This window comes from Drosophila innubila (genome assembly GCF_004354385.1).
Source record: "Drosophila innubila isolate TH190305 chromosome 3R unlocalized genomic scaffold, UK_Dinn_1.0 2_E_3R, whole genome shotgun sequence".
Classification (NCBI taxonomy): Eukaryota; Metazoa; Arthropoda; class Insecta; order Diptera; family Drosophilidae; genus Drosophila; species Drosophila innubila.
The window spans coordinates 22,881,043-23,144,797 of record NW_022995380.1 but is presented as its reverse complement, the minus strand read 5'-3'; the positions used below and the strand labels follow the sequence as shown (position 1 = coordinate 23,144,797).

Here is a 263,755-nt window from a genome sequence, read left to right as displayed (position 1 = left end):
TTAGCATCGAAATCAATATCTGGTAGAATCTAGAGAAAAATATTTTTTTTGAAGAATTTAATAAAATTTAAATGCAGAATGAATTAAAATGCCAAATAATGATTAAAATGACATTCCGCTTAAAAATCGGTTCAGTTTTAATTAAGTTATGACAGTTTGAAGTTGGTCAGACTTCGGACCTAGTCACTTTATAAGTCAAAATTTGTATCCAATTCTTCATGATTTTTTGGAAAAAAACTAAGGGTCTCAGAATCAAGTTAAAAGTGTTGTTTTATACTAATTACGATATAAGGAGTTGATTAAAATTGAAAAGCCATCAAAATCGAGTCTTGGTCGCAAATAATTAAATTTTTTAAATGAACAAAAATTGAATACAGAATTCATTTAGAGGCCAAATCATGATCAAAATGACATTCTGTTTGAAAATCTATTCAGTTTTGATCACGTTTTTTTGTCAAGTTTTCCATTAATTTCCATTCTTTAATGTCAATTTATCTAATCAATCACCTTAAGTAGACATTCAATAAATGGGCTATAGATTTTATGTTATACAAAGTTATGAAGTTGAAACTTAGTCAGCTAGTTAGCTGAATTTAAAGGTCAGTAAAATTAAAATATATTATTTAAAATTATTTTCAATATCTTAGTAATCGTAGGGCATATAAAAGTCGGGGCATTGCTTATGCAGTTTTCTTATATTTTTATTTTGTTTTATATTACTTAACTTTTATTCTGATTTTATTTTGATGTGGCTTGTACTTGGCTTTTATACGTACATGCACAGACATCCGCATCTGCATGTGTGTGCGTCCTTATTCTTTTTTTTTTCGTGTTCTTTTTGGAGGCAGTGGTGCTTCTGGTGGTGCTAGCTTCTAGTGCTGCTGGCTGTAGTGCTACCTGGCTTAGCATTTTGCGATGCATAATTAATCCGTGTGGCCGGGATGCGAACGCCTCCAGTTTTGACTGCCATCAGAAATCTCCAACCCTAACTGTTGTATCAACTCCAAACCCAACGCCAACCACAGTCGCAGTGTGGCAGTGGATCTGACGGTGCCACCTTGGCACTTCAATAAAATTTTCTTTATTTTATTTTTAGTGGAGCTTTTGAAAAATGTTTTCATGTATCTGATGTAACTTTTGGACTTTGCCAGAGGGTCGAGAAAACGCAGAGGGGAAGAAGGAGGAGCTGCAAAAATGTGACGTGCACGCTTGAGTGCCACCCAACGGTGCCACACCCCAGTGTGTGTGTGTATGTGTGTGTGTTTGTGTGTTTGGGTATTGTTTGTCAAACAACTTGACGCAGCGTGTTGCAAGTCGGCTCCCCACAGACCTGCAGGCATTTAAATGGGGGTAATGACTTATGGCTACCTGTTGGAAAGGTGGGTTGTTGGGGCAAAGTATGAGTTGACTGTACACTCAAGAGTTTTTGGCCAGAACATCTTCGAGACCAAAACAGCTGCAGCTCATTATGAAACCCTTTTTTGGCTTAAAGACTGCGTCTGAGCTGCCTGATAAGCGATGCATGGGCGGTCGCCTTGGCCATTGTTGCGTGGCCTTTTTAATTGGCCAGCAAATGCCGGCAAAATCCACATTTAATTATGTGCAAAAACCGCTTTACATTTTTAATTTCGCAGCAAAACAAAAACCAGTTGCTGAGCAAAAAAAAAAAAACTAAATAAAAACAAAGGAAAAAAAACTGACTGCTTAATTTTCGAGAGTGTTTGCTTAGATTATTTCATTAAATTGAGCTGGCGACAAAAGGCGGCGGGGAGGGCGGCAACGCGGGGTCTTGGCCTGCCCTTTTGTGCAGAACAATGCCAAAAAGCGAGACAAACAAAAGTGTTGAGCTAACTTGAACAACGATGGCCAGCAAGAAGACGAGAGAGATTGGCAGAAGGAGTACGACTCCTGCCATAAAGGCGGCGTCTTCTTTGGCTTGGCTGTCGTAGTGGGAACGTGCACTTAATTAAAGATAAGAATTAACTGCTGATTAGTAGTTCTTCTTTACACTTGACACTCTGTAGTTGGCCAAAGAGCGCAAACAGTCGAAGCACGTAGTCCAGAGTTGGCAGCAACACGAATTGGACTCTGACTCGGACTCGGAGTTGGACTCTGTATCTTTTTCTTTCTCTTTCTCTGACTCTGTTAACGAGTTTTTATTTTTGTTTCAATGTTGGCCCCGAAAAGTTTTGCTCTCTTAATGTAGTCCAAATGATTTATGCATGTCGCACACACACACACACACACCAGAGACACACACGGACAACATGCGAGCAATATTTACAGGCGCAGCCTAAAAGCATGCTGCAATTTTTAAGCAACGATAATTGATGTGGCCAATGAATGCGTCGCGTCTAGGCCTTGGCTTTTTCTATAATTTAATGTGTCTACGTGTTAATCATAGCATTTAATGTACAACCCCAATGAACTGCCACGTTTACAGTCAGACACACAGATACGAATCGAAGACGTTCTGCAAAATGGCGAGAGAACCATAAATATCCAAATGTTTTGGCTGTGGCACGTTCATCTTTTTCCTCGTGGGGAAGGGAGAAGTGCGGGCAAAAGTTGCTGGCACTCAGCTTAAATGCCTCATTTTCCAGTCATTAAATATTGCTGGGCGCTGACCAATTTCGAGGGCGCCATAAAAGCTTATAAAAATTGTGTGTACGACTATATTGAGGAGAAAACTACAATATGTAGTCAAAGATTCGCAGCTTATTATTGAGTCTAAGGCCGCGTTGAAATATGTTGACAATGGCGCCAGCAACAAAAGGCAGCCACAAGTCGACGCACCACCCAATCACCCAATCAGGCACACTCCTTCCTCCTTTGAAATTGCGTGCTTTACTTCAGACATTTTCTTTGGTTTTCTGCGACCGTTTTTTTTTTTCTGTTGTTGTTGTCAACCCCTCGCGGCATTTGACTTTTTGATTTGCTTTAAGACGACTTCGTTTTTTTCTATTTTTTTTGGTTATTTTTGAAAACATCAGCAAAAGTTGTGTATTTTGGTTATCGTTTTATTGTATATCCTGTAAAAAGTGACATTATAGTACTGAGGAATGTGTGTAAAAAAGATCGTAAATAATGATTATTTTTAGAAAAATGTGGGCATTGTAATGAGCCTCTTAAAAAAATCTTTTCCTTACTATATGTTAAAGAATTATGATTTTTAAGAATTTTCATTAATGACTATGATTATTATATTTGAACGAATAAAATAATAATTACATGTAATCATTTGTTTTTTTAGGTTTTTTTTATCAATATAAAAATAAATTAGTTTGATGCTTATGGGATTTTTCCCCAATATTGGTGCATATCCTTGATATCTCTTATGTGTCTTAAATTAACAAATATATATTTTTTTTCATTATAAAAAAAAATACACTTCATAATTCCCTCCCAAATCTCTTACGATATAACATGTTTGGCGTAGTATTTATTTTTTATTAATTTGTTTCTAATCTATTTATTTATATTCTCTATGCCAGAATAAAAGACAGAGTATCTTCAAGTCGAGCAACAAACAGTGCGAAATTTGAACTTGTTTTTTTTGTTGTTGTTGTACATTTCCTGCAGGTCGCGGGGAGACAACAAATCAAAGCCGTAACAAAGGCAAGTTGCAACGCAGAAATTTGACAATTTATTATGTGCTCTTCGACTTGCTGCGGAAATGTTAAATATTTGTTATTGCAGTCTAATGTTTTCCTGTTTGCACTAAGACAAAAAATATATGTATTTTGTGTATGTATGTACATATATAGAAGTATGTTCCTGTTTGTTGTTGGGCAATGAAAACTATTAGCTGATGCCATAAATCTCAGCAAGAGGGAAACGGTTCTCACTCTCATTCAGTCGCCTCGCCTCGCTCACTCTATGGCAACCACACAAGAGTTGGCAGACTGAGACGGCTGGCACATTGTCGTTGCATGCAACCACAATATCGCCCGCACGCACGCCCAGACATGTCACAATTATGACAATTTCTGATGCATAAACGTTGCATAGCGATTTTAATGCAATAAAGCCAGTGAATGCAGCAACAGCGTCATTAACACTGACAGCAGGGGGGCGTCGACCAATGGGCGTGGCAAGCTTTTGTCGTGCACTAATTGTCCCAGCACTCTCTTTCTCTCTTTCACTCTCACACTCTTGTGCTTTGGCCAAAATGTGCAGTGTTGGCCATGCTCCAATTCAGGTGTATGTCAGTTGGTCGACACCGAGAACACCGCAAAACACTTTACAGGCAATTGTCAGTTTGTAAGTGTTGGGAGTGCTGCTTGGTGGCAAGCTGACAATGACAGGCAGTGGGGCAAGCACTGTTGCTTTAATGCCGTTAATAGCTGCAGCTGCCTAAACTCTGTCAGTTGCCTAAGCAACTCTGTCACTTGCGGTTGAACTTGAAGGCAGTCGAAAATAAAGCGAGAGTGAGTGAGAGAGTCGAAGCTTAGAGGTTGCAAACGCGAAAATCAATTAGCAATAAAATTGCAAAATCAAAACCTTTGGGAATATGCAACATCAGCAGCAGCAGCAGCTACAGGAACAGCAACAGCACATGCAACATCCGCTACTGTCAGCCATTTCCGGAAATAATTATGAGTAAGCAAATTGACAGCACGAAATTTATGCGGTGGCTCTGTGACACAAACAAAGGCAAACGACAGGCACTTGCCACTTGCCACTTGCCACCTGACAGTGGCAACTACTTACCTGCTGCCTCGCAATTTGTTGCACTTACTCATACTCAGCTTTACTTTACTTTTGCAGCGAAACGCAGCGAACGCATTATCCGTGGCATCAACAACATTCGCATCACTTTCCACCGAATCCCTACGTGCAACATGGACGTCCACTGTTGGCCGCTGCCAGCAACCACAACGGTGCTTATGCCAGCGCAGCCAGCGGCCACTCTGGCTATGGGTAAGAATAAGGGATGTCGGAAAACATCGACATATATTCTTAAAACACGATGTCTCGTTGTTACTCGATGTTTTTTACTTATACTGCCGATGTTTAGCAACAGCATCGGTAATTTTAGATAAAGAATAAAGTATAGTCGGTACTTTTTGGATGTTACGATAATGGGACTCAACCAAACGAACCAACTGAAAGATCTACAATGAGGAGTTTGGTTTATTATCATATGAGATTTTGGTATTTAGCAGAAAGTGCGAATAAAAGTTATGAATTAAAAAAAATTTATAACTTGAAAATATGTATGAAAAAATTAAATTATAAATATTATTTTTTGATTTTTATTGCAAAAATTAAAAGTAATTATTTATTTCAATTTGTATTGTAAAAATTAAAAATAATTTTGAATTTAAATTTTTATTATAAAAATTAAATATAAAAATTATTTGTCAATTTCTATTATAAATATTGAAGAATAGAAGTCCAGTAACAATATCAATTCCCCTAACATCCTTAATATACGTCCTTTAAGGCCTTTATGAAAAGTATTGAGTCACATATTATAAATATTTTTAGATTTTGGAAATACGCCACTTGGTTCAAGGGATATTTACATTCAATTTTTATTCAATTTTTATCTTTCAATTTTTATTATAGAAATTGACAAACAATTTTATTTTTGATTTTTATAATAAAAATTGAAATTAATAATTATTTTAAATTTAAAATTTAAATTAATAATTATTTATAATTTTTAAATTTCATTTTATATTTTTAAAATTAATATTGATATTAATAGTTATTTTTCAACTTTCTTATAAAAATCCGCAAATAATTGATATTTAATAATTTTTTTCAAAAAATGTATAATTGTTCGCTCCCTGGGATTTAGGCACAGTAATTCGTCTTCCTATTATTTCAAGTTTTCAAACCATTCTTAAAATGGTTTTTGGTTTTTGGTTTCATAATATTGCTAATTGTTGATACACTAGAGAGTTTGTGTACCTTTTTACATATTTAGATTCGTTTTTAAAAAGGAATATTTGGTGGGATTTTATAGTCGACAAATTATTAGTTTTTAACAATGGATACAAATTTAAAAAGCTACGAAAAATGGAGTAAGGGGAATATTTTTAATTGTTGCTATCAAAAAATCTTCCGATTATGCAGTTTTTACCGAATTTATTTTTCAACATTGTGCAAACAACGATTTGTTTTAAAAATACATATATTCCTAATGCATTATCCAACACTGATGTACATTTAGAAAACATCGATGTATTGCACGCAAAATTCCATCACTAGTAAGAATCGCATTTTGCAACCTTTCACTCTCTGCTTCGCTTTTGGCGACCGCACACTAATGCAACTTTAAATGAACAGCATAGAGCCATCGTTGGAGTATGAGGTGCCACCATCGGGCAGCTATTCGCCGTATCATCCAAGTGGCAGTAGCAACGATCCCGCATATCCACCACCGCATCCACCAGCTCATCATGCACCAAAATCAGCGCCAACAACGTCGGCCTCGAAGAAGAAAAGGAGCTCCAGCTCGGTAATGTCTGCATTGACGCTGCTCTCGTTCTTCTTTTTCGTGAACATGCTGCAGAGTTGCATCAAGGAGCACATCACTGACATGAACCCCACCGTAATGGTGCTCACATCGAGCGGTAGTCGCAATCGTTTCAATAAATTAGCTGAAATGAACTCACGCGAACAAACCTCATCGCCGGCATCCACCACAGCATCAGAGTCAGCGGCAGCGGCAGCGGAAGTGGTGGCATCTTGGCCCGTTGCAAGTTCCGCCATCGTGCCCGTCATTGTTACGCCTGCTGTGACGCTGCATACGCCGTATAGCAGTGGCCTGATGACTAATAAGCCAGCCTTGCATTCTCATTCGTATCAGCAATCACCGCCACAACAACAACATCATCATCATCAACTTGATGATGATTATAATTACGGACATCGCACTCCATACTCCGGTTCACCCTCATCGACTGCTCCTGATTTCTATCCTAATCGCACACACATTGACCAATCGTCGCGGCCCGACTCTGACTATTATCAGCATTCGTATTATCACGAAAGGGACCGCCAACAGCAGCCCTACATGGACACTGGCTATCCCTGGTCCTACGGCCCCAATGCCAACTCACAGTCGCATTCTCAGCCGCATTCGCATTCGCAATCGCATTCCCATTCACATGCAGTTGGCAGCAAACGTTACTCATCTTCAGCTTCGTTGGGCGCTCAGTCGGGCGTAAGCTCTTACTCGGATAATGCGCGGTATGGGCAAGACGATGATGATCAACGCTACAGCCACGTACATGATGATGATAACGCTGCCGCTGGTCAACGTCGACGCGTTGATTTCTACACGCGCAATAATAATTGAATACGAGCAAAAGCAGCACACAAATGTATGCTAAACTTTTTTTTTTTTTTTTTTGCATTTCTCCTTGCAAGCTAAACTGACTGCACTTAACCCATTATGAACTATTATAGCAACTATTACTTTGTATTTAAGACGTATTGCAATTACTTTGTAACATGTTTATACATATTTTATTTTCAAGTTAGCACTCGACTGATAAACCTTCGTGCTGCTTCGACATGCATATTTGCAATTGGATCTTAAATCTTATTAGTATAAAACAAAACAATTAGTAATTTAAAGTTAAAATATTAACGAAATGAAAAGTGTTTTATTTATTTTAAATATACAAATATTAAATAAAATTACTATTATAGCAATAATAAAAGTTTAAGTTTTTGCAAAAGTTGTTAGTTTTTGTTAAGGGTTAAAATAGCTGTGCGCACATGTAAATATATTTGTATTATTTCTGTTGTTCTTGTTGTTATTATAATTAAAAGTAAACAAAGTAGACAGCAGCTGAAGAAGAATATAGCGAGAAAAGAACCAGTTGAAGTCCAAATGAAAATAAATGCTAATTTGTTGCACAACAAATTAAATGTGTCGGGTTGCGTTGAACTGGGAGCTAAGACTTTATTTTATTGCCTGCCACAACTAAGTTGCAGCTCTGTGCGTTGTGTTGCAGCCACTGGCAATGCCACATCCACAGACAGAGACACAGACACACAAAGAGAGAGAGAGAGAGAGAGAGACAGTTACCTTTTAGCTCTACGCTACTTGCCACATTTCCCACGGATTTTCTAATGCAAAGCTGCGGTCGAGCTTATTTATGTATTTATGGCTTCTCAGCGGGGGAATGACAATATAATTATTTCTAATGAGATCTGAAGGTATGTGAAATGAATGTAAAGCCGCAATTTGCGCTTTAATTAACACATTTCGCGCAGCCACTTAAAGATGCAACAACACGCAATTTATGCGGCACAAACAATGCGATCAATTTCAATAACTTTGATTAAACGTCATTTACAGTTGGCACGGGCTGCTGTTGCAGTTGCAGCTGAGATTTGGAGCCGAGTGCGAGAGTTGTTGCTGCTGCTGTCAGTGAGTTGCCGCTGCTGCTGCTTCATTTGCAATTAAATGCATGATAAAAAGCCAACAGATGAATGCTGCAACGGCAGCTATAGTTGTGTTGCTGCAGCTGCTGTTGCTGTTGCATTTCGGCATCGACTCCATTCGCGTTGCCACTCAAAAGCGTAATTTAAAATTCTCTTGGCTGCCATTTGGACCGTGGACCTGTTGTCCCCCTCTTCCTCTCTTCCTCCGGTTGCATGCCACCTTTCTTCTGGCTGGCGTCAGTGATATGCCTGTTGGAAAAGTTGGTGGTGCCGACACGCGCCTGTCCAACTCCTGGTCTGATTCGCAGTCTGAATCTTTGCCATTGCGGTTGCACACGGTGCGTATGAGTTATGCAACGACTGCGTGGCAGCCGAGCACAGCAATGAAGTTAATATAAATTTTACTTTAAAGCACCGCCCATCTACAAAAAAAAAAAAAAGGTACGTGTGAGGCTTATGCGTTCATTGCGATGCGATGTGCTCCCATATATTTGAATAAATTTATGACTTTAAGTGCAAACTGGCAGCTAATGCGTGATTTTTGGAGTTTTTACAAGGCAAACTCGCCGTCGGCAATGCTGCAGCACATCACGTGACTTGTGGCTGCCACACACACAAACACACTCAGAGCGATTGAAATTAAGAGGAGTATTCTGGGGAAAATAAGGTATTGCTGCTGAATACGAATTTTTGCCAACTGATGGGAAATTTTAAAAATTGCAGCCGCTTATAAAGGTTAGCTGAATAATAATGTTATGATTATTAGCTTGTAATACATACTTTATTAGTTTAATTTAGAGCTGTAATCATCATGGTATTGCCATAATTTTTCAATAAATTAGATTTTTATTGAAAGTAGTATTAAATTGGAAAGTCACATTTTCGCGAGAGTTAATTTTATGTGGCAATAACTATCATAAAATTATCAACGTCAGTAAAAAAATTATGCGCATATTGTTAACGGCAGCAAATTAATCAATAAATTAATGCAACTTTTTTATGCAATATAAAATTTACATTTTATCAAAAGTTCCTTGCCGTAACACAAATGGAAGCTGAATATTGTAATTTGTAAAAAATTAAATAGATTTTTGCACAGGCTTTTTACGTGCCTTTTATTTCCTCTATTAAATTATTATTGTTGTTCTTATTTATACAATTTTTAATTTAAGAATCATTAACTTCTTCTTAATAGCATATTCAACTAACCATTTCGACAATCCCCTTTGCTGATTAACTGAGTTAAGTGGCAAGCGAAGAATAAAACTTTTCATTGCATACTTGTGGGCTGATCGCATTAACTGAACATTTAATATGGTCAGCCTACAAGTATGCAATGAAAATGGTCCATAACGTGTATTATGCGTATTAAACAGGCCATAAATTCAGTTGAAACACGCATAAATTCATTGTGAATGTTGATTTTTGTTTACATACATACAAGAATTTTTTTTGCGCTCTTACTTCATTAAAAAATAATTAAAAATTGTAATCGACGTGGCAAATTTTGTGCCTGCCTTTGCGCAATTAATTATGGCGACATAAAGCACAAAATTAAACGGTAATAATTTGCTCGTGTCAACTATAAGTGTACAGTAGATAAATTAAAAGCAAACAAGTAAATAAATTGTTCGAAACAAAAATTTTTAAGTCATGTAGAACACTAAAAATAATTCATTAATTCATTTTTATTATAAATTTTGTTACATTGAATTTGGAAACATTGCAGAATGGTAAGTTCCATAAAAAGTCTAATAAGTATGTTGAGGTTAAATATAAAAATTTTATTTTGAATCGTTTTACAGAAGTTTTCTAGTTTTAGAAACAGATCTGATACTAGGTTGAAAAATATTAATTATTAATAATATTAGATTTAAATTTTTTTTTATATGGTAATACAAGCATTTAGTATATAATTTAATAGTATACATTGCAGTTTTCAATTCTACTTGCCATTCAACTTAGAAATGTTTGCTGAAGGAAGTCATAATACTCTTTGCTGTTCTAAGAAACTGTATAAAAGGCTTAGAGCTAAATGAAATAAAAAGCAATAAAATAACAACTTAACACCTTTTGGCGCAAATAAACAGCAAGAGAGACAAAGAGAGAGCGAGCGAGTGTTAGAGAGAGAGAAAAAGAGAGAGTGGAAGCAAGTGTGAGACTATAAAGGGAACTATGCTCGTAGATACAAATGCGCAGGCAATGCAAAAGCAAACCTAAAGCGTAGTCTAAGCCGATTATAACAGGAATGTAACGAAAGTAAGTGTTGGCAAGGCGGCAAGAGTTGGCCAGGCCAGGACAGCCTGGCTGTTTGGCTGCCAGGAAGTGCGTGGCAGGCAAAAACAGAAGAGAAGAAAAGAAAAGGAAAGGGAAGAGAGTGCTGAAGCAGGCAATGAATTATCGCACTAACAGCGTCGAGTAGTCGAGACAAACGTGTTGTAAAAAATGTAGTACTATTAATTTTCTTGCATATCTTATTGTATCTTCATAAACAGACACGTACACACACACACACCCTCTCGCATATACACACATACACATACAACCCTCTGAAACTGTTTTGGCATTGGCTTAGTGCTAAGAGATTTCTAATTCAGTTGAGCAGAAATAAATTACTTACCGTAATTGTTAGCCATATAAAACTGTTGCAAAGCCGTTCAACGTAATTCGAGACATTTGTTTGTGTTGCACTTGTTGTTGTTGTCCTTGTCGCTTTCGATTTTGCTTTGTTTTTGTCGCTTTTTGCACTTCTTATAGCTTTTGAGCATTTTCGGTTTGCCAGCTGTCACTTGGTGCAAAAGGACTTAACCCTTTTGCTACATTTTCAGTTGATTTTGTTTTATTTTAAAATTGAATTTTTTTTGTATACCAATTTAATTGTTTGCTTGCAATTTATTGTCGTTAAATTTTATTTTTTATGCCGCCATAAATAACTGCACAAAGATTGTCTAAACATTATCTACTTCTATTACAATAGATAACTATTTTGTAATACAAAAAAATACTAATGAAAAGTTGTTGATTGCTACAATTAAAATCAACTTTAAAGGGTAATAACAGTAAAAGTTAGCAAACACTTCAGCTTGACATAATCTGAATTCACAACTTTGGCAGACGTCAAAGTTCGATCGACTGTCGATGTGTTAAAGCAATTATAATAATTAACAAATTAATAAGACCGTAAAATGCTGAAGTGAATTCAGTTATTCATTTTGATTTGGTTCAATATGTTAAGCTTAACTTCGTCTTATCGTGGCTACATTCTAATCTAGCTGTTACTATTGTTGCCTGATACATTCTACACTCATTCAATCGCGTTGGAGTCTGGATATTCTCAAATCAAATATCTAAACAATGTCATTCAAAATGTGATTAATGAAAAACCCGCTCACACTTTGTTGCTGTTAAATCGTCGTCAAAACACCAATTGCATCTTGAAGGAGTTACATCCCCATCATCTTATACCCACCCTACGCATTGATGAATCCACCATAATCAATGTTAAGGATCTCTTCAATAGCGAGGCAATTTCCCTAGTTTGCATGTCCGACTTCGTGGATTCCATGCTACTGACAGCTTTGGCAAAGGATCTGCATCGGATGAGGGAAACACGTATTATTATCTGGTTGGCAGAGATTCAATCAAATCCAAAAGCCTACTTGGATATTATTACTGAACTAGCAAGTAACTATAACTTTCTCAGTTTAATCGTACTTCACTCCATATCACCTGATGTCAATGGATCGATTGTTGCATATCGACTTGAACCATTTCCCGCTCCAAAGGTAGTACGTATCATGGATCTGAATAATGGGACAATCTTCCTTAATTTTTGGAAAAACTTTCGGAACAAAACAGCTGTTGCAATACCAAGTCTGTATCCTCCAGAAAGTTATCTGAGCAGAAACAGAAAGTCGGGAAAGTATATTTTAAGTGGATTCATGGATAGACTTATAAAAGAGTTTGCGAGGAAGCACAACATTCATCTTCGGATACACCCACCAAGGGATTCTATGGAAGGTATTCATGATAATGAAATCGTGAATATGGCCTTAAATGGAGAAATTGATCTACCGATGCATAGTCGCACTTGTTCATCAGATGCAGAATGCACATCTACTGTTGCATTTTCTAGTGTATTCATTGTAGTTCCATGTGGGGAAGAATGGGGAATAGGAGATGTCTACAAAGGACTTAGAACTTTTTTCTTAATTATTTTAGGTGTTTATATTGTGTTTGCTGTAGCTGAGACTCTTTTTATGGCAGCAACCTGTCGAATCTTTGGTCAAAAGTTAAATTTCAACGCTTTGACGCTCTTTGTTAATCTGAGTGCATTTCGGGGAGTTTTGGGACTATACATAGACTTAAGTAGAAATAGAAGAAGGCTTTCTCTAAATCATATTATAATGTTAATGAGCATCTTCAGTTTGATTATTAACTGTTTCTTTAATGCCAACTTAAGTACTCTATTAACAAAACGTCCCCGAAGTAATCAAATTTCTAATTTTGAAGAGCTTCGAATGAGTGGATTACCAGTTGTATTTGATACTATGCTTCGTGGTCTTATAACACGCAACATCTTAAGAGACCGCGTTAGAATACCTAAGCACCAAGCTGTATTTGTATCAAACAAAGAACGTATGCAAATGATACTCGCAAGAAATTCGAGCCATGCACATTTAATGTTTTCTAAAATGTGGTATGTTTTGGACAAATATCAAAAGAAATGCAACGACAAATTTCTATGTAGGTCTTCTGAGTTAATCATATTTAGGGACTATCCACTTCACGGACTCTTAAAGCCCAACTCTATTTATATTAAGGCCATAGATGACTTTATTTATTGGACTCATGCCAATGGTCTCAGCAAGCACTGGACTCTGGAAGCCATTGAGAAATTGGCGTTATATAAGAATCAAAGTACATCTTTTCCGCATCCAACTCCTTTGTCCTTCAACGATATACAATGGATTTGGAAATTAATTGGACTATGCTATGCCGCAACTATTGTGGTTTTTTTCGGGGAAATATCAATAGATTACTGGCAAAGAAGACGAGTGCCGAGATATATCTTTATAGTTTAAATATACCCAAATCTATCTAACTTTAGCTCAATTTTTGTGTGTAGACAAATCGGAAGGCATATTTGGATTTTCTAATAAAAATAACACCACAAATTATAAAAATAAACCATATTAAGAATAGCTTTTTCTATATTAAGGATACTGAAAGTATCGGATTACTACCTAACCTTTCGTCGGAATAAACTATGTTAATTCAATGTATTTTTCGTTCAACCTTTACTAATATGTTTAATAAATACCTGTTTCAAAGAATAAATTAATTCCTATTATTTAAATTAAATTGTTTTACTTTTTTGCTTTTAATTCACTTGTCTTTAATTTGACGCCAATAAATAAGTTAAATTAATTTTTTTGTAGATGTCGTCATTAATGATTTCTTGTAGAGCTTAAAAAAAAAGTAGTCGAAGTATTTTTTGATTGACACTATCTGAAGGTACACGTTTTAAAGCTGTCACATAACATCACTCGTGTTTAGATCGATTGAGATGTAAAAGCAATTAAAATAATTGACACATTCAATTAGATTTTGAAAAGCTAATGCGAATTCAGTTACTTATCCATTCTTGCCTCACAATGTTAGCCTTGTCTACGTCCAATCGTGGCTTCATTTTGCTGCAGCTATTACTACAGCTGCCTGGTGAAATATTTACTTATCCAACTTCGTTGGAGCCAGCTTCTTTTCAGATCATCTATCTCAACAATATTTTTCAAAAGGTGATAGAAGAAAAACCTACTGAAACGTTGTTGCTATTAAATCGTCGACAGAACATCAATTGCATATTGAAGGAGTTACATTCCCATGATCCTATACCCACCCTACGCCTTGATGAATCCACCATAATCAATGTTAAGAATCTCTTTAACAGCGAGGCAGTTGCTCTGGTTTGCATATCTGAAATCGCAGATTCCATGTTACTGACAGCCTTGGCCAATGATCTGCATCGAATGAGGGAAACACGTATTATAATCTGGCTGGAGAATGTTCGATCTACTCTGGAGAAGTTTCTGGAAGTTATAACTGATCAAGCTAGTAAATATAACTTTCTCAACCTAATTGTGCTTCACTTAATCTCAGCTGATATGAATGGATCTATTGTTGCATATCGTCTTCAACCATTTTCCAGTCCAAGTCTTATACACATCACAGATTTCACTAACGGTCCAATTTATCCCAGTTACTGGAGAAACTTTCGGAATAAGACGGCTGTTGTTATATCAAATCTAAATAGTCCTGCAAGTATTCTCAGCAGAGACAAAAAGTCGGGAAAAAATATTTTAAGTGGATTCTTGGATAAACTTATAATAGAGTTCGCAAGGAAGCACAACATTCATCTTCGAATGCACCGACTTCTGGACACAATGGGAAGTCTTAATGATGATGAAATCATCAATATGACTTTAAATGAAGAGATTGATCTATCGATGCATGGTCGCACTTGGACACGCAACCTGGAATGTGCCGCCGCTGTAGGGATCTCAGATTTATTCATTGTTGTCCCATGTGGCGAAGAAATACCCATACGTAATGTCTACCGAGGGCTTAAGAGCTGTCTTCTAATAGTGCTGTGCGTATACTTGATGTTCTCTGTGGTTGAGACTCTGCTTGTGGCAGCAACTTGTCGGATTTTTGGCAGAAGATACAGGTTCAGCTATGCGAACGTCTTTATAAACTTAAATGCATATAGTGGGATATTGGGAATACCAGTTAAAGTTAACAGGAATAAACGAAGTACTTCCCTGCATCAGATCGTAATGTTAATGAGTATCTTCAGTCTGATTATTATCTCTTACTTCAATGCTAATATGAGTACTTTATTGACCATACGCCCTCTTAAGAATCACATTACAAACTTTAAGGAATTACGGGAGTCAGGAATACCAGTCTTATTTGGTACTATATATCGCAAAATCATAGAAGAAGAAATTAAAACAAGAAAACTTCAATTAGATAAACATCAAGTGGTTTTTGTACAGAACAAAGAACGCAACCTAATGTTATTTAAACACAATTCCAGCATTGCTTTTCAAGTGTTTTCACACATGTGGGACTCTTTTAACAGAAATCAAATATTTTATAAAAGAAAAACATTATGTAAGCCTCATGAGCTAAATATTTTACAATCGTCTTCTTATCATTTAATTTTAAAATTTAATTCTGTCTATATACAGGCTCTTAATGAATTTATTTATTGGTCACATGCGTTTGGATATATAAAACACTGGACTGAAGAATCTATACAAACAATGTTTGCTTTATCAAAGAGTGAAAAAATAATTTTAAAACCGACTTCTTTGATCTACGAAGATTTAGACTGGGTTTGGAAATTAATTGGACTATGTTATGCCATTTCTATTTTTATTTTCATTGGAGAAATAAGTATTGATTATTGGCAACAAAGACGAAAACCGAAATTCGACTTTGTAATTTAAAGAAAAGTGTAATTATTGTAAGTAATAGTCAGAAAATATCATAGTAAAAATAAATATTTTTATTAAATGTTTAACACATATAATTAAATTGAAAGGTTTTACAAATTTTGTAATATATATTCACCACACTATTTTTTCACAATATTGAATGATATTATTATTTCTTTAAAATCTAAGTTGGAATTGAATTTTAAATAGATAAGTATAATGCAATTTTACTAAATTTTGTAGTTCATTTTTCTCATGAAAGACATTAAATTTAGCTTCCATTTGGTTGTATATTCATGGCTTCATTTATCACATGCATATGGATTTAAATATGTCAGCGTTGCATGCCTCTCTCTAGCTGGCACTCCAACAACAACAACAACAACAAAAACAGCTGCTGCTCCTGTTTCTGATGTTTTTCTTAAAAGCCATAATTCATAGACAAGTGTTGACCATTGCCAACGCTTTGGTCACATAAATGTCACACTGCATGTGGCACGAATGTGTTGCAGCTTGCAATTGTGTTGTGAAAACCAAAATAAAACTTCAACAACTTTTGCGCGCCTTTAACTATACAACAATCTTACCGAAAAATGTACCAAAAAAAATATCTATTAATGCTCATAGATTCTATGAGTCTTAAGCTGGCTACAAATTCAATGTGTGCACACAATTCAGTGGCAAATGGGATTTTGGGCTAACAGCAACAACAGCACCACTAACAACAACAAAAAGAAACTGCAGAAAATCGACTAAACTTTATGTGCATGTTAGGAAAAGTGCAGGGAAAACAGCAGCAGGCGGGGCAGCTGAAAGAGGCAGCAGCCTCTGCCAACACACGGAAGTGAAAACGTTTCACACTCCAATTGCTCTATTTCCATCCCCTATTTTACACACTGCACCGCCTTGTACCACATCTCTTACTGCTGGTGCCTTGGCAACAATTTTCTGGCCAAAAGTTTACGTTGGGACAGCGCCACATAAAATAGTTTTAAATAAGAAAAGGCGAAGCCAAATAAACAATTCTATTTTTCTTGCTGGCCAAGCGCCCATTGTCAGGAGCAAGGGGTGTGGCAAGGACAGTGTGTGGTATGTATGTATGTGTGCAATAAATGTAAAGCTGGTTTTTGGGCACATGAAAATGAAAATTTTGTAGCATACTTTGCGGCAACAGACGCCATGCATTGGCATACTAACACACACTGTCCATGTGTGTGTGTGTAAGTATGTCCATGCAACGCGGTTTCCGTTTAGTTGGCCGTCTGAACAATTTACAACAAGCGAGAAAGAGAAAGAGAGAAATTTATCATTTTTAAAGGCATTTAAGCCCATTTAAAGCATTTATTACAAATACCATGACCATGTCGCGGCAACTGACATTGTAAATCACACTCATACATACACACACACACACATGCAAACAGTTGATTTAAATTTAAATACGCGTGTTATAATTAAATTGACTTTTCTGCCTGCGTATTTTTTTTCCGTTCTTCATGTTAAACCAAACGCCAAAAATTATGCAACACATTCGCAATGCGTGAACAGCTGTTGACACATCCCGCCAGCGGCTATTTCATGGCCAGACTGCTGACAAGAGATACGTGTGACAGAAAGAGACAGCGAGAGAGAAAGAGAGAGAGGGGAGCACTCGTATTGGCATTGAGATATGCAATTTGCACGCCACAACGCACAGAAACAGAATCAGAATCAGAGCTGGAAAACCAGTTGATGACTGCATTTTAATATAACGTCAAACATTGTTTGCCCAAAATGCCATATTCAATTTCATATTCAATAATGAATACATTCATACATAGCACTAGAGTACCCATAGCGTGTGTACGAGTACTCACATTTATTTTAGTCATTTTCAAATGCTTTGGGCGCAGCCACAAAATGGTTTATTATAACGCTGCCGCCATTGCTGTTGCTGAGTTTTTGCGGTTGCCACGCCCCCCAAAAACCGCCTGCTGACCCACCAGCCCCTCAACTCGTACTTCAGCTGAAATTGGAGCGCCTCCGATGGGCTGCCATTTGCATTGGTCCATAGTTTGGTTTGGTTCTAGGCATAAATTCTATTATAAATAACATTTAGCACACGCGAGTTTTTGCAACTGTCAGCAAATGGAAATTGGAAAAAATAAAAAATAAAAATAACAAAATTGAGGCAAAAATACAAATTGCGGTTTCTAGATTGAAAATAGTCCATGTGTGAGAGTGTGTGCATTTGACGCATAATCAGATTTCATTATTCAATTTTCTTTTGGAACGCGTGGCGGCATGGCGGAGTAGGCCAAGGAAATGCTGGAAAAATTATTGTATATTGTATGCTAATGACATCAGGCTACTGAGTATTTCTGAATTAATCGCAGTAAATAATAAAACAAAACAAAATTGTTTAAGCTTAATAAAAAAAGGGATTAACAATAATACGTTTTTTTTTGAGCATTCAAAAAGAAAATTATAAATTTCAACATTTGCTATAAAAAATCGGGAACATAAAAAAAAAGAAGAAAAGCAGTAGTAGAAGACAAATTCAAAATGAAAACACTTCAGATAATAAAAGACAATAGTTTTCTATACAATTATAGTAGATTCCTATATCTAACGATTGCTATTAATGATGACCTTTAACTTCAATCAAAAGCGGAATAAGATATGAGTAATTACTTGGCTGACTTTAAGTTTTGCCCATTTCCAACTGACATGAAGACATTTCACACTCAATCAGCATAATGAAAAGGACGAGAGTATGTTCAATTAACTTGACTTTCTCGACAATAACAAGCGTTAATTAACGGTTAATAAACTGTTTGAGCGCTGCATAACGAACATTACGCATCCGACACGTGTGACGGCCTCTGTGAACATTGCAAATTAATCAAATTAGCGTCGTAAAGACATGACGTGCGGCCTGTAATTGACATTGAACATCTCACGCAAAACATAAACATTTGTAAAGCGGTTAGTTAACATAATAATTGTCTCTAAGATGCGTAATTTTATCCATTTATTTAACTTAACTAAAAAGAATTTCTGACAAGTTGTTCTTAAGTTGCGAAAAAAAGTCCTTGTTCTAAAGCTCACATATAAATACATATTTAGTTGTAGTGTTTTGTATTCTAATGCGACACTTAATAATATTACATTTCTCTGTTATAACACACTTCAATAATCTTAAGAATGTTCTGTAAATATAAAAGCAATTTAATCATGTATAACCTCTCACAACTTGATTAAAATTATCGAATTCAATACTTAAGTTTTGTTCTGCTTGTCAATTTCTTCAAGACAGGTGTCAAACTGAGTTCGACAAATAATTGAGGACATTAAAAGCAATTAAAATAATTATCAATTTGCTAGGACTGTATAATTCTAAAGGGAATTTAGTTACTCATTTATACTTGGCTCAAAATGATGGCTAATCGAGGCTACATTCTGATCCAGCTATTACTATTGTTGCCTAATACATTCTTCACTCATTCAATCTCCTTGGAGTCGGGCTATTCTCAAATCAACTATCTCAACGATGTTATTCAAAATGCGATAAAGGAAAGACCCGCCGACACCTTGTTGCTCCTAAAACGTCGACAGGATAAAAACTGCCTCATGAAGGATTTTAATCCTCATCATCTTATACCCACTCTACGCCTTGATGAATTCACTATAATCAATGTTAAGGATCTCTTCAATAGCGAGGCAATTTCTCTGGTTTTTATGTCCGAGCTCGCAGATTACATATTACTGACATCTCTAGCCAAGGATCTTCATCGGATGAGGGAATCACGAGTTATTATCTGGCTGCAGAGTACTCAATCGAATCTAAGAGCCTACCTGGATATTATTACTGAACAAGCAAGTAACTTTAACTTTCTCAGCCTAATTGTGCTACATTCAACCTCGTCGGATGTGAATGAACTAATTGTTGCCTATCGACTTCAACCATTTCCTCGTCCAAATCTAAAGCGTATTTCGAATTTATTTGATGGAAAACTCTTTGTCAAGACCTGGCTCAACTTTAACGGGAAAACAGCCGTGATATTGCCTGATTTGATACCACCTCATAGCCTTTTGGCAAAGGATATTCACACGGGAAAACAGAAGTTGTATGGTTGCTATGACAGACTTATAGAAGAGTTTGCCAAGAAATATAATATCAGCTTGCGATTGAATCGGCCAATTAGCGAGGTGGGAAAATTGGGCAGGACTGAAGTCCATCGAATGACGATAAATGGTGAACTTGATCTGCCGATTCAAGCTTTTGTACATGCAGTAAAATGGAAAACACAAAATGTTGAATATGTTTCGGCTATCGATGTTGGCGGCATTTTCATTGTGGTTCCCTGTGCCAGGGAAATGAGCATAGGGGATGTCTATAAGGGTCTAAGAACCTACTCGTCATACGTTTTGGGAGCCTACTTTTTGTTTGCCGTACTAGAGACTCTAATTGTAGCGGCAACCTATAGGATTATTCGACGTAGATATCGGTTTAGTTATGCGAAGCTTTTTATAAACTTATACGCATTTTGCGGGGTATTGGGACTGCCGTTCCCATTGGCCAGATATAGAACAAGTTTATCGCTTCAGCAGATGGTGATGGTCATGAGCATATTTAGTTTGATTTTCAGCTGTTTTTTTAATGCCAATTTGAGCACTCTTCTTATCAAGCAACCTCATTATAAACAGATTGAAAGCTATGAGGAGCTTCGGAAAAGTGGACTAACAGTTATATTCGATGAACGATCTTATAATTACATAATCAATGAAATCGATAAAAAGTTCTTCAACAAAGTCATACCCAACATACAAATAATGCCAACCAAGCAACGACAGAGATTGTTACTATCCTTAAACACCAGCTATGCTCATCATATCTTTACAGGTATGTGGGAAACTGTGGATCAATTTCAGAAACTCGAGAAACGAAGAGTTCTTTGCAAGTCCCAAGGGTTAATGGTAACCAACGGTCACCCTGTGAGTGGTATTCTTAGGCATAACTCCGTCTATAAGGTTGCTTTGGAGGAGTATATGCATTGGACCCAGAGCATGGGCTTTTACAAACATTGGGTGCTCGTGGCTTATCAGAAACTAATGACACATATTCCGAAACAAGGCCCAACAGAAAGTCAAGATTATGCTTCGTTATCTGGAAATGATTTGAATTGGTTATGGAAATTAATTGGATTTTCTTACTTGTTTGCCGGACTGGTGTTTGTTGTAGAAATTTGTATAGTTCGCTGGAAGAAAAAAAGAGTTGACAGAGTTATCATTCTATAACATTAATTTATGCACGTTTTAATTATATATTTTATTCGGCAGCATAAATAATCACCAAAACATTCCATATAATCACAAACAGAACAACTGGAATCAAATTAATAAATATAAGCAAAAATATGTGTAACTGTTGACACAATTTAGTTTAATAATCAAGTGATAATTAAATATTAGATATTTCATTTGGTACTCTGTTCGCCTATTTGAATTTTTAAAAATAAACTATAAAGTTTATCCCAACTTTTAAATATTAAGAATATTGTACAACACGTAGTTTAAATCCGTTTAATTAATGCTTTCTAGTTAATATATTTGTAAAGATTTTATTTGTACAAAGATCATGAACAGGTTAAAAAATGTATCTCTAACTTATTTTATTTAAACACAACAACAGAATTTTCCTGTAAATTTTTTATGTAAAATATGTGTACTAATTTTTGTAATCCATATTAATTAAATTTAATTCTAAAAGGTTTAATTTTCTTTTTTAAAATATCATGTTAAATTAAATAAAAATATCACTTAAAGTTCAAATTTTACCAGACTTTAAATTTGCATTACTTTTTTAAATCTAAACCGACTTTCATGCGAAATATCATTTTTATCATTATTTGGTCAGAAGAGACAGAATAGACTGTATAAAAAATTGGGATACAAAAAAAACTCAGGCAAATGAATTTATGATTTTTGTAAAAATATTATTAACTTAAAATTATTTTTACATTAATAAGCCTTGATCTTTTGTCTATCGATAGGCGATTGTTGCAGCAACGAATTTCACTACAACGACAAATTTTCTCGCGGCGACGGTGTCGATGAGACAGATGAGGCAGCCGGGTTTTCAGTCGTGAAAAGTTTGTTGCGCCGCTTGGAAGCTGTGCGCCGAGTGCTTTTTCTGTGTAGGAAAAATGATTTTGGCGTGAACATTTGTTGCGCATACGCCGCATGTGCCGACATAACAAGTGTTAGCAAGTGACAAGCGACAAAAGTGCTATTAAAAATGACAAATTTAAATTAATAATATAATATAAATTATAAATAATATACACAAAAGATATATAGTGAATAATATTGTGCTACTTTTGTGTTGTAAAGTTGAAATGAAATGAAATGAAAAAGTAGTATATAAATGTGTGTAGACACTTTTTGTTAACTAAACAAAAGCTCTTCAAGTTGTGCTCTGTGTGTAGGTTGAAAATTACATTAAATGCTATACAATTAATTTTGCATTGGATGCGGCATACGCTCAATTAATTTACTCAACACCTAAACGCAATTTAAATCCTTATGTCGCAATAATTTAGTTGCCTGTCACATGCTCTAATAGTCTGAAATGTTTTCCCCTTAATTTTCTAAATTTATGCCAGCCCTTTGTCCCGCTGTCCCTTACAAATCGGTTTTATATGCATTCATAATTCAGACAACAAATTTTTTATCACCTTCCACGGTTTATTTGGCCAACGAAGAGATATTGTAAAGCTAAACTGTTTATAAAATCACAAAATGCTAAGCACAAAAAGCTTAACAAGAGTCGAAAGCAAAACATTAACCCACACACGCGCTGACATGGAGAAAAAAGAACAGAAAACGGAAAAATATTTAGAAAAAAGAATAGTCTGCATGGTTTTGGCTGGGTCTGGCATCAGTCAATGTCAGTTGGCCCAGTGCCAAATCGGCGGAGGCGTAGACAAAAAAAAAAACAATCAGAAAGGGAAAGTGAGCTGCAGCTGAGAGTGGAAACTTTGATGCGCTACCAGGAAAAGTTGCCCAACTCGTTTGTCCACAATCTATTTTCCCCGAATAATTTTCAATTGTTTTTCCACACGTCAAGCATCAAGTGGCAGTTTAGAAGTGCTCTTGAACCACATAAATATTCCCATACTGATGGGCATATCGAAAACATATGTTAAACAGCACGACAAAGCATGCGAAATATTTTAGCTATTATATTTTAATTATTATTCACATTCTTTGAACAAAAAAACCGAGTTTTTTATGTGAAATGCCTGTGGATCAGATGGCATTGGCCCAAGTGCAGAATTTATTGCTACATTTATTATTTGCTTTATTTTGTTGCTGTTTTTTTGTTCCATACATAAAACTTTTCAAGTTTATTCAGAAATTTTTCTGAAATTGGGCAATAATTGGCATAATATACAATGTAAATAAAATTAATTCAATAACAGAAACTGATGGCATCCGTCGAGGTTGTAAACTTGAACGACTTTTTAATTAGGTCGGTATTTGGGCGGTTGTGCTTATGTTGGATAATCTCCACAAGATATTATTTTAAATTTATTTAAAAAGTAATTTTGCACATTCGCTTATTATATTTTATTTTTTGAGTCTGAAAATTCATTCATAAATTAAATTTAAATTTCTGTTCATTACATATAACGCCTTTGCTTTCTTGGTGCATCATTTCCGCTCTTATACCCTGTAATAATTGAAATATGGCTAAAGGTGCAATACTATTTTGTGCATTAATATGCAGGCAGAAATATAGATACTATTTAAGCTTTAAATATATAATAAGTTATATAAACTTTAAATTCTATAACGATCGGATTATAATTAAATAAGTTAAAGTATTAGAAAAATGATACAAAAGTTAAATAACACAAAAGTTTTACATTCAAAGGTCATTGTCGCATATTATTCTAAGGGGTATCTCATAGTCGCAGACTTTCTTCCTCTCTATAACAGATTTGTTTATTTTCAGCTTTGCTTAGCTTCAAATTTATTGCCAAAAACTGCAATCCCTGCTCTTTTGCTCCCATTTGATCCGAGTCGATTGACGTATTCCAAATTGTACGCAAATTTCAAGACGAAATTTTATTTCTGTCTTTTATCTATTTTGAAAATAAATGAAAATTTCTTTGGAAGAATATTGCGCAGCAGAAGTTCGTGAATATCTTGAAAATCGCAGGCACACAACACTTTGCCGTGCCTCATCAATTAGTGGAACAATCAAATGCAACGGACACAAACTGTGGAATGGGGTCTGTTTTTCTCAACTTGTAAAACGCGCTGTGTTTTCGCATCATTTATGGTGACGTCAATGTAGGATCATCCACCTTCCCCCTTTTGGCCCTATAACATTGGTACATAGATACATCTTTGAGGTATCTAATTTTAGAGATCTCTCTTTCCTCGTTGAAGAACGTGGAAATTGCCATTTTTATTGCTGTCTATAATTGGTCTGTTTATGTGCAGAGACCCGCGAGCATTGCCTGAACTTGAAACTATTCCATTGGTTAGCTGACGCTAGACATTGACTCGGAGTTACCTTCCATACATGCCTCCTTACACTTAATCGTACTTTTACTACAGATTATGATGATGTTCTTCACGGGGCTCTGATTAGTTTATTTTTGTCACGTTGCTGCAATTTGAACTTTGGCGAAGTCATGAAGTGCTCGCTGACTCAGTGCAAATGGATTACACTGAGAGAAAAAAATTGGTATTAAGTGTAAATCGAAAATTTTATCAAAAGTGCATTATGATTAGAAGAATATGTTCTTAAAATTTAAAAGTAGCACAGTAAAAACTTGAGAAAATTATGTAACAATTTAAAGAGTTATTCCAAAAAATAATTAAGGTTGATGAGTACGCAATGTGATGGTGAGAAAATAATTAGTCTACCGCTATTTATTTAAATTTAAGGAATATACAGTAGACAGATTTATTCTTAGAGAGGTTATTGGAAAGATCGACTTCCTGCAAGTCTTAAATTTATAAGAGTAGTCAGCTTTCTGTCATTGATGTTTAATATCTTTATTTTATTGCTGCCTTAGTAATTAACATTATTTAATAATTCAACTGCAATTTCACCTACATTTTCAGCCAGTTATTCACTCTTGAGTTATGCAGATACAGACACGTACAGATTGGACTGTTAATCGACATTGTATTTTTGTTGCTGATGACACATAATGATAGAATACAATAACTAACAATTAGCTTGCTACACATCAATAAATATTCATAAGCCCACACACACACACACACACATACACATACACGAATTTAACATAGTGAAATGCAAACTGTTGAGTGGCTTTATCATAAACAATGTGTTCATATCGTTATAACGTATCCGTAGAATACAAACGCAATTAAAATTAATTATGCCATGTGTCTTTTTGTCAAGTGTATTTGAGGGTCTGTAGATACATCCACACATACATGCATCTGCATAAGTATGTAACATATTTGTCCAGCGTTTGTCATCGCATGGAGCAATCGCAGTTCTAAGTAGTTCCAGTTCAGACGTCAGACAGTTCGTATCTCTCGTCGACTACTGCGGTAAGTTCAATAACATTGATCAAAGCTAATGTAATGTTAATTATAATGTTAATTAGTAACAGAATGTGTCATAAATGCATATGTAAATATAACTATATACATATTTGTATTTATATCAACAGGTTGAATGCGAAAATACATGAAAACGATTTGTTTATAAACGAAACAACGAACAATTGATTGAAAGAAAGAGAGAAAGAAAGAAAGGCGTGGAAACAGCAAGAAACGATGGACATGCAATTAGATACAAATTAAAATAAAATATATTTAAATATGTACACACACTTGTAAGTGTTTGTGTGTGTGTGTGAAGAGCGAACAAATTGACAAAAATGTTTAATTTGCTGCGACGCACGCGTCTGAGAAAGGCGCATAAAAACAAAATCTACGATGTCAGTGACGATGAAGAGGCAGCAACAACAGCAACAACTACAACACCAGCCATTGGCAGGAGCACCACTGAGAGTGAGAACAGTAATGGCGCTGAGTGCCGTTACGTATTCAGCACATCAGAGAGCAGCAGTGCGGCAGAGAGCCAAAGAGAGAAAGTGAAAATGGAGAGTGTAGGGCCGCGCCGAGCTGTGATCGAAGAGTTGGAGGACTTTTGCAGCGACGAAGAGGCAAACGACGAAGAGTCGCAATGTGTAAAATTAGCAAAAACAGCTGCTGCTACTGCTGCTGCTGCTAATGGCAATTCAGCGATCTCTTGGCGCTCCGACAATTTGTTGTACTCGTCGTATATAAATAACATGGGCAAAGGCAATGCGGCGACAACGGCGAGGACAACGACTGTTGTTGATGAACATCATGATAGAAATGCTGCTGATGTTGCTGCTACTCTTGCTGCTGCTGGGCATGCCACGGGCAGTCAAAACGAGGCAAACAACGAAGGCGGTCAGCTAATTGGCAGCAGCTATAATATTGGCCAAACGGATTGCCACAATAATCGTATCGGGCCAATAATCGATGGCAATGCACCACAACAATTACAAATTGCTGGCACGGTAATTGATGCAACGGCAAACACAAACGCAAACGCAAAGACAGAGACGACAACGAAAAGGGAGACACAGACGCAGACGCAGACGAATAAGGAGACTGTGAGGGATACGCAAACGGTCAAATATCGGCAATCGAAACAATCGAACGAACAGAAACGATTATCGCGGCTATCGCTGGGCAATTTGACAGCTGGTTTGCAACGAGGCAACAATAATAATAATAACAATAATAATAATAATAATACAAATACAAATAATATTAATAGGGACTGTGACAGTGCAGCCGAAGAGTGTGTGAACAAGAAACGCAAAACGTTGCAAAGAAGTCGCGAGTTTCTCACTGATATTTTCATGGCGCGTGGACGTAATCATCAGCGGCAGCAGAGGAATCAGCAACAGCAACAGCCGCCACAACAACAACAACAGCAGCAACAACAACAGCAGTCTGTGGTCAAGTCCAAAACAGCTAACGACGACGTAATCGCTATTGGCCAGGCGCTAACAACGCGACCAACAGCATTGGCAACAGCACACCTTGAAACGAACTCCGACCCCGCGACCGTGTCCACAAATAGTTATCAAATGACTATGTCTAATAATAGCACACAGAATCGACACAGCGCAGCGCTGTCGACGCACAGCGACAATAAAGAGCAAGAGCGTCGAGCAGAAGAGCGAGAGCGAGAGCGTGAGCGAGAGCGAAGTAACAGTAATTCAGCTGGACAGGAGCAGCAGCTGGCAAAAGAGAGCCAAAAGCAGCGAGATGGGAACAGAGATGCGAGTGCTGAATTTATTCAAGCGGCAAACGTCGAGCTGTACACTGTCGCGGAAGATCAGCAAGGCGATGCAATTCTGCAACGCAGCCGTAGCAGCAGCCGAAGCAGCAACAACAGCAACAACAACAACACTAGTGATATAATCATAAACAGCATGGGCCAAACCAGCGCCAAACCCAACGAATCACAGCAGCAATCATCGGCAAACAGCTCACGAGCCAGCACGCCGCGTGAGTTTCGTGAGTCGTTCGTGAGCGAGCCACAAAATGTGCCTGTGGCGCCACCGCGTCAACAGAAACAGCAGCAACATCATGAGTTGCCCAAAATTACCGTCGTGGACTGCAGCTTCGAGCAGAGTCCAAGTCAAAGTCCACAGGCAAATGTGGCTGGCGAGGAAGTCTTCTATGATTTCGATGGCGTCAACATTGAGGAACTGAATGAGGCACATGTGGAAACTCTAGAGGATGAGGTCTTTGACATACCTACAACCATCTATCAGCAGGCAAATAATGGCATAACCCGACCCTGGACACGTTTGACCAATGTCAAGCTGGAGAATGTTCAAGAGGAGGCTGAAGAGGATGCAGAGCCGGAGCCCGAGGATGATGAGCTGGACGAGGCGCTGGACATGGAATGCGATGAGGTGGAACGTGCCACGCCCAATGGTTCAAGGCAATCGGCGAGCAGCGAACGCAGCGCATTGAAAAGTGATTCCAATTTAAGCAGCAGCTACGCGGACTCGGGCATCGGCATCAGCAGCGGCAGCGGTCATGACATGCCACATGGCAGCGAGCGACAGCAATTGCCACAGACGGTAGTGCCACCAGTGCAGCGCATGTTGCCGCTGCGCATGCCGTTCGTACGGGATGCCAACTCAACGTCAACCGATTGCGACTGCGAGGAGATGTTGCTGCAGTGCGACGAACTCGATGATGAGCAGCATTTCAACGAGCGTTTGGTCTGCATCGAGAGCATTAGCCTGCCCGACGTTGTCGTTGAGTCAACGACCGCAACAACAGCATCAACAACAGCAGCAACAGCAACAGCAACAGCAACAACAAGTGCAACAACAACTGCCACAAATGGCTCTGATGGCCATCTCAATATCAATATTACCAATGGCGCCGGTGGCAATAGCCTCGGCAATGTGCATTTCATACCCATTCACATTGAGGGGGGCGTGGCTGGTTCAGCCTCTGCCTCTGCCTCGGCACGCAGTCGCAGCAACAGTCCCATGCAGCGCAGTCTCGACGACAGTTGCATTGGCCGCAACACCATTGAGATTGTCGAGGATGGCTGTGTGCTCAATAATTCGATGCAGGATGGCAACCGTGAGGCGCAAGAGCTCAAGTAACGTATACGCCATGTATTACCAGCTATTACTAATGCCAAACTGGATGATCTAATGTGTGAATCAACCCAACTCAACTCAATTCAATTCAATTCAACTCAACACCGCTTCAGCCTTTGTTTACAAATAATTGTTGTGTGTGCAACGCGGCGTATGCGTAATATAATTGTACTACCTACTAACAACTTTGAATTGCCAGCTGCAATGGACGTTTACGTTTCCTTTGTGCCATCAACTTTGTGACACGTTTATTAATCAGTTTCTGTTATGCCAGCAAAATTTCCATTTTCCATACCATTTGCGTCGTTTTTCGCTGTATCTTGTCAGCCATTCATCTTGATCTGCGTTGTTTCTTGTCTGTGATTTTTCACGACATTTTTCCAGTCAAGAAAACACACACACACACAAATATATATATGTATATATTTCTATAGCTGTTGTTTAGCTTATAAAGCAGATGCCAAGTATATATAGTGTAGATATCTTTTGCTGTTTTCCCGGCATATATCTGCCAATCATTTATGTTTTAAGAGCATCAGTCTGATATCAAAGGCAGAAATTCACAACAATTGTATATAACTTCTTATTTTCCATATATATATATATATTCTTTTGTTACTTCCGGTGGCGCACTTATATATTTTTCTTTTATTACGTATACGCAATTTGAATATATATAGGAATATAATTTCTTCAATTCAAACAGGAAATTGACAATTCATTAATATCCAGATGTATTAAGAAATTCAATCTAGTTCTATTGTAGTTTTATTTTATATTTATATTTTAATTTAATATGTCTCTACGTGTACTCTATGAATGTCAAAAAATATTTTCTCCAAAATTTTTTTCATATATGCGTATTTTCAGCCAAAGATAAAAGCAGAAAATTGGCATTCATCTTTGTGTTTGGATTTTTACTATATTTTATATAAATTTCCAGAATTTATAGTGATTTGCATATTGCTTATATTACGCATACGTAAGCTAAGCTTTAAATGAATGCTAAACAAAGCAAATATATACTTAATTGTTTTATGTATAATTAATTATAAATATATTCTTCATCCAATTATATTCCTGTTTGGCATTTACTGCCCTCTCTAATGTATATATTCTTCATATTACGTATACGTAGCTTATAAACTATTTTGTATTTGATACTGCCCCATTGTTTGGCCTTCAAAATGATGAGGGATTGTGACAGCCGGTTCGACAAGTGTCTCGCCAATTTTGCCAACAAAATACTTGGCAGCCCTCTAATTATTCACATACGTATAAATATAAATTGTTTAATATTTTTAACAAATAAGCCCATTGAATGGCATTTAATAACATTTATCAGGAGGTTTTCCAATGTATTTGGTCTATCGTAAATCATCTTAAAATAAATTCCCTTCGTCATTTGTTGGCAAGATGTTTGCAATTCCCACGCCCAAGTTTTTCACCTCCATTCGCCTTCACCTTCCTCTTCATTCATTACTTTTTCGATAATTTTTGTTTTCATATTTGCAAGCGGCGTCTGCGTCAAATGTGCATAGAACACGAGCCGCCTGCTCTAGTTTTTCCGGCTTATTTTAGTTTATTTTCTTGTCTTTTGCACCGGACGCGCAGTGCAAAGATGATGAAAATTGTGAAAAATTTCAAATGCGCGTAATTAGAACGAAATTTAGGAGCTGCACTTGATTTAGCAGCTGGCCCATGGAGATGGCTAGCTAAAATAAACACTGCTCCTCACATCAATTACACAATTAACATTGATCGCAAGTAATGTTTATGCTAAACACAACGGCACCAAGGGGCGTATGCGTAATATCTTATAAACTACTACGCTGTTAAGTAATTTCATGAACAACTTGGGCATAAAAAGAATAGACGTAAAGGGGGAGGGGAACGAGAGGCAGCATCAAGAAACATTCTTCGGCAAAGTTCAGGCACAACCAAACTTATGCCAAAAATAATTGAAATAACTTGCAAGATACATTTTGTGTATTGTATGTTGTGTCATGTTCGAGCACGCTCTCAAACGCAACGCTAAATCGCGTGTCACAATTTTGATAAATCTGCCGCTCATTGTCTCTATAACGCGAGCGTATCCCTAACACTTTTGCCAAATTGCATATACGAAACGAACACTATAAAAATAGATTTGCGCATTTTCACAAAATATACACAAAGGATAGATAGACAGATGGACGGATAGATAGATAGATACAATTAAAACGTATTTTATTTTGCGTTTAAAGCAAATGCGAAAACCAAACAAAACACAAAGCCAATCACAACAAATATTATATAAAAATTGCCAATGTGTTTGTGTGTCCGTGCATTGCCTACGTCGAAGCAATTAATGGGTAACAGTGAGGAAGACATTCTCCAATGTTTTTTGCACCTCATTTCCATTTTACGAATGAATTTTTCGTATACAACTGCGTCAGATATTTATATGTACATGTATTTATTTTGCTTATATTTATGTTATTTAATTATTATAATTTCTATTTTTTATACATTTATTTAATGTCTCTGTAAAATATCTAACATAAGACCTCAATGCGTGTGCAGCTCACGTCTGTGAGTCATTTTATTTTCATGCGGTTTCTCTAGACATTTGTTGACTAACTATACATATTATAGCTATATTTTTATCTATCTGTTAAGCTCTTAAGACCAACAAAAATATTAACGAAATTTCCTTTTCTATTTTCTTTTAGAAAAGCGCTTAAGCTTCAAAAGGCACGTTTCACCACACAGCTTGAAGATGCGCACAGAAATGTTCAGAGTTTGGAGGTAAAAGTAAGCGATATGCAAGTTAAGATACAAAATCTGGAACAGGAACTGTCGCTCAAACAATGGAATGTAGATAGTAAGTATTAGAGTATTTATTTATTTTATAAATAAAGAAAATTTTACTTTTCAAATTATTTAATATAAATAAAATGAAATTTAAATTTATTTAAATATAAATTACTAAATTTGAAAATATCTAGTGTAAAGTTATCAGCATACATTTACACAAGAAATAAATTTATCTAGTCAAATAATTAATTCTTTATCAACAGAGTAAAGTAAACAAAGAAGAAGATAAAAAATTGTTTTAAAATTAAAATTATAAAGAATTAAAAATTATAAATATAAAACTTAGACATAAAATTAAGAATCTATTCTATTTATCAAAAAAAAAAAATCAGAAAACTAAAATATATTTACACAAAAAATTAGAAACTCATATAAAATGTCATGCCTTAACTTTCAGGACTCCAAGGAGAACTGAGTGCGGCTCAAAAGGATGATGAATATGTGCGTAAAAAGCTGAAACTGCTTGAGGATGAAAAGATACATCTGCGACACAAGTACAGTGATGATGAGGATGAATTCCGACGCAAATATGGTAGATTTTAGAACTTCAATCAAGAATTACTAAATTCTAGACACTCGATCTTATTGTAGATGCATTGCAATCGCAGTACAACGAACTTACCGAAAAGTACAAAGAGACGCAGAGTCTGGCAAACAATTTGCAAACTCAGCTGGCGAGTGCGAAGGTCGAGGTTGAAGATTGGCGTAATGAGGTGAATAAAATACGTGCCGAGTTGGAGGAACAAATACGCATACTCAAGAATACATTGGAGTATTCCGAGGCGGAGCGTAAAATCTGTGAGGATAAATGGCAAAAAGAATTCGAAATGCTCAGAACCCACAACAGAGGTGAGTAGCGAAAGAGAAAGAGAGAGTAGGAGAAAGAAATGTGATTTTTGATTGATTGATTGATTGATTGATTGATTGATAGAACGCGAGGAGACTTTGATGTCAGATTGTGAGTGGCAGATGCGGCAAATGCAGCGACAGTGCAAGGATAAAATGGACAAATCCAATTACGAACGCAAACAGGCATCGGCCAAGGCCGAGGAGCTGGAACTGGAGCTGCAATCACGTCACAAGGAGGCCGAACATCTGCGCGTTTGCCAGGCTCAGGTGAAGTCCTTAAGCGGCGTTGTCAGTGAACAGGAACGTTCGATACAAACACTCATGGAACGCATTGAGAATCTGAAGGAGGAATTGGAAACGGCCAATGAGAATCTCGAAACACAGATCGAAGCTGTGCGTAAGATCAAATATCAGTGTGATAAGTAAGTTAATCAATCAATCAAAAGTGTTTAATATCAATCAAACTTGTTTATCTTTGGCTAGTGCCATTTATGACAAGGAACGCCAAATGATTTATCGCATCGATGAGGTGCGCAACGAAGCTGCCGCCTTTTGGGAAAATAAACTTTAGTAAGTAGTCCTTAAATTAAGCTGATAAGCGCGCAGTTAATTTAAAAATCAATAGATTGCTTCATTTAATACAGAACTTACCTTTATATTCTATTTACAAAATTGTCTTAATATCTTTAATTTTTGAATTGATCAAATTAAAACATTGCTCCCTTATATTAAAGAAGTTTGTGACTCAAGTGAATCAATCTGGGCATCCTTTAACCATTCACCTTTTAATTTAATGCTAATCATTTTTTTTTTTAATTTAACTAATTTAAACGTATTATCTAATTATTACCATCAGTCAATTAATCTATTAACAATCGATTTAAAATTAAACTTTATAAAAACTTTAAGATTTCTTTCCATTTAAATTAAAAGTTTTTTGAGTCAATAAGTCACTTAATAAGTTTGTATTAAATACAGAAATAATCCTTTACTTACTGCTAACTTTAATGTGCACTTGGTAATAATAAATTCGAAATACTTCAATACCATTCACGATCGATTTTTATAGAGGAAATTGAAATGTGTTAATATAAATTTACTTATAAATTCCAATATTATAAATATCTTTTTATATTATGAATATTTCTGATCTTTTTTAAACCATAGCACAGAGATGACAAGACTGACAAATGAATTGGAATCCGTTTATGTGGATGAACGACGCGATGCCTTGGACAAGCTTCAAGCTGAGCACATTGAAGAATTACGCGCCTTGACCAATCGCTACACATCCAACGAGGAGGAACTGCGTGCAGAGGTTGCTTCGAAATACTTAACCAATATGAAGAAAACTCCTTTGATAACTGAATTTACTTGCAGATCGATGAGCTGCATGAGAATCTGGAACAAAAGAAACAAGACTTTCTGACGCTGAGGGAACGCTCCGATAATGCTTTGCTTCAAACCCGCATGCATCTGGATCGTGCAGATCGTGAGTATCAGAATGCCATGTGCCGGGAGGAGGATCGTCGCGTGGAGCTGGAGGAGAAGCTCAAAAAGGAGTTTGAAGCGGAGAAGGAAGAAATGGAGGAGAAATTCCGTGAACGTCTGGGCCAAGTCAAGGAAGAATTCGCCAAGGAGCTGCAACTTTCCACACAGGACATGGTAGACTCCCATCGCAAAGAGCTGGGTAAGGATTTAGTCGAAGTATTCCACGAATTATTTTGATTGATTCATGATTTACAGAGACCCAAAAAGCCAAACTTCAAGCCGAAAAGGATGAAGCGCTACATGCACTTGTGGAGCGACATCGCGCCAAAATGACCGCTGCCGAGGAACGAATGAAGTGAGTATTAATCCTTGTTGAAAAATATCAGATGCCTGCTAGCCTGCCTATCGAAATCCTTTTTATTAGTGTTAACTGTTGTAGAACTATTTAAAATTTTTCAATTCCATTTGAGTGCATCTTTCTCATTTCACTTCATTTGCTTGCCTCGATTCACTTACCAAACGTGTCTTTTGTTTTCTTTCTATAACGACGATCAGCTGCATTGGTTTAGATTATTCAACATCGGCGACCGCCTTGTGTGTGCTTGCGAAGGGGGCGTGTCCGTATATGCCAACACTCTATGTGCTATATCTGACCATGTCGCCATTGATTGCCTTAGCATGTTTAGTGTTTAATATTATCGCTGTGCTCTATATCAAATATCGTCACCTCTTGTCCAACTGATCAGTTCTAAGCTCCCTTTCAAAGATTGCCATTGTTTTTTACATTTTAATCAATCAATATTTTAATAAATACAAAAGTTTCTTTCAACTATAATCACTTTTTTAAGACTATCTGCTGTTTATCCGCATTTACAAATGTTATTTTATTTTGTTGTTTTTTATTTTAATTAATCAATCATTTGATGAAATCTTTTTAAAGTTATTTAATGCTTAAACTTATTTTAAAAATAATTTTTGGTCAATCAGTAAAAATCTATAAGTCCATCAACCACATAATCATTTTATTTTTGGTTTTATTCGAATGTTAATTAGTTAGGATCTGAAAAATGCCATTTTGTAAATTTTTTCAATCAACAAATTAGTTTATCAAACTGTCAATCATCTAATCAATCATTCTTAAAATATATTTCTGAATATTTCAAACAATTTATCAACATCTTAATCCATAGACAATAATGAAATAAATCAGATTTAAATTAAATCTAGAGCTATTGAATGAGAATTATTTTAATCAATCAACCAGTCAATCATCCAACATGAAAACTAACCAGTTTCCAATGGCATTTAATGATGGCAATTAATTGTAATCAATCACTCATTAAATAAGTTAATCCTGCATTTTGCTCCCAACAAAGCTCGAGTATACAAAAATATATATCTTTTACTTTCTCTTTTTCGCTATATACCTACCACCTACCGCTCTCTATGCTTGTGTACACCTCTCAAAACAACCCAAAACAACAACAATCCTAACACCCAAAACAATACCAACAACAACAACAACCGGACTCCACACAGCGATGTAGAGCTTCGGCACCAGCGCAATCTGAAGGACTTAAAGGCGGCATACGATGCCGAGAAGGCGGCGTTGGATAATCGCGATATCAGCAATGCGAATGAGATCGAGCAGCTGCATCGCAAATGTCGCTGCCTGACGAATCTGTAAGTTGACTTTCCAGACGAGGATTAAGATAATCATAAAAATGTGCATTACTCTATATAACTTGTTGCTTAGCCATGTCGTGATTGTTGTCTTCAATCCAGTGCGATTGATCTTGAGCTTCATCTAAATAAGACATTCTTCACTTTCAGATTCGAGGAGATGCGCATGCGTTATGAGAGACGTGATCCTCGACCAGAGGATCTGAGAGAAATCACCGAGCTGCGTACACGTTGCGATAGCCAGGAGCGAGATTTATTTGTGCTCACCGATCGATTAAGGGAAATGCAAATTCAAATGTCGGAGCTACAGCAGAATGGCGGAGAGGGAGCGTTGAGAAAGAAGCCGCCATCAAAAACGATACCCATCAGATGTGATGTCATCTACGAGGAAAACGAGGAGCGGCAATCCCCCGATGTGGAGCAGCAGGAGGATAGGGAAGAGGGAGAAGGCTCCTCGGAGGGTGACACCGAAGAGGAGCAGCTGGAACTGGAACCCAGCGATACCGAATCAAATCACACGATTGAAGTCAATCAAAAGTGCATCACAAACGATCGCATCAACGAGGACGATGCTCACATGATCTCAGCTGTATGATCATCTCAATCTTTGGAAATCCTTGGAAATACTCGCGAAATTCTACACACCAAAGGTGCTTTAACTTCTTTTCAATGTGTTTACGACTAACAAATACCCTATCTATCGATGGTTACCCGGTAATTGCACCATTAAGAGTTATCAACAAGCACTCACATTAAATGAAAATAAATCAAAAAATTTATATAAAAATTGTAAAATACAAAATACAATCTAATTGGTTTATGAAACCTCAACAAATACGAAATAAATGTAAATATTTTTAACAATTTTTCTACCAACTTATTAAATATAATTTCAAATAATTTTTAAGCTTTTTCAGCTTTTTCAGATCAATATTTTAATAAATTGTACTGATTGATTGTACTGAAATTGCTTAGCAAGCAGATCTTATTTTTAAAAATAGGTAATGTCCTTTTTAAAATAAAAATAACATATAATTTTCAAGTAATCAACAAGATTGTTTATTTTACGACTCTTTCAGGGTTTTAATGCAATTTCTACTACATTTTTGACTAAGAAATACAATTAGATTTCTTTTATTATATTTTATTTATTTATATTTTATTTAATTATTTATTTTGAAGTTTATGTTTTATATATGCAGATAAAAATTTTAAGTTCTATGATTATATTTTTTCATACTGTAATATTAACTCTTGCCACACGCTTTAATTGCCAATATCCCACGCAAAACTCCCCTACAAAAACAATAAGGGATACGGCATAACATAATCCAAGTAATTTCCAAATCCACTGTAAGTCATCAAACTTCAAAGGAGTTGGATGTTGTAATGATAACCTATGATTTTTAAATTTCACCATTTTCTGAATGGCATCACGAGTCCAGTGTATGTTGAACCCCAGGTCATAAGTCCAATGAGCGAAATAATTCAAGGCCTGAATGTAAATGGAGTTATGTTTTAAGAGGCTGTGTACCGGATAGCTACCATATACGTTTAGCTCGGAAGAACAACAAAGAAACTTGCTTTTATAATGCGTCTGATAAATTTCCATGACATTCCACAATGTGTCATAAACTACATACGCGTTACTGGGACTTTGGGAAAGCATCATCTGGGTGCGTTTCTGGTATTGCATGAAGACTGCCTGGTCCCTATGTATGCTTAAGTGTTTATTTCTGATATTATATTCGACAGTATCACGATATGACTCTTCGAATATAATTTTTATGCCCGAATCCCGCAATTCTGTAAAGCTCTTAATGGACTGATTCACAGGACGTTTTGTCAGTAGGGTACTAAGATTGGCATTGAAAAAACAGTTAACAATCAGACTGAAAATACTCATTATCATTATGATCTGATGTAGCGAGGTACTTCTTCTATTCCTGTTCACAACGATGGGTAGTCCAAATGCCGCTCTGAATGAATTTAGATTTATAAAGAGGTTTAAATAACTGAATCTATACCTTCTTTTGAATATCCGACATGTTGCTGCCATAAGGAGTGTCTCGACTACAGAAAAAACTAAATATACTCCGAGAACAATAAGAAAATTATTTCTTAGGCCTCTATAGACCTCACCAATGGCGATAATATTACCACATGGAACTACAATGAATATTTTTGCGATCTCAACAGCTGCAGTACATTCCAATCCAGTACTCCAAGTTCGAGCAAGCATCGTTAGATCAGCTTCACCATTTACAATCATCTTCATTATATATGTACGATTATCAGTTCTTAAAGATTGCGGTATTTGTAAGTTGATGTTGTGCTTTTTCGCAAATTCGATTATAAAGCTATCCATGTACCCACTTAGAATCAACTTTCCAGATTTTTTGTCTCGGCTCAAAAAGCTGGCAGGAGCATAATAACTTGGTATTGCAACAGCCGTCTTATACCGAAAGTTTCTCCAAAAATCGGGAAAGATTTGACTGTTATGCAGATCAATGATGGGTATTATACTTGGCTTGGGAAATGGATAAAGTCTATAAGCAACAATCGAGTCTCTCACATCAGATAAGGTTGAATGCAGCACGATTAGACTGAGAAAGCTATAGTTACTTGCATATTCAGTAATAATATCCAGGTAAGATCTTGGATTCGCTTGAATATTATGCAACCAGATTATAATACGTGTTGACCTCATCCGATGCAGATCCTTGGCCAGGGATGACAGCAACAAGAAATCTGCGAATTCAGATATGCAAACTAGAGAAATTGCCTCGCTATTGAAGAGATCCTTAACATTGATTATGGTGGATTCATCAAGGCGAAGAGTGGGTATTGGATGATGGGAATTGAAGTCCTTCAAGATACAGCTGTGGTCCAGTCGACGCTTTAATACCAACAAAGTGTCAGCTGGTCTTTCCTTGAACACATCTTTAAGAAAATCCATCAAAAAATTCATTTGTGAAGCTTCAGGTTCCAACGGAACGCTCAGTAAGAGTCCAGGTAATAAAAGTAAACACTGAAGCAAAATGTAGCTACAATTAGTCGCAGTTGAAGCCAACATTATGAGCCAAGTACAAATAAATAACTGAATTCGATTTACAACTTTACAGTCTTATTAATATGTTTATATTTCTCATTAATTTAAATGGACACGACGTCATTTGCTGTCTTAAGAAATTAACATTATCTGTCTGTCTATATGTCAGTTCAGTGATTAGTTAATAGAGTATATGTTAACAATGTTGACGTTCCTTTAAGCAAATTAAAAATAATTTGTACTTATCAACTTTAATTTGTTATTTTAAGTAAAATGTATCGAAAAACTACAAATTAAAGGTAATGTACAATAAGAAGTGTATTTTTTTCCACTAAATGTAACAAATGTAACAAAAACATTTATTATTAAGCTATTTTTGTGGTGCATTTATGAAATTTATAAACTAAATATCGAATATGTAATACAATTAGAATCATGTTAAAAATTAGTTTCTTCAAAGAATATGTAGTTTAGAGACAAATATGAGAATAGAGTAGATATCAACGAACGATATTTGTCGTTTAACTTTTTTTCTTGTATTTTTTTTATAATATTTATTAATTTTTCTATACTTAAACTATAAAATTAACTCTTGCAACATGCTTTCTTTGCCAATAACCCATACAAAGCTCCCCAATTAAAACTATGACTGATACGGCATAGCATAATCCAAGTAATTTCCAAATCCAATGTAAATCATACAAGTTAATTGGAGTTGGATGTTTCAATGATTGACTGTCATTATTAAATTCCACCATTTTTTTGATAGCATCAAGAGCCCAGTGATTATTGAGTCCTAAGTCATGAGTCCAATGTACGAAATAATTCAAGGCCTGAATGTAAACGGAGTTTTGTTTTAAAAGGCTAGCTTTCGGATAGTTATCATATACATTTAGCCCAGGGGAACTACATAAGGCCTTGCTTTTGTAATGCCTCTGATACATTTTCAAGACATTCCACATTTTGGTATAAATTTGATAAGCATTGCTGGAATTCTGGGAGAACATCATCTGGACGCGTTCGGTGCTTGACAAGAAGACAGCCTGGTGTTTATGTATTCTTGTGTAATTATTTTTCATATCATATTCAACAGTATCACGAAATGACTCGTCGAATATAACTTTTAAGCCCGACTTCTGCAACTCCTCAAAGTTAGTAATAATATGTTCGTCAGGACGTTTTGTAAGGAGAGTACTAAGATTAGCATTGAAAAAACAGTTATCAATAAGACTGAAGACACTCATTATCATTATGATCTGATGTAGGGAAGTACTTCTTCTATTCCTGTTCATAACGATAGGTAACCCTAATGCCCCACAGAATGCATTTAAATTTACAAAGAGGTTCGAATGACTAAATCTATAACTTCTTCCAAATATCCGACAAGTTGCTGCCACAACAAAAGTTTCGACCACAGAAAAGACTAAATATACTACGAATACAATGAGGAGATTATTTCTCAGACTCTTATAAACCTCATCTATGCCGATTACTTTCCCACATGGAGCTACAATAAATATTTTTGCTATTTCAATAGATGCAGTACATTCCAAGTCGTTTCTACACATTTGAGGAAGCATTGTTAGATCAACTTCGTCATTTTTAATCATCTTAATGATATCTATACCATTATTAGTTTTCAAGGACTGTTGTATTCGTAAGTTGATGTTGTATTTCTTCGCGAATTCTATTATTAAGGTATCCATGTATCCACTCTGCATCATCTTTCCGGATTTTCTGTCTCTGCTCAAAAAGCTGGCAGGAGCAAAATAACTTGGTATTGCAACAGCCGTCTTATTCCGAAAGTTTTTCCAAAAATCGGGAAAGATTTGACTGTTATGAGGATCTGTAAGGCGTATTATTCTTGGCTTGGGAAATGGATATAGTCTATAGGCAACAATCGATTTTTTCACATCAGATAAGGTTGAATGCAGCACGATTAGACTGAGAAAGTTATAGTTACTTGCATATTCAGTAATAATATCCAGGTAGGATTTTGGATTCGATTGAATATTATTTAACCAAATTATAATACGTGTTTCCCTCATTCGATGCAGATCCTTGGCCAGGGATGACAGTAAGATGGAATCTGCGATCTCGGATATGCAAACTATTGTAATTGCCTCGCTATTGAAGAGATCCTTAACATTGATTATGGTGGATTCATCAAGGCGTAGGGTGGGTATTGGATGATGGGGATTAAAGTCCTTCAAGATACAATTGTGGTCCAGTCGACGCTCTAATACCAACAAAGTGTCAGCTGGTCTCTCCTTGATTACATCTCCAAAAAAATCCTTTAAGTACTTCATATGTGAAGCTTCAAGTTCCAAGGAAGTAGGAAAGCTCAGTAAGAGTCCAGGTAAAAATAGTAAAAGCTGGAGCAAAATATAGCCACAATTAGTCGTAGTTAAAGCCAACATTGCGAGCCAAGTAAAAATGAGTAACTGTATTCGCTTTAGCATTTTATGGTCTAATTAATTTTTTTAATTTGCTCATTAATTTAACTGATGGACATGGCGTCATTTGCTGTCTAAAGTTATGAACATTATCAGTCTGTCAAATGACAAATCATTGATCAGCTAATAGCTCGCAGGTTGAAATAAGAAAAACTCTTTTAATTTAATATTAATTGATTATTTTAAATAAAATTATTTTTAAAGTATAAATGTACTAATTGAAAAACTAAAAATGTATGCTGCAATATAATTCACTTAATTGTGCCCACAATAATTTTCTCAGCAAAAAGATATATGATTATACTCGATACTTTAAATATAAGTAAAAGGGTTTATTGTTTTCCATGATATGCATGTAACAGGGCGAACGAGGCATCTCCGACCCTTTAAAGTATATATATTCTTAGTCAGCATCAACAGCCGAGTCGATAGTTTTAAAAATATACCTTTTTTTAATAACGTAATCTATTTTTGTCATCTATCATTCAATTGTACATAATCGCAATCAGGACTGTTTAAGTTTTAAAAGCAATACAAGCTCCAAAAAGTAAGTAACGGGTATTCCAATAGTCGTGGTCTCAACTGTAGTCTTTCCGATTATTGATTTTATTTAAAATGTTAATAAAATAAACATTTTCGAGTTAACAATATGATTTTTTATTGAGCGATTTGTATGGTGCTTAAAAGCAATTTCTATTAAATATTCGAATATGAAATACAATTAAGTTACTTGCTTATTTAAAGTGTTAAGTTATTTGCTTCGAAAAATTTGCATCTTAGATACATTCATCGGTTAGTAGAGTCTAAAGTCGTTCCTCGCTATATATCTTTGAAAGTCCTAAATAAATTTGCTATATTTATACTACAAAAACATCTCGAGCCACAAGATTTCTTTGCCGATAACTCATACAATACTCCCCTATTAAACCAATGAAAGATACTGCATAACATAATCCAAGTAATTTCCAAATCCATTGTAAGTCATCAAACTTTAAAGGAGTTGGATGTTGCAATGATAGACTATGATTATTAAATTCCACCATTTTCTGAATGGCATCATGAGTCCAGTGTATGTTGAACCCCAGGTCACAAGTCCAATGAGCGAAATAGTTTAAGGCCTGAATGTAAATGGAGTTATGTTTTAAGAGGCTGTTAACCGGATAGCTACCATATACGTTCAGCCCGGAAGAACTACAAAGAAACTTGCTTTTATAGTGCGTCTGATAAATTTCCATGGCATTCCACAATGTGTTATAAACTACATACGCGTTACTGGGATTTTGGGAGAGCATCATCTGGGTGCGTTTCTGGTATTGCATGAAGACTGCCTGGTCCTTATGGATGTTTAAGTGTTTATTTCTGATATCATATTCAATAATATCACGATATGACTCTTCGAATATAACTTTTAAGCCCGAATCCCGCAACTCTTTAAAGCTCTTAATGGACTGATTCACAGGACGTTTTGTCAGTAGGGTACTAAGATTAGCATTGAAAAAACAGTTAACAATCAGACTGAAAATACTCATTATCATTATGATCTGATGTAGAGAAGCACTTCTTCTATTCCTGTATACATCGATGGGTAGTCCCAATGCCCCTCTGAATGCATTTAGATTTATAAAGAGATTCGAGTAACTAAATCTATATCTTCTTCCAAAGATTCTACAAGTTGCTGCTACGAAAAGAGTCTCAGCTACAGAAAAGACTAAGTATACTATTAGTACAATGAGGAGATTATTTCTCAGACCCTTGTAAACGTCCCCAATGCCAATGACTTTTCCACATGGAGTTACAATAAATACTTTTGCTATATCAATAGATGCAGTACATTCCAAGTCGTTTCTACACATTCGAGGAATCATTGTTAGATCAACTTCGCCATTCATAATCATCTGCATGGTATCCAAACCATTAATTGTTTTCAAGGATTGTTGTATTCGTAAGTTGATGTTGTATTTCTTCGCGAACTCTATTATTAAGGTATCCATGTATCCACTCTGCATCATCTTTCCGGATTTTCTGTCTCTGCTCAAAAAGCTGGCAGGAGCAAAATAACTTGGTATTGCAACAGCCGTCTTACTCCGAAAGTTTCTCCAAAAATCGGGAAAGATTTGACTGTTATGAAGATCTGTAAGGCGTATTATTCTTGGCTTGGGAAATGGATATAGTCTATAGGCAACAATCGATTTTTTCACATCAGATAAGGTTGATTGCAGCACGATTAGACTGAGAAAGCTATAGTTACTTGCATATTCAGTAATAATATCCAGGTAAGATCTTGGAATTGCTTGAATATTATGCAACCAGATTATAATACGTGTAGACCTCATCCGATGCAGATCCTTGGCCAGGGATGACAGTAAGATGGAATCTGCGATCTCGGATATGCAAACTAGTGTAATTGCCTCGCTATTGAAGAGATCCTTAACATTGATTATGGTGGATTCATCAAGGCGAAGAGTGGGTATTAGATGATGGGGGTTGAAGTCCTTCAAGATACAATTGTGGTCCTGTCGACGCTCTAATACCAACAAAGTGTCAGCTGGTCTTTCCTTGATCACATCTCCAAAAAAATCCTTTAAGTACTTTATATGTGAAGCTTCAGGTTCCAAGGAATTGGGAAAACGTAGCCAAACACCAGCTAAAAATATTAAAAGCTTAAGCAAAATATAGCCACAATTAGTCGTAGTTAAAGCCAACATTGCGAGCCAAGTAAAAATGAGTAACTGAATTCGCTCTAGCATTTTACAGTCTTATTGATTTGTTAATAATTCTCAATAACTTTACTGATGGCATCATTGATATTTGTTGTCTTCAGAAATTAACATTATCTGCTTGGCAACTATCGAATCATTGATAAGAAAATAGTTTTTGGGTTGACAATGTTCAATGTTTTGTAAGCTTATAAAATATATGATATTTTTAATTATCCGCTTTAATTTTACTATGTTAATTAAATTATTTTGAAATCCTTAATTTATGTTTGTAAAATGAATAATAAAATGCTTTCATTTGCATTAATGCTTAATTGCACACATATGATAATTATCGAAGCTTAGCAACAATTTACTTAAGCTATGTAGTATGTAATATGTATTCTAATTTTAGTATATACATTAGTTAAATGTTTATTTTGAATAAATAAAAACAAATATGGGAATTTGTCAAAAATTGTTAAGCCAATGGTTCTCAATGTTCATAATTTTTTACTTAACCATAAAAAATTAAATTAAATTGGAAAAAATATATCTTTTTGTAAAATGTAAATATGTATATTGTATTTTGTTAGAACAATTACTTAACTAACTCCATGTAGATTTAATGCTGTTTACAGAGAATTAGCTAGTCGAGCATAGCCAGTGCCTTTTGATACTTTGGGTTTTCTCTTAATTTCAATTCAGTTTGATTCATGTATTGAAGCCGCATGCCTATTCGGTATTTGTACTCCCTCAATTTCGCTCTCTTTGCTTAACGAAAGGTGCTCTTCGTTTCGTTTCCTATGTTTTCGCCGCCTATGTTCCTTGCCCATGTTTCGTTTCCTTGCAGCGTTTCGTTTCGTTTTCTGATTTAGTCTTGTATCGTTTCATTTCGTCGTTTCGTTGCTGTTGCCGAGCAACTCTTGAAGTGAACGGACGTGTTTTTCTCCGCTGCGGCAAATACTGCGAGCCCAACGAGAACTTCCAAAAAAAAAATAACAAAACTCGGTAATTCGGAAGAATAATACAAAAGAAAAGAAGCGCAAGAACATTATGTACATAAATAATAATAAATTCAATACTTTTACTATGTAATTTGTTGTTCAAGTGAATAAGTTTGTGAAGCGTTACTCTTTTATGTTGCAACTTTTGGTTAAGTTTTCAGCTACGGTTTTATGCTCAATTTTATTGCGCGCAATTGAACATAAATATGTACATAAATATAGTATGTAAAAATAAGTAATTTAACGGTGCGCGCGTGTGCGGTAAACAACAAATATCATAATAATAATAATAGTAATAAAAAGAGGAGAAGACAATCAAAGAATTATAATAGAAGTATGACAAGCTTGAGAGCTTCACGTGCAGCATAAGAAATCGTGATAAAAGCACAGACAGCAGCATCAGTATTTTGTTGTTCTTATTCTTCTTCTTGTTGTATGCACGCTCAATCGCCGTTAACATCGTGTGTGTTCCAACAACAACAACAGCAGAAGCAGCAGCAACAAAAACAAACGAGCAATTTTCGTGCGTCGACGCGACGCCGCTGCTGCCGGCTGCTGCAATTATGTGTAGCAGCAGCGACGCGACGTTGTTTTAAATAAAAGGTAGACAGGCAGAAGCTGCCACTGCCACAGCCACAGTCACTGCCAACAGTCTCTTGCCTCTTGCCTGCAATTAATGTACACAGCTTTTTTTTTTGCATACATAAATAACAGCAACAACAACAACAACAAGAGCGGCAACGAATACGAATTTGTGTGTGTTTGCCGGCAGACGCAGTCGAGGCCGCCGCCCCAAAAGGTCGTTGGCGCTAAGGTCACAGTCACAGTCACAGTGACAGTGACAGTCGAGTGTACGAATTGATATTTGTGATGCCAGTGTGAAAACAATAACAAACAAATCGCGAGTGCTTGAACGTTATTCAACAATAAGCAACAACAGCAGCAGCAGCAGCGCAGCAACTGCAGACGCTGCCAACGTCAACGCAACTTCAAAATCAAATGTAAGTGCCGTTACTTTAATTTTCGCTCTCTTTATGTTTTTCATGCGTTGTTATTGTAAAAGATTTGCCGTCACCTTCGACTCCGCTGCCTACGCTGTGTTCTAATGCACTCTCACTCTACTCTCTGTCGCACACACACAACACGCCGCTCTCTCCATTACTCAGCAGCGCGCTCTCTCTTCAGCATCCAGTGAGCGTCGCATTTAAGGATATTTCTAATCCGTTTTATTGATTGCAGGCAGCACAGCTGGAGTGCTCTTAAATGGGTGTGTGTGTGTGTGAGTGTGAGTGTAGTTGTTATTGCTGGAAATCTGTGTTGCTTTTTTTTATGCCATGTTTTTACTTCTTCTTCTTTGGCCACTACTCATTTGGGGTTGTTGTTGCTACATATATAAAATGTGTGCCTGCTGCTTGATTGTTGTGTTTTCTTTGCTGTTGCTGACTTTGCTTTTCCTACTTTTGTCATTCCCAGTTTTTATCAGCTGCTCTGTTTTCGTGACTGAATTTATTTAACCGGCTAAACAACTGTTAAAGCTCGTTTCTGTTGTCATTTCTTTTTTCTTTTATATCAATATCAAAATCATGAGTTATGTGAGAAGATTCCTTCATATCTCTCAGTCGGTTTTTTGGGTAGCTCTCTGACGTGAAATAACTTCATCAAAAAATTAAGAGAAATATGCCAAGCAGCTGCCCCCGTTGGGCATAACTCAATAATCACATCAAATGTCTCACTAACCGCAACGGCAACGGCAACAGCAGCAACATCACTTGCAACACCTTCTCCAGTTGGCAGCCAGAGGTGTGTCCGCCCGTGAACGTGGACGTTGGACGGTGGATGCGGCTCCAACTCGACTCCAGCTAATGCTGCACAGCTGCGCGCCATTTAAGTCGCTGACAAGTGTTTTGCCGGCATGTCCGGAATGCGTCCGCGCCACACTAGCAACATCAGCGGCAACAGCAGCAGCAGCGGCAGCAACAGCCACAAAAAGTGGCAGTCAACATTGCTACCAATTATGCGATAAGCAGTTGTTGCCTTTCGGCCAACTCAATGCTCTCGCACTTTAAACTTGGCTAAAGCAGCAAACGAGCAACTTTAAAGCCTCCACAAATAATACTCGTAAGTCAGCGAGCATAAAATTGTGAGTGCAATGAATAAAATAGTAGTACACTCAAATACTCATTCTCAGCAAGTGTAGCCTGCATTTCAAAGCTTTAAGCGAGAGTGCATCAGTTTCTTTGCACACTCCATCTGTAAATACCCTACAATTAAAAATATCAACAAAAAATCTCTTTAAATTTAAAGTAACTTAATTAAATTGTTAAAATTATCTTTTAAATATCATACAAGCTCGTTTCAGTAGTATAATGCTTGCAAAATAAAGATTCTTTTTTTTCTTCAAATATTTAATTTTTAAAATCACTCGATTTTTGAAAGACTTTTGCTTTCTTGTCAATTAAATAGTTTCTGAAATAAGTTTATAGTTCATATTCCCTGCAGAAAAAATATTAATGTTGCTAACCTTTCCCCAACTAGTTTATTTATCATGTTGAATGTACCAATAGTTAATAATTTTGTACAGATGTAAAGGAGATTTATCACGTTAGATTTATGTGATGAATACAATATCAAATATTACAAAAAACACTAAAATTTCGTTCGTTTTCAGAACAAATTGTCATTAATGTTCCTAGTAAGTAATTTGCGGAACACAACTGATAAAAACCGAAAATACCATAATAGTGCCATAATCCATCTAAATATAATAAAATTGCTTTTGCAGATTGTATAAAAACTGCTTTAAGGTGTCTTTTAAATTCTGCAAGTCTTAAAGTCAACTACATGTAGTAAATTATTAACTTAATATAGAAATATCGCGAATTTAATGTTAAATGTAGCCAAATAATAAGTGTCATGTGATAGTAATTAGGCCATATTTGTGGTTAGGGTATGCGTATGGCAATAATAATGAAAATGCGACTGGAAAAACTAACAAAAGGCCGCGTGCGCGCGACCATCAAACGAAACGAAAAGCGTGCAGGCGCGGCAGCAACAACAACAACAACAACAACAACAACAATAAGGACAACAACTACAACAGCAGCTGAAGTAACAAGAGCAAAGGGAATGACCTTATACATTGCAAAACTGCAAGGCAAACAAAGAGCCGCTAATGGTGCACAGAGGGGGGAGGTAGGGCAGGAAGGGGAGAGGAAAGATTGGTCGAGGTTGCACTGATGCTGTTGCCGTTGACGCAGAGAGATCAACGCTGCCCCAAACCGGTCGACCGGTCGACTGGTCGACTGTGCCTCAGCCTGAGCCTCAGTGGCAGGCTGAGTCCCGCTTGGGCTACTGCGGGGCAATTGGGCCAAAAGCAGTAAAAATCAGTCAAGAGTCGCCTCCGCGTTGCGGGCCAACATTGCGAACATTAAAAGCGACAAACAAACAAACAAACAGACAAACAAACGTTGCCGAGGCCTACTACCAAGACCAGGACCACGACCAGGACCCTTGCAACTCGAAACTGGGAGGGGCAATCTGTTGGGTGGAGTGGAGAGTGGGGAGTGGGTAGGCTGAGGTACTGGGACTGTGACTGGGCCTGGCCCAAGCGTAGCAACTGAAATCGATTTTCTTGCAAACTTGGCCAGAATCATCCCAAAGCCGCAGGGCTTGAAACGCGCGCATTTTCGGCGTTCTTTTTTTTTTTTGTTATTTAGCCAGGCTCGCATTCGCCTCCAACAAAGCTGCAGTTGTTGTTGTTGTTGCAACGTGGAGTAATGGATAGGGGCGCGCGCGCCTTGTGCCTCGTGATGATGCCACAGTCGCCGCTGCAAAATTGCAAGTCAAACTGTCGTCGGCTTGGCGTTGTTTAGTTGTTTTATACTCCGTTGCGCTGCCCATTGGTAATTGCAATTGCAATTTGGCCAAAAGCCGCAGTCAGCCCGTCATGCCATCATGCCGTCATTCCGTCATTCCGTCAACTCGTCATGCCGTCAGTTTAGCTTAGATGAGTTTTGTTGATGGGGATTTCTCGTAAATCCGCAAATTGCATTTCGTGTTTGGATTGAATTATTTAATTTGTGTTATAAATAAATTTATTAATGCCATAATTCCCATTCCGATTCCTTCTCTCTCGCTCTCGCCCTCTCTCACTCGCACACTTTCCATCGCTTTTTATGACTAATTGAAAAGCCTAAACGGCCAAACTAAATTCTTACAAAAAATAAAACAACATTATTTGAGGCAGCAAAACAAACCTGTAACTGATTGCAGCGTGAGGCAGCTTGATGTGGCAAGTAAGAGAGTCGTGAAGGGGTGTGTGGGGGGAAGCTATCCTAGACACGCAAATGAAAAATTTGCATGAACGACGAGGAGATCGTCGAGCAATTACTGCTGCTACTGCGGGGCATATCAATTGAGCTCTTGTTGCAAGTTCTTGTTCTTGTTGTTGTTGTTGTTGCAAGTTGTTTTTGTTGCCTTTTGCATTGCCACCTGCTTGTCTGGGAAATCTGTGGGCCTTGTGAGCTGCGTGTGTGTTCCGCCTGACTAAAATGACGTGACTGTCAACTGACGTGGCATGCCCCTCTTGGAGTGAGTGAGGCAGCTAGAGAGAAAGAGAGGACGACTTTTGGGACAAGAGGCTGTTGCAGTTTGTTTTCTTCTCTCCCATTTTCAAGCACTTAGACTGCAATGACACCCAACCAGCTGAGTTTGAGGATGTTGATGAGACTGATTCCTTTTGAGTTTTGCCTTTGCCTTCCTTCGTTTTTTTTTTTGTTTTTTCTGTGCCTCATCAGCAAAGGCAACAAATCCACAGCGGCATCAATGACAGACAGTCCAACAAGAGCAACGACAACATTTTGTGGCAAGCGGGGCATGCATCCACCAGGCGCACATCATCAGCCATTCAAAGTTGGAGCTGCGTTTCTTTTTTTTCGCAATGATTTCCTCCACGTTGTGTCCTTGTTGTTGTTGTTGACTTTGCTTTAATTATTGTTCCGTTTCGTCTGCCAGTTATTGCACTCTTCATTTTTTATTGATGTTGTTGTTTCTGATTGTTGTTTATTTCCATTTTTATTTTGTTTTCCAATTCGTTTTTTTTAGGGGGGAAATCAAAATAATCGTACAAATCCCTAAAATCATTATCTGTAAATATCAGAAGGCATTGAAATATATCACAACACAAATAAGATGATGTAGAATATTTATTAAATTATCAGTATTAAAATAAAATTTATTCTTTACTTTAAAAATGTAAAAGTAACTTTATGCATTTTATTTGAATTTAAAATTAACTTTTTATTCAAATAACTGCTCAATATTTTATATGTCTCGGTGTGTTATATCATATATCCCATAAGAACTGTAGGGAAAAAATTTTTAACTAGATTTTATTCAAGCAGGACATTTTTTTTTTTTAAATTAATAAAAAAGTTAAGTTTTCTATTTTAAACATTTTTCTATATTAATCTAACGCTTAACTTTAATGTACTACATATTTAATATAATTAATACAGAGTATTCGAATATTTTTTATTAGTAACCCGTTAAGGTATTAAATCATCGATTTCAATCCCTTATGTAATTACTTTCTATCTTGTTTTTTGCTTCTAAATTGTTTGTCTTTTTTTATCTGCTTTTGCAATTGCCGAGCCTATTCCTTAACTCTCATGCTCACTCACTCACTCTCTCTCTGTCTCAGTCTCTCCCCAGTTTCGAATTTCACTTTCTTTTGTGCCGAATGCAAAGTTCGAAGCCCCCAAAAACACTCCACCGGTTACTTTAACGGCCTCTGCAAAAAAAAAAAAAAAAAAAAAAAAGAGTGGAAATAAAAAGCAACAAAACAGGCAAAATAAAAATTCTAACAAATAAAAAATATGAAAAACAAAGTCGGAAAATGTGTGCTTGTATATGTAAATGCGTGTGTATATGTGTGCAACATGCAGCATGCAGCATGCAGCGCAGACAGGCATGTTGTGGGTTCTGGGGTCGCATTGCAACGTTCTAGATATTTCATTTTTTGTTTTGTTTTTGTGTTCAACTACAATTCTGTTTTTTAACTTTTATTTGTATTTCGTTGCCGTTGCCGTTGCCGTTGTTGTTGTTTGTGTTAGCCATTTTGGTGGGACTTAAATTGCATTTTATTTCTGCAACGTTGCAAAACATTTATTTACTTTCATGGTTTGTTGAGTATTTGCCAAACCACAAGGCGGCAACTGGCAACAGAGCTGGATCCGTTGCATTGCGTCGCGTCGTGTCGCTTTGGATGGATGATGTTGTTTAGGACGTGGCAAGATGGAGTTTGAGATGCAGACGAAGACTGTTGACTGCTTTTGAACTTGTGTGCTGTATCCTTAAAGAGAGACAGAGAGAGTGAGACAGACAGAAATACTGACAGACAGGCGAGAGCTGGGAAAGGAAGGCAGACATTTCAGTGACTGCTTTCAACGCTAAGTAGCTGAGCTGTTGGGGATTAAATTAGAGCTTTATCTTTCCGCGTTGCAGTTGCAACAGCCTAACGAGACTGCTGCAATTATGCGCTAATTAAATGCTACATAATTTTTCGAATGCCGAAGACAGCTAAAAAATGCATAACATATGTTACACAGTTGCCAGTCAAAAAAAAGAAAAAAAAAAAGCAGAAAAAATAAAAACGATAAAGAAACAGAAACAGAATCAAAAGCAGAGCTGCTGTGGCAGTGGCAAGCAACTGCCTACGGCGCGGGCACAAGAAACAATTTTCAGAGACGGGCAGCAGCCATAACCATAACATGTTTTGTTATTAATTATAGTTTACGCAATCCATGGGACAGGCCGAAGACAACAACAACAACAACAACATGAATATGAATAACACAGTCAACTCTGTCAGTTGCTCAGACAGTCAGTCAGTCAGGCAGGCAGGAAGCAGTGCTGTTTGTTGACCATGTGCCACTGCCAACTCCTTGCCACCGAAAGATGAGAGAAAGAGAGACAGAGAGACAGAGAGAAAAAAAGAGTTCACTTAATTTGACGCACAAATGTCAGTCACAAGATGTTCGGACCAAAAGACGCGTCAGTTGTTGGTTCGTTGTTGCTTTTAGTTTTAAAATAACTCAATAACTAATCCATTCGGATGGTAAAGAACAGGACAACGCTCCTGCCACAAAAGGGTTGTTGTTGCCGCTTGTTTGCTCGGGGCCAAAAGGGTCCAAAAACATCAACATGTGGCAACAACGCGACGCGACGCAACATTGTGCTGCCACTGCCACTGCCTTGACAATAAAAATTATCATAATTATATTTAAATTAATATGCAAGGCAACCCAAACTCAGACTGACTTGACTTGACTTGACTCATCGACCGACCAGCCAGCAATTTTCCCAGCTCGACAAATTACAGGAAATGCCAAACACCACTAACAACAACAACAACAACTGTAACACTAACAAACGCAATATTTTCGGCGGGTTTCTTCAGTTCATCGACTGCAATATTAATTTGAAAATAAAACTTCATTTCACACTTTGTGATCACGCCTTTGAAAAAAACCTATAAATTATCTAGGCTTACTTTACCTGAAAGGGGATAACCTTTTAACATAGTTGCAATCTTATAAACTAACATATTTGAATATTACAATTTTCAATAATTAGATAACACTTTAATATCCATTTGTATGATATTATTTAGAAAAATTAATCTTTTTTCATAAATTTTCATTGAAATTTGAATATATGCATATTTATTAAAAAAGAACCCGGCTTTGATTTAAACACAGCACCAAAAGCTTTCTTAGTCCTCACTCTGTATAAAGAAACTTTATTTAACTCATAAAGCCAAGAAATTGCCGTAATAAACGTGTACTTAAACTACATTAGTTATTGCAAAAAGTTTTTATTTGCTAAGAAGTTTGTTGTGTTTCTGATGCGTGCACTTGACATTTAATCGTCATTTTGACGAGCTCTGCGTTGACTTATGAATATTTTAATTAACTTTCATTGTTGTTATTGCTTCTCTTGAGATTTTCGAGATTATCGTAGTGAATGCCAGTGCTTATTTGTTAAACCAGTACGAGTGTATTCGTAATTTATAAGAGGCATTTGTAATTTATGCAAACTATTCACGGAGTTTTTGTCGCTCGCATTTATTTATTTATAATTTATATTGCAATTAAAAACTAATATTGTCGTCGTATGCCGATTGTTATACATATAATTGTAATTTATGCGCATTTTAAATTGCAGCATTCAAATTACACAAAATCACTTGGCTTTTGTTTTTGGTTAGGCTCGTTTTTTTTTTTTGGGCACATAAATTAAATAATTAAGTTAGTTTTACATTCGGTATTCGTATTTTGGCATAGCCCAATGCATTTGGAATGCGACAATTTAGAATCGCTTTTTATTATTATTTAATTTAAGCTTTTACATAATTTAATTTATGCAAAACTGTTGTTTTTCATTTTATTTATTTGTCGGCATTTCTCATATGGTTTTATCTATTCGCTGTCAGCTCATCAGTCCCTATGATAAATGGCCTTTAAAATGCTCGGTTTGAAAGACAACAAAAATGATTTAGTTCATTCCCTTGCTCTTTTGTTATTTCTTGTTTTTGTTGTTGCTTTCTTTGGCATTATTAATGTTGTGCACATTTGTTATGTATTTTTCGGAAGATTTGAATATGCTCTAAATGCTATCCGAGGCTTAGAGTTGACTTTGACTTCCAGACAAATTAATTTGCCCTAATCTAATTTAGTTATTGTGCTCATCTGATTAGCCTGAAGTTGAGTCTGGTATCGGACATCTGTCGTCGTTTTAAAAACCCGTTCGAAAATCGAGCAATGTTAAAAGAAAAAACCAAACCAAATTTGAGTTTTATTCGATGAACTTTTCTACCGAATTAATGAAAATTAATGGGAACTTGTCGCTTAGGCTTAAATTGAAACTTGAGGGCAAAAGTAACTATTAGATCATCAGATCATAAAGGTAAGCGTATTTGCTAAGATTAATCAGACTTAGTTGCCATAATTTTAGTCAAATACGCTTTTTGAATCATCATATTGAAGTTAGGCTTAACATATTTATATATAAAAAAATGTATTTTGAGAAATAATCTCAATGTCATTTTCTGTTTATTTTGTTTAGCTTAATCAATTAAACAACAATAATTCAACAATCAATGCAATTTTTAACCAGCATTTGTTAAATATTTATGTGTTCATTTTAAAACCATTCTGTAGTCTAATCTCTTTATTTGGCAAAGCACTTAAATCTACAAAAACAACTAATAAATATAATGATGTTTGGCTTTGTTTACAATTATTTCAAATGCCATTTTGTATTGTTTCGTTTTTATTTGTTGTTGTGAAATTGTAAATTATTTAATGATGCTTTTAATGCGCTCAGTTTTGTTGTTGTTGTTTTCATTTGGTATTTAGCATTATTATTACGAAAGCAACAATAATAAACAATAATAATTACAAAAGTGATTTGCATAGCTTTAGGCTGTTTTAGTTTTAGTTTTTTATTTGGAATATGCCTACATAATGAGTTTAATTGTTAATTGTTATGGGGTACTTAATTGAATGCATTAATAATACAAATACAAAGTGATTTATTTATGCAGTCCTAGTGCGGTGAGGGGAGGCGGGTGAAGTGGGTAGCATATGTAGATTAAAGCCATGTTATGTGGCTGACATTTAGGCAACCGTTCCAAGTCAAATTAAAAGCAAATAAAAGCCAGAGACAAGCAGAGTACATAAATGGTTGGACAGCGATTTAGATAGCAATAAAATGCAGCTCGCTCACCTCTTTGAACTGCACATGCTCCATTACCAATTCAGAAATCTTGGCTCGAACAGCAGCAGCAACAAAGACAACAACTGCAACAACAACAGCAACTGTGGAACATGCAGCAACAACCACGTCGACAACATTAGAGAAGTCACGAACTTGCAACAGCAACACAGCAATAGCAACAGCAACTACAACACAGCAGCTAAATTGTAAACATAAACAAAACATTTATGACTATTTACAGTTGAGCGGAGGTGCACACAACAAACACACATACACATACATATACATGTATATCTATATTCAGTTAAGCAGCAAGAACTCTGAGCACATACGTGAGTTGCTGCTGCTGTCGAAGTTCAATGAGTTTTTGGTGTGAAAGGGTCAATTGTGTAAATAATAACGAAAGAACTGTGAACAGCAAATAACAACAATAATAAATACAACAAAGACAACAACAATCGTAACTTGTCTATCAGTTTTCAGTGTGTGTGTCTGTGTGTGTGTGCGAGGGAAAAGCCCATAAAAATATCTCACGCATATATAGAAGAAGCATTTGCGATAAGCAATGCAACTAAATAAACAGATACAGATACTGCAACAGCTACAGTTTGAGATACAGTGTAGATACATGCAACTACAGTGCAACACAATTCGGTGGATTGCTGCTGGTTTGGTGGGTTCCAAATGCACCAGACAGACAGACAGACAGACAGACGGACAGACAGACAGTTAGTCGATTGGTCTGTCGATGCGACGGGTTTTTTTTTTATGATGCAATTAAATATGGTGTTTAATGCATTTGTAAATAATAATAACAATAAATAAAAAGCATTTACTGCTGGCAATCATGATAATGAAGTTGAAGTTTGACTGCACGAGTTTGTTGTTGCTTTATTTGCCTACAGGAAATAAAAAGTGTCATAAAAACTGTCATGGCTGCAGCAATGTACCCTCCTCCCCCCCTCCCTGTAACAACCCCCTGCTGTCCACAGTACCCCCTCAATAAATGCGTATGAATTATAGCGCATATATAAGTATAACTGTATCTATACATATATGCAGATCCAACAGAGAGCAGCGAGTTCAACTGCCAGCTGGTTAATTTTCGGGCAATTTCAATTTTTTATAGCCTCTGTCGATATTCATTTCTATTTTTGATAATTGAGCATTTTATGGCATATTCATTGGCAAAAGCTAACTGTAGTTTAATGTTCTGAGTGTTTTTATTTTTTAAGTGGTTGCTAATTGATTAAAACTGATGTTTCTGGGTTACTTAGCCGCCCAATTATTGCAGTAAATATTGATATCGATTTTATATATTTAGTACAAGGAAGAATGCAAGACTGGGTACTAAGTGAAGTACTTTCGAGAGAATTCCATATGCAGATTTTTGTTTGAATAATATTATTATATTAAAAACAAATCTACTGTTTTATCCAGATGTGCTTCTTAGTTTAGTTTAATTCAATTTATAATTTTGGCTGCATTTTATCAGAAAATTTCTTCAAATTTTAATTTCATAATCTTTTGAATTTATAATTTTGCATAAATTTATAGATTAAGGATTATCTGCATACAACTCTTAAAATCTACTTAGTTGAACAATTTATCAGACTTATTTGGAATTATAAAAAAGCTGCAGCAAGTGCATTCAATTTTCAGATTGAACTGTCTTTTAATGCTGCTGCTCAGCGTCTGATTGCATTAGCTTGCATATCCTAGTAGTTCCCCCTATTTTTTTCTTTCTTTTTCTTTTTTGCATATGTAATGTGTGTGTGTATGAGTGTGTGTTGCAGGCAAGCTGATTGCATAATGCCAATGCAAATAGAGCAACAACAAGAACAACGATGAGAAGCAAGCCGACAGCTGAAGGAGAGATGCAAATGTCGAGAGAGTGCAGAGACCGGTCGAGCAATTGATTTGCCCAGACGGGTTCACATGGGGTTTCTTTTGACAAATGCCGAAGCCGAGGCTAAATCTGAAGCCGGAAAAACTGCAGACCCTTTTATTCAGCATAAAGAGCGAGGGAAATGGGTTAAGTGCGCTGTCAATGAGGCCATTTTAAACGCAGCAGGCGAACCCAAGGCTTAATGTCACATAATACTCAATCAAATTAACGTTCAAGTTGATGCAAGTAATTAAATCGAAAACAAACAATTGACTTCTCAAACACACACACACACACACAAGCATAGCAAAGAGAAGGTACATAATAGCAACAATTTTCATATTAATTTTCATAATTTTCCAATGTTGACAACAGAGTAAATATGAACACACGTAAGCAAACAACAAAATAGAAGGGTGTAGAAATTGTTGACAGTGTCGCAGCAGGAAAAGAAGGCAAAACAATAAAGTGAAAAATAAAAACAAAAGGCAAAGCCGAAAGGCAAAGGCAAAAGGCAATGAAAAGGATACATTACGAGGCAGGACAATGGGGGGTAGGTAGGAAATTCAACACTGGATACAAGAGACACTGGACACTAGACACTTGTTGGTCAAACGACAACCTGCTGAGTGTCTATGTGCGGCAATTTGCCTAATAACCCAGACCCCAAGCACAGGCTAGACAACCAAGGCTGTGGGCGTGGCAAGTGGCAAGTGGTGTGGGTGTGCTTACCGCCTTGCGGTTAGTTTGAACTGTTGACTTTGCGGTAAGCACTTTAAATTGATTAAGTTGAACTTGTCTAGCGTTGATGTCGCTGCAGTTTGCCGCGCTTTTGCGGTTTGTGCCACCCCCGCCCCCCTCCTTCCTGTCAACAAGAGTGAAAAGATACTTAATGCCAAAAGCTATGGCTGCAGCTGCTTCTGCTTCTGCTGTTTTCTGATTAATTCATGGCTTTAGTTTTGTCGAGTGTGCACTCAAATGACGTGTAAAATGCCAGCGACGACTCGTGAGACATTTAAGCACTTGAATGCCAAAAAAAAAAAAAAAACAGTAAAAAAGAAACTTGAAGCAATTTTGCGACGTTTAAAAGGCCGCTGCAACTTTACAACTACACTAAACAACAACAACAACTTGAGACGACAACAACTAGCGACTGTCATTCGCGCGGACGCCTTGGCAAAAACTTTCCCAAGTCAAGCGTTGAAATTAAACTTGAGCTGGAAATGCTTCAAGAAAGTTACAAGTCACACGACAAAAGGCGAACGCCCGAAGGTCTTGAGGGTGGCGGGGGTGTGGCATTGTACCGTTGTCGTCAACAGGCCAAAAATTAATTTCAATATCAAGAAACAAGCAAAAGAAAATCCTCAGCTCTCAGATACTCTCTCTCTCTTATTCCTTATAGTACATGCAATTTCTGCGAGTTTTCTTAAATGACAAAGCAACAGGAATATGAAAAGAAAGAAAATGTATAAGGAAATTTCAAGTAAAGCTTCTTGTAAAATACTTTTTGCCAAGTTGAATCTCAATTTAAGTTTTGCATCATTCTTGTGGTGCACAATTTTATTTACACTTGCCATGCCGCATTCTGACATAAGTTTGAGTCAAAAATTGATATAGGGACAGCACAAGCTCAACCCTAACTCGATATCGGGTGTGGGGAGGTATGTATGTCAGGACAAACCACAAGCGGAGCTCTCCTCCAGTGCAATCATGCTACAAATGCCACACAAAGCAGGCTTAAATTGAAGTTTGGCAGCAGGAGCAACAGCAGATATCCAGAAATGGTCCAGGAATTGTCCATGGAGGCAGACCGACCGCAGATCAGACTGTTCTGGCATGTGGTCCGAAATCATATCAAAGTGTCAATGTGCGTGCAAAAGGAGCAGCCTCCCATTTTGACGAGACAGCACAGCAGTCAGTGTATAATGCCCAGGAAAACTATCAACTGCCAGATTGGTTGTGTTTTTGTGGTCATCTCCGGGGCTCTCTTTGTGTTGCATTCCAGTGTTGCACTTTGCATTTGGGGGGGCGAGATCCCAAAAAGGGTTGCATTAAAATGCCATCTGTGTGTTTTGTGAGACAATGTCAGTGTATGGATATCTTGTTGACAAGCAGAGATGCTGTTAATCTAAGCCAGAACATTTACAGTGAGCACTCGATAAGCTGCACAAGTTGTAAAAAAGCTGACTAAGTATTGGTTATAATACAAATATGAGAAATTATTTTTAATTATATGTAATTAATTTTGTAAACGTTAAACACAATTATATAAAATTGGAAAAATTTAGTTAGTTTTGATAGTATAAAGAAGCTACTAAATGTAATGAAAAAATAATTCATATATATGATTTTGATTAAAAAAAATCAAACAGTACTTAAAGTAAAAAGCAAATAATAAATTTAATAAATAATAATTAAATACAAACATTGATCCAAAATAAAGAAAAATAAATTTTGCTCTAGATAATCATCAATTATTTTTGCTTAGTTAAAATGTTATCAAATGACTTATCCTATCTTAACTGTTTTGCAATCAAAATGCCTTTTAAGCTATATATAAATTAAAAAGAAAAGACAGTCTGTTTTACTTCTTCAGCCTTATCGTCTTAATTGTTATATACTTACTTTATCATTTCCCAAAATCTGTCATAATTTTGCAAATATTCGCCTTCATGTTCTTCTTCAGATTTTGATCAAATACTGCACTAACTTGCCCTCTTTAGACCCTTATCAAATTCATACTGGGTAACACGGCCTATATGTGGCACAGACTGGATGCCTTTTGTTGTGTCTTTTAGTAGGCACTGTGTGTACTCTTGTCCTGATTCCCGCGCTCAGCTGAAATTGCAATTTGTGCACTTTACGCTGCCAGTTGAAAATTGTGTGTGTGCACACACACACACACACACAAACAACACACACGCTGACATTCTTACATTGCTGCAGTCTGAGCCTCAGTGAAATTGTATCTTTTGCCAGTTTTGTGGTGCAGAGGCTGAAGTGCGAGTATCTGCTAGTCACCGTTGCCATCGAGGTTGAGGCTGAGGCTGCAGTTGTTGTCGTTGTCGTAGTCTTTGCGTCGCCTGCCACATTTGAGAGAGTGTGTGTGTGTGTGTGGCACATAGTTGCTTCTCACTTGAAAAAGTTGCTCATTTTTACACACTTTATTTTTGGTGCAACGACTGGCAGTTGCTATAGTTGTTGTTGTTTTTGTTGTTGTTGTTGCTCTTACAACTTGGAACATTGTTTCAGCACTTAAGCGACATCATGCGCACAACTAGCGAACGAATGGAAAGATTGAAGGAGGATCGAGTCACTTTCATGCCCCCCCACAGCGCCAATGTTCAAATGTTTAACATTGTGGGCACACACTCACACACACACACATACATATGTACGAAGATATGCACACATATACATATGTGTATAGATGGCAGCAAAAGCAATTCCAAAGTAGTGGGAAGCTCTGTAGATGAGCGTTCCCGACTGTGAGAGACCCTGTACTTAATCAAAGCAAATAAACATTAAAAATATAATTTTAATAGCAAAGACTTTTATACAGAAATGCAATTCACACTTTTCTACCGACTTATTCTGTTGCTGTTGCTAAACTATCTGTTGCTAAACTATCCGATTGCAATTTAGTTTCAAGCTAATATCGCTGAGATCTAACTTTAATTTTTATTTTTACAGTTTATAATTTTATTTTTAATTGTATTTGTATTTTTAATCTTGAACTTAATTTTTATACTTGGTAATTTTTTCTTTGCCGACTGCTTTTAGTCGTGCATAAATAAATGAATAAATGAATACTTAAAAACTTAAAATTATCCATTAATTTGTTTTGCAATAGTTGTTCTTTATACTCATTTAGTACTCCTTTCTAGTTGATAAGTACAGGGTCTAAAAAGCAAAGTAAACTGAATCAAACCAAACCAAACCCAAGTGCAATCCCACTGCATGTCGTCCCCACGTTTTCACATTGTGTGTGTATGTGTGTGCCTTTTGTTTGAAGTTTGTCTTCGAATGGAAAACTTTTGTGAAAATTAATTACGAATTCGTGAGGTCAATCGTTTTTCGGTGATAATCGAGTGGGTGCCAAGCGTTGCATAGTGCAGGTTCCTCTCGAGTGATGTGGTAGAGAGAGAGAGAGAGAGAGAGAAGGAAGAGTGAAGGGGGCCAGAGGGAGGTCAGTTTGTTGGTTGGTCGAGCAATCAGGTTGTTTAAATGCGCTTGCAACGGAGAGGCGGTGGCAGTGGCAGTGGCAGAGGGGTTTATGCCACGTCTGTGGCACCATGCTGTGTGCGGTCTGTGCCTGCAACTGTGCAACTCTCTCAGCATCCCCATGGTTTTTATGGCCGTCGTCGTCGTCGTCGTCGCCGTCGCCATCATCATTGCTTTTTGTTTATAATTTGGTAATTTGCAGTTTTGTCGTTGCCAACGTCGACGTCGTGCCAAAGATTTTATAATTTTTACTTACATTTTCGGTAGCTGCCTCTGCAGCATTTTGCAGCATTTTGCATAATTTTCCATTTAGCTGTTGTTGCTGCGTGCCTCACTGCAAGTCGTGAGGCGTAATTAAAGAGTTTATTTCATGATTTGCGGCTTCCATTCTCATAGCTCCTGATGCTGTTGCTGTTGCTGATGGGTGGCCAACTTGATTTTCCAGCTGAGCGTCTTCGCATCCCCGAAAGATGCCCTTAAGCTACTTGGCTCTTTGACGTCGTAGTCGCCGTCTCCATCGTCGCACTCGCAGTTGTCAGCCACACAACATCCTCTATTTTCCTATGCCACACCTCCTGGCTTCCCTTCTTATTGCCTGTTATCCTTTGCTTTGCCATTTGTCGCCCTGAAGCACAATTTTGTCTTGGGTGTCTGTCGCCTGTTTGCTTTGCTTTATTGAAAAGACATCCTCGACAGCACTAATTTTAACTAAATAACTCTGATGACTGACTAAAGCTACAGCCCAGTTAAAGAGGAAGAAAGCGAGAGCAAAAGACTGGGCTTAACCTTTGTTTAACCTTTTTTAACCTTATCCCCGCCCCCCATACACACAAAAACATCAATTTCATATTTTGCATGCCAAAGGCCTTCCAAAGTTCCTGCCCAGCTAATCACACAAAATCCAGAAAGCAAACCATTTTTGTGGCCAACACCACACACACACACACACACACACACACACACACACACACAAATACGTATTTGTTTAGGCGCCAGCCAAAATGCGAATATGTAAAATAAGGCAGAAGAAAAAATAAAACTAATATTATAAAATAAAAAATGAATAGAACTACAAATATTTCAAATGATTGATCCTTTAAAGGGCTTGTTTGTATATATTTAATATATTCCACGCACATATGGCGTCAAAAATTCAACATGCATGCGAGGATTTCCCGTTACCTCCAGCCACTATTCTCCTATTCTCCCTTGACCCTCTCCGTTGCGCTGCTCTCTTCTCCTTCCACAAAAGTGGCTTTAATTAAATGAAATCTCATGGTTTTTGTGACGCTCAGACTCTCGGAATATTGTGGAGTCCGTGCGTTGACTCCTTGTTACACGTTTTACAGTTACACGCACAACTATGCGAGGTCCTCATCGGTGGTGGGGGTTGGGATGTGAGTGTGTGTGTGTGTGTGTGTGTGTGTAGGAGGGGGGGTAGAAGGAGTTTTGGGTTATTGCCAGAGGTCTAACACATTCAAAAATTGAAAAACCAAAATTTAAGCTGGACAGCTTTTTGAATTTATGACCAAATGGCATACACACACACACACACATACACACACACACAGATACACACAGACACATAAATAGTCTGGTTTACGCATGGGAATTGCTTGCTGTGAGGGTATGAGCGGCTATAACAGGGTGCGTAACCGAATTGGAATTATGTGGGCATTACAGACACGAACACACACTATCACACACACACACATTACATTCATGGTAATGTCATGTGAATATACCATATATTATTATAGCAACATCTCGGGGAAAAACTTTGATGAATTGCTCAGTTTTTGCATGACTGAACTAATACTGAATGGCAAAGCGTAAATGAATGCAGTGAATACAATGAATAATGAACTTTAAGAGTTCCCCCAAAATAATCAGAATGTCTTTCCTGAATTCCAGATGAAATATTAACTAAATTAACTAAATTAACAAATTTAATCAACTGTTAAGAATACACAATTAGTCTAAAATTAAATGATCAAAATTAACTAATTAATCATGTAAAATTTAAAACAAACATATTTTTAATATAACTTTATTATAATATTAGAAATCTATTTGTATTTCAAATATAAATATCTTAAACCCTAACTTCAACATATGACATAGGTTTATTAAAATTATAGATAATCAATTTATTCACCTAGAAATTGATTAAAATGGGAATAAGATTCTTTAAAGTATTCAATTCTGCATTTTTTTAAGTTCCACTGCAAATTTGGAATTATTTCAGTTGAATATGTTTGCTGCTTTATCCAAAACTGTATTCAATTTGCTGGAAAACCAACTGCCAAATATGGATTAAGTACAGCTAATTCAGTTACTCATTCATTTGTGAATGGTTACAAATATCTTGAGTACTCAATCTCTGTTCAATTTTGTTCAATTTTTATTATGTTCTGAACGCTTTGCAAGCTAATATGTAGGTATTTCCGCTGGGCAAATCCTTGGGCACGCAGGTATTTTGCATTTTAGGACACAGGACACGCTCTCAAAAGAGTTGTCCGTTTGAAGGATTCTTTTGCTCTTTGTGTACGCACGCATAATGTGACACGTTTCGGGGTTGTTTTCTAATCCCAAAACGTAGCAAAAGATACACACAATTCCGACTAGGTAGTCCACTTTTTCTCTGTGTTCGTGTGTGTGTGTGTGTGTGTGAAATGAAGCAGCAAAAATTGTTTGTGCTACCTGTGTGAGTGAGTGTGTTTGGAGTACCAGCTGTAAGTCCAGGAGGCCACACAATTATTCATATATGCAGTAAGGCTGCAATGCTTGGAGCACAAGATCGAATGAATATGTGTGTTTGTGTGTGTGTTTGGTGGCAGTGGCAACATCAGCATCATTTCACTTTGCATTATGTAAAACATTTTCACAGGCGACAAACATTTGCATGATTAACCATAATTGAAAATGTGAAAGCGGCAAATGCTAAAGGCAAACTGACAGGCCGACATTGAATGTAGATGCCAATGAGTGTTAGGAAGCCAACTTCCAATCAGTGGGTCTCCATTCAATTCAATTTATCTACGCAAGCCAGGCAGCCTTCCCCCGCTCCCTCTCCCCCTCTCTCCAGATATATATAGATATTTTCCTCCTAGCTAACATTGCCCCAACTTTAAGTTGGATTTACTTTTCGTCAACTTTTATAGAGTATCTTCTGGTAGAGTTGTCAGCCGCGCCCTGATTTGGATTTGCTCTTTAACCTCGCACGTCGTGGGGTTAGTAAAGGGTCGAGAGGGGGAAAGGGGAGGACAGGAAAATTCTCAGTCAATAGGCTTAACTTTACAGCATTGTTAACTGTAATTTGAGGCACTCATTCATAATTGAATATAGCAAGTGCGGCCAGGAAGCTGCCACAACACCAGCTCATTAATGTTGCAAAGAGAAAAAGAGAAAGAGAAGGAGAAGGAGAAGGAGAGGGGAAGGGGGAGAGAAAGAACTCAACTCAACTCTAGACCGGGTAATCATTCAACTAAAAAACTCTTACTCTTCTCCGGCTCGGCCTTTTTGGCCTTTGTTGTTGCCTAATGTGCGGCTTCCTAATTTTACGGTTTTTGCTTTAATTAGTTGATCGCACGTGATATGAACCTGGCATTCGACCTACTGCTTTTGCTGCCTCTGCCAGCCAAGTACTTAAAGTCTTGACTATTGTTGTTGCTGCTGTTGTTGTTGTTGCTGTTGCTGCTGTTGTTGTTAAGATCTCGACTTGGTGCTGCTGCCGTTGGCCTGTTATATTAGCACTTGTCTAGCTTTAAATTGCTTGTGAAGATTATCTATGGCAAAACTCACACTCAATTTGCGCGTCTATTTTAGCATATATAATATAATCTGTGCAAAATCTTAAGTAGCTTACAATGAGGAATATGTTCAACTAGCCTGCCTGGTTTGTTTCATCCCATTCGATGGTATTCGTATCTTGGCCTGGCCTTGCTTCGGACCATGATTGAGGTGGACGGCGAATGACCAGGCCAATGCTTGTAAGCCAAAAGATACATAAATTGCAGGCGTGCACAGACAAGGATACATAGATACAGATACAGATACAGATACAGAGATACACATACAGAGATACACGAATACTTATATAGATATACTGTTAGCAAGCGCATTTGACAAAATGGCCGTCGGCTTTTGGGGGCCACAAACAAAAGCTGCACAGCTGTTGGCTACAAATCTGCAAGCGTTCGACTAAAATAACAATAATACCCAACACACACACACACAGCCAACCAGTGTTGCCACATTGTCTATTTTAATTCTTTGTAAGACGTTTTCTCTATTTCGGTATGGTTATTATTATTTAGTTATGCTTTTTTTGAAAATTATAAGCTCAACTACTTAGTGATTTTATTTGATAATTGTTAATAATAGTTGCATATTTTGCATTAAAGTTATGAATTTTTGTAAAATAAATTTTATAAAATAATTACAAAATAATAAAAAGGTTACATTACAAAAATCAAAGATTGGCAGAAAAGCGATTATCTGATTGAGATCAAGTCACAGCAAGTAATATTATATAGTTATTTTTTTTGTAATTGAAAATCTAGAGTCTGTATTTTAGTCTAACAAACTTGACAAGTTTTTAGCTATTTTAAGTCATAAAAATTAGCTATTTTAGCCCTTAAAATGAGCTGGCAACACTGCAAGCAACACACACCCACACAAACACACACAGTTGTTACTTCCGCTTCATGTCGTTGTCACTCTGTCTGTTCGTTGTTGCGGCTGCTGCTGCTGCTGTTTGTTTGTAATTTGATGCGCGCTTTTAGTTAATTGTGGCAGCAGGACATGAGCATTGCCCATGCACAATAACTAAGCCCATATGTTGTACACACACACAGATGTAACTACAAATAGTCGCTAGTTGGAGTACAGGACATGACCGCTTAAGTGACATTTGCCGCAGTTGTTGTCCTGTCTCCTAGCTCCTGTCTCCTGTCCTCTGCTTTCCCATAGACCACATATGCGACTCATATTTCTCGGTATTCGATAACTCTGTTTAAGTTGCGCATCTGTGTGTGGGTGTGTGCGTGTGTGTATGTCCTTTTGGCCACTCGAGTTTCACATATATTGCACAAATATATGTAAGTATTTAAGTTAATTAATTTTGTGGTCAATTCCCTCACTTAACCACCCTCCCTATCTCTCTTTACATCTGATATGACTTTGATTGGGCTTATGATTGACAAGTGATATGCAATTTTCAACTGTATTGTGATTAAATCCCAGCAGTGAGCATATTCCCATATATATATAAGTGCATATATATTTACTGAAATGAATTTCATACTTACAACTTAAATATTTGATCAATATATATTAATTTCATTGTTTGCTTAAGAGACTTGGCAAATTGGTTTTGGGTAGCAAAGTTGAAAGTTTAATGTGTAACGATTTAACTTTAATATGTAACACCTTTAATGCACTGTATGGACCACTTGTTAAGTGTTTATGTTATATACTTCTTAGTTGTAGTAGAAATAATATTTTTTTTTAGCAAATTTAGCAAAATTTGAATGCAGAATAAATTCAGAGGCCAAACCATGATCAAAATGACATTCTGCTTGAAAATCGGTAAAGTTTTGCCAAAGTTATGACAGTTCGAAGTTGCTCAAGCCTCTAACCTAGCAAATTTACAAGTAAACATTTTTCTTAATTTTGACATGATTTTTTACAAAAAAATGAAAAGTCTCAGAATCAAATTTAAAGTGTTGTTTTATACTAATTACGGTATAAGAAGTTTATTAAAAGTAAAAACTTGAGATTTAAAATTTTGAATTTTCGACATTTCAAAGGGGGGACCCTTAGCATCGATACCGCATCCTTGTCAAAAATAATTACATTTTCTAAATGAACAAAATTTAAATGCACATTGAAATAAGAGGCAAAATCATGATCAAAATGATATTCCGCTTAAAAATCGGTAAAGTTTTGCCAAAGTTATGAGAGTTCGAAGTTTTAAACAAGCTTCGAGGGAAAGTATGGATAAAATGGACAGTGATGTATAAAAATTGATTATTTTTCATTTTTAAACTGAATCAAAATAGAGTTGAGTTGTCATGAAGTCTGATTTAATAAGTTTATGGAGAAATTTGCATTTCCATTATAATATTATACTTTACGGATAGATTTTTCTTAACCTCCTCTCTCTTAATCTCTCAATCGATATCATCAAATGATAGCATTTGTTGAGTAACCCTTTTTTCGCTTACTGATTTCAAAATGAGGCCAACAAGTAAAGCTCCCTTCAAGCTCTCATTATTTATGAAAACACTTTAAAAGTTACAAAATTTCAGGCTTAAAATGTTGTAATTATGCAAGGCATATGCGCGTATTTTCAACAGCTTTTCAATAAGCTAGTAGCAACAACACGAACTTGCAACAACAACAACAACAACAACATCACCCCAAATGGGCTGACCCGGAATACGTTGATTTCAATTGGGGTTAAAACTTATTGAAGCGCAAAATATTCAACAAACTGCAACAACAACAACAACAAGAACTAAGGTCGGGTTCAGTTTGTTCATCAGTCAATGCGTAAAAAGGAAAATTAATTGAGCACCACTACATGCAAAAAAAAGAACACACACACACACGCACACATTGTATATGTGTATATAGAAGTACTTGTGTTACGAGTGCGATTGTAAATGCTTGTATCTGATGCGTGGCATGTTGCATGTCAATCCTCACAGTTGCCACAAAATGCCATGCAAATTTATGGAGTACTGCAACTTATTGTTGTTGTTGTTGCAGTTGCTGTTGCTGTTAACATTCATTTAACTGCCTCCACATGCAGCGCATTTCAAGCCAAGCAACCCAACTTGACCAATGCTGCACCATTAGTCATCTTTGGCTAAACGTTGCTTTCAGTTTTGCATTACAGCCTTCATCTTTTTTGTCGAGTTTTTTATTGGTTCGTCTGTGGGATGCGGGTATCGGAATGAGGCTAAAGGGAATGGGTCCACACTGATTAGCGTTTTGCATGCGAAATGCATAAATCAAGCCAGAGCTTCGACCCACAGCAGTTGCAGCATCCGCTGAAGTTGCACCAAATTGCCGGCCCTCTTGTCCGAACTGTTGACATTTTTATTGCCCGAGAAAATAGAATTTTTTTTTTGTTCACATTTTATTATTATTTATATGTGTCTCTTTGCCAATTCCTTGCGTCGTAAATTTGGATTTTTATCGCAACTAAATGGCGGTTGATTTTGCGTTCAGTTAAATAAAATAAATTGTCAATAAATAAACGCTCTCTAAGTGGGCGTTCCGACTGCGACATTAAAGCCATTCAAAGGCTCACAACTATTAAAAGTTGATGGAATGCGAATAAAGACAGGACTCTCAAGTAGATGAGTCCCATGTTGACAGACTAAAGAAAAAATCCGACTGCTCTGAGGAACCGAAACAGTTAAATCCTTTTAAAGAAACATAAAAATAATATAAATTATTTAACAAAGAAAACTAAAATTTAAGTAAGACTTTTTTAAAAGCCTGATCTGAAAATATACAAATATATTTATCTAGATTTATATAATAAAATTAAATTGTTTGATAAGCGGAAAAACTTATGCTTATTTCAGCACTGATTTTCAATTTAATTGTGTTGCGTCGGAAACAAAAGCCAAGGCTACAAAAACAATAAGGAAAAGACTTTTACTAATTGGGGGCAATGCAAAATAAAATGAACAAAAAAGAAATGAAAATTCCTGAAAACAAAAGAAAAAAAAACAGTTAAGAAAAAAACTGAAATTATGAGCACGAAAAGAAAATAATAATTTTATTTTACAGCAGCCCAGTCTCTGTTCGAGTCCAAGTCCGTGTCGCATCCAGAGTAGAGGCCAGTTTAGGCGTTCAGCTTGGTTTGGCTGCTTTTTCTTAATAGCCGTCAAGATTCTTGGAAAAAATATAAAGCATGCGGCGGGGCAAAAAGCAAAAAAAGTAGTCCGAAAAATATAAGAACCCTTTTTCGCCTGGCTTAGTCGCAGCCTGGCAAACTCTCTCTCTCTCTCTCTCACTCGCGCTCGCGCTCTTTCTCTGTTGTTCTGGTTATGGCTGCAAAAGCGCGCAAGCGTTGAGCTGTGAAAAGGCGCAACAACAATAACAATAAGAAAAACAACAACGACAAGGAGCTGCAGTCAAGTGAAGTGGCGTGTGGCGTTGGCGGCAACAGCAGCAGCAGCAGCAGCGTCATCATCAGGTTGCGGCAAAAATGCGTTCTACTTAATGTTGCATGCATTTATAGCAAATATTTCCCATGCTCAAGCTCAAGCTCAAGCCCACGCCCGCCCCTTGGCCCTGCCCACAATTGCTAATGATGCAGTTGCGCCTGCCAGTCCCTAGTCGAGTTGCCAAGCTGCAAGATGTCTGTATGTATTTCTGTACACATCTACAGCAGCTTCCTTTGGCGCTCTTGCTTGTCATTAAGCTGCGCCACATTTACAGTTCTTGCCCGATGGCTTGAAGTTGCCACAGCTCCGCTCAAGTCGAGTCGCCTCGACTTGGTTACAGCTTTTCGATTTAACTGCTGATAGCTTTTGAAGTTAGAGTAAAGTTACGTTAGTACACTTGGCGCACACTTATCTATCATTATCATCAGTAACGTACACACATAGATATACATTAGGCGTGCGTGTGTATCTCTGTGTGTGTGTGTGTTTGTGTGATGGCAACTTTTCTATTACACTGCAAACTGCACTTATCGTCATCGTCATCTGCAGCCGAAGAGAGTCAGTAGTACGTCCACTCTAATCACTATATGCATCAGCTTGATGGCATTAGTTGGGATGTTGCCCCTGCTGCTGCTGTTGCATGCTGCTTGCTGCCTGCTGCCTGCTGCTTGCAACCTCTGCTTGCCACTTGAGTTGTTGCTATCTCAGCTGATGACGACGACTTGGCCCTGGCAGCTGTTGAATCTCTTGAGCTGCCCAGTTGCTGCTATTTTCCCTAACTCCCTCTCACTCTTCTTCTCGCTCTCCCTGCCTCTCTGTTCTTTCTCTTATTTTTTTTTTTCTTAAACTTTTTCTTGCTGCCATCCTTAATTTTTGTTTAATGCCAGTTTGTGTTGCCAAACGGCCAGAGGCCTGTTTTTGTATAATTTTTTGTTATGAATTTGCTGGAAAATTGCAATTTTATGTGCAGTTTGTTTGCTGCTGCCGTCGACGTTATTAAAATAATTTAATTGCTTATTAAATCATATTTCTTAACCATCCTCTTTCCATCTTTATTTTCTCTCTCTTTTTAGGTAAGTTTCTTGGCTAAATTGCTGATCTGGGCCGCATCTAATTACTTTGTTGACTTGGGAAACTGCAGCACAAGTTTATTAAGATCTCCGCATTTGCTGTCAAATTAAACGAAATTTACAATATACCGTTAAATTGCCAGGTACGTTAGAAAATTGCAGCAGGTAGTCCATAAATTTATAACTCTCAGTTCCCCATCTCTCCTTCTCTGTGAAGTTTACATTACACCCTGCAGCATCCGATTTTGACACAATTTCACAGTTGAGCGGGCGGCATGAAAAAAATAATACTACTAGTAGTAGTAGTAGTAGAAGAGGAAGAAAAATGTAGTTATACATAGCTATGTATTATGCATTTAAAAGTTCTCGCTATTCGCATTTTTGGTTTTTCGTAAACAAACTATGTTATTGAGAGTATCCCTTGCAGGCTCAGGCTCATGCCTCAATGCACTTTACACTGTAAAAATAGAGAAATGCTAGCTATTTGTTTATGTTGTTGTTGCTAAACTCCTGCTCTTGCAACCTTGCAACTTGCAAATGCAACTGGTTTTTTATGCATGCTGCACTCTCGAAATCGAAAAAAGGCTTAAAGCAAATGTAAACGTGCAAAAAAAAAATAAATTCATTGAATCAACTTTGTTTTGTAGAGGTTCCTAGGGCGGAGGTGGTGCCAAATATACCGAAAAATACGCAAAACTCCATAAACTAAGCCTAGTCGAAGTTCGTATGCACTGAAGAAGCGTGCAATTTACACTCGAATTTATTGATCAACTTGACAGGCATTGGAAGCTTTTGAAGCTTCTGAAAAACACATTTTTTTTTTAAGTTGTTTAAAAATATAAAAAGGACTTTTCTATAAGTAAAGAGGATTTTTTTCGTTAAACAATATTTGAAATATTAGAAAAAACTTGAAAAATTAGCGAAATAAAAAAAAAATTAATTAAATTTATGTATTTTAAAATATATAAACATGAAATATTTTCATACTAATATTTTATACAAATATATGAATATAAGGATACAAAAGCTACGTTTTTACATACATACACATTCAGTACTTAAAATAGTGCTTAAATATTTGAAAAAATTCAGCATATAAATGAAGCAAACAAGAATTATTAATTTATATTTACGTGAATTGGCGAAGCAAAAGAATAACAGAAAACTGTTGCAAAAAATAATATCGGTATTGACATTTAATGTTAGTCTATAAATTAACGACCTTGTCTAGAAATAGTTTGTGCAGTTTTGACTATAATTCGTTGGGTTATTTTGTCGAGTAGCCATATGATTAAGGCGAGCACAAATAAAATGCAAGCAGCATCTCAAAATTACTTACTAAATCATTATGCCTCGTTTTGATGCAAATACAACTGAAAAAAGAAAACGTGAATTAGAAATTGTTGTGAAAATATGCAGATAAAGCAGAGGAATAGGCATAGTCATAGGCATAGTCATAGTTAAAGCTATAGTTTTGGGTTTAGCCAGAGCGGCAGCTGGAACGACCATGACAGTTGTTGGTCTGTCTGTCTGTCTGTCCGTCTGTCTGTCTGTCTGTTTGTCTGTTGTTCTGTCGGTCTGTTGGCCCGTTGGCTCTTCCGTGGCACAATCTGCTGGTGGGCTGGCAACTGGTTCGCGGTCTGTCCGTTTTGGTGGCATTGTCTTGGCCAGCCGAGTTGCAAGTTGCACTTGGCGCTGCTTTTGGTTATGCCGCCTTTTGACCATTGCCATGTTGCGCTGGCAGCTTGCCTCGTTGCCTGCGTGTTCAGCTGTGTTCGGTTGTGTTCTGTTCTTGTTGCAACGATATATTAAAAAACATTTTAACAAGTTGTGTGCATTGTTGCGCTGCTTGTTGTACAATAGTTGTACATGCTTTTTGCACATGTCCATTTGACCTGATTCCCTACTGTGTTGCAAGGCTACAAACACAATATATATTGTTTAGTTTTTCTCCCCATATTTTTGTTGCGCTGTTGAGAGCGAAAATGCTGCAAATTAATAGCTCACAGCTTGCAAACTCAATCTAATATTCCGACCTAAACAAACACTGTGAAAGTGTCAACAGTTCTGTCTGAATATGTTTAAGGCTAAGCATTTGTGTAAATATTTTTGATAAACTGATTTCAAGACACGTTCTATTTGGGGGGTGCTGCTAATTTGCAGCAACAGCAACAATATGCATGTAAATAAACAACAACTGCAAATGTTGACAACAAACAAAAATTCTTTTCTTTTCTGTTGTTGTTTTTTTCTTTGCAACCACCAAAAGTGAAATTTGTTGACCTTCCCTCTCTGTGACTCTTGGACTAACCCTAACAATAAATATGCATTGCAACTGATTTTATATACGTTCTATTTGTCTGTCTATTTGTCCGTCTGTCTGTCTGTCTGTCTGTCTGTCTGTCTGTCTCTTTTTTTTTTCTTTCCAGCTGTAGGCATGTCCAGCCATCAATACTTGTCGCCGTCTCTAATGCACAAATCCTTTGCACCCCGCACGTTTAGCGTCGACTTCATTTATTTTCTGTTTAACAGCATTTAGGGATTTTCATGCATTGTATTATTGCTCGATTCCAGTTTTGCACACCCCGAAATTATACACACAGAACCGTGATAACGGGGGGAAAGGGAAAGGGGGATGATTAACAATTTATTGTGCGTCTGTCGGTGTTAATGCCCTTTCCCATTTAGGCATTTAGATATGTATAAATGCGTTTGTCATGCCTAGCAAAAAAAGATTGAGACATGCTTATTGGCTTTATTATAATCGTGTCAGGTTTGGGCAATAACTATTAATATTTTGTGAATTATTTTAATATATAAATTGACAAAAGTGAATAATTAATTATGTATAGCAGAATAAATTACACTGACAATTGAGCATTAAAATAATCTGTTAAAGTTTATTCTCTTACTAACAAAACTCTTTTCTAAGAGTATTTGCTATTCGACATCTTAAATAATTTTCACTTCTATTTCTTTCCCTGTTGTCCTCGGTGGACGTGCTATTGTTTCAGTCAACGACAACTAATCCCTTTCAAGTGTACAAAGTCCTTTTTCAAGCCGCAATAATATCGTGAGCAGGCCTTTAATGATTTGTCTATGGATTAATTTGGCAGCGCGAAACTTTTTCGATACCTTCATTTATTTGAGCAAATAGACCACAAAAAAATAACTTTTACGACAGTACTAAAATATTTTCTAATTTCAACTAAACACAAAATATAAAGAAACCTAAAGAAAAAGGAAAGTAAAATGAAAAAATGTTTTGGTTTAAGTCGGCCGAACAAATCAGAACTAAAAAAGTCAATTTATAGCACGAGTCCACAAGCAGGAGAAGTAAAGCCGAAGGGCCAATGCGGCATCAAGTTGCCAATAAATCCGTAACGAATCCTTTGTCGAAGCGGCAACAGCAACAGCAAAGGCAACAACAACAATAATATGGGGGGCAGGCAGCACGAAAGGATCTACGCTTCAATGCATTTCTGATGGACGTATCCGAGCGTAGCATATTGATGGCAACTTTTGCGCATTTTACGGATATTGCACAATTCCTTTGGCCCACGAGGGCAGAAAGCATTGACTTTTAATGCGACGCGGTACATGAAAGAGACAGGGAGAGTGAGAGTGAGAGCGAGAGCGAGAGCAAAGGAGATGATGGGAAAGTAATATAAAATCAGGAAAAATGATTAATTATCCTGCATTTGGTTAGCAAGGGCGTGAGGTGTTTCTTCTCCTTTTTTTTCGGGCATGTCCTTGATTGTTGCACAGGCAAAACACTTTTAATTGGCTTTTGAGCCATCGAAAAATCGTTGGGCTAATAAAGATTAATTGTTTTTTAAAAGCAAAAATGCAATCAAAAGTAAAATGAAAATAAAAACCAAAGTGAAAGAGGAAACAAACTGTAGACAGTCAGGATATGGGCATGCCAGTTTATCTATGTCAACGCACCACAGCAGGCACTCAATTGGAAGATTAAATGCACCACCCCTGTGTGTGGATACTTTCTGCTCCCACTGTCCAGACACTTCTCAACGAGCAGACGACGACGACAACGACGACGACACTTTAATTTTATGTTTTTACCATTGCCATACACAATGTGTTATTGTGCCTGGATACAACAATATGGTGTCCTTGGCTGCAACAACCCACATGCTGACTACAGTGGTGCTATGGTGGCTATGGTGGATACACTGGCTACCGGTTGCCCTCCTCATTGCGATTCAAATGGAGCCGCTCATCCATTTTTGCGTATGAATTGCAAAACGCCGCACATATTTCACGTTATTGTTTGCCTGCCTGAAACTGGAACTGGCCAAGTCGATGCGGTGGTAAAGGTGGTGGCGAAGTGGGAGCAGCTAGCAGGTAACGCAGCCTTTACCCGTTGGCTGTGGCAACTGTCTCTGCCTCCGATTCTGCCAGTCCAAGTCGTGCCACACATTTGATATATGTTTTGGTGTCGAGCATGAGTTAACTGTGTCACAGGCATCGTAAATTTCGCAATGTTGCGAGGGAGAGAGCGAGAGAGAGAGGGGGAAGGAGACAGGAACAGAGGGAGAGAGAGAGAGAGAAGCTCTGCAACAGTCGCTGGAGTTTGAGTGAGTGCATTGAAATTGCTAGAAATAATCGTTAAATGATGAAGTCTTCTTTTGCACAGCACACACACACACACACACACATGCACACACTCACACACACACACACACACTCACACACACACACACACTCTGGCATACCCTTGTAGTTATATGAACTCCAAAATAATGACTTATGTATATTTTGGGGCATATTTTTGGGTGGCTGCGTTAAATCAAAAATTAAAAGAGAGTGAAGGGAAGAGCTGCAGACAGAGTAAGTAATGTGTGTGCAAGAGAAAGAGAGAGGGAGAGAGGGAGAGAGGGGGAGAGGGGGAGAGTGAGAGATGTGTCTTCATTAGCATTGGCCACGTGTTGATTAATGTCTGCCTACGTGCAAGAGAATTTTAACAAATTTTCTGAAATGGGTTTTCCAACACACTGAGAAAGATAAGTACATAGATTATTGAGATAGATAGAAAGGCAGATGAAGGCAGGCAATAAGAAAAAAAGACAGAGAGAGAGAGAGGGAGAGGGAGTGAGTGAGGCATATTTAGGGCTAATTAGCTGCAGAGCAATTGCACTTTGAAGTGGCCTGCCAACTGTGCGACTGTCAAACCAGCGGACATATCAACTGTGTGTGTGTGTGTGTGTGTGTTTGAGTTTGAGTAGCTGCCTGTCATGAAAAATGATACATAAAACTCGCTGCAGGCGCAGTGACAAAGCCAGCAACAGACATCGACAGAGAGAGAGGTATAGTGAGAGAAAGAGAGAGAGAGCGAGAGAGAGAGAGAAACATAGGTAAGAACTGAGGCAGCTGCCTTGTCAGCCTTTTGCCTTTGGGCCCTTTTGTTTTATGCCGCCGTTGGCCTTTGTTGTGTCGTTTGTCTGCCAGCTGAGCCGTAAGGGGAAATATATACACACATTCACACACACACACACATATATATATATACATATAGAGTATAATTTCGTTTAATATTGTGCATTTTATTTTTGTGTAATTGTTGTCGTCGTCCTTATCCATGTTTTGTGTCCGTCTTTTGGTTCCTTTCAATTTTTCATTTCAACTGAAATTTGAAATGATTGTGGCCGCGTGGGGAGGATCAGCTTACAAGAGACACAGACGGACAGACAGACAGACAGACAGTCGGAGCTGGACAGTCAACGATCCTGCCGGAATTTGCTCTCTCTCTCTCTCGTTCGCTCTATTCTCTGTCTCTTTGACGCTGTGATCATTGCTGTTGCTGTCATATTGTTGTACCGTCGAGCGCCACATTTTGACATGACATTCTCAAGTTTTATCTGATCGTGCGTCGTTTGCAGTCAGTTGGAAAATTTGTATGCGTCGTGTGGAAGATGATGGTCTGTAATTTTCATTAATGGCCTTTGCTTGAGTTCGTCTTCTCTTCATTTTTATGGCTCACAACCAGAGAAATGCTAGACGACAAGAACGCTCATGGCGACACGCTAATCAGAATGATGAAATTTCAATTCTTTTTCATACATTTTTTTTTTTATTGAGTTTTGCCTAATGTGTGTATTATTATTATGTGAAATTTGAGCTACTTTGGGCATTGTGTTGATGGGTTTTTTTTTTAAATAATGGGAATGACATTGATGGCATATGGTGCTCAAGTCTTAAAGTTGTGACAGGTATTGGCAAAGATTCAGACAGTTCATTAAGGGCAGATATCGAATGATCTCAAATGCACTCGGAGAAAAAGCGTGTAGTAAATGTAAATTTGATATTGAAATATTACATTTAAAGAAAAAAATAATTGTATTAATTTACTTATTTAACTTAAATTTAAAGATTAAAGAATAGTATCATCATATATTTTTATCTGACTGTATATTTGCATGCTTCGATCTAGTGTGAAGACTTTATGTAGATCAGTATAATAACGCAGCTTGATGCCAGTTATATGTAACTATAACTGGGCAAAAATAGCCAAGAGCTTAGACAAGGTCTATGCGATAGAGTGTGTAGGTTCGATTTTGCCCCCTGCTGTAGCTTTTTACCCAGCTGCCAACCTCCTGTGGCGCGTCGGCGACCGCAACGCACTTCAAAGTCATTAATCAAGGCCCACTTAAAGTTAAACGCTTACGAATTGTATCGCCTCGCACGATTTCAACGATTTCGATTTCTTCTTTTATTTATTTATTTAGTTTTTTGTCTTCATTCGTTTTTTCTTTCAATTTTTTTTTATTAATACAATGCCATTTGACTTTACCGTTCCCATAAATTTTCTATACGCATGCGCCTGTGACACAATGCGCACAAAACTTGCGATGAAATCTCAATAAGCCAAATGGCTGTGATCCCCATTCCAACATTGCTTTAGCTTCAGCTCCATTTCCAGTTCTTCAGATACATATAAGTGTGTAGAGAGAGAGGGAAGGAAAAACGGGATGTAAATTTTGTCGCTTCTCTGGAATTGATTTATATCTGTGGCAGTGTCGGCAACTCAATGTACTTCACTCTACTTTATTATTCATTGGAAACACAAGTCAATGACGACGATGACGACGATGACGACGATGATGATGATGATGACAATGATGATGGCGTTGTGCACAGAAATTAAACAGAAAATCAGGCAAAAAAGCGCTCATAAAACTGTGAGAGGCAAATTCAAAGCTTTGAATTTCAATTAATTGGGACTAACCGATTGCACTGGTATGGGGGAAGACTGAGAGAGAGGGAGAGAGAGAGAGGGTTGGGATAGGGAAAAGAAAAAGGAAGAAACAGTCGAGAGTTAACATTAAATGTGGGCATTTTCATTTTATGGGTTAATTGGCATTGTTCGACAATCACAGTCCCTATGCCAAAAAGATGCTGTAAAAATGGTTTATTTGCCTCTCGTGATTTATGTGCCGCGGCAAATTGAAAGGGCCACATGCAACACAGCAACAGAACCCTCAACTTAAATGAAAGCCATGTCAGGCTCAATATGACACATTGACAAAATGCTAAAAAGCTAAATGCTAAATTGATCAATGAAAATTGTCGCTGTTTCATATAAATACCCTTCGTTTAAAAGACAACACGGGCTTGTTGATGTCTGTAGCAACTTAGCAAAAATCCACAGCGAAGATTTTTATGGTATACTCAAGTTTTATGGCACTTGTGTTAAGTTTATATGAGAGATTGAATTGAAGAAGATAGAATTAAATGTAAAATGGAAATGCATAAATGAGAAAAAAATACAGCGATGGATACTATATAGATTTGCCTTTTTTTTTTATTAATTAAACCAATTTTTTAATGCATTTCATATATAAATTAATTATTTTTAAATTTATAGATTGTAATATCAAACAGAATTACTTTAAAATGAGATTCCAAATATGCTTGCCTCAAACTAGAACATTTCACCTTTATACTTGCATATATGCCACATTTCTCTATAATTTTACAATTACAGGGTATTTATGTTCCAGTTAACTCGGTCACTTTTTAAAGCAACTTGACGCGCTTAATTGAATGGCAAATTAATATTTATGGGCAAATTGTTTGCCCAAGTTAAATTAATGAACGAGCAATATGAATCTTTTGGACTTGATTGACACTTTTATACCCTGCAAGTGATATAATAACTTGACTGGCGGAATATGTCAACTCTAGTCTCTTTAAATAAATATATACTTTATAAGAAACTCGACTCAATTTAGATACAAGTTAAGTCGATCTATCAGTCGGTTTATTTTTTTGTTTCTAACGAGAGTACAGGGTAGTTTTACGTTTTATCATAAATGTCATTCATAAAATGTAATATTTTTAGCTTTAATGAAACATATAAGAGAAGTGAGAATGCACAGCGGGTAGAATTATAACAATGCCACAAGTTAATGGACCACAAATATTTTTTAAATCGCTGCCATCGATGTTAATGGCTTGACACCGACAACGACAACGACGACAACGGCATAAAAAAATAATGCAATTATTTTATCACAGGCATTTGGTATTTTTAATATACACATATGCAGATATATATGTTGAGGTATTGCACATTTTTAAATTCGCATGCGGGACATCGCAGCATTATCATCAATGGCGTAATAATAATAGTTGGAATCGCAATAATAACAATAAAATGATGGAAATTGTGAATATTGTGAAAATGTTCTGGTCTGGTCTGGTCAAGTAAATTGCCCATCCGTCTGCATAAAAATTATAGCTGCATTTAAGTAATTGTTGCAACTGATGACAACGTCGCAACGACGCGACGCGACCGTCTCCAATGGCAGTGCCAAGTGCCTGTCAGTTGCATTGACAATGAAGCGTTAAAATACGCAACAAATTGCATGCAACCAGCTGCCATGGCAGAGACAACAACCAGAGGCAGGCAGATTGGCAACGCAAACAGGGTTTGGGGGCAAACAGAGTTGATCAACTACAGGCAGCGGCGACAAATTGGAGTAGTAGCTGCCACCGCGTTGCAAGAGGCAAACAGCAGCAGCAGCAGCGAAGCAGGCGAGTCATAAAACATGCAGCCCCTGCCCAATAAAATTTTATTAAACGCCATAAAAATATTTATGAAATTGGCGCAAAGCATCGTGTTTATTTGCCCTGTTGTGCATTTTAAAATAACGCGAAAATTATGCGAAATATCTCGACTGATAATGCGACCAATAACACTCGACAACACAGCAAATAAACCTGATGCTTCAGATAGGCAAATGAACAAATAATTTTATATGCTGAATATAACTGTTGATTTTGTTCCAACTTTAAATGGTTTTAAATAATATGTTGAAAAAAAGAAGTAAATATTTAGTATTGCTGCTACTTGAGAGTATTTAAATTGGGTCTATCATAAGTAACTTGTGAAAAAAGAAATCTTTTTGAAATAATCACAAAATAAATTTAAAAAAATGTAAAAAAAGAAAAAAATTTAGATTTGCATGAATAATTAACAAGCAAAACTATAGATAAAAATTTTCAATATCATATCTTATTTTTTTTTTATACCATTCATAAAGTAATATTTGGTAAATGTGTTTGCCGCATAATTAGACTTATATTTATGTAGAAATGCTATCTAAATTCGACTGTAACTCAAAAGAATTTCATATACAAAATGTCAAATAAAGTATTTATGTTTTTGATTAATTTAGGAATGTTAAACTTCGACTATTTCGACTGGGGTACATAGTTACAGACAGATGTACAGCTGCAATTTCAAAGGCATTCCATTACGTCGAATCGTGTTGTCTCTTGCTTTTTGTAATAGTTCATTTTGCAGCCTTGCCACGAAATGTTTGATGCACTCGCCTTTGATTAGCACTAACTCAGCGCGGGCGCAATTCAATTTTCGATTGAAAAAGCGAAGAGAAAGTGAGAGAGGGAGAGGTAGATGAGGCATGCCCCTCCACACACACACACATAGACACGCAGAGAGTTTGATAAGCTATCCAACAATTTGGGTATGCCCATTTTGGCTGTGATTGGATTGTAACCGCGGCACGCTTCGTTGCATGCCACCATAAAGGTAAAGTTACCCCACACGTTTGCCATATTCCAATGTCGCTGGATGCAGCACTTTGACAGTTGAACGCATTTTCAATGCTTACTTATTTCATTGAGCACACAGGAAAAGCCTGGGAAGGGGAGGGAAGTGTAAGGTGGGGTGAGGTGGTGGTAGCGAAAATTGCGTGAGTGTTGCACGTGTTTCGTGCGTTGTCAACAGCAGCAACTGTGGCGAATTCAATGCCTTGCACACAGCATGTGGCAAGGTTGTATGAGCATTGAGAAGCAAGTTAACAGAGCCAAAGGCGACAGCAGCGGCAGCAACAGTGGCAGCCAAATCATTTGGCACTTGCAACTGCCAACAGTTCAATACTCACACGCAATTTGAATTGACTAATCCAAAAAGCATTTCTGACATTTGCTCTCGCCTGTTACTAATGACTTGCCACTTTGCGCAGCACTGTGTGTGTGTGTGTGTGTGTGTGTGTGTGTGTGTGTGTGAAGGGAAGTGGCAACAACGAAGGAAGAAAACTGTGGCAACCTGCGCTTATTTTCAGCTTTGCTGTCAGGCATTTGTCATATTTCTGTCAAATAAGCGCTTTTAATATTGATAGCTGCCTCAATGCCACGCTGCCACATTGGGACTGCCGCCTGGCGACTGTCAACAGGATGTTGGCTTCAGCGCGTTCCCAGATCGAGAATCAAGAATCGAGAGTCGAGAGCTTTACAACGCGCTCTGTGCAATCAGGCGTTTTATGTGAGCGGCTTAATGTGAATTTATTGCATTTCACTCGCAACTGGCAACTCGCAACTGGCAACATGGGGCTGGGGCACAGTCCGTAATGAACCTCAAATAAGAAATTTGGGGAAGCCAACAATCAATAAACCAAAAACACAAAAGAATCCAATAAGTCAAGGCATATGCCACAGTCTTGAAATCAGTTGAAAAATCAATGCCCACATTTGCCTGATGAAGACAATAATAATAATAATGATGATGATGCTGATGCTGATAATAACCATGAGAATGATGTGTAGTTGTAGGCTGGCCAAATAAATATTATGAGGGCATATCGCACATTTTTCATTGTTTAAACAATGGCGATAATATCGATGGTTACATTCTGTGTCCAATCCGCATTTGTTGCTCTTGCCTGCGATGTTGATGATGATGATTTATAAGCGACTGTTAAGTAAACTGTGGCCCCGTTTGTTTGCATAACAAATTGTAGAAAAGAGAAAAATAAAAATAAATTATCGGGCATTAAACATTAAGCAGAAAACACGCTTAAAGCCAAAAAACAAAAAGAAGGAGAAAAAAAAACCAACGAAGCCACCTGCGCTCTTTAGGCCACCCGCTGCTCTCCCTCTCTCTCTATCTCACTGTTGCTGTCTCTCAAAAACAAATGATATAAATTTATAAATTTTTAAAACTTGACTTGTGCACAGACCCCCAGGCATTGCCAATATTCATATAAGCATAAGCATAAGCATATGTGTGTGAGTTTCAGTGTGTGTGTTAACTGGAAATGCAAAATGGCAAAAGGTCGTTGTCAGCTTGCTTTTGCCGCGCAGCGTGAAACTTTATTTTTTTTTTTTTTTTGGCTCCATCTCTGAGAAGGCGTTCAAAATTGCAACACTTTTAAATTTAAAGTTTGAGTTATGCACACCCAAAAACTGTCGTACCTCGTTCATACACTTGGCCATAGTTAACAACAACAATAACCACAACTTGGTTAGAAACGTGACTGTAATTGGTTCCAATTCAAGCAATAAATTAATTAATTTCTTTAGATTTTTGTTACAAATTGACCTTTTATGCATGTAAATAAAAAAATATTGTTAATACTGCATTAAAAAAATGAAGTTAGTTATGCTGAGATATATCAATGTTATTTAATGAGAAAATCATCATCAAAATGTATACATTATTTATTTTAATCATATCCATGTTGATAAAGCGTTTAAGAACTGCAGTTTGGTACAATTTTTTTTTTAGCACTGTTCTGATCGTAGGCATTTTTCATTGAAATTAAAAAAAACATTTAATTAGCAACTTTAAATCTCTACAAAAAAATGTGATAAATTAACATTTTTATTAAAAGAAAAAAACATATTATTGAATTTTTATCTTAAATGATTGGTATTCTATTTGTGGTAAATGCTTTTATTAACAGTTTCAATAATTACTTTAAAATTCCGATTAAACTGTGATTAAGTATTAAAATGATATTATATTTATTGCATAATTATATCAGAAATGTTGCCAGAATTTTTTTGCTTAAGCAAAACACATTATTAAATTGAATAAAATTGAATTTAATTATAAATGTTTCACACTCTTTGAATATGATCTTAATGTTTGCAGCTAACTTGCTGCCAGCCAATTATAGACAGTAAATATATACAAATGTAACTTTAATTAGAGTCAAACGAGGTGAACGGATAAATGCTTCAATAAACAGACAGACAGACAGATAGATACTTTATATTTACATGTGCTGTCAAATAGTTTGGAGCACGTATACGCCCCTAAATTGGAAGAGTGTCTTGTCATTTAAAATGGTTTGTAATTAATTTATTGAATAAGCATTCAATTCAATCCAAGTTGCTTTCAATTTCAAGTCGATTGCTCACACAATCAGTTCAGTTGAGGTTGTAAAATTTTAATGTTGCCATTCATTATCTGAACTCGAAAATCTAATTACCAAAAGTGACTGCACAGCGGCAAGTTGTCCATTTGCCCGTCCCACATTCTAAGGAACGATATGTGTGACCTGTTTGCCTTGCAGCTGACAGCATTTCAGCCAGCTTTTGAGGTGGCCAAGACCAAGCAACGTTCAGCCAACAGAGGATACAACAAAAAAAAAAAAAAAAAAAAGACTTGGCCTTTATTATCTTGATGAGCGCCCAAACTATTTTACGAGCTCGACAACAAGTTAATTAGCCGTTGGTATTAATGCGGCCCAAGTCGGACCCCAAACAGTTGGCTGAAACAAAAATTTCATGTTGTCAAATGTATTTCACTTTTATTTAGCTGCCTCACCGACTTCGTCTCAGCCTACTTCCTATCATTAATGAAGACGCCTTTGTTCTCCCTCTCTTTTTGGCTTATCTGTCTGTGCTCTTCTCATCTGCTTTTGCTGTTTAATTTGATTTGCTTATTTAATTTTTATTGCTGCCCCAGTTGGTCGCTTCCTTTAAAAAAAAAAAAAAAAAAAATACGACGCTTTGTGTGTTTGTTCAGCTAATGACAATAATTAAATGCTCAAGTGCGTTGTTTCGACTCGGAGTTATGCATATTAATTAGCTGCGAGTAGCGTGTGAAAATGTTGCCGTTGCTGCTGTTGTTGTTGCGCACCTGCTGAGTCAAGAAAAAAATTAAATAATAATAGCAAAAAATAAAATATATATATATATAAAAATAAAGAAATAATGTCGAAGCAATTGGCAATGCTGTGCAGACAATTTTAATTAAATGGCAATTGCGCATACGCCGCGTGTACGCCGCAGATGGCAGATAAAGCGATACGAAAGGAAGGTGGCAGCTGACAGCTGTTTGGCGACGCCACAGCTCGGCGTGTTGCAACAATCATTACAACAACAGCAACAACAACAACAATATCAACAACATAATGAATTTACCTTGCCAGTTTTATTGAGGCTCAATTCGATTTGGTGTCGCGTCTGTCCAACTCTCGCAATTGTTTTGCGTTTAGGCCAAAAGTCAACACGATCGACAACAACAGCAACAACAACAGCCGGAACTCTTGGGTTTTTGTTGCATTTAATCTTTTCCAATTGCTGAGCGTTTAAAATAAATGAACGCGCCATAAACAAATTAAACTTGCCACAGAAACAAAAAAATAAATTTGTTTAAAAGCTGAACATAATGCGTGCTGACGACGCCCACGAAAAACGAATTGAAAACGAATTCATTGTGAATGAAGGCAACAACTGCAACGACAACAACAACAACAACAATCGTAACAACAACAGCAACAAGTCAACAATTTATTGTTGTTGCCTGTTTGCGGTCGATGTCGATGTCGATGATATTGCATTAAATTGTTGCCCCTGCTGTGCTCTCTTGCGTTGGCGTTAGGAATTTTTTGGGAAGATAACAACAACAACAACAACTACAACAACAACTACAACTGACAAACTTTAACCCAAAAACTGCATAGGTAATAGGTCGGAAGTGAAAGGGTTTCGATTCTATTGCTAGAGCAGTTGGTGCTTCGTGTTGCCGCTGACAGCGCCACAATTTGTGGCATTTAGTTTTTACAAGAGGCGCGCCTCAAAATATTATTTATTTTAATAGATTTGAAGCTCATTTCAAAACGTGCCGCCTGCTGGGCATTATAATGTGAATATGAAGAATGCGTGATATGAAAAGTTGGATTTTTATTGTGGTTTCATTGGAAATTGAATGCAGCTTATTGACAGCAACAAGTAATCTCTTAACTTAAGTACGTATTGTATTTAATTGTGTGTGTGAATCTTACATTATTATTTATTATATATTTTCAAATTATATAAGATAACCAATTGAATTGCACAAATGCATTTTTGACATACATTCATTGATTTTCAAGCTTAAACATTCTTTAAATAGTTTAATTATTGAAAATAAATAGTTACTGTCGACAGTCGACAGCAAAATTATTCACCATACATTTTTAAATCAATTTAGTTTCTAAATTTTAGCAATGTTTGTGTTTTTTTGTATGCTTAAAATGTGTTAAAATGAATGTAGTATTTCAAAAAGTGTGCTTTGGCTATATTGAAGTTGATTAAACTCTGTTTTATTTTCATTATAATTACATATAAAAAATCCACTTCACATTAAGAAGTTTTTACCACACTTGGCTGCTTGTTTATATGGCTAAAACTCTTGAAATTTGGCCGACAGTTTTATTGGTGAATAATTGCGTATGATTAAATCATTTGTATGGCCTGTCGACCTATCCATGATTGATCTACTCGATGCCAATGAAAATGAAAATGAAAATGAAATAAAGCAGCTGCCAATCAAGAACAGAAAAAGAAAAAAATAAAAACAATAAAAAAAAAGCAGAAAGAGGACAGCTTAGTCACACGGCAGACAGACAACAGACAGAGAGGCAGACACATACGTCTAAGTAATTTATATGATGGCTTGCTGCTGATGTCGTGGAAGGAGGAGGCGTGTCAGAGGAGGGGAGGTGTGGCAAGTCGACGTGGATTATGGCAATGATTTTTGTAATTCCCACAGCCACTGTTGCTGTTGTTGTTGTTGGTGGTGCTGCTGCCAACCGCTAAAATAATCCATTAAAGATAAACTAAAAGCAAACACTAAACTCTTGTGCTAAAGCAAAGGCAAAGAAACCGCAACGCACCCACAACGCAGATAATCAATCATTTATCAATAAGCGACGGCACACGCCCCAAAAACTGCACTCCATATGATTGTTGTTGTTGTTGTCGCTACTGTTGCTGCTGCTGTTGTTGTTGTTGCTGCTGTTGATTGGTTGCTCTAAGCTTTTAGTTTGCGTTTAACGCCTCATAGATTCTCTAAAACGCAAGAGGAGGGAGTAAAAGAGGGCGCGGCCCACATGGGAGACGTCAGTGTGTCTATGATAAAGTGATATATGTACATATATATATATATATATATGTGTGTGTGTGGCACGCATTATACGCTGTGGTTTGCCTCAGTTGTTGCCTGAATGACTGATAAGACTCTCTGAGAATGTCAGAATTATTGACTCAGAGCGTGTGTGTGTGTGTGCGAGTGTGTGTGTTTGTATACATACACACACTCAACTGCGTGTATGTGTATGCTCGCAGTGCAATTGGCAATCGCATCAGCTGCCATTGGTTTAATTAATTTTCCAGAATTCAGATTTCGATTTGAATCTCAACAACTATTGATTTGTCAGGAAACGAGGGGGGCAAAATGCTGTGGGAAAACTCTTGACGCTGCTTGCAACATGCGGGCCGTTGCTTAAATAGAATTTATGCAACTTATTCAGAAAATTTTTTTGAACTATATAAAGGCTGAAAATCTCCAAAGTTAAGGATAAGGTGCAGCAATAAAAATAATTTAATTTTGAAAATCGTTTTCCAATTTTCAGTAAAGCTGAAATAATTATTATGCAATATTAATATTATTTTTCTACTGGTTAAAATATTAAAAAGTACAAAAGTTGTATGTTTTTCTTCAAACCGAGCTTTAATGAAACTTTTTAAGAAAATCAATATAATATAATAATATTTTTTTAACTTCAAAATATTAAAAAAATATTTAAACTGTTTTTTACAGACGCAACAAACTAAAAATGGCAAGAACTAAAAACACAGCTGCAATTGTTGAGCAACAAGAAAAGCGCGACGAGGTTTGCGAAAATGCAAAAGAAAAGGCCAAATAAATGTTAATGCGAGAGACATTGAATTTTTACGACAACATTTAAAACAATACGCAGCTTAAAGTGTAAAGGAAATTGCAACAAAAGTAAACAGCTTGTGGAAACGTGTTTGGCACGTGACGTGACGCGACGCCATTTTGTAACGGTAATTGACGGCACACACGTGGACCATCTAACCCCATTCTCCTACACACTTGACTTGGCCAACTAAACTCACATTCAGTTAGTAAAATGGCCGTTAGCAATATTGTTTGTGAATGGCTTCGCGCTCTTGGCCTGGCTCAATATGCGGAAAGTTTTCTCGACAATGGCTATGATGACCTGGAGATCTGTAAACAGGTCGGTGATCCAGATTTGGATGCCATAGGCGTTGATAATCCCTCGCATCGTCACAAGCTGCTGAAGAGTATACGCTCGTTGCGTGAAAAAGGCGCTGCCTCAGTGTATTTTATGCTCAACGATCCGAATTCGTTGTCCGGCAGCATGGAGATCCTTTGCGAGACGCCGCCCAGCAATGAGTTGGAACTTGTCCTCGCCGAACAGCTGGAGACGGACGGAGTGCGTCTGACAGCGCATCCATATTCAACACCGGTAAGTAAAACGCATCTAAATTCATGACATACCAATAATGAGACTGAGGGCTGCTTAAGCAGTTGTTGATTAGTTGCCAGCTCTCTGGCCACCCGTTGTGGCTGTCAACTCCATCAGGTCCATCAACTCCATTGATTATACATGGCTGTCCGCCCATTCTCACACTCCTCTCTAGTTGCAGACTTTCTCTTTTTTCATTAAATGTATCTCACATCTCTCCTTTTTTTTCTATTTTCCATTTAGGAACTCTATTTCCTGGACAAGTTTAGCCAGCTTTTTATTACAGAATTCAATTGCAAACAAAATTGCAAAAACTTCAAATTGCTTTAAATTGCAGCCCTCTGTTTCCTCTCTCTCTATCTCTTTCTCATCCTCATCTACTCAACAGTGTTGCCAAAATTGGGCAGTCAAAATCAACAAGATTCCAACAAAAAGTTGCTAAACATTTTCAAAAATTTTAACTTGCTTGATCCAAAATCGGATCAACTTCAAACTGTCATAACTTGATCAAAACTGAACCGATTTTCAAGCGGAATGTCATTTTAATCATCATTTGGCCCAAAATTGATTCTGCGTTTAAATTTTTATTATCTAGAAAATTTGATTTTTTTTCGATACTAAGCCATCTATCATCCAATTTTCCATGCATACCCCTTGGCATTTTTTTCGAAAACTTTGATCTCTCATAACTTCATCAAAAATTAACAGATTTGTAAATGGAATGTCATTTTGATCATGGTTTGGCCTCTATATTCATTCTCTATTCAAATTTTTATCATCTAGAAAATTTGATATTTTTTCGATTCTAAGCCATCTATCATCCAATTTTCCATACATACCCCTTGACATTTTTTCGAAAACTTTGATCTCTCATAACTTTTTAAAAACTTGACCGATTTTCAAGCGGAATAGCATTTTGATCATGGTTTGGCCTCTTTATTCATTCTGTATTCAAATTTTTATCATCTAGAAAATTTGATATTTTTTCGATTCTAAGCCATCTATCATCCAATTTTCCATACATACCCCTTGGCATTTTTTTCGAAAACTTTGATCTCTCATAACTTCATCAAAAATTAACAGATTTTTAAATGGAATGTCATTTTGATCATGGTTTGGCCTCTATATTCATTCTCTATTCAAATTTTTATCATCTAGAAAATTTGATATTTTTTCGATTCTAAGCCATCTATCATCCAATTTTCCATACATACCCCTTGACATTTTTTCGAAAACTTTGATCTCTCATAACTTTATAAAAACTTGATTGATTTTCAAGCGGAATAGCATTTTGATCATGGTTTGGCCTCTATATTCATTCTGTATTCAAATTTTTATCATCTAGAAAATTTGATATTTTTTCGATTCTAAGCCATCTATCATCCGATTTTCTGTATTCAAATTTTTATCATCTAGAAAATTTGATATTTTTTCGATTCTAAGCCATCTATCATCCGATTTTCCATACATACCCCTTGACATATTTTTCGAAAACTTTGATCTCTCATAACTTTATAAAAACTTGACCGATTTTCAAGCGGAATAGCATTTTGATCATGATTTGGCCCCCAAATTCATTCTGTATTCAAATTTTTATCATCTAGAAAATTTGATATTTTTTCGATTCTAAGCCATCTATCATCCGATTTTCCATACATACCCCTTGACATATTTTTCGAAAACTTTGATCTCTCATAACTTTATAAAAATTTGACCGATTTTCAAGCGGAATATCATTTTGATCATGGTTTGGCCTCTATATTCATTCTGTATTCAAATTTTTATCATCTAGAAAATTTGATATTTTTTCGATTCTAAGCCATCTATCATCCAATTTTCCATACATACCCCTTGACATTTTTTACGAAAACTTTGATCTCTCATAACTTTATAAAAACTTGACCGATTTTCAAGCGGAATAGCATTTTGATCATGGTTTGGCCTCAATATTCATTCTGTATTCAAATTTTTATCATCCAGAAAATTTGATATTTTTTCGACTCTAAGCCATCTATCATCCAATTTTCCATACATACCAATTGACATTTTTTTCGAAAAGTTTGATCTCTCATAACTTTATAAAAACTTGACCGATTTTCAAGCGGAATAGCATTTTGATCATGATTTGGCCCCCAAATTCATTCTGCGTTTAAATTTTTATCATCTAGAAAATTTGATATTTTTTCGATACTAAGCCATCTATCATCCAATTTACCATACGTTCAAAACATTTTTTTTTTGCACTAGGTCCTGCTATAACGAGTGGCAACACTGCTGCTCAGTTGAACTTTAGTTAAATTCAGTTTAGTTTGTAGACACCCACAACAAAAGCTGAACTCAAAGCCAAAAGCAAAGCCCGAAAAACTATTCAATGTCAGTTTACATACTTAAATTAAAATTCCCCGACAAGCAAAGGGTGAGACAGACACAAGTAGATTTTGAGAAAGAGAGAGAGATAGAGAGGGAGGGAGAGAGAGAGAGAGAGAGAGTGAGTGCATGGCACCGTTTTCAAATGTCAACCTGGTCTACACTTGACAGTAAAATGGAGTACATTTAAACGGCAGCCCCGGTGGTTGTTGCCTGTCGGTGGTTCAGTGGTTCGGTGGTTCGGTGGTTCGGTGGTTCATTGTCCATTGGCCGTTGCCAATGTTGGCCCGCAAATGGCTTTTGTGTATGCAGCTTTTGGCTTTGAAGCCGTCTCGAGTGTCATGATGTTGCTCCATTGTTCTCAGGTCCGTCCGTACAACTGAGGACGCTTTTTGGGGGCTCTGTTTCAGGTAGGCGACATATCATGTGCCATTATATGTACCAAAGGCACCGACGCATCGTCTCGCCTCGCCTCGCGTTTATTTTTGGTGAAACAATTGTAGAGCCAATGTTCTTGGAACAGTTTTTGGTCAGCATTTAAAAAATGCCTTCAGCCTTGCTTCCTTCTGACTTAACTCTTTGCCTTGCTGGATTTGACTTGGTGTAATTAAAGTAAGTTGCCGAAAAATGACCACAACCTGAATGATTCAGCTGGGATCCAAAACTTAAGCCCAGCTTGATTTATTATACCAAAGCATTTCACAGCTGAAATTATAAACTCAAACTGTTCAAGGAACTTGTGCGTCAATCTCTGAAAAATGTGATTTATATATACAAACACATATTTACACAGTTAGTCAAGTAAATATTTTGACATAAAAAGACAAATTTGAAAAAAAAAAAATAATTTTCTTGGTTGTAAATAAATAATTCAAAGGTGTTTTATTATTTTTAAAAGTCATTTAAATTTTTTGAATATTTTGCTGTGTCAAAATATTTACTTGACATACTGTATATAAATATTTAGGGTGCACATTCTGACCCAATATCGTTTGCAGCTTCGTTGGCGGCTTTGCTTGCCACACAAATCACGTCATTGAGTTGTTTTCATCAAAAGGGCAAGCATCTAGCTATGCCTCTCTTTCTCTCCCTCTCCCAGTCTCCCTCTTGCGCTGCTGATTAGTCTTTACCGCTGTTGCAAGTTGCCAAGTTTCCCAAAGTTAGCAAGTTGCCAGCCAAGTCTGCTCTTCTCATTCATTCATTTGCTCTTGTCCGTCGTTCGTTTTGTGTATTTTTATCCGAAAACTATCTGGCTGCCTGACGACTTCTTGCAGTTTTGTATCTGCGTATCGCTTGGCATACAATTTTTATTTATTACTCATTCAGCTGCAAAATTGTTCCTTAATTGCCCATATCAGCTGAGAAATGAAATTTATTACCTGGCGTGTGTATATCGCCAGTGCCAGTGCCAGTGCCAGTTCCAACAACAGACAACCGACAGCAGACAGCAGACAACGTACTAAACTTTTGCTGCCGCATCATTATCAGCCTCGTCGTCAGCGGCAGCATCCACAGTCCAAGTCAGAGGCATCGCCTCCATCTCCATCTCCCTCTCCTTCTCCTTTTCCATCTCCTCTTTCAGCAGCATCGACATCATTAGTTTTGTGCGCCGCGCCGACAACGTTTTGTATATTTACTTAATATTGCAATGGTCTGCACTCTGTTTGTGTGTGTGTATGTGTGTGTCCAGTCTGTATGTCCATTTATCTCTGTATATGCGTGTGTATGTGTGTGTGTGGACAGCAACCTTCTGTGATTTCTGATTTCTTATGCCAATTTACTCTCGACCATTGCTGCCTGCTCCACATCTTCTCAGTCTCAGTCACAGTCACAGAACTCAGACCTATCATCATCATCATCCTCTGCCCGCTCATCATCATCATTATCATCAACATCATCATTATTATCATCAGCAGCGGCATCGCTCGCTTTTTGCCATAGATCAAAAGACAGTTTTGCTTTAGTTTTATTTTTCTCTGTTCTGTTCTTTTCTGTGCCGTTTTGTGTTGTATAATTTTATTTTATGTGCTTGTAGCCTTGACCAGGTCAAGTTGTTTTTGGGGTCGAACTGCCTAGACACTGCCCTTACCTCAGTTCAACTCAACTCAACACAACTCAACTGAACTAAACTCAACTGAACTGGACTCGTCTGCGTTTGCGTTTGAGTTTGAGCTGGCTGACTTTAAGTTATTTCAGTTCTTGGCTTTATTGATTTGTCCTCTTTGATCTTCTGCCTGAGCTGTGGCATGATTTCATTTTTATGAACTTGACTTTTGTGCATTTTCATTTTGATTTCGCCTTTGCCTTCCTTGTGCTTTAACTTCATCTTTCGCATCTTTGTCTTGTTCGCTTTTGGCCATTTTCTGCGTATCGTGGCAAGTAATTGCCGCAATTCAATTTGTTCATTTTGCCTACGTGCAATGTGGCTTTATTATTCATGCCCATAAATAAGCCAATAACCTTTCTGCCTCACTGCCAAGCTTAAGCATAAAAAATGTTCAAGATTGAATGTTGCATGAAACCAATTGAATTAACGTTTTTAATTAATTTTTAAAAATTAAATTAGCTAAGGATTTAAATAAGAGATTCAAACATTTTTTTTTTTTAAATAGGTACATAAATTTAAATTATATCAATTACAATTATATAGCGATTTATAGATAAATATAATGATGATATAATTTGTCAATCAAATTCAGAATATTAATCAAATTACAAGATTTGTTGCAACATATTCAACTTTTTTGATTTGTGAAATATTAATGAACGAAACTTTTGGAAAACTCTGCAATGAACTTGTACACCATTTGTTAATTAAATATACAATAACTTTATATACAGAGTGTAATATAATTAGCCAGCATTTCGTAGCTGGATTTGGCCATTCTCATTGCATAAATTAAAACATAAGCATTATACACGCCCTCATGAACGACATGAAAGCCAATTTTACCAGCTGCCCCTAGGAAAATTTGCATAGCCTAAGACCAGGGGCAGGACAAGGGCCAGGACAAGGGCCAGGACGAAGACCAGAATGAGCACTAGGGCCATGAAACTTAATCAAGCATTTAACACCAAAAATGTAAAACTGCGAAACCATTCATTGCTCATAAAAAATTAAACTCTAATTGTACACAAAGAGCAGCAGAATTCGTTCAAAATGAAAATGGAATAGGAAAAACGGGGCACATTCACTTTCCGCGTTTCCACATTTCCACGTTCATGTCCCTGACCATGTGCCTTTGTGGCAGAGTCAACGGGGCGGCTACAGGTTTTTGTTTTTCTTTGCGAGTGAGCAAGCGGAGTGATGGGGAATGGGGGAAGGGAAACCTAAACTAAACGCTGAACTTTGGCAAAAGCATCGACATCAACCCTCTTGAAGCACAAGGGCTGCGTGCTTTTTAATTAATTTAATTGCAATTTAATTACGCTTGCTATTTAATTAAACACATTGGCAACGAAAGGAGGCGTTCGTGCAAATTGCATGCAAAGTTTTTCCGGCCAACACTCGAAACAAAAATCAACAGAGAGGGAAGATGGAAGGGAAAGAGAAATGGGAGATATGTAGGGGAGACAAAATCGAGTACTTGTAGTTTCGGCAATTGTGGCTTAATTAGACATGCAGTTAAATTGATTTGCCGTTAGCTCGCTGCCAGCATGGCCAACATGGCCAACAAGGCCAACAATTCACACAGCGGCTAGAGAGCGAGGATTTATAGCTATTCCCTGTGCCGTTGATAATTGACGATTAATTTAATAGAATGTCCAAGTTTGGTGTCGCAACTGACTTCTCGCTTGTGCCCCTCTCTCCAGTCTCCACTCTCTCCTCTCTGTCGTCAGTGTCTGTCGCTGTGTCGTCGGCATGCTCAATTGTGCGAAGTTATTTCGCATGCCGCAAAAGTGGCACCAAAATGCTGTCGTCTTCGCAAGTCTCTAAAGTCGAAAGTCGAATGGTCTCTCAGCTCCTGTCGCCTGTCGACTGCCGACTGCGACTTCGACTGTCGACTAGTTGGGATTCTAAACAACTTGCCACATGCTTGCAAGTTTCCGCTGTCGCTGTCGCTGTTGTGGATGCCACAAGAAAAGCCCTACTTGGAGTTTATCTCATATTTCACATGCCGCCGCAATTACTGCCGCCACGGCGGCTACTTACTGACCAGCTGCACCACTGCACCACCACACCACCACACCACACTACACTACACTTCACTGCACCACACTTTCTGGCTATGTCAACTGCCTACACAAGTAGCCTGCTCGCTGCCTCGAAATGTTTCATAAATACTCTGCACTCCGCGGCGGCAACATTTTGCTTATAAATCAAAAAATGGCCACAACGTCCACTTGCAGATCCGTTGACAGCCGCTTATAAATCTTGTCGCGCACTTTTCCACTGGAGGAACTGAGAACAGTGCACAGAGAATGGACAACTGGAGAAGCAGGAGAACTGTTGACCAGGAAAAAGACTCCTTCTTCTGTTGACTTTCGGTTAACTTGTGCGTTTTCTGTAACCAATTACAACTAGTGGCAAAGGCGACTGTCGAGTCAAACCGACTGTTGAAGTACCTGTAGTTATTCTGAAAAAAGAAGAAAGTTATGATAATAATAAAAATTAAAAAAAAATTCCATACCTTTTTATTTCATGACAAACTTTAGATATAACTTTTATGCACAGTAAAAAATGCTAATGGAATACATCAACTTTTTTTGATTAAAAATATATCCAATTTGCTTAACGCTTTATCCTACAGGGTATTGAAATAGTAAGAGAAAAAAACTGGAACTCCATTTCGAAATTGAACTCTTGTCTTCAGTTGTTGTTGCTGCTGCTTCCCTCTTTCAATTTGTTGCTCAGCATTTATTTATGTTGCAACATTCTCATTGGCAGCGGCAGCGGCATCAACAGCGGCTAAACAAATCGCGCTCAACTTGACATAACTCGCTGTCAATGTGTCGTCTGCATGTCTCATAGTTGTTGTTGTTGTCTTCTTCTTTGTTGCTGTTGCTGTTGTTGTAGCAATTACACATCTCACAATTGTGCCACGCTAATGATGGGAGTCCCCACAACGTCCGAAACAAGCGCTGACAACTCTCTGGCTTTGGATTTTGTGACATTTTGCCAATTGTACAATTGCGTGGATTGGCAGTGAAAGGCGGTCCTAGGCTACCGTTGATTCAGCCTATTACTTGCCTGCCTCTCTCTCTCTCGCTCGCTCTTTGTGGCAACTTCATACATTTCCATTTGCAACGTTCCCCCATTTTCCGCTTTTGCCTTGGGGTGATTGTGCTGTCCAGGCGCATTGATATGCCCCGTCGCTGCTAAATGTCAATTAATGTCATCAACTATTTTTGCAACGTTTTCGCTTTTAATTGGCATCCCATCTCTGCCGCTACTGCTTCCTCTTTCTGCTCCTATCCGCCCACTTTTTGATGCCGCAGAGTTTATTATTGTGGGCGGTGTGCAGAACATGCTCTTGACTCTGCCACAGAAGCTGGCTCCGTTGGATTCCCACAGTTAAATGGATTCTTGGACTTTGCTTCGCTTCTTTATTTATTTGTATTTTTTTTTTTAGATCAACGGCCAGTGAAAGTTGTTTGCATTGGCTCCTCATGGCAAATGTTGCTGACACATTTAACCAACCATTGAAGCCTTTACAAATGCGCCCTGGCCCGTGCCAGTTTATCCAGCTATCCAGCTAATTAGAGCAGAGAGCAACATCATCATCATTAACAACGTCATCATCATCAGCAGAGCGTCCAAGGGAACGAACTGCATAGATCAAACATTGCACAAGTGCATCATCAGCATTGAACGAAGGGTTGGTGAGGGGGAGCAGGGAAAATGTGGAACTTGCAATGGAATTAGGATGCAGCTTGTTTGCTGTAATTAACATGCAGCTGCAGCGGCGATTAGAAAGGAGTTTGCCAAGAGAAAAACGGTCACAAAGTCGTCTAGAATAATACTCCTTACGAGATATAAAAATTGAAGTGAAAAACCTTTTATTTATACTTTAAATAGTTGCATTAAAACTGATAGAAAAAAACCGATTAATCGATAATATTTATAGGAGTTAAAAAAGTCTGCATTTTTATAAAATAGATAGATTGTAGATGTCTTCAAAATATTATGAAGTAGATAATATTTAAACTAATTACGAAATCTCAAAGAAACAACAAACAAAGTGCTTTAAAAAATATGTAACGTCAATAAGTTACTTAAAGTTTTCTTGAATTAGTTAATTTAAAAATAAAATTGACCAGATATCAATGACAGTGATTATGTTAAATCCGTTTTTAAGCTATTTATTGTATATATCTAGCTCTGTTTTAAATACAAAATGATTATAATATCAAAAGCTAAATATAGGAAATAAATGCTCACATTAAGATATCCATTTATACAGCTTTCAGTGATCACTTTCTCTGTCACAGAGTTGGAGTGAGACAGGCAGCTTATTGTGAGAGTGAGAGTAGACAAACTTGATTCAACTGCCGTGCAAATAGACACCGAAAATGGTGCAAACGAGGCCTGAGGCTGTCAAAAAGTGCAGGCTGCCTGCAATTGCAACAATTTTGTTTTCATTTCTTTTTGGATGTTTCTTTTTTTGGGTCGCATTCTGTGATTCGTCCAGGTCATGTTGTCATATTTTGCATGCGCTGCACGACAACCGCAACGATGCGACAGATATGGAGATGGAAATGAAAATGGGTGATAGACAGAGACAGAGAGAGAAAGAGAGAAGAGAGGGCGAGTCAAAGTCGACGATGTTGTTGGCTTACACTAAAGGACATAAGCATAAATCTCACTTACCTACAACTTGATTTACTCACTGCATGCTACAGTCTGTCTCATGGCCTGGACTGGGGCAACAAGCATGCCACATAGCTCATGCCTCAAACCACATACCTCATGCCTCATAACGAATGTGCGCCTGTCAGCATTTCAACTTTGCGCCATTTATGTTGGTCAACCGCTTTCAGTTTGAGTTCCACTTCGAGTTGGAGCTGGAGTTGGAGTTGTGGGGAGCTGTGGAGTCCTCAGTTGTTGGACTCTGGTGTGGGTGCTCCTCTTGATTTTTGCATGTGCAGACACATTGCCCTGTCGTCTATCTGTCTGTCTGTCTGTCTGTCTGTCTGTCTGCTGATCCGTAGGTCTTCTGGGGTCTCGGGGTCTCCAACCGTAGGCGTAGTAGCATCGTCTCATTTTTATACCCGGTACCCAATGAGAGTTTTAGATATATGGCAATCTATGTAACAGGAAGAAAGAGGCATCTTGATTGCAAAAAAAAATAGTGGGAAATTTTAGCATTTTATAAACATTAAATTAAATACAAAAATATGACTAATAGGCTATTTCCACGACCACTCACATTTGGCTCATTTGGTCACATTTGGATGTGGCTCATTTTTGGCTTTCCACGACCAAATGTTCAACTGTTAAGACACTTAAAGCAAAGCCGCTGTTCGGCTTCTGCGCACAAATTATAAAAACCAGACAATAACAACATTTTATTATTTATTATGATATTATAATTGACGCAAATTTGATGCCTACCGTTTTTATTGATGAAAACAGCTGGTTAAGATGATAATTGCTTTTCTTTTAAGAGTTTATCGATAAGCATCGCGTGTTCGATAAAAAAAATACTAAAATTCACAGGGTCGAAAAATCGGCTCATTCATTATGAATGAGCCAAAATGATCATCCGGATTTTGTACTGAAATAAAGTCCACATTCGGGCCAGATGATGAAAATGGCGTCGAATGAGCCAAATGTGCTGTCGTGGAAATAGGCTATAAGTTTCAGTACATTCGTAAAAAGCTAAGCATTAGTTTTTATAAAAATCAAGAAATTTATAACAACTATTATTTTGAATTTGTTTTTAAATGTTACAAAAATCCATAATCCATAACTCATAATTTATAAAAGTATACTAACATATAAATTTGTAAATTAAAAATGTTGTAAAAAGTGAGCTTGTTTATTTTATGTATGCTTAAAATATACGAGTACTAGGTAACTGAAAGTCGAGCACACTCGACTGTAACGTTATTACTGTCTTTTTTCGGGTAGGTGTACCCATCGCATTTGTGTTTATTTCCTGTTTGATGGTGGTCCTACTCGCTTCTTATGATTCATTTGGCAATTTAAGGCGTATGACATTTGATATAAATGTTGAGCGCTTAGCTGAAGTGTAGAGTGAAGTTGGAGATGGAGATGGAGATGGGAATGAGGATGAGGATGAAAATGATGCTCGAAGTGATTGAGTTGACCGTGTCATGCCAACTGAATTTGCATAATGTGTTTGTCCCGTTTAATGATGGTCTGCGGTCTAGAGTCTAGACTAACAGATGAGCCGGCTTTTGTGTGGCCAAAAGCAAATCTGGCAGTACCTTTCAGGCGACACGACTTGGTCATAAAACCAGCTGCAAGAATCGTTTAACAATATGCAACTGTAGCTGAGCTAATCATGTAAAGTTAGCTTGTTGTTGTTGTTGTTGCTGTTGCAACAGCAACCAAACCTTGCCACTAAATACCTGTGGCCATTAGAAGCACACAAATCATCAGACTCAGCAACAGCAACAGCAGCTGAACAGTTTATCACTTTGGCCAAGAGAGTAAAAACCAATTTGGAGCACTTTTTGCCACCTACACACTCTAACACACACACACACACAGTCTGAGGACAACTGCAAAATTTAGTTGTTAAAGTCAAACAATTTCAGCAATATTTCTGTGCATAAATTGCTGTTGCAGTGGCAGTTGCAAGTTGACTTGCTGTTGCTGTTGCAGTTGCTGTTTCTCTTTTGCAGTTGGCTTTGCCACTCCACATTGACATTGTGTGGCTGTGGCAACAGCAACAACAATAAATACTTTGCATCCCCCATTACGAACTTGAAGTTGCCACGTTTTGGGTCATAAATTTCGCTACAGCGACATTTCGGCATTTTTTCCAGCAGCTTGAATAATGCGGCGGCAAGTAAATACAGCTACAGCTACAGATACATATATATCTATATCTATATACATTTGTATGTTTGTCATGCCGCCCTGCTGTGCTTAATTACTTGCAGATAATATCCGCCTTTTGCACAGGACACGCCCCAAATTTCATGTTTCAACTGTGCTAATCCACAAGTGATGATGATGCATCATTATGTGAGGCATGAGGCATGCGGCAAAGTCAGAATCCGAGTCAAAATCAGAGACTGTTTCAATCTAATTACTTGCAAATAAGCCTCAATGTTTTTAGCCACACCCCCCAGCAGCAGCAGCTGAGCCTTGGTATTACATTTTCATTAGCCGGAGTGGTGTCTTCAGTTGCATAGAGGACAGAGATTGCAGCAAGTTGCAAGTTGCAAGCTGCAAGTTGTCTGCTTAATTAATTTCCGAGTGCCACGTGTGAGTGTCCAATATCCGTATGCAATCAAAATTGCAACCACAATGTGCTTAAGCGCCAGTCGATGGATGGATGCATGAATGAATGGAATGAGCAACACTTCCTTATCTCTCTAACCCTCTCGCTGTCTCCCTCTTTCTCTCTCTCTCTCTCTCTGTCTCTGTCTGTGACTCTGACTATGGTCAGCGCTTTGAAGCGCGCCCATCAACGGGTTTTCGTAAAGCATATCAGTTTTCATAATTGGCACTGGCAGCACTCACATCCTTCTTCTTCTCCGTGTCGTTGTTTTTGTTGTTGTTGTCGTTGTTTGTTGTTGTTGTTGTTGTTGCTGGGCAAACACTTCATGTTCATGCTACCCACTCGAGTGGACATTTGAGTCTTGGTCTTTATATTTAAGCCATTGCCATTGCCATGCATGTATATATAAAGTATCTGTATCTGTATCTGTAGCTGTATCCATATCCATGTATCTGTATCTCACTGTTGCTCACACTCTCTCTCTCTCTCTTTCTCTCTGTCGCTTTGTGTATGTTTGTTGTATCTCCGACTGATATTCACATGTAGCAGCATCATCACCTCATTTAGATATGCGATATGCAAAGCTTTGCAGCTTCTTCTTCCCAGACTCTGTGTATCTGCTGGCACTGCCACTGCCACTTCCACTGCCACTGCCACATGCCTCGGCATCTTTCGTTGCCTGAACTTGACCCTGGGGCTAAGGCAGGCGTTGAACATGCGCCTTAAATGCCACAACTTCAGACTTTGCTCTATGGCAGACACTCGAAAAGCGTTGTCCGGCCAACGCATTGCACTCAATGAAATGAATTGGTTGACATTAGTTGTTGTTACTCCTCAGTTGTTGTTGTTGTTGTTGTTTATGCATTGCCGTTCTAGGCTTTTGCAACTGAAATTGTAGATGGCAAAGTTGCCGTTCAAGGTGTGAGGATTGCAGGCAACAGCTGCAGCTGAGCTGCCCTTAATGGGGGTATATATGTCGGATTGTTATGGAAATAAGATAGAAATGTATCTCATACGAACACTGAGCAATTGAGTGGAAATAATGTAAAGCGACGCAATGAAATTAATGAATAAAATACACAACATAATATAAAATTAAAATAAAACATTAATTTATAATATTAATAGAATTTGAAGAGAAATATAAATTTTAAAATTAAATTTAAAAAAAAATAATACTTATTTGAAGGAGGTAAAATAGCACATGGTTCTAGTAATATAGAAAAAACTAAACGAATTCATTTATAAAATGTGATCATGATCAACTAAATATAGAAACAATTTTCTAGATTATTTGGAACTGAGTAGAAAACTATCAATTTGAGTTGACAACTACTAAAATATTTTTATTGAAGAATTTCAATTTTTTTTAACAGTCCTAAAGAATTTCCATTAACAAGCTGCGTTGCAACTGTTTGACCCTGTCAAGAAATTGTGTGATCTGCAGCTCAAAACAATTTATATAAATTTTCAGCAGTGGGTCGACACATCTCTCTGTCTTTCTCTCTATCTCTCTTTCTTTGCATATCTATCTCTTTCTCAGCAAACATTCCCAGCACTCAACGCTAACTAATTTCGTATGCTCGGGTCACTTCATATTAAGGGGGGGATAAAATGCATATGGCAACTTCACACCAAAGAGAATAAAAATCCCCACACACTCTTCAGGCTCTGCCACACCCCCTGTCCCAGCCCTCGTTTCCCCTTGTGTCTCCCCAACTGAGCACAAGTGCGCGATGCTGCTGAACCCAATTCCATATGCATATATAGTGGAAGCTATGTATGTATTTATGTCGTTTGGGGGATTCGCATCCGCAGTGTAGCACCGCACCACACCCGGCACCACACACTGCACCACAGAGTCGCTCGGCACTTGTCTTAAATGACATAATTTACGGCATAGCGCAGCGCCCGTTACCGCCCACCCAACTGACGTCGCTAAAAATTATAAATAATAATTCCACTTGTACAAAATTACCAACATGCCCCACGCACACACACACACACACACATGGACATGGACAGACGGCAGACAGACAGAGTGGCAGACACGAATATAACCATTCGTATTCATTGCCCCCCTTTTTTTTTTCTTGACTGTTTGTTGCCTCTGCCAGCCTATTTCTCTTCCGTCTGACTGTCTGGTCTGCCTCTGCTCCGACTCAGTCTCTGTCTTTGTCTCTGTGTCTGTCTCTGTCTCTTATTGCCAAATAAATTCATGCAGCAACGAAAATGAAATGTGTAAAATATGTTGCATGCCTCTTTGTGTGTGTATGTTGTAGACTGCCTCAAAACTACAAGCCTGAGACACAGTTGCAAACTGTTTCGCTCTGGCCAGTATTTCTCTGGCATTTTTTATATGGTTTTCACTTTTTATACCCGTTACTTTTAGATTAAAAGGGTATATTGCATACGTGAAGAAAGAGGTGTAATAGATCCTGTATAGTATATACTGAGAGAGTCTAAAAGAGCTAGAGTAACCAAATTTGAAACACAATCTTATTAGAACACCATCAAATAATTTTTGTAACTCAGCGACCAAAAGAGCTAGAGTAACCAAATTTGAAACACAATCTTATTACAACACCACCAAATAAATTTTGTAACTCAGCGATGAAATAAGAGCTAGATACTCAAAATTCTGTGGACAAAACATACAGTTTTAAAGATAGGGAACTCTTTTTAATAATTAAAAGTCCCTTTTAATATTGTAACTATAACTATTGACCTTAATTGCTTCCAGTTTGCTTAAATGAAAATCTAGTTATGACTGTTTTAATTGCTTAAGTTGGTATTTAAATTAAGTTAAGATTCATGGATTTTATATGTAAATATGTAACTTGTGTAACGGGTATCTTCTAGTCAGTGTTTGGCTTTCTTACTTGTTTTTTTGCATTGCTTGTTGCATGAATTTGTAGTTGTAGTTGCCCCATGTTGCTTGCTGCCCAGCTGCAGCAGCAGCAACGACCCCAGTTCGGCCTTAATTAACTGCTTATGAATCTGCATATGCAGTCGTCGTTGTCGTCGTTGTTGTTGTTGTTGTTGTTGTTGTTGTTGTTGAGGGTGTGCCTCAACTCCCTACTCGTGTCTTGTGTAGGTGCTGCTTGTTGCGGTGGCGTGGCACAAATAAAAAAAAGAATATACAGGATGCTCATTTAAATATTTAATGAAGTGCTGTGTTGCAGTTGCTGTTGCCAACAACAAAAAAAAATAAATAAATAAGAAATTGGCTAATCATGCCACAAGCATCCACTCGCTTTGTGCCACATGTAACAGTTTTTGGGGCTGCACTTTTCATTTTCAGATTTTTTTTTGGGCCATGTCTCTTTGACCCATTTTCGCTTTGCCTACTAGCTGATTAAATGGCATGTGGATTGTGTGTGTGTGTGTGGTGTGTGGATTGTGGATTGTGGACTGTGGACTGCAGCTTTAGCCTGCCGAGCACGTCTTTAATTAGAAAATAATTGCAAAAACCAAAACATATACGCACAACACAGACAGAGAGATGTTGAGTGAGAGAGAGAGAGAGAGGGGTAGCAAAAGAGCGAGAAGGACAACGGCGCCACAGTCTCGGTTGTGGCAGCCTCAATTGATGGACATGCTGCTGACTGGCCGGCAACGCAGCTTGTTGCAAGCCTTGACACATGCCAAAACAGGCGATGGCCAAGCTGCTAGTATGAGCCAGCTTTTTTTCCAAGTTGTTGTCATTGTTGTTGCTGCTGTTGTTGTTGCTGTTGTTGTTGTTGGGACAAAAGCCAAGGCTCGTCGCATTACATGGCAACATTTGCAACACCTTTCAGTCAACACAGAGAGCTCTCAGTCATTCAGTCAGACAGTGAGTCCATCGTTTGTGGTTATTGGGTAAACCTGCCTGCCCCCGACCCCGACCCTGCCGCTACCCCTGCCGCTGTCACTGCCACCTTGGTGCCTTCATTGTCTGTGGCAAGCGTCTGTGTTGCGACCGCCTACGCAGCTTGCTGATTTTTGCGAAAATTTATATTACTTGGGAGACAAGTTTTGTGCCCCATGTTGTTATCATGTGACATATGTGCATCAACGCCCCATGTTTGTTTTGGCCATGGCGCTGTCAACAGCATGCCACAGGCACTACAATGTGGCATGCCACGTTTTGTATTATTTTTTTCTTCTTCTTCTCCCTGTCTCTCTCTCTCTCTCTCTCTCTTGGGGAGATTTATGCTGACAAGACGTCGTTTGATTGGCAAATGGCAATGCGTAGACAACAACACTGCGTATGCGTAATTTGACAAGTCTTTAAGTGGAAACTCAATTTAAAATGGCAGCAAAGTGGCAACTTCCGCGTGCAACTAATTGGCTGAGCATTGCAAAAGGTGCTCGCAATTAACCCCACAACACAAAACAGAGACTGAGACTAAGAATGAGACTGAGACAGATACAGAGAGACTAACTTAGTTGACGTTGCATGGCTTTTGTCCACTTGCAGCAGCCCCCTTACCCCACCTCGGTTGCATTCTCATGCTCTCATGCTCATCCTGGCGTCGGGTAGTTGAACTCCAACTCGAACTCGCATGCTGACTTTTATCCAGGCTTTTGTGTGCCTTCCTCTTTTTTTTTTTTTTTGGCAATAAACTAATGAGCGACAAAATGCAAAAACCAGACACACACAGAGAATAAGAGAGAGAGAGGAGTGCAAACAGACATTCACACTTGCCACATGCAACTGCAACTGAATCGACTCGGCTTAATTAGAAGCTTAAGTTAGTTAGACGCCCCAGACAAGTTGCCTCGCACAGTGGCACTATGCAGTTTGCACTATTAACCCTTTATTGCGCCTGCTTCAGCTTACATTACTTCACTTTTCACCATCTCTCGCTCTCTCTCTCTCTCTCTCTCTCTTTCTTTTTTTTTTTTTTTTTGCGGGTGTCCTCCAGTCCTGGCATGGTCGTATCCATTTAGCAATTTAGCCACACACCCACTCATTCCTGCCTCAAAATGCCTCTGCCTCTGCCTCTGCCTTTGCCTTTGCCATGAGGCCATGCGATACGTCCATCAGTCGTTTGCTCGTTTGCCTGCGCGCTCATTTAATTAACAGTCGCGCGCCACGCCACGTCAGCCCAGAGACAGAGACTGCGACTGAGAATCAGAGACAGAGCCAGAGACAGGAACATAGGCCCAGGTCCAGAGTCAAGAAGAAGCTGAAAGAGATCTGCAGCTTCATACTGATGTGGCAGGCTCAATGGAGGGGGTAGAGACAAGAAGGCGTGTTGCATCTTTGGGCGGGCGCGACAACAATTTTTTTTCTTCCTTTTTTAAATGCCCTTACAGGGAGTACGACAGTTTTGTGAGAAGTTTTGTGAGTTATAGAAAAGAAATTTCATGGAAACACCACAGTCCACATCGATAATGATTGTCGGTTTTTCCTATTATCTGACTATACTGACTATGTCTCTGAAAAGTAGCCTTTTTGATATACTAATCGTACATATTTAAATACTGAATATGTTTTAGCTTAAATCCGAAGAAGATATTATCAAAATGTTAGAGCAGATTTATTATTAACTGTTTTAACTCAAGCAAAAAAATTTTATTTTATTTGACTAACATATAATATATTAATTAAGCAATATAAACAAAATAAAGACTGAAGTGTAGTGGGTCAAATTAGCTGCAAGCGTCGATATGTCAGAGAAAAGATAATTCAATAATAAAAGATTCATTTAAATCTAAATGTATTTAAAAATGCTAACATAGAAAAAATTAATCAACATTTAATTTTATCAGAAGAATGTCTTAGTAAACAAATGAATAAATGTAAAAGCGATACCTATAATTTATATAACTTATTTTATTCGACTCAGCAATTGTTTTTGCTTAGTATCACTTTCTATATGCTACAAAGAATATACAAACTTCGACTTAACTTTAAGATCAATTCGTTTCAGTTTTTTTAAAATTTATTTTGCATTCGCTTTTGCTTTGTTTCGCTGGGCTCATCTCCGGCAAACTTGCATGTTTTTAATTATGAATTATCGTTGTGCTCTTTGGCTTTAACTGACTGACAGACCGACCGACTGACTGACTGACTGACTGGTTGACTGACAGACTGACTCCATAGCTTGTTGCATTTAAATGACATAATTATGGCGCATAAAGAAACTCCCACACTGAAGCAACGAAACAACATCAACAGCAGCAACACCGGCGGCAACAGCGGCTCAAAGGCAGCTTCAGTTCAGCTCCACTTCCCTTTTTTTTTTTTGTTTTCTTTCTTTTTTTTTTTTTTGGTGAGGCACATGCAACGTTATAACAATGGCAAAACGTATTTGCAGCTTCTCTTGCTAAAAGCAAATTATAAAAATTTTCGAACTTGTGCAGACAACTTGAAATTGCAGTGCAGCAAATAAATTGTATTTTCTATTTATATTGTATAACAATTTTTTGTTTGCACGTCAGACACTTGAGTGCCCCCACAAAAAAAAAATAGAAAAAAGAATCAAAATGACGAATATAAATAAATTTGGACTATTGAGAGCGTATTTGAGCGTTAAGGCGCATATTACGTGTGCAAATATCAACATTTTATTTCAATTTTTGGCCAATTTTTTATTTATTTTTCGGCCACTTGACAGCGGCCACTTGTGAAAACCATTTTCATTATGAGTGGCAGCCACAAAAAAATCTCACAAAAAAAAAATGTATATAAAAAATAATAATAATAATAAAAGAAAAAGTAAAATTGCAAGTGAAGGCGCAAATTTCATATCGATTTACACAGTCAATGGCCTAAACAAACAAAATGATGAGCGTCAATGAAGCGAGCGGCAAAATGTTTGATTCTCTCGTGGGCTGAGGGGAGGTAGGAGTACATTTTTGTGGCATGTTGCAAGGGAGCACAGGGTGTGCGAATTGGCAGCTGTATGCGGTTGATCAGTAAGTACAGAAGTACATGCGTAGAAGCAAAAGACAGAGTGAGAATCAAATTAAAGCCAAACTTAAAATATAACAATAATATGCTTCCAATCTCAACAGATTATAAAGAGCACAATTGAATTGAATTCGTTTTATTTCAATAAAAATAAACATTTTAAATGGAATGCACTTGGTTGCATTTAGTTGGTAAATACTGTACATCAATTTAAATAGATAGATTTTGAGTGCAATAAAGCAATCGGGAAACGAGACAAAAAGTCAGCTTTGTATAGCATTTTGGTGAAATTTTAGTGCAATTTTAGTTGAACTATCTGACTTAATTGAAAATGCTTTCACTTTGCCAGAGAAATTGAAAATTCACAAATGAAGAGCTAGCTGCTAAATAAAGCTGTCAAAATAGCAAATCGAAATGTGAATATGTGAATTAGCAATGCGAAAATGTATGAGAACACCGTATGTGATCGACTGACAGATACTCTGTAGCTATTTCAAGAACGGGTTCAGACACTAATCGATGTATTTATGTTTAAGGGAATTTATAAAAAAAGAACAAGATTAATCAGTAGTATCCAAAGCAGAGATGATCTCATATGTTTAGATATGTATGATGAATTTCAGGGTTATGCACAAAGTATCTGCTAGTCGCTTATTATCGACTACACCTTTAATTTATTTTCAGTCATTTATTTATTTATTATCAATGTCTTATCCCAACGGGGAATTTTTATGGATTAGAATGAGTTTTAAAGTTGGATAAAAATTGCACTTAATTGCTTCAAAAGGCATATATGGAAAAACGCTAATTAACTATTGATTGCATTTTTTTTCATACAATCAATTTGTTAGTTGTGGTCGGTTTTTTTTTATTTTGTTGTAACGGAACGATTATATATATTGAAACTAGTTTTGTAATTAAGCATGCATGACCACAAATTTGCATTAAAATTGCTTGCATTATTAGCAGCACATTCCAAAAAAATATCCCGACATATAATATACACTAACCAAAAATGCCGTAAGCTGTTTAATGAAAATGTGAAAATCGCTTATAGGCTTAACGCTTGTTTTTCTACAGGTTTTTCTGCTTTTTGGATTGCTTCATAATTTAAGCATTAAATTAATAATTGAAATGGCAAATTAATGCGGTGTTGAGCTGGAAAAATAATTGACGCATCTAAACGAAAATAACTCAGCTGCTGCTTTTGAATTGATTATGTTAATATATACTTGCTTCCCCTTCCTTCATTCCTTCATGCTACCAATTAATAATTAATTTTATTGATTTTGTTGCGTTAATTACTTGTGTTACGGATTTAGCTCAAAGATAAATGGTTTTAGCCGTGGTGAACAACATTTATGTGGAACTTATGACACTCGAGCAGCTGTTGAAAGACATGAGAAAGGAAATTCATGGCTTGCAGGGTATTTTCTAGTCTTTGGCAGCAAACCATCCATCAATTGACGTTGACAAAAGGCATACAACTAAATTCCCTTTCTCTCTCTCTCTCTATCTCTAAATTCCTTCCATTTCTCCCGCAGCTTTTCTAATGAGCTTTAACGATGTCAGTCGAAAAGTAGGCAACACTTTGTATGAATTTTAATTTGCCTGCTCACGCACACACACACACATATACACAGTAGACCGTTAACTTGTCTACAACGCAACACCTACACAACGTGATTTATGAGCCGCAACAACAAACACACACACACACACACTCGCACTTTCACACATGGCCTGTCAAATCTGCAGTGAAATAAAGTTTCTCATTCCCGCTGACTTTTTATATAGTCAGCAATAAACTAACATTTAATGTGCACCAGCAGCTACTGCTGCCACATTGCCACTGCCACGCCCACTTATCTGGGCGTCTCATTGTCGTAATGCATAAAAACGCACTAAAATGTTCCCACGCAATTAATTCAGCGTTTGCTCTGTACTTTTTGTTTACTTAATTGGTAAACATTTTGTTACATTTTTATGGGTGCCAAGGTGAAGCACTTCACAGAAATCGTTACACACACTCGCACACACACACACACATACACATACACACTCTCTTAGAAATAGCCCAATTTAATATTCCATTTTTATTGTTTTGCTGCTGCTGCTTTTGCCTTTTGTTAATTAAAACACAAACACGTGCAAAGCGAATAAAAAATTAAACACAATATTCGCTTACTCCGCCGAAAGCGCGTCACTTGACACGGTGGCAATGAAATCAGCAGCAACATTTACACGACACCATTTGATATTCTATTTTTTTGAGATACCCTATTATTTTTGTGTATGTGTTTATAATTGAAAGAAACTGGAGACTTTTATAGAATTGTTCATTTAAAATCAAACTATAGGGTATTTCCTATTCGGACACAACTAACTGCAGGGTATCTTGTATTCAAGCTAGTTGTAACTTAAAAATATTTAAATTCTTTTAATTCAACTTGAGAAGTATTAAAAATGGAACTTGGAATGCAACAGGGTATCTCCGAGTCTACCTTACTGGTTATCAGACTTTTTACTTGTTGTCGCACATAAATGCAATGTGAGTTTAATCCTTTTAACGCCGCGTTTTCATTACATTACTGTAAATTTGGTTACCAAAATTGTAAAGGCCGCTGCAATTTGGCTTTTACTTTTGTTTGGCGAACCGTACAAGGGATGGCTAAATGGAAAGGGTCTGGATATGGCTATGGTAAAAATGCAAAAAATGTGAAATAGGAAAATGGGAAATGGGGAATGGGGCACATAGCTGGTGTTTACATCTATGTGGACTTTATGTTGGTTTGTTTGCCTTGCTTCAACATAGCTGAAATTGTGCTCCATTCTTTTTTTCCGAGTCTGCCTTTATTTTTACAATTTTACTTCCACTTCACCCCTTCTCTGCTGTGTTTACTGTGTTTGTTTTGTTGCACGACGTTATGTAGAAAACAATTTCATATACTGTTCCCTTTTTTGTATACCGTGTGCTCGTAAAGTGAACGTAAGGGGTATATTAAATTTACAAATTCACGGGAAATGATCCAAATATGTCTGCATTTAATCTTAATATTTTGAGAATTGGATTTCAGAACTATTTGAGAAGTTTCGCAAGAATCTATCACGTAGTATCTCTCAGTCGAGCATTTCTACTAGTAGTTGCCGTTTGCTTGTTGTTGGTAATGGCGCAAAATTTTGTGGCTGGCTAAAAATGCGTGTGTATGAGCATAAGTGCTGTGAAATATATTAGCACTGGGGTTATTCAGAAAATGAAATGAATAAAATCAAAATTTCAAACAAAAATAAGAGTTAAATTAAAAAAAAAATATATAAAAAGCTAGCCTTGTTTTCAATTTACATAAAAAATCTGAAAAGCACACATTGTCAAAAAAAAAGTTCTTAAGTATCTGAAAAGTTCATATAAAATATTATTAAACAAGTAAAATTAAATAAAGAAAATGAAATTATGTAATCTGCTGCTCGGAAACACCCCAATGTAGAATTTAAGAGTCAAAAAAAAGGGGGTTAATATGCATTTACACATGTCCTTTCGCCTGTCGCCGTCGTGACTGTTTGTGTAAGTTGGCCGCATTCAATGCCAAAAATATGTACAAATTTGGTATCTCACCAATCCCCAAAATGAAAGAATATTTCGTAATGCCACAAAAAAATAAACAACTACAGCAACAACAAAATAGCTGACATAAAAATCAACTTATAAAAGATGCAAAGAAAGAGCGAGTTACAAAGAGCAACTGACAAAAAAAACAAATCAAGTATACGCAACGTCAGACAAATGTGGCAGTGGCAAAGGGAGCTTGCCATGCTATTTGTTGCATGATAGCGGCTAATATTTGTGAAATTCCATAAACGCAACACGGTAGCACGTGTTTGCTGCTGTTGTTGTTGTTGTTGAAACAAATTGCGTTTATATGAAAGCCGCTGTGAGGCAAAGTCTTTAAAGTGCGCTGATATTAAAAATTAAAGTTAAATGAGTTTGTTGCCGTGGCAGTTGTTGCAGTCATGGTGGTCGCCGCATGTCACGTCGACTGCGGTTTATGCTTCTGCTGCTGCTGTGGCAAATTCACCTTGAACGCAGTCAGTCAAGCTCGGCAGCCAGCTGATGCTGTGGCCAAAAAAACCGCAGTCAGAAATAAAAAAAAAAAAATAAAATAAAGGGAACAGAAACGAAATGAAAATAACAACGAAAAGCGAAAAATCTTGATGCAATTATTCATACATACACGCACAGTCCAAATGCTAAGGTGCAGCAACAGCTGCAGACACAGAGGGGCAACTGAACAGAGAGAGAGAGTGATATAGAGAGAAAGAGAGGTAAGGGAATTGACTGACAGTTTTGCCTGCGTTTCGACTTTACTTTAAATGCGAAATTCATTTGTCATGCTTATAATTGTCTCACTCGGCCAAATTGCAGTTCGCTTTTTGGGGGCAAAACGAAGATTGGGGCCGGCAATTTTAATGAAATCGTTGTCAGACAGACTGAGGGACAGACATACAGAGAGTCGGGCTGCCAGCACGTATTTTCCTGGTACCTTTAGCATCTCAAACTGTGTGGGGCCGCAACGAATTGCTGTCAGTAATTATGCTTAATTTTTGCCTGTTGGTTTTCTTCATTTTTATTTATTTGCTGAACTGCAGATCTCTCTTCTTTGCTCGCTCTACAATCTTTCTTATTCTTTAAGCCATTTAGAGACTGCCGTTTTGGGGCTTTGTATTAAGTTGTTTGGCAGCTGCTGCTGTTGCTGTGTCTGCAGTTTAAAATTGAATAATGAACGCCCATTTGGTTTTATGACATTTCGATAATGATGATTGTTTTGCCTTTGTTGTGGCATTATCTGTATAAGGCAAACAAATTGTTGTTGTTGTTATTTGCCGGGTAATTCAATGCGCTTGAGAGAAATCGTATAAATCTTGCACTTAAATTCCCAGTTGCCAGTTGAAGTTGAAGTTGAAGTCGCAGCCGCAAACGCAGATCAAAAGTGAACTAAAGTAAAACAAACTGAAATCGATCATGATTGAAATCGAGCAGAGGCAACACACACAGACAGACAGAGACAGAGTGTGAGTGCCCCATTGCGGCAATGCCGAGTGTTTTGTGAAACATCAACATTTTGACAGGCACACAAATCCTCTTGAAATGAGATTTATAAAACACTGAGCAGACGCAGCACAAAAAAAAAAACACAAAAATATCTGGGAAAAAAAAGGAAAAAGGAGAGAGAAAAAAAAGCGCAAAGTCATTGTCAGCGTTGCGCTTGGCTGCGAAATCAGAAAAGCAAACAAAACAAAAGGTTCCACAGAAATGTGGCATAGCTCTCTCGATGTTGCCGCAACTTTAATGTGTAACATGTAGCCAAGTTGCCTTAGTTGCTGTTGTTGTTGCTGTTCCTGCCTCATGTTGTCGTCGTCGTCGTTGCTCGTATTCATTTTCATTTTGAAGACATTGTAGTGTCATTTCAGCAACGACTTGTCCAGCCGACCGCAGCATGAAAAGCAAATAAAAAGCTACATGAGACGAGAAGATGCATCGGCGGCCAAAAGCCGAACCGAACCGAACCGAACCGAACCAAACCGAAACCGAAACACAGCGAACTGATCCCAATCCGTGTAACAATTCAGCTCGCTGCAGCTTTTAATTAAGCCAAAGAGCAACTGGTTGCCATCAGAATGGACTTTAGTTCCTTGCCTCGAGTTGAAGCAAAATAAAAAACAAACAAAAAAAAAGAAAAAAAGAAAAGAAAATAATTTATCTGCGCGTAAGCCGCATGTGTATCTGTATCAATATCTGTATCTCTTGGCCGTATCTCTGCTGTATCTGTATCTGTATCTGTAACTGCAATATGTATCTGCTCGCCTTGTGTTTGCTTTAAAGTCTCTCACGACTCGCTGCTGCTGCTGCTGCTGCTGCAGCAGCAACTGTGGCTGCCCCGCTGAGCGTCAACACCCCAGCCACAGCCACAGTCACCGCCACAGTCACAGCCAAAGTCACCGTTCGGTTATGGGACCCCACTCAGCACAGTCCTTGCCTCCTGCCTTCTGCCTCCCTCCTGGCTGCTGCCCCGTGCCTCTGCAACAGCATCACGTTCATGCGTGTCCACATTTTTTTGTGCCTTGCCTGCGTTTTGTTCGTTTTTATGGCAATAATTGCAACTTGATGACTTAATTGCGGATGCAACTTGTTTTCCAACCTACCGAACGAGCGGCATGGAACGGCATGGCCTGGAAATTGAATTTTTCCACCTGGCGTCGCGCTTTTAAGCAGGATATGCTTTCATTATTATAGATACGATAGCTATACGCGATGTGGCAGGCGGTAAGGCGGCTGGGCGGCTGGGCGGCAAGGTGGCATGCAGCATGCGGCAGACAGACGATGTAATTTTCCCCATTGCATAAGCAAATAAAATTTCATTAATTTATGATTGCCAGCGGCTGCCAAGACACAGAACTACAGCGCAAAACCACACACACAACCACCAAACAGCCTCAGCACCCACCTTCCTTAACTCCCCTCCAACTCCCCCCTTGCTCTCCGTCTCCTTCTACGGCGACCAGTTGCCACAGGTCCATTAGTTGAGTTCAGTTTGGAGTTTCAAGTTATTTTTATAAACGCAGCAACGTGACATTTATGCGAGTGTTCATGTAAATGATTATTACGTGCCGACTAGCCCCCACCCCTCTTTCCGCTCTCCCCCCCTAACCCTAGGGTGTTGTTTGCAAAGTAGATTTCATGATTTATGGCCAGATTGCAGTGCAGTGTTGTGTTGTGTTGTATAGTGTTGTGTTGTGTTGTGTCTGGCCTGTCAGTCTTACAGTCTGGCATTGCCAAAGTAATTTTATGTTTAATTAAAAAGAATTCTGCGTCAGTTGCTTTGATGGGCATTTTGTGCTATTCATGCCGTTTCTTCTTCTTCTCCCTGTTGTTGTTGTTGTGGTTATTTATATTTAATAATAGTTAACATGATTTCTCAAGTTGAGGCTCATGTTTGTGTGCACGACTTTGATGTTCACTGCGTGGGCAATATTCAAATCAGTTTGACATGAGTTGCAGTTTCAAAAAAAAAAGATTGAATTGCCTCTTGTGGGTAACGATAGACATGCGATACTAACTGGATAAAGATAGAGAGAGATAGAAAGAGATAGGGAAAGCAAGAGTTGTTAAAACTTATCGGATACTCAATAGGCGCGAAGTTGATCATCGCTCTGACACATCAAATTATCATAATCCATGGCTAAGCAGGAAATTGCGATTATATTTTACATAAAATTTACATAATTTTGGGATTAGAAAACTCTGAAAAGATTGCCCCACATACTTGATTACATATAATCATAGATATGTTGTGTTTTTAGTTTAACATGACTTTTAATTGAGTTTCATTTCATTTGCTAACAAAACTCTTTTGATTTTCTCTGCTCTTTGGCACATTCCATTTAAGTGCAATAAAATAAATAATGATATACCATTTAATTAACATTTTTCTTCTTTCTCAATCTTATTCTCGTTTCAGGTAAGTTGCCAGCAACAAACAAGTTCATATCCGCAATAAAAATCGAAACGTTTTGTCTCTGACGTGGGTTAAACATTTAAACGTATAAGCGTATGTATGTATCAGAAATAAGTGGCATTAACTGTTCAAATGTTCAACTGCAACTGCAACAGCAACAACGACAGCAACGACAACAACAACAAAACTGATAAGGACCCGCCCCGCTTCGTATGCAGTTTAAAAACTCATTTAGTGTCCAATCAAGCGGCCATAAAATAAAGTCAATAAATCAACCATAAAAGTAACAAATGCACAGCCAACACTCACGATAACGCACACACTTATACACCATAACACACACTCACACACACACTAATACACACACAAAATGATATACAATATGCAGCGCTGCATTTCAATAAAATTCGATACGTTTTGGGGCATGGCCTGGGCATCGGATGTGGATTCAGATTCAGATTCGGGGCATGGCTCTGACTCGGGGTCTGAGTTCGGTTCGATGGGCACCTTATCAAGGTGTGATGATCACTTGCGTGCCAGCGGCGCCTGACTTGCATTTCAGACGCGTCTTCAACGCCGTTTGCTCTGGAGAATCAATAAAAATAAATCGAAATGTCAAAGCGCTGCATGTTTTTGGTAATAAGTGTGGGGTCCCGTAGCTCCCCTGCTTTGAGTATGTTACAAAAAAAACACCAAACTGTAAATGACATTGTAGACAGTTGGAGCTTTGTAGAAATTCTTTGGAAGTCGCTAGAAATAAACATACACTCATAAAGCTAAATACACTGATAAAAAGAAAAGAATGTAAATCTCACTTCAATGAACATATTTTAAATGTATTTTTAACAGGGAATCGAACCGAAACAAATATAGGTTAATTTTAAAACATTTTAAAATTTTAAGAGTTCGCTTTATACTAAATATGATATCGAAATAAACAGAACTGGGGCAAAAAAATATGATATCGAAATAAACAGAACTGGGGCAAAAAATTTTTTTTGAAACAATTTAAAAATATTGGAATGCAGAATGTATTTAGAGACCAAATCAGGATTAAAATGACATTCCGCTTGAAAATCGGTTCAGTTTTGATTAAGTTATGACAGTTTAAAGTTGGTCAGACTGCGGACTTAGCCAATTTACTAGTCCAAATTTTTGTTCAATTTCACATGATTTTTTACAAAAACATTAAAGGTCTCAAAATCAAGTTTCAAGTGTAGTTTTCTACTAATTACGATATAAGGAGTTGATTAAAAGTAAAATCTTGAGATTTAAAATTTTGAATTTTCGAAATTTCAAAGGGGGGACCCTTAGCATCGATATCGAATCTTGGTCAAAAATAAATAAATTTTCTAAATGAAAAAAATTTAAATGCAGAATCAATTAAGAGGCCAAATCATGATCAAAATGACATTCCGCTTGAAAATCGGTTTAGTTTTGATCAAGTTATGACAGTTGTAAGTTCGACAACTCTTTGACCTAGCAACTTTACCACAACCGTACCGGTACAAAAGTTTCGGTATTCGGTTCTTGACAGAGAATTTTTATTCGGTTACGGTTTCAGTTTAGTTACTAAATGAAACGGTTTGTTTGAGAAAATATTTAATTATTTGTATCATAAATTTCTTTTTTAATAATTTGTGAACCCTCATTTTATTCTTTAATATCAAGAACAATTTAAACTATTAAGTATTTAAATTAAATTTTAATATTTTCTATACCTATTTTATTGAAAAATACTTCAGTATCAAACATAATATCTTTGAGATTGTCATAATTCTATCAAATTATTTCACATTCAATAAAAAAATAAAAATCTCTTGAAAAGTGATCATTTATTTTGATCAGTGTATTGCATATTACTTTCAGAGCATACGAAATTACGATGCTCAACGATATTGAATTACATAAGGTTGAGCCGAAAGGTAGAAAAATATCGAAAAATCACTTGAGCACGATTCAAAGATTCGAAAATCAACAATCAATTGAATGTGCGCATAAATTTTCGAAATGAGAAATGTGACACAAGAGGATGATGATGATGAGGAGGAGGAGAAGGAGGAGGAGCAGACACTGCCACAGTTGCTGCCACATATTGTGGCCGTGGCCAGCGGGTGGGCAACAGCAGAGTCAGAGCTTGTCTCACTCTTTCACTCTCTCTGTCTGTCTTTCAGCCTCGAATCCAGTTCTGAGATTGCGGCCAGCCTATCCACAAATTGCTCGTGTTCAGCCTTTAAATCGTTTTACGTAGTTTTCGAGACAAGTCCACGGTAAATGTTCGCCAAATGTGGCGCTGTTTGTAAATCACGCACGCTGCTTTGGCCGCCACGTTGCACGCTGCATGCTGCATGCTGCACGCTGCACGCAACCGTCGGACGCATTGGCGATGCGTCGATCGATTGGGCAAGTCAGCCGCGACGACTCTCGTGTCAGTCGCTTTTGGCCAAGTATGTTAATCTTGGGCCGCCTGACTAAGTCGGATGCTGTCTTTACCTGACTCTGCCCCTGCCCCTGCCACAACTACTGCCGTTGCGCTGTTGCTGTGGCACTGCTTTTTAAATTTATGCGCTGTTCAAACGGCGCGTAATAAATTTGTTTGCTCTTCAACTGTGCGCGCATGTTCATTGAATTTGTTGTTGCCGTTTGCCACAGCAGCAGCAGCGGCTCAACGTTATCCAATACAAATCCTTGGTATAAACCCCTGCCCCTGCCCCTGCCACACTTTAGCCCTTGCCCTTGCCACTGTTTCTGTTGCTGTTTCTACAATTCCATTTCCAAATCCCGCCAACGGCCACTTCATTTTGTAGCTTTTAACAGCATTTCAGCATTCTTCTGTATTTGTTTATCTAAACGTTTTATTCATTTCTCGCACACACACACTCTCTCTGTCTCATCCTCTCTCTGTCTGTTGTTGTGTGGCTTCTTCTTCTTCGTGTTCTTGGCCTTATCTCACACTCACTGTAGCTGCCGTTCTGTTCTGTTCTGTTCTGCTCGTTTCTGGCCGCCTGGCGGCCTAATTGATGCGCTGTGTTTACTCCACGCGGCTCTGAGCTGCGCATGCGCAACATTCACACTTTGGCATTGCTGCAGTTGCACGTTGCACGCTGCAAGTTGCCATCTCAGTGCGCCATCTCCAGTTGATTGCACATTTTATTTGCGCATTTATTTGCATATTTTCTCACACGGCAGTCGCGTTGAGATGTCTGTCTGTCTGCCCCTTGTCACCTGTCCCCTGTCTCATGCCTCATGCCCCACGATCCCTGGCCAACTTGTTTGCTTTTCTTTGAAGCGCAATGCAATTCAATTGTCTGGATCTTGACTTTGCTTCAGTTACTGTTTTTCCTTTATTTTTTTGTTTTTTTTTTTTTGGTTTGTAACTTTTGTTTATTGGTATTTGTTTGTTTTGTTTGTTTGTTTCTCATGTTTGCCGCTGCCGCCTCTTAATAGTTCATTTAGTTTGCATTTTTATGAAGTCTTTGTGTGGGTTGTGTAATAAATTTAACTCAAGTTTATTTATGTGCCATCTTCAAGACATTTATCACTCAATTTGAAGGCGTAATTGGGCGCAAAGCGACAGCAACCACAAGATGCAGATGAAGGAAGCTGTTGCTGTTGTTGTTGCTGTTGCCACAAGGAGCTGCTGTTGCATATTTTGCATATCGTTATGCAGTTGTTGTTGTTGTTTTCTGGTTGTCTCCCCTGACTTTTTGTTCTTTGATTGCCATTGCCCCAATGGGGGCCTGACTGATGGACGCCAAATGTGTGCGATGTTGTCAACGACAATGACCAAATTTGGAACTTGCCACAGAAGAACAGAGGCAATCGAGCTGTCGACTGTCGAAGTCGACTTGCGGACTGTGTGGGACACTTTTCGCTGATGGCCCAAACGATTACCAATTGTCAATATCGCATTGTCATTATTTAATTGAATTTAATGCAAATTTCAGGCACATTTTTTGCATATTAAATTTATATCTTGGTGGAATATCGAATCAGTTAAAAATATATCCAAGTCTCAATCAGTAATATTTATTTAATATAAGCCTTTAAAATTGTTTCTGGTCTTACATTAAAGTGTTAAAAATTTAAAATGTATAAATATACACAAAAAAAAAAGAAGAGGAAAGTGACCAAATATTAATCAACATTAAATGTTAAACTTTGAAAATTTTCCCTTATCGTTTTAAATAATAAATTACTGACAAGTTTTTAAACTTTTACTCTATATGAATTTAAACATTTTTAAAAATATTTTTTTTTAAATTAAAAGCAAAAAATTCTTTACATTTTAGGAAATTCTAAATTTATTTCACACATTCTGTCTTTATTAAATGACCACTGTTCTACATGGAACTCCACCTAAGCGTATTATTTTCTATTGAACGTCCTCATTACAGATTATTCAATTATGTAACTTAATTGTAAAATTTGCGACTTTATTTCGCTGCTGCAAACAATTCACAATTTGAATTCGTGGTTGCTGTCTATTTCGCCATGAAAAGGCAGTCGGCAAAATTAAGAATCCATTCAGACAGAAATCAACCGCTGGCAAATAACTACATACCTCATAGATGAAATGATATTACGAGTACTTTATCAGTTTTTCACCTGTTTCAATCACTGAATTCAAATGTTTGAACAATATAACTATTTTTGTTGTTGTTGTCATTGTTGTTGCTGTTGCATAGCAAATGTTGTTAGCAATCACACCATTTAACAATAAATAAGCAATTTGTGCAACAACTAGTGGCAGTGTGTTTGGCATGGTGTGGCAAAATAACACAAAAGTGTTCAGCGCACACTTGCAACACATTTTGTAATTTCATTTCATTATGCCACCAAAAAGTCGAGCTGTTGTTGATGGATTGATAGATGGATGGATCGACGAGTCGATGACTGTTTGACTGCTTGACTAGTGTGTGTGTGTCCGCCTTTTCTCTTCTTCAATTCTGTACCCGTTACTCGTACCGTTAATACCGTTAACAGATTCCCTTCCATCCATAATTTCCACTTGAAGCTTTTTCGAAAACTTCAAACTGTCATAACCTTGTTAAAACTTAACCGATTTCCTTGCAAAATGTCAATTTTCATCACAATTGGAAAATTGAATTTTTTGTCATTACTGTCCATTTTTTTTCTATTTTTACCTTTGTCAAAATCTAACCAATTTGCTAATGGAATTTCAACCTTACTATTATTTGGCCTCTAATTTTAAGTTAATAGTTTAATATATTATATATTTAAATTTGATAAACGGGTATCTTTTAGTCGGATATTTGACTATAGCTTGCTTCTAATTTGAGTTTTTTTCTTTTAAGAGTTGAGGATTGTTCGGTTGTGAAATTTGCGCGCGGTAAATTTTAACCCAACTCTATCTCCATCTCCTTCTGCTGCTCGTCCTTTAGTGGCACTACTCTTTCTCTCTTTTGCCGTTGCTCCTTCTCTGTCCGCTGTGTTTCGAGGCATTTGTTGCTGTCTGATTGCCCGCAAAAGGCAGCGCCAACAACAGGAGATAAAAAATCGAATTTCCCGTGCGGACTGATTCGATTTGGCGTTGCAATTTCACGCTGTGTTATTGCAAAGTGGCTGCAGCAACTGGCCAAAGTTAGAAACTTCTCGCCACTTCCACCCACAACGACATCAAGCAGAAATAGCAATTTTTGGTAACGCGGCGAACACAACAACAACAACAATGGCCAAAATGCCAAACAACGAACAAAACGTAGACCCAAAAATCTCATTTAGTGACGAATTAAGCGCCAAAACAGACAGGCGATTCAGTATGTCAGACAATCTAGACGATTGCCAGACCAGACCAGACCAGACCCGCCAACCCCCCTCTCCCCTCTTTTAGCCTTGGCCCTGGCGCACAGTCAAGTGCAGGCAGCAAACCAAATTGCAACACGGCCAAAACGAACAACTGGGCTTAGATGACAATGCCTGGCTATCTATGACCAGTCATCGATTGGTTTTGGAGCCATTGTTTGTTAGCCCGTTAGCTGTTCGCGTTGTTGGCCATTACTCTAACGGCCTTTAACGCCATTTTCCAGCCAACTCATTCACGCCCTGGCCATGTTGTTGCCATTGTTGGCCATTGCCAGGGTATTTTTTGGGTGTTTCTCGCTCACATTTTGACAGATTGTCTGCAAGGGCAAGTGCAATATTAGAACATGATTTATTTATGCAATTTTTAGCACAATCTCCTCCCCCCCCTCCTTTTACATTGGCATTTGTCTATCATTTTCGTACTGGGCAACAATTTGTTTTTCTGCTCTATGTCTGTCTAACTGTCTGTCTGGCCAACTGTCTGTCTATCAGTTTTGTGCTGAAATGCAATGCTCCCAGTGGCAAGGGCATCCTCCTGTGGCCATGGTAGAAGTGTCGGCACGTCAATTTGTTTGTCTGGTTGTCTGCCTCAGACATCCCTCCCTTTCGTTCTCTCTCTCTCTCTCTCTCTATCTATCTCTCTCTGTCGGCATCTCTTTCGGTGTTGAAATTATGATATGCAGCGGGTGGATCGGGTTGTGGCTAATAAGTGTGAGCCAGTATGAGTTAATTTCTGGCAATTAGTGGACAGACGAAAGCACATACATACGAACATCTACACATGTATGTGTCCAATGAAATTTTACCATGTTGATTGCGAACAGGTACAATTTTCAAGTTGAAATGCGGTCAATTTTAGTGAATACGTTTCACGAGCATATTCATAATTACAGTTAAAATTTGAGTATTCTTTGATCTGCTTATAACGTATTTTCATACAACAAATTTTTCTCTGCTATAGAAACTATTTTATGAACACAAAAGCTTTGCATTATTTAAAGAAAAACTAGAAAATAAGATTTTAAATTTTTAACTAACTAACTTCTAAAAGAGCGACTTTTCCATACCATACATATATGTTCCCATAAAGACAATAATGAAAGTGCGTTAAGTAATATTTATAATAATTATAATAATTTAATTTTCATTATTTATTATTCAACAGAAACAAAAATATTTTTTATATTTGTCAGCTTAGGATTTTTTTTTTAAATTTTATTGTTTACAAATATGCAAGTTGTAAATAATTTTAGAATTAAGAAAGTTTTTTAATGAATTGATTTTTTTATCGTCATTCTCGGGTGTTGAGCAAAAAGTTAAAAAAAAAACTGGATATTCTCCGCTTGTTACATGTTACATTTCACAGACAGATGTGAGAGGTTAAAGATACAGAGAACTTGTTCTTCATTTTCGCGTGCTGTTGCTTCTTCTTAACGCAATCAGACACAATCAACACCACACAGCCCTAAAGCAATAAAATGCATAATCAGCATTCCTACTTTTTTTAAATTTTTTTTCCATTTTTTGTATAATTTTTTTATTGCTGGCAATAGATATGCAAAAATGTGTGCGATAGATGGAGGAAGGAACGCAATGCGAGAATGGAAATAAATGAGGCACATTATAAATGCAAAAGTACATGCTAACTACAACAATTATCCTTAATGTTGCCAGCAACTATGGACGCCATTAGGGGAGTTCTTCTTCCTCTCCGCTCTCCTCAGTCCGTCACTGTCCAGCTGAGAGTCCTGCTGTTGCTGCTGCTCCAATCCAACGTTGATCACTTGCGAAAGAAATTCAAATTAAAATGCTTCGAATGCTATGCAAAAATAGTTTCAATTTTGTGCCAGCGCGGAATGCTCATTACTCATCCGAAGGAGAGGAAGGCGAGTCCATTCAGCTGGGAGGTAAAAAATTGCACAAAATAAAAAAAAATACAGAAGTGAAATGATAAAAAGATAAAGCGAAATATGCAGCGTGGCGACAACGAAATGACAGGCAGCAAATAAAGACATTCGAATCGAATCGAAACGAATCGAATTGAATCGAATTGTAATCAATCGAGGAAATTGCAGTTAATTATCATTCAACAATTTTTCAATTGAAACGCCCAGTATATTCTGTGGTATGTGTTGCATATTGATTCACTGTAATCAGTGTTTTTGTAACTGCTAAGGATACTCGTATGACCAAAAAGGACAAACGAATGTTAACAAGGCGCAAAGTTGCACGCGATCAACATTTGCAACCCCTCAAAGCATTTGCCTCGTGTTGCAATCAGAGCTCACAACGAGCAGCAGCTGGACATGCGGTTGGCATTCTCTCTCTTTTATACAGTCATTTTTCAATTATGTTATTAAAACAAGGCGCCGCACTTGCCACCAAATGCAGCAGGCAAACAAGCCAACTGTGGCAACATTGCGTGTTTAAATGTTTTAAGCATTTCGGTTATCGTTTCGAGAAACACACAACGAGAAGCTCATAAATGCAGCAAACAAACATGGAAATTCAATTATGAATACTTAGAAGGTTAAAGCACCCGACCAGCCCCTTTTACCCACCCCTTCTCCTCTCTCTCTCTCTCTCTCTCTCCACTCCCTCTGTCTTGTTGCGTCCACTATTTGCAATATGAAATCAACGAGTGTAAGCCAAGTCTGTGGCTTAAGGCAATTTGCATGTGCAAATATTGCAAATCTATTCGAACGAGACTATCATTTGCATTCGAGTATACTCGTATACTCACACTTCCACGCAGTAAGTGAGACAGAGAGAGAAAGAGAAAGAGAGACGTCTAATTATGTCGAGCAAAGTTGCAAACAAATTTTCCGCCCGTCATGTTGCCGACTGCAAATAAAAATAAATATTTACATTCCATTTGGCAAACGGCGCGCAAAAGGAAAATTGTGCGTAAAAAGCGTTGGCATATTTGTTAACCTCAAGCAACAGAATCCAAACCGAACCGAACCAAACCGAACCGAACACAAACCAAAAGCAAAAGCAAAGCAAACCGTAACCCAAACCCAAAAGCTGCCAGACAAAATCGATTACCAACTGATTGACTGTATGAGTATTGGTATTGGTATGATGAGATGATGATGATGATGATCAGTTGGGTGGAGTCGGTAGTTTCTACAGTTCTCCAGCTGTTGAAGCATTTGCTCTTTCAGTTAAAATGGTAATTGACTTTTTCGCGTAACCGCAATGTGTTGGCAAACTTGTTGCCATGTCTATATCTATATGTCTATATGTATGTAATGCAGCTTCTCTTTCCCTCCCACTTGTTGTCCCTGATGTGCAATAATGCGCTGGCATCAGCAAAAGGCAACTCGAAATGCAATTTCATAAAATGCTTGCATAAGCCAAGGCGCTTCTCCTGCAACAGCAGCAGCAGCTCGACAATGTCATATTAGAGTTTATCAACTGGCAGGGCTATGAAAATTTAGAGATGCCAACTACAAATGAGGGAGAAGGAAGCTGGGGGAAAGAGTGAAAGAGACGGAATGACGACAAGGCTGCAATTTTCAATTTCGCGCACACTTTGCACAGATAATAGAAATTTCTTTCAGCTCTCCTGCTGTTGCAACTACTGTTTGCCGCATCTGCTGCCGTTTATTGACACAAATCGCAAACGCATTTGACATAAGTGCCGTCCAACAAGCTCTCCCCCACCTCTCCCCTCAGCTGACAAACAAAATTTAGGTTATGAGTAGCTAAATGGCAGTTCTTTGTACTTTTTTCACTTTACTACAAGTTGCACTTTGTTGCAATTCAAGAAAGTTTTTCTTTATGAGAATATCTGTTGGATTTGGAAAGCTGCTTAACAGCTAAGGATAAAACTGTACAATGTATCTAAAGTGTTTGGAAATGGAAAAACTAAATATTATTGATTCAAACTGTAATTCCTATAGTCTCTTAAAGAAGAAGTAGACCCGAGATAATGTATAGAAGGAGTTTAAAATGGCAATGTTGATTCTAACTGCAATTCTTTAACAGAAAATTTTAGACCTTGATTCTAACTACAACTCTTATACCTTTTAAAACAAGAAGAATACACTAAATAATATATGAAAGCTTATTAAAAATAGTAGTTTTGTACATTTTCTCTATCCTAAATATTCTATTTTGATCAGCTTGTGAAACTAAGAGTTATGCAACTATATATCATATCAAATGAGACTCAAGGGGAATCGGTTTAAATTCTAAGTATGTATGTTTAATTGTGTAGACTAGGACACAAGATAACTAGCAGATGATAACACTTGCTTGTATTTAAGAATTGCCAAATTCAAGTGAAATTTCCATACGAATTTCATTCATTTTCCCTCCTTCCTTTGGCTGCTAATCAATACAAGGTTTGCTTTGTGAGTTGCCCCCTGTGCCACATTTTGCTGATTAGCTTCTCAGCTGGCAATGCAATCGGTCTTCTGTCCGGCTGTTGAGGACCATCTAACGCCCACTTATAGCCACTTCCCATAGAAAGACAGAGATCGAAAGAGAAAAAGAGAGAGAGAGAGAGAGAGAGTCCAACAATGAAATATATTTTTAATCAAGCCAAATCGAATTCAAGGCAATACACCGGTGCCTCATTATTTAGGCAAATGTGCAGCCATTAACTACAGTGCGTTGCTCTCGAGGGTAGAGTTTTTGGGTTTGAGTTTTTGGACCAAAATGTTGACCCAACACAAAACGGCAAATTGACAAATGTGGCCACTTAATGCGCTACAGAGGGCAAATGTTAAACAATTTTCTGTTATTTTGTATGCCAAAAATACAAACTAATTAATATGAAAAACGTCGAGGGACGTTGCCACATTGCCACGTTGCCACATTTGCTGCTGACGCGTCGCAGCTTTGGCACGCATTGAATTTTATTTGATTTTGTAAAAATTTAATTTCGACAAGGAATTCTTGTCAGCGTGTAACGCCGACAACAACAACAACAACAACAATAAGAATGAAAGAGAAACAACATCAACACTAGGCGGCAATTTCTCAATGTTGTGTCGGAGAAATGAAATGAATGAGCTGAAGCTCAACGGAAGAGAAGCCACTGAGTGACTGACTGACTGACTGACTGACTGACTTGGCTGACTCGGCTGACTTCTTTCAGTTTGTTAAGGGAATTTTGCATTTTGTTTGAATTATTGCCTTCATTAAGATTGCGTTGTTGATTTCTTCCTTCTTCTTCTTTTTTTATTCTTCTTTTAATACTCCTCCGTCACAGGCTGCTGCCAGTCGCAACATGAGCGACAGCGTGATTTTCATCCGTTACCCCCTCCCTACTCTCTGTACCTCCCTTTTGTTGTTGTTGTTGTTGTGCACACCTAGGCGGGCGCCGTACCGCCCCTTCCGTTACATTTCTTGAGCCACTGTGTGACTGCACTTGACAATAAATTTTATTGTAGCTCTACGCACGACGCCAACAACGTTTGGTTGTCTTTGTTGTATTTTTAGCTTAATTGTGAATGAAGATCGGAGCAGGAGATGTTTTTGCCTTCTGTTTTCCCTTGCCATGTGCTGACATGTGACGCGTCCCGGTTTTCTCCCACTTCGTCTAACCTCTGTCTGTCTTACAGTTAATTGTGCGAAATTCATTCATATGGAAAATTTGCCAGACTGTAACTATTGAAGTCATAATTATGCCCTTGGTAGTGTTGGTTAACGAGCTATTCACTACAGTTACTCGCTAGTCGCTACTCGCTTTGCTTTAATATATACAATTTGATACAGCTACTCGTATGTGATACTCGTTGCAGCTCTTCTATTCAACTTTTATAACTCAATACAATAAATTACTAGTGATAATGGCAAATAGTAATTAATACTGGCTTTACCTACTCGCTACTGCCACTCGCTGAACAAATAGATTTATTATTGGTACAGCCACTCGCTGGCGTTTTCATATAACAATGCAAGTTCTCGTTATGACAGCAACAACTACTCGATACATTATTCTATTCATTTACTCGCTACATTAATAAGATGTTATATTCGCTACAACTAATCGCTACTAGCACTCGCAATCGTAAGAGTTACTCGTTAATGATCCTTGTTAGTTATACTCGCTACTTTTTATATACTTATTACTTTTTGCTAGCTTTACTCGCTAGTGTTATTCGTCATCGTTACTCGCTACACTCAATAACAAAGTTAGAGAAATTAGTTATAGATACTCGCTATAATTATCTTTAGTCACTGCAATTGTTTAGAGAGCTACTCGCTAAAACTGCTACTCGCTGCTTTTAATCAAAACAGAATTTTCAATTGTTACTCAAACTCAAACTACTCGTTTTAAACTATTTTCGATACTCGCTGCTTGCTATTTGCTTTGCGTAATTAAAATTCTTGCTAGATTTTATGCTCGTCTTGGCAATTTCACTTTTTTCTTAAACATTGTGCCCGGGTCGACTCGACTCATATTCAGTCAATAGGCCGCAGGGCAACAGCGAAGAGAAAACTTTCCAAATTTAACGCTCTGCACAATGGGTCTTGGGTTTGGTTAGGCATTTTTCTTCAGTGTTTTTTTGTTGCAGCTAGCCGTAGTTACAACAAACAGCAGAACAATTACAACTAGCGAGTCCTCGGGCAGAAGCAGGGGCAGGACCTCAACTGGGTTGGCCTGAGTTGGGCTGAGTTGGGCTTATGCAAACAGGAAATGCATAATGAACACGCGGCACAGTCGGTCCGGCAACATCGCGTCAGCGGCACACTGACTCACTCCGACTTTTGACTCCAGCTCCAACTCCAACTACGACACTGACTGGCTTTCATTCATTTTTGAGCGATTTCGTGGTTAACAAGCGCTTCCTTATCCTTATTATTTTAATGCCTGCGGCAGCATTTCATCTTACTTACTTTTTTGCCCAACTTTTATGTGGTTTTTGTATTTTCTTTTCTTTTCTGTTTTTTTTTTTTTTTTTTAGCGAGAGAAATTTTCATGGCATTTTCCTTACCTTAAATATTTTCAACTGCCTCACGTTGTCTAGCTACTATGTAGTTGTTATTGCTGCTGTTGTGGAGTGTGTCTGTCTGTAGTCTGTGCTCTGTTTGGGCTTTGTGCGCATAATTGGGGTTAACTACGGCCAGGTGCGACGACGGTGCAGTTATGCCCCGGACTCAATTCCGGACACCCAACTCAGCCCAGTTCCGGTTCCCTGCCTCGGCTGGCAGACACAGGACTTCAGGAAGCGCCAGGCATGACGTCGACCATTGTGTGCCCAAAGTGTGCTAAAAAGGAAAAGTAAAAATTTTTTGCCGCACTTATAAATTGTCGGCTAAATTTCATCTTTCATTATTATTTCTCTTCCATTTTTTTTTTATTTTTCATTTTAATTCGCTTGCAATTAACGGAAAGTGAAAGTGAAACTGCAGTTGAGAATTTTGCGCGTTTGCCTAATACAATTTTTAAATTCAAAAGTCAGCCAGAAAGTTGACACGCAAATTGAGAAATTCAATTAAAAAATGTTTGTTTTTTTTTCTTTTAAATGTACATATAGTTCATTCAATGAGGTGGGAGGGGGGCGTGGCTGCGGCCGTGTTGACACTGCACACACACGTGCCATCATCAGGCCGGAGTCTCTCAGGCATTCCGTTTTTCCATTCCATCCATCCGTGGACTCATCATCAATTCAGTTGATAATTATTTTTACGCGACGCAGCAAGTGCATTAAAAATGCAAATGGCAACACTTTGCCACTTTGATGGCCTCAGCATCGGCCTGTCGCGTTGTTACCAGTGTTGTCACGTTGCTGTTTTATTAATTTATCAAATTAAAAGCAGAAAAAAAAATAGTGAAAAACATACAAATACCAAACTCAACAAAAAGGCGCAACGGCTCTTTCGCATCTGTAATTGTAAATTTATGAGGCGGCTTGCAAATAATAAAAAAAAAAAGAGAAGAGAGATCGTCCTGCATAGAGTTCTGGTTCAGCTGGACGCACTGTCAATTGTGTGGCATGAATTATTAATTATTTGATTATTCACACAAATACAAACACACACTCACTCCCCAGTGTTGCATTGCGGCAAATCATCAGTTGACACTTTGACAACCTTGCCATGCAACACTGTACATCAATTTGACATACAGTTGCCAAGCTAAAAGGAGCAGCAATTTTTCCCATCCCCGTTGACTAATGAAATTATTAACCAAAATGTGTAGAAATTGGCCAAGTCTGTAGCTGACGAGCCTGATTGGTAATAAAAGCAAAATTAGCTTAATCTAATTACCTGTCACACATTATTTCGGTTTTATTTCTTTTGGCGTAACGAAAAGTCGACCTTAGAGATCAAAATGTGCCTCGAATATAATTCAGCTGCCTCAATTTTTCTTTCACTTTCTGGCTGGGCAAGGAACACCCCAAGGGTGCCATGGATTGGATTGCATTGGCTTGGATTTGTAGCTAGATCTCGACTGAACGGAATGAACAACCCCGTGTCCGAGTTCGTGTACCAAGTTCCCTCTCCTCTCCTCTCCTCTCCTCTCCTTGCTTATTTATTGTGCGTGCCCTGGGGAATGCCAACTGCTGGAAAGCTGTGCATATTTTGCCATTTTCACAGTCTCTCTCTCTCTCTCTTTATATATATTTTTCTCTCAATGTTTGGTGAATAATTCAGTGGCGAATCGATAAGGTCTGTTGCTAAAACCAATGGCATCTTTTTGGGCACAGTTGCTGACAGTTTATTTGGCAAATTGCTTGCATGTAATATGAAACTTTACTTGGCTAATTTTTTAGTTTTGCCAATGAGTCACAGTGAGTGCAACAAAAAAAAATGTCCCTGTGGCAAATCGAAAATCTGAAACACGCGTCACGCATTTTGCAGAATGAAATGAGAAGTCAAGGGAATAAAAACCCAAAAAAACCATGCCCACTAATCTGTTCTAGAACTATGACTCACAGATTCCTCCCCTGATCTACCTCTCTCTCTCGCTCTCTCTCTCCCTCACTGTCCTTCTCTACCTTTATCTGCTGCATTCGGGAATTTAAGAATTGGTTCTGCAATTGACAAAAGCCACCCCTTTTTGGCTCTGTCATCTGTTCATGTTGAGCATAATTTGGAATATAAAAAAATTTTAAAATCTAATTAGAATATGTGCGACCCGTAGCTGAATATTATGCACGTCCTTCTCTATATCTATATCTATATATCTTTGTCTGTACCTAATTTCATCGTCGTCGTTGCTCATTTCATATGCTCAACGCATCTGGCCGCATCCTGAAACTGAACTGAAAATTGCCAATGGCTGTGGCGCCTGTGCGTCTGGGTAATAAATTTGATTTGTTTCAAATTACAGCCAAAAAGCAATGAACAATTTTATTTTATTTTCATTCTGTCGTTTTTTGGGGTTTTTCTCTTGCTGCATTTTGTTAAGCCGCCAAATCGAATCTTACTTGTGGTTACTCTCTGCGGGCAATTTTCATAATTTACATAAGCAAATCAAATTGTAAATGGAATTTGTGTGTGGTGCCAGGAACAAGCACAGGATCTGGATAAGGGGAAGAGCCAAAGCTAAAGCTTAAGCTAAAGCTTTTATGTCATAGCAGAGATACGATTGAATGAGTCGAGGGGGGAAAAAATGGAACTATGTTGAGTGTCTGACGTAGATTTGCCATTCGCATTTTGCTTTCATGCCACAAATTGTGTCAGCTTTAGCTTTACTTTTGTTGTTCTATGTATGTTCCTTGTGCGTCTTTTGTTGTCGATGCGCCAAAGAATTTGGCTCAAGAGATCCTTTACTTGCTGCCAGGCTCCTTTCAAATATGTCTGTATAAAATACAGGAGGAATGCATGTCTGTGTAAAGGAAAAAAATCATGTAAGTTAATGTCTGAGCTTACAAAGATATTTCTGCAACAAGGAAGACATCATCTATCCGAAACAAGAATCAGGGATCACAAATAGGAGCTACAAACTTAGAGAAATTAATCCCACCAAAAATTTAAATTCTACGCTATGGATGGGGATCATGGAACAAGATACGTTTTTATAAAACAATGTTTAATCAACAAAAATATAAAAATTAAAAAAGTTAAACAAAAATAAAGAAATTTAAGTATTGTTACTTTTTCCACAAATTTATTTAGATAAAATAAAAATGTATTTATAAGCTTATGGAAAACAATCTACAAATTAATTTTATATTAAGTTTTCGAAGTTATAATCATTGCAATTCCGGTTTAAATTAATATGTTAGTTTGCAATGAGTTGGCAACTCTGAAAAATGCAACAACTCTTGACAGAATCTTTAATATATAATCAAATTGAAAGAATTTCCGAGTTGATGAGTGACTAATTAGAAGCTTCCAACTAAACTGCACAGTCATGGAGCAGAAATGATACTTGAGTAATTACTCGATTATAATCGATGTCATTTCGAGCATTTACCAACACTGCTGAAAAGTCAAAATCAAAGTTTATTAAACCAATATGACAATAGACTCTTTACGAATGTGCCGTCGTGTGCTTTCTGTGCAAATTTTTGGAAATAATTTTCAAATAAATTAATAACAATTAAAAGTGAATATTGTTTAAAGTTGTGCGAAAGTGATTTATAATAATAACTAACAATGACTGGGTTAAAGAATACCACAACAAAAATGCACACAATTTAAAATTATTTTTTATTTTTGTGAATTTCTTTTTTTATATTTGGGAACAGAGATTTGGAAGAGTGAGTGAAAGAAAGTGACATTTAAGCCCTAGGGCTGCTGGTTAGGCGTTCAGTTTGCTGTCAAATATTTGCTCATTTTGAGGAACATATATAACACACAAGTCTAGAGCAATTTGGTTAATCACACGCCCGCGCATTAGATTCTATAGGATTTTTCGTCAATTTCTGTATTTGCGTGAAACATTGGGACAATTTATATATGTATTTGAATTTGTAATTGTGCCGCATTGGTAGCAATGTCAACTGCGCTGGCAACGGCGGCAAGTGCAACAAGCACGGCCACAACAACAACAACAGCATCAGCAGCAGCAGCAGCAGCGACGCCAGCAGCAACAACATCCACAGCAGCAGCGACGGCGGCAACAGTAACAGTAACAGTTGCCAACAACTCAAGGCCAATGTTGCTGGAACCGAACTTGCCACAGCTCAGGGAGCAGGCAACGTCCATTGAGCAAATAGCTGAACTTGAGGAGAGCGAAAATGTAAGCTTTAATGATGTAATGCAAATCAATGAGATCAAATCACAACAACAGCATTCACAGCAGGCGTTAGTTGATGAGCTCGACTCGGACACGGCCTTGGAGTTTCAAACGGAGTACCTGGATCCCAATGAGTTTCCCCTGCCGGGCACCAGGCGTAAGAAGAAGTTGCACAAGACCATAACGCAAACGTATCCACGTCCTCCCGGTGGCTACAAGTATTCGATGGGTTTCCTTTATAGCATTGGCAGTCATATGGCGGGGATAACACTCGATATACCGACGCCCACATCGATAATGCCACGCATGTTGCGTACCATGCCCCCGCCACCGCCCACACAGTTGCCCCTGCTGCCCAGTGTTGCCAACGTGCCACGTTCAGGTGCAAATTCACCTGGCAATCGCTTTGGGGCAGCTGCGGCAGCAGCAGCGGCGGCGGCAGCAGCAGCGGCGGCGGCAGCAGCAGCAGCAGCTGGCAATGCGAATCTATCGCCGCAACAGTTCATCTGTCCGGGCTACACGAGTCCGCAGCGACGCTTGTGGCATGCTGAGAATGCGGTGTGGCAATTTGACCGCAACTATCCGTATAATCAGGCATATGCCTCATCGTATGGCATACCGATGGTGCCACTGGGCTTTGACCAGCATCCATATGGGGCACAGAGATTCATGTACTCCAGCTACTATAATCAGGCGCTGCCACGCGGCGGTTATCGTCATGTGTCGCCCAATTTGTCGCTTGTGGCCGACCAACAGCAGCCGTCGAACAATGGGGATCAACATTCGCATTCGCATCCACATCCACATTCGCATCCACATACGCATCCACATCCGCATCAGCAGCAGCAGCAACAACAACAACATCAGGTGGCAGCTGCGGCACAGGAAGTCTATAATGCCGAGTACTCGAATCTTGATCCACGATTTGGACGCACGACAGCAACGCAAATACGTGAACGATTTCTGCCAGGACGACATCCAAATGGTCCCATGTCATTTCCCCGCGAGTCCAAGACATTCTACAACAGCACCACGGGCAATGTAACAGTCGGTGCACCCGGCACAAGGATTCGACATCCGTTTGATCCACGCACCGCACTCGGACAACGTGGCAATCAACATCCTCATGCGGCAGCGGCAATTGCAATTCACAACAATCAGCAGTTGAGCAACGAACAGTTGAATATGAATCGTCGGGGAATGCAACCAAGTGGCAGCTCTCAAGTGGCAGCAACTGCGCGACATCTGAAACGCTCCAAGAGTCAACTGCTGGCCACAAACAGTTCCAATTCTTCGGGCTCGGAGTCGCAGTCGCTGTCCTCATCGAAGACACAGATCGAGGGCATCTCCAATGTTGCGTTTCATCACAATCCACAGCGCAGTTATCGCAATCGGCAGCGTTATATGGCCAATGTTGCAGGTGCAACATCTCATACACAGCAGCAACAACAACAACAGCAACAACAACAACAGCAGCAACAACAACTTGTTAACAATTATCAGCCAGCATTGCGACGCATTGCCAAATGCCCAGAGTTGCAACAACGTCAACTCTCACGTTGCTACAACTCGAGTCACATGGAGCATGTGGATTATCCTGCCACAGCAGCACTATATCCCCATGACGAGTGCCTGGGAGATCAGGATTCGTTGGGCTTAGCCACGGCCAGCAGCGGCACCTCTGACGGAGATCTGCATCATGATTCCGACAGCTTTGTCGACTGTGCGGGCGCTGTGGGAGTGTCCGTCTCCTCGGATGCGGATCAACAGCATCGGCGGAACAATCATGCAAATGGCTCCATCTCTGGTGATTTCGATGGCCTCTCCTATGCCAGCCTGGCGCCAAGTTCACCCAACGACAGCACCGAGAGCGAACAGAGCGATGCCTCACTGGAGTCCATGGTCTGTAAGATCACCATCAGCTGTGTGGCAATGGCAACAAGTGCTGAGATGCCGGACTTGAAAGGACCCAATCTGGTGCCCTTTGGGGATATGCATTATCTGAAGGAGGCGGAACGCAAGTGCAGTCAGGGATTAAAGAATGGCCTAAAGTGCTCCTCGCACTGCTGTGGAGACATGCTGGCCGAGTTGAAGCCACACCATCACGAACAGGAGGAGGACAATGGCTCCGAGGCCTCGGCCTCGGCCTTATCAAGCAGCACGGCCATGGCCAAGGTAAACAGTAGCACCAACAGTGTCCAGGTAGGATATGCAGTGTCAGATCCATCTCTGTCAACTTCCACATATGCTTACTTCATCCAGGATGCGTTGCTGGATGACAATCAACCGTTGACCATGCAGAATCGTTATTGGCATGAGTTTTTTGGCTATACGCCGGCTGATCGATTTCTTACACGTGCCAAGCTGGTCGAAATGAAACGTCCCCCGCCCTCCGTCTCCAGTCGCTCCAAATGGGATCCCCTCACCTTGTCCATTTGGCAGAAGTTTCTCAATGCCCAGCAGACGCGACAAATCTACAAGACAAAGATGCGTCTCTGGCGTTTCATTTACAAGGTGACCATGGTAAGTGGTTAGCCTTGATATACCCTTGCAGAGGGTATTACAATTTGTTCCCCAAATGTGTAACTCTTATCAGCTGATTAGATATATAGCCTTGTTCGTCTGTTTCTATGCAAACTAGTCTCTCACTTGGAAAGCTTGAAAATAGGAAAATTCATACTAAGTATGAATAACTTAGTTGTTTCTTTAAATATCTTAAGCAAACTGGCAGGTTATGTATTGCATATTGTCCTGTACATTCCGAGAAACTTAAGCTGAAAAAATATAACCATGTCATATAGCTGCAATAGAAAAAATAAGTTGAAAAACTTTAATATAAAAAACATTTTTTGTTCCTTGAGATATATTCATCAATCTTGCATTTAGATTACTTGATGTTGTCTTATATATACTGGACATTTGGTTAAAATCGGTCCACTATATCATAAGCAAGGCTACAAACCTCCAAAAAAATTTTTAAGGTTCGGTTCGGCGGTTCGATCCATAGAGCAATACATTGGTTCGGTTCGAGAATTGGTTTATATACCCCCTGGGTTCGAACCTTGGTTCACTTTTATACAAAAAAATATTTTTATCGTTATACATTTTTCTCTACTTTTTAAACTAAATAAAATTTTTTTTTAAATAAATTAAATTTTGACGTAAAATTAAATTTATTTAAAGATTTAACTATTACTTATTTTTTTTAATCCGAAGTCTCAAATAATTGCGTAATATTAGAAAACCATAAAATTTATGTAATTACTTTTTTTTCGAACCGAATCTTTAATTTTAGAAAGCGGTTCGGCTTAGGTTCGGGTTTGCAAAGTAAGTAATTTCAAGGGTTCGGTTCATGATCCGGTTCAGGCTGCTTAAAAGCCCGAACCTAACCGGTTCTACGAGGTTCAGTTCAGAACCGGTTTGCAGCCTTGATCATAAGTTTACAAATATTTGTGTTTCTTCTTTAATTATCACAACAATATAGATTTAGTTTTCGCCATTAACCAATAAAAGCTAAATAAAATTTATTAAAATCAGAATATCATATTATATAGCTGCCTTAGAATCAGTCAAAATTTAAATAGTTTTCTCTGCAAGTGGATCAAATCTTTAGATAGATAAGTAGATTTAGTTTTTGCCATTATCCAATGAAAGCTAAATACGATTTATTAAAATCGGAATACCAAATATTATATAGCTGCCATAAAATCAGTCAAAATTTAAATAGTTGTCTCTGCAAGTGGAACAAATTTTCGGCGTGCCGATGAATCATGATTTTCTTTCTTTCATTTTCTTGTGACTTGGATTAATGCAGTGCTGATAATAATACTTATTCAGGCTGTTTATCCGCGTTATGGCCTTTATCTGGTGGGCTCTTCAATATCCTACTTTGGCTCCAAGTGCTCGGACATGGACATTTGCATGTTGGCCTGCACAAATCCCAATATTGATGCTCGCATGGAGGCGGTTTATCATCTGCAGCTGATGCGTGAGATGTTGAATGCCACGGAGCAGTTTCAGGAATTCAATTTGATAGAGGCACGTGTTCCAATACTTCGATTCACGGATCGTCGTCACAAGGTCGAGGTGGACATTAATTTCAACAATTCGGTGGGCATCAGGAATACGCATCTGCTCTATTGCTATTCCCAGTTGGAATGGCGTCTCCGACCGATTGCCCTGACCATCAAACAGTGGGCACAATATCACAATATCAACAATGCCAAGAATATGACCATTTCCAGCTACTCACTCATGTTGATGGTTATACATTTTCTTCAGGCTGGCGTCAATCCACCAGTGTTGCCCTGCCTTCATAAAATGTACCCGGAAAAATTCTGCATTTTGCAGCCCACGGATTTTGGTTATGTGGATATGAATGAGGTTATGGCTCCGTATCAATCGGAGAATAATCAAACTCTGGGCGAATTGTTGCTCAATTTTCTGCATTATTACAGCGTGTTTGAGTACGGAAAGTTTGCGATTTCGATACGTGTTGGCGGCGTGTTGCCCGTGGAAACCTGTCGCTCCTCAAAGGCGGTGAAAAATGATATTCATCAGTGGAATGAGCTGTGTATTGAGGAACCTTTCGATTTGACAAACACAGCACGTTCCGTCTATGATCCTGAGACCTTTGATCGCATCAGATCAATATTTTTGGCCTCCTACAGAAGACTGGAGTCTACGCGCAATTTGAATTCCATTTTTGAGGGCTACGATGGACCCGTCATACAAACGATGCAGTTAACTGAGACATCGGATAATGAATTATTCCCGAAAACGGCCAGTGGAGCATCATCAAAATCGGAGAGTGCACAGCCATCGCCGAGGAATATGGTCGATAAGGCAACGACGGCCATTTGGAGTGATATTAACAGTAAATTGGAGCAATCAAGTATCGATAGCATTGCGGAAAAGCAGCTGCATCGTGTGGCCAAGAGCTCGCGGGCCAACAAATGACCGACTAACCGATTTACCCTCAATTTCAATCAATCCCCCTCCCAACTTTGCAATTCCTAGTATTAGAGGTAGTCAAAGATAGCTAGAAAGAAATATAATAAAATAGTTAGAAGACAGAAAATTTGAAAAATATAGACAGAGACAGACAGATGCAGTTAGTTTTTATCAACCTACCCCGAGAATCTACAACAATCTATAAAATAATAATCATATTTGCTCAGCTTGCACCGGATTAACACTTTTAAATTTTACGTTGGACACTTAACATTCGAGATTCTTAATATTTAAATGGATCCGTAGCAAGCGATTGCATGACCCAAGAAAAATCATCAAAAAAAAAAAACCATAAAAAAATAATCAACCTAGCCAAAATAATTATAATATGGGTCACAAAAAAAATCACTAAAAACTGCGTTTCGCACAGTGAAAAAAAATTTTTAAAAATCTCATTAAAAATCGAAAAAAAAAATATATATAGGAGTGTAGCAAACAATAACATACATATTCACATAGATAAATATAAATGAGGTAGATATATATATATATATAAACATAAAAGATAGAGAAAGGAACTAATATAGAATTTATACCTTTTAAATGCAGCACACTTTCCACATATTCCTAAACGAATGTACGTTTTTCAACATATTTACACTTTTTATATAAAATATCGAAAAATGTAAAAAATGCGCTCATGTCTAAAACAAAATATGCAAAACAGCCGCTTCGAATATCAAAATTGAATCGCCACCAAAAATTTAATGTTAGTTAGACTGAGCTGCCCAAAAAAAGAAATATAAATAAATAAAAACTACCGAAAAAAAATAAAAAAAAACAAACAAAACTACAGATAATTTAATTATACCATAAATATAATAAATGCAATATGGTGTTTACTGATTGAAAGACCGATTTTACGAATACAAAAAGATTGACATTTTCTTGCCAGTATTGAATTGTAATATCCCAAAATAATTCATGGAGAAATATGAATATTTTTAATATCTTTTGCCTATATCATTTAGTTACGCGTTTGCATACTTAACGATTTCATACTAAATCTATTATTTTAAATATTTATAAACTGCAAATACTTTGATGGATATCAACAATTTGGTTTCGATTTTAGATCCTAGTATCATTGGCAACAAATCTATCTGATAGATACAATATACATTTTCCATGCTACTCCAGAAACTACTTCAAATAATTTGTCCCCAGGGGGCATTGATGAAGCGGGTGGAAGCGAAAGGAGGAGCGGTCAAAATTGTCGCACATGTTGCAGCAAATTAAATCAGAGCTGCAGCTGCCGTGGGTGGATGATAATGGGCGGTTGAGCTGGGCGTGGCACGTAACATGAACGGCATCTGTTGTCGAACTCATCAACAATGAGAAAACCAAAAATGCGACTCCGTCAAATTATTACATCAATTGCAATGCTCAATTTCAGTCGATGTTGCAGTTGCAACTGAATGTGGCAGTTACAATTACAGCTAGAGTTACAGTTAGAGAGAGTGCATCGGTGGTTGGTGTTGAGTAATTGATATAATGTCAGCACACGCAGGCGTCATGTCACCCACTTAATGTCCAAATTGTCAACGGGATTAGTGACCAAGGGATGAGAATGAAGATGGGGAGATGATGAAGGGACATTGTCGATTTATCAGAACGTGCTCTAATGCAATATCGAAGCATTCACATTCGCATTCGCATTAGCATTGCAATTGCTATGGAACAGAGCGCGAATCATCATTATAATTATCACAGCATCGAGGTCCACCATTGTCACATTAATTTGAGCATATGTGCAAATTTTTGGCAATTAAACCAAGTCGCATCATTTTTCATGCTAAAAAGTAATTAATGCACCCGCTGCTGCAGCATTTCATTGTTAATGTCATTTGCATTTAGATTTGCATATTTCTTTCATTCAAAGCTGACCAAAATCAAAGTCCATTTGACACCTAGAAAAATGCCATAATGAAAATTGTTCCCCAAACAAAAGCTGACCAACATAAAAATTTCTTTGAATATAATGGAGGAGAATGAATGAATGAGAATTCATTAAAATTTCAAGTAAAAATTAATTTGCCAGCAATTTGCGGCAAATTCAGTGGATGATGATGATGCTTTCTTTTTCCCTTTGCTGTTTATACCCGTTACTTAAAAAATAAGAAAGGGTATGCTGTGTTCGTTGGAATGTATGTGACAGGGAGAAGAAGGCATCCGAGCCCATAAAGTATATATATTCTTGATCAGCATCAACAGCTGAGCCGAGCAAATCGCGGTAAACCACCACATCCAAAGTTTTTGAGATAATACAGTTTTTATGGTAAATAACGTTATCTATTAATATTATCTATAATGTCACTTAAGCGCAGCAAGATCGGACAAGTAGAACGGGAGTATTAGCTAACCAAAGTAATTATTTTAAATTGAAATTTTCAATACAATCACCTAAAAGTATGCAGTAGTTTTTATTAGGTAGTAATTTTTTTAAAGTTCTTGTTTATATATTGAAATAAGTAACGGGTATACTCAGGTCAGGTATCCTATAGCCTTCCCACTTGGTTTTTTTGTTTTTGGTAGAGCAACAGCTGCAGCTATCATTTAAATTCCTTGGCCAAATCCGAGGGTCGAGCTCTTTGCACAAATAATTACTCATTGTCATTGTAATTGGCGTGCGGGCGCTAAATGGTTTCTCAGTCATGATTGGGATTCAGTTGAGTTCGAGTTGGAGTTGGAGTTGGAGGTGCGACTTTGACAACTTGTGATATTTTTGCTTTGGGTTCTAACTTGATTATTTGTGCACCCAATAGACGATGAGTAAGCAGAAGTTGAGCAGCGTTGAATGAAGACAACGAGATTGGGAGGAAGAATATGAATGGGAGCGGGAGCGAGAGCGGGAACAACAACAATGCTGCTGCCGAGTTGAGTTTTAGCCCTTTTGCTGCTCGATTACTTATTGCTGAGGGTATACTTTGTTTTTCTTCTTTTTTTTTTCATTATGTACTCACATGTGTAGCTCAGGGAACAGACGCCAGATCCAATCCCAGACTCAGAGCCATAGACGCACGCAGATGATCCCCAATGGACGTTGGGTTATATTGTGCGCACGTATTGGAATTTTCATTTTATGTCATTTCAATTTTCCTGCGTTCAGTTTTTATAGACAGACGCAAACGAAAATGAATCGAACGGAAAAAAAGGGTTCAAATTGAAAGATGCAGCAACAACAACAATTGCTCATGCTCTGTCCATTTTTGGCTTGAATTGTTGCTGTGTATGTGTGTGTGTGTGTGTGTGTGTGTTGCCTTTGGGGCTTTTGTTGACGTGCCATGAGATTGTTGTTTGTTTGTCGTCATCGTCATCGTCAGCATTGTTGTTGTTGCTTCCAGTTGTTATTATACGAACATTTTCTAAAACTGGACAAAGTCCAAGAACTCGTCCAATCTCGTACCAATTGTGCCGCAATCCATGTGCAACAAATTACCTGCGGCATGTGAAAAACTGCAGTTGGCGTCGGGCAGAAGCGTTGACAGCTCTGAGGCAACTGCAATGCCTCCCCAGGGAGACGTGAAGAGAGGAGAGTGGGGGGGGGGGCTAGTAGAAGGGGACTTTGATGAATCACAAAATAAACTAATCATTTAACTTTTTTTCTATTTGTTCTTCTAATTGCAGGTAAGCTTATTACACAATAAAAACGACAGCCATAACAACAACCACAACAACAACAACATTTACGGTTAGCGTAAGTGCCACTCGAACAATTTTAATTAGTTTGGAATGCAATTAAATGCATGTGTTTTAAGCCATGTTTTTTGGTTTTCGGCCAGCTGTGCACTTAGCACCATTTAAATTATCCAAAAACTACAAATGCAATTTTAATTTTTCAAACAATAAATCATTTTTAGCAATGGGAAGCAGCTATAATAATTATAAATATGCCATGCCAAATGTTGTTTGCTTAATTTGCATATATATATACACAAATGTGTGTGTGTCTGAGTGTGGGTATGTGTGTGTGTGTGTGTGTTGTTGTGTGTATTGCCGCACAATTAGAAACACATTAAATATTTAAAACACTGGCACATGAAATATAAACATTGTTGTAGGCGCTTTAAACAAACATTTTTGCTGTTTGCCTTGGCCATTTCAATAGCCCTGAGCTACCTCTGTTCCTCCCTTCCTCTCTCTCTCACTCTCTCACTCTTTCACTCTGAACTTCCTGATTATCGCATCAAGCAACACTTTAACATAGTTCAAACATGGTCAAAAATAAACACACCTAACATCAAATTAATTAAATGTGTAAACACATCAAGTTGAGGCAGGCGATAAATATCTAAGTTTATTTAGAAATTGAATCGATTGTTTTTATGGCATAACCATTGTATTTCGATCGATTTCTAAGAAAAAATTCAAAATTTTTCCAACTTATTATTAAAATTAATAATATATTAAATAGCACATTTTTTCATATCCTTTTTTACCTGCCATCTACGTTTGCTAGCTTTATTATATACCCAAACAAGTCCTAGTCTCAAACTATTTGCAAATTAAAATAGAATATGAATATTTTCCTTTCATTTGGAAACAAACGATCCCAAAAGAATATTCAACACATGGCTGTTGATTCCGTAAATGGAATTTGGCATAGTCGAAACTGAAATTGAAATTCAGAACAGTCGCAAAGCTTCTATTTGTTTAGTCAACTGGGGACCCGATGATGACACATCAAAGTCCTTTCGTACTTTTATTATTCGCCCTATGATATATGCATAGAGTGGTATTTTAATTTTATGACTCGAATCGCAAACTTTTTTTGCCAACAATTTTATTTCTGTTGCTGTCACTATTTCAACACTATCCATCTAACTATGGATCTTTCCCTTTTTTTCGGTGGATAACGCCCCAGCAATAGCACCAAAAATCAATCAGCCAATGTCGTTGTCAATAAAAACGTTGAACAACCAGCTCTCACAAAAAAAAAGACTGTGCTCTGTGTGACACGCTCTAAGGCATGTGAACATGCCACATAGCACGCTCACACACACACACACACATACACACACACACAATTCGCTTCGTTCGGCAATCAAGCACATTTATTATGCATTTTTCATATGACAATTTTATTTTTTGTGTGCAGCACTTTCAAGTAGACCATTTAAAATCAACCGCATAAAAAGCATCGCATTGCGTTCAGCACACACAAACACACACACACACACACACATATGCAAAATACCAACGCATCCTTTATATCTACACATGAGTGAAGTTGCTGCACAGCTGTGTGTGTTTCTTTCTCTCTTTTTTTTTCTCATACTGAGCTGATGTAAAAAACGTAAATTACCCGCATTTTTTACAAGCATATTTTTTTTATTGAAAATTGAAATTTATGCGCTGCGGCCAAACGCAACATTCTCAGCGCAGCGCAGCGCCGTGACGAGTTGTTTGAATATTCGAATATATGTATATATATATCTCATGCTGATCCCTGCCATATCGCTGTCATCTTTAGCAGATACTTCAGTCTATCGATAAACGTGGCTTTATTGATTTTCAGCTCAGACAAATTCATAAATTTAAATGGCCGCTTCACATGCCACACACTTAAAGAGTCGCCCCTCGAAAACGAAACCCCGAAAAACGAAAAACGAAGGCATAAATCATGCAACTCGCATGTCGAAGCTTTTGGTTTGTTTACCTACTTGTACTTGTCCTGCTCCTTACCTGTGTACTATGGGTACTTATTCAATTTTTTTTAAATCAATTAATATATATCTTTTACAGGGAAAACATATTTTTTTCATATTTTTTATGGTAACAAATTATGAAATTAAATGAAATCTTTGAAATTAACACCTTTTTTGACACATTTGAATTTTTTTGCTAATAAACTAAAATTGTCAAAAAAAAATCATAGAGGCATAATTAAACTAACTGCTCTGAAATCGAAACTATTTATTTGACCAAATATAGACACAGGGCAAGGATATATTTGTAATGTAGTTTCTAAAAAATAAAATAAAATTTCTAGTGCTCTAATAATTCTGCATGGTAAATTTTGATTACCTGTAAAATATGGATGAACTTAAAAAAAAATGGGAAAAGTGCCCATTGTGCTGTGTGTCAGACTGTAAAACAGTCCTGTGCCTCAAAAGGGTTGCAAAAATGTAGCCGCATATCGTATTACCAGTCAAAAGTCCAGGAACTTAGGGGCTCCCATACTCCCGCGTAGTTGTCCTTTGGCTTTTCACACATTTGCATATCATTTGCAGAGACAGTTGTGGGCGTTCAGGGAGGGCGTGCGCGTGGGCGTGGCAGTGGCAGTGGCAGTGTTGCTTATCGCTGCGACACTTGCCGCGCCGCATTCGGTGAGTTGCCTACTTGCGAAAGCATTTCCGTTGCCTGGGCACGCGCTTGTTAGAAGCGAACGGAGGCAACTCTGGCAACGGAGGCAACTCAGGCTCTTAACGATTTCGTGTCATTTTTTGCATTTCCTTGTGCATTGCTTTCAGTTCTTTCTACCTTTACTTTTTGCACTCTCTCTCGTTCTCACTTCTTCTTTTTTTCTTCGGTTTTCCGCCCTCAAGTGTGCGACGCCTTATCGCGTGCTACGTTGTGGCACCTTCAGACAGTGGCAGTCAAGTGATTTTGGAAAAAACCAGAATTAAAGCAAGTTTCCACGATGGCTCGCCAAATAAATCACAGCCAAAGAAAAGAGGGAGCAAGGAAGACAGACTGAATAATGATAAATAAGTATGCATATTTGTGTGTGTGTGTGTGTGTGTACGTGTTTAAAAAGTTCTTCACGTGTCAGCCGTTAGGCTGCAGGACAAACGACGGGCTTTATCTGCAATGCAGCTGCAGCAGAGGCAGCTGCAACTTGACACAGCCACAGTCACCACTTGCAGTCACAGTAACGCTGACAATTTTTATAATATAAATTATAAAATTAATTTATTAATTCATTTTCATATTATAAAATCTAAAGGAAACTTCTATTTTATGGCAAATAAAATAAAATTTTTGTTTAACAATCATAATCTTTAAAAAGAAATTGTCTTTTCCCATTTTGATATTTAAATCTCAATGCACATCTTAAAGTAAAACATGTAAATTGCATTATTATTTCAAAATATTATCTACTACATTAAGATCAATATTAAGATATCAAAAAATATTTTTTTTTAAAGGAAATTAAAACCAAAAGCACTTGCTTTTTGCAATACTTTACCCATCTGAAAATAGTACATCTGAAATTGTTCTCATTCATTTTAGTTTTTTTTTTTTTTATTTTTATACTCAACTTTTTTTGCCATCTCTGACTAAAAGTGTAAAGCAGAAGCAAACGCAGCTTGGCAACATCTTGAATAACATTTGCATATTCTTTTTGGCGATTATGCATTTTCTTGTGGCATGCAGACAATGCTGCAATTAGTAGTGTGGCACGACACTTTGGACTCGTGTCAAGTAGCGCTGAAAAGTGTGCTATGCTTAAATGCAGCAATAACTTTCGATGCGCGCAGCTCGCGTCAATTAAAACCCGAAAGTCTTGCCCAGTGCCACGCCCACAAGTGGGACTGCCCCACAATAATGCACCATGATTAATTTGAACGCCCAGAAAACGCATTTGCATGCAACGCTTGAGAGACGCGCGACAGGATAATCCTACAGCTCGTTGTCCTTCAGTCGCAGACAGCAACCCTCTATCTCTCCCTCTCTCTCTCTCTCTCTCTCTCTCTCTCTCTCTCTCTCTCTCTCTCTGTTCTCTTGCTTTCTCTCCCTCTCGCTCTTTCGCTGCTGTTTTAAGTAATTTTTTAAGAAAACCAAAGAAATTAAAAAAGCGCAGAGCTCACTCCTTCGTTCGTTGGCAGGGATAAGACTTAAGTTTGGGCTGCCAGGGTTGCCAGGTAAGCCCGAACGTGGACAAGGATGGACTGCATCGTTGGCGTTGTTGGCCGGGGCCAGAAAATATTACAAAAAACGTGCCAAACGTTTATTTAAAAGGATTTATGTACGTTACGTGCTAAATGTGAAATAATAATTTTTCTTACTCTTTTTTTTCTTTTTTTTTTTTTTTATTTTTAATGCCATTTTTAATGCCGCACATTGTGCAATGCAGTCAAAAGAGAGAGAGAGAGCGAGAAAAGTGAAAAAGGAGTGAGGGAAAGGCATTTTGTGGCTGTGGCATTAACTCAAGTCCTTTGCCATTTTTATTGAGCTGGCCAACGCGTGAAATTGTTGTGGGCCGACAACCCGCCAACTCTTTTAGCCGTCTTCTCTCTCGGACGCTGACTGAGATTTCTCTGGTCGAAACTTAATTGCATTTGAAGTTGTTTCTCTGCGAATCCTCTAGCTGCAGCTTGTGTTGGTCTTAAGTGCGGCGTCTACACAATCAGAAAGGAAAAGTTTTTTGCTTTTTTCATTATTTTCTTCATCTGCCTTTTTTTTTCTTGTTTTTTTTTTTTTGCTGTAGTTTGCGGTTGCCAATGCCAATTTATGGCTTTCTTTCTCTTTTTCTCTAGGGCAGCTGAAATCGAAAATGCGTATACATCTTGGGAATACTAGAGATATATAGAAATGGACAGAGAGAGAGAGAGAAAAAGAGGGAGGGAAAACTGGCCACAACAATGATGCAAACTTTATGCTGCTGTTTCCACAGAGAATTGTGACTGTCCCCTTTTCCTACTACATTTTCCTCTTATTATTATTATTATTATGTTTTATTTTTTGGCTCTACGTTTGACTGTACGTTTGTTTAGCTAGCCGCACGCATATAGCATAATAATTAGAGGGTGTCCTGCAGACGGGATCGTCCTGGGCCGTTAATGCGACGACTTTGACTCGAGACAAAGAAAAACCCAGACAGACACATCATTGTACAGTTCATTTTGCAGCCCAGAAAGTTTCTTAATTTTTTTCTTCTCATTTTCTCCGACAAAAAAGAAAAACGAAAAGTTTTAATATGATTTGAAGCAGACATTGCAGCAGCCTTGTTGCTTGCCTTGAGCTCTGAGGCATAATTAAAGTGGCAGGCAGCACATTAAAGTTGCGAGAGGTACATGCCACAACATCGGTGCGTGGCAGTTGCATGAACTTTACCTTCGCATAACTTATGCATGTGCAACTTGGCCTCAAGAAATGCCTATGAAGGTGGTGCTTGGCTGGTTGCATGCCACACACACACACAGACACTCACACACGGCCCACATGTTTGTGCATGCTTAATGTTTAGTTTTGTGCCAGCGTCTTGTTAAGTTTTCTTTTAGCCAGCTTATTACCTTAAACTTGGCTAAGGTTGTTGACTGCCAGCCAGACGAAGGATGCAAATGCAACCCCTAAAACCCGAGAATGAGTGTGTCCTTGGGGTGCGACTCTTAGACATGTGCAGCCAAAGCTTAAATTGAAATTCATATTCAAATGTGCAGGCTATCTCTCTGTCTTTCTCTTTCTGTCTCTCCCTCTCTGTCTATGCAGTAGGGACGCCAGTTTTCTTCTAATTTTCATTAGTCGACAACGGCCATTTGATGTCCCCAGCTGATGGCCGTCGTCTGCATATCCTGCATATCCTTCGCTCTCTGCAGACATTTTTCAGCCAAGTGTCAAAAGCTTTCGAGGCACTCGAGTGAAAGTAATCGCCCTGACAACGACAAAGTTTCTTTGTTTTCCTTTTTTATCTTCCTACACTTCTTCTTTTGTTGTCTAATTCAATTACCAAAATGTAAAGCAATGCACTTGCCTTTACAGTTAAAAATCTTAGGTGAAAGCCGGAGAGTGAAAAAGAGAATAGAGAAAGCGCAAATTGCATCGCTAGACAGTTTAGTAAGTAAAAGTTTTAAGCCGTTGTAATATATGCCCCTGAAGCATAAATAAGTTGGCAATACACACGAGGAAAATAAATACAAGTTTTAGCTGCTGATTATTAAGCTGAATCAGGAGTTATTGCCCGGCGTTGCTCGTTTTCTTCTGGATTCTTCTGGATTTTAATGCAAAGGGTCCTCACTTTAAAAATTTTAGGATTTTAAATTTCAAGTTTTCACTTTCAATATATCGTAATTTGTAAAAAACAACCGTTTAAATGCGATTCTGAGAAGTTTAATTTTTTTAAAAATATCATGCTTATGCAAATAAAATTTAAGATTTTTAATTTCAAGTTTCAATGTTTTTTTTGGATTTGCAACTCAAACTCCTAAAAACTTTTTTACGCATTTTAACTCGAAATGTAGGATTATATCCCAGTCTTTCTGGCATTTTTTTACTTCTTAAATCTGTTAAAGCTTTAACATCTGTTGCGGTTTCTTAATGCTTTGTCTCTACTTTAACACTTAGTTCCGCAACGATGCGTTCAATAAAACTTCAATTAAATTAAATAAATCTCAGTAAAAATGCGCAAGTTTCCTTATTCCTTCATTCTGTATCTGCTATATATAGATTTTCAGACTGTCCGTTGCATAGCAATCAGAAAACAGCCTGCGGTCATCATTAAATGTCTAATTTATTTCCAAAACAACAACAACAAAAACAACAGCAGCAAGCGAGAAAATTCGTTATTACAATAAGATTTTCCATTTCGCATTTTTGCTCTATCTCTCTCTGTATCTCTTTTTATCTCTCGCTCTTTTTCACTCTGTCGGCCCCATAAAATTTATTTAATAAAACAGGCACGTTCTTATTTTAAGTGCTGTAAATTTTAATTTAGTTGTTGCTGTCGCACAGCTGCGCTCATTTCTCCTAGAAGGGAAGGGGGATAAAGGGGGGGCGTGTCAGTGTGCCATCATCAAAGCCAAAAAACTTTCGATAGAGATCAGCGTTACGGATTTCGCCTTCATTACAAGACAGAAACAACAACAACAAATAGTCGGAAGTGACTTGTAATGAAGCGCACTTTTTTCCAGTCATCCTTCTCTATAATTCTCTGTCTCACTCTTTCTCGCTCGCTCTCCTTCTATTGTTAGTATTTTTCTTCTACTCATATCGGAGGGACTTGCAAAGTTTCGCTTTAATGAGTTTTATCAGCGCGACAGTTTGACAAAAATTGACTGCCATTTGTTGGGGCCGCGAGCGTTAAAAGCAAAAACTTGGCCCAGGCAATCAAACAGAAAATATGTTTTCCTTAGTGCTTATTTATGAATATTTATGAATGCGACAAAAGTTTGCAACCCCAAACCCAGATATGTATGTCGCCCATCAACCAATCTAACATTTCTCCCCATTCGTTTGTGTGACGTGTTTAGTTTGTTTATTTAAATGCGCCTTCAGCTATGCAATTGTATATTAATTCAGTCTCAACTTGGACGACACGAACTTCACTTGGGTTTTGCTCCTGCGGCCAAAGTTGAGCTGAGACAGCGACAAATGCTAACTGACAAGCCAATTTCGCTATGCTGGGGCCTGGTTTTTTTTTTTTCTTTCTTTTTCTTTGTCCTTAACTCCTCTAACAAACTTGTACCTTGCGGACCCTTTCCAGCTGGCAACTGGCAGCTGACAGCGGCAGCAACAACAATAACAATAACAATAACAGAAACCACAACAAGTGACACACGTCGACGGCATTATGCAAAACTGGCAAAAAGGCGAATTAAAAATGCAAATTCTATGAGCCATTTAAATGGCATTTCGACCAGTCCATATTAAGGCTACAATTCGTATAATGTCAGAATCAAAACACTTTTTTAACAGAATGAAAAACAAGAGCGCAAAAACCCAACTAAAATTAAAAGTTTAGCTAATACATAGAAAGTTAACACACATCCATAATTATTTTAACCATAGCTTAAAAATTCCTTGTTGACTTTAAGTTGAACAAATAATATCTTATTAGTTGTAATAATCCATTTTATAATTTCTTTTTGCTGCTCGAATTATTTCTAGTAATTTTTTTAAGCTTAAGAACAATTTAATTGCTTAAAATATATTGATATTGTGTGCCAACAGATTATTTTAATTTACTCCATAAATACCTTCAGTGACTTATGGCTATTTAAGAAATAAGATCAACTAATGTGAAGATATTAAAGTATAAATGAAGATCTATAAAGTTGAAGCTTATGCTGAAAGTTCTTATACTTTTCGAATTTAGAAGTATGAGTCAACAACTCTGACAGATCCTCAGAGAGAGCTTATATATTATAAAAAAATCGCTTTTTATTTGCACAATAATTTAACTTATGACATGTAAAAGTACTGACATTCCTTGCATTTCCTTATTTCCTTATTTCTGGTTATTGTGTTTATTTTCCAGCTTAACGGCATTGAGATTTTGGTCATGAATTGCTCGACAGCAGCTTGTGAGTTTTTCATGTGATATTCCATCATCATTGTTGTAACATGAACATGGAAAATAAATTGCAAAAACTCCAGCGACTTTTCTCAGTTCTTTTATTTAGATTTTGCTGTTGTTGTTGTTGTTGTGGTCGCTTTTCACGTGGCTGGCAACAAAATTGGTGCTTTTAGTGCCTGTTGTCAAGCGATTGCATGCCCCAATAAGTATGCAACGTTTTGTCAACATCCGTTCCCGTTTGCTACCTGTCTCACATTACGTATACGCCGTGCTGTCTCCAACTGCCTCTCTCTCTGTGTCTTATTTTATTTCAGTTTTTCTTCATTTTATTGCTTTCGATTTTCATTTGGACTGTGCGGCACGTGGCACGTGCAACAAACACTAAGACGATAGAGGATGCTCCACTAAACTTGCCAACTTGGACGCGGCGTAAATTTTACTTTAAGCATGATTTTATTATTTTCTCAGGCTGTGTGCCGAGTGCCGTGAGTTCGATTGGGTTTGTTTTCGCTCAGCGTGAAATTCAATTTCCCATTTGCCACACACACACACACACACACATAAAGGAATAAAGAGAGATAGAGAGAGGTAAAGAAAAGAGAGAGAGAGAGGAGAATAGCCAACTATGTTGCTGAATTCTATTCACTTTGCGCGTGTAAATAATCGTGACTCTATTGAGATATCCTTTTTGCATGAATATATACAGATATATACGTTTATACGGATATATATATGTATATATATATGTATTCCAAGCTAGTCGAGCGAGGCCAAATAAATGCAAAGTTTAATCGTTTTTTGCCTTTGCTCCTTGTTATCCTTCGTGTGGCATTCAATGGCTGCAGCTTTATCAGTCGACGCCATCGCCAGTGCCGCCGATTTTTCTTTACTTTTCCGCTTTTCCAACACATGCATGTGAGTATGTGTATGTGTGTGTGCAGGGGACAGGGGGTGATAATGTTTGTGAGTCTTCCTTTTGCGGCAGCAAAATTCATGGCAAATATTCTTGATTTTTATTGCGTTCGCTCACAAGTGAAATTGCTTAAAATCTATTTGTAGATTTTATTATTATTTTTGCAACGGCGACAGTTCCGCCTCTTTTTTCCGTGTCTTTGCTAGCTACAATTGTTGCTGTTGTTGTTGCTATTGTACTTTGGCATGTCTATGTCGATAGCTGGAAAACAATTTGTTCCCTTTTTGCTTGGCTACATTTGCTTTTGAGGCATTTTTGCAGTTGTTGTGTCTTGATTTTTACTTCAATATTTTCTTATTTTATTTTATATCAGTGGACGCATTCCTATTGGGTTTATTACTTGCCTTTTATACCTAAAATTGAGGAGTAGACTCAGGCAGGGCAATTCAAGCCGCATCTATTTAAATTCATTCAGTTTATTTGGCCAAAACATGCAAACGTTGGCCCGCAGCTTCTGCCATTGTTGGCTTGTTACTCTCTTGCTCGTTTTTGTTCAGTCTCCCTCTGTTTTCCTTCTCGTTCTTTATTTCGACATTTCTGACATATTTTAGGTACATTATCTCATGTTGTTGTCATGTTTTGATTGCAGCTCTCAGCCAAAATTTATGTAGTTCAAGTTCGCTTTTCTTATACATAACATATATTGCCAGATTTCTAAATGTGGCTTTAATTGCAGAGCATTTGTGTTTAGTTGCTGCTTAAATCAAGCACGCAAATAAAATGAAAAAAGCATTAAGTACATAAAATGGTTGGCATTGAATATAAAAGTAAAAAATAAAATGAAATATAAATCATACGCACCATTGAACAATAAAAGGCATTGGCATTGGCATTGGCTCTGCTCTTCCGTCGTTTGCCAATACAATGGCCCATAAACGCAACGCTTTCAATATCACTTATAATGCCCCTCGACTCGACACTGCCCCCTTTCCCCTCTTGCCCCTTTACTGCAACCATTTGCAACGGAAATCAAGTCGCACATGCGAAAGTAAAAATTCAAACAATTCTGGAAGTTGCGCGTTGAATATAAAAAAAAGGGAACGTGTTAAAAAATAAGAAGAGAAAGGGAACATGCTTTAAGTGAAATTCTGCAACATTTAACAGGCACGATGATATTTGCCAGCGTGGAAAATGAAAATGAAAACGAAAATGGAAATGCGAAACAATAGCAAAGCCATTTCCTTTGGCTTTGGGGTCAGTGTAAACAAAAGCCGAGGCAAAGCTAATGAATGTTCAAAATCAATTACAAAGCAAAGTGAAATAAAAGAGAGAGATAGGAAGAGAGAGAGAGTGTGAGAGCAATAGAAAAATTGAAAGAAAATAAAAATAAATATGTTAAATGCTGTGAATGCTTCAGATGTTGATAATGATGAGGTTGTTGAGTTTCATGGGCTGCGGCGAATTCCGTTGACAATATTATACATTAGAGACAGAAACAGAGAATGAGAGACAGAGGAAAAGAAGAGATAAACGATTGGAAACAGACAGAGAAATGCAATCGTTAAATTTAACAACTTTCGATTTTCAATTTACTTTTGGTTCACCTTCTTCTTTTAATGCGCCTCTTTAGATTTCTATCTGTCTGTGGCAAAGTTAACTGAACTTTAATTGAGCCCGTGTGTGTGTGGGTATGTGTGGGTATGTGTATATGCCACGCCATGTTGCATACATTCAGAGGCATTTCAATAAAGTGAATTTAATATAATGATACATTTTATGATTGCATTTACCTGCAGCTGGTCAAACTCACGTTTAGTTGATGGCATAAAAATAAATGTCAGTACGTGTGTGTATGTATGTGCAAGTAGCAGAGTCAGCAAATTGTGGCATAAGGCGTTACTAACGAGGCAGCTGTATAGGTAGGGGGAGGGAAGCACTGTCTGTCCACTCGGGGCTGTCTTCTTGGTCTTCTGCCTTGTTTGTTCATATACACAATTACCGGCTAAGGCGATTTGCAAAGCACAACAAGAATAGCAACAACAACAGCAACAACAACAACAACAATGTGAAAGGCACATCAGGTGCGTCTACCGACTGCACTCAAGTGCTGTTATGTCCATTGTCCGTCTTTGTATTTTGCTTTGACAATGTTTACAGGTGCAAATTTCAAAGTGAATTGCTTTTCTATCGTTCGGAAAAGTGCTTGCAACACGCCACAGCACATAACTAAAGGCGCTTCCATTTGCCACTCATTGGAGCAAGGGCCAAATTAGTTCAGCCCAAAGACACGACAGTCAGCGAGAGAGAGTGAGAAAGAAAGAGAGAGAGAGAAAGTGGTAAAGACATACACTTTGTGGTAAATCTTTTGCGCCGTTGGCACTTAGTAAAATTGCTAGAAAAGCTGAGTTAAGCGGATTTATTTATTGTTGTTTTGTGCCGTTTTTGTGGGCGTGACAGCTTTGTCATACAAGCGACAACAACAACAACAACAATAGCAATGTAATACCTGCCACAACTTTAAGTGGCGCTTTGTGTTGTGTTTGTGCATTGATTGTGTCCAAGTCCTTCATTAAGTCTTGCTCTGTCTCACTCTGTCACTTCCACTCTCTTTCGCTCTCTCTCTGCGTATGGCAATTGACAGGCCATTGTGTGTGTGTGCGTTTGTTGGCAATTTAATTGAATTCTGTGCACAGAACATTTATTAACAATAATTGCATTTCATATGCCAAAAACCAGACTGTCCACAAGTGTCCAAGACTAATTTATCAATAACTGTGTGCGAGCAACGACATTTATACACAAATTTAAAGGCACACCCATTCACACACACACAAGCTCTCTTGCGTTTAAGTAAAAAGTTTGCAAAAATAATGAAGCATAGCTTGAGGCGCACAAACAAAACGTCGCACGCACGCAAATTGCAAATAAGTGAAGCAAACAAGCCCAACAACAACAACAAGGGGCACAACCACAACAACACCCGCCTGACCACAAAATATAACCCGTCCACTCTCCATTCTCCTTTCTTCTTTTCCCCTTACCCTCTCTTCTTCCCCTCCCCACTCATTGAGCTGCTGCAGGCCAAAATAAGCGCAAAGTCACGCAGCTGTAGAGTTTTGCATAAAATGCTGCCAAAAAATAGAATGGCAACCCTTTTTATACACACGTACACACTGCTACACACACATTGCCACACACACACACACACACACACACACACACATCTATACTACTCTCATATGCATGGCGCCTGTCCACATTTTGACTGATCAACCAAGCCAAGCAATTTTGTTGAGCTTGTTTGCTTTTGCTGCCCAGCTGTCTGTACTCTGTTTCTGGCCATATGAGATTGGTTGGCAACATGGTCTGCTCTATAGATTGGGGCGTGACCGAGCGCTTGTAGTACCCAGATACCCAGAGGATTACCTGGACTTGTGCTTGTTCCTGTCACATAGTCACAGTGTCAGCTGCAACTGCAACTCCTACACGAACTCCTGCCTCATTTTTCTCTCTTCTTGTGCCTTTGCCTCCTGGTGTCACGCACTTGAGAGCTTGTTTGCTCATCAATGCGACAGTTGCACCTACGTTGTGGACCTTGCCACAGCTGCTGCCCTTTTTTACTGTTGCATAAAGTCAGGTAACTGTTTTACATTTCGATTTGAATTTGTTGCTGCAATTTATCCAAAGTTTACAGAACTTTTCTACTCTCTCTCTATATATGTGCATAGCATCTATAGCTGTAACTCTTCATCTCCCTCTCCACTCTCCCCTCTTCGACATCCGTATTGCTCTTTTTATTGATTTGACTTGTGTAGTGGCTTTTGCAGTTATTTGTATATGGCCAAGACTCCTCTTAACTCACGTAACTTGGTAGATGCTTCAACGCATTTTTATGCCAAAAGTTGCTACAAGTAAAACTTTTTGACTTTATCTCTAGCATTTCTCTAGAGAAATAATCAATTTTTATTTAGCTTTAGTATGTGCATAATCAAATTCTTTTTCAATTGCTCATGAGCTGGAATTGTTGCTGATTTCTATTTGTTTTCGATTTTCAAATTGCAATACAGTTTTAGTGCAATTAAATTTAATAATATTTCTTTTCTTCTCTCATTGCAGGTAAGATTCCAAACGAAGAATAAAACAAATATTAAGTGAACAGTGAGGTTTGATTTAGCTTTAAATATAGCGTGGTTTTCAAGTTGATTAGCATTTAAAATACCTACATAGGTGAGAAATGGAATTTCAAAATATTTCACAAACCAACAACGAAATTTTTAATAGAAAATATTCAAATGAAATAGATTTAAACTATAGGTTTAATTGTTTTAAAAATCAGAAACAATCAACATATAATTTGAATTTTATAATTTGTATTTTAAATTAAAATTTCCTCAAGCATGCATAGATATGGATGATGATATAACTTTCAAGTTGACTTGCCCAGTAATTTCCACTAATTCACCCATCAGCACGAAAAAGTAGAAAATGTCAAGTACAAGGCTAAAGATCATAAATCTTTTGCTTTTGCAACAACAACAACAACAACAACAATAACAACAAAAGCAACGAAAATGTACTGAAAAAGAGAGAAGAAAATTCCTTGGGACGCGTCATAATTTAATACAGCAGCAATGTGCGAGGACATGCCACAAAATTGTTGTTATTGTTATTCTTCTTCTTTTTGCTGTTGCTGTTGTTGTTGTTGCTGGCTGGGAGCGAAAAATATAAATGTCCAATTTGCGCAGCGTCTGTGTAACTTTTGTGCCAAATGATTAACTTGATTTATGCGTGCGGCAACAAACTTTCAGACTTTCTTTCTTTGCACCTTGCCACGCCCACTTGACTGACGGCCAGGTGTGGCTGTTGTTGTTGTTGTTGCTGTTGCAAAACTCAACAACAAATGTAAGCAGCATAAAAAACTCGTTCGCACACTCGACAATCATTTACAGGGCAGCAACAGCAACAGCAGGGTGTTAATTTCCTCTCTTGGCACTAAACTCGCCGTCTATTGCCTCACTTTAAGTGAAGTTGTGACTTACTCGCCTTCCCACTGCCACGCCCACTTTGTGTTTGGGTGGCGACAAAAACTAGGAATAAGTGTAACAAGCGCCATTAGTTGGGTTTCCCCAAGAGTTCGACAGCTGGCGACATTCTCGTTGTCGGTCGCAGTGGCCTCATTTGTTTTAATGTGTCAATTTGTTGACAACGCGTTCTCTCTCACACGCTCTGGCTTACTCTCGCGCCGTCTCTTTTACTCTGGTTATGTTGCTCATACGCCACGTGGTCCGTCTTACACAAAGCTCAGCAAAATTCACCTGTAATCTGTCATTTTGTCGCTTTAATAAACGTTTAAGGCCAACTGGCGTCGTTTGCTAGGGCGTGGCAATGTTTTTGCCCACTTTTCATTTAACATATTGTTTATAAAGTTTACACCACATTTTCTATATAAAGTATATTTTCTTTTTGTTAGTTTTGTGAGTTTTCTCGCTTTTTTCTTTTGCCGCTGTTGCCAACAGCTTTTTATGGCCGACAAAGTTGTTGGCCATTTTGACATATTTCACGCTTTGCTTTTATGCTTCCTGATTGCCAGCTCCAGACTCCACTTTCCCCTTGTTCTGGCCTGTTCTGTTCGCTGCTCATAAAAAATGCTGTTCTTTGTATTTATTGCCGTTGATTTAGTGCTAAATTCCGCCCACTTCCGCCTCTTTCTCGCCTTCTTCTGCAGCAGCCATAACATTTTTTATGCAGTTTATTTATTCAAGTGTTTCTTCGGATTATTTTTTTTAGGCCTAAATATGTATTTCCGTTTGCGTATCGATTAAACAAACTTTTTGACCTTTTTTTTGTTATATTTGTATGCGAAATTCATGGAATGCAACAATTTTGGCCCATTTACCATGGCCCAAAGCCCAGCTTTTGGCCTACATGTGAATGTGCTGTTGGTTTTTTGTGTTGCCCATTAAATTTTTATTAAGTGCAAAATGAAATTGCCTTGTTTTCTTTCCTCTCTCTGCACTTAATGCGCTTTAAGTCCATGGAACTTGGTAATATTTGTGCTCCGGCATAAAGCATAAATTATGGTGTTTGTTGTTGTTAAACAACCCTCGCCACGCCCCCGCAGCGCACATATATATATATATATTTATATATATGCGGTACACGGAATGTAACTTTGTCGAGCACATGACTGCCATATTTATGCCCTGTAATATCATTTTGGAGGAGTATATCGACTGTGTTGAATATGCAGATGTTGATTACTTTTCTTTGACTTTCATTTACTTAAATATCTGTAAATGTAAACCCTGTAAAGTATATTTAAAAGTATTTGCTCCATATTGAGCGTTAAAATTATATCTTGCATTTATTAGTTTTCATACCTTTGCGTCTCTTGAATGTTTTTCAGATTTTCTAAAAAATGTACAGAGTGTATGCCAGTCGTGCAGAATTTGTTTATGTATTTTACTAGCAAACTTTTTATTTCATATCTTTAAAATGGCATTTTATAGTACTTTTAATCATATGATAAATAGCCAAAGAAATAACTACTGTAAGTGTGTGTGTGTGTGTGTGTGCGTGAGTGTGAGTGCCTGTGTTTGTGTGTGAGTGTATAGGTTTGACTGCCATTTAATTGCACGTGAGATTCATTAATTTAGTTGCCAGTTTTGTTGCCTGCATTACAAAATGATACTCCCTGCCTGCCACCTGACCCTTCAACCCCGTACTTGCCACTACCCCTGCCTCCTACTGGTGGGCGTGGCAGTTGGCAGCCTTTGTTAATTGAGTTGCAAATGCCAAGCAAAACGACATAAAAAAACTAATTGCTGTCCATTATTTTTAACGTTACGTAACGTAATGTAACGTAACGTAATGCTCGTTACGTTTCGCAACACTTAACATCAAATTGAAGCATTTGCCAAAAACTAAAAAAGGACTCCCACTTCAAATGAGCGGGCATCACACTGAAATGGGCGTGGCATTTAATGTGCAGTTTTTGTGCCAAGATCATCGACTCTTTTGGCGTTTTGCAACACCTGTTAGCATTCATTAAAACATTAGATGAGCACACTTCAACGTGCCTGGCATGCTAGTTTACTGTCGCAATTCCTCCTCCCCTGCCTCCCCCTCTGTCTCGCCCACTTTTATTGACGCGCCCACATTTGCTGACAGTGCTGCAAAAGCTGCTGTTTTGCCTTGTACTTGTACCCTGTATTTGAAAACTACCAGGAGTCTATTAAGTTTGTCAAAAAAAAAGTGTGTATGAGTATATATATTTTTCAACATTACCAACTGCTGAGTCAATAAAGGCAGAGGTATATTTCTCAGAGTCTTAAAACAAGAGCTAGAGGCACCAAAATTGCTATTAAATTTGCTTTATTTTCTCAGTAGATCAGATTTTTGTTTTTTTTAGATAATAGTCAATTTTAACTCCAGAGCTTTGAGTTCTGGCTCACATGAAATTTACTAAAGTAGGAAACTATTCTGAAAGTTTCATCATGAACTCGAAAGTTATATATAAATATATATAAACATACATTGTGAAATCTGAAAAATCTAGACAATTTTAAGTCTTTATGATTGTACTTAAGGATGAAGAAGAAAACACTAACCCTATAATGGAGAAGGATTTTTTTACAGGGTCTTTCACAGTCGTCTTCTTTTCACTTGTAGCCTGTTTAAATATTTTTTTTCTTGCGCTGAGCACGTGAAACGTTTCGGCATCGTAAAAAATTCGTCTGTGCTCACACTTGAGTCTCACACACACATACGCAGCAACAAGCACACACACACACACACACACACAGCAACCGCCTGAGTTTGTTTAGTTTTTTGCGGTTTTCCGACGTTTACATTGTCTAAACGCCCGGGCATGGCCAACAACACAAGTGTGCACGGTATCTCATTTGGTAACAGCAGCCCGGCCAGAAAGGTGGCTCAATCAGCAGACAGCCCCCCCCTCCCTGCCTGCCAAATCTCTAAGCCATCTCTCCCTCTCTCTCACTCTCTCTCTCCTTCTATCATCTTCTTCTCTTTGGCTCCCTGTTGGCAACTTTTTGTTGCGCACTTTTTTATGGCTTTTCGTTGAGCTGCCGCACACAATTTCGCCGCAGTGGCAAGAGGTGTTTATACACACTCACACCCCCATGCACACACATGTGTGTGTGTGTGTGTGTTTTAGGGTGTACACTTGGTGAGTTTTTCAGTTTTGCCCCCCGTTGTACATTTAATGGCGTTGATATGGTTTTATGACCTCTGTGGCCTCTTACACATACGCCCCGAAAATTGCATTGTTTGCCCATTTTGCTGTTGTTGTTGCTTTATTTTATTACATTTATTTTATGTTTTTTTATGATTTTGTGCTTTTGTTTCTTGTTCCTTTTTTCGGTTATTCAGTTTAATTTTCGCTTTGCGCCCACCAAGGAGTCATCAATTCTAAGTTGTTTTTCTTGTAAGGCACGTGTGGGTTATCACATTGATCCTGTGCTGTGGCATGCAACAGACCTGCTGCTAGTCTTGCCACTTGAGTTGCAGTCGTTGTACACATTTAACATTTCAATGGTTAAAGTTGAGAGTTTTCACATTTGCATTTCCCCTTTGAATGCTTTGAACTCCATTTATCCCATATTTCCTCGCTCTGTTTCCCCTTTCTCCTTCCTTTTGTGTCGCGTATTGTTTCTAAAACAAAGCCGTCATTCGCATTCGCGTTGCATGTTGCAAGTGCAAAGCATTTGGTAAATAAAAATGCAATTTGATTTCGTTTTGTTGTTGGGTTTTTGTTTGTCATCGTATTTCAAATGTGACAAATTGAGTGCCCCCAACACACACACACACACAGACTGACACACACAGACTGACACACACAGACGCAGACTGGATAAACAACACCTGTGTGTGTCTGTGTGTGTATGAAGAGTGAAATTTGTTTGCATTTTTATAAGCATCGTCGGGTTATTGATGCCAGACAAGAGGGCGCACTCGACGCCCCTATCCTGCCACTCCCACTCCCCCTTCCACAAACGCTAAAACCGCAAAACGGTAAACAGACATTCAGACATACAGACACTCGTACACAGATACACAAATTCCACAGTGAACTTGGTTGCATTTGCAGTCGAGTTTTGAATTTTCAATATTTTTACCAGAATATTTGAATGAGCCGTTAATATATATTTGAAAAGCTTTAGCTAAACAAATATTTTATTATAACTTATTTACAATGCAAAAAAGTTATATTTTCACTTATAAACATTTCAATTTTCCCCAATTCAAACGGTAAAGAGAAACTTTCAATAGTTATTTAACGCGCTCAAAGTTAAAAAAAATTGAGTTGTTTGGGCGTTGTGAATTTATGAGAGGCGAACTTAGACAACTTTATAAGCGAATTGCGTGACTGAATAATTGAAAAAAGCACAAAAAAATACAGACAAAGAGAGAAACTATAGACTAGGAGATACTCTATATAACAACGTAACGAAAGAGTAAAAGAGTTGACCAACTTCCAACTGCCATAACTTGATCAAAACTAACCCGATTTTCAAGCGGAATATCGTTTTAATCATGGTTTGGCCTCTAAATTCATTCTGTATTCAAATTTAATTCATTTAAAAAATTTATTTATTTTCGACCAAGACTCTATTTTGATGTTAAGGGTCCCCCCTTTGAAATTTCGAAAATTCAAAATTTTAAATCTCAAGTTTTCACTTTTAATCAACTCCTTATATCGTAATTAGTGTAAAACAACACTTTAAATTTGATTCTGAGACCTTTCATTTTTTTGTAAAAAATCATGTCAAAATTAAGAAAAATTTTGACTTGTAAAGTTGCTAGGTCAGAGGCTTCAGCAACTTCGAACTGTCATAACTTTGGCAAAGCTTTACCGATTTTCAAGCGGAATGTCAATTTGATCATGGTTTAGCTTCTTAATTTATTCTGCATTCAAATTTTGTTAAATTCGTTAAAAAATATTATATCTTTGAATTAAGATATTTACTTCAATGTCATAATTATTATAAAACGACACCTTAATTTGTTGTTGATTAAATCGAAAATAACTTTAATCTAATTCGTTTTCGTAGCTTAAGGAGAAAAAATTTATTTTATGAAAACTTAGAATATGTATTAAAAAAATGCCCATCAACTTTTGTCCTTTATACCCCGTAAGGTAGACATATTGACTTCTAATAAACTGAAGCTCTTAAAGCTGAAAAGTAGACACCACAAAACTGGCACAGACATTTAACGAGCACATGCAAAGCCCAAAAGACGAATATGGAAAGTATCCTAAGAGCTAACTGGGCTCAGAGAGAGAGAGAGAGAGAGAGAGAGAGTGAATAAGGGGGAGCGTAGGGACAGGAAGGGGCGCCACCAACTGAGTGAAGCATGCTTCGAAATTCATGAGCTACGAAAACGCATAAATATCCTACATTTTCTCTCTCTCTTTTTTTTTTTTTATTTTTATATATTTTTTCTACTCGTACTATTCTCGCATTTTGGCTTTTCTGCTGTTTGTGAGACACGAAATGTGGCAAAAAGCATGGCATTAGCTTAGCCAAAATCAGTGGGTGGAGTAAACAAAAAAAAAAGACAGCCAAAAAGAGACAGCGATAGAGCTAGAGACAGAAAGAAAAAAATACAGCGCACGGCAGGCAATTTTATGAAAATTATGACAATAATTGTCATTAAATCAAAAATGCTCAGTAATTGTCTCATAAATTTACTATGCAAATTGTGTGGCAGAAAGGGCGGAGCAGGCACAAAGGAAGGCAGCTTAGAGTTGCATGTGAGTGGAGGGGGGTGGAAGGTAGATCTGGGGGACAGTTTCGTGTTGGTCGTCGCAATTTTACGATATCAATAAAAACGTCGACAATATAAACTTAACTTTGGCTTTTTCGGCTGCCGTTCTGGGCCTTGTGCCTGGGCATTAAAATTGTATGCATAGCATATTTCTAGGCGCACGTGCTGTTGTTGTTGTAGCTCTTGTTGTTGTTGTTGTTGTTATTTTTGTTGTAGCTGCCACAAAAGTTTTTACGATGCCCCATAAAAGCGAGCAGGCAACTGGCCCCAAATCGTCAGTTGTCGTTGTTGTTGTTGCTTTGGCAAAAAGGTAAGAAGCACAACAGAATTTGCTGCAAAGGATTAGATAAGCTACAACTTTGGCTAAGTCAAGCTTTTTATGCCTATGCACTTGTAGTTATGTGCGCAACCACCACACGGCACCACCCAGTGGTTTACCTGCGCTTTAAAGCCAACACAGGCAACGATTAAAGTGGCCCACAAATTTACACACGCTACTCTCTCTCTCTCTCTCTCTCTGGCTCTCGCTCTCTTTCTTTTTGGGCCATGGCTCGAACACGTCAAGGGGCGGTGTTCACAGGAAGCCGCAAAGTGGCTTTTTAATGCACACAGCAGGTTCTGGCCACGCCAGCCACTGCAATAATAACAGCAACAGCAACAACAACAGACTGATGCAACAGCAACAACCAGAGCCATATGCAATTATATAAAAATCAGACAGAAAAGATGCAAAAAATTGCAAAAAAAAGAAATCGCTTACTTTGCAAAGGTTGTTGTGCGTGCGCGTGTGTGTCTGTGGGTGTGTGTGTGTGTTCTGTTGTGTTAATTTAATTAAAGCCTGAGCGTCCTTGTGTCTGTGTTGAGGAGACAAGGCAGAAATTGTTGTTATGAAGTGCCAAATTGTTGGCCATTTGACGGCCTGGCTGAATAAACAAAAAATATAAATGAAAATGCTTTTAAAGCGACACACAGAAATTAGCATAATTGAAAATTGTCGCAGCTTTCAGCTTGTTGTTGTTGCTGTTGTTGTTGTTGTTGTTGCTTGACATGTGCTCAAGGTCGTATTAAAGTCGTGACAACTCTAAGTGTGCTCCAAAGTATGCTATGGTTTTTGTTAATACAAAAGCAACAATGTGTTGGGCATTAAGTAGTTGTTGTGGTTGTTGTAGCATCTGATTTCACAATATGCCAAGGGAGCTGCCGTAGCAGCTTCATTAATAATTCAACAAGAGGCAGGCAACCTTTTTTTTCCATCAATAGTTAAAGTCTAACATAGCTAAAGGCATTTCTAATAAGGGTAAATGTTAAGGGAATGGAAAAAGAAACAGAAAGAGAGGGAAGACATATGTGTGTATGTGTGTGTGTGACTTCAACTTAAAAAAAGAGGCAACGCAAGTGCATTAAAGTTGAGACTAGAAATCTCGCTGTTTTTCAACTGATTTATGCATTGCATGCCACATAGTCTATGTATATATTTATACATATGTGTGTGTGTGTGTGTGTGAAAGCTTTATTAATTTACACTTTTTTTCCTACAGTTTTTGCTGTTGTTGTTGTTGTTGCTTTGTTGCCACTGACAGTTATATAAATTATTATGTTTTGCTTTTAGCATGATTGAAATGAAATTAAACTGCCTTTGTCAGCTGTCTCTCTACTCTTACTCTGCTCTCCCTTTCGCTCACTCTCTTTCTCTTCGTTATGTTTATGTATGTGTGACTTTGTTTGTCGTCTAGCAGCTGCCAGGGACATGTGCTGACAACAACAACAAGAACGCTCGCAAAAAATGAAGATAAACTAGACGTTTTTTTTATTTTGGGGTGCTGACGCTGAAATTTCATTTAGAAAATGAAAATTTAGTAAACGCCGCATAAAAAGCAGCTGCGAAGCGATCGTAAGAGAGAGTGAGAGAGAGAGAGGTGAAAGTAGGTGATAAACATATTTTCTTATAAGCAGACACATACATATCCACATACGTTCTCCTACATAATTTGTCTCTTTATTTGCTTAATTTTGGTTCTATTTTCTCTTTAAATTTTAATCATGTGCTTCTAAAGCAGCCTAATATATTTTTCTGATACCCTGTACCAAAATAGTTATCATACAGAGTACATTAAATTGTAAATAGATGAAGACCTTAAAATAGGCTAATCTAGTAATAATACTCAATAACTTTAATTAATTTTCAGAGAAAAGGTTTCTTGATATTATTAAATTATTTAAAATAATCTTTATTAAATGCAACAAGTTCTACTTTAGAATTTGTTTTATATACAAATTTGATTAATCTTTTCAGCTTAAGAGTTTTGATAAAAATTAAATTGTTATTTTCTGAATGTATTTTAGATACTAAATAGTTTTCTTTCGTTAACAAAATAACTAAATACTTTAAGCAGTAAAATTTCCAATATTTAATAGTTCACTTACAGGGTATCTGCCAGTGTAGAACTTTAAACATAAATATTTATACATATTTTTGTATTGTTTTTTTTTTTATTGTCAAACGCATTGCTTCGCGTTTTTATTTGGTTGAGTCTGTGAATGTAAATGTGTATCTATCTCTCTGTTACTGTGTGTGTGTGTGTGTGTGTATAGGTGTGGGTGCATGGGTGTGTGTTTGACAGCCAAAACCTTTTAAATCCTTGTTAACTTGTTTAAATGCGCAGGTTTTTGGCGCCCATTCATTGCCATATAAATATAGGAATGTGTATGTGTTTGTGCATGTGTGCGCATGCATACGAGTATATATGTATGTATATGTATATATATATATACATTTTTATTTTTTGGCAGGTCCCGCGTGGTAGGCGCTTAATGTCATCAGCAGCTAAGGAGAAAATAAATTGAAAATCATTTCGAGTTGCTCTCATTTATTTCTTTTGCCCACTTTACCCCAATTTTTCACCATTTTCCCTTTTAAACGGAAATTATGCTGATTGTTGTGCAAGTCGCGACTTTGAATCGAAACAAATGAGAAAATGTAAATGAGTTTGTGTTTTGTTTGATTTTTTCTGCATTTAAGTGCAAAATTGCATGAGTATGCGTATGTGATCCATAAGCGGATTACAGTTACAGTTAGGTCTAGATGTTGTTCCTTTTTTTTTTTTGCCACGCAATTTAATGCGCTTTTAGTTAAGCTTTCGGCCTCATTCCACAAACACTTCACTTCAGTTCACTATGCAAATTAGCAGCAGCTTTAGGCTTAACTTGAAAAAACAACAATGAGGGAAATAGCTGAATATATTTCTCTCTCTCTGCCTTTTCTATGATTGACTATGAGTTACTTTCACTTTCTATTAACATTTCATTGTTTAAAGTACATTTCTTGGGATTATATTTGAGTCCTGTCTCTCTCGTCCACTCCTCGTCTTGGTTATGGCCTAAAGCCAACTGCAATTGGCCACATCAAATGAATGTTGGCATATAAATGAATTCATTATTTGAGAGTATTCTCTGGACAGTGGAATGACAATATTTATGCTAAGACTTAGGCATTTGCAATCCGCAAGAAATTGTACGAGTATTTTTCATTAATTTGAGCATTTAAATATTTACACAGTGGCACATAATTAATTGTGTACCACCGTCGCGTCGCGACGCCTCGAGAAGTGGCTGCAAAAATGTGTAAATTATGCGAGAGGGCGCCGCATTTCACACTTAAAGCTGACAGCCCAGAAAGTGACTCCCCACAGGAGGAAATAACAGCAAGATGATGGGAAAGGGAAGGGTGTGGGTGGCAGGGGAGGGTGAAGAAGTGTGGATGGCCGAAGGTGAAATTTATGCGCCGAAATTAATTTCATGCAAAAACAATTAAGTTAATTTAGCAAAAGGCAGACTGAAAAAGCGCAACACTGGCAGAAAAATCAGGCAAATGAAATATAATAAACTTTGCAGCGAGACGAGTAGAGACGAGAGAAGAAAGGAAAGGATGAGAAGAGAAAAGGAGACGAGAGGAAAGGGATGGGAAGATAAAAAGAGCTGCCAAGCTGTGAAAAGGGATGGTGAAAAGGCTTTAAATTTCCATTGCTATGCTATCTATAAATGTGTATGTGTGAGGGTGTGTGCGTGTAATACAAACGCAATTAAAACACACTCAAGAGGCGCAAACAACAGACAACAGACAACAGAACAGAACAAAACAGAAGAGAACAGAACAGAACAGAACAGAACAGTATGAAACGACACCGTAAAACATTTAAATGCCAAAAATAGACAAGGGAACCAAAAACAGTGGTATAGACTAAGAGGGGGGGTATTCAATGGCTATGTAAGGGGGTTGTGAATGGAATTTCGCTTTCAAATTGCGTTGGCGCGTGAAATATCTGTATGTTTGTTACGTGGAAAAGGATTGCGAATTTTTGCACCAGACCAATGCATTAACAGTTAGTAAAGTAATTGTTTTGACAAAATAAAAATATTTATATATTTTTTTTTATATAATTTTTCTTATTATTTTATTATAGTTGCTTAAGATCACACTAAAGCTATTTAATAAAATGTATTGTTTTAAATTTATTAAACAAATGTATGTATTTTTTTTTTTATTGTCAAAAAAATTTCCGGACATACTGTACGGAACATACTGACACTGACTCTGAGCTGAGCTGCAATACAATAATAAATATTGTAATTTGGCAGCAGGAAGATAGCAAAAATAAAAGAAAGAAAGAGATGCAAAGTGGAATAAAGAGGCTGAGAAATTGGCAAGTGGGAAAGTGGAAAACTGGCAACTGACTGGGAAAGTTAAACGACTCATTGGATGCTGCTTTCATTTATCACGCGAATGTCAAGTCGACCAAATGCTCAAAATGCTTTTTAATTGCATTTCAAATGACAGCCCGAGCTGTGGCGCCATCTAGCGTTTGGCTGCCGCAGCTGAGGTGTTAAATGAAACTTAAAGAGCCTCAGACAAATAGATAGCTGGAAATGTTGAATGAAAATGCGAAGAAGAGAGAGAAAATGAGAGCTGACTTGTTTTCTGTTTTTTATCTTTTTTTGGTTTACAATGACATTGACACAACCCCTGGGCAAACAGCAAGAGCAACCCTATGCCAGCACAACCCCCACCCCTTACCCCGCTTAGAGTTGAATTTCAGCTTGCAACTCACAAGCGTGCAATAAATTTTTCAATGTCATGCGTCTCGTGCGCGCAATCTATATAAAACAAGAACAGCAACAACTACAAAGTAGAATGCCCAATCCCCTCTTGCCCCCTTGCCCCCTTGCACACTGTGTGGCAATCTGGCAACCGCTAAGCACCCAACGAACAGCAAAACAAACTTCCAATCAGACACAAGCTGAGGCAAGTCTCCTTTACTTGACTGCTGACTGCTGCCGACTTTGTGATAAATGTGCTACAGCTTTTTGTCTTTACTTCATTGAAGTAGCCTCGCCTTGCCCCAACTCACTTGCCACCCCCTGTATCTATTCCCCTCCCATGGATCTGTCCCCTGTCCTTGTCCCTGTCCAGTTGCCAGCTTAGTTTTGAAAGTGTTGAAGCAGCACTTTGGCAGCGGCATCAACGCCAACGAGTGCGCTGTGTCCCTCGGCATATTTGCTTTTTATCTGCGCTTTGCATGTGGCATCCACAAGCAGAAGTGGCAACAACAACAACAACAACAACAATAAGAAAAGTCATCTTTGTCTGCGCTTTGCGTAGTTTTTACTTCTTGTGCACAAGTTACATTTTTAATCGCGCCTTTGAGACTTCATTAGTGCGAAACCCAGAGAACGCAATATGAATGGCTAAAAGCAGTTTCAGACTTGGTCGAAAGCTGGCAATTGGATTGAGAGTGAAGCATGTGCGAGGCTCAAGAGCAGCTGTGTTGTGTGTCTCTGTTGCCTTTGCTTTTGCTTTTGTTGTCTGCCAAATGGCGCATGAAGCAGCAACAACAACACCAACAACTTTGCCTGCCTCATATTCTCTTCTTGCTGTCTCGCTGTCTGGGCACTTGAGTGCTTCAAGTGTTTTTTATAACTCCTTTTCTGTTCAGGTTTAAATGAAGTGTTTGTCTTGAGCTTAAAGTGTGGCATGTTTTGATTTTTATATTTAAACTAGACTACAAAATTACAAGCACAAGAAAATAAAGTCAAGACAACAACAGCAGTAAACAACTTTCATCATCAGCCAGAATCAGCTCACAAAATGCCACTCGAGTAATTTATTGTTGATATTTGCTCACGCACTTGTCGCAGTCGCAGTCGCCGGCTCAGTCGTCGCCTCAGTCGCAGTCGACGTCGCAGTTACACCTTTCACTGTGACGATTTGATGCTTGTCAACTTCGTCATTGTTGTCGTCACACATGTCGTATGCGTGTTACGTGCTTTTACGTTTCTTTTGCTTTTTGTTTTGGCAAAAAACATAAAATATGCATAAATTCCAACGTGCTTCCTTTTTCCCTTCTACGGGTCATAAAACGCAAGTATCCAGAGGAATACCAAATTGAATACTTTCAGGAAGAATATGCCAAAGTTGCCGGAGTGCAAATGTTGCGATGAGAAACGAAAGTAAAAAAATAATATTTTCATTTCATTTGCAGCTTATTGACAATTGACATGAATATGTTACTTCGCTTCTTCCTCTTCCTCTTCTTCGTATTTGTGTTGTTCTTGTCGTTTTTATGCTTTTGTTATGCGACTGCAAATAAAGTAATAAAACGGAAAAACACAAAAACAAAGGCACAAACCCAAAGTACTCAAAAAGTAAAACTCATGCAATATTCAAAAACAACCGGAAAAATATCTAAAATTGTTTAAGCTGCTGACACATAACATTTACATTTATTTGCTCTCCCTCACTCTCTTTTTCTCTCTCACTCGATTACTCAGTGACTCATTTGGTAACAAAAAACTACATGGAATTCTTTCGAGTGCATTTTATGTTGCATTCTTCTTGGGGCACGATTTTCGTGACATATTCCGCAGCAAAAGCAAAATATTTTACATGCCCCATGCGAACATACTAAAAGGTTCAGTTAAGAAATTTTGCTAAATGCGAGGCAAGTTGGATATGTTTTTCGATAAATGCCTAAGAAACTATATAACTAAAAAATATTAAAAACTTGACCGAATGAATTATATTAGATTATTAAATTATATTTTTTTTTATTAAAATACAAACTTTTAAATTAAATTCAGATGTACATTGAATAATATTGCATTAAATATTTTAAAAATTTATTTATTAAAATAAATAGTATAGTAAGAAATAATTAAATTGTTGCTGATTTGGCAGTCGATTGCAAGGACTCCGAAAATAAGTTGAACAAAATAAAACTCTCACCTTTTAGGTGCGAATTCTTTTAAATCACTCGACTTTTAGAATTTGAGCTTTTCAGGCTTTTTCCTTCTGATTTATGCTGCTCCTTTTCTCAATTGTGAAGACATTGATATAGACAAAATGTGTCTATATAGACTAATATAAAAAAATAAAATAAATTATTGTGTAGCAATGTATCATATTTGTAACTTGTTAAATTTATTTTCTATATTTTTCAAATTATATTTTTTTTATCGTTGTTTCTGTGCGATTTACAGTGCACTTTTCTTTGATATCAAATATGCCAGCAATCTGTCTGCATTTTAAATGAAACCGAAGAAGATTTATTGTATGTCCAATATCCGTTTTGCCCCATTCTGTGTCCCCAGCTTAGTGCCCCCGTCTTTCAGCTGTTGTTGTTGCTGTCCAAAGCGTCGGCAAGGTGTCAAGTGCGCTGTGCAGCGACGCGACGACGACGACGACGACGACGACGACGCCGACGACGACGACGACTTCAAGTATAAATTATGTTTTATTGAAACTGATACTTTGACAGCAAATCTGAGCGTAGACTTTTCAATCAGCACAACTGCAAACTGTTGCTGTAGATGGAGAGGGAGAGGGAGGTGGATGTAAAGCTGAAGCTGTTGTTACCCAGGATGAACACATAAATCACAGGACATGGACGCACTGACAAACTGACTAACTGACTGACTGATTTGAGTTAAGGACGATAATTAATTAGCTTTTAATGCTGCCATCTAGTTGAAGGACGACAGTTTGAGTGCATTTAGTCAAACGGAAATGATGCCAAGGAATGCCAAGGATAAGTCGGCAAGACTAGCGTCGAGTTGTGATTCTGACAAGAACAGACAGACAGACAGACGGACGGACAGAAAGACAGTCGTACACACACGCACACACACACACACACACACAAGTTGAAATTGGAAACGAAAGAGAAGTCAGTGCGAGGACATAATGCTTGATCCTTTGTAGACATTTCGTTAAAAGGAGCAGAAGCTGGAGAAGCAAAGGCACTGCCAACAATCAAATCAAAAGCAAACAATGAACAAAAATGTTGGAAAACATAACCAAAGATAAGCGGCTTGCAGCTTCAGCTTCAGCTCAAGCAAAAAAGATGGCGACAACGACAACAACGACAACGTTGTTGTAAACGGAAACGCAGACATGAAGCAAAAAAAAAAAATACAAAAAAAAAGAATATAAAAATGGCAGCTAGAAAGAAAGAAAAACCCAGAGAAGCAAGAACTCAGTTGACTGTTGTTTGGCTTGCAGTGCAAGTGCGAGTCTCGGCGCGTCCTTGTCGTTGTGTCCTGTGGCAAATATGGTGGCAGGGAGGCGACGGATGGAGCGGCGGGAGCGGCGGGAGGTGGGGCAGCCTGTTGTCTGCTGCAAATACCGCAACATGTACTCAAGCAGATAATGTTAAATACCACTCGACGACGTAAGAGCACAAGGCATTGCCAAAAGGAAGCAGCAAATCCATGTAACAACAAAAGACATAAGCGAGCCACTGGCTCCGGCAGCTGTAAAAAAGACACCAGCTAAAGGACATGCGAAAAACGAAACCGAAACTGAAAGCGGACAACCAACTGAACCCAACAACCAACCAGTCAGACACATAAGGCGAAGCACAAGTTCAAAAAGAATCGAGACTCGTTGCAGGGAAAAAAGCAAAAGCAAAAAAAAAAAACAATTAGGACGCTTTAGTTCCCAACTATAGGATACCCGTTACTTTACTGGAATATTTATCAATACTATATATGTGTACAGATTGTCTAGATTAATTTTAAACAAAATATTGCATACATTTAGGCGCTTGAGTTGCTTGAAATTTTAAAACATTCATAACTGGCATTATATGTTTTTTGGAAGTTTCTTAGACTTTTCAGCTTCGAGAAGGTGCATGGCAAATTGTTGAAAACACTGTGAAGTTCACAGAAGCTAGAGAAACCCGGTATCTTGGAATAAAATCAATCAAATGCGGTGTCAGAAATTTCGGCATTTTTTAAAACAAGCTCTCAGCGAATATTTTTATATTCGGAGCTGTAAGATTTTTGAAGTTCGCCAAATTATTTTGTCTTCCTCGACTTTTTTGATGTTGATTCGTTGCCATTTTATTCGCATATTGTCTTCATTAAACAATAATATTCTAAATACATACCTACAATACATCAGGGGTGCCACAGACAGCGAAAACAACCGAAAATCTCCCAAAACTCCATACATTTCATACATTCCCTTTTTATGTTGTTTTTCTGTGTAAGCCAATTTTAGTTGCTCTAGCTCTCAAGTCTCTAAGACCTGCTGATGCTGATAAAAAATATATCAAGAATATTTACAGAGACTGCCACGCCTCCTGTCCATACAATGCAGCGAATATAACATACCCTTGTACCCTACGAATAATGGGTATTAAAAAGAGAAGAAAAACTGAGGTTCGGCCGGAAAATTTAAGCGCAACATTAAATAATTTACAAACAAACGGCGCAACGGTCGCCTTAATCGCCGGAAATACGCCAAAAAAAAAGTAGAAGCAGAAGCAGAAATAACACTAAGAGTAGCAGCAGCAGCAGCAACAACAGAGACAACAAAGCTTGCGTCGCGGGGGCATGCCACATTCGCCTGGTCGAGGGTCGACGCATGTGCAACTGTCGTCCACGTTGAAAAAGGAAAATCAATAATATGTGCGAGGCTGTGTTGGGTGCGTTGTCTCTCACCATCTGTCTCTGTCTCTCTTGTGTCTCTCTTGTGTGTCTCCCTCTGTCGCTGGCACTTTTACTTTTTGCAGAGCTGAAAGATGCGACACTGGCAACGGCTGCCAGGACAAGGCAGTTTCCGATGCCGACTTCCTCAACTTCCCCCCAACGCTTGTCCTTGTCGCCGCTTTGTCATTTGTTTGGCCTGCAGCTAAATTTGCCTGTCTCCCCAACTGTCTGTCTGTCTGTCTGTCCGTCTGTCTGTCTCTTCGGCTGTCTGTCCGGTTGTCTCTCCGTCTGTCTGCCTCCTTTTTGTGGGATACACATGAAGCCATCGCTTCGCTTGCCGGCTTAGGTGTGGCATGTGGCAGCTGTTTTTAGCCAAAGTGCAACAAACCGAATTGAAACTGCGGGGCCACGATTTTTGCATTTTTATAAAGCGACGAGACAGTCGGACAGTGGAAAAGTTGGACAGTCACACAGTTAGACGACGCTGACAAACGCTAATCTTGAAATAAAATATGTATTTGTTTTGAAAATGACAGGAAAACTCCCTCAACAAAATGTGTTGCACACTTTCGAGCGCAAAGTCGCGGTGGCATTTTGACTATCTTTGACGCAAGCGACTTTCCATAGACTTTGCATAAATTTTGGTGCCCCCTTCCCTTGAACAAAAAAACTGCCTAGCTGCTTGTGTGTGTGTGTGTGTGTGTGTGAATGTTCTTTGGATATCTTTTACTTAGCTACACACTTCTAAGCTCTTGCAAATTGACAAAGAACTTCACATTGCCAAGCTGCCAACACACTCTACTCTGTCTCACTCTTCTTCTTCTTTCCACTCCCTCTTTCTCTTTCTCTTTCTGTCTCTGTCGCTTTCTTCTTTGCACACTCTCTTATGCAAAGTTTTATTTGATTTTTTGAGGCTTCTTTTTGGCCAGGTGGTCGCATTTTGTTCGTACTTCGTTTCTTCGTTTGCCTCGCAGTCAACCTTATTTGCATTTCAACTATGTCTGTGTTTGCCTCTGTGTGTGTGCAGGTGTGTGTGTGTGTATGTATGGACTTTTGATTGTATTTGTGGCGCGCGCTAACATTTTGTTTGTATTTCATTAATATTTCAGAGGTGGCGTTGTTTGAAATCAAAACATAAATATTAACATTCATGAATTGAAACTGTGTATCGCCGCAGGCGCATTTCCTGTACTTTTCACACACACACACACACACACACACACTCAACAGCACACACTCAACCGCACACACTGTGTGCAAAAAATGATATAAATGCCGCCGCACAAACCACAAACCAAACAAATACCAGACAGATTGACACACACTGACACACGGACAGACATGCAACAACATTTTTAACAATTTTCTATCCAAAAATAAAATTAAAAAAAAAAAAAAAATTGGAAAACAGGGAAATTAAAATTAAACTGTGAAATGCAAGGCAAATATTTTTGTCTACCCGGGATCATTCGAGTTGGCCAGCTGTTCGTATAACAAATTCCGTGTTCCTCCCCTGCCACGCCCATCGTGTACACTGCAATTGTTGTTGATGTGATTTGCTTGTTTTTCATTTACTCAAAACACATTTTGTGGCATGCGAAAAGTTTTGTTTTATAATTTTAAGCAAATATTAAAGATATGATTTGTTGTTAAAAGAGAAATGCAACGAAAATGTCGTTGATATCACGTATTTGCACAGCCAATATACATAGTTTATATTTATGTTGAGATATATGTTAATTTAATCTACCGCTTTGGATTATTTTTTTTCAAAAAAATTAAATATTTTTGTCGTTTATTGAGTGGGTAAATTCAATTTGAAGATAGCTTTTTATAAATTTTCATTAAATTATTTAAAAATAATATTATAAACTTAATTAATATTAATAATTAGCTATAAAATAATTATCAAAAATTCAACATGTTAACTAATTTTCATGAATTTTATTCTTCTCTTTGCAGGTATGTCAATTTTTACCCACAAAAATCATTTAATGATCCATCGATGTTCCATCAATGTTTTGTATTTCTCTGCACCTTTAAGAGCCTTCATCGTTATCGTAATTATAATCCCTTAATCGTTTATCATTATTATATGTAGCTTGAATTATGCTTTAAGTAATTAACAAAATTGCCATACTAACAACATTTACTACACAATTTCCATTACCATTGTGTGTGTGCGTGTACTTATGTCTGCAACTGTCTGCAACTCAATTGTATCTCTCACTCATCTGTCTTTAGCTGTTGTTTCTCTCTCTATATGTGTGTGAGTGTGTGTGTGTGTGTGTGTGTGTGTGTGTGTGTGTGTTGTTACAAAATTTGTGGTAAATATTTAAACGTTTTCATTATTATTTTGTTTTATGTCAACGCTGACAACACACAAATCTGTCAGAGATTTGCAAAACCGCCGAAAACAATTTGTGTGCTTAATTAAAAATTTAAATTACATCAAATAAGTGGGCGGCACAATGAGCATGTGTGAGTGGGGCGTGGCAATTGCCAACAATTTGTGAGTGTGCGTGTGTGTGTGTGTGGGAGTGACAAATTTACGGGCAAAAGCTAAAATAACGCTGCCATTACGAGTATGACATGCATTATGGCCAAAAGCGACGGCCAGAGAGAAGAGAGAGAGAGAGAGGGGAGGGAATTAGAAGAGTCCTGGCCACATGCTGCCACACTAATTTGTGCATTTCCAAGTTGGGTGCGAAAAACAAAACGCCGCCACCAAGTTGCAGGCTTGAAAACTTTGTCCTACTCATTCTCCACCTTTGTCTTTGCTATTGTATCCCCTTTTCCCCGCTTCCTACTGCTGCTGCTGCTGCTGCTGCTCCTTTATCGTGCTTGTTCTTCGTGCTCCTGCTCGTTGTTGAGTGCAGAAATTAATTGCATTAGAAAAGTTGCACAGAGTCGCACATGTGCCAAGGCAACTGGCAACTCGGTCCGCCAAACTTGCGCTTATTTAAGTTTAGAAATGTCTTGGCAAAAGTTGCCAGCCTTCATCGTTCTTCGCTCCTCCTGCTTCTACTTCTTCTTTCTATAGTCTCCAATATTTCTACTGCTAACTCCCCATTTGTCGTTCGCCCTGCTTTTGCTTTTGGCCTTGTTGGCGTTCCGGACAAACGTTTGTCAGCAAACTTAATTTCTGAACTTTTTCGTAGCCAGGCAAAAGCAAATGGCATTCGTTCCCCCCCCCTCTGCTTCCCACTGTTACTCCCCCTTGTTCCTGCCAATCGACGTTTACAAAATGCTCGTCACCAACTTTGGCTCGCATTTTCAGCGTCTTGAAGTCGACGGGGCAAGTTTAGTGTATGGGGCATGTTGCATATTTTAAAGCGCCGCCACTAGACGAAACTTGCCAGACGCACATTTTACATAAATGTTGCACTTAAATGCACATTTTGTCATAACGCCAAAGGAATTCCACACACAAGGAAAAAAAAGCAGGAAAAACATTGAAAATACTCGCATCTAAAGGAAGTTTCCTCGGGCCAAATTAAGATTCTTTTGCGAGTCCATAACAATTTTCAATAAATAACATTTTGTTGATGCTTTTCTTTCTATTTTCTGCTGATAGACAGTGCATGAAAATATGCACATGCGATAAAGAAAAGGCAAAGGGATAGAAAAAACAGTGGAAAATAAATAGGTAGAAACAAATAAAAATGCTATAGTCGAGTTTCCAACTCCTACAATACCCTTTTCTTCATTTAAATATTTTATTAGTTCTGTGTGTGAATTTTAAAGAATGTAGTATTATAATTTATTAGATATTAATGCGACTGACTGAAATGAATGGTAATAACTAATAGGAATTTTCATCGTCAAATAGAGCATTTTATTTTGAAAACTGTGAGTGTGCTGAAGTTTTGAAATCAAATCAAATAAAACTATGTGCGCGAAATTTGGTTGCTCTAGCTCATTTAGTATCTGAGATCTATGGACATGGCTATATGCTATATACTAAACTGTTTTATATTAAGTATACCCTTGTATTCTAACACTATTTGGTAGAAAAATCCTTCAAAGGCAGCTGTAAAATATTCAATGTAAATTTTGCAAGCTGCGCATTTTGTGCATTGGCTTGGAAAACTGCAAAGCACATGTGTGTGTGTGTGTGTGTAAGTGTGTGCTTGTTAGTGCAATTGCACAATTCCATATGCAACTTTGTCTCGGCGTAGTCAGCTCGTTGTCAAAGTTACTTTGTATTGAAATTAGACACATTTCAGTGCAATGCAAAATGCCAACGGCAGCAGAGACTTACCTTCTAGCATTGCGCATTGATATGTCAATGCTGAGGCTGCCAGGTGGGGCAGGTAGACAGCTGAGACGGTGGGCAGTGGGGGACACGCTGTAGAAAAGTATGCTATAGATTTTTGCTCGAGTGCCTTAGCAAAAACTGTGTTGTTGTTGCTGTTGTTGCGTGTGTGACAACGACACCGGGGCGACACTCGTTGACATTGGGGCGACAATGCGTCAAGCAAGCGCACCCCTTTTTTACACACACTCACACACACACGCAGACCTACACCCTTGACTCACACACATTCACTAATTTGCATATTTATGCAATTATACGTTACCTTTTGTTCCTGCCCCCTGTCTCAAAATTTTTGTGCTCAACCCTTTTTCGGGCGGCTTTGCTGCACCCCATACAGCTACCCCCACCCTGCCCGTCTACCGTCAACAGTTGGTCGCGGCAGCAACGTCAGGTCGCGGCACAGCATGTCACTTGTCACGCCAAACACGAACACGTTAAATGTCAACAATGAAGTGACACAGCACGGCAATGGCAATGGCAATGCCAACCGGTCATTGTCCTGCCTCCTTGCCACACTCACACACACACACAGACAACAGCAGAAGGTCCTTACAGCCTGTGTCCGTCCTATTCTCTCTCTCGACAGACATTTGACACTGTCACAGCGTTTAGTGATTTATTTCATGTTGACATGCGTCGTTCCCTCTGACAGCGCCACCTGCAGCAACAGTCCCTCTTCTGCCACTCCTCCACCCCCTCCTCTTTCTCTCATCTTCTGGCTTTTTGCTGCACTGTCAAAATTTTGAAATTGCGCTTAAAATTTTTGGTTATTTCTATTTGCATTGTCCCCCTTGTTGTTTATCTCCCACAACTGCTTGCAAATGAAGTTATGAAAATTACTCAGCAACCACAACTGCTGCCACATGCGGCATGCCGCGTGCCAAGACGTCGACAGGGGAGTCTTCTCTATCTGACAAGAACCCCTTCTTTTCCAGCGTATCTTCAACAAACGATCTCAATCATGATGCGCATTATGAAAATTGCATAATTTTCTCTCTCCTCTCTCACAAGGGTTGTCAGTTAAAAGAAAAAAAGGCGCCCTTTTAGCTCAAATGGCACTTCAATTAGAGCAGCAAATAAAAACAAATGTAAATAAATGAGAACACACCAACAACGACAGTAATTTAATAATAAGTTGTTATATTAAAGGCAACATTGTATGCGCTTATACTACTTTATAAAAGAAAGTTTAAAGCACTTTTTATTAAGTGTTTTTCCTCTAAAAAAAGGCAACATAGGCTTCCAAACTTTCTATATTTATAGTTTATATTTCCATATTTTTTCTTCATTCATTTCGTTTTTAATTTAAAATCCTTCAGAACTGTTCCGGTTTTCACCTTCGGCAAGATTTGTCGGAAGTGAAAATCTTTAGCCTGTTCTTATTTTAATTTTAATATATATTTGAATTCACTTTGAGTTAGTGAATTAAGGTCCAATAAAGTGATAAAATACATTTTTAAAACAACGTAAAAAGTCACAATTTTTTAATTCCGATAAAATAGGAAGTGAAAACCGGAACAAGTTTGCTTTTGATGTTTCTGTGAATTTTGTTGTTATCGAATTATAATAAAATAACTCAAAAAAAAGAGATAAATAATAATGGCAATTACAAAATTACATAAATATAAATGTAAAATCCTTTACACAACTTTCGTTCAGCAGTAAAATCAATAAATTCTCACAGATTTTCTGTCTTCCTCGAGAGCAAAGAGAATAACAACTTATCGTTTGTAACAACTTGACATTGGTGAAATCAAAGCAGCTTTGGCAGCTTAAGAACGAAGCTTCGCTTGCAATTGTTGCGGGAAAATGCAGCTGGAAAATGCCAAGGGAAATGCTGTGAAATGTCAACAGCTTTGGCACAGCTTTAATGGCGCCTTTCTTTGGCTGTCGCTTTTCAATTATGAACGTCGACTGGCCATTGACAAGTTGCCGCATTGTGTTGCAATGTTGCAACAGCAGCAGCCAACACAATAACTCTGCTTGTAGCTTGTTGCTCCATTTTGGCCATCATTGAACATTTGACATTTATGGTTTTATGGCTCGGCATTAAGGTAGCATTTATTGGCCAAAATGTTGAACATATTATTTTATCTTTCACTTTTTTCGACTGTTTTATTGAGCATTAAAGTCAATTGCCCAGCCAAGTTGTCTGCTTCATTTTGCCCACGTTTCTGCTCTCACTCCTCTCCAGACGCACTGTCTGTCTGTTGGCAAAAACTTTACGCTCTGTCTCTCTCAGTGTGTGCTCAACTCAACATTTTCTTGTTAGCCAAAAAATGCTGTTTTGCCTTTGACTGACATGATTATAACTTGTATATGTCGTTCAGTCTGTTGTCTATCTGTCTCTGCTCTCTGTCTCCCTCTCTCTCTCCATGTTTGTCTCTTTCTCTGTCTGGGGATTCGGTTTTGGCTCTACGGCACGTTAACTCAAACGAAACTAATTTAATGCGCTGCAACAAAAAGTATTCAAACAATTGCACAAGGCGACGCCCAAGTGAAAGTCTCCGTCTCCGACTCCGACTCCGCCTCTGACTACGTCCAAAAAAAAATAAAAAAAAAAGGCAGCCAAAAAACGTGAGCACATCAAACGGCGAATTCCATTTGCAGCGTCGACGTCAGCGAAAAGGAAAAAGTTTCTCAGCTCAGCTTTAGCTTAGCTTTTGCCTCTTGTTTTTCTCCGCCTTTCTTTATTGTTTATTTCTTTACGCTGTATACCCATTAAAAGGTTATCTATGTGGTAGTAGGTACTGCAACAAGGACGCCAAAAAGTTTTAAAAAATTTTAAAAACAATATGTAGCGTCTTAATTAAATTTAAATTCATTTTATGAATAAATACGTAATTCCTATTCAAATTTCTGCTCAACTTTGGCTTAGCTTCTGCTTTCTATTTCCGTTTTTTGATATTTTTTATTACTTATTTAACTCCAGTTACAGGGTATCTTTATAGTCAGCCATTTTCTGCTGCTTATACTTTTTTTTCTGAACAAATTCAATTGTTGGGGCGTGCAACTGCGATTGCTGTGTGTGGGCGTGGCACAGCGCAAAATGTTAACAATTTTATTTATGTTGGCTTTGAACTTCATGTTCATTATTTTGAGCTCGCAAAACACGAGAGACAAAAGCCAAAAAAAGCGTGGAAATGCTGGAAAATGGTTGCATAAACGATTCGAATTGTTGCATATTTTTTTTTTTGGTCGCAGGAATTTTTAAGTACACAAAATAATGTTGAATTTCGTACGAATTAGCTTTAAAGTTTGTGACCCTAAAGCTATTACTCAGGCACACACACACACAGACACGCACATACATATAGACAACGGCTGTGGCAGCCATTAGAGGCACCTTGAAAGTGCCCCCATTTTGGTGAGCAGAGAATATTGGTTTGCTGAACATTCTCCCCGGCAAAACTAAATACATTTGTGTGAATTTTCACTCACACACACACATACCACTACATAAGGAAATGCGTAATAAAAAGGCTTAGTGGTGGCACAGTGACAAGGCAAAGGCCACTTCCTCCCCTTCTTGTTAAATTTACATATGTGCGGCTGCCATATATGCGACTCATACATCAAACTATTAAAAGCCTGATAGAAAAGCCTCTGGGGCATCATTCCCTCCCCTCCCACTCCATCTTCCGCCTTCCTCTCCTCCTGCTCCTCCTGCTCCTTCTGTGTGTCGTGTCCTCTGTTCAGCCGGCATTTGTCAAATGTTGCAAGGCTTCAGCTTTCGGCTGCTTGCCTGGCAAAATAGCAACAGTTTCTCGGGGCCAAAAAGTTTTACAACATTGTTGCGGCCACGCCCACACACTCCTGTCTGCTGGTATGTGTGTGTGTGTGCGTGTGTGTTTTACAAAAGTTAAAGTGTATTTTGAAGCTAGGGCTGCCACAGGCTCCACAGACTTTACAGGATCAGCAGCAGGTGCATATTTACATATTTTTTACACATATATACACTCATGGCCAAAATAATAAGTTCACCAGCAACACTAGAACTTAAGCTTTAAAGTATTCAAATTAACTAAACAGAAGCTTGGAAAGAATATTTTAGCTTTTAATTCAAAAAAGTAATTAAAACTAAAATGAAAACTAAACTTTATTATAAAAATGTCAAAAATATCATAAAAATTCGCTTAGAAAAATAATAAGAAAACTTGTTTACATTAGCTATATCATGAGTAATCTTAACTTTATTCGGGTTTGTTAAGTTTTGTTGTATTTACAATTAAGATGTTCTTAATTCAATTTAATTTTTATATAAAATATTAACTATCAACAACTTTTTCAATTCAACTTTAAAGTCAAGTGCTGCTGGTATACTTATTATTTTGGCCATTAGTGTTTATATGAATCTATGCAATTTTTAACTCGTATCCTGCGGTTTTACAGCATGCAACACGGTCGGTTTGTCTTCTGCCAAGCTTTGTGGGTAAACGATTTGAAGCCCGAGGCCTTTGCCTCCATTCTGGCAACTGTTTAGATTTCGACTTGAGCTATGCACTAAATTAGTTTCATTAGTTTTGCCGTGAGGGAGCTGCCTCTCTCTCTGCCCCTCTTTGAGTGAAGTTTGAATTGGTTTTGTTTCGGGATGTCTAAATTTTGAACCAAAAAACTCACGTAAATTCTGTGTCCAGACAACATAAACAATACAAGAGCTGCCTCGACAAGCTTCATAAATTGCTTTCGTACGGGTGATTTTTTATAAGTGAAAGAGTGAGAGATAGTGCAAGAGAGGGAAAGAGAGAGAGAGAGAGAGAAAGAGCGGCATCATCAAAACAGAATTGCTGAAGCTTTTTGTCTGAGCTCAGGTTTTACGGGGCAATTAAAATAAATTATGAGGTGCAGATTTACGAAAATTAAGAGATTGTTTTTACTTCACACATTCAAAGTTACATACATGGGCTGTAGAATTGCATAATAGTAGAAGAGACGAAAATAAAGCAAAAAAGATAAGGGATAAGTGAAATCAACTTGCAGGTTAAGCGTTCTTGCTGCCACATGTGCCCCCGCTGTGCCACAAGCACGTGCTTTCCTATATCCCCACATGTGGGTGTGTGTGTGTGTGTGTGGTGTGTGTGTGTGAGGGTGTGTGTTTGTTGGGCATGCTCATCAACAGTCAGCACACCTGGCGCGCACCCGTCGCACGGTTAAGCTGAATATAGCTGGGTTTTTAGTATCCTTGGGTATCCTCAGTTATCCGCCGTTATCCTTGGGCATCCTTGGATTGCGTGTAGGCAGCCCTGGCAGCAGCATTGCCCAGAAGCCCGCAATCAAGAATTCAGGTCATGTGCATGTGAACTCAATTAAGCAGCACATAACTTACAAACCGGATTACAATCATCATCATCAACAACAACCGAGTCGAGTCGAGTTGAATCGAGTTGGAGTTCGAGCCGTGAACCTTTTCTCAACCTAGAGCCAAGTTCCCGCTGCGCATGTAAAGTAGCAAGCCGTTGACCAGGCTAAGAACTGCGATTGCTTTTGCCAGCTCTCAAATGTTGACTTTTCAACGACTCCTCAAAATATGTTACTCATCCGCCGCGTGTTAACCTTTTTCTTGTTGCTGTCCGGGTGCAAAACAATTTGCAACCATAAATTTGCCACAACAAACAAGGCGGCCATTCCGTACCCCGTACCCCGTCTGCCGGCAGCTTTGGGGCAGTCATTTGAGGTAAGGTCAAACAGCTGTCGAATGGGGCAACGACTGTGACCTGACTTATTTTGTATGTATCGCAGGATATGAAAATTTTCACTTGAATAATTAATTGAACAGGCCAGTTGGCAGATTGCTACTCCTCTCTCGTTCACTCCCTCTCTCTCTCTCTCTCTCTCTCTCTCTCTCTCTCACACTCTGTCTGTCTCGACCCTTGTCGTATGTCCTTGTTGATTTTGTCTTGTTGCGGTTGGCATTTTGGGGTCGACAGCAGTAACAGCTCTTCATTTGCCATGCCACCTGCCACATGCCCCCAGTGCTCTTGTTGCTGCCTGTCTCTGGTCTTGTCTTGTGGTACTCAGCTGCTCCTCCCTCCTCCCTCACCTTGACTGCGTTTAATTAAGCAATACATTTCGGACAGCCCAAGTTCATTCTGAAAATTGCGAAAAACAAATGCGTACAAATATAAATAAGAAAAGGTAAAGCAATGTCATGCAATTGCTGCACGCCACAATCGACAACATTGCCTCATCCCTTACCACTTTTGTCATGCGTTTCATGTCATATTTTCTGCCCTTTTTTTTTTGTTTGTTTCTATTTTATTTTTAAGCCGCTTTAAACCGCCGCCACAACAAGCAAAATAACATTTAAGCCTTTCGTGATAAGCATTTAAATAAATTAAAACCTCCCCGCTCCTCCCGCTTGCTGTTACCCTTTAGGCTATTGTGGCTTAGAGGCACACAGACGCACTCGCATTCCCATTCCCTTTCTCTCACTCTCTCACTCTCTCAGTGCCACGCCCACACGCCCGTATGTCAACAATGCAAGTTAACCGCACGCGGGCGCGCTCTAATGAAAAATAGCAAGAGTGCCGCATATAAACAACAATAAAGCCCAGCGGACTCGGCTAACGGCAGGACTAGCTTGTACCCTGTAAACAAAAGTAATAAAAAAAATTCCTCCTTTGAGTGCAGGTTCTAATAAACTCTGTTACATACATATTTATTTTGTGTATTTCATTTTATTTATTTTTGTATTTAAAAGATATTATTTTATCACTTAAATATGTGGAATATACTAAATTAAATTGAAAACTTAAATGCTAGGAAATCTGCGAGAATTTGACAAGCTAATGGCATGTGAGTAACAACCCCTTCGTAAATACGCGTATAGGGTATTTGAAAAAAGGCAAGCGCACAATGAAATGAACGCATAAAGATTTGTCAGCGTTGATAAACAACAAAGCCAGCGACGCGACAATCCGCTACACTCCTCTCCTCCTCTTCAGTCTTAACGCTTCTCTCCACCCTCCTTCTTAACCCCTAATCCGTTTGCTGAATGCTGAGAGTTGAATGTTGTAAAGAGAAGGGAGAAATGCAAGCAAACAAATGGCCGAAAAATGTTGCAAGTGTTGCATTGCTTTGATGGAAAGTGTCAATGTGTGTGTTTGTGTGCGGGCAACAAAAAATGGCATTGCCAAACCGCAAAATGGCCGCGACCCTGTTAAGTATGCTATATTAATTTGCTTTTGTGTGGGGAGCATTCAATGGGGAGCAGCTTTGTCTGTCTGCGGTTTGAAGGGAACAACAACGCTTTTTACATTTCACAATTTTCAGTTTAATTATGAGTTGTGCTGTTGACCAAGATCAAATTGCATTCAAAGTGGGAACATTATGGCCATGGCCAGAAGAGCTAATCGCCTGCAATCGCTAAAACATTAGAGACACAATTAAATTTTACCCCTTTTGCGAAAGTACTCGTATTTGTGTTGTTGTTGCCATAAGAGATAATCACTTTTTTGTGCAGTTTATAATGCATATAAAATGAAATTGCAATTGGCCAATGACGTCAATATCGTCCATAGGGCCAATAGCTTTGATAAGCGGCAATCAGGCAGTTAGCAGTGTTGGCGATGGGAAATTAGCATAATAAACGCTAGCGCTTCATAAAATTTTATTAATTTAGCCACCTCCCCGCACAAAGGAGCACTCAAGAGCTCAACAGCTTAACAGATTTGCAGTACAAAAGCCGTGCCATAAATACCGATGATGGCAATCAAAATGTATAATAAAAAAAATGTAGAAAAATAGAAAACTGCAACAAACAAAATGAACACTTAAACATGTAATATCTAGAGAGTAAAGCAAGCTCTACATTGAAATACTTGATTGTCGTATCTTTGCAACAAAGCGATTAAAAAAAAATACAATAAAATAATAATATAATATTTGGCATGCCAAATGTGTAGATTTTTCAAAAAGTTTAAATAAAAGATAACATTTTATAACTAACATATTCGACAAAAATATTCACCTTTATTGAATTTAACTGAAGTACATCAAAAATATCAATACTGATTCCATACAAGAACTCAATTTTCAACCGATTTTTCTTATGACAGTTATGTATAGTAAGTTCGAATTTAGCCAAGTTTGATCAGGATATAATCTGTGAGTTTGTCTGAGATATTTTAAGAAACAACAATATTTTTCATGACAATGTTTAATCAAGACAGCTTCAAAGCTTTTGTTTGTCTGTTACATACCTTGTTACCAACTTATAATACTTCTGCATCCGTTTGCTACTGTGTATAAACAGACAATTAATAGGAAGAGGAGGAGCAAGTGAGGTAGAGGTGAATTGCATTCTTTTTCTAGGTCAGGCAATTGGCAAGTGCACTAAAAGCCAAACAACTGACAAACTGAATGGCGGCCAGAGGTCCCAAGTGAGGTGGGGGGGCCATCAGTTTAACGGTTGTCGTCACAACCGAAAAAAGGGGCAAGAGGTATTTGCCAGGTATGCAGGCAGGCAGGTGGGCGTGGCCAACTGCTGTCAACAATGTCTAAAGCGGCAGCTGACAAGTGTGTACGCCTCACAGATGGCCTACGACGAGCTGAGAAATGGCAGATTGCACGGCCTGTTTGTCTGTCTGTCTGTCTGTCCGTCCGTCTGTCCGTCTGTCTGTCTGTCTGTCTGTCGACATGCGAGTCGCGTCGAGGCGAGTCTGTCTGCCTGCACTTTTCGGCAGACATTGTGTCGTCAATGGCGTGAGGAAGGGCTAAGATGGCAGAGAGTGAGAGGCAGGGTGAGTAGACAGGCCTTTGGCTGGCTTCATTAGGAAGCAGCCCCCATGCACTTGTCGACTGTCTGTCTGCCGTGTGTCTGTCTGGCTGCCAAAGTGCCAACAACGAGCTGCACTTGCACTATTTACGTTACCCTGCCACGCCCACTTTTCATTCTTTTAATACCCGTTACTCGTAGACTTAAAGGGTATATTGTATTCGTTGCAATGTGTGAGAAGAAGATGTGTAAGGCCCTATAGTGTATATAATCTTGATCAGATTAAAAAATGATGTCAATTTAGCCTTTTAATTACTTTACTTTTAATCATTTCACTTGATCTCATCGCAATCAGCTAAATATATAGTTGGTAATGGCTGTTTTAATTATTAAATGACGCGCCTAAATGTATGCAATGTTTTTAAACCATTATAAATTACAATTAAATGAAACAATGTCTGTCAGCTGTATATTTATTTTCATTTGTAACGGATAACTTATAGTCGGGAACTCGACTATAGCGATCTTTGTTGTTTTACCCACATGCCTTGGGGCAACTTGGTGTGTCGTCTGTTTTTATGCCGCTCTCGAAAGTTCAATGCACGCGCTTTTGTTTTGCCTACGACGCGACTTGGTCTAAATGTAGCATTTGGCAGGCAACATTTTGTCGGCTGTTTTTCTGGAAGCCAAACGCCCACGAGTTGGCCAAAGCCGTGTCGTCGTTTGGCCCAATGCCAGGCATAAACTTGGTCTTTGGGTTAGCATAGAGAAACATGGCAGAGATTGAGCCTCATGACTTGCAGTTGATAAAAAATTAAGCATAGTTTTAGGCGCCGCTTTTAGCCAAGTCGCTGCTGCTGTTGACTTGATGAAGAAAGTTTTATTGGCCAACTGCCGCACACTGTTGTTGTTGTTGTTGCTGTTTTTCATTTGCCTGTTTTAATTTTATACAAATATTTTAATAGGGTTTTTTGGACTTTGCTTTTTATTAAAATGTTGACAGCTTGTTTGGACACTGAACGCAAAAACTTTGACAATGTGACAGCTGCAAGGCGAGACGACACTAATTGATGCCACAACAAAACAGACTGCAGTTGAGCCATAAGCCCTGTTTATTTGGGCCATCATCGAATCAGTTAACGCCCATTGAATGTTACCAGCATTCATAGCTTTTGTGTGCAACTTGACGAACTTATTGTGATGCAGAACAAGAGGCAAATGTGTTAAATTGGGCAAACAAGCAAAGGCAAAAGAAGAAGGAGAAATGTGAAAGTAAGCAGAGTAGAAGAGAAAAGGGGAATAAGTATAAAAAGAAGAGGAGTGATAGACAAATTCTTGGCGAAAGGAAATAAGTTGCGACTTGGTGGTGGTTGCTCGTCAGGCAGTCAGCCAAAATCTTGCCACATGCCTGCGCATATTAAGTGGCACGTAGTGGCACATTGCCTGGCCATATGTGCGGCATAATGAGAACGTCGCGTCGCGTCGCTGAGGCAAGTCGTGCATGCAACTCCGACTCCCATCTGCAACTCAAACGATGACAGCAAATCAATTCATATGCTTGCCACCCACACATGCCACACTGTGTGCCATTCATCAAAACGTTGCCCATTGTATATTGTATATGCGGTTAACTGCAAATATGACTCGAGGGTGCGACATAGCACATTATTGTAGGCCAAGCATTATAGAAATGGACTCTGTCCAGGGCTCAAACAATGATGATGGCCGTGGGGCGTTTATCATTTAGTCTTTTGGACAAATGAAGTCAATTTGATTGTGACCGTGTCTGCGCTCTGCTTTCGCATCAAAGAAAATTGTTTTAAGCGTTCAGAGCGTACGCTCCGATTAGCATCGGCTTACATTTACCCAGAGAAGACTTGGCCCACAGTCATTTGGGCCAAGCAGCAGCGTTGAGTGGGGTAAAATCTGATAAGCACCACGCACCGTCCGTCGTAATGACAAAAGAAGAAGTTGTCGGCTTAACAAGCAAACCAGCCCACGTTCCCTTTCCACTCCCTTCCCCCTCTCCGCACGCATTAATGTGCCTGCCAAAAGTTGTTGCCTACTTACAGGCGCGCGCTTTCTTAGTTTGCTGGCAATTGCACTTTATGCTCAAACTTTTGTCCTTCTCCACCTCCACCTTTCATTCAACGTTTATTACACACTCATTTGTTTTTTGGGGCCCGACCATTGAAGCGGCTGTCATATTAAGCAACTTTGTCCATTCCCTTGGCCGGCGAATGAGCCGAAAAGGCTGAGAACTGAGAGCGCGTACAGAGGCCCACGATAGAAATCTTTTTGTTCATTTCATTTTATGTCTACTTTGGCCAACAGACACACACACACTCAGATAGACAGACAGACAGACAGACAGACAGACAGACAGACGGACAGACAGACAGACAGAAAGACAGAAAGACACACTCCCACGCACAGTGGCACACGCACACACACATATATATTTTTAGCAATTTCCTGGCATCTCATCTCGTTTGAGCTTCGTCTCCCGTGTCTGTCTCTGTTTGAAACTCTCTGTCCTGGCCAGTGCCTCAATTTGACACTGATGTGCCAAATGTGGGAATTCTCTTTCACTGACCAACCATAACGACTAAAGCAAAAGCTGCAAAGAATAATGAAAGTAGAAAGTAAGATTAGTTTTAGAAAGTAGAAGATTTAATGCTCTTGCCTAGATATTAATCAAAGATGGAGAGAGAAGAAAGTGCAGGGTTAACAGAACGGATAGAGAATAAGGGTAAAAGGTAGTAAAGTAAATAAAAATAAAGAGAGAGAGAAGAGAAGAGAAAGAGAGAAATAAAATGTGAAAGAGAACGAAAGTAAGTGAAATATAAGTGAGTGGCTTCAAAAAGACATATAGGTAGAGAGAAAGCAAGAGATAATAAAATTAGTGAAAAAAATAACAATATAATGATAAAGATAAAGAAAAAAATAGCGAGAAAATTGATCTACAAAGAGAAGATACAACTAAAAGTGAAAGAGGAGAGATTTGATGAGAGAGGATAAATTTAAGAGATAATAAATAATCAGTTGAGCTGTTCTTTATCAATTTCAAATAGAAAGAAATAATTTTAAATGTTTGGTATCATCAAAACCAACGTTCAGTATATCCGCAATAATTTCAATTGATTGACTTATTATCCTAGATTAATTTGCCTAGTTTCAGATTCAGCTGATGATTCTATTCAAATTAGATACGTGTACATATTCCAAAAAAAAATATGAAATGATTGTGTACACATTATCAATTGGTTACACGGCTAATGCCAATTTCAAAATACTCCCCTTTAGGGCACGATCGTAAAAACACTGTAACTGTAACAGTAAAAGGCAGTGTTGAAATGTAATTTGGCAAAATTTTTGTCGGACTGCATTCGTTTGCTATTTGGTGTTGTTTTTTGGTTGTGTTGTGTTGTGTAATGTGTTTGTGTGTGTGTGTTGTGTGTTGGTTGTGTTTGATTGTGTATGTTACATGCGAATGAAACTCAATCTGTCTGCCTGCCAGTCATCATGGCCTGCTCCCCATACATTGACGTACTCCAAATGCTCAACTCGCACTTGGAATAGCCCTAAAACACGAACTCGTGCGTTAGTCATTTTGGCACTTTCTCATGCTGTCAGCTCACAGAGTAACGCCTACTATTTGCCTCTTTATGCCTCTTTATTCCTCTGGTTTTTCTGCCTTATCTGTTGCCCTGTCTAATGCTGTTGTTGTGTTGTGTGTGTGGCAGATTAGTATAGGGATTCCATCTTGTCTCTGCTCAAGTTCGATTGTGCATTTAATGTCAATTTGCCAAAAGGGACAAGGCAAATGTTTGTCGTGCAAAAAATAAAATAAATCATTAGGCATACAGTGAGTGAAAAAACAAGAGACACAGAGAGAGAGAGAGAGAGAGACAAAGAGATTGCCAATTACAAGTCGTAATTAGCCGCCCTCTAAAAGAAAAGTTCGAATAGAACAGAGCAAACAGGAAAGAGTAGTAAAAGCAAGTTAAATTGTTGTACACCAATTCATTATTAACTTTGCTGTGTAATAATCAAAATCAACATTTAATTAAATATGCTTGTAAATTATTTAAAAATATTTTGAGAAAATTGTAGGAAAGCTCGATTCCGTCCACTGCAAACTCATTTACAATTAAAACAACATTAATTTTGCGCTAATATGACCTCAAGCAGTTTGCCAGTTTTGGGCCACAAAATTTAAATTACCGCAGAAAGGGAGAGCGCGCAATAGAGAAAGAGAGAGAGAGAGGCAGATAGAGTGAGAATGAGAAGGAGAGAGAGGGCACACAAATGGCCAAAGACCAAGCGAGCGACGGCCCTTGGCCACAGAAAAGTAATTAAATTACGCTGAAAAGCAAAAAGCCCACCCCCGTATCAACCCCCCTCCCCCCACCACTCGCTGTAGCTCTTACCTACGCTCCTGTTGAAACAACAAAAACTTAAATCGCTTAGCCACGCCCATCGCTTTCATGCTGTGCGAAAATTTCGCATAATTGCGTCAGCGAGCACATAAATTGCCAAAGACAGCAGCCCGCGGCATGTGGCATGTGGCATGTAGGATGTAGCATGTTGCACGTGGAGAATGTGGCCATGCATCGAGCAGTGACAGGCAGGCAGGCGGGAGGGAGGGGATTGGGTTTGGCATCGCGATTGAGGTACAATCAAACGATGCACTTTGCATGCGCATATGTCAAATGGGGTTGCATTGTCTAGAGGCAGGGTGTTGCATGCAGCATGCTGGTGTTGCTGTTGTTGCTGTTGTTGCTGTTGCTGTTGTTGATGTTGATGTTGCATGGCTGTCACTCGAAGCTTGTCATGCGTTTAATTTCTTTCACTCCTATTTCCATACTTCGCTTTTTGTTTTTGCCAACTTAAATTACATTAAGCATGAAATATTATGCTAATTATGGCTGATTTCATTTCATTTGATGCATGCAACGCGACGCGACGCAAAGCAGACAAAGGACACGCAGGACACAGTACTCACAGGACGTCAGACTTGTGTCACAAAGAGAGCAGCGTGCAATGTCATAAAAGACAATGCAAATGAATTAAAATTAAATGGCAAAAAATGAAGAGAAAGGAATTGAAATTGAAATTGAAACGTAATGCACAGAGTGCCAGGACCAACCCCCCTTGTTGCGAGTGTGTCGCCAGCGGCTGTCTGTTGCCAGCTGACGTTGCACGTTGCCACTTGCCACTTGCCACTTGCCACACTTTGACATTACCATTTGCTCTGCTGACTTTTGCATCATGCGCAATTTTATGTCAAACGTGGCGTATGCGTAATTTTTCATTTAACATCTCCGCCCCCTCGATGATTTTTCACTTGAAAATGAAAATGAGAAATTAAATTATTTGCTGCTAATGTCTACAAGAGTCTAACAGAGTTGAGAGGGTTGTGTTGAGCAAAAAGAGAAAGAGGGGTAGGAAAATATGGTGTGGAAGCTGGAAGAGGGGGAACTAAGGCTGTTGCAAAGTGCGCAACGGAAATGATACAGCAAAAAGTGAAAAACAGCAGCCGACAACACACACACACACACACACACACACACACAGCACGCACACTTATACAGCTTGGCCAAGTTGCTGAAATGAAAACTAAAACTCATTTCTGCCAAATTAAACTGAAATGTGCCCCACGCTGGTGGCAGCAACAAAATGAGTTAAAAGCAAAACGCCGCTCAGTCACATGTGTGTGCTGAGAGTGTGCCGATGTATGTGTGTGTATGTGTATGTGTTTGTTTCAATGCTCGCATCTTAAATGTAAAATTAAAAGGCATTTCCGCAAAATGTCAGCGTCATATTGTAAAACATGAGTATTTAATTAGAAAATACTTTCAGACCGGCAACAGTCTTAGAACCTGCACAGTCTCCGCCGCTTGCCATTTGCCACTTGCCACTTGCCACTTGCCTCATACCACTTGCCACTTGTCCCCTTTGTTGGCCTTGTCGATACGAGGCGTGCTAATGAATTTCAACGGCGCTGAGAAGAGAGAAGAGTTTGTGCTTTTTAACAACTTAACATTGCTCGCATTTGTTGTACAAAATACCTTTTTCCTTTAGTCCTTAATGGGAGGAGCGTGGCAGGCCGTGGCAAGCCGTGGCAAGCAATGCATGCCTCAGCGAGAACGCGACGTGCAACAGCTGAAAACTTTGCATGTATGCCGCATATTAACACCGAAAAACTATAATATATGTAAACAGAGGAAAGACTGTTAAGTGGAGAATGGGGTGGACTAGAGGAGGATAGAGAAGGGAATAGGAAAAGGGTGTTAAGAGGAGCGGCAATAGAGCCAAATGTGTTGGTTTGAATTGAATAAAGGGAAAGCCTAGCAGAAGAACTGGTGTTAGAGTGTGTAGGAAGACCTGCAGGAAAAGTAAAATTAGAGTAGAGGAGGAAGAGTTAAACTGAGACTTAAGAGAGGACAACGACAACAAAATAAAGAATATTGAAGGATAACGAGTAGAAAGACTATACTTAGTGCAATAAATAATAATAGGGCCATGACAAAGAGCAGGATAAAAAACAATAAATAGCGGGAAAACTAGCAGGTGAACTGAGAATACCTTGAAATAGGGCTTTTGATGCCTGTGTAGAAGTAGATCGATTAAGGACTTCAAAACAGTTAACTTGAACTAGGAGGTGGACCAGAACTTGGCTGGGAAAGTGAACCAGGACTCTGGGTAGAACGAAAACGAAAGAAGGTCTAAGAAAAGAAGTGGGACTAGAATGTGGTGAATGAAGAGTCAGTCTACAACGAGGACTACGTCAAGTTAAAGTGCAAAGTGTAGGCAAATGAGGAAAAGGATTAAGAGGCGGACTGTGACCAGACTGAGAAGAGAAACGATTACTATGATGAGGAGGGAAAACTATCAAGAAGAAGAAGGAGCAGGAGTTTAACAGCTAGCTCGACACGATGGCAGTGCTAATGGCCACGCATTATTCAAAGTCTCGTTCTCAGATTGTCAAGAGGGATAAGCAGCCGGAGTAGAGAGACGGCATGGGTGTAGTTAATGGGGATAGAGCGGGTAGGGGGGTGGGAGCTGGTGCGATGGTGTGGCGTGTAGGCTGTCCACTGGCCATGTCAAAACTCATTTGCCGTTAACGAGCAGCCATTGTGCTCATAAAAGGATTATTTACAAATCACTGACTTTTTCAAAAATTGTCAACTGCAGGGCAAATGCCAAAGGACCTGACGCTGACGATGGCAATAGAGATGGAAGGAGGAATGGCGTCGCCATCATCAACAAATTTTCTCGCTGCTGGCAAAATGCTTTGATCTACAATTTATGAAATTAACCCTTAAGTGCCATAGCATTCTCCAGCTCCAACCCTCCAACGTATGCACTGACATGGACATCATCAACATGATTTCAGTGAATATAACTTCAACTTGAAGTTGATTTCTTTTAGCTGATTACGCGACAGTCGCAGAGAAGGGAAGGGAAGGGAAGGGAAACCGGATGCAATGCCACTGATTGTTGTGACTTTTTGCAACGGAATTGGATTCAGTTTTTGGAGGGCAGAGTGAAGCTTAGGAATGGCACAAACTGAAGCTGGAGGCAAAAGTCTTTGTTATGAATGTGATTTGAGCGTAAATTGACTTACGTCTGCTTTAAGCCCGTTTAAAGCGGCTTAGCCAATATGAAGAAAGGAGAACGAGTGCCAAAGAGCTAGAGGGTAGGGAAAAAGAGCTGGGTATATGGCTGGGCCCTTAATTGATACCTTTGTTTGCATTGCGGTCACTCTAATTGGTGTTTGCATGCGGCTTTGGAGACTTGTGCAAATACGGGCTGACCAGACAGTGAGACTCGAGCCTGTTCTTTGTAATTTTGCGTGCGTTCTGTTTGCTCATTAAACGCTTGCAGCCAACCTTTACAACAACAAGAACAACAATAACGACAACAACAAACATGGCTAGCAATGTCATCAATTAGCAGAGCTTGGCCAACAGTCGAGTGCCAAGTTTGCGCAAAAAATTGACAAGCTTGAGCGAATTTTCTGGCATTTTGTGGCTCTTAATGAGCAAACGTGAAAGTCGCTCAGGCAATCTACATGTCACGCCTTAACGCCTGCCTCTAATTCCCCCTCGAACTCTTACTCTTACGGCTGCTCCTCCGCCTTTTTCTGGCATTTACAAGCACACATGTCAAAAGTTATTAGCCCCCGTCGCGAGCTCAAATAATTTGCTGTGCCAGAAAGCTGATTACTAAATACATAGTACAAATAAACACAAAGTCATTTGGCCAGCTTCAAGAGCCAAATCCGTAGCTGAAGTTGGTAAAAATAACAAGCATTTTGCTGCCAACGAAAAAAAAGTTGTTCTTTCGTTTTCGATATTTCCTTTTCTTTTTTGCTGCTGTCATTGCCAAATCCTAGCACGAGCAAATACACTGCAATATCTTCCACTTCGTCTGTCCCATCGACTCGTTCGATTCGCTGTCAATATCGATGCTGGTGGCAACATCCAACATCTTCTTGCCTCATAAGTAGACAACTTTTGCAGCTGTCCTGTCGCTGCTACGTGAGGGCGTTAAACTCATACATCACTTTATCCTTTATCCAATCTCCTGGTGTCGTTTCTCCTGCTCCTCGTTCATCTGCTGTTTCCTTCTCTTCTTCTTGGTCTGCCACACAGTTTCGCATATATTCTTTCTTCACTACCACTCGGGGATGTGTGTCAAATGTTGCCAGTAAAGTCGGAGTAAGTGCAATGGGTGCTGTCGAACTATTGAAAATAAATTTATAACGCATACGTCATGTGAGCCGCGCACAATTTTGCAGTTTATTGCATTTGTCGCTGGCATTGCAAAACTTCAATAAATTATTTTATTGCGACAGTTATTCTGTTGGCTTTTTATGAATCTATTCCAGCACACACATACAAGTGTCTTTCTATGTTATATGTATGTGTGTATCTATTTATCTATGTCTATGCTCGAGTTAAGCTTGAAGTACTATATATAGAAACTTTGCTGCTGTCATTTCACATTGGTTTGGCTTTGCCAACAAATTGCAAATGACTTTATGAGTTTGCGTCCTTATGTGATGAACTTACGAGAACTGGCAAACAGGACATTCATATATGTATGTATGTATACAGAAATATATATATATATATATTTATTTATTTATGTACTCTGCTTGTAAGTATAATAAGCAGAATGTTTATGAAATTGATTCTCTCCAGCTGCCATCAACTTGGAATTGCATAATAAATTTGTGCAGAATGCATAATGAACATTCACAATTACTTTCGAGTATATAAAACATTATTAGCTGCTGTATGAGCATATTGTGCGTACTTATACATAGTCTTATGATTGGCAGGAAATATAAGCTGAGACTGCGGAATTTTAAACCATGATCAAAATAAATATTTGCAAACCAAAATCTACAGCAAGCAATCGACAAAAGCAGTAAAATTTTCATTTAAATTTTTCGTCAAATTTTCCAATTAAAAAAATTATTATTTTAAGATATCTATTTAACTGAGCTCTAAACTTTCTGAAATTCTTGAATAGTACTTTTCTAAATTAAAGTTAAAGTTACAAAAACAGTATCTTGCGGAAAATCGAGGGACTGTCCATGTAGCTTCAAATTGCTTCATAAAAAGTCAACAACACTTTTGCCAGTCCATCAAAGCTTGACACTTTTGCGTCGTTAATAAAAAAGTCAACCGGCAAATACCTACAACAACAACAACGACAAAAGGCAACACCTTCGGTGCCTTAAGGGCTCATTGTGAAATTATCCACAGAGAAAGAGTGGGGAGAAAAGAGAAAGGACCTTAGCCGAGGGCTACAAATGAAAAGGCTTTTCGCAGCGTGGCGACGACAAGAGGCAATAAGTAGCAAAAATTACGCTAAACGCAGCAATTTCCCGCTAAATTGCACAAATACACACGCACACACACACACACATACACACATTTATCTATGGTTGAGCGGTAGACTTGCCTAAGAATATAACGTTGGTAGCCGCATAAACTTCAACTATAAATAAGGCATAATAAGCAGGAATGGGTAGAGTCAAGCGCACTCGACAGTTAATTGCTCGATGGTTTTAAAAATAAAAATAGATTGAAAGTAGATGCAACATATTCTGTACTTCAACACTGATAGCCAGGACAGCAGGAAATAATAGAACATAATTTCTGTATGATTTTCAACCCTCGAATTGACATATTTCCCTTCGGAAATGTTAATTTAAAAATAAAAAAAATCTTTGATTAGAAAATTTACCTTACCTTTTTTACCGAAATTAATTTTGCTATATTTCCAGAACATTTTAGAAACTTGACTTTTTAACTTTTATAGTTTCGGAAAAAAATGCTCAAGAAATTACTCGAATCTAGTAGCTCTTGTACCACTTGAGTACCGAGCAAAAAAGCTGTAGCACAAAATGTGACAGATGGAGAGAAGGGAAGGGAGAAGAGGTGAAAAGGGGGAAAAGTCGAAGCATTTTATAATGCGCAGCGTGTCACACAAATGAGTAGGAGACACAAGGTGGAATCAGAGACAAAGGGTCGAGGAGGTTGGAAAGCTGTCAATTTCCCCTGCGTGTGTGTATGTGTGTGTGTGGTGGGGGCAGGGTCGAACGTGCAAATTTTAATGCGTGTCATATTTGATTGATGCCTCAGCGTCATGTTGGCAATGCTCGGAAACAATGTCAAGAGTTCAACATTCGCCCCAAGCGCCCACTTCCAAGTGTCAAGGTGGATGTGATGAGTGTTGAGGGGGGGTTATGCCCCTGCAGGTATGCAATGAAAAAGTGCGTCGAGCTGCTTTTCGCCGCGGGGGGGGCAATTTCATGTGCCTTATAAAATATCATTTGCCTGTCATTTCCCATCTATATCTCCCGCTCTCTCTCTCTTTCTCTCTTTCTTTGTGTGTTTATTGTGTGCATGTTGCGTAATTTAGCGCCGTTTCTTGCTTAACAATTTTATCGTGCCCTTCTATATGCTTTTCTTGATTTTCTTTTTCGGTGTGGGAGGAATAGCGGGGAAACTGACGCAATTTACTGCCAAGAGGCAAACTGCCATGTCGTCCATGAGGCTGAGCTGTAAATATTTGCACACACATTGAGGGGGGGAGCTGGGGATGTGGGCTTTTTACAGCTGTGCCGAGACTAGCACACACACGCACACACACACACACACACACAGGGTATATTGAGGCAAGTTTGTGCCATAATTTATGCCAAGACAAACGATGTGCGCCTCGTCTCGTAGTTGTAAGTGCATTAGGAGGTCGCTTTTAGTGGCCCAAGGGGGCGTCGACTTAATAATTTGCGCGAATTGGCGTTAAGCGTCAAACTAATTTGCGTTAAGCGCATTGTACACACACACACAAACACACGCACACTGTAGTTGTTGACTATTAGTAGGCACTGTAAACTGTAACAACCGCAACTAACCCCCCAACCTAACCCATTCATAACTCAAGAAATTAATCAATTAAATAAGCCCAAAATCCAAGTTCATAAGCAACGCCAACAAACATCAATAACCTCATTAACTGCTCATAATAATCGCCAATCGCAAAACGTTAATCGTTATCGTAATTAGATTCCCTAGTCAAGATGGCCTCAATTTTAAAGTATCATCCTGCAACTGCAACTGCATCACATTTTGTATCCCCCACTCACAATTCCCTCCGACTTCTCCCGTTTTGCTCCTCCCCCACTTTTGAGGGGGGTTGGGGGATGTTTGTCAAGTAACTGTAACATTTGCTGCTATTTGCTGTTTCTGTTTGCAGGATGGACAACGCGGCCATTTAGAGGGTCTGGCATCGGTCTATTGTGAATTGTTAATGGCTCCCTTCGGAGATATTTTAAGTGCTTTAGAAAATGCTAGACAAGCAGCTTGGGCGGAACGCAGTCCGCTCCATCCCGCCGGCGGCAGCAGCGGCGGTGCCAGCGGCAGCGGTGGCAGCGGCCTCAGCGGCAGCGCCAACGGCGGCATTGGCATTGGCAGCGCCAGCGGCAGTGGCAGTGGCATGCAACATCGCCAGCAGCATGGCCATCGTGGTCATTCGATGCACGGCGCCGGTCTGCCAAATAGTCATAGTCAGCCCATTTATGTGCCAGGAAAGTACTCGGTATGTATGACAACTCCAACAACAGCAACAACAACAACCACTCCCGAAAACCACAACAACACACAGCCTGGCTTTCCCCCTTAAACAGTACAATAAAAAAAACCAAAAGAAAGAGAAATTTATATCAAGAAATTATTTAAGAATGTTGACGTTGATTTTGCAAATTTGGAAAACTTAACAAAAAATAAAACAAGTAAAATTTAAAATATATTTTTTAAGAAAAAAACCAATTTGAAAAAAAACAGCCTAATAAATATTATAATATTAAATATTTATTTCATAAATGTGTCATTGATTTGGCAATTATAAACCAGCACTTAAACTTAAAATAAATTGTTAAAAAGAAACTGAATAAAATATAATTAAAAGTATATATTTTAAAAATAAATTATTTCATAATGGCGTTCAACTGACAAATCTGAAAAACCAACAAAATGTAAAATAAATAATTTTTAAAATATGTTTTATGATGTTGGCGTTGATTGGGCATATTTAAAGGAAAAACCAATATGAATCTATAGAATATAATTATAAAAAAAATTTAGTTTAGTTTTAAAAGAACTGAAAAGTATAATATTTCATTAAAATATAATTGATAATTATAAATTATATACAGATTGATAAATATGTTTAATAACATAAAACATAAACATTATTATTATTTACAAAAGTCAATTAAATTGTTGATTGCTTATATTATTTTATAAATACATTTGTGTTGTTGTATATTCTCCTGTTTTTTGGTTTTTGTTTAATTTGCCTCTGTTGCATGTTGCACGCTCTTACACATTGCTTAATGAATATATTATAAATTTTATCATATTTCTAACCGAGTTAAATTCTCTGCCTTTTCCAGCCTTCTAGCTGTTTATCCGACAAGGAGGAGGATGAAATCTATGGCTTTGGTTATGGCGTGTTTGCGCCGCGAGTGGCACGCGGCGGCTTGACACAACAGCAGCAGCTGTTGCAGCAGCAAACATTGCAAACGCAACAAAGCATACAACAACAGCAGTTGCATCAACAGCAACAGCAGCAGCAACAACAACAGCAACAACAGCAGCAACAGCAACATTTACCAATTGTGCCAGGTCAACAGGCGGCAGGACAGCCCGGAGTTGGACCACAACAGCATCAGACACTCCCGCCAAATGTAGCGCATCTCAACTTTGTGCAACAAAAGTGAGTTGACAATTGTGGCAAGTTGAGTTGATTTATTTTCTAATCACCTTTTATTGCAGCTGCCTGAGTCCGCGCTCCGCTTACTTCTATGAATTCCCACCGACAGCAGGTGAGTTCAATTAACAAAATCTTCTGACAATTCTCTTTGCTAATTTTAAATCCTTTAAATCTTTTTAAACTTATGTTTTGGGAACTTTTAGAGGGACGCGAGACAAAGAAGCGTACGACATTGGCGCGTTTGCTGAAAGGCTTAAAAACTGTCAATCGAAGGGATCGCAACAATCAACAAAATGGCGCACAAGCCAGGGTAAGTTCAAATATCTACCGCAATAAGTATTTTCCCTGCCACAAAAACTGTGTAGCAACTACAAGTGGAACTGAGCTTCGTTTTTATGACCGCAAGCAAATTGTTTGTCCTTTTGCCTTTCATTTAAATCAACTGCGGTAATTCTTTCAATTTATTTGCGCTGAATTTTCGCTTGCTCCCTCGTTCCCCCACATTACACTCACTCCCTTTTCGCTTTTTTGTCTGTCCCACGTTTTGTTACATTCCGTTTCTTGGCCTGCGTTTTTCTCTTAGATTTTTTTTTATGACTTGCTGCGTCTTGGCTGCTGTACTTAATCTTGGCCCCGGGGACATGTAAATTTTTATGCGAGCTACTCCCCCGTGTCGCCCCCTGCCCCGCCCCCTCATTGCTGCGCCCCTTGCCAACAGAAAAAAGGTTAAAAATTTGCGATGCTGTTGTTGAAGCTGCTGTCGTTTGCCTGGCGGCCATGTCTACATTGCCATTGCTTTCTCATGGCCCTGTCATAATGTGGAACTGCTACTGCCACGGCTACTGCTGCTGCTTCTTCTTCTAGCTGTGTTCCCAGTTTATCTGCGCAGTGCTCCACAAAGGATTCATTCAGCGCTGAGCGCCTTTGATTAGAGAGCTCAGCCACCTTTGGGGGAGAGTAGCATCAGTTTGCCACTATTCTGGGGACATGCAACAAAAGGCAGCCTGGCAATGAAACTGTGGCCAAAGATAACGCTGCGACGTGGCAGAATGGCGTCGACGCTCATAAATAAGCAAGGACATGCATAAATTTTTCAAAAAGCAAAAGCAACACAAGTGAAAAAAAATACAAATATAAATAAAAGAAGCTTTGCCGGAGTGAAAATAAATAATAAAGTGAAAGAACGAACGAATGAACGCTTGAGAAGTAAATGGAAAGAGTCAAGTCGAAAGGCAGCCCAAGGATAAGAGGAGTAACCGAGGGGGAGAGGCCAGGCGAAGGATGGCAGATAAGCGCAGGAAATGACTAAGGATATGCGCCTAAGTAGCAGCATCCTCATACAACAAGAAAAAGCTGCCTTTCAAAATATAATTAAACAGGCACTCACCTGGCCATGGCCATGTGTTTTAGCCACTTTGACCTGACCCCTGCACTCAAACCGAAACGACTCGACTTTTAGCTGATTTGCTATTTATGATAAGAAAACAAACGCATTAGAGGGCAAAGAAAACACACACACACACAGAGAGTGTGAAAAGATGAGTTAGGGCGAGGGGGTGGTACTGTTAGGGTCGAGAGGGTTCGCGACCCTCGTCGCACTCTGACTCGTTATTAATTAAAAATTAAAGCCCCAGCTGAAAGGTGTGAAATACAAAAATGGCGTCGTAATGGCGATAAAGCACGTGGATCTCGTCCGTCTGTCCGTCCGCTGGCCACAAACTGATTTATGAGTCTCTTTGCAGGGTCAACCTCAGCTCTCAGTGCTTCTCAACGTTGTTTTCACTCTACCTCTTCTTCTTCTTTTTCATCTTCTTCACTTTCTTGTTGCCCTTTTGTGCATATTTGAGGGCACTTCCAGAGCTGAGTTAATAAGCTGCGAAACTTTTCCACCAATTGAATTGAAAATTGCCTGAAAATTCTAAAATTGAAAATTGTAAATTGAAATTTTAATTGATTTGTTGCCCTTTTTACTCCTTTTTTTTTCTTTAGGCGGCCAACGATCGTTTGAGGCACTTTCAAATGATAAACGGCGGTGCTGGTGTGCCACAACAGAGTTTCGAGGAGACAATCCATAGGGTAAGTTTATGCGGCAAGCAGCCAACGGCGCGTATACGCAATAAATATGTATGGAGCAGCAACGACAGCAGCAGGAGCATAAATATTTATGCAACGCGTTGCTGTTGTTGCAAGCAGCAACAGCTGCCACTGCAAACAAAATTACTTCAAAATTGTTTACAACAACAATAACAACAAGAAAAAGTTGCATACCACCTACTTATGCCATGCAACACCCCAACATCAGTACAACTACAAGCATGTTGCAGGTCGCTCGTTGCATTTGCAATGCAATTTCAACATGAAAGCTGCGAACCTTGCTACCAAGCACGTTTACCTGCAATGGCAGCTGAAGCAACTGCAACAACAACTACAACAACAACAGCAGCAATAACAACATGACTATACAAAGTAGATGCATGCAACATTTAAAAGTTCATTGCCGTCAACATTCATTATTAATGACAGCGCGAGTTGCAAGGAGCGTAGAGAAGAGAAAGTGCCACGGCAACCAAAAACAAGCAACAAAATGCAATCAACGGCGACAACAAACAGACAGCAACAACACTAGCACTAACAACAACAACAACAATCTCACAACAGCTGCATGAACTGCATAATGCATGCAACAACGCCCACGGCCACGCCCATGCTTCACGTTCAATTGTGCCACTGTGCACGCATGTTTTTCACACCAGCAAAAACTTTTGCCAAGCACCCAAAAGCAGACTTGCAACTTGCTGCTTGCAACTGTGGCACTTTGTTGTTATTGTGGTTGTTAACTTGAGTCCATCAGCATTTGCTGTTAAGCTCTTATAAAACAAATAAATGTCATAATTTTAATAATTTTTACTCTATTTTCTTGTTTTCTCTACCAATTTTGCACAGTTAAAAGTACAAGAAGCAATGCGCAAAAAGGAAAAATTTCAACGTGAACACGAAGAGGTGAGTGCAAAATATTCAAGTTTATAAACTTAAATAAATTGAAATAAACTTAAATAAATGTGTAGGTTTAAGATTTCAACATTTAAACAAATTAAATCCTATCAGGCATTAAGTTGCAATACTTAAGAATTTCTTTACATTTTCTTTAGCAACAATTGAACTCTTAAAATATTTCCAAGGCAGCTATGTATATTTTTTTAACATATTTATATAATATACATATCATTTTAAACAGGGAATAAAACTGAAGCAATTATAGGTTTCGGTATCAGTACCGGTACGGAACGGTACTACAAATCAATTTTGGGGCCAAATCATGATCAAAATGATATTCCGCTTGAAAATCAGTCAAATTTTTATAAAGTTATGAGAGATCAAAGTTTTCAAAAAATATGTCAAGGGGTACGTATGGAAAATTGGATATAGATGGCTTAGAATCGAAATAATATCAAATTTTCTAGATGATACAAATTTTAACGCAGAATAAATTTGGGGGCCAAATCATGATCAAAATGCTATTCCGCTTGAAAATCGGTCAAGTTTTTATAAAGTTATGAGAGATCAAAGTTTTCAAAAAATATGTCAAGGGGTATGTATGGAAAATTGGATGATAGATGGCTTAGAATCGAAAAAATATCAAATTTTCTAGATGATAAAAATTTGAATACAGAATGAATTTGGGGGCCAAATCATGATCAAAATGCTATTCCGCTTGAAAATCGGTCAAGTTTTTATAAAGTTATGAGAGATCAAAGTTTTCAAAAAATATGTCAAGGGGTATGTATGGAAAATTGGATGATAGATGGCTTAGAATCGAAAAAATATCAAATTTTCTAGATGATAAAAATTTGAATACAGAATGAATACAGAGGCCAAACCATGATCAAAATGCTATTCCGCTTAAAAATCGGTCAAGTTTTTATAAAGTTATGAGAGATCAAAGTTTTCAAAAAATATGTCAAGGGGTATGTATGGAAAATTGGATGATAGAAGGCTTAGAATCGAAAAAATATCAAATTTTCTAGATGATAAAAATTTAAATACAGAATGAATATAGAGGCCAAACCATGATCAAAATGATATTCCGCTTGAAAATCGGTCAAGTTTTTATAAAGTTATGAGAGATCAAAGTTTTCAAAAAATATGTCAAGGGGTATGTATGGAAAATTGGATGATAGATGACTTAGAATCGAAAAAATATCAAATTTTCTAGATGATAAAAATTTAAACGCAGAATGAATTTGGGAGCCAAATCTTGATCAAAATGATATTCCGCTTGAAAATCTGTTCAGTTTTGATCAAGTTATGACAGTTTGAAGTTGGTCCGACTGCGGACTAAGCCACTTTACAAGTCCAAATTTTTGTTCAATTTCACATGATTTTTTACAAAAAAATGAAAGGTCTCAGAATCAAGTTTAAAGTGATGTTTTATACTAATTACGATATAAGGAGTTGATTAAAAGTAAAATCTTGAGATTTAAAATTTTGATTTTTCGAAATTTCAAAGGGGGGACCCTTAGCTTCGAAATCAATATCTAGTAGAATCTAGAGGAAAATATTTTTTTCTAAGAATTTAATTAAATTTGAATGCAAAATGAATTAAGAAGCCAAATCAAGAACAAAATGACATTTCGCTTGAAAATCGGTTCAGTTTTGATCAAGTTATGACAGTTTGAAGTTGATCCGGTACTAAAAATTCAACGGTTATTTTTGGTTACGGGTCTGGAATCGGTTCCGGTGTTATTCCCTGATTTTAAATAAAGTGTTTACTTTTAAAAAAAAGTTTAGATTTCAAAAAGATTCAAATGGATTTTTTAATAAATATTTTTATGTCAGCTAGTTGATATAGTAATCTGATCTAGCTCAATTTAATTTAAAAGTGTTTATTCTCTTTACTCAGATTTTTGTTTCAACAAATCAACAGACACATAGCTTAAACAATTACAACAACTAAATTTACAGTAACAGATGCTTAGTTATTTGGTTGACCAACGACTAAGAGGGGAAAGTAAAAAGATTTTATAGGCATAAATAAAATATACAAATATTAAATGGAATTCTTGAAGCATTTACTCGGCTTGAGTTGTGTAATTTTCACTTTTGCTAGCACATATCACATCAGATATGCAAATAAATAAGCATATAAACATACATACGTGTGTATGTAACATAGTATATCATATCATGCATATTTAAAGGCTTACAACCTGGCAAAGCTATTAAAAAATTGTTTTCTTTATATAGAAAAAGCAATTATTCTGCTGTAGAAAAAACATGCAAAGCAGAGAGGCAAAACATTCACTTACACACATGTACTTACACCTAAGTACACACACACACACACACGTGCAGACATAAGTAACAGCAACAACTGCAAAAAAAATACAATAAAGTTGAACGTGGCAAATGATAAACTTTTTGTCTGTCATAAAAATTATTCTCGAAAATTTCAAATTTTACACAGACTCAAACAAAGGATACGTTCCAAAAGGTGGCACACTAATTGCCTATGTGTATGTGTGTGTGTGTCTGAAAGAATGTGTAGATGTTTACTTGTATGCGAATCTAAACTGTTAGTGTTAGACTTTAAATCGCATGATTCAACTTCTGATAGATTCACCGACCTGATACATTTAGAATCATTCAAAATTTCTGTGTTAAAAGTAGATAGTTTTTAATAACAAAGTTAAAATTTTCTACCTTCAATATTATGTAGTAAGTAATATGAACATAAAAAATTCAAATTAGAATTAAATTAAATTTCGTGCTCATAAATCCCCAGGAACACTGAAGGATTGGCCTTCTTTTAGGTTATGTCAACATTAAGCTAATGCCACCCTATTGCAAGTGGCAAGCATGTTGCACATCTTCCAAAATTCACAGTTAATTATAGAAAGCAGTTATCAGCTCGACGATGTCATATTCCAATTTCCATTTCAAACTTAAGCCTATAGTCTCTTCAATTTCGTAGTCTTCGTTGGCCCGAAAATGCAAAATTCTTGCAGTTACCAATGGCATACACATACACACTCGCACACACACTCGCACAGCACACACTCACACACATGTACTTATAAAGAGAGACATGGCAAATGCGTTGCTGCACGACAATTTGTCTGTTTGCATGTCGACGACGTGTCCCGCCTAAGCAACAGCAATAATTTTTGTGCATAAATGAAAAGCATACACACACACACACTTACACCTACACACAGAGACATTGTTGGGGTCTGTTGTCATTGTTGTAGTTGCTGCTTAACTTGTGCAAACAACTTGCTGTTTGTCTAATTGTAATTGCTGTTCTTGCTGCCACTAGGCCTATCTCTTTTCATGCCCCTGCCCCTGACTCACTTTATGTGTCGCTGGACCAGCTGCTGCTTATTTTCCATTTGCCAGAGAGAAAGACAAAAATGTTTCATGCTTATGAAATATTTATAGTTTTGCCTGCTGCCAATAGTTTGTGTTCAGCTAGAGAGTGAGATAGCTAGATAGAGAGAGAAGAGTATCGGCCAGTCAATTAAGCACAGCTCTGCAGCAATGTGATTAGCTTTAAGGCAACACAAGTCCTGCCACATAAATTGGCAGTGTATGTATATGTGTGTGTGTATGAGTGTGGCAGGCAAAGTCAATTGTCGTTGTTGCAACAAACATTTAAATGTATTTTTAATGCTGCTACCCGAAAAGCTTTTAGCTAATTTTTATACTTCTTTCAGCTAACATTTCTCTGAGCATTTCTATTTTAGCTTCTGCTTCTGTTTCTGTTTCGCGTTGCCTTTTCCTTTTCCTTTGCCTGGCCCTGGCATCCTTTTCTTTTTTTTATATATACTCTTTTTTTTTGGCTCACATACTCGAGTATGGCCCTGGCATGTTCTTAAATTAGTATGCAACACATATTGCGCTATTATGTTGCAGGACATTCAACCAAGCCAACAGTCGGAGCAACAGCATCATTTCACTTGTGCTTCAGCACTGAAAATTGTTTTAGTTTTCAAATGGAATTTTGTAATTTTAACGTCTTTGCCGCCAAAGCTGTAAAAATATAAAAAAATAAAAGAACAAAGAAGAAATGGGGATAGGAATACTTGCCCCACTTTGGTGGCAGCAGCTGCCTTTGCTGACAAGTAAGTTGATGCTTCAAGTTGCCTGCCAAAGTTGAGAGTTCGTCTCTGCCCGTTGCTCCTGTTTTATTTTATTTATTATTTTGCACAGCAGTCACGTCAGTCGCTCAGCAGCGACTAAGTGTCCTCCCTCTGTTCACTCACTGCCCTCTTGCAACATATTCCCCAAAAAAGCATCTAGATATTAGTCAGAGATCATAAAGTGCATTCCACTTAGGCAGAGGAGTTTGTCAGTTGAGGCAACAGTAAATGCAACATTTTATTATGTCAAAAAATAATTGCAAATTTTAATATATTTAAATTTGAATGCTTAAAATTAATGTAAAGGGAAACTTTTTTTTTTAATAAAAAATTTACTCTTAAACTAGCATATTTATTTAAATCTTTGTTTTTATGTGACTAGCTTGCTAGGATTTAAGCTAATGATAAATTAAATTAAATCAATAAATAATTTGTTTTGTGATCATAAAATATTTATAAACATTTTGTAGTCGATAAGTTGTTGTATTTTAAAATCTAATTTTTAATAATTATGTAAGCACTTTCATTTAATATGTAAATTTTTAATGGATTTTTCCATTTGCATTTTGCAGATCTTACGGGACATACGCCAGGGTCTGTTGCAAATGAGTCGAGGTGAGGGACGCACGGGTAAGTCCAAGTTTCTATTATCTGCGTTTTCTCAAATTAAAATCCCCACCCAAAAATAAAACAAATTTCAATTAAAATGCGGCACTATTTTGGGTCTCACTTGAAGTTAAATAGTTAAAATAGGAAATTGTCGTAAAACTTAGACGAGTGCCCAAAAGTATGCAATAAAAATTTGTGCACTCGAAATATGTTTCCGGAGCCATGTGTGGCAGTAGGCGTGGCAATGTCTGCCAACTTGCAACTGGCAACGACCGTCTGCCGTCTGGCGTGGCGTCACATGCATAAGCGAGCATAAAATCTTATGTCCGTTTCCCTTTTTTAGTTGCAACAACAACAAAAACAACAACAACAACAACACTCTGTGTGCAACTGTGCAACTTTTGTGTCCTGCACAAATGTGGCAAATGGCATTTCAAGTTTTTCGTGTGTGCAACGTTGCGTATAATAATATCATGTTGCCGCTGCACATTTTTCGTCAGCAGCTTTGCTAAAGTTTAAAGCCGTACCACCACAGTTTTCCCTCTCCCTCTCTCTCGTCTTATCTCTCCTCGCTCCCAACTAAGCAAAATGGCCTCACAGTTTATCCCTTTGCAGATGATACTTATATGTACGATGAGGCGCTGCGGACTGGAGCTGGTGGTGCTGGTGGTGGCATCCCTGGTGGTGCACATTATGCGGTCAGTGCGCTGCATCATCAAGGTCATTGGTACGATGAGCCACCTTACGAAAGCGATCCTGATGATTTTCTTATGGCCGGACTCAATTGCGGGCCAGCGGCAACAATACAGGTAAGTCGATGAGTGTAGGTGGTTGTTTTATTATTTACACTAGAAAAAAGTATATAAACCTCACTTTAGAAATTCGAATTTGTTTAAAAATCGCCACTAAAAATTGTAAAGTTGTCTAATTAGCAGAGGAAGTCAGAAAAAACATTATTAAAATAAACAAGCTATTTATAAAAAAATAATTTCTGCAGGACTTATCCTTAATAAATGTTTTTTTTTGTCTTTCAAATCTTTTCTAAAATTTGTATTTTTACAAAATATTTTTATATACTTGTTATTTTTTTTTTCTGAAAATATTGTTGTATAAATTAAAAGATAAACTCTTTAGCTTAGAAAAATTTTTGCCCGCAGTTAAATAAAAAAAAATAGGGCTTTATCATATACTTAAGTCTGCTTTTCAATGAAAAAATAAAAAGCTTTATTTTCACCAGATTTATTTTCTAATAAGAATGGCACAATAACCTAGAAGAGCAAACAAAGACAATTTTCTGATTGTCAGCGCGAAATAAGGATCTTTTTCTAAGTGTAGCTGTGTGTGTGTGTGTTAGCTATATTTGAAGGCCGTATAGAATCTGCAGCTAGACTGTGATTTATGTGAGCGGTTTACCAAACACTTGCGCCCACTTATTGTCGGAGTACTTGCCGCAGGATCAGTACGGACTCCGGAGCACTGCGATTGCAACTTGAGGACATTTGCAGTTCCAAGCTGGCGGCCAATTCTCTTATTCTTCTTTTTTTTTGCAATCATTTTTTCTTCTTCTTATTCTATTGCTAGATTTATGCAGCACATTCGTCTCTGCTGTTAATCCTGGCAGCGACTGCGGCAGCCACGCCTCGTTGCGTCTCCCTCCTTCTTCAATTCACAAGATTCTTTCACTTTGATTTCTCAGCGGATTTCGTAGGTTTTCGCTTTGTGACTTCGATTTTTTTTTATTTGCTTTATTAAATTATACGCTGAATATATTTCTGCCTTTCGCATTGATTTCCAACTTCGATTTGTATGTCCTTTGGCATTTTCCTTCTCAGTTTCTGCAAGTCCTTGCCAAACTCTCAACTGTGCGAGTTGAACTTCAACTCACTTTATTTTTATTGACAGCCCCCTAAAAAAAACTGCATAATTCTTGTTGACTTTCTACTACTACGACGACGACGACTTGAGTCTTTTTTCCCATTCGCTGTGCATAAAATGAATTTTTTTTTCCTTAAAATTTTCTTTGTGATATTCACAGAAGTTGCGCTTTTGTCGATGCGCATTACTGCTACCCCTTCTCCTACTTTTCATCTGTTTGGGGTAGGGTAGCTCGTTTTCAAGAATTTTGTTTTCTTAGTCAATTGAAATCACTCAGCTGCGATTCGATATCCTTGAGGCCGCCCTTTTGCGGCCTTTCAATTTCATGTTTCACTTTGATGTGGCAATACAACAACAACAATATCAAGCGGACTACAACAACAACAACAACAGCAACAAATTTGTTTAGCAAAAAGTTTTTTTGTGGTTTGCGCAGCACTTTAGCTTCCAGTCCGAGGTCCCATAATAACGTTAAGCCCGCAATTGTTGCTGTTGTTGTTGTCGTTTCTGTTATATTTGCCTAACAGACCGCAGTCGACTGACGCTAGATGCCCCAAAGTGCGGCAAGCGAAATAAAAAAAGAAGACCCATTTGCGTGGCATTAGCATCTCGAGTTGTTAGCTTTGATTATTTGTAGGCTACGCACAAAAGTATGCTATAGTTTTCGAGAGCTCAGCAGATACGCAATAAATTCATTATGTTCCGCACTTCGACGCACTTTTGAGTCGGTTATCCACAATGCCAACATGCAACATTCTTGTGTGTTAAATATACATGCTGCAAAACTTTGTAATTTACATTTTTGCCTCATATTGTTGCGTCAAAACATGAAACTTTGCCATGTAATCGAGAAGTGTGAGTATGAGTGTGTGTGTGTGTGCCTATATATATGTATGTGTGTGTTGCCTCAACATTGAAAACAACAACTTTGCAATTTCCGCTGTGTTCGAATAAACTAAATTTAAAATTCCATGCTCCCAAAAATATACAAACGCCGCAAAGCAACAACAACAACCACAACACCAAAGCAACAACAACACAACAAAAGAACAAGAAATGCAGCGGCAACAGGCTAAAATAAACTCAATCTGACAACAACACGCCTCGCGTAAACTTTTATAACTTTATTAATTTTTCATATTTCGTTGCCTCTTTTGCTGATTTAAACACAACATGCAGCAAATTCTACTTGAATCAAAGCCTTTTTTAAATAACATTTTTATTTAATTTTAATGTCAAAAAATGTTATTAGTTTACGTTAAATAAATAACAGATAAAATTACGATTTTTGTCTCCACACTAAGAATTTTATAGGCAAAAAATAAATTATTGCACTTTTATTTTTAACTGTTTTCTTTTAAGAATATACTTTTATATTGAATTTCTTAAGTTTCTACTTGTGTCAACATTTAAAAAAAAAATTTGAAAGACATTCGCTTACAAACACTAATTTGCAACACTCTTTTTTCTCCCTCTTCTTCTCTCCCTCTTTTTCTCTCTTTTGCAGGGTGGCCGTGTGCGTTTCTCGAACAACCGCGAAAGTACGGGCGTAATTTCATTAAGATCCGCCGGAGATATTTCACTGCCGCAACGTGGACCGCCGCGACGAGGTCTTATCGTGCCACAGCAGCCACCAAATCCGCCGACAATAATACCGTTAACGCATGCCAGGTAAGTGGATGGCACACGGTGCGAAAGAGGAGGGAAGTGGAAGGGGTCAGGTCAGGCTGATTGCCATTATTATTTGCAGCTGAGTTTATGACTGCGAAGCCAAAGGGCAAAGCATTAATAATACAACAGCTCGCAGCGGCAACATAATGTGGCATATACATAGATACGAGTACATACATATATGCTCGTATGTATGTGTACAAACGAATATATAAATTGATGAGTGTGTCGGGTTATCTGGCGATATTTGGCAATTGCAGGCGAGCTACAAAATGAACCCTTTCATAAAAGGACAGCAGACAAAACTCAGTGAACTACAAAATGTGCCACAAATGTGTGCAGTGTGGCATAAAAAAGGCCAAACATTTAGCACGGCAAACAAGCCAACACTAATAGTTGACCAAACCAAATTCGAACCGAACCAAAGCAAAGCAATCAATGAGCTAAACTCCAGTTCCTCTCTACCCTCTTTGATTTTGTTGCTGCCACAAGCCTTGAATTTATTTGTCAATGTGAAAAGGTGCGCAAAGGATTGACCCGACCCCGACCCAAAACGAAACGAAACGAATCCGTTCAGACTTGACCAGTCCAAAAAGAAAATAATAAAAAGGTAGCCTCACTTCATTAGTGCTGTTATCAACATTTTGCAGCCACACGACGAATGAAAGAGTCTCTTTCCATCTGTCCGTCTGTCTGTCCGTCTGTCTGTCTGTCTGTTTGTCTGACTGGTTGACTGGTTGACTGCTTGACTAACTGACTTGCCACATATCGAAACGCATTGAAGCGAAAGTCATCAATTTCATATTGTTACGCATGCCACAAAGAATAAAACATACAACTGTGGCATGAGACTCAACGTAGAGACAAGTGGAAGGGCGGACAGTTGGCCAAACTAATAAGAAGACGTTTACGAAACACGGCAACGACTCGTCGTCTGCAATATTGGCCCAACACACACACACACAAACACACACACACACACCCATACACAGAAAACATCGACACTTGAATGAAATGGCATTATTGCTACTTCAACGCGGCTCCAGAAATGGTTCAACATGCCCAGCCTCGTCAATCAGTTGGCCGACGGTTACCAGTTGCCAGTTGCCAGTCAGTTACCAATTGGCAGTCGACAGAGCTGGAAAAACCGTTTTCCACACGTACGCACTACGGCAACTATACAAAAGACGTGCTAAAATAACTTATACGCCCCGTGTGCCCAAAAAAACTTTTCTTTGCCAAATATAAAAAAAAAAACAAAGAGAAAATAAAAATAAAAATAAGAACATATAAATATATAAAAAAAAAATAAACACAGAAGAAGAAAAGCAGTCAAAAGCGAAAATCTCAACAGTGTTAAAGTCAAACGAAGAATAACAACAACAAAAGCAAAATTGAAGAAGTAGAAAAAGGTATAAAATATTTATTTATATGAGCTTTGCTTTTTGCCTGTGGACCCAAAAGACCTTTGTGCCAAGTGTTATTATTGCTGTTTGTTGATGTTGCTCTTACCAATGCTGTTGCTGTTGTTGCTTTTGTAAATACCTAACATACTTGATAGAGGCAAGAAAGTATGGTTTTGTAATCAAAACGGTCTCAACACGGCTCAAGCCGTTTTCTTAGGTGGACACTTGAGTTGAAGATGGACAAATATTTGATGGAATATATTTTAGATAGTTGCAGTACAGAATACAGAATGCCACAGCTAGAAGATGAAATATAAATATGAATAAAAATCTATAACCTCATTGACCTTTGACCTTTGCAGATCACACGATCGTGAGAGCGGCGACTATGCGGGTTCCATATCGGATTTACAAAGCGTTACCTCCAGGCTGAGCACAGTTTCGGTAAGTGGATAAAAACCCATTAGACTTTGCAGCTCATTTCAGTTGCGTTAGTCCCTCCACATTTGCTTCCCTCCTTGAAGGGGTGCAACACCCTCAGACACACGTGTGTGCGTCTCAATACGTCGTCTAAATTGATTAAGTGCACTTAGTGACAAACAAAGTTCGCATTTAACCAGAAACAACCCGAAAGCCAGCAGGAAGAATAACAAAATGCACCACGTAGACTGTGAGCAGAGCATAAAAACTGGAAAAGCTTTTTACCCAAAGTTTTTCTACCTACTCCTCTTACCTCTTATTTTTTTTTTTTGTTGCCAAACGACGGCACTTAAGCCAAACTAAACGATGTCGAAATGCAACTGGCTGACTGCCCGACTGCCTGTCTGCCAGTTTGCCTGTTGGCCATTTCATTTGCAAACTTGACTCGACTCAACTCGAGTTTTGTTAATACGAAACGCACTCTTAACTTGGCTTTTTCCCTTATTCTCTGCAGATTGGCACTAACAATTGCACGGCACGTTACCGCACGCTAAGCGGCGGCATCGGTGAATCGCCCTCGTTGTCGCCGAGTCCATCATCCGATTACGAGGACATTGGCGCCACACGGCATGGATTGCCGCCAAGTCTTGTCGCGAAGGCCAAGAAGAATGGGTTGCCCCACAAGGCGAATACCATTTGCCAGAAGGCCATGGTGCATCATGTAAGTTAATTAATCACTGCATTTCTGTAGGAGTGTGTCTGTGTGTGTGTGTGTGTGTTTGTATCCGTGTGTGCACTCGTGACTGACAAAAGCAATATTGACACGGACTCTTGAATTTGAGTGAGCTGCAAAATGTAATTAGCTTGACATTTACATACGATATGCGCCTGATTGGAATTTGTGAGCATCCTCTAATCCTTGCAATTTGTCTACGCCTACGCAGCTTATACGAAGCTCAAAATGCCAAAAACCAAAATCCCCAAAATAAACCCAAAAAAAAAAAAAAAAACCTCAAATACTTTTGGGGCCAAACGAGGCGTTGGGCAAGTTTGAACATGCACTCTAAATGCAAATGCCAGTTAAATGAGTTTTTATGCGCGCCCCAAAATTTCCGACAGACAGTCGGAGCACGTTCTGACCAAAGGTACAAAATGGTTGGCAATCCTTATACCCAGCGAAAATTCATTTGCAGTTCCATACAATTTTTATTTGCCAGGAAAATTTGTAGTGAATTATAAATATTATTACTATCCTAATGGAATTATAATATTTTCAGCTGCAAGTTCTACAACTTGGAAAGATAATTGCATCATAAATTATAAATCAAAACCAGTTAAAAATTATAATTATAATTTCTACACTTCTTGACTTAAAGCTTTCAATTTAAGTATTTAATAATAAAATACTAATACTAATACAAAAATTGAATTTCGCACAAAATTCAATATCCTTTGAATATTTCTGGTCTTACTTTTAAGTATTTTTAACTCAGGCAGTACAATTTAAATTCAAATATAATTTGCAAAAATGTACACAAAAATCTCAGACATTTCTTACAGTAAAAAAATAACAACTCATATTTTTTTTTAGGACTCCGTATAAACATTTATGTACTTTCAGGATGTTAGCACAAGTTTTTTACAATGGCATCTAACTATAATTTGTTGTTTTGTGTTCTGTTGGATTTTATAGATTAAGTGCCCAATTTGGCGTTATTTTCTAGATCTCAAATGATGCTGAGACTTTTCCCTCGGCGTATCGGGGCGTATGTGAAAGTTCTTGAAACCGTAATCTCGTTTCTCTCGATCTTGGGTAAACTCCGCTCTTTGAATATTACTTGAGGGACTGCCAGTTGTCTTGAGCCACTCTTTCATGAGCTGAACCTCGGTACGAGGACCCTCAATGTAACCCTTGACTGTGCCAACTGGCGTGTTCATACACCAACCACGTAGACCAAGAGTTTTGGCCTTCTTCTCGGCGTGCCGTCGAAAGTAGACGCCCTGCACTTTTCCAAACACTTCAAATTCACAGGAATATATAGATGCCATTACTATATGCGATGTACATGCAGTTTTCGAAGTCCCACAGAAATATTTGACAATAAACAAGACGAAATTTTTGAATATAGTACAACGAAACAGAAATTTAAAATAATGCCCTGACGTTTGTTATTTCATTCAGTAAAATTGTTTTTCGGTAAAATAATATTAAACACTGTAAAACCTGAGTATCTTATGGTCGTGCTAGTACTACAAACCCTTCCAGGATGCCATTCTCATAAGAACTTTAAAGAGATCCGAAAGATATGAAAACAATTAATGAAATATGATTATACAGGGTATCTTAGGTCGAGACCTGGCAACAATTTTACATTTAAAATTGGTATAAAAATGCAAAAAACAAACTATTGCAAAGAGTAGAAAATTTGTTACTTTAAATATTATATTATGTCTGATTATTAATTGTTGTGCAGGGTATCTCATAGTCGTTTCCTGCCTGCTTAAATTAACATTGAAAAACTCTTGATTTTTTTTCTAATTTTGCGTCGCTTGCATCGGCTAAATGTTGCAGACAACTTTGATGTTTGTTTGTTGCAAGAGTTGCACGAGTCGCAGAAGTTGCAAGAGTGGCGGGAAGAGTTGCAATCGGCGCCTAGGCCTGTTGACTAACGGTTGATATGAGGAAAGTTTTTTGGTAGCCACCACAAGGCAAGCAGCTCAATTTCGACTGTCAAACTTCCCCACAAAATGCCAAAACGGAAGTGTTGCAGCCAAATCCAAAGATCCCTTTCCCCAAAAAAATAGAAGAACAAGAAGAAGAAGAAAACCTAAAAGGGTCTATATTCCCTCTGTGTGTGTGTGTGTGTGTGTGTAAATTTGTGTGGTTGCATTAAACTTTTTAATGATTTAACTAACAAAACTTTTGGACTATTTCTATGCTCTTTTCCTCGGCTCAACATGCAATTTATTGCACAACATGGACATGCACTACGACCTGGACTTGGACTTGAATCATGATGATGATGATGATGATGATGATAATGATGATGCTCCCAATACAACAACTTTCACTCTCTCTCCTGGGTTGTCTTGGCTGCAGTCGAGTGAGATGCGTAACTCGCCAAAGGAAATTGGCGCATTTAATGAGAATGGACGAAACTTTGTTGCCACAAAGGATACATCAAGGGATTTCAGCAATTCCCAAGATAATACCGACCGTGGCAGCATGAGCGATCAGGCGTTTGCATGTTCCGCCAGTTCCGTTGAAAGTTTGCCCAGCGCATCCGGTTCAAGTAAGTATCTTTATCTATCTAACTATCTGCGTGTGTTTGTGCTTTGATTTTGCTTTTGCTTTTGCTTTTTGGGCGTTGGTTGCAACAACGCCACAACTGTCGGTTTGTTTATAAAAATTCCCAGACTGCCACCCGTCGTTGTTGCATATTGGTCTATTAACAGTTGTAGTTGTAGTTCTTATTGTTGTTGCTGTTGCTGTTGCTATTGCTGTTCTTATTGTTGTTGCTGTGGTTTTCTGCTGCCGCTGCACAATAACTTCAAATTTAGCAAAACTTAATGAATTTTTAATGCACTTGCTGCACAGTCAAGTGGCAAGTTGCATGGGGCAGCTGCAGTGCAATGTCTGGGGCGTGGTTAAATAAAGGGCTGTTGCTGCTGCTGCTGCTGCTGTTGCTCAGTTTTTAATGAACAAAACTTTTAGCTATATGCGCAAAATCTCTTCACCAAATAAAAAACCATAGAACACCAAAAAAACAAAAAAAAAAAAAAATGTAAGAACAACAAGAAAAGCAAAAGCAACAACAAAAGGTGGAGAAGCGAGGGCGTTGCTGGGCGTGGCTGAACAGGAGCAACTTTGAAAAGTGCAAGGAAAAATACTTTATTTTTATGTGGCGTTGGCCAGGACACAAAGCAAGGATTAGCCAAAGCTTTTGGCCAGAAAACTTCAAGTGCTTATTTAAATATTTTTTTGGGGCTTTTTTAAGCTTTGTGTGTGTGTGTGTGTGTAAAAATATTTGAAAAGTTTTTAATTAAGCAAACCAATTGTTGAACTGTGTGTGCGTGTGCGTGTGTGTGTGTGTGTGTTTTGGCTAAAATGCCTTGGCCCTTTGGCTAATTGGCTGTGGGGGCGCATTAATTGGAAATTTGCTTGGGCAAAAGTTCTAGCCAAAAATTGGAAGTTGAGACAAATATTTAAACTTGAGACAAACCATTTACCATTTTCCATTTAACACACAGGCACACAGGCTCTGGTGCGTCCTGGGAGTCCGCACAGCTCGATATCAGCCGAGGATCGCAGCTCATTGGTGTCCATCTGCAAGGCGAAAGCACTTGTCGACAGTCTGCCCAATCCCTACGACAAGGACGCGCTGAAGTTCAAGGTAAGCCAGCACTCGAATTCAATTCCTCTCCACTCAAAATTCGCTCTAATCCAACAACAATTTCCACATGATTTCCTTGCAGAAGGGTGAGCTGATTGATGTGCTGTCGATGAACGCGTCGGGCATTTGGAAGGGACGCTGTCATGGTCGTGTGGGACACTTCAAGTTCATCAATGTGGAGGTGCTGCCCGAGCAGCGCATGAAGAACTCGAGTAGCAAAACCCTGGCACCTGCCTCCCGCTTGGCCAACAGCAACAATGGTAGTGGCAATAGTGGTCCCAGCTCTGTTGAGGATCTGCTGATGCGCATTGGACTCAAGGAGTACACATCCGTGTTCGTGCTGAACGGGTAAGTGGTGTAGATGAAACAAATTTCACAACAAATTTTTTTGTTGGATTGTTTCACCTATCGTTCCATTTGCAGCTACGAGGATCTGGAACTATTCAAGGAACTGGAGCCGGCCGACTTGGATTATTTGGGTATTCTGAGCCAGGAACATCGGGCCAAGCTGTTGACCGCTGTGCAGCTGCTGCATGACATTGAATGTAAGTCAAAGAGTCCCCTTGATCCAAGGACCAAGTCGAATATAGTTTATTAAATATAAAAATTTTTAAATTAATAATTTTATGTTGATGTTTATCAAATTAAAAAAAAACTCAAATCACATTAAAAAAAGCTGAAATAAAAACATAATTTTAATTTTTCTTTTAAATCTAGTATAACTATTATATTAGATTTATTTTTATTCTTAAATTGTTTAATAAAAAAAAAAAAATTAAAATTAAATGCAGCAAAAATTTCAAAGCATATTTTCAATTTTTTTTGGTATGTAAATTAAATTTGTATAATTTTTTATACATCATTTTTAACACTTATTTGCCATCTTAAAATAAAAGCCTTAAAGTTTTAACCATCAAAAATGCCACAATCCACCAACCACAATTCACATTTCAAACACTTAACACAGCTACAAATTTCGCACGTACAGGCTCCGACGTGGACATTGCCGGTTCCAGCTCCGAGAATGATGAGGCAAGATTGAACAATATCAACAAGAAGCATGGCGCATCTCCCTTTGGCCGAAGACACTTTCCCCGCGACTCGGGCTGCTATGAGGGATCACCGTTGCCCAGCTCACAGACACCGACTCAGGCGGTGAACTCGACGGACGAGTCGAATAGTCTGGACGATGTGGTGTCCAAGTGTTCGAGTGAGATAATGAAGCGTGTGGAGAGCGCACGACGTTGCAAGGATAATCCGTTTAAGGCAACGCTGCCGGCGCGTGTGGGGAAGAAGTCCTTTCTTGGCGGCGGCGGACTTATGGGTGACGATACGCTCACACGTGGCGGACTCAGTGAGAAGTCGAGCGATTCGGGGGTCAGCAGCAGTTCGCTATCGTCGGGTCCGCTGAAGAGCAGCACTTAACATTTGCCAACCATTCTCGCCCACGAGCTGCTGCTGGGCGTGGGCCAGGTTGCGGGTGCCACCTCTCCGACCACATCGGTTGCCTCGGCCAGCATGGTTGGTGGCAGCAGCACTGGCTGCAGCAGCAGCAGCAGCAACATGAATGCCAACGCACCACTTGGCAACATTTGCAACACTCTGCCGCATGCCCCATGCTCAGCATCCGGCAGCGGCATCGGACTACCCAATAATCATCTGCCCCTCAATCGGAATATGGTGATGTTGCGCAACCATTTGCGCAAAAATACAAGTGGCAATGCCAGCCAAGTGTTGCACGACGACAACAAGGATCAATAACAACCCATTTATTACATACAGATTTTAGTTTAAGTTCTTAAAACAAGTAATCAATATTTGCGTTAGATTGTATGTATTTCAATTGCTGTGATTCGATAGTGAAAACAAAAGGCCAAGTTGCGTCTTTCAGTTCAAATGTATAGTGTATAGAGACAGAATAGATAGACAACAGACAGAGTGCGATAGAGAGAGAGAGAGAGAGAGAGAGAGAGAGATAGAGAGAAAGAGCGCAAGGAGTTAAGAAACAGTTTAAACAGTCAGATAGTCAGTCAATCCTTCCTCCGATAATGTTGGCATTTATATAATATATATATATCTATATATATACACTTATTTATAGAGTTGTAAAAGTAAACGAAGAGCTATATACATATACTATACTTAATCAAATCGTTTAACTATTTTTAGTTAGCCTCAACTATTATTTGCCATTTGCCTATTGTTTTTTATTGCTATAAATGTGTATGTATTTCGCAACGTGATATTGTCAGACGTCCAACTTGAATTGCAGTTTTCAAATAATTTAAACAAACAAGCATAAAAATACAAATAAAAATGTAAAGATAAACTCAAGTTGTTTCCTACATTAAAGCACAGATAGTGCAAGCAATAGACCAATTACAATTTTAACAAATATTTACATGAAAATTAAAAGCAAACACCAAATGCCAATTAAATTAAAATTTTAACTAATTCTATTTATCCGATTCATTTGAATTGTTTTAAAATTACAACTATTGTTAAATATAAAAATATAAATAAAAAAAAAAAACAAAACAAAGAAAATCCGTCAAAATTGTAAATTTGCAAAATCAGCTAAAGAAAATTGTATGCTAAGCAATATATTTGAAAACGTAGACTCCATGCAAGCGATCTGTAAATAATTAGAAACTATTGACACTGGAGTATGTGTATTTATGCCATATAATTAACTATAATATATATACATACAATTAAGTACATAAATAAATATATTTATATAAACATATTGAATTTAAACTATTAGCTATTTAGCAATAATCAAAAATGCGACAATGAAATTAGTCAGACGGCAGTGCAGTGAAAGTTTTTAATGATTTCGTATCAATCAGTTGAAGAATTAGTTAAATAAATAAATACAATTAATCAAGAGCAAGCACAAAATATATAAATATATTAGTAATATATGAATATGAATATCAGAAAAGGAAATACCAATTGACAAAATGTACATTTTAGAAACGAAATCGAAACAATTCCAAAATGCTTTTTCACATTAATTAGCATCAGATACATATTAATATCCATATTATTAAAATTACATTTAATCAAGAAACAAAGAAAAATTTAAAGATTTAAATAAAATTTAACAATTAGTCAAGAAATTAATGCGCACGTGTTAAAACCAGAGGGTAAAATTATTCTAATGTAGGCATTTTGAATTTTTATTTATCTTATTAACAATTAAGTGTTTCAACTGTAAATTATAATAGAAATTTAACAATGCAAAAATACAATGCACAACATGCAACATTGCGGCATGCGACATGCGGCATGCAGCATGCGGCATGTGCCAACAGTTTCCATTTATCACTGTAAAATGATGTAATTAAATCGAATATGTAAGCAATATTAAAGTTTAACATTACAAAATGAAATACCTAAGGCATCACACTGCAGTTTCAGGCAACAAAGTAAATTATTACAAATTTCATTAGAACACTTTAAATAAATGCAATGCAATGACGCCTCTCCAAAGCTCCCATACATTTTAGACAAAACTCTCAGCAAGAACAAAAAAAAACAAATGAGAGAACAATGAGAGAACAGCTAATGAAAGTTTATGCATAAATCAAGTAAAAGTCTTAAATAAAAATGAACATATCTAAAAAATAATCACACAATGACTTTTTGATGGTTTGGGCAATGGAATTTTTTTTACAGCGTTAAAAAATATTCTGAAGTGAGCAAATTAACTTATTCTCTTTCTCACAGAAATGGAAACGATATTTTTACTTTGGAAATAGATTTGTTTTGGTTTATTTGCTTTTATGATACTTTTGCATATTTACTTATAGTTATGCTTAAATTGTACTGCTGGTAATCAGGAAGAACAAGTTGATTTTCTAAAAATAGATGTAATTGAGCCATCCAATAAATTCCCAAAGCTATGATCACATAAAGAAGACCGACTTAATGATATCATTTGCCAACTTAACAGCACTTACTTGTACTTAAGGCTATAATTTCGCTGACATTGAGCGAAGACTCTCTATGCTATCATCAATTTGAGAATACACGTGAAAGATAGTGTGAATATAAATATATTCATACGTATTTGTAAAGTATAATCTTATAAAGTGTCGCGCGTAAAATGCGTAGTATAAAATAATGGAAAAAGAAAAATATAATGTAAACAATTTATATGAGATAGAATGGTATGAATGCAGCATGGTTGGTTGGATGTCGTCGGCCTATGGTATCAAAAGATTCAGAGCGTATCAGCGTCTCGGTAATCTGGTGTGATGCTGATTAAATTTATGTCACTCTTGAAATAGATCTATCTGCGGAGAAGGCATAGTAATGTTTATTCATACGGTAAGCAGTTACACTTGTGACTACTTGAAACTGAGTACAGCTCAAACATGATTGAAAAGCATCTCAAGCCGTATCTCTAAATGTGTCTCTGTCTGTATCTGTATCTGTATCTATGCTGGAACTGTGCTTATCTGTTTTACTTCTCGTTTGCATTTACGTGTACTTCTTATGCCTGTCTCACGGTCGGGAACTCGGGAACTGAACTGAATTTGCGCTTAAGTGCTTTAGTAAATTGTTAAATTGCTTTTGTCTTTCATGCAACGAATAAGTAAATGAAAATATGAAAATTGATATTATTGCATTTGCACAAACTACGTGGACTTTATCTCATTTTCTGCTACACTTTTGCGCTTAGTTTCAGTTTCAGTTGCTGTGTGATCCGGGCCACAGTCAAAACAAAAGCGCATAAATAATAAATTTCATAATTAATTAGTAAAATATAAACAGACAATAGAGTCTATGAACTTTTAGCCTAAAGAATGTGCTAAAGTAAAAGAAAACTTAAAAGTGCAATGAAAAATTAGAAAATATTAAAGTAATATAATATAACTTATCTTACCCACATTGGGACCTATCCATTTGATGACTTTAATGAGCTCCGTCGCAGTTTAATTTTTTTGATATTTTTTTAACATATTTGGCCAGGAATATAAACCTATCTTATCAGATTTGACGACTAGACTTTCAGTGCATTAAAAATATCTAATGCCCGTCGTAAAGCGAATTACACAATTTAATCATTCTCTTTCCAATTTCTAGCAGCTAAAAATCTTTATCTCTTATCAAATTTGATCGACAGGCATATACCCCGTAGGCAAATCTTACACTTCAACTCTTTGTGAAAAAAAGTTACTTAAATTTTAAAATTCTTATCTAATTCAAATACATTATTGTGTTTATTTTATTTATCTTAAGTGTTACAGAGTATAAAAACCCGAACTGAAACACAACCTGGCCAAACAACGGGCTAATACCGTTCTAAAGGTATCTTCTAGCCGAACAATTTGAACTGGAGCTCACTAAGTTAAATTACAAGCTAGAGGCCTGCTGTTATCAGCAATTCTATTATAATGATTATGCACTCTGTAAGTTAACTGATAAGCCGACTGTTCCCAGAGCGTCCCGCTTTATACGCTGGCATTTTAAAATAGTTACTCTCATATCAACACCATCGAGAGTTGGTGACGGTTGATGAATTGCTTAACCGGGAATCAAGTAGTCCTCAAATTGTATTTCCATACGCAATGTGAAAAGTGTAAACGAGAAGTGAATTTTGTAAAATAATTTCCATAAATTGGCCACGAATAAAAACCATTTACCAAGTAATATTTTTAATTAAATTATTAATATCGAAAACAGAACAAATTTGTGTTAAAGCGCAATACCGAGTCTTACCTTGACTCTGGTACATACAACTATTAATTACTACTTGAAAGGTGTGGTGAAATACTTTCATTGGCAAGAATAACTAAATTTTTATAAGCATTATGTAAGTTCAATTTAATTAAAAACAATATAAATTATTAAATATTAAATTAAATAAATTAAATATTTAAGGTTTGATCCATAAGAATGATATATTCTTATTACTGAGATTTAAAACCTATTAGTTTTGATTGTCTGTCCGTTTTTTAATTTAATTTAAGTTTTTAATTTTTCAATGGTACAATTTTATTTAACTTTTATTTACCAAAATAAACAGGTCACTTAAAAATCAACATCTTACATCTAAAAATATTGAGAGACTTTTGATATCGATAGTTACCTTTGAAACGAACCAGGCATAACTTAAAAATAGTTCTTCTATAGCTCAGGCTCGAAAAATAGAATTTAAAGAAAGCTTTCTGAAATTTCATCATGAAATAGGTGCTCCATAAAGATAAATCTATCAAATGTTATTGCTCCCGATTCTTATTGCTTTAATAAAACTAAGCATTTAGATTTCTTTATCTATATTATTCAATATACTATTTTTCCGCAACTTTAATAGTCCACATTAAAGAGATTCCAATAAAAACGTAAAATTAGAAGTAATTAGTAGACTTTTAATATCGACACAGAGGTCTATGCTTGATAAGTAACAAAATTGCTCGTCTAGCTTTAAATAAATGTTATTTAATGGTTTGTTTAGATCAGGCTTTCTTAAGGTCTTTCATAAAGATAAATCTAACAATTGTTTGCCAGATATAAAATCATTATTATGTACTTACTGGAATTCAGATAGCAACGGCAGTCACTCAACAATGAAAGATAAGCTGGAGGAATCAAACAATAGTAGAAAAGCATCAACGTTGGTCCATGAAATGGACCTAGATGAATCGGAACTGAATGATCCATTTCAAGCTCTAATGGAGAAGGCCGGCAATCATGGACGCTATCAGACATTGTATAACTATATATTTGTGTCAGGATTGGCCCTTGCCGGCGCCATGATCTATATGAACATTATCTTAGCCCTCAACATTCCCGATCATTGGTGCACTGTGCCAGGCAGAGAACAAACCGATTTCACACTGGATCAATGGCGTGAAATGACACTGCCAAAGTGAGTTTAAATTTGAGAAATTAAGAGAGTTTTTTACTAATATTATATCGGTTGCAGAATGAAAGATAATCGAGGCAAGTTAACTTCGCACAATTGTGAAATGTATGATATGAATTTTACACAAATAACCGATTGGTCGACTTGGAACATAAGTCAGCGGACAAATCTAACCACAGGTGAATTGAAGATATAATAGATATCTAAATTTATTTATACGCAATTTCAACTTGGAGTTGTTATAAGTTTTCCTAATACCTTTTTATGGTCATTGCCAGCTTGCCAAAATGGCTGGACCTACGATACGACTTGGTACGACAGCACAATTCCAACGGAGGAGAACTGGATATGTGCTAAGGATTTGTTTGTAACAAATGTGTTCGTTGTGGGTCGTGTGACAGAGGTTGTCGGTTCATTTATATTTGGACAAATGGGCGATTCGTAAGTTTCATTTGTCGCAAACTAAATTATGTTCGAGAGTGCAATTGGTAATTGAATTTGTATTTGTTTCATTTTGGTTCACAGACTTGGTCGCCGTTTGGTCTACTACATTAGCGTCGTCTTTTGCTCTGTGGGTCGCCTGGGTTCCATATTGTGCACTGGGTCGTATACGTGGTTTCTTATCATGTCCGGCATTGTTGGCCTCACCGTAAATAGTCTCTTTCAATCGCCGCAAATTATTGGCATGGAAATCTCACGGGAGTAAGTTTGACACACACACACACACACACACACACACACTGGCTAAAGTAAACTTTTCTTTAACTAACTTTACGTTTGGCTGGACTTCGAATTGGACTTGAACTTCTAATTGGACAGGGAGGATCGCAGTCGAATTGCGTTCTTTCAGAGCGTCGGTTGGTCCGTTGGCACAACGTTGATGCCACTGTTGTTCTGGTGGTTGCGCCACTGGAATTCCTTTATGTGGCTGACATCGCTACCCACAGCGATGGTTTTAATTTTCTCCAAGTAAGTCACGCATACAATTCAATTGTCAACGCAATCCCAAATCAAATTTGAATTCCAATTTCAATTTCGTATTCTGTTACTGTTTCTCTGGCTGTTTCTAATTTCATTTGTGCTTCTTGTCCAGATACGTCATCGAATCACCGCGCTGGTTGATTAGCAAACGTCGTTTCCGCGATGCCATTGTCCAGTTCAAAAAGATTGCCAAAATTAATGGTCGTAGCTTCGATGTGACCGAGAAAGAGCTGACCGAAATCTATAGCCGGGACAATCATGAGGTTACCTATGGCATGGCATCCCTATTTAACGGCTGGCGCTTGGCCCGCAATACCATCATCATGGGCTTCAGCTGGTGGGCACAATTCTCACAATACCAAAAAGCAATTTGCATTTCTAACTGTCGACTATTTGTCGGATTTTTCCTTTCCTTTACTTTTCTTTTGTCGTTTCCTGTTTTTCCATTCCTTATTCCTTTACAGGTGCGTTGTGGCCGTTTCATACTTCACATTGATTCTGTTTACCTCGCGAATGGCGGGAAATCCGTTTTTGAACTTTTTTTACCAAAGCATTGTCGAAATTCCTGCCTTCATGTTGGGCAGATACTTTGGTGAGTGGCATCAGAAGGAATTGCCGATTGGCCACTGATTGGCAGCTTACTTGATGGTCTACTCTGTTCTCTGTTCGCTGTTCTCTGTTCTATTGTTTCGCATTTTTGCAGGTGACAAATATGGTCGACGTTTGACCAATTCGGTTACCTTTCTACTCGCCTTTTTCACCTGCCTGCCCATCGTTTTCTATGCCACGGATGACCGTTTCGAGTGGCTGATGATCTATTTGGCCACCTTTATCAAGTTCCTCAATGCGTTAACATTCTTTACGGTCAATCTGCAATGCCTGGAGATTTACCCGACGTGTATGAGACAAACGGGACTCGCATTGGGCACAATTCTGGCAAATGGCATTGGTGTATTGGCACCGTATCTGGTTTATCTGGGAACGACTGTGAATATCTGTGCACCATACTATATATTGGGCACCCTGTTTCTGCTGGGCGGAATCAGTGGCCTCTTCCTGCCCGAGACAATGCACAAGAAGCTACCAGACACCATGGAGGAGGCCACCAACTTTGGCAAGCACGATGTAAGCTTCGACAGCATCGAATTTATAATTTATAATTTAAATTATGCAAAGCAGCCGTAGCCTAATTTCATTTTTCACAAATTTAATTTACAGAAATTCTTCAGTCTGCCAAAAGCGCCGCTGGCGCAGGACAAGAAGCTGGCATCGGAGCCGGAGTTAACCAAGCTGAATCAGCCGGCATTTGGGCCATGATGGAGCCATCCAAACGCAGTGGCAATGGCAATTGATTTGCTTTCTCACTTTCTTACCTTTTTGTTGGCCCGGTTTTTTTTTTGTGATGTTACATTAAGTACGCCCCAAGTATTACGAATAAACTGTTGTTATTATGCTTAACATATAAGTATGTAAGGTAACTGTAATAAGCCCCATATAAATTACATCGTTCTCGTCGTGTAGAATGAATGAATGAAATCTCTGCAATGAGTTTATCAGCGCATCTGTCAGATATTTACAAATTACCTGTGATACCATTGCCATTGCCCTTGGCATGAATAAGGGATGAGCACGGAGTTTGTTGCTTCTGCTGTGCCTCTGCTGATGTTACTGTGGCTAATTTAATAAATGGCATCGCATACACACGCGTCGTATACGTAATGCGCAGCACTCGTCTGATTTATGCCAGTTATGTATCAATTTTTATCACCAGTTGCAAAAATGAGGCCCCCCCCCTCCTTCTGCCTTGAACTGCGCCTGCGAGTTGGCAAAGTGTTAAACTGTAAGCAGACACTAACACCACCAACAACAACAATAACTACAATGAAGAAGGTAACAACAAAGTTATGAACACAATATTTACATACTCTTTTATTGGAATAATGTCAGCGAATAATACCGAACATTTTTTCAAAAATTATTTTAATTTTTCTGTTGGTATAATATATATTTTAAAAAACAACAATTTTGTCTTGTTAAGTTGCTAGTTGAAAGGTCTGACCAATTTCAAGCATTCATTACTTTCTAAAAACTAAACCGAGAAGCGAAAAATCATTTTGATCATGATTTGGCCTTTAAATTAGGTTGTTATTTAAATTTTTATTAATTTCGATAAAAAAAATTAATTTTCCTTCAGATCTTGGTTTCCATTTTAATGCAAAGGTTCCCCCTCTGGAATTATAGAAATATAAAATTTGTTATCTTAAATTTTCATTTTTAATCGACTTCTTATATCATAGTTAGTATAAAACAGCACTTTTAATTTGATTCTGTGAAGTTTAATTTTGTTATAAAAAATCATGGCAAATTGAACAAAAATTTGGACTTGTAAAACTGCTAGGTCAAAGGTTCGACCAACTTCAAACTTTCATAACTTTAACATAACGTCATTTTAATTATCGTTTGACCTATTAAATCATTCTGTATTTAAATTTAATTTCTTTAAAAAAAAAAGTACCAACTTGTTTATTTAGTGGAAGTCAAACGGATTCTCCTAGTCGAAATACCCTTTGCAATTCTAAGCTCAAAAGTTAGTGGTAAACTTGTTTGTGCTAAGGCAGAAGGCAACGTCGCGACGTGCAACTTTTATGTGGCAAGGTGTTTCGTTTTTCAAGTTATTTATTATGATTTATTTGCCAATGTGGCACGCTGATGTGGCAGCGTCTGCTGAGACTGAGTCGAAGGCTTTCAGAGTGTGTTGGCCTGCAGCAGCGATAAGTAAATTGTTTATCCTACTTGTGAATTATGTGCTGCGACGGCCAGTCAGGGACAGGAACGGGGGCTGGAGCACGAACAGGGTGGGAGGGAAGTCAAAGAGGAGTCAGAGTCAGCTTGATGATCATGTTGATGTTCGTAGAGCTCTGCTCTATGATGGCCCTGGCAGCAGCTAACAATGTTATGCTTTCATAAACAGCTGAGCGCAATTTTCTGATAAGCCAAGTCCTCACTGCACTTGTATGTGTGTGTGAGCGAGTGTGTGTGTGTGTGTGTGTGTGTGTGTGTGGCTATTTGTTTCAATTTATCATAAAAGGCAACGCCGGAAGTCAGCCAAGCTGCAGTTGAATGAACGACAAGCGAGAATGTCTTGAGCCGGCTTAAGGCCTTAAGACAACGTCGAAGACGATGCCAAAGTCCTTGGCACTGACGCCATAGATTTACAAAGGGATTTTCAGGCATTTGAAGTTTGACTCTGATGCACTCTAAACCCGTTGCTCGAGTGGCAATAACAACAGCAACAACTGCATAAATATTATGCACAATTATCACTGTCTGGCTGCCAGCCAAATGCCATTTTTTAAAATGTGAGCAAGCAGCGCAGCAATAATGAAAACAAATGAGAAGAGCAGTCAGAGAGGAAGAGTGAGTGTGAAAGAGTGTGTGGGAGAGAGAGAGCGGGAGTCAAACAAGTGTGTGCAACAATTAAAGTCAAATTAAATGTAAATTAAATTGTATTTATAGTTAATATTAAACGCTGCCTGAAAGTATGCAACATTTTTTTTTGCTCCTTCTTCGTTTGTAAAATTCCTTGAAGTTTTTTCATATTTCACTCAATTGGGAATGAATGAAAACTATTTGCAATATTTCATGTGAGCTGCAAGGCGGCCACATGAACAAAATCCAGTCAACGGGCGCGAGTGGCACGTTGCACGTTTGCCTTGCTGCGGGTGCAACAACAATGATTGCGCTTTATTTGCGATAATAAAACACACCATCGCGCCCAGAACGACAAGAAGGACAAGAACCTAGGAGAGATGAGAGAGGGGTGAGAGGGGGGAGAGGGGTGAGAGGGACGATGGCGACTTTGGCGAAATCGAACCGCGAAATTGTAACAAACTGCGCGTACATTGGCCTCCATGGCAGCGGTAATAGCAAAAGTCAGGACCCAGAGCCAAGTACGAGTACCATGCAACAAGAGACCAGGACCCAGACCCGGACCCGGATGCAGAGCCGGATGTAAGCGAGTACGCGAACGCGAAGGCGAATTGCGGACGCGAATCCGGGTGCATTGCCAGGCGCAAAATATGGCAAGCTGCAAAGAATATTTAAGCTGCGACGTTGCAGCAAATATTAAAGAAAAACATGTGGAAAATAAAAAGAAAATATCAGCAAAAGTGTGTGAGGAAGAGAGAGAGAGAGAGAATGAGATTGTTCTGGATGCTGGCAGAAGGATTTACTGCATATTTCATGTTCACAACGAACCAATTTTACGCTCTTCAAATCCTATTAGTCAATGGCCCTTTGGGGATGCAACAGCAACGGCAACGGCAACGGCAACGCTAGTCACGGCAGCTGTTCGACAATGTCAGAAAGGGTTCAGCTGGGTGGTTGGGTTGGTTTGGACTTCCTTTTGGGTGGCTTCATTGGGTGGTTCGTTTGTTGCTACTGTTGCACTCATTGTGATTTACTTATAGACACATACATGTACATATAAGTAATACTCAGACGTACTGGTCCAGGTCAGCTTAGTCCGCCTGGCATTTCCGCACGATTATGCATGTGTGAGTTTGTATCTGTGTGTGCGTGTGTGTGTGTGAGGCTGCTCGAGCTGTGGGCTAAGCCAGCTATCGTACAAGCCACTGTAAAAGCCCTCATCAATCTCGCTACTTGAGAGCATGAATTATGAAAAACGTGCAAAATGCAAACGGAAATTAAAATCTATTACAAAAAAAAAATACATTTTAAGTCCTTTTCCCACACACACACACACACTCACAGACAAATAACAACAGCTAAGCCAAGGCAAAGTTCACAGTTCGTTAGACAAAATGCTCGCGCTGGTTTGGGCACAGAAAATCAAACAAAAACAAAGCCCCACACAAAACCGAATATAAAAAAATAAACACAAAAAAAAAATATGGAAGAAAATTTAATATATTATACCCGACCAGCAGCAGAGGACTCAAACATTTTTGCGACAGGCCTGAGAACCCAAACTACGGGTTGTCTCCTGCACAGCTGTTGAAAAACAAACCTCAACTTTGGTCACATACAAAATTTCTCTGACATGGAGCTGGGCTTGAAATTGGAAACTGAGCTGATGTCCTTTATTAATTTAACAGGCTGCCACAGCGCCTTTGACTACAACTTGAACTACAACAGCAACGAAATTCAACAAGCCATAAAACATATGAGAGTCTATGCATTTTTCATGAGGTGTTGGCTTTTGTGCCCATCACAATCATCATCCCAATCATTCCAATCCCAGTCACTGCAAACCCAAATATCAACACTCTTTCCCTACCGCCTGTCTGTTCTCCTCCAGCTTTGTCTTCTCCTCCAGCTGCTCCTGTTCCTGTTCTGACTACACTTGAACTTACAATGACATGTTCGAACTTCGAACAGTGAGCTCTGCATATTTGTATTTCCAATACTCGTCAATGTGCAGGTGTGCATTGCATTTATATTTCCATTTTGACTGCAGTTTATACAAATTGCTTTCATTAGTTTTAATGGACTTGCCTGTTAGGCGATATTTGTAGATGGTCTCGTTTTTCTTGCATTTATGAGCATTTTGATATTAATACAAATCAACTTATGGCCAAAACCAGCATGGTATATCAACTTCTAATTTACACAGCTTTAAGAGCGCACTTGGCCTTTAGAGAATGCAATAAATTCATATATTAAATATTTGTTTATATGGAAAATATAATTTGTTTGTAATAGAAGAATATTAAATGAGTTTGAGAATATTGTTTGAACTTAAGCTTTAAGTTTTATGTTAAGCAATATTAAGCCCAATATATAGATTATTTAAACTGGTTCACATACTTACTACAATTCTGAAAAGCTGCAAATTTGTTTTACAATTTTTTATTATTCCTTTGGCAACTTTAAGAATCACTAAACCTAAACGCAAATTTGATTTAATTCATATTATTCAACGAAATCTGGGAGACAATTAAACCTAGAAATAAATACCTACGTGAAAATCACTTAACAATCAAAAATCGCAAAAGCGAAAAAATCGATTCATAAATTAAACGTATTGTAAACAATTAAATCAAAAAGTTTTATATTTAAGTCACGTTACACAGATTGTAGATGGGATGTTGTACAGATTGAAACACTTTATTCAGTTTTATACGCATTTAAATATAATTTTGATTCAATTTGCTGCAAATGCGCCACATGATATATTCAATTGCAAATGATATATGCAAATATTCAATTGTTTTAATTTGTTTTTTGATTACAAACGGCCGACGCCAACTGGCAATTATAAAATATTCGTATTTGTCATATGTTTCCTAAATGTCAAATTCAAAATACATATTGTTAATCGTAGATATATATATATATCTTGACAATCTATATATAAATTGTATATATTCATATTTAAATCGTTCAACACGCGCTTTAAACAAGGCATTCGATATATTCGCTTACATTCATGAATATGATTTGTTATTCATTTTTTCATTTCATGGAGCCACGCATTTGAAATGCATTTCGGCATTTTGCTTAAACACTTAAAAATGTAAATTGAAATACGTTTTGTTTTGTTTGGTTTGATTCGTATACATTTTTGCACTAAAACTCGAATTTTTAATTGTAAATATAAATATTTCATATCTCATCAATATTTATGCCTAACCAATAAATATGCTTACATATAAATTCCCATTTGTATTTGTTATTTATAACTGTATTTGTTTTATCGATTTTTGTTAAATTGCTGAACACAATTTGATAGACTTTTTGGAAATTCGATTTTCTTTATGCTTTTTTTTTGTTCTTTGTTTCATTATTTCAGGCTCTTTCAGAGCTGTTTGATTTGTTTTGGCCAATTGTTGTGCAGTTGGCCATATGAACTCAGTCATTTGCTTGATCAACTTTCGATTGCCTTTTGCAATTGCCTTAAATATAATTAGAAGTAAAATCGACTTTTATTTGCAATTTTAATTCAACTTGCTGATAGCTATGAACAAATCGTTAACTGTCAGTAAATATGCATATTAATCTATTTACGTATATGTTTCTTATAGTTATAAACAATTAATTCAACATATGAGCTGAGTTTTAGATTTAAACGATTTTACATCAATTATTTCACCTAACAATTTGACAAATGACCGATTTCAATATGCTTATATTAATATTGAATTACATCATTCGTGAGTATCATTTTCGCTTAAATTTTACATTAAAGTACACTCCTTTTTTATTATTTACTTTTTTCTGTGAAGCTGATTAGAAAGTTAAATTCGTAAAAGTCTTTAACAATCCATATTAAATTTTCTTATTTTAGTTTATAAAATTGATTGGCATTTGCATATTCATAAGACGAATTGTACACATATTGTAGCTATTTTATTATACCCTGTTCTACAATGCTTATGAAGGGATTTGTTAAAGTTGTGAATGAGAATGACCTGAAAGTTGTGGTTACATTGGACTGTGACTGTACAGGGTATCTGCTGGTCAAATACTGACTTTATTGGGTATTAGAAATTATAAACGAACCTCGTATAATTTTAAAGTTATACATTTCTATATAGTTACATAAAAAGGGCTTTAGTTTTATTGCTATTATTGTAATATTGCTTCAGCTGCTGTCTGTAAATTGGCATATATTGTAGTAATTTATATATGTAGTTAAACAATTATGTATGTATGTATGTATGTACTGTATGTATATGTATTAAGCCGGCGCACAATTTTACACATGACTGCCTATATTGCCTATATTTAATTTCACCTTTTTTTCACTGTTTGCATTTTGTTTGTCTCTATACTATTTCACTATGGCTGGTTGATTTTACGAATGAGTTTTCATAGCATTTAATTAAATTGAAATAATAAAATGGTAGAGGAGGCAATGCAAATGCAAAAGCTTAATTGCATGTTAACAAAAATGAAAAGCAGCGTTCAACATAAAATTTGCAATCAAACTTAAATCCGGGATAATTGAGCACGTTATAGACATCGCTTTCCGCTAAATTTCATTCGTTAATGAAATGCATATCAATTGAATACGAAAATGTATTGTAAATGTTTGATGATATTGAGGTGAATACGATTTGCAGATCAACTCGGATTGGCGACATTTTCCACTGCAATTGACGTAACAACATGCTGTTAACTGTTCTTTTGGCTGCCAACAAAGTACTTTGGCTAATCACGGCTAGAGCTGCCAAAAACCTGAAACGGAAACGGAAATGAAAATGGCAAATGGAAAATGGCAACATAGAAGCATGGACACGCATTTCGACATTTAATAGTCTTAGTTTCGGAGCTTAGAGATTTACACTCACGTACACGCTAAATGTTTCAATTTTGGCAGCTCCATAAGGCGCCGCAGACATTTAATAATAAATGCGAGAATCGAGCGAATTGGCCAAAAATGTTTGCCGCTTTCAACTGCAGACAAATTGGGAATTTGTGAGTGTGCAAATTGTGAAGAGACAACCGCTAGCGAGTGCATTTATTGAGTATTTTTTGTGCTTTTTGACCAAAGAGCAAACAAAATTAGAAGCAAATTTCAAATGCTTTTGGCCAGCTTCAAAATGCAAATCGCATTTGCTGGCCAGCTCGCCTTGGCTGGAGTTTTCTCTTCGTTCTGTTGCAGTGTCAACTTCGTTGCATACTTTTCTGCGCAACATGCAATTAAAATGCAAAAAAGCCAACGGCAGCATTGATAAACCCTGTCACGCCCCCTTTCCAACTCTCAATCAAAAAAAAAAAAAAAAAAACAGAAAGAGTCAAAATCGATGCACTCGAATGTCGAACCCAAACCGAGCTATAACCAAACTCACCCAGGCTGCATTTTGCCAGTTTGTCTGTGCAGCGTCTGCGGTTGCAGCAACTTTGCGCCATTTTGAGTGCTCACTCTCTGAATGTGTGTGTGTGTGTGTGTGTGTGTGTGTGCTCGTGTTGATTCAGCGTTAAGCTTGTTGGAATTTCGCGTTCTGTCAACATTCCTTGCTGAGTTTCTAATGCACTTGCCGCTTGTTATTGCGATGTCTAAATAATTGAAGCTGAATTTTGGCGAATTGCCGAATCGCATAGAGAATTATTCGATATGGCATGTGTGTGTGTGTGTGTGTGTGAGTATTTGAAAAGTTTTGATTGATTTGAAAATGGAATGTGGAAAATGCAGAAAATTAAGAGATTACTTTAGATGAACTGGGAATGGGAAATATTTTTTGTTTTACTTGACTTTCTGTTGTAAAATGTCAAGATCTTACACTGTTCAATATCACCATTACACTGAACTACAAACTAAATGCTCATTTACTGCTTAAACTCGTATTGCGCCTCTTCTCTCTTATCACCTGATCCCAACTAACCCTATGAGTACATTATGATCATATATCGTAACTTAACTCTCATGATTCTTAAATGTGTTAATCTTATGCAGCATCTATGCTGATGGCCGTATCCTAGGGATGCTTCGTATAGTTGTTTAACGGCATTTCGTTGGCCAGACTGTGGGCCACCTCCTTGTTCCTCTCATGCAGAGCTATGTCCCTCGGAGCACTTGCCGGTTTCTTCTGGGCAGCCTTTTGGGTCTTTAGCTACAAGTGGAAATTAAGCAGAGTTTAGATGAAATTATTTAGAAATGTGTAAGTTAAGGTCAGGTCAGGTCAGGTGAGGTCAGTTATATTTACTCGCTGTATGGTCTTCTCAAAGTCCTGTGGCGGCTCCGGGCGTTTCATGGTGCCGCAGCTTCTCAAGCGTTCGTTGGTCTGTTGAATATGTATAAAGATAAATGCATGGAATAAGTTAGCATTGTGCCCCATGATTACTTCATTAACTTAAGCAGCCAGAGTTTGTTCAACAACTGGCTGGAATATGGCATAAAACAAATCGACACCTCGCAACAAAACCACAATAAAAATAAAAACATAAAAGAAAAAACAAAAGACAAATAAAAGAACAAAGAAGAACAAAATAAATGGAAATGAAAATGAAATGAAATGTCAAATGAAAAGCACAGGCCAAGCAAATATAATGAAAGACTAACAGAGAAATTTCCCTAAAGCAACATTTCCGCAACAGACCGCATAATGAGAGAGAGCCAAGTTTAGAATTATACATACGCGTCTGTGACCTTTTGGATGTGGCCAAAACCATGAACTGGTTTGTTCTGCTCTGGTCTGGTCTGGTCTGGTTTGGTCTGGTCGGATGTTAAAAAGCGTAATGAGTGCCAGAGGACAAGCGTTGTGAAAGTTGCAGTCGATGGTGGTGCTGAGCCACCCGAAAAAGAACGGAACCACAATTGTCGCCAGTGCTTAGCCCAAGTCATTTTGGAAATTGACCACAGGACACACAGAACAAAGACTTGGGAGTCTGTTGCGTTCAGGCAACAGCAAATTGCGCTTAAATATTAAATGAACAGCAACAAAAAAGCAAAAGAAATGGGAACAACACAACAACAACCACAACCATACGTATTCGTATACGGCAAAGAAACGCCGGACAACGGACAACAACCGTAAAACACGAAAAGTTATAAACTCTCTCAGGAGCGAGTGAGCACAAAAAACAGACTCAAAAAAACAAAAACACTTTTGCCACGCCTGAAATAATAAAAACAAATGCGATGTTGTCGTTGTTGTTGTCGCTATCGTTGTTGTCCTTGCAGTCCTTGCTGTCGTTGTTGCCCAAAAAAAGGACAATCGTGTGTAGGGAATCAGCATCCGGTGAATGGCAACCGCAAAAAGCAAACGCGCAAAGGTGCAAATGAGTGTGGATCCCTTAGGCCAGTCTCGAATGTATCCCGGCGTCTCCACAGAGATCCCCGAAACGTGCTGCAATCCGTGAAAGTCGACCGGACATGCCTGCCACTTTCCACTTGCCACTTGCCACTTTCCACTGCAAGTTCAGTTGCAGGTGCACCACGACAGTTCATATCTCTCTCTCCTCAGTCGTTGTCGTTGTCGCTGTCATTGTCGGTCTCGGTATGCCATTTGCATCCCCCCCCCTCCGTCTTCCACACTCTTCTACCTTATCAATCCTTCCTCTTTGTTCTTGCCTCCTGCAATTCTGTTTTGTCATTTCGTGCAACGTTCCTCGCACAAGGCAACGCAATTAACGGTAATTGCCTTTTATCGGCTTAGTCTTGATAAGTTTTTTCTTCCTGTTTCACTGTCCATCTGCTCCCTCTCCTTCTCCTTCTCACTCTCATACAATCTCTTGCTCTTGCCATCGCTTAATGTTGTTTGTAGGTTTACGCGGTTTTTATATTTTAATTTAATTTTATAAGTAGCAAACTGAGGGGGCGACCCCTGCGGTCAAAAGTTAGCCAATGCAAAAATTCGACAAAACATTCGAAAACTTTTTTGGAATTGGGCGTGGCTACAGCAGCAAATGCTTTGAAGTTGATAAAATGGGAAATTAATAAAGAAAACATAATGAGAAAACATTAGAAGGGAAATGAGAAAACATACATACATACATACTTTTTATATATTTTTATATTGAATAATTCTCATATTTAATTAGAGCATTTTTAACAGTGTAGGAACAAACTCAGTTATTTGAGAAATTTCAGGGACAGTAATTAATGATTATTTTGTTTTTTTTTTTTAATTCAAATAAAAATAATCGTTCACTTTTAGTAACTGGAAATAAACGTGAAACATACTAAAATATTTTTTTAAGGGTAATCTATGCAATTTCACCAAGATCTTAAGATAAATGATTTTTATCATTTTACTCATGAAAAAATCATTATATTTGAGAAAAAAAATAATACTTAGGAATAATCATTATTTAAAAAAAAAATTAAACTCATAGCATAATGATTATTTCTTGAGTTTTATTTTTTTGATCGAAAGTTATCGTAAGTAAAATAATAAAACTCATAGATAAATGATTATTTCTTGAGTATAATAGAAAAATGATTATTTCTAAAGTTTTATTATAAAACTAATAATGATTACAGTCCCTGTGGAATTTAAGTACTCATTTTCTGACAGGTCACACAATAATTTGAAGTTAATTTAGATATATATTTATCCTTCTCTAGTCTAGTTCTTTAGATTACCTTTAGCTGCATTCCCTCGGTGGCATTCAGCTCGTCTCCACTTTGCCTCAGTCCCTGCAGGAAGCGTGCAAAGACCGTGCGTCGTTGTTTGTGTTTGTTGCGGCCCTCTGTAAATACATTGAGAAAAAGAAATCAAACCAATAATAAAAGCCACAATCAAACAGTCAGTGCGATAAACAGATAGATTGACTAAAGGAGAGAGAGAGAGAGAGAGAGGGAGGGAGGGAGAGAGGGAGAGACTAAGTTGAAGTGCAAACCAATTTAATTGAATTAAAAGCCATAAAAACCCAAACAGCCGTCAAACTGGCTAACCACATGCACAACATGCTCATTTGCGGGAGACCTCTTCCCCTTTTATTCCCCTCTCTTGCCACTCCGGCTATCTCTTACCTGTTGCCGAAAAGTCGTAAAAGAAATTGGTGCGCGCGCCGGGATAACTGTGTTGCATGCCATTCAGATTGAGGGCCGACTTTGAGTCGATGGCATTGCGGGCCATGCGATTGGCCAAATCATTCTGTGTATAGCTGTAGATCTCGTTCTCCTCCCGATTTGACAGGCAGCTCGATGGCTGCATGTCCGATGTGCATAATAAACGACATGAATTAGAACTCGGACTGATTAGCTTCGGAGTCGTAAAATTGAGAGTCAGCCATAAAAAGTCAATGTGCACTTTGCTTACCAAATACTTGCCAGGCACATAAAGCGGTTGACTGTGGCTCGTGGGCAGCACCGACGAGCCAACGAGTCTGCTGCCACCACCGCCACCACCACCACCAGCACCACTTCCACTCCCACTCCCACTTCCACTACTTGCACCACTTGCCCCACCGCTGCGACGAGTTAGCGTGTGTCCTGTCGAGATGCGCACATGACGCTCCTTCCACTTGGACAGACGCACTTGCTCAATGGCATCCAGCACATCCTCATAGGGCATATTGATCTGTTTGCTGTAGTGAGCGGCCAGTCCTTCCAAATATCCCCGCTTTCCCTCCTGCAAAAGTGGGAGAAATTTAATTTTCGTTTATTTATTTATCTAATTAATTTTCTTAATTTATCATTAACTAAAAGCAGTCGACAAAATATATTTTAAATTTAAAGAAAATTAGCAAATCCCATTTTAAATTAGCAATAAGTATAACTTATAGCTAAAAGCATTTAAATACACTAGTGGGCATAAGTATTTTAACAAAAGTATGTGAACAATTTACTGATAATTTGAACTTACTTCATGTACATTTTGGCATTAATGGAAAGTTTATTTGAATTTCGTTTGAATGATACAAAAATGCCCTTAACCCGTTGAAACTATGGATTTTTTGCGAAGGAGTCCTTTTTTGACGTTTTCCTCGGGATAAAACAAAAATGTGTGGATGCAAAAAGCTTCTCCAAACAATTCTAATAGTATCTGCAGACATTGTTTATCAAAAAACCCTTTGCTTATATTTTTTTTGAATTTTTAAAGATTTTTTGTATGGTATGATCTCAGAGAACTTTTGTATGAAATGAAAGAAAAAGTAACTAAAATAGTAAATTTTAGCTATTTTCGAAAAACTATCATGTAGTTTATTCAAAGAATAAGTTAAGAATTCAAATTGCATCGCTTCAGGGTCAAATGCGGGGCAGTGAGGCAAGTGTTAATATCTTCCGGTAATTAGCGTAAGTCTGCCACTTAAATGTGTCCTGCTTGACATTCAAAGCGTCCACTGATGCATCCTGTTTGCAGCGTCAAAAGCCTTTCTCCTTTCTCCTTTCTCCTTTCTCTATTCTCCATTCTCCTTTCTATGCTGCTGGGCAAATTCATTTAGAGTCGCAACCATGCAAACATTTGTGCTGAAATGCAACTTGTCTGCAACTGTCAGTCAGACAGTGACAACACACACACACACACACACACACACACAGGCACAAGCACACACACTCTTGTCTGCCTCATCAGCGCAAAGTGCAATTAGTTGAAGTTGCGCGCATCAACATGCCCCAGACAGCGGCAAGCACCCAGAAGCTAACAAGTCTAGCACAACCCTCTTTACCCTCTCTCTGTCTCTCTTACATATCTTTTCTCTAGTCTCGCACGAGTGCAGACACCTGTCGGCCTGCACACACACACACACACACACACATACATATGCATTTACACTTGACTGCATTTCCATTTCATATAATTTTATTACCGCATTTAAGTTGCATTTCAATTTGTGTCCGGAACGTGATATTGCGCATACGCCGCGTTTGCCCGAACAAAATACACAAAACGCTGCCAAAACAACTGTAAATATTTGGCTACATTTGAAATGGCAAACTATGTTAAGTAGTGCTTTTCACCCCCTTCTCACCCCACCCCTGTTCTACTTGCCGCCTTACCAAAAAAGCATAACAATTGCTAATTAAAATGCAAGGCAGCTGCAGTTTTCCAGCCTATGACAAAGTTTCCACACAACATGAGCACGAGAAGGAGAAGGAGAGTCCGTGAGAGAAAGAGAGAGCAGGAAAGATAGCCTGGCACTTTGCTGCGTGCCTCATCATCAAACTGCACACTTTGCCACTTTACCACATTGGCACTTTGGCAAGTGTTGGCTAGGGGGAGTGTTGGAGAAGGTAAGCGGAAATGCCGCTTGCCTGCATAATAAACATCAGCTGAGTGCTTGGCAAAGTGTCAGCACTATGCGTGCTCAATAGGCCGACAGACCTGTACCCTCCTCATCCTCATCCTCCTCCTCCTTCTCCTCCTCAAGCTCACTCATCGCATTCGCATCTGGGTCTGCAGTCAGACGCGACAAATATGCAACTTTAAATAAAAGCAGCAGCTACACACACTTTGCATTTATTATTTCCAACGCATTTCTTCATTCCTCAAATGCTTCAAAGGCATAAAAAAAAAAAAAAGAACGGCCCTGAACCAGTGACATGTTTTGTGCCTGCTCCCATTCGTCTCTAGGGCTTCAAATCTGCCGGCAAACTATGATTAAAATAAACACAGACTGTGAATTCATGCAAATCACTGGCACCGCTTGACATGCTTGCGAAATTCAGCATAAGAAGGTGCAAAAGATGGCAAGAGTATGAGTTACAAGTTGAACAAATGACATTTTCTCACATTATTAAAATTTTATTGCTGAGCAAATTTAAATAAAAATCCGGAATCAAAATGATATTTCATGTGGTTATCGATTCAGCTTCCGCTTTGATGCAATTATGAAAGTTGCAAATCTAGAAAGTATTCTCAACTGCAGCATTTTGCAGTATCCTGTATCCTTGAAAAATAAAAGGTATATTTACTTTGTAGATAGAGGCATCTTCCCTAAAAGCTTTAACGTTTATACATATAATTAAATATAGCATAAGCGAAATTTTTATTTAATATTGATTAATGTTAATATATGAGTCTCAAAATCATCTTTATACCAAATATGAGAATATTGCCTATTATTGCTTTCATACCCAAAATAGACATACAGATTCCAAAATATCACCACAACAAACTATTTTAAAAAATTAAAAAAATAAAAACCCTTGAAACCAACATGAAATTTGGAATACATAATTGATATGACTCTTTTAAACTATCCCAAAAGTTTCATCACGATCGTAAAAGAAGGAAAAAAGGTATATAATAAGTTACTCTCCTAGTTAAGAGCGGGAAAAACACGACTAACGCCATCTAGCGCTCGTAGCTAGCAAGATTGTTAATTATGTATGCTTTGCTAATTATGAATGTAGGTGAGTGTAACTAGAACTATGAGATTACTCGTATCTTAAAAGCTTACAGGGTAACTCAAAGCCAAGCAATCTCAAAAGTACAATAATTTTGCTTATTTTAGTTGCATCTTTTATCGCCACATTGTTGTTCCGAGCCGCTTTATCGTGCGTGTCTAGTGGCAACAATTTCTGAATGTTGCAAGTGTTGCACAAAATTGTTGCATTGGCAAATCATTAAATTGTTGCGCCGCTCCCAAATGTCGTTGTTGTATTTGCTGTTGTTGTTGCTGTTGTTGTTACTGGTGCTGTGTCCCAAATTTGTTTACGCCAACAGACAATTAGGAAAAGCGGAAAAACACCCACACAAACATTTGCCACGGAGAAAGGCAAACCAAACCGACATATTATAAAATAAACTTTACGACGCGCCAAACTGTACAATGGGCGGAGAAGCACGGCACGACACAGTGGGCAGTCCATGTCGAACCCTGCCACATCTGGGAGTCAGGCGCGTGCGGTTGGCCACTCGGTTTAACTAAATTAAAATCGTGTTAATTTCACATTAGAGCGCACACAGCTCGCCAGGCGGTTCCGTGTCCCCAAACGTTGGCCATTACAAACTGGCGGCGACTGTCACAGGCTGCAACAACAGGAACAACAACTTAACAACAACTAAACAACAAGTGAGCAAGCCACAGTCGAGTGTGCACGACTGTCAAATACCTGGCGCCCACACAGTAGATATTCACAAGTGTCGAATCAAAAGAAATCAACTACATTAAACCCAAGAAAAATAACTATGCCACAATTGAGTATGCTCGACTGTGATTTAACCGGCTTTCACATATTTCGATGAATCGCAAGAAGGGAATAAGAAAATTTAAGTACAAAAGAATTATTATATAAATAAAGCTGACTATTGTAAAAAATGGTCTTATCGTGCTGAAGTTTTCATAGCTAAAAAGAATTCTCTTGTAATTAATTTTTCTCAGAAAGGAGTAAAGTTATTATAAAACAAGTGAGAAAGGCTACAGTCGAGATCCCGACCATACCCGTTACTTATTTCAATATATCTAAAATTATTTTAAAGAAATTACCACCTAATAAAAACTACTGCATACTTTTAGGGGATTGTATTGAAATAAAAACTATATTTATAACTTTGGTTTGCTATTACTCCCGTTCTACTTGTCCGATCTTGCTGCAGTTAAATGATATTTTAGATAATATTAATAGATAACGTTAACTACCATAAAAACTGTATTATCTTAAAAGCTGTGGGTGTGGTGCTTTTTCGCGATATGCGGGAGCGGCAACAAGCTTGACCTGCTCCAAAGTATTTGGAGTCTGTGGGTGAAAGTTTGGTATCTCTATCTCTTAAAGTCTCTGAAATCTAGGCGCTCACACGGACGGACAGACGGACATGGCTATATTGTAGCATATCTACCCTGCCATTTACATAAATCAGAGGGTATAGCAATCCCTCAATACATTGTGACACTTTGTCATAACGTATATACAAATACAAATGTATTAAAGACCGCTTAGAATAACATAGACATTCCAGCGCATAAGCAATACGATCCCTTGCTTATATACAAGCCGATCGCAGCGTGGGAATGCTGAGCTTGCACTTTGCAGCTCATGGTCATAGATATATAACATATGCATGCCTTCTGCATACATATGTATATGCCTTCTTAAATACATAGATATAAGTATGGCATGTTTTCGTTAGCCAAACCCAACATTAACATTTAAGAATCATTCTGAATAAAGTCTTATAGAGGAGCAGAAGCTCTTCCTGCACAAATTGTTCCAGTTTGAATTATATTATTATTTATGACCGTGACAAGTGTCACGAACATGTATTTAACATGTTTTATAATTTAAAATAAATCACTTAAAATAGTGAATTATATCTTTACATACATTTACATGTGAATAAAATAGTGAAAATAAAAAAAAAAAAAAGAAGTGACGGTGAATGGCAACAACAGCCACAATATGAACAACAACAAAATGAACAACAACAACAATACCAGAAGTGACTGTGCCAATTAAATAAAAAAAAAAGTGCTACAGCAGCACCGGCAATTGTGCATGTGAAGTGAAATAATAACAAAAAAAAAAAAAAGAGTCCCGGACAACAACCAAGCCTGTGTGATGACCAGCACCGGCACCGCCTGAGCTCATAGGCCCCGGACTACATGTCTATGTCTAGACAACAACAACAAGAGCAAATCGCTCTGGAGGATTCTGCTCCTGTCGAGCAAAGGGACGCTCCAAATCTTCAGGAAGCCTTAGAGTTGTGTCCCAACGATGGACCACGCCCACTCACAATAGCTGAGTACAGGGCCCGGCAGCAACCACAACAGAAGAAAAAACGTAACAGGAGCGGCCAGCGAATCAAGCTCCTTCGGCAGAGACGATTGCTGAAGGACCTGCTTGCAACGACAATATCGGAGGAGGACCGACAACGCTACATTGAGCGTCTCACAGCAGTGGAGCAGCAGCTTTGCAACTTTGATGCAAAGAAACGCAAACGGGCTGCAAAATTGCCATAGCCCCAATTTGCCCCTAAATATTAAGCTCTAAACTCAAGTCGTTGCGTGAAAACGCTGCTTGAAAACTACTAAAATCTGTTAGGCTTTCTTTACTAACATATGTGGTTGGAGAATTTTTTTTTATATATATGAAATGTAATTTGACTTGTGAGCCAACCACATAAACTAAACAACTAACTTTTCCATGTCTCTGGCGCTGGGTATCTATATACTCAGCTGCAATAAAACATTTGTGTATTGACAATTTTTTTTATTTTGAACAAACATTTTTTATTAAATCTAATTTTATAATATAAAATTTTATTTTTGATTTTCGAAAAAAAATATTTTTTTTCCTTTCTTTACACAATCACACATAAAGTTTTTTTTATGAAAAAAAAAAAGAGTCTTAATACAAAACCTTATTTTTTTTTAACTTCATGAACTTTCATTGAATATATAGAACAGATAAAATTAGATAATGGGATGGTTTAGCGATTCTAGTGAGGCCAAAGATAACACAGCTAACGTTGTAAACAACGTTAAGATAGTTGATCACACAGATGATATACAATCATTGTGGATCCTTCTGCTAATCCTCACAGTAGTGACAGTTTTGCAATTTCTGCTTACATTATATGTTAAGCACAATAAAATCATAAAGAAAAAATATATCAGTAGGGCAAATAATCTAGACAGAATATAACAGAACTTAACAAAAAAAAAACAGAAAATGGATATTTTGGAAACAATTCTCCAAGTATACCAGTTAGAGCCTAATTTCGAAGAAAGGGCTCTACAATTATTTTCTCGACCCCGATAGACATAACACACTTTGAGACAAGATATATGGCTAGGTACAACCTAGGGTATTCGCCATTAATACAATGCACATATAGAGAAAAAGCAATTGTATTAATGACGTTGCCAAACATAAAAATAATTGAGTCAACAATAAATCACCCAACCTTGGGTACAATAAAAAAATATAAAGTCTCAAGATACTAATGTATTAAAGAATGGAATGGAACGAAATAGCGAAACATATAAACGCATTTCGTTCCAAATTTGATAAATCATATAAATGCATTAATAAAGATGCAGTTATAAAAACAGAAACTTTAAAAAATCATATAGAAGTAATAGTTAGGGAATACAATAGTATAGTTACCTTAGTAAATAGGTACGAGAATAAATTTACATCTGAGCACAATAACAAATGTTTAAGGGTAATCAAATCCCTAAACACAAGACTGATTAATGTCACCAATAGGCGACATATTCAGATAAAAGTGCCAGAAGGTCTAAATCAATTGGCGGAGTTCGACCCCGACCAATTAAAAGAATTAGACGAATCAATTCAAACAAGCGACGCTGAATCTGATAGTGACATTGAAACACTAGAAGAAAGCGATGCAATTGAAATAAAACAGGAAATAACAATCTCTCAAATGGCGCAAACAGTTGTAGAATTTATCAAGCTAGCCACATCTCTGATACCAGAGTTTGACGGTAAGCCTGAAAATCTACAAAGTTTTCTAGATTCTTTGAATCTACTAGATACTTTAAAAGGCACACATGAGCTAACAGCCATAAGCCTTATTAAAACAAAACTAAAAGGCCATGCGAGAAACCTAATTAGCAATGAGCAGACAATTGCTGCAATCATTGCACAACTTTCAAATGCAGTAAAAGGAGAATCGGTAGAAGTAGTATCTGCTGTTTTAATCTGCAACAGAAAAATAAAACGGCTAACCAATATACCCAAGAGGTTGAAAAGCTGGCAAAGGCCCTTGAAGGCGCCTATGTCAGTGAAGGTCTAAGCCAAACACTTGCAAACAAATACAGCACTACAACGGCTAAAGCAATGACGAAAATTGTTCAATTGATAAGGTAAAACTTATCATGCAAGCAGGCACATTCACAAATATGAATGATGCCGTTACCAAATTTGTCAATAGTTGCACGGAGATAACAGGTCAAAGTAACACTGTCCTGTATTATCGACGAGGTGCAAATAATAACAATAGAGGAGGCCGAGGTTATAATCGTGGCAGAAATTTCAACCACAACAATTACAACCGAGGCAGTAACAACAATAGTTACAATAACCGTGGAGGAAGACGAGGCCAATATCAAGGTAGAGGCCGAGGTAACTCCAACCATAGCAATAATAATAACAACGTGAGAGTTGCGCAAAACGCGTCGGAAAACTCGCAGAACCCTTTAGGAAACAACCCATAAATGCAAAGGTTCATTCCATCAACTACAGTCTTAATATATTTGTCACTTTTTATAATCACTCAACTAGAAATAAACTCACATTCCTAATAGATACTGGTGCAGATATCTCACTCTTAAAAATAAATTCAGATAATTTCAAAATTAAAGAAGAAAATATTATAAACATCCAAGGCATTGGCCAAGGTGTAATAAAATCTCAAGGAACAACTTCAATAGATCTTCAATCAACAAAATATATTATTCCACATGAATTCCATTTAGTTGATTCAGACTTTTCAATACCATGCGATGGAATAATCGGCATTGATTTTATTAAAAATTCAATTGTCGAATAGACTTCAATCCAAGTGAAGACTGGTTTATAATTAGACCTCAAAATTTAAATTATCCTATTTATGTTCCGATAACATATAGTGCTGGCAACAATACAGTTCTTCTGCCAGCCAGATCCCAAGTAATTCGAAAATAGACATCAATTCAGTAAACGATTATATATTTGTTCCTAATCAAGAAATACATAATGGAATTTATGTTGCAAATACAATAGCAGCATCCAAACATGTATACATTCGCCTTCTAAACACAACTAATTCCGACCAATTGGTCAAAGTGGACAAAATAAATTTGAAAATTTAACAGATTACGACATTCATAACACTAATCCAGAAAATAGAAGCGAACAAGTACTTTCAAAATTAAAGAAAAATTTTCCAGAACAATTCAGAAATCAATTAACAGAATTATGCACCAAGTATAGTGATGTGTTCGGACTGGATACCGAACCAATAGCGACAAATAATTTTATAAACAAACATTAAGACTTAAAGATGATGAACCCATTTATATCAAAACTACAGAAGCCCGCATAGCCAAGTTGAGGAAATCCAAAAACAAGTAGGGAAATTAATAAACGACAAAATCGTAGAACCGTCTGTATCCGAGTACAACAGCCCACTCTTGTTAGTTCCGAAAAAATCATTACCAAATTCGGAAGAAAAGAAATGGCGATTAGTAATAGACTATCGCCAAATCAATAAAAAACTACTTTCTGATAAATTCCCGCTCCCCAGAATTGATGATATTCTAGACCAACTGGGTAGAGCTAAATACTTTTCATGCCTTGACTTAATGTCAGGTTTCCACCAAATTGAACTTGAAGAAAGTTCAAGAAATATAACATCTTTTTCAACGAGCAATGGCTCATATCGCTTCACGCGATTACCATTTGGTCTTAAAATAGCACCAAATTCATTTCAGAGAATGATGACTATAGCATTCTCGGGTTTAGAACCCTCTCAGGCATTCCTTTATATGGATGACTTAATGGTGATGGATGTTCCGAAAACACATGATTAAAAACTTAACTGATGTTTTAATGTATGTAGGAAATATAACCTAAAGTTGCATCCAGAAAATGTTCATTTTTCATGCATGAAGTGACTTTCGGGTCACAAATGCACTGACAAAGGAGTATTGCCGGATGACAAGAAATTTGACGTCATCAAAAATTATCCTGTCCCTCATGATGCGGACAGCGCAAGACGATTTGTAGCATTCTGCAATTATTATCGTCGATTTATAAAAAACTTCGCCGATTATTCACGGCACATAACTAGACTATAAAAAGAATGTTCCTTTGAATGGTCAAGTGAATGCCAACACGCATTCCAATACCTAAAAGAAAACTTATGCACCCCACGTTATTACAATATCCTGATATTCGCAAAGAATTTTGCATTATAACAGATGCTAGTAAACAAGTTGCGGAGCGGTTCTAACTCAGAACCGTGACGGAATTCAACTCCCAATAGCTTATGCATCTCGTTCATTTACAAAAGGAAAGCAATAAGAGCACAACAGAACAAGAGTTAGCAGCAATTCATTGGGCAATTACCCATTTCAGACCATATATTTATGGCAAACACTTCACTGTTAAAACGGATCACAGACCATTAACATATCTTTTTTCTATGACTAATCCCAGTTCAAAATTAACTCGCATGCGGCTAGAGCTTGAAGAATATGACTTCACAGTAGAATACCTAAAGGGGAAAGATAATTTTGTAGCAGACGCACTTTCGCGTATTAATATAAAAGAACTAAAAGATATGCAACGTAAAGTCCTGAAAGTCACTACCAGGCAACAGTATAGACAGAAAAAATCCTGCGCAGGAAAAGATCAAGAAGATTTGCCTATGCAATCTTTGACAACGCTTCTAAGCCCAACGTATATGAAGTCATTTGTAATGACGAAGTACGAAAAGTAGTGGCCTTGCTAATAAAAAAATCAGATATGTTTTTTGAAACATGGAAGAAAAATTATAGCAAGAATTGATGTTAGCGATCTGTACACCAATGAAAATCTTGACTTAGGTCAGTTCTTCCAAAGGCTTGAAATGCAAGCCGGTATACTTAAGATCAGCCAACTCAAAGTGGCACTGAGCGAAAAGATCTTTGAATTAATTTCAATTGAATCTTTCAAAATATGGGCAATAAAATGTTGAATATATTAAGAGTAGCGCTACTCGCCGGTGACCCTAATAAAAATGAAAAGATCAAGAAGCGATACTGTCTAAATTTCATGACGATCCAGTTCAAGGAGGTCATAATGGCATTACAAGAACGCTAGCTAAAATAAAACGACATTACTATTGGAAAAACATGACTCGTCATGTCAAAGAGTACGTACGTAAATGTCAAAAATGCCAAAAATCAAAAACAACAACTCATATAAAGACCCCAATGACTTTAACCGAAACACCAATCACAGCTTTTGATAGAGTGATAGTAGATACTATAGGTCCACTACCACGCTCAGAGAATGGCAACGAATATGCAGTTACGCTAATATGCGATTTAACTAAGTATTTAGTAACTATTCCAATTCCAAATAAAAGTGCAACAACTGTTGCCAAAGCAATATTTGAAAACTTTATTCTAAAGTACGGTCCAATGAAGACGTTCATTACGGACATGGGAACAGAATATAAGAATTCAGTAATAAATGACTTGTGCAAATATTTAAAGATAGACAATATAACGTCTACTGCACATCATCACCAAACTTTAGGTACAATAGAACGAAGCCATAGAACATTCAATGAATACGTTCGTTCATACATATCTGAAGACAAAACCGATTGGGATATTTGGATACAATATTTCACATATTGTTTCAATACAACACCCTCGGTAACACGACTATTGTCCATACGAACTAGTTTTTGGAAGATTTCCAAGACAGTTCATAGATTTTAATAAAACGACTAGAATAGATCCATTATATAATGTAGATGATTACGCAAAAGAAATTAAGTTTAGACTAGAAATAGCGTATAAAAGAGCTAGAATATCACTAGAGAATAGTAAAACTAGAAATAAAAAGAATTATGACAATAAAACAATAGATGTTAACATAGAAGTAGGAAATAAAGTTTTGTTAAAAAATGAAGCAGGACACAAGTTAGATTCTACATATATAGGACCATTTGAGGTCATAGATATAGATAATAAAGATAACATTACAATTAAAGATAGCAAAAATAAGAAACAAACAGTACATAAGGATAGGTTAAAAATATATAATCAATGAATGTTTCATGAAAAAAAAAAAAAGGTCTGATCAACCAAAAAAAAAAAGGAGAAAAGATATTATTTTTCTTCCAATAAAGTTAAAATAAAAATATAACGTAAATTCAAACATATTTAAAATAAAAATTTGTCAACGAACACAAACGTTTCAAAAAGAGAACAAAAAAAAAAAATAAAAAACATTTTTAATAGATATACTTATATAAGATAAATTAATTTTTAAAAAAAAAAAATAATAATAATTAATTAAATAACACTAACACTAAATGACTACATGTATTACGTCATTTCTTTAAAAAGGGAGGTGTAGCATATCTACTCCTGCCATTTACATAAATCAGAGGGTATAGCAACCTCAATACATTGTGACACTTTGTCATAACGTATATACAAATACAAATGTATTAAAGACCGCTTAGAATAACATAGACATTCCAGCGCATAAGCAATACGATCCCTTGCTTATATACAAGCCGATCGCAGCGCGTGGGAATGCTGAGCTTGCACTTTGCAGCTCAAGTGGTCAAGGCATATATAACATATGCATGCCTTCTGCATACATATGTATATGCCTTCTTAAATACATAGATATAAGTATGGCATGTTTTCGGGTTAGCCAAACCCAACATTAACATTTAAGAATCATTCTGAATAAAGTTTTATAGAGGAGCAGAAGCTCTTCCTGCACAAATTGCTCCAGTTTGAATTATATTATTACAATATCGACTCTGTTGATGCTGATCAAAATATATATATTCTAGGGTCGGAGATGCCTTTCTCTCCTGTTACATACATCCAACGAACACAATATACCCTTTAATTTATTTTTAAGTAAAAGGTATAACTAGCTTGTTTTGCACAAACTTACACCCTTTCAGCTTTTGTGTACCGGGTATAACTAGTCCCCTATGGAGCGAGCGCATGCAAATTGCAAGCGGTAAACAGAATGGCCAAGATAAGCAAACCATACAACTGTACAGTGCCTGTTGGCAATGCTCGTACACTCACCGGCGTGGAATGGATGGGCCAGGCGTATGCCATCCGCCTCGAGATGTCGCTTCATGACCGCCTCCAGCTCCTTCATCGTAACGGGCGTATCACAACTGAGGCAAGAATCTGCTGCTGCCTGCATCGCCTTCGGATCATTGATGAGCACATAGACAATGGCGGCTCCCTTCTCCCGCAGCGTACGCACGCTCTTCAGCAGCTTACCACGATGCGAGGGATTGTCCACGCCAATGGCATCCAGATCGATTTCGCCAATTTGCTTGCAAATCTCGAGCTCATCGTAGCCATTCTCGAGGAAGCTCTCGCCATACTGGGCCAGGCCAATGGTACGCAGCCACTCGCAAACGATGTTGTGGTGCGGCATGTTCGCGTATCACGTGGCGGCTGAGGGTGCTGCCACATCCAGCGGTGCGAATGATACCTTTGAAATCGCGGCCTCGAGCTGCTGCTCGTGATGCTGGTGCTGCCACCCGCCAGTGGCTCCAAGTGGTTGCTGCTGCTGGCGGCGCTGTTGCTGCTGGCCGTTGCCTTCATAGCAACAACTGGACTGTAGAGACGGCGAAAGATAGTCACATGGAAGAAGAGAGCAAGAAAAAAGAGGGCGAGAGAAATGAGAAACAGAGTTTAGTCATAAAGTGAAAGCAAACTTATGCTTTAAGTGCGTGCAATGGTGCGTATGTTTAATCACAAGAACGGTCGCAAATGATAACCAATTGACTTTAGGTCTATTTTCTCATAATTAATTATTTAATTATAATTCGTTCAATTTTAAATGACTGATTTTTTAAATATTATTTTTCAGTTATTTAACTCAAACCTTCTTAAGTACAGTTGAAAAAATGAACCTACAAATGTTAAAGTAGTATGCATTTTTTTTTTTTCCAATTTACAAGAAAAACTTTTATTACATTTATTAAAATTGTTACTGCAGTTTGCTATATAGATAGTATATAAACCTGATTTTCTCTACATGTTCCACTGAAATAGAGCATTTTGAAATTGAAGTCCAAAAGTCGAAAGTCTTAATTTAATTCTATTTGTACTTAATGCATTAAAATTTTAATTGTAATTAAATAAGTTCTACATTAGCAGCCTCTATTGTATTATTATCTCTACATGTTCCATTGAAATAGAGCATTTGAAAATTGTAAGCCCAAAATGTCGAAAGTCTTAAATAGTTTTAATAATTCTGCGCAATTTCAACTGATTGATATTGTTAAATTTGACATTAATTTCTCAAAATTTAACGTCAAAATATTTTTCAGTTATTTAACTCAAACATTCTTAAGTACAGTTGAAAAAAATAAACCTACAAATGTTAAATATGCATTTTTTTTTGTGTTCTATATATTTTTTCGTTTTACAAAAACTTTTATTACATTTATTAAAATTGTTACTGCAGCTTTATATACATAGTATATAAACCTGATTTTCTTTACATGTTCCATTGAAATAGAGCATTTTGAAAATTTTAAGCCTAAAAAATCGAAAGTCTTAATTTAGTTCTGCAATTTGTACTTAATGCATTAAAATTTAAATTGTAATTAAATAAGTTCTACATTTGCAGCCTCTATTGTATTATTATCTTTACATGTTCCATTGAAATAGAGCATTTTGAAAATTGTGAAGCCTAAAAAAGTCGAAAGTCTTAAATAGTTTTAATAATCCCTGCGCAATTTCAGCTGATTGATATTGTTAAATTGACAATAATTTCTCAAAATTTAACGTCAAAATATTTTTCAGCTATTTAACTTAAACCATCTTAGCTACAGTTGATAAAATGAACCTACAAATTTTAAATAGTAAATATGTTTTGTTTTTGAGTGTTCTATATCTATTTCAATTTACAAAAAAGCTTTTATTACATTTATTAAAATTTTTACTGCAGTTTTGCTATATAAATAGTATATAAACCCTGATTTTCTCTACATGTTCCATTGAAATAGAGCCTAAATTGAAGCCGAATTTACGTCTGCAAGTTATACTTCATGCATTAAAATATAAATTGTTATTAAATAAGTTCTACATTATCAGCCTCTATTGTATTTCTTGTCACTTCCTGCAAAACACAAAAATCTGCAATATTTTGACAAGTCGTCTAGTCAAGAGCAGGGCAAGTCAGAGGACGGGGCGGGTATATCAATTTGTGTTAATAGCCGTCATTGTTCACTCACGACTGTCGGGCCTATAAGCACTTAATGATAATGCCCGGTCATGTACACGGGCCACTAAAACACTTGAATATGTTTAGCCCCGGAAGCCACTTGCATATGAATAAGCCACTTAAAATGACAGATGGACTATGGGCCAAGACACACTGAGAGATACACATATTGAGACAATCAGAGGCAGCAACCCTGTTAGGTTTGTCTTCGACAAAAGACAAAAGAAAGTCGTCTAACTATTTATACTGCTCACAGACAGATTCTGTGTGCTCAGTTGTGTGTCTGAAAAATATTTTGCTTGTCGAAAAATGAAATGCAAATGGCTGCCTGCCACTGGAAATATATCTGCTGCCATTTCCTTAACACATCTTCGTCTGGTTTAGAGCAGGTGGCCACTCGTGCGACAGACATTCGTGCCTGGAACCCAACCCGAATTCCATACGAATTTAAAGAAACACCCAAAAGGATCCTAATGAAAATATGTTATGTGGTTACAGTTTACGGACCTGAATTGCTGCAGCTGTCATTAAGTGGAGTGGTCAAACGACATTCTCTGTGCGTTGATTTATTAACATATACACGCACACACACACACACACACAGAGACATACATATTTATAAGATATTTCATTTGTAAATAGAGTTCAAGCTGAGTTTGTCTGTCATTTGCTATTGATCAAATACATGTTTGTGGTGCCAAATACCAAAATCAACAGCATTTCATATGACATACATATTTCAAAAAATGGCCAAATGTTAATGAGCGGGGATGGGGAGGGGAGGTAAGCTGTTAGCAAATGAAACTGCAGACTAATAAATTATATTGATTTTAGGCAACAGTCTGCATACAAATATGCAGAGCATTGATAAATATTTCCAACATGAAAACATAATATCATGTATTCATTTTGATGCATTCACTACTGAGTATTTCGGTCTGAAGATAACGTAGATTATTTGGCATTTAAAGAAAGAAAATTTGATTGAAACTATGTATGTAACTAATACATCAAAGCTAGAAGAGATAATTAAGCATATTACTTGGTTTGCAAAACTATTAAGATAACAACTCAGTCCCTGATGTAAAACGAGTCAGATTCTCATAGAAAATTTGTGAATCTCAAAATAATATTTAAAATAAAAATTTAACTGAAACATATACATAAATATTTTGGTTTTAAAAAGCCGCTTTAAGAAATTACTTTAAGTTTCTCTTTACACTAATTAGAAGTTTGTGGAATTGAAATTTACTGAAGATTCTAGTTAAAACTAAAAGATTAAAATTGTTTTATGACTTGAGTGAAATTTCTACTATAGTTATTGTCTTAGTTGCTGCGTATATTGTTAAGATATTCCGTAGAGTTAGCTAAGTTTCATTAACGCCAGAATTTCATTAGTAGTTGCTCATATTCAAAGTTGATTTCTTGTATGTAGTTTCGAAAAGCTAACAACTTGTCCACTTACGCATGCATATGCCCTGTTTCCCTCTCCCAACAACTGCGCCACTGTTTATATTTGCCACAGTTGCAACTACACACACACACACACACACATACATATGCCGACATATTTTCCCTTGAACTTTTCTCGCATTGTTAGCATAATAAACACGTAATAAAATGCAAAAAGCAAAATCAGTAAAGTCAATTTTGGCAGAAGATGTTTTTGTGCACAAGGCAAAGTTGATTTTCCAAGACAGTTAATGAATCTCCAAACTGCACAGATAGCATACATAGATACACACACACACATACACACAGACACACAGACACATATGCGATCAGCTGCAACTAAGAAATGCATAAAATCTCTGGTGAATTCAGGCGGTCAGTGTAATTACTTGCATGACTGTAATGTCAAATTTACATATGCCACAGCCACACTGATAAGATAAGCGTCTTAAATTTTCAATTTATTGTTTATTATGCAAAATTACTCCTCTCTCTGTCGCACTCTTTCTCCATCTCTCTCTCTCTCTGAGTGTGTGTGTGTGTGTGTGTGTCTTGGCATGTTTATATGTCGAGCAGTTGTCAAAGGTGTTTGGCTTTCGCACGATTTCCGTTTGTAATTGCATATTGTGCAAATTTTGTTCATTTCCTGTTTATGAGATTTCCTTAACTTTAATGCATTTGCAATTATGGCATTAATTATATACAGCGTGTGATTAGTTCCCTAACATATAAATGTGCGAAAATTGCACAAACCTGTGAATTATATTCCAATTGTCTGCTCGCAAAACTGAATTATTGACGAATTAAATTTAATGCATACATGTGAACGGACCATCGATTTTAAAATTAATATACTTGCAGATTGTTTACCACATAAAAGCAGATATATTTGACAACTATTCGATTTTAATTGGTAATATAAAACTTGCTGAAAATTAAGTTTAATCATGGAGTAGCTAAATGGATATTCTTGAAAAACTACTATATGGAATAAGCTCATTATCTCAACTACGAATATATGTATACACTTAATAAAGTCGACAGGTTCTTCTTATATTGACACAAAATCTGTACTTAATATCCCACGTCATCCGAATTTCTAAACGAAAAGTTGTAAAATAATCAGAGATTCTAAAATTATTTTAAAAAATTTAATTTATGCACAAATGTAATCACATTATAAGCTTTAATACATTTTTTTATACACTCGTTCTCTAATGTTTATCCAGTGTCAATTTTTTATGCAAAGCAACCTAAGTAATTAATTTTAATATGAAAGTCAAACATGCTCTCTAACAATTGTCATATAATTTGCCGTCTAGACAGTGGAAATTTAGTATTTTCAATTAACTGCAACGACAACTGCTGCTGTGGGATCCGCCCACCTCCAGAAAACAACAATGCACACAAAAAGGCGCACAATGCAGCAACAGGATCTGCAACTGGAGTTGGAGTTGGAGTTGGAACTGGAGTTGGAGCCTAGAAATGGAGCTAGAGCTGAAGCTGGAGCTGATGTTGGGAGTTGGAATTGAAACTGGATTTTCCTCGCTGCGCCATGTTGACAAAGCATGTGGCGAGCAGGAAAAAAAACTGAACAAATGCAGGACTTGAAAGTGGTAGACTAGAAGATACCCTTTATCTCACTTTATTTAATCTGTGTATGACTTTTATATATTAAAATATGTCTTCTACATAATTACACTGTAGAAATAACAGAGGAGAAACGAAAATATGATATTCGTCTCTTTTTTCTGGAAAACCTGAATGAAAACTATAGATCTGAATCAGAGGTGAAAGCTAGCTCAATTTACTAACTAAACGCAAATAGTAATGTTTTGCATATTGTCCTCACAATGTCGCCAAAACAAACAACAACAACACACATCAAATGTGCTGTTTCGAGTCGAGGCGCTGAACACAGTAATAGCTCGCAACAATTTTAAAAACAAAAATTGTTGATGTTGTAGAGTTCACCTGCAGAACTAAGTTACCCATTCCTGATCTAGTTTAAAACAGTGGGCTAGTAGATACCCTATAGTCATTTTGAAAAAAAAATACACTTGGTTCTACTGTTTCAATATAAATATTAAACCTTTTAAGCATCTTTGATACTAACCAGAGACCGTAAATAATGATTTTTTTCACTCGATAATCATTATTTTTAATAGTCAAAATAATCATTTTTTTTCGCTCAAAATAAAACATAACAATAGTCTAGGATTACATATTCTAGATCTATGATTCAATACCTTTCATATGATACATCACATGTCGAAAAGTTTAACACAGAAGACATAATCTATTGTTGAGTTTTATTATGAGCGAAAAAAATAAATGTCATTTATAATCATTGTTTTTGAGTTTTATTTTCTTGATCAAAAATAATGATATCTTTGAAGAAAATCGTAAGAATCATTATATAATCATTAAAGCGTGATTTTTAAAATAAAACTTATAATGATTACGGTCCCTGATATTAACGGTTCAGAGAAATTGACTAATAATACTAACAATAATACACTGTAGCCAGTTGCTACTTAAAAATGTCCATATTGATTGTGATCGATGAAACTTAAGATGTAGCATAGCCATTTGTTGATTCGCATGATAACAGGGTATGCAACTGAAAAGCAGGCAGAATGCAACGACGACTGGAACGCACTTGCAGACGGAGCTGCATGTTAACAGGCGCACAGCAACAAAATTGCAAGCAGACACTGCGGCTGCTGGGAGCTGGCACTTGCAACTTGCAACTTGCAACAGCTGGCTGTGGCAGGGTTACCCGCCTTTAAAGTTGCCGTTCCCGTTGTCGTTGTCGTTGTGTGCGTCAATGTCAGTGCACCTGACGCTACACTTGGCACTTGGTACACGGCACTCAGCACTCAGTCAGACACACACTCACGCACACACTCGCACACACACACAGGAGCATTGCAGCCTCTGACAGGCTACGCACTTGCGGTCGCCCTGGAAAGGGAGAAACCTCACAAGAGCACAAAGTTGGAGTACCATCTTTCTTATACGAGGGGCGGCTTAACAAGCGTGTGATGTTAACGGATTCGATTTCACTTTTTTTTTCTACCCTCAGCCCCCTTCCATCATACCAATGCACCTCTTTGCCTTTGTTGTTTTTGCTGTTTCTTAATTGAAATTGCATTTGCTGCGTTTGTTTGCACATAATTACAACTTGAGGATTTTAACAGAACACAGAGAACATAAACAGAACACAAAAAACCAGGACTCGTTTGCCGCTTGTTATGCAAATTTAAGACGGGCTGTCAAGGACCGACATTTTTGCGGTTTCCGTTCCCTCATAATATTTATATATGAATATCTTTTTCTTGTTTTGCAATACTCTTTCGTGTGGTTTGAAAGAAGACTTTTCGAATGCAATGTCTGCAAAAATTGTGCATTCACTTTTCGAGTAACTATTCAAAGATATACCAATGCTGTGGGCTTAAATAAAAGCTAACGTATTCTTAAGCAAAATTTATTAACTAGTTTAACATCTCAATGAATAGCAGAGTTTCACATAATATTTTCATGATTCTTAGTAAAGAACTTCCTATAGTGCACTTGACTTTGCGCTATCCCATTTTGTGCCTTATTCTTGAACGTTTCAATTTTATTAGACTGTTATAAAATTAATTGACACTAGCTTTAATTAGTTTTAAAACATACAATAAAAATTTGAATTAAAAGCTTTTCAAAGCGTTTTACCTCAGCTTAAACAAACTCAATTATAATATGGATTTATAACAATTTTAAAACTATATTAAACAGTATTAAATTATTTTTATTTAAGCTAAATTAAGCAATAAGCCTTTAATAAAATATACAATTTCAATATGTTAATTTAATAAATTCAAGATTCAATTCAATAAGCCACAACAACCTCAATTTAGATACTTACAGTTTGTGTTAAGAGATAATTGGCTGAATTAACTTAGTTCCGCTTGCAGCTGTTGCAATGCTAAATTGTTGGCGTGCCACTTAATCCTTGCGGCAGTTAGCAGCAGCTTTTGTTCAACTTGTTGTGGTTAACGAAATAAGCAAATGTTTCAACACTAAATGTGAATGTCTTCATGAGGCTTATGACGTCCATTTAGACATATTCAGGGACCACTTGTTGTTTTAATTGCTGTCCAAAATGTCAAGCTGTAGACTAAACATGCCACATGCCACACGCAAATAGGCAATGATAGTCCTGGCACAATTATGCAATTTAGCTTCGTGTAAACGTAGACAACTCAATAAATGACGGTCGAAAAAAAATGGCGCGAAAATGCCGCGAAAATGGCGAAACAGCGGCGGAAATCGGTGGCGCCACGAAATGGCGCACAAAACACGCAATCGTCGAGACTTGAACGTTGATTGCCCAGCGAATTTCAAACGAATTGGAAACCGTAATCAAAATCCAAAATCGAAAAATGAAAATGGAAAATGGAAAATGGTAAATTGAAAACAAACCGAAACTAAAACTCGTGAGTTGTTCGCGCGCGCAGCAGCAGCAACAACAGCAGTAAAAATGAACGCAACCAAAGTATGCAAAGCACGCGAACGTACTGGCAGCTGGCAACGGGCAACATGCAACTTATGCTGCATGTGCGGCAGCAACGATTTGTAGAGAGCTCGGCAAAAACCTTATCGAGCCAAGGAAGGCCGCCGTTAACGTAACGTTAGCTCTGGCGTTAACGTTAACGTTAACGTCGCCGTCAGCGCCTCCGCAACGCCAATGCAACGGCGGCAACGACGGCAACGACCGTGCGGCGGAGCAGCTTTGCAAACGTTGCAAGTGTTTGTTGTAAGCGATACCCAAGCAGAACCCAAGACCAGACATAGGCCGCGAGGAGCAGCAGCAACGACGCAGTTGGGAGGTTTACTTTTTCCTCGTTTTTTTTTTTTATGCCGAGGCAGCCACCACCACCGCAGTGGCAGAGGCAGTGGCAGCCGTGGCATGTCTAAGTGCAGAAAGTAGGTGAGGCAAACAGGCAGCTTGCCACATGCGGCAAAGCGAGACAAGCGACTGTCGAGGAGTGTTTACCTCGGCTTAGACCAGACGCTGACGCTCTGTCTGGCAATCTGGCTGTCTGGCTGTCTGTCCGTCTGACTGCAGCGTAGGCTCGACACAAAACATGAATGAGCTGTGAAGCAAATGAAGTGCTTCAGCTGACGAGCCGCCTACTGCAACCCGCAGCGTATTTAAATATAGAAAAAAAAGTGGAAAAGAAAAAAGAAATATACAAAAAAAAAAATAAATAAAAATAAAAACGTGGCGTAAAAATGCAACGCATGCAGCGACAATGACGACATCGTCTGCAACATTTGCAGTAGCAGCGACGCTGACGGCAGCGTAGAAGTCGACGTCGACGTCGACGTTGAGACCAACGCGCAGCAGACGGAGACTCACAGGCTCCCAGGCGGCTATCATGTCACCGCCGCCGTCCTCATTTGTCTGATCTTCTTCTTCTGCAGTTTTTTTGTATTTTATTTTATTTTTTTTTAATTTTCTTTTTGTTGATTTTTTTTTGTATTTTGCTACTGTTGTTGTGGCAGACAGAGAGACAGACAGACAGACAGACAGAAAATGTGACGAGAGGCTGGCAGCTTAGTTTGGACTACGCCTGGGCATATTTTGTGCCACATCATCATCTCGACTGACGCTGATGGCGACACATGCGAGTGACTGCAAATAAACGTCAGAGGAGTCCGTCCGCATTCAGCAGCAGCAGCAGCATCAGTTGTTATTGTTGTTGTTGTTGTTGTTGTTGACTGCAGCTGTTGTTGCTGCTGCTGCTGCTGCTGCTCTTGATATTGTTGCAATAATCAGCATTTCGTTGTGACTGCGCCGCCAGTGGAGCCTTCCGGCAGCATACCGTTAAGACAGCGGGTGTTTGCTGATGCTACCTTCATTATAAATCCACAAATTTATAGGGTCTCACTTGACGGATTTAACTGTGAGAAAATATTATTAAAATACCAACATGCATAATTATTATTAAATTTAAAGGCAACTAGTTAACTTATAACACTTAACGATTTAGTTAACCAAATTTAAAAAACATTTGTTTTATATTTCATTAGGATATTGACTAAATGTATTTTATCATAACACAAAATTAATTTTAAAAAATTGTTTAATTATAAATTAGAGATAGGTATTATAAAACGCAAATAAATAAAATTATTTTAAACAGTATAACCGATCATGATTTTCAAAAATTAAACATAAATTATAATGTAATATTCATAAATATAAGTAAAGATTTCACTAAAAAACTGAATTAAAATTTTAAATGAAAATACTTCAACATTATTTATTTTAAAATATTTAGAATTAATAAAAATTAAATCAAAAAAGAGGCAAAATATTTAATAAATTATAGAAATGTTTTATATTTATATTTAAACAATCTTAAATTATTTGATTTTTAATTAAATATGTTTTACAAACTTATTAGCAATCCTGTTAAAATAAGAAATAAATACAATAATTTTGTAGCAAAATTTAATTTGTTATTAGCGAAACTTCACCTAATTAACTAAATATTCATTCTCTTTATTCAATACAAAAAAATAAAAATATTAGCTATTTTAAGCTCTTTATTTGTATTTTTAAAAGTATTGTATTTAATAAAAAGCACCCTGTACAAATGCAGACAGCATTGCTTATGTACCATATATTGTTTAGTGCATGTGACCGAAAATAAAAAAGCAAAAAATTAATCAAAAGCAAATGACACAACAAAAGTCAAAGTGGATGAGTCCGAGTGCACGACGAGAAGCTCAGCGAACCGAAAACATTGCATATTTAAAGGCGCCATGGCAGACAGATGGACACACATACACTCAGATGTGTACACATATGCATATATGTATGTATGTATATTTGTGGATAGACGAAACGTAGCACAATTGAGACAGAAGAGGGACACACACACAGATACACACACACACAGATGCATTTGGGCTGCGTTGACAAAGCTGTTTGCGTGGCAATTGGAGCACAAGCAAATTATAGTACGAACATCAGAGTGAGTGTGTGTGTATGTGTATGAGTGTGAGTGTGATGTGCTGAGCTTTTATCGGACTTGTTTTGATAGTTGACTCGATTCTAAGCCTATTAAAGCGCTTGAGTCGCTCAACAATTGAGCGGCTTAGCACTGAGCGGGTTCCAAGCCCCGTAAATGATAGGCCCCAACAAAGTTAAGCTCTCTCTCTCTGGGCTCTAACTTTGTCTCGGGCTCAACGTTTGCTGCTGTTAATAATTAAGCCAGCGACGCGCTCGTTAGGTACATCCTTTTACCTATCCTGCTACCTCTGTCTCCCTTTGTCTCTCTCCTTACTCTCTCTGTCTACACTGATAAAAAAAGTGTTCTAAAATCAAGATTTTGATCTCAAAACTAAAAATTTTGGTCAAAAAATGCGTTGAGAACTTAAAATTCATAGATTTAGAAAACACATCTTGCTTTTGAGAACATTTTAAGTAAGACCAAGTTTTATTTTAGGAACAAGTGTTCTTAAAATTAAAATCAAAAAATTATAAAAATTCAAAATGAGTTTTCGAATTCATACTTTTTTTTTTAAATTTTTAACTTTTATACATATTTTATTCTGTCTTGGTAATTTTATAAATGTTTTTCTAAATTGTTACGAGTGGGATTCACAACTGAAGCGGTTTCTCTAACCAGAGCGCCACGAAATTATTAAATTATAAGAAATTATTAAATTAAAAAAATTAAAAAATTAAATTAAACTTAAAATTAAAAAAAGATTCTTAATATAAGTAATATGGTCTTAAAATGTTCTTATTTTAATATCAACATTTTAAGATGAATGTTCTTGATTTGAGAAGTTGGTCTTTTTTCAGTGTACATATATCTGCATCTCTTTCCAGCGCTTAGCTCTTCACTCTGCCCGTCGCGTCGGCAATTTTCTCAAAGCCGCACTTAAATGGCTTCCTGTGCGGGTGCAAACAAAAGCTGCCTGCCAGCCAGCCACACACATGTGTCTTGATGTGTTGGTGTGTGGGTGTGTGTGTGTGTATGTGTGTATTTGTCTCCGACAGCAACAAAAAAAAAAATATGGCAGCAGCAACAAAAATCTCTGACGCTGCTGCAAGTCGAGTGGCGTCGCCTGGTGGTTGAATTTGTTCCTCTTCTTCTTCTACTTCTGCTCCTTGTTTTTCTACTTCTGGCAACGCTGCAAATGGAAAAAGAGTTGCAATTACTGTTGTTTTTCTCTATACTTTTGCTGTTGTTGTTGTTGTTGTTGTTGTTGTTGAGCGCAACACATGCGCCATTATGCAATTGATTTTCTTGCTTTTTTTGCCATACTACATTTTTTGCATTGTTGTAGGAGAAGCTGCTTAAAGCTTTGGTTATTTCTTTTTTTGGATTACGAGCTCAGCCAACATGGGGGGGCCAAGGGTCATTCAACTTGCGGCTGACTAATTTGCCAGTCAGCCAGGCCAGTTACACCGGCAGGTGTGCCTAATTAGGCGCCGCAACTAAAGCAAAGGTGCTGAAAGCCAGGAATTGAGAACACTGAAGGTGTCTAAAGTGACGCTTCATGTGGAAAATGGCAAAGCAAACTCGGCCTCCCTGTTCAACTGTCTAACTGTCTGCTTGCTGAAAAGATAACCAACACACACAAACACACACACACGTATACACACAGTCTGACTGCAACTGCAACTGCAGTTTCTATAGGCATCACGTGCGCTATCTCATCTGATGTTGCATACAACGCGCAACGCGGCTTTTAACCCTGAATGCAATTCATGAATGCAGCAGGAGGCAGGCAACATTGCAGACAACGCATAGACATAGCCGTATCCCTCTCTCTCTCTCTCTTTCTCTCTGTCCCTGCCTTGGGCTCTAACACCCTGCCAAGTCAAGACAGTCATATTGCGTATACGCAGCATTGGCCACTTGCATTATTGCGCTACTCGAGCGCTGTGATAAGCTGCCGCGAATGCGAATCTGAGTCTGAGTGTGTATGTGAGTGTGCGAGTGTGTGTGCCTTGCATATTCATTGTGAATGTCAAGTGTTGGCAGTTGCTTGCCAAGAAGACGCTTTGTTAGCCGCCTCGCACAACGACAACGTCAACGTCACTGACAACAACAACAACAACAACGCATATGCACGTGCTCGAATCCGGATCCGGTAACATTGCGTTTGTGTCTGTGTCAAGTGGCATTCAAGTGCATTTTACATGCCTTCCCTCTGTGATTGATGTTTGCATATTGCGTAGCCCTCTCCAATGCGTAGACGATCTAATGTCTGCCAGGCACTTGAAATGTTGGCTAACAACAAGAAGAAAGTCTCTGTCAGCTACTCAAATGAAAGCAGCCCAGCTTATTGTGATCTATAAACAATGAGTTATTGCTACAATAACGACAAAAATGCTTGTCATCTAGATGTACATACACTTAAAGTGTGCTAATTCAGTTTTAAGCTTCACAGGGTTGGAGTTAATGATAATATAATAATATAATATAATATTAATATTTTGAAGCAGCAATTTCACATAAAGCTTATGCTGTAAACTGCAAAACCAAAACGATTAATCATTATAAATTATTTAATTTGTTGAAACATTAGCTTACAAATGCTTACTCAATTAGTTATTAATTTATAATACAAAATCAAACACATTTTATCTGTAATATTTTATCCGAATTTATTTTATTTATTTATTTTTTATTTATCCGTTATCAGTTTTAAACTATAAGTTAATACAAATTAAATAAAATTATTCATCCATCTGGTTTCAACAAGAAAACAAAAGCTGGCATTGAAATCATTTAATTTACATATCTATGAAATTCCCAAGATCATTTGTTTTTCATTATGTTATCATTTTTTTTCACGATTAAACTGAAAATAAGCTGCAATATCTTTTAAATGGCCGTATAAAAGCTATAAAAAATGAAATAAATGCATAGTTCGATTTGGAAATCAAATTCAAAAATAGCATAATTATAGACGTATAAATTTAATGATGTATCCAGTTTTATGTGTGCATTAAAATTTGACTCGAACATCACATTAATCAAATGAGCTGCCACACCTGCATTTAAATCGCATTTGTAAACATATCTTACCAATTTACAATGCAAATCCAGTTAGCAGACCTTAATCAAAAACCAAAACTTAAAAAAAATAAACAAAAAAATGTCCACCAAAAAAAAAGCAACAATTAATGCAAATTTATTTACACTCGTAGGCCAAAAACAACAACAAAAGTGTGGAACATTAATGCCAAACGGAATCACACTTTACTTTTTTATGGGCAAAACATAAGTCAATTCAACAGAAATGTACAACATCAAATTGAAGTGGCCAAGAGCAAAGTGAGGAAAGATGAATTTTGTGGCGAAAACAAGCAGAAATCATTTTCACGGCCCTCTCGAAATTATGTGAAGATGCGGAGATATGCGTCTAAAGGTAAAACCAAATGAAGCGAAGCGAAGCCAGAGTCGGCTCCTTAACTATGACAAAATGGTACGTGAGTGATAGCCAAAATATGCCACGAGCAAACGAACGTTGAAGCAGCATGCGAAGCAACAAAATATATAAACAAAGCGTTAAGAAAACATACACAAAAAAAATAACAATAATAATAAAATAAAACAAAAAAAAGAAATTATGAAATTTCTCGCTGTTACAACAAATGAAGCCGAGCAGCTAACAAAAACAATAACAACAACAACAACACTTACAAATCAAATCAACAGTTAAACGAGAAACAAGTTTCCGGCGATCGCTGCCTTTGTCGCTGCTCAAATGACGCTTCTCTGGAGAAGTCCAACCCAATGATCTCGACGGCCTTAGTCTCAATCATTTGCCAGCCAGCGGAGCGTGAACATCGTCAACGAAATATCTTAAAACTCGACACATTAATTTGATATTTAGTTGTTTTTGTTGACCATCATGTTGCTTCTGGTCTGTACGGTAAGTTGTGCCTTTTTGTTTGAGCCCTCAACAAATTGTTTATTAATTTACTACCTCAATTAGCTGACTTTGTTGAGCTGCGGGCTGGCACAAGAATATCATTATCCACGCCCGCATATACCATTCCACCTGTCGCCGCAGCCACAGCAAGCTGTACGGAGCCAGCGAGGAGGTTTATTGTGCAAACATTGGGACCACATGGACGCACCTACGAGTTGCAAGCGCACAAAGCGCCAGCGATTTATGTGGCACATCAAACGGTCAATGTGCCACCACAACAACAGCAACTTTATGTGCAACAAGCTGTGCAACAATTGCATTCGTCGGCCTTTAAAAATCCGCTGCTGGTCAACACCAATTACCCACAAATGCCAGTTAGTCTGACCGCACCACTGCCACAACCAGCACCGCCCATCAGCTACTACGCACAGGCACAGGGACAGGGACAGATTCAGGTGCAGGCACAGGCACAGGTACAAAGTCAGGGACAGACTCAGAGCCATGTTCAACAGTCAGCTGATAGCTACTACAATGCACCGCAGGCGACAGTCGCCACCGCAACTCATGTGCAGCCAGCGACCCACTATGGTCCACCTCAGTTGCAGTTGCAACCACAGCAGAAGCAACCACATAACAGCAATCCACAGCCTTATGCCATTGTCACATTGCCAACTGGACAACGTGTACAGGATGCAGGTCATGGCTCTGGGCCGTCGCCAATGGCCAGTGGGAATTTCAATCAACCACCTCGTTTGGGTGACTATAGCGCCCAATCGCAAGTGCCACATTGGACACGTACAACTACAAGCAATCGTTGCCCGGCGATGCAAGAAGCTATCAACGCTTTGTAACCAAATGTCAGCCGAATGGACAATGTCAACAGCTAACTCTCAATCCCGGACAGATTGATGGCGATCATCAGCAACTGTTGCAAGCGGCACGTGCGCAAACGCAGCCTGCGGCAAGTGGTTGCAAGAAGAATAGTGTGTATGTGCCACCAGGTGCACAACAGAATGATAAGGGACAACTGCGACCACGTGGCAGACGCACTTATCCTCATGTCCAAGAACAGCTGGTCAAGTATCCCTATAATTAACATTGACTAAGCTAAAAATATAAAACTGATCGAATTTAATAGTACCTGTGAGTTCTTGTTACAGTATGAAATATAATTAAAATCTTTATGTTTTAATATAATTCCTATTTTGTCAAAGTTCATTTATGGACTTTAATTCGTATTGAATAAATACATATATTATTTATTGTTTTATAATTTAGCACACTACTCACTTGACTCACGCATAGCCTATAATTAATGAGCAGTAAACCACTGAGAAACAGTTATAATTGCATTACTTTCCCAGCCTAGAAGTATGCAAGAGTTTTTTTTTGTCTCACAACATTTACTTTGCAGCAATGTTGCCAAGCATAGTAACAACATTTGTTGGGCAACATACACAAATATATTTATTGCTCAACTTGTTATATTCAAATGATAACACATCTTCTTTAAATTAGAAAATAAGTCATGTTACTTAACTTTTATTTAAAATCAAAATATCTACTATTCAGTAACTTTTGTGTAAACATAAAGAAAATTCATAAATCATATTACGTTAGTGCTTTATTTTAATAATAAAAGTTAGTATTTTTAACTTTCTTATAAAAAATAAAGAATATACAAAACTCACATTTCGTAAGTTTTTTTTATTATTGAAATTTAGCGTTATTCTGCGACTTTTGCTTAAAAATAAAAAAAATTAATAGTATTATTTTGTTACTTTAATATTATTGTATCCTTTATCTTTTTTTTAAATTTATATTATCATCCGATAACGGTTAAACTACTTTCTTTTTCAGTATAAACTGAGAATTCTGGCACCTAATAATTGCTTTCAACTCGCATAACAAAATTCGCCAGCTAATTGGTAAATATCTCAAATCAGTTCAGGTTTTATTTACTTCCAATTCTGGCTTAGTCATTTGCTTAGAATTGAAGTGCCAATTGGGAGATGCCAAGAAATAGCTTCAGCCTTACCAAACAGATAAACACGTTCTAAGCCATGACGTCAAATGTGTAAAATGCCAACAACTGCTTTGGCCGGGCTTAAACTGACAGCTGGTCATAAGTCGGAATGTCTGTGGTTGTCCATCGCTAATGTGTCGCGTTGGAGGCGAGGTGGCATTACAAGGTGTCAACGTACAAGGGTCATGATTATGATGCAGCTTCCGCTGCTGTTGCTGTCGCACTTGACAGCTCGCTTCCTCTCTTGAGATGCGACTGACTGTCAATGCGGAAGTGTCAAGTGAGCAGCGAAGTACCTTTAAAATTATTGGAGACAGCGGAATGCGACTTAACGAACAGATTTTAAATAATGCTATGAAATTTCAAAATTCCAATCTCCAAATTTGTTTTGTTTTGTTTTGTTTGTCGCTCAGACAGAATCTTGTTGTTAATTAAATTCAGCGAGCGGCAGACTAAATGCGCAATCAAACAAATTGGCTAACTAATACAAATACTAAGATGAGCTAAAAAAAAAAAAAGAAGAGTTGGAAGAGTTGGTTCTTAAAAGCTTTTAGAGTAATATGTCATAACGCCTTGCATTTTCAATAAATAAATAATTTATTTCATTACTTAACAAAAACAAGAAACAGATAAAGATGAACAACAATTCCATAGTTGCTCTCAATTATACGTTTTTTTTTCTAGAAGTCGTGATTGTACTTTTTGTTTTCGCCGGGATTCACACCATAAAGATCATAATCAAACTGATCCCATTCCGGATATTCGGCACCTCGAGGCACTGTGCTGCCCTTCTTCAGTTTCTGCAGTGCCTTCTTCTCCCTCGTGATGTCCACAGTCGGCAATTGCTGTCGGATGCGTTGCTCCTCGGCATTGATGGGCTGTGGTCTACGGACAGGTGTGCTGGAGAGGAACTGTGACTCATCCATGCCCAGATCATTGCCCGGACTCATTTCAGCATCATAGAAACTGGCAAAGTTCTGCAGTTGCATTGACTCTGCCGGATGATGATCATAATAATCGGGCATAATTAGATTGTAATTCCCTGTTAATGCCATCGGCGGTTGTGGACTGCCTGCATAGGAGAAGATTGTTTCACTGCCGGCTGCTTTAAATCAAACGGTCTTCTTAACGAGTTTTGACTGTAACGCGGCAGGGCCAGACTGTAGTTTATTAACAGCCCAATACAACAGCTCAACAGCAACTATAATGAAAAAAATAAATAGAATTAAAAAAACGATCGATTTGTTAACT

The 263,755-nt window shown here is 37.8% G+C and overlaps 9 protein-coding genes across 10 annotated transcripts in view; 6 read left to right on the top strand and 3 right to left on the bottom strand.

The window, feature by feature from the left end:
- The first annotated feature begins 4,171 nt into the window (after window positions 1-4,171).
- On the top strand, window positions 4,172-7,315 carry LOC117789456. The gene is made up of 5 exons (XM_034628489.1): window positions 4,172-4,207; window positions 4,550-4,602; window positions 4,771-4,923; window positions 6,301-6,816; window positions 7,009-7,315. The coding sequence occupies exons 1-5, from the start codon at window positions 4,172-4,174 to the stop codon at window positions 7,313-7,315; spliced, it is 1,065 nt and encodes a 354-aa protein (XP_034484380.1).
- Window positions 7,316-19,331: 12,016 nt separating this feature from the next.
- On the top strand, window positions 19,332-20,871 carry LOC117789455. Its single transcript, XM_034628488.1, has 2 exons — window positions 19,332-20,708; window positions 20,800-20,871. Exons 1-2 carry the CDS (start codon window positions 19,332-19,334, stop codon window positions 20,869-20,871), a joined length of 1,449 nt encoding a protein of 482 aa, XP_034484379.1.
- A 1,391-nt stretch (window positions 20,872-22,262) lies between these two features.
- LOC117790458 (serine-rich adhesin for platelets) lies at window positions 22,263-36,378 on the top strand. The gene is made up of 13 exons (XM_034629912.1): window positions 22,263-22,380; window positions 25,348-25,502; window positions 25,625-28,629; window positions 31,345-31,496; window positions 31,887-32,021; window positions 32,081-32,338; window positions 32,421-32,760; window positions 32,822-32,908; window positions 33,506-33,656; window positions 33,719-34,028; window positions 34,085-34,184; window positions 35,369-35,512; window positions 35,663-36,378. Exons 3-13 carry the CDS (start codon window positions 25,835-25,837, stop codon window positions 36,105-36,107), a joined length of 4,917 nt encoding a protein of 1,638 aa, XP_034485803.1. The 5' UTR covers window positions 22,263-22,380; window positions 25,348-25,502; window positions 25,625-25,834; the 3' UTR covers window positions 36,108-36,378.
- Window positions 36,379-44,594: 8,216 nt separating this feature from the next.
- LOC117790459 lies at window positions 44,595-214,867 on the top strand. Its single transcript, XM_034629913.1, has 18 exons — window positions 44,595-45,724; window positions 86,238-86,931; window positions 193,874-194,215; window positions 195,072-195,394; window positions 195,454-195,503; window positions 195,595-195,701; window positions 197,381-197,467; window positions 198,335-198,391; window positions 203,103-203,160; window positions 203,755-203,948; window positions 206,522-206,685; window positions 208,454-208,535; window positions 209,026-209,232; window positions 211,612-211,804; window positions 212,763-212,905; window positions 212,988-213,253; window positions 213,329-213,450; window positions 213,894-214,867. Exons 2-18 carry the CDS (start codon window positions 86,572-86,574, stop codon window positions 214,328-214,330), a joined length of 3,192 nt encoding a protein of 1,063 aa, XP_034485804.1. The 5' UTR covers window positions 44,595-45,724; window positions 86,238-86,571; the 3' UTR covers window positions 214,331-214,867.
- Window positions 210,092-210,785, bottom strand: LOC117791943 (acylphosphatase-1-like). Its single transcript, XM_034631881.1, has 2 exons — window positions 210,770-210,785; window positions 210,092-210,670 (listed from the first exon to the last, which is right to left on the bottom strand). Exons 1-2 carry the CDS (start codon window positions 210,783-210,785, stop codon window positions 210,225-210,227), a joined length of 462 nt encoding a protein of 153 aa, XP_034487772.1. The 3' UTR covers window positions 210,092-210,224.
- Window positions 212,501-222,226, top strand: LOC117790460 (carcinine transporter). 2 transcript variants are annotated; one of them, XM_034629915.1, is made up of 10 exons: window positions 212,501-212,515; window positions 219,464-219,788; window positions 219,846-219,964; window positions 220,064-220,226; window positions 220,311-220,487; window positions 220,605-220,754; window positions 220,879-221,103; window positions 221,231-221,358; window positions 221,470-221,891; window positions 221,985-222,226. In XM_034629915.1, exons 2-10 carry the CDS (start codon window positions 219,487-219,489, stop codon window positions 222,081-222,083), a joined length of 1,785 nt encoding a protein of 594 aa, XP_034485806.1. In that variant the 5' UTR covers window positions 212,501-212,515; window positions 219,464-219,486; the 3' UTR covers window positions 222,084-222,226. The 2 variants fall into 2 exon arrangements, with proteins under 2 accessions (XP_034485806.1, XP_034485805.1); XM_034629914.1 differs by lacking the exon at window positions 212,501-212,515 and adding an exon at window positions 218,394-218,732.
- A 7,908-nt stretch (window positions 222,227-230,134) lies between these two features.
- Window positions 230,135-246,267, bottom strand: LOC117789454. The gene is made up of 8 exons (XM_034628487.1): window positions 245,904-246,267; window positions 235,505-235,576; window positions 235,322-235,392; window positions 233,498-233,809; window positions 233,209-233,386; window positions 232,819-232,925; window positions 230,438-230,515; window positions 230,135-230,344 (listed from the first exon to the last, which is right to left on the bottom strand). The coding sequence occupies exons 1-8, from the start codon at window positions 246,265-246,267 to the stop codon at window positions 230,210-230,212; spliced, it is 1,317 nt and encodes a 438-aa protein (XP_034484378.1). The 3' UTR covers window positions 230,135-230,209.
- A 13,682-nt stretch (window positions 246,268-259,949) lies between these two features.
- Window positions 259,950-261,574, top strand: LOC117789453. The gene is made up of 4 exons (XM_034628486.1): window positions 259,950-259,971; window positions 260,542-260,852; window positions 260,991-261,257; window positions 261,383-261,574. The coding sequence occupies exons 1-4, from the start codon at window positions 259,950-259,952 to the stop codon at window positions 261,572-261,574; spliced, it is 792 nt and encodes a 263-aa protein (XP_034484377.1).
- Window positions 261,575-263,088: 1,514 nt separating this feature from the next.
- The window catches only part of LOC117789452, a 7,561-nt gene continuing 6,894 nt past the window's right edge, over window positions 263,089-263,755 (bottom strand). The window contains exons 2-3 of the mRNA XM_034628485.1: window positions 263,645-263,705; window positions 263,089-263,609 (exon numbers count right to left, since the gene is read on the bottom strand). Of these exons, the coding sequence (XP_034484376.1) occupies window positions 263,185-263,609; window positions 263,645-263,705 (486 nt within the window). The 3' untranslated portion in view covers window positions 263,089-263,184. The remainder of the gene's footprint in view (window positions 263,610-263,644; window positions 263,706-263,755) is intronic.

Excerpts from the sequence above, each read along its gene's own strand:
- LOC117790459 (XM_034629913.1), top strand. The coding sequence starts at position 86,572 with ATGGCCGTTAGCAATATTGTTTGTGAATGGCTTCGCGCTCTTGGCCTG. Across the intron at positions 195,504-195,594 it reads TGAATTCCCACCGACAGCAG|AGGGACGCGAGACAAAGAAG; the intron begins GTGAGTTCAATT and ends GGGAACTTTTAG. Across the intron at positions 213,254-213,328 it reads TCCGTGTTCGTGCTGAACGG|CTACGAGGATCTGGAACTAT; the intron begins GTAAGTGGTGTA and ends TTCCATTTGCAG.
- LOC117789454 (XM_034628487.1), bottom strand. The coding sequence starts at position 246,267 with ATGCCGCACCACAACATCGTTTGCGAGTGGCTGCGTACCATTGGCCTG. Across the intron at positions 232,926-233,208 it reads TTACGACTTTTCGGCAACAG|AGGGCCGCAACAAACACAAA; the intron begins GTAAGAGATAGC and ends ATGTATTTACAG. Across the intron at positions 230,516-232,818 it reads CCGAGGGAATGCAGCTAAAG|ACCAACGAACGCTTGAGAAG; the intron begins GTAATCTAAAGA and ends CATATTCAACAG.
- LOC117789453 (XM_034628486.1), top strand. The coding sequence starts at position 259,950 with ATGCGGAGATATGCGTCTAAAG. Across the intron at positions 259,972-260,541 it reads GCGGAGATATGCGTCTAAAG|CTGACTTTGTTGAGCTGCGG; the intron begins GTAAAACCAAAT and ends TACCTCAATTAG. Across the intron at positions 260,853-260,990 it reads CCAATTACCCACAAATGCCA|TCAGCTGATAGCTACTACAA; the intron begins GTTAGTCTGACC and ends CATGTTCAACAG.
- LOC117790460 (XM_034629915.1), top strand. The coding sequence starts at position 219,487 with ATGAAAGATAAGCTGGAGGAATCAAACAATAGTAGAAAAGCATCAACG. Across the intron at positions 220,227-220,310 it reads TTTGGACAAATGGGCGATTC|ACTTGGTCGCCGTTTGGTCT; the intron begins GTAAGTTTCATT and ends TTTGGTTCACAG. Across the intron at positions 220,488-220,604 it reads GGCATGGAAATCTCACGGGA|GGAGGATCGCAGTCGAATTG; the intron begins GTAAGTTTGACA and ends CTAATTGGACAG.
- LOC117789456 (XM_034628489.1), top strand. The coding sequence starts at position 4,172 with ATGTGCAGTGTTGGCCATGCTCCAATTCAGGTGTAT. Across the intron at positions 4,208-4,549 it reads ATGCTCCAATTCAGGTGTAT|CAACAGCACATGCAACATCC; the intron begins GTCAGTTGGTCG and ends CTACAGGAACAG. Across the intron at positions 4,603-4,770 it reads ATTTCCGGAAATAATTATGA|CGAAACGCAGCGAACGCATT; the intron begins GTAAGCAAATTG and ends TTACTTTTGCAG.
- LOC117789455 (XM_034628488.1), top strand. The coding sequence starts at position 19,332 with ATGATGGCTAATCGAGGCTACATTCTGATCCAGCTATTACTATTGTTG. Across the intron at positions 20,709-20,799 it reads ATAAAAAGTTCTTCAACAAA|GTATGTGGGAAACTGTGGAT; the intron begins GTCATACCCAAC and ends ATATCTTTACAG.
- LOC117790458 (XM_034629912.1), top strand. The coding sequence starts at position 25,835 with ATGTTTAATTTGCTGCGACGCACGCGTCTGAGAAAGGCGCATAAAAAC. Across the intron at positions 28,630-31,344 it reads CGTGAGGCGCAAGAGCTCAA|AAAAGCGCTTAAGCTTCAAA; the intron begins GTAACGTATACG and ends ATTTTCTTTTAG. Across the intron at positions 34,029-34,084 it reads CTCCCATCGCAAAGAGCTGG|AGACCCAAAAAGCCAAACTT; the intron begins GTAAGGATTTAG and ends CATGATTTACAG.